Raw genomic sequence first — 247,223 nt, 5'->3', positions numbered from 1 at the left:
AGAATTGGAGTAGAACGCGGCAGATGCTGGCTTCCCGTCCACAATCCAGAAGTGCACAAAAAGCTCAATTTATGTATTTGCTGGAGTTTTTCAGCAGCGGCAGCCTTAATATGAGTGAAGCTATTTTAGGCGCTATTGTCCCGAGCGTTTTAAACAAGGTGTTACGCTAATCATACTATAGTGTGTATGGAGATTGTGCATCTAAGTGGCCATCTGTGTTTAGACAGCGCCGTCTGCAATGCACATCTGCACGTCTATTGAACTTCAAAACACCTATGTTTTATATACAGTGGCTATTGAGACTCTTTTTCAAATGATTTAAAAAAAAAGTTTTTCTAGCAACACCGCATCGTATACGATCACGTTGCTTCATTGAAGGGACTGCAATTATTGACCAATTTTGGAAAGAACACCTGCACAATCTAAGGGATTAGGGACTGTTGCTATTCAAGCCACAGCTTGAAGTGATTTACATCGGTTATTTTCGCCTTTAACTGACTCTAATGAGCTTCTTTCACGATGACCTGAACAGGCAGTCACATGGAACCTGATAATTTCAGATCTGCCACTTTCGTATGTGGTTTTAAATCTGATATAGGTAAGATTTTTCAGAATGCGACTTTGGTCTGAATAGTCCAGTGGCACAAAATTGGAATTCATGCGACATTGATGTCAATTTGCATTGTATAGCAACGGGTTCAATAGCAAAAGAATCATAAACATACCGTATTGGCCCGAATAAAAGACGGTCCTGATTATAAGACGACCCCCTCGTTTTCAAGACTCAAGTTTGAAAAAAGACTTTTTGAACACCAAATAATTTTTATACAGAAAATAATTAAAGTACACCCGAAACAAATGATTAAAACAATATATTTGAGAGAAAAAGCATGTTATTTTACCTCATTCAAATATTAATATCTGAACATTTAAATATGTAAACTAAAGTGCAATCAAATGAATGGCTTTTGGTTTTTGAAATGTAAATAAACCAATCTTTTGTGATAAAACAACAAAATTGCAAGAACTGCATTAGCCATCAAAGTGAAGTCTAACTGTAACTCTAGTCCTGAAACAAATCTGAATAAGGAAAAGCATTGCAATAAAATAATGCAAACTGGTTAAACCTGAGAGTAGCTCAGCTCTGTCATGACAGAACATCGCTTCAATGATATCTGGCGCCATCTAGCGTCGTGAATTGGTATAATGTCTACACCATGAGTATAAGACCACCCCCTCTTTTTCAGTGTTATTTCAATGCAAAAAGCACAGTCTTATATTCGGGCCAATATGGTACATACTATAGCGGATGACATTCGACCATGTTCAGTGGCGGGACAGCGAAGTGTTACACGAGGTATTTGGTGATTAAATAATTCACAGATGACATGAAGGAACCTACCATAATGGGTGATTATTTGAAAATATTTCACGAGATGGCCAAGAGGTAAAACACAGAAGAACCTGGCCCCATAGCCAGAGATAAATAAAGAGCCTTAAAGCTGGATTTGAGGAGGTGAAAGACTCCAATTAGCGAAGCATTTACAGACCTATGAATGATGTGCTAGGGTGTGGCTGCTTCTTTGCGTTTGGTATTAATTTGCCCTTGCAGGTCACTTTTGCTCTGAACATGGTGTGATGCATGTTCTTATTGATCTGCTACTAAAAACATTGAACTTAAAACAAATAAATCACACTTTATTTAAGCAAGTAAAAAGCATTGGCCTGCCAGCCCCCACCCATCGTGTCAGCTCCAGCCTCCAAACTCGCTGGGAGTGCTGATGGTCCCTCGAGGCCCAGGACAGGTTAGAGCATTGGGAGTGGTGCGCCCTGCACCCGCTCGTGGCCCCCACCGTGGCCCAAGCAGAACGCCAGGACAGAGAACGAGACCACCACGGGATGGAGGGGGTTGGGAGCCAGCCACCCGCCTGAATGAAGAGGAGGCCCCGCCCCAAAAGAAAAGTGGGACCCACCTACCACCCCATTATTATGGTTGACAGGACCCTGACGGGCAGCCATGTACCCTACACTATGAAGAAACTGTGATGGAAGGCAAGTACAGCCCGGGCATGGAGCAGTGAGATAGCAATGGGGAACTGCCATCTGACCCCCTGTCCCAACTCCCCCAATTCCCTCCACCAAAAGTGTAGGAGGTACAGTGGGGCAAATAAGTATTTAGTCAACCACTAATTGTGCAAGTTCTCCCACTTGAAAATATTAGAGAGGCATGTAATTGTCAACATGGTTAAACCTCAACCATGAGAGACAGAATGTGGAAAAAAAAAAACAGAAAATCACATTGTTTGATTTTTAAATAATTTATTTGCAAATCATGGTGGAAAATAAGTATTTGGTCAATACCAAAAGTTCATCTCAATACTTTGTTATGTACCTTTGTTGGCAATAACCGAGGCCAAACATTTTCTGTAACTCCTCACAAGCTTTTCACACACTGTTGTTGGTATTTTGGCCCATTCCTCCATGCAGATCTCCTCTAGAGCAGTGATGTTTTGGGGCTGTCATTGGGCAACACGGACTTTCAACTCCCTCTGCAGATTTTCTATGGGGTTGAGACCTGGAGACTGGCTAGGCCACTCCAGGACCTTGAAATGCTTCTTATGAAGCCACTCCTTTGTTGCCCTGGCTGTGTGTTTGGGATCATTGTCATGCTGAAAGACCCAGCCGCATCTAATCTATAATGCCCTTGCTGATGGAAGGAGATTTTCACTCAAAATCTCTCGATACATGGCCCCATGCATTCTTTCCTTTACACCACAGGTGTCAAACCGATTCCAGAAAGGGCCAAGTGGGTGCAGGTTTGCTTTCCAACCAATGAAGAGGACACCTTTTCACCAATTAGATCTTTTACTTGTGTAATCAGTTAAACTTTGTCAGGTGCTGCTTGCTAAAATTAGGGTGCGCATTATACACGGGTACAATTATTTCCCCTAGATTTTACAAGTAAATTTGGGGTGCGCGTTATACATGGGTGCGCCTTATATTCGGGAAATTACGGTATAAGTGTAGATATAGGTTTGCAGGCATTTATCGGTCATTTGCTGTTGATTTTGGGGCATTCTCGGGTCACCTGTGCATTTCTGGACCCTTCCTGTTGATTTAGGTTTAATTCTAGGTCATTTCTTTTTGATTTTGGATCAGTCCTGGGTGACTTCCCGTTACTTTTGGAACATTTTCGGGCATTTCCTGTTAATAATGGGTCGATTTTTCGGCATTTGCATGAGAAATAAACTCTGGTTATGGCCCCTAATTAAACTCTCTCTCCCTCTCTTTGTTATATATGTATATGGCGGAAAACACTCAGGTGACTTGAAGTTCCGCTCACAGACCCCCAATTTGGCCAAATTTCAAAATTTTCCTTTATGCATGTGTGATACATCATTGGAAAGCTGTAAATGTCAAATTTCTGGGGGAAGAAAAATGTTCAACAGGAGGGCATTTAAAAAAAAAAATAAAATAAACAGCAAAACCCTAACTGCAGGTGAGAGCATGAGAGAGCATAATTAAAGACACCATCATTTTAATGAGATATTATCGCATACTTAACTCTTTTCAATCCAAAAACTCCATGTAGAATGTATCACCGAGTGTCAAGACACAGCTGTGAATGGCCACAGCTGGACTTTGGGGGGATTTTATTGGTGAAACATGGAAATATAACAAGGGTCGCGATGAAGAAATCGCAGACATCAAGGAGTGATCGAGATTTTCTTTTTCATTTAGGTACCCTTTTAAATGTTTTTTTTTCTACTTTTCGTTGTTTGGATCGATTCTTTATCATCTAAAATATTGGGGGAAATGCGACAGTAACAAAAAATACATTTAAGCGATAGTTATGAGCTAGATAGCTGTGACTTATTTACAGATGCTATTTTTTTTCATTGTGACGTAATTTGTTTAAAAGTTTAAAATATGCAAGTGAAGAATTTTTTTAAAGTCGTTTTTTTTTTTTTTTTTAAATATTGGACATCAATTAACGATTCTAAGCTAAAAATGACAGACATTTCAAATAATAAATATAATTGCCTTCTTTTTTTGGCTGGGTTGAAACAAAGCGGTTGCACAGAGTGTGTAAATGGGGGGTCTCCAGGGTAAAACGGATAAATTAATGATAATCCGGGGGCATGATGCGCCATGAAACTGCTATGGCAGCATCTATACAAATTGTTCTATCAAACACAACATTTCTTTTGGGTTAAAATACAGCAGTTTATTTTAAAGATGGATGAAAGGGCAGAAACTGCTTTTTCAGCCTTGTCTGTGTTGTCCGCCATATATAAGTACTGTATAGAGAGAGATTTGCAGGCATTTACCTGAGTGCCCTATATAGATTTCAAACTTGCTGTTGATTTAGGGGCATTCTTGGGTCACCTGTGCATTTCTGGTCAATTCCTGTTGATTTCGGTTTAATTCCAGGTCAATTCTTTCTGATTTTAGATCATTCCCAGGTCACTTCCTGTTAGTTTTGGTACATTTTCAGTTTATTTTTCCAAGAAAAATAAACTCTGGTTATGGCCCTTTTAAAATCCTTGTATTTAACAGAGTTCCCATACATATTTTAAACATTTATTTATATTCAACTGTCGTTACAATACTCCCGTTGGAAGTCAAAGGCAGGCGTACCTAATGAAGTGGCCGGTTTGTGTTTATCATCCTCCCAGGGTAGGTTGTGAGGGGCGGGCATTGTTCGTACTATCGTGGTAGGAGGAAGGAGCGTTGGCTTCGGGAGTACCTAACCAGTAGTAGCGTGTGGCAACGAAGATGGGTAGGCCAGTACAAATAAAAGAGTGAGAAGCTAACCACACGCTTTGCCGGTACCGGTTCGGTGCCACTTCTGGGGCTGCGATGTTTGCAGTAAGGCGGGAGGAGGAAGAGGAGGAGGAAGAGTAGACTGTCTGGCAGACAGGTGCACCTCCTCCTCTTCCTCCTCCACAGTAGAGCGAGTGTTCCTCCTGTCAGGTGCAGGCAGCAGCCATGGATCCCCGCAAGGAAAAGCCGCGCAAGCCCATGAAAGCCAAAACGACGAAGCGGAAAGAGAAAACGCACCGGAGCGGCATGTTCACCCGGCGGAAATCGCTTCGTTCTCTCAGTCAGTTCATGAGCAGGATTCTTAAAACTTTGAGCACTTTGGCGCACTTCGGCGAGGGACGGCCGCCGGAGCCCAGAGAGGACGACGACGACGGCGGCTTCGGTCGAAGCGACAGCGGAGGCTTTAAAGAACAGCCCCCGGTGAGTGTTCCGAAGGAAGGCACTGTGAAAAAGAGCGCCACGCTGTCTTCCCACGGTTCGGTCAAGGAGCGACTGTCGTGGTGCTACGGTGACAAGACCCCAGGGGCTCTTGGTCTCAAAAACCATGGGAACACCTGCTTCATGAACGCCGTGGTGCAGTGCCTCAGCAACACCGACCTTTTGGCTGAGTACCTCGGGTTGGAGCGGTATAAGATGGACGTGTTGGCCCGGAGAGTGAACGGCGAGACCGCCAGGGGTGAGGTGACTGAACAGCTCGCGTCGCTAGTTCGAGCCTTGTGGACGCTGGAGTACACGCCGCAGCTCTCCGTGGATTTCAAGGTGAGATTCTTAAAATCTTTCCCACATTTAAACTTTGATTACACAAAGTACTATATGACTTTAGTAGCTTTTAATATCTTTTATATTGTCCACCATTTCAAAATGCGTAGTAGTCACGAGACTCCACAGGTGCGTCGGAATGGAAAAAAGTCTCAAATGGGCGTGGTCATAAGAGGAAATTGCCGGCTTTTCCCTTGTGTCCAAACAGGTGTTCGGCCATTCCTTACTACGCGGCGAAACGTCTACACAATGCTCAGCGCGCTTGCGCATGCATCCACACGCATGCGCACATCGGTTAGAAGCAGCGAGTACTCACTATTTTTGTTTTTATTTAGTTATTTAGAACCTTTTCACTGTCTTAAATATACTTTTTGCATGTATTACCCTCACATACTTTTTCCCATTGTGTTTTTTTTGTGTTAGCTTTGAAGCAGTTGACCACATTAGGCACGGAGCGTATTTTAAACCGTCCTTATTTGATATAACTACATTTAAGTATTTTCTGCAGTCATTTTTTTTTTGTGTACGTTATTCCTGTATGCATCTAAACAAAACAAGTTCAGAGCGCACGGTAGTACTTTGGGTGTCAAATTCGACGAATGTAGAACGTTTCGCCGATGTAGGAGATTTTGGCAGAACACCGGTCCTCAAGGGCCGCCGTGGGTCCTGTTTTTCCCCCATACCGATCGAACACAGCCCATGTAACCACTGCCTAAAGAAAGCAGCACCTGGCTAGGCTACAATTAACTGATTACACTTGTAAGACACCAGTTGGTGCAAAGGTGGCGTCCTGTTTTGTTGGAAAAAAATCCAGCACCCACAAACTTTTAAGCCACATTATTTGCTTTATACAATGAGTTCAGTTGTACGGGTAATTTTGTCTTCCCATATCCTGTAAGGATAGAGTAGACCCTACCATTATTGAATGAATTATTTTTATTATGTTCAGACCTGGTGCTGCATCACCAGTAGGTAGATGAGGAGACAGTGTAAGGCGCTTTGAGGGCCTTAACTCATTCACTCCCAGTCATTTTCACCATAGAAAGGCCCTTCGCCCCTGGGCATTTTACTGGATTTTGACTGATTTTGCACGGCCCACAGAAAATTCTGTTCTATAGCTATATAAACATGAAACCCACCAAAAGAAAGATTAGACTCTCGTCTTTCAGCAGAAAAAAAGTTAGTTCATATCTTTTTCCATTCTTTAGAAATCAGCATTAGAATTTTTTTTTGTAAAAGCATACATTTCAAACATAACTTTGACTTTAACACAGCTATTTTTCGCTTTTGTGACATCCCAAACATCTGAATAATGTTTTCGTTCTACAAAATAACATAAACAACAAGACAAGTAGAGCTTTTGATCGCAAAGTAAAACATGTATTTACACATAACTAAACTATTAAACTGTTGAACTATTTGCGCACATAACAACGGAGAAGGCTCTCGGCTGCTCCCGGTTGAATGAAGTGGCTCCCAGTAATCTGATGAGCCCGGATCAAGAACTCCACAAGGAACAACGAAGTCAAGCTAGCCGACCCTCATTTGGATCAGTGTTTACATTATGTGCATTACCGTAATGCAACACTGTGGCTTCAGAGTGCAAGTCCCAAGAATGGGTTCATTTCAGAAGGACACTGACATAAACATGAACTGAAAAAAAGTGAAATGAAATCAAACATTAGAATTTCATGACAGAACTTTGGATGCCTCAGATATAGATGGTTCTCTGGATATTTCATATTTCTTTTCATTAATATTTTGCCAAATCACTTTCATATTACAATACTTTAGTTTGAGTCAAGGAGTGCTCCAGTGTCCCCCAGAAGTCGACTCATTTTTGGATAGCTCCCTGTTCTTTTAATAAAGGGACTTGCACTTCAAAATGTTTTTTTTAGTAGTTTCAGAAAACAAAGGTTTGAATTGAACGTTGTATCACATGAACCAATCACATATAAGTTAGTATAAGTCAATACAAATGTATTTTGCTTTGATCATTTCGCCTATAAATTAATTATATTCATATTTGTGAGAAATGAGGCCCAGACCCCCGTTCAATAATTTGTTTGGTCTTATTAATGTCCCGTCCCTTGCAAAAAGTGTACATGCAGGTTATGCTGTTATATCGTTCCTACCAATGTTGAGACCAAACCTACACCCTTGAACAATCATAATTGAAGTATATCAAACTCCCATGTGATACGTTAAAACTGTTCAAACCACAAGGACACTCAGATTCCTATTCTCTGTTTATAAGCAGCTGAACAGGACGAGTTAAAAAAGTTTGCAAACATTACTGCGTTTCTGAAGTTTATGAAAAACTAAGGCTTTTGAAAACTGAGCAATCTATACCTATTTTAAATCACACACACCACAGATTTTAATGTTATACGTATTGAATTGCCTGATGCAAAATGGCCAGTAAGTCAAGACACGCGTCCCCATTGGCTCACTGCTCTAATCAAACATCTAGCCTTATAAATGTGATATCAATAGGCAAAATTTTGCTCTCTCATTGGTTTGTGGTCTCAGGCTTCCAAACGAGGGACCGATCAACTGATTTTCTTGTGGTTTTGTTTTGTTTTTTTGGTGTAAATTCGCCATACAGGCTATTTCAAATGCTACAACATAAAACAGAGCATGCTAATAGAAATACAGGATAGCATCACAAGTTGCGGGACACGAGAAATAAATATTAATTTGAAGGACTATCACACACAAAACGGGTGATGTGGTTAATCAAAAAACTTTTTTTCTCGTGGAAATGGTCACTTTACCCAAGGTACAACACCAATTTTGAAAATATGGCAGTTCCAGAAATTTGTTTTGTGTGTTTGTGGAAAATTTAAATATTTTGATGAAATGTGAATTAAAATTTTAATAAAATAGTTTATAGTAATTATTTTTCTCAACATCTCCTTGAGCAATTTATTTTTGTTTGCTAATCAGGCAAACCGCTTTTCTGGTTAGTTTACAAATTTTAGTTAAAACATATTGAGCATTTCTCAAAGGCTACATCCCACAACTTACGTGTTACTTGTCTTAAAACTCAACTTGAATAGTGTGGAATGGAACATTATTTTTCAGAGGAGCAGTGTATGCAGAATAGATCACACATTCATTGACAATTGATTCATTGACTTTAACGAAACTGCTCTTTAGCTGCTTATGACTTGGATTTTTACAAATAGTAATTTTTATACATATATACAGTATTATTTTAAAGCTTCTTTGACACAGCTTACCTGTGTAGACCCCAATCACCAACGTCACACAATCACGTGATCGCTGTATTGTGCCGCCATATTGTCCGTCATTATGTGTCCGTATTGTCAACGATCGTAGTTTCTGAAGGTAGATTCACTTGCAAATTATGGAAGCCCCGGTGCTTTCAGACGCTGTAAACGCATTGGATGAGTTGCATAAAAGCCGTTATTTGGAAAAGCTTCGGTCGATCCAGTCGCCAGATCCAAATTTGATGCCCAAACCGATGTTTCCTCCTGTCCGGTCCCGTCCCGTGCGTCAGAGCTCGTCCTGAGACCACAAAATTTCCAATCATACTCCAATTTATGTCACGATGAGGAGTCTGGTACCCAAAATCGGCACCGGCCCGAATATAAACCGACATTTGGTCAGCTGAGCGTCACCGTTGTCACGATTGTAAAATGAAACTTGATCGACAACGGGCCGGTGTGTGCCGAAAAATACGGTAGCTGCCCCGCGTGAAATGTCCCCCCTGACGGGAGGCTTATTTATAACGCTTTATTGACGTGAAGACATCAAATGTTTTCATGGACGCATTACAGTAATGGATTTATGACTGTAAGATCAGTTTTAAATAATTAAATGACACAAAATATTAGTACTGTATTTTAGTAACAAATCGTGGACTGGGCCACATAACCATCTTTGAACAGAAATGTATTAGTCTACAGGTTTTCACGACCATATCCCAATGACAATCACACACGTATGACATTTATTAGTTCAAGCTGAGTAAAATAATACATATTCACGGTACAAGAAAGTCGTTTCCGTGCGGGCGCTCCCGTCAGGGGGGACATTTCACGCAGGGCGGCTATTTTTCGGCGCAACACCTGTTGTTGCGCTCACCTTCTTACTGCGTGACCGTGGCGACGAGCTTCGTAGTCTCTGTCTGATCATGTCTGCGATCGAGTTTGCATCATATTGATGTTTTCACCGCTGTCTAACGGCTGTCGACACAAACGTGTCATGGACCGAGATAAACAAACCGTGCTGCTTTAGAGATTTGCCCTTTTTACAATGGGCACACAGCAACTACTAAAATGACCGTTTATCTTCTCTGTTACTGCAACCAACCGCCACACATGCCTTCACCATTTTGATTAATCAATGTTGACGATTGTCAGGAAGGTTTTTGGGTTTGTTTACTAGGCGGTGATTCTTTAGACAAGCAGAAAAACACGCAGGAATGTACGAAGCGGTAATATGTAAACACGATGAGCTGACGGACAATATGGCGGCACCAGTCAGGGGGGCGGAGTTGTCTATTGCAGTTGTCCAAGTTATTTCTGTGACCTTGTGGGGTTTTTGTTCATTATCAAAGCAATAACTAAACGATTAATGATAATACAGTAATAACTAATTTATCATTGTGTATGTGACATTTACAGCCATTCAACAAAAGCCCTATATTTCATTGTACAGTGAGACAAATAAGTATTTAGTCAATCACTAATTGTGCAAGTTCTCCCATTTGAAAATATTAGAGAGGCCTGTAATTGTCAACATGGGTAAACCTCAACCATGAGAGACAGAATGTGGAAACCCCCCCCCAGAAAATCACAGTCTGATTTTTAAAGAATTTATTTGCAAATCTTCTTACGAAGCCACTCCTTTTTTGCCCTGGCTGTGTGTTTGGGATCATTGTCATGCTGAAAGACCCAGCCATGTCTCATCTTCAATGCCCTTGCTGATGGAAGGAGATTTTCACTCAAAATCTTTCGATACATGGCCCCATTCATTCTTTCCTTTACACAGATCAGCCGTCCTGGTCCGTTTGCAGAAAAACAGCCCCAAAGCATGTTGTTTCCGCCCCCATGGTTCACAGTGGGTATGGTGTTCTTCGGATGCAATTCAGTATTCTTTCTCCTCCAAACACAATAACCTGTGTTTCTACCAAAAAGTTCTATTTTGGTTTCATCTGACCATAACACATTCTCCCAGTCCTTTTCTGGATCATCCAAATGCTCTCTAGCGAACTGCAGACGGGCCAGGACGTGTACTGGCTTTAGCAGGGGGACACGTCTGGCAGTGCAGAATTTGAGTCCCTGGCGGGGCATTGTGTTACTGATAGTAGCCTTTGTTACTGTGGTCCCAGCTCTCTGTAAGTCATTCACTAGGTCCCCCCGTGTGGTTCTGGGATTTTTGCTCACCGTTCCTGTTATCATTTTGATGCCACGGGGTGAGATCTTGCATGGAGCCCCAGATCGAGGGAGATTATCAGTGGTCTTGTATGTCTTCCATTTTCTAATAATTGCTCCCACAGTTGATTTCTTTACACCAAGCGTTTTACCTATTGCAGATTCAGTCTTCCCAGGCTGGTGCAGGTCTACAATTTTGTCTCTGGTGTCCTTCGACAGCTCTTTGGTCTTAGCCATAGTGGAGTTTGGAGTGTGACTGACTGAGATTGTGGATAGGTGTCTTTTATACCGATAATGAGTTAAAACAGGTGCCATTAATACAGGTAACGAGTGGAGCCTGGTTAGACCTTGTTAGACCTCGTTAGAAGAAGTTAGACCTCTTTGACAGCCAGAAATCTTGCTTGTTTGTAGGTGACCAAATACTTATATTCCACTCTAATTTGGAAATAAATTCTTTAAAAATCAAACAATGTGATTCTCTTTTTTTTCACATTCTGTCTCTCATGGTTGAGGTTACCCATGTTGACAATTACAGGCCTCTCTAATCTTTTCAAGTAGGAGTACTTATACTACATTCAGAAGTGCATTTCTTATTAGGAGTTCAAATTCCCTTTTGACTGCAATATGTGTAACTGTTGTTTTAGTGCTTAAGCTTAACATATAAGATGCTACTTTTTTCCCACTTCTGTGAACCATGTTGTTTTATAGTCCAATATGGTTTATTTGTAGATTTTTACAGGCTAATGAGATGCATGACTCTGATGCAAATGTCGCATAATATGTGGGTTCCTGTGGCTTACATATTCCTAATAGTTTTCTTGTAAAAAATGGTGGGTGCTGCTTATAATCAGTAGTGCCCTATAGACCCTACTCACCGACGTCACAAAATCACGTGATCGCTGTATTGTTCCGCCCCCTTGTCCGTCATTTTGTGTCTGTATTATCAATGGTCTCAATTGATCGAGCAATTTATAATGCATTTCATGGAAGACCCGGTGCTTTCGGATGCCGTAAACTCACTTGATGCGTTGCATAAAAGGCGTTATGTGGAAAAGCTTCAGTTTATCCATTCGCCAGATCCATATTTGATGCCTAAATCGATGTTTTTCGACCCGCTGTCTCCGCCGTATTTGCCTGACATCTGCTAGCTACCCTGATATGTACAACTATCTTGTCCACACAAAATCAGCCTATTCTCACGAAAGTTTGAAAAACTTTAAGAGCTTGGAGGCTTATAAATACTTCGTTGCTGGTTGAGTGAAACAGGTCCTCGTCCACAAAAATTCGGCAGGAATCTATCTTGTGCTTGGAAAGGTGAGTTACGAAATTTTCAATTCAAAATCTTTTGTTCTTGCTAACATCCACTGTCAAGTCTAATGTATTTCATGTCATTTGTCAATGGAGCTAGGGCTTTTAATGTTTATATGGTTTGGCGATAGCACTCTCACTACATACATACGTGTATGTTGTCGGCGATTAGCCTAGCAATGATCTTAATTGTGGTTGTCAGCCCAAAATCCTCTAAATATATATTAAATGCATCTTACCAGATATAAAATGACTACTACATAATCTGTGGTAATCGTTTGGAGCCCAGTTTTCTCGTCGAATTGCAGCAGCCCATCTCGCTCTCTCCTCTCCGGGTCTCTCGGAATCCGGTAGAACTTCAAGTCTCTCCGTCTGTCTTCTCTGTTATTGCAACCGACCGCCACACACGCCTTCACCATTTTGATTATTAATGTTAACGAGCAGAAAAACACGCCGTAAATAGGAGGAATGTACGTAGTCGTAACAGGTAAACACGATGTGTTGACGGACAATTGGGCGGCACCAGTCAGGAGGGCTGAGTTGTGACGTCACGTGGGTAGGGTCTATAGTTCGAAAAAGTACAGTAGATGTTTATTGGAGTCATTTGTTTTTGTAAGGACAGTTGACAATTCAAGCAAACCAGGGCCACTGGTTGTAAAAAGATCCCCTTCATCCTATGTCATTAACTTGCCATTAAGTGATTAATCGTCCATTTCATGTGCACATGTACAAACAAAGCCCAGTCAAATGGAAACAGTGGGCCTCAAGGCAGCTAAGAAACTGTGTCACGATTGCCGCACATCTAGTCAGTGCATCAGTGAGTGTTGCGCCTTCCTCATCAGGGTAAATCATTAAACTATATTTTACTATGTGGGTGGGGAAGTGAGAATGTCACTCAGCTACACTTTGGGGAGAAAGGCCCAGACACAAAGTAGTCTTAAAATGTTGCAATTCATGTCAAGTGAGAGTGTAAAGCATCTAAAAGTAAAAATGACTTTTATAGAGGAAAGCAGAAAAGCAGGTAGGATCGAGGGCAACGGGGCACAACTAACAAATTGCATCCAACAACATTAACTAAGATGTACACAATATCATAAAGCGGTCACGTGATCAATAAATCTGGAGACTGGCATCATAGTTGATGGTAGCTTTGCATGTAACTCAAAAGCAGCCATCTATGTTATTCTTTTGTTTTGTTTTGAACTGCGGTTCTTCAGTGCACCGCACAGCCCAATGCGTTTGGCCCATCAACACCGTTAAAATACTGAAATAACCAGAATTCTCATGCGACGCAGGGAATCTTTCGCATGACCGCCCCAAAAATTACTAGTCGCGCTAAAACGAAGGTTTAAAAAAAATAAATGAATAAAAATGTATATAGACATACAATTTTTATCTAATTCACACACATACATCAATCAACGTTGTTCCATTCATTTCTAATGGCCAAAATTTCCCCTTTATTTTCAATGGCAGAAAAATGTGTGGTTGTGATGTTTGACCAAAAACTTACCGTTACAGCCCATTGACATCCACCTGCGCCCGAGTAAGTCGATGCCATTGACAGTCATTTATTTTTATTCTGTTGATGCCAATGTTCTTGGATTCCATTGACGGCTATGTACGTCCATGCCATTGGCGGCCATGTACGTCATACCAAATTACCATATAATGCATCCAAATCAATAGGACCTGATTTCAACAGGAATTGACCCTGAAATGTTCCCAAATCAACAGGAGGTTACCTGAAATCAGAAGGATGTGACCCAAAATGGGTTTATCTGTGAAAGCAAAGCTACCATCGCAGTTTCTCCAGAAATTGCATTTTCTAGTGTGATCCATAATATTGTGCAGAGAACTAGTTTACAACATCATATGGTGCCACATGATAATTCATCTGACTGTTGACGTACTTTAGTAGACGCTGCTGTTTTGGTTCGTAACTGAGTTCAAAGCATCTCACTAAGGTGTTGATCGATAAAATAACTGTTACAGAATGTTTTTTGCTGATGGGGGTGCATCTATTTTAGGGATGCTTTTATTTGAATAAGTGTTAGTTGGAGCCTGGCGTTCGTTCCGGGGATGCTCACTGTTTGAGGAACGGGGCAGAGGCCTATTAGGGACTCAAAGGCACAGAGCTCCCTCCAGGTTACTTCCACCATGCACAGAGAATGAGACATTTATATTCTTAAAGGTACGGTAGATGCATTTTTTACCAACTCCCCAGTTTGCCACACTACAGTCATTATACCAAAAAAGTGTTTACATAAGCAAAAAGCCCAAATTGGCTGTGACATGACACAAATGTGTTAAAGAGATTGTAGGGATCCATTGAGCTTCAAATCCATGTATAAATCCACTTTCAAAAGTACATGTCCTCATTTGGGTTGCGGATGACCTTGGGCGAGAGGAAGGACAGTAAGGACTGGTCATTGTCCTATCACAGGACACTTCTAGACAGCCTGCATACTAGTTCTCAAACCACTGTACAATTTACAGTAGAGTCGCAATAACCATTAGTGCCACTAATACAAGGTAAAGTTTGTTTTGTTTAATCCTCATCTTCCTTTGTGCCATATCCCCTCTCACAAGTACACGACAAAGATCTTGTTACAACAACTGGGTTTGGTCATGTGATGTTCTTAGGCTTTATGACTGAACTAGTTGGCATTGCCCTGACTGATTTACCCACATGCTGTGTCGTGTCAACCTGACTCACCTGTGCGACTACCCAGCACATTGAGGCGGTTAGGCTGCATTCTTTGGAAGTCATGGAGAGGAAGAGGACATTTGCACTAAACGCAGTACTCAACATCAAGAGACCTTATCAAAACTTGAGGCCATTTAAGTAGTGGTCAGAAAAAATGCTTGTCTAAATTGACCTCCCTCTGGGTCAATTGGATGACAGAAAACTAGTTCTCTCACAAGGGGGAGGATTTTAGGCAGATATATTTCAGATATACACTGGGCATTGCTTCATTTGACATACCGGTAATCTGTTCCACTCGGTTGTAATATTGTATTTAGTGGTGTTTTTAGATATGAAAGGCCTGACTTACAAGTTTAATATACGAGCCATTGTAAGACCAATTAATGGGGAGGGGGGCCGGTATATGGCGGAAAACATTCAGGTGACTTGAAGTTCTGCTCTGAGACCCCAATTAGGCCAAATTTCAAAATTTTCCTATATGCCTGTGGGATACATCATTGGAAACTTTTCTGGGGGAAGAAACATTTTGAAACTGAGGGAATGTGATACATCATTGGAAACCTTTCTGGGGGAAGAAAAAATTTGAAACTGAGGGAATTTAAAAAAAAAATAAAAAAAAAATTAAACCCCTAAACCCAATCTCGAGGTGAGAGCATAATTAAGGACACCATGATTTTAACGAGATATTATCGTGTACTTACCTTGTTTCGATCCAAAAACTCCATGTAGTGCAGGGGTCCTCAAATACAAATCTTAAAGGTTCACACTTCTTTCTTAAAGCATGGGCCCATTTATGAATGTCGGTCAAGTACAAGGCAAGTCGAAGGTGGTAAAGGTGGTTTTCTTTTGACCAAACAAAAATACAATGCAATTCTGATAAATTAACAAAACATTTTTTATTTTTTTAATTTTTTAAAATAAAAATACAACCAAAGAAAACATGCGAGTACAGATTTGTTTACACATGTACACTTAATAATTGACAAGATTTTTCATTAAGGTGCAAACAATAACTATTAACAAATGGCATTTAACATTTTCACTTTTTATCAGAGCAACTGTCTTTAAGCATATTAAGCAGAGGTTTGGTACTTGCAGTTGGTAAAATGGACGCATATTTGTCATTCCATTCCTCATTGAAACAGCATTTTTGTTGTCCACTTTTCTTCTCTTGGTCAACTTTGAGCATGCCATTTTGTTAGATTCAGTCTTCTACTGGTGGCATGTGAGGTGTTAGTGAACGTTGCTTAACGTTGTGATGTTGAACGTTCAACTTGCTGTTGTCTTGTGGAAGTTGGAATCATCTGGCCCCTGCTCCTACATTTGGTTGAATCTGAAACTAAGGAGTTGATTACAGATCAGCAACACGTGTGTGTGAGTGTGTGAGAGCCCACCAGAATTTACCCCGCCTAACCTGAAACCAGAAAACAACAGCCAACAAATAGCATAGCATAGCAAAGAAACTGGTCACGCTAAAATAAAATAACAGATGAGCCACTGCACTGTCTTTGGTGACTGAGTCCGAGCATACTCTATCACGGAAAATGCCTTTTCTTTTGAAGTGAATGGCATTTCATAACCTGAAAAGATAGAAAAAAGATAGAAATGCCAAAGTTACACACAAAAACATTTCTACACAAGCTGTGAAAATTTGAGGTAATTCCAACGAAATTTGTCAAAATTATTGGCCTACGAAATGGGGTCAAACATTCTGTAACACCATGTATATTGTTAATTAAAAAAAAAAAAAAAAAAGTGTATATATATATATATATATATATATATATATATGTGTGTATGTATATATATATATATATATATATATATATATATATAAAATCAAAATAAAAGCAGTCCTTTACGTGAGCATAAACCCACAGCCACAGCTCAACATTATTACCATCAGAACAAAAATAATTATTTTCCATAAAAAGCATGTGTGTATGACATGTATCATGTTTACATTAATACACACACTCTCTTTCTCAACACAGACAGTTGCCAGAGAGAAAAAAAACACATATGTTACCACCACTAGACACACTAAAACTGCTGGAGTTGCTGGTGGAAAACATTCATGGTAGTATTTACTAAACTTTAATTTTGTATAGACGCAAACTCATATCGGAGGTATTGCCTCTTCGGCAGCCACCCACTGCAAACATGTTATAGTCGGTTGGCCCTCCTCCTCTAAGGCGCGGCCGTCTGTAACTTTTCTGTAGCCGAAGTATTCCCATACCACCAATTTCGTTTTCTTCGATGGGGGAAAAAGTTCAGGAGTTTCACCTCCTCCAGCCATCATGTAACACAGCTGACTCACTGACAGTGAGCAACAACCGGTGGGGTAGGGTTGAGCCTTGCAGCTGCAAGCGAGGGATTTCCCCATGCATTTTTGGACCTAAGAAATAGCTAATACCTTAGGGACGGTATAACGGAAAATTTGTGCGGTTTTGAAACCTTGACGTTTTCTCACCACGGTATACCTTGAAACCGGTAATCGGCACATGTATAGTCTCCACTTACATTTTACAAAAGTTATTTATATTATATGTAGTGATGCACGATAATGCATTTTTCAGCCGATACCGATAACTGATAATTTCCTCCTCGTTCCAACCGATAACCGATAATGTCAAGCCGATAATTTTATTTAAGATTTATGTAAAATTTTAAAGTATACACAAGAGAAAATATTGCTGTGCAAAAATAATATTGCTCTTTTTTTTTCAACATCAAATGTGAACAAGTAGTAGTAGTAGTAAATTCCAACATCTAAATAAAGACCGATTGTCTGACATTGTGTAATGGTAAACTTTTGGCAACAATTACTTACAGAGTAAATACATAAGTTGCACAAAAATGGCTTTAAAAGTATGCCATTCCTAAAGTATAACATTACTACACAGCAAAAACACAGCTCCTTAAGACTAGTTAAGGTCCCTTGTTTTCAGTGTAAATCTATTGGAAATAAGTTAAATTAACTGCCAGCACTTCAAGTATATTTCACTCAGATTTCTTGAAGAAAAATGGCCAGCTGAAAATAAGATTAACAGCCTTATTTTAAGCAATAAATTATTATACATAATCCTAAAAAAACAAAAACTTGTCAGAAATGCAATATTTAGTTCAAGTAAGTGGAATAATCTGGCGCATTCAACTAGTCTTCAACACTCAAACAAGATGGGGAAAATTATTTGACTAGATTTAAGAAGAATGATCTGATTAAGATGTCATAAATTTAAAGCGTACTGAATGCATTACTGACTGGATGACTTCTTTGTGTCGTTTAGTGCATGTTACAATTATCAACTAACCACTGTGCCGTCATGATAAACATGGTTTGTTGACATCACCTGTGTAAATGTCCGTGGTAAAACTGATGTGATCGGCATGTCTTTCACGAAGAATCGTGGTCGTATAAACTGCATTATTTTTTCATCCAGGGGTTTGGCTATCGGGTCATTTCGGGAATTTCCTCCCGCCTGTGCCCTTCAGTCCGCCCGGCTGCCAAATTAGCACCCGCGCCAGGCCTCTGTCTTGAACTGGAGTGGCGGCGGCAGCTAAGTTCATACCATATATCCGCCCGCCCCGGCCGGCTCGCTGCGGCGCATTCGGTGCATGGCTCTGCTCTCATGCTCTACCCGCCTAGGGCGAGGCGGCGGCGGCCTGCCGGACAGGCGGGCTCCGTCGGAAGACAGCTACTTGTCAACTATCGATCTCGTGAGGTGTTTAGCCATAGATGGGAGTTTACCACTCGCTTTGGGCTGCATTCCCAAACAACCCGACTCGGGGAGGACCGCAGCGTCTCTGTATCGTCACAAGCCCCGTAGCTTCCTTTATAGTTTATTTGTTAACAATAGCTTTAGCATTCGTGCTAGCAGCAGCATATTCGTTCCAAAAATCATTGTGATGCAGTTTTAAATGGCTGCTGGGTTAGTGCTAGTGGTGTTCAATGAGGACGCTTTCTTTAGGCCTTGAGGAACTGTTTTGTAGATGGCGAGAGTGTCGTTTATTTCATTTCACACACGGGAAAAGCAACGCACGCTAGGGAGAGCACCTCAACACTGATGTGTAACACCGCCTCCTCTATGACGCTGTACTCCTAAACCCCTCCTCCCACAGGGGCTTCAGAGAGGGGAGGGGTTGAGCAGGCGGCAGTGAAGAAGTGGAGAAAACTGCTTGGTTGCGCACATTTGGAGGCTAAATCAAGTATATAATTATCGGATTGCATTATCGGTTGATTTTTTTATTATCTGTATTATCTGTGTGACGTCATAATTGCCATTATCGGCCGATAATTATCGGCAGCCGATATTATCGTGTATCTTTAATTATATGATTAAATGACAGAATATGTTGAACTTTCAAGGTTCTGTATAATGAGGAGAGTTGATCATCAGTGCCGTGAGCGTTCTCATGTCTTTTTTACTAACCTTGTCACCTTGAGCACTTCATTTAAGGCACCGTGACAAAATGGTGGTTACTGCGAGTCAGTTCTATTACCTCCTGCTCTTAATGCTTGAAAAGGGGTACCCACTTGATCTTCTCATTACCACAGGCTACAATAAAGAATGATCAAGAATGTAGAAGAATATCCCAGACGGGACTGTCACTTTATTTGGGAGAGAATAGGATGATTTCATTTGAGTTCTAACAGTGCGGTGGATGAGTCACTTCTTGTCCCGCACCATGATGGTTATTTTGGCTGGATTATTGGTTCACCCGCTGTGTAGCTACTCTGCATCACGAAAGAAAACATGTCCTTCATTTCCCCTTTCTTGCCTGGCCTCGCCCCATTTCACGGACACAGTGATTTGTGTGTGTGTTAGCTCACACACAGAGCAATGCTGGAGGCAGCGTTACTGTAGCAAGTGCATCCAGGCTGGGAGACCAGGCCGAGGAGGAGGAGGAGGAATAAGAGGCCCCTTGCTGAGATGTCTCCAGTGGTGTGTACTAAGAGGAGGAGGGGGGCATCGCTTGGAAATAAAACCACAGTCCTCCCTGTCCTGTCTCCATAGTAGAGAAAAGACAGGCATCCGTGAAAGCTGCTTGTTACTGCAACATTCCTCCCTAATTCCTCAAGTGTAAAATTTATGTTACCAAACTTTTCATTTGTAGGAAACGTTGCTTGAGAATTCCTGAGCCTCTTGATGAGATCTTTTCAATGTGTTGTCATGTTTTTCTAATATTTCGAAGCTTACAAATAAGCTTGGAGAGGATATCGAAACAAAATAAATTGCTAGAACCATATCAAAGTACTTACATGCATATATTTGTAATCTTTTACAAAGAACAACCAACATTAGTGCTGCATTGATCATCAGACATTGATTGCAAAATTCTGGTCAACAAAATATACGTCTGTGTGCCTTTCACTGGTCCAAGGTTTACAAGGTGCCCACACCAAAATGGGCTGTAGAAGTTGAAGGAGAAAATGTGACAACCATGTATCCAGTAATAGAAATTGTTTTGTTCAATGACCAAAAACCAGAATAAGTACACACAAGACTTACATATTTTTCTCGATTGTGGGTTTTTGTTTCTCGCTGTACCATTTTTGAGTGGGAAACTCAGCCCTCAGCTAATTTTCTACAGCATTTGTCCCCATTAGGTCTACAGGTGATTTTGAGTCTATCTCAACTAACTTTGAGCAAGACACTGGGTACATCTGGGACTAGTCACACACCATTTGCAGAGAATTTGGATAAAAACAACATTTCACACTTACATCCACACAGTTGCCAATTTCGAGTCTTCAATGGACACTATACGCGTTAAAAAAAGAAAATGGTTTAAGATTCTGCAGTAGCACTGGGACAACATGCAAATACCACACAGAAAGGTCGAAGTCAGGATTCAATCCCCAAATCTCATCATTTGAAGGCATAACTGTGTGTGCAATCTACTGTGGAAATGCGATATCAATCAGCTGCTTACCGAATTGTTCATGGATAGACAGAGACATTTAATTAACTGAGCACAGCAGAGGAGAAAAAAAATCAATTATGTTGTATTGCAATTTAATAGCCCGCTGTTTAAAATGACGGAGTAGACATTTAATTAACACAATGTTGTAACATAAGAAAAAAAAATCAATTATCATGTTTTGCGCTTTAACAAAATGCCGTTTGAAATTATTTTATTTAACCAAGTTGTTGAAGAACAATTGGTAGGCTTGTGTTGTCAACATGTTACAGTGTGCATGTAAGACTTGACACGCTCTAAATCCAGCAACGTGTTACTCGATGTTGACGCACTTTTGTGCCTCTTTGTCAGTCAGAATACAAATGGCACTAGTGGCTGGCTAATATTTTGAAAATATTTTTTTCCTCATGTCATGATGGAATCCTGTCACACAAATTGACAGCAACTCTTTGAATAATAGTGAAACACTTCTTCCATAAAACCTTCAATACCAGTAGGTTCTGAGCTAAAGGTTTTCACGAACTGAAACAAACTTCAAATAAACTAATTCCAGCCTATGAGTTCTTGATGAGAATTTTGGCAGTAGCTTCAGGATAAGTGATGCAAACAGTCAAATGATCAAGTAGCCTATATTATTGCGGAAAGTGGGTTGTGCTTTGTTTATTTTGGTTTTAAGCCATTGTGACTTTGTCTAATTATCTTTTTCTCAGCTGCCATTTTGACATACAGTAAGCAAAACAGTAAATGGTCACAAGGACCAGAGTAGTAGCATAATGCAAAAAAACCCGTTTGTCGCTTAAAACGTGGACAAGCCACAATGACTTAATCTACCCAGTTTTTCATAATTTAGCCCCAGCAGCGAGAAAAATAATTTCTCATTTTGAAAAGCGGCTTTGGCAGGGACAAGGCACTGATTGAAACTGGTCTTCAAATGAGAATTATTATATTGCTAAAACTGGCAAATCTAGTATAGAATTATGCTATGCATCGTATTCTGGTTTTCAGGCGATTATATGAATTTTGTCTGGTTTGGTGTCTCATTTAGTAAAATCCATTCCAACCAAGCTTACTTAATACATATCGCAATCACAATGTTGATGTTGATGTGATTGTTTTTCACATCAATAAATACACTGCATTCTTAGCTATCCTTGGTTAATGTGATAAGCAGTGGAACAATGCTCCTTTGGGCAGAAATAGTCTCAATTACATGCAGCCATTCTGTTAAAGATCTAAAATCTCCAACGTTAACATTGTTGATGCACTGCACGTTTGATGTAGATTAAATCTGGAGGGAAGACATTTTTGTCGTCTAAGTGTTGCCGCACATTAATAGGACTTGGAAACACAGCTCGTGGCTTAACACGGGCAAGCCTGGCAAGGATTATTATTTTTTTTAACAACACAGGCACTTCTTGTGAGAGTTTCTGTGACGAGAGGGGCTCGGATTCATCTTTTTCACGCTTGAAGGGCCACGGCTTCGTGAGGCTCGAGGAGGTCAGGCGGGGAGATGAAGAGAGGTGTTTGAAGTGGTCCCCTTTGTTTGGGGAGGGTGCATAGGAGGTGTATGACAGTGATTCAGGGCAACACTGATGGATTGTTTGTCCTATCCAGCCTCACCTCTACTTTATGGACAACACAGGATGTTTACAATTGTTTGCACACACAAATCTTAGTGGTGGATATACGCCAACTGGACTGTGGAGTGTGATTGTTTTTTTCTGTGCGCGTGGAACAGATGGTGCAGCACGATTTTAGAGCAATATTAATTAACTCATATTTTTTACGAGAACACAGCAGTTATGTGTTGTCCATGTTGCAACACTGAATGTGATGGTCTCCAAAGCACTATGTCCGAAATAGTCTGCATTTACAGTCACTGAATCACAATGTTACAGTGTGTGGTAGTGCGGTGCCCTTATTGTTAGCAGATCTTCGCCACGGTTGAGAGGCTCTGGGTTTAAGAATCGATGGCTTTCCCAAAACATTCAAGCATGTTAGGTTAATTAGAGACTACGTTACTGATAGGTAAAAGTGGGAATCTTGGGGCACCTAACAATTCGATTACGATTCAGAGAATACGATTCGATTATTAATTGATTATTAATGCACCACCCCCCAGATGCTTTTAATATTTAGTACATTAGTTACAAAAAAATCACAAAAATCCTCTCAGGCTTAAATAAACTACTATTTCAGTGTCAAGTTAACAGTTAAAACAGTCATTAAAATACTCAAGTCCGCATTCTGTATCAGCAGCTTTAAACTACATTCAATTAGTTGAATATTGTGGATCAACCAATAGACCCTACTCACGTGACGTCACAGCCACGCCCCCGCGCCATGTTGTCCGGATACTCGTCATATAAATGCATTAGCGCTTCGTAAATTCCTCCTATTATTGCACGTTTTACTGCTCGTCAACATTAATACTCAAAATGGTGAAGTCGTGTGTGGCGGTCGGTTGCAATAACAGAGAAGATAGACGGAGAGACTTGAAGTTTTACCGGATTCCGAGGGACCCGGAGAGAAGAGCGAGATGGGCTGCTGCAATTCGACGCGAAAACTGGGCTCCAAACGACTACCACAGATTATGTAGTAATCATTTTATATCTGGTAAGATGCATTTAATATATATTTAGAGGGTTTTGGGCTGACAACCACAATTAAGATCAGTGCTAGGCTAATCGCCGACAACATACACGTATGTATGTAGTGAGTGCTATCGCTAAACCATATAAACATTAAAAGCCCTAGCTCCATCGACAAATGACATGAAATACATTAGACTTGACAGTGGATGTTAGCAAGAACAAAAGATTTTGAATTGAAAATTTCGTAACTCACCTTCCGAGCACAAGATTCCTGCCGAATTTTCGTGTACGAGGACCTGTTTCACCCAACCAGCAACGTAGCATTTATAAGCCTCCAAGCTCTTAAAGTTTTTCAAACTTTCGTGAGAATAGGCTGATTTTGTGTGGACAAGATAGTTGTAAATATCAGGATATCAAATGTCAGGCGAAGCCAGCGGGTCGAAAAACATCGATTTACGCATCAAATACGGATCTGGCGAATCGATAAACTGAAGCTTTTCCACGTAACGCCTTTTATGCAACGGATCCAATGAGTTTACAGCGTCAGATAACACCGGGGCTTCCATGAATTGCTCTATAACTTGCTCGACTAATTGAAAACAATGAGAATAGGTCTGAAAAAGAGGTACAATATGGCGGCCGGAAACAGCGACACGCCCATTTTGTGACGTAGATGAGTAGGGTCTATAAAGTTGTTAAAATTGCCCCCGTCATTCCATAATTTCCCTTCCGTCTACTTTTGACATGTGAAAGTTTAAAACTATTTCATCATTTAAAGATAGATTCAAGTCAAGATTTTGCCGATTTAGGAGTATTTTAGATAAAAAGTGAATTAGGTTCGCTCGGAAGTCGACTGCTTTAAGATGGCATCTGTTTACAAACGCCGGCGAGTCTGTTATTTCGCATGTAGTTTTCTATACATGTACTAACGCTGCTAAGTCTGATATTTTACATTTAGTTCTACATACATATGATATCCACCGTAGCATTATGTGGGCGTAGCTTGTAGCAGCTGTCGGCTGCAGGCAGGTATTATTGTTTTTTTATCTAGCGGCATGAGTTGAGAATGATGTTTACTAAGGGAGTTCCAAAAAATCGATTATTAGATGCATCGCGATTCGACACGAGACGATTCAAGTACAATTCATAAAGGTTCTAAAATGATGATTTTTCCCTAATAACTTTCTGACAACCACTCATAGCAGAACGAAATTCAAGACATGTCTGCCGCCCAGACACCCTTAACGAACGCACACACAACGTTATGATGGATGCTGTCGGTTACTGAGCAAGAGATTTACTCCTTTTCAAAAGACTGGAAAATAAATTTGTGTAAGAGACAGGCAGGGAGTGCCAGGGACCCGGCGGTCACGCTTCTGTGCCCAAGTTATTTTTTAGAGCGAGAGGGGAAGAGAGATAGTTCGTTGCTCCTTGTCTTTCAGATGTCCAGCAGTAGTTTTAAGTCATGTCAATTTAAAAATGTCCTGAGTGTGTTGCTAAGACCTGTGTGCGTCTATAAGAGGTCAGTAAACGAACCCTCTTGTACTGTTTAGCCTTTATTGTTGTTGTTTTTGAGATGTTAACAGTTAGCTCTGAGTGCTAAGCTAATTAGATAATTTGCTAGCGTGTATTTTATATGCAGAACTTGTAAAACCATGATTAAGTACACCGGTAACACTACAGACATGCGAAACAGGACAGAAATCTGTGAAAACAAATATATTGGTGTAAAGAAGCCTTATTTCTAAAAACAATTTGTTTCCAGAAATGTGTGGAATTCATTCCACCTGTGTAAATTTTATTGTACTGTACTTTAAAATGGTTAATGTTTTTGCACTTTCTAGTAAAAAAGAAAATAATAATAATAATAATAATAATAAAAAAGCAGCTAAGGGCAGCTTTTTGTTGTATGGGCATGTTTCCATCATTCCTGTTGAATCATTAGGATGTTTAAAATAAATAATGGACATAAATATGTTTGGCTACTTTATTAATTAGTAATGTACGATGCATCGATAATCGTGATCATCGTTATAACCGTGATCATCGTCAATACTATGATCATCGTTCAATAATCGAATCGTAGCACCCTGAATCGAATCAAATCGTGGGGTGCCTAAGGTGGCACACCCCTAATGTTACGCTCCGTCCGTTCCTCATTGCGTCCCGAAGACCGCGCTGACTTTGTTTTAGTTCCGCTTTACTTGGCATATTTCAATATTGGAATTTGGATGTTTGTGAATTGTTCTCGAACCTTCCACGACCGAATCGCAAATAATCTAAGAATCAGAGATTCCGCACACCACTACTAATAGGTGTATTTGTGATTGTGAATGGTGTATTTTGGTTTTGCCCTGTGTTTAACTGGCGACCAATCCAGAATGAGATCTACGATTAATTAATTTTTTATATACTGGAAGTTATGATATGACCATCTCCCATTTGTCAGCTACGCACCAGTGGGCATCATCATGGATTCATTAGTAAGATGTTCGTCAAAAATATTGTCAATTTGAGTTTTAATAGCAGCTAAGGCAAAATGGAGCGATCTACCACCATCTAGCTTGCTGGCTAAAGAACACTAACTACTTGGGAACCCTGCTCACTTGCATTGAGAAACACTATGTTCTGCCTTGACAAGTTATGGTCTCCTCTGTCATCATGCTATAATCTTGCTCAGATGACCAGGTTTTGTTTTTCTTTATCTCAAGCTGCTGCAGTGCCTCTTAAAATTGTTGTTTTATCGCATTCACACAACCGATAGAACACAATGTTTATTTCTTCCATAAAATGTTATGCTCGTTTTGAATTGCCAACGTTGCGGATGACCATGACCATACAAATTACAGTTTTAAAGTAGGTGATGTTCAGTTTCATGCTCAACATTCTTCTATGGAGTTTTGTTTGATAACACAAGAAGTGAACTGAATACTGATGGAGGTTTCATAAAACGACAGGTGCTCCTCAAAGTAACGTGTGATTCAGTCACTTTTAGACTGTCTTGTCGGCCTGGAATGTTTAGATCAATTCACCCAAGCAATTCTCTTTTTCATAACGAAAAGAAACAACACCAGCGATAATGTAAGGGGTGAAGAAAAACAACAAAATAGCTTTGTTAAGTTTGAGTTGGTATGATGGCTGTTTCTGGACACAGAGCAAAGTTTGATTGAAGAATATTATACTAAGTGAAAAGAGTCCTAATGTTTTATTACTATTTCACTGCCTGTAGCACTTGAATCCATCTATCCCTATGAGGCAGGATGTACAGTGATGAGGAGAGTCTCACTTTGATCTGATGGATGTTTCTGCTTAATTCTAGTCCGATTTGACCTGTAAAGCGCATTGTTTTTAGACTAGACAGATGGATCTGGCATTTAGGGAGGGCTAATGGCTGCAATGTCATGAGGTGAGGCAAAGGTTGTGTAAAGCAAATATTCTGACGAAGTTGAAGGCAAGGATGATACAGCTACAAGGTTATGACTCCTCCTGTGGCCGTATCTTACCTTTCAGAGGCAAAAATACTTTCCTCAACAAGGCCCAGTAAAGCAGTGAGCAGTTTACAACTCAGCACTCCTCCAAAATGGTTGTGTTTAAGGCAATATTGACATCTGATGCGTTTTTGATTGTTCACATGATCACATCGGATGCTGGAGCTAATGTCACACATCTGATTTAAGGAATACATTTCGTGGTGTAAAAACAGTTATTGATATATCAGTGTTTTTGGGTGGATAAAAATAAAAGCATATTTTCACTTTCTGTTAGCAAATAAGTTCATAATAGTTTGGTCTGATATATAACGTACCTCTCCGGCAGAGGGAATGCTTTAAATACAATAGGGTGCAGAAGTGGGTGTCTGTCGTAAAATTTTACAACGGGATCAATAGTACAATAAAGTGCCTTTGGTTTAAAAAGGGAAATCTGCAATTGGTGCAAGTATGGTGCGACTCAGTCCTGTTCTGACGTTCCACTACAACATTTCACACCCTTGCTGTTAATACTAACCCAGAAGCCAACAAATTTGCTGGTTGACTTTGTTGTCAAATTCTGTGTCTGTGTGAGCCCTTTGAAGCAGCACTGACATGGAATGGGATGCCCAAGTAACCTTACAAGATGGTATCATACTCATAACAGAGACAGATTGCACGTATACCGTAATTTCCCGAATATAAGGCGCACCCGTGTACAGTGGGGCAAATAAGTATTTTGTCAATCACCAGTTGTGCAAGTTCTCCTACTTGAAAAGATTAGAGAGGCTTGTAATTGTCAACATGGGTAAACCTCAACCATGAGAGACAGAATGTGAAAAAAAAAAAACAGAAAATCCCCTTGTTTGATTTTTAAAGAATTTATTTCCAAATTAGAGTGGAAAAGAAGTATTTGGTCACCTATAAACAAGCAAGATTTCTGGCTGTCAAAGAGGTCTAACTTCTTCTAACGAGGTCTAACGAGGCTCCACTCGTTACCTGTATTAATGGCACCTGTTTTAACTCATTATCGGTATAAAAGACACCTTTCCACAACCTCAGTCAGTCACACTCCAAACTCTACTATGGCCAAGACCAAAGAGCTGTCGAAGGACACCATAGACAAAATTATAGACCTGCACCAGGCTGGGAAGACTGAATCTGCAATAGGTAAACGCTTGGTGTAAAGAAATCAACTGTGGGAGCAACTATTAGAAAATGGAAGACATACAAGACCACTGATAATCTCTCTCGATCTGGGGATCCATGCAAGATCTCACCCCGTGGCGTCAAAATGATAAGAACGGTGAGCAAAAATCCCAGAACCACACGGGGGGACCTAGTGAATGACCCACAGAGAGCTGGGACCACAGTAACAAAGGCTACAATAAGTAACACAATGCGCCGCCAGGGACTTACATCCTGCACTGCCAGACATGTCCCCCTGCTGAAGCCAGTACACGTCCAGGCCCGTCTGCAGTTCGCCAGAGAGCATTTGGATGATCCAGAAGAGGACTGGGAGAATGTGTTATGGTCAGATGAAACCAAAATAGAATTTTTTGTAGAAACACAGGCTCTGGTGTTTGGAGGAGAAAGAATACTGAATTGCATCCGAAGAACACCATACCCTCTGTGAAGCATGGGGGTGGAAACATCATGCTTTGGGGCTATTTTTCTGCAAAGGGACCAGGACGACTCATCTGAGTAAAGGAAAGAATGAATGGGGCCATGTATCGAGAGATTTTGAGTGAAAATCTCCTTCCATCAGCAAGGGCATTGAAGATGAGACATGGCTGGGTCTTTCAGCATGACAATGATCCCTAACACACAGCCAGGGCAACAAAGGAGTGGCTTCGTAAGAAGCATTTCAAGGTCCTGGAGTGGCCTAGCCAGTCTCCAGATCTCAACCCCATCGAAAATCTGTGGAGGGAGTTGAAAGTCCGTGTTGCCCAACGACAGCCCCAAAACACCACTGCTCTAGAGGAGATCTGCATGGAGCAACAGTGTGTGAAAAGCTTGTGAAGAGTTACAGAAAACATTTGGCCTCCGTTATTGCCAACAAAGGGTATAAAACAAAGTATTGAGATGAACTTTTGGTGTTGACCAAATACTTATCTTCCACCATGATTTGCAAATAAATTCCTTATAATCAAACAATGTGAGTTTCTGTTTTTTTTCCACATTCTGTCTCTTGTGGTTGAGGTTTACCCATGTTGACAATTACAGGCCACTCTAATATTTTCAAGTGGGAGAACTTGCATAATTCGTGGTTGACTAAATACTTATTTTCTCTACTGTGTGTGTGTATATATATATATATATATATATAATATATAAAATATTATATTTCTGTCTCCATCCCTGTACCCATGCATAATGCGCACCCATTATTTTACAAGTTGATTTGGGGGGGAAAAAGTGCGCGTTATATTCGGGAAATTACGGTAAATTACACAACGGTTGGACAGATGTGTGAAGTTTCACATGAAGTTATCCCACCTTGTAAATGCAATGTTAACATCTGACAAGTATTTTGTTGGTCACACCAGATGTTAAAACTGCAGTCCTTTTTTGCTGGACTTTGTTGCAGTTTGAAAGCAAACATTGTTTTTAACCTCATCCAGTTGGTGAAATCTATAAAAAATGTAGGTTATGTATTTAGTTTTGTATGTCTCTTTGTCTATATGTTCGTTTTCAAGACAACTCAAGAACAAAAAGCATAATTATCATCAAACTTACGGGATATGTTTGTAACATGAAACTGAAGAGATGATTTAGGTGGGGTAATGAGGTTAAAGGTCAGAGAAGGAATTTCCCATTAATTTTCATGATGAATTAATAACGGATTTGCCTATTTTACTCAAAATTTGCAGGGGAGGCGATATGATAAGAGAAAAGGTTAGAGGTCACATAGGTCATAAATATGACGATGCTATGAATTTGGCTGCTTAAAGGTTAGGGTTTGCCCCTTTCCCACTAAAACTAGTGGGTCAACGCGCGTTTTTCCAAGCCGATGCAACCCGCTAGCAATTGGCATTTGGCACCTTTCCCATTGACAAAAAAAAAAAGCCGTGTCTTTTTTTTTTTTTTCCACCCGTCTCACCCCCAGCCCCTCCTCAGCCGTGCGTAAGGTTCGTGACGTCACCACGCTAAGATGCGCTTCGACAAGTGCGACCGAATTCATTCAGTTCAAGCAAGTAAACAATGCAAAGCAACATAGAAGCTTCCTTTCCGTTTGTGTTCTCTGTTTTCATGCTTTTTACTGCCCTCAAAATGGTCGAAATGCAGCAAAGGATCAACACTCTGCTTGTGCTGAGGCAACGTAGGCGACGTGAATTTTGGCTTGAAATTGAAAGGAGTCGTGTACGTCACAGAAGGAGGAGAAGAGCCTTTGTTTCATCTGTTATGGCTATTGCTAACGCTGCTACACCGACTGTTCGCTGTATGTGGAACCCGATAGTGGATCCGGGCTAGAGCACATGGTTTTTGTTATGACGCATCACGTGCTAGCCTACGTCACCACGTAGATTAGGGTGTTGACTGTTGACCCGGGGTTTCGCTTTCACACTGCATGGCGATCAGAGCCGAGGTGATTTTAACGCGGGTTGCTTGGCGGGTTGATTGACACGGGTCGAAGCGGGTCGCTGCACCTTTCCCACTTCCACCAAAAGCCGATTGTTAGCGGGTTGACACGGGTTTTTTGGCCAGTGGGAAAGGGGTATTAAAGTGTTCCTCTTGTTTTTCACCATTTCCAATCCATTTGATTGTTTTTGCTAAAAAGGGTCCCCAAAACATCCGACCTGACACATCCCACTTTTCAATACTGTGCTGTATACCTTCCTCAGTGTCCATTATGCATGTAAAAGATGGTGGTGTGAACTCCAAATGAACCATGGACCAAATTACAAGTGAGAAAAATGATGAGGGGACTGAATAGTAGTCACATCCACGCCACCATATCCTCATACGCACATACACATAATACTTGTAATCGGTGCCCCCATCTAGTGTTCCCCTTGGGTTTGCATTAATTTGACGAAAGACCATTCCATCTTCCATCTGTTTCACCCGTTTTCAATACGGCGAATAAAACTCTCATGGTGTTCTATCACAGGAACAGCAGATGGTCTCACTTAGCCTGGCAGGCAGCTGCAACTCAACACAAGCACCACACACTCAAACACATGAACACACGTTTAGTCTGGTACTTTAGACCGACAACCAAACTAACTGTGGTGCCGGCGTGATAGTGAAAACAAAACAGTCTTTGAACATAATGAAAGCGAGACTTTGTACCTGTTAGATATCGTTGATGTCATTAGCTGCACAAGTTAAAGCACTTACACGTCACTGAAATCTGGGGACTGAATGTTACAATTTTCAGACATCATTGTGATGGTGCGTATCAGTTTTGAAACAGTCACCGAGGATCATAACAATAGGTAAACAAATCCATAAAAAAAAATAAAAAAAAAAATATATATATATATATAAATCATAAAACATGTATGCTTAGTTACGGAAGTGTTCGATTTTATTCTGTTAAGGTTACCACTGGTTGCTTCGGAACATTTTAGGCTCATTTATTCATTTATTTTTTAAAGTTCACTATTTATACACATGCATTGACAAAAATGTAAACCTCATAAAAATTGATTGACAAATGAGTAAGTTATCATTGATTTTAAATGAAGATGCATTGATGCAAGGAGAAGGTTGCCCTATATGACGGTCACATAGCTCTGCAAAGCAAGGCACAATTCAACAACAAAAAAGCAAAAGCTGCTTTACATGCATCGTTGATATTTATAAGATACCTGCTGTTTGTAGCCAAGTCGGTGTTGCAAATGATAATTGGAACTTTATCTCAAATTGTCTTACCTGGTTTTTTGAGGATGATATTAATAAAAAGTCCCCCTCCCCACCCCTAAAAAAGCCCATTTAATTCACTGACCCAATAACACTCAATAAAATAATTGGTTTAATAAACAAAAGTATCAATAATGGAATTGAATTATTACAAGTGGAAAATATAAATTCCCATTTTTCACCTCTTTTGAAGTAAATCTTAAGTTGTATCAGGTGCCAGTTGCTTTGTTTTAGTCGACTTAATCTGTTCTCCTACCCGTTAAAGAGTTCATTCCATTTGCGGAGCTATCCAACTGTAAATTCTCAAAGATACAATAATTATTTTCATTTTTATATGTGATTATGGGAATGATTAATGGGCCAATGCTGCAATAAACAATCCAATTGTGGATGTTTTCATGGAATCTTGGGACAAGTTGAACATAAATCCAATTCTGCTACACTAGAATCATAACCTTTCCACACTGTTATCCCTCATGGATGAGCCTCCCCTTTTTTAATCTCCTTTACTATTTTACCCTGGAAGACAGATTAATGGCCTGTGTTTAATGTGTTTTAAAGTGAAAAGAAACGTCTTGTAAATTTGACACTCGACAAATTTGACAACCCTGCCTGATTTGAACGATTAAAGAATTTGCTAAGTACTGTAAATGAATGAGGCTTCAAAATGATGAAAACTCAAGGTGTTGTCTCTGCTTGCAAATGCTCTGGACTAGGGCTGTCAAAATTTAAAATTTAAAAACTCGATTAAAAATTTTAATCGTTTGACAGCCCTACTCTGGACATGTCCACTGAATGCGCTTAAAACACTCTACGCTAAACAGAAAATCAATTGCCAAAATATTTAGCATCGTTCTTATGCCCACACATAGATGTGTGGAGTTATCGAATGTTAAAAATTCATTTGTCAAGATTAATTTTTTTTTTTTTTCGGTATGAGCGCTCACTACGGCTGTTTTGGGGGTATCGGACAGCATCCGATTTGGTCACAAGATGGAATCCGATCTGGTATTTCTGTGGGGCATTTGAGGAATGCGGGAAGTCTAGAAGATTATTAGAACGTTACTTCAACTGGGAGGTCCTAGTCGCGAAGTCAGGAGAAAAAAAAAAAAAAGTACCACAACGATTTGCTTCAATCTGACGTCACTTTACGAAATGGCGCTCAAGACAACATATTGTTGACACAAAAATGAAAATAATTTTCTTTGACACACCATGTATTTTTATCATACAGTGAATTATCTTAAAATAATTTGTAAATGTTTTATATATTGACTTTCTGCAAGGATGTACAGTAACTAAATAAGGCAGTTTACAGTGTGTGCTATACATCTGTCGTCGATTTTCCTCCACTATTTGATCGCTTACGGGAAGGCAGTTTTGTTGGAGGTCAAAATGTTTTTTGATGGCCAAAATAAAAAGCAACTTGTCCTACTCAGCCATGTTTGTTGTACATTTGCTTGGAATGCTTTGTGGTAGCAACAGGTACCATCCGAGTGGGATAAGTCCAGCTTCCCACCTTTCTCGACTCGAGCACTTGTTTTGTGCACAGACATGTTTTTCGGTTGCTGTAAATCACTAGGCAAACATGTCTGCCGTGTTGAACTTCTTCTCTTTTGAATCCAATGGTAGTAAAAGAACATTGTGTTATATTTGTAAACAGAGCATTTCTTGAGAATGTACCAGCAGGGCTCAATTTAATACAAAATACAGTATATAATTAGTCATTGACAGTGGAGTCACCCAACAAACCTTTCACCAGCATTTTTAAAAGCATTTTATTTCTTTTATTGTTACTTTTTTTTTTGTTTTTTACAATAAAAAAAAAAAATCTGTCCTGTTCAGCTGCTTAGAAACAGCGAATGGGAATCTGAATGTCCTTATAGACTGAACAGTTTTAATGTGCCACATGGGAGTTTGATATACTCCAATTGTGGTGGTTCATTTTATTTTAACTATTAGGAGAAAGCAGCGGACACGAAGGTGTTTTGGGCGGAAAGAAAGAAAGGAAGAAGAAAGAAGAGGAAAAGAACAAAAGTAAAAAAAATTCATGCATACATACTATATACCGGGTATATTGTTTTACAACCCAGTTTGCAGAGAACGGTTGTTGCAATACAGTTCACAATAAAAAGGATTTAAGTATAGGTTGCATTATTATCCATCCATCCATCCATCCATTATCTTCCGCTTAGTCCGGGGTCGGGTCGCGGGGGCAGCAGCTTTAGCAGGGAAGCCCAGACTTCCCTCTCCCCAGCCACTTCAGCCAGCTCCTCCGGCGGGATTCCAAGGCGTTCCCAGGCCAGCCGAGCGACATAGTCTCTCCAGCGTGTCCTGGGTCGACCCCGGGGCCTCCTACCGGTGGGACATGCCCGGAACACCCCTCCAGGGCGGCGTCCAGGAGGCATCCGAACCAAATGCCCGAGCCACCTCAACTGGCTCCTCTCAACGCGGAGGAGTAGCAGCTCGACACCAAGCCCCTCCCGGATGACCGAGCTTCTCACCCTATCTCTAAGGGAGAGCCCGGACACCCTGCGATGGAAACTCATTTCGGCCGCTTGTATCCGGGATCTTGTTCTTTCGGTCACGACCCACAGCTCGTGACCATAGGTGAGGGTAGGAACGTAGATCGACTGGTAAATTGAGAGCTTCGCCTTTTGGCTCAGCTCCTTCTTCACCACAACGGACCGGTGCAGAGTCCGCATCACTGCAGACGCTGCACCGATCCGCCTGTCAATCTCCCGCTCCCTCCTACCCTCACTCGTGAACAAGACCCCAAGATACTTGAACTCCTCCACTTGGGGCAGGATCTCATCCCCGACCCGGAGAGGGCACTCCACCCTTTTCCGGCTGAGGACCATGGTCTCGGATTTGGAGGTGCTGATCTTCATCCCAACCGCTTCACACTCGGCCGCGAACCGCCCCAGTGAGAGTTGGAGGTCACGGCTTGATGAAGCCAACAGCACCACATCATCTGCAAAAAGCAGAGATGCAATGCTGAGGCCACCAAACCGGACACCCTCAACGCTTCGGCTGCGCCTAGAAATTCTGTCCATAAAAATTATGAACAGAATCGGTGACAAAGGGCAGCCTTGGCGGAGTCCAATCCTCACTGGGAACGAATTCGACTTACTGCCGGCAATGCGGACCAGACTCTGACACCGGTCGTACAGGGACCGAACAGCCCTTACCAGGGGGCTCGGTACCCCGTACTCCCGGAGCACCCTCCACAGGACTCCCCTAGGCACACGGTCGAACGCCTTCTCCAAATCCACAAAACACATGTGGACTGGTTGGGCGAACTCCCATGCACCCTCGAGGACCCTGCCGAGGGTGTAGAGCTGGTCCACTGTTCCACGGCCGGGACGAAAACCACACTGCTCCTCCTGAATCCGAGATTCGACTTCCCGACGGACCCTCCTCTCCAGCACCCCTGAATAGACTTTACCTGGGAGGCTGAGGAGTGTGATCCCTCTATAATTGGAACACACCCTCCGGTCCCCCTTTTTAAAAAGGGGGACCACCACCCCGGTCTGCCAATCCTGAGGCACTGTCCCCGATGTCCACGCAATGTTGTAGAGGCGTGTCAGCCATGACAGCCCCACAACATCCAGAGCCTTTAGGAACTCCGGGCGGATCTCATCTACCCCTGGGGCCCTGCCACCGAGGAGCTTACCAACCGCCTCAGTGACTTCAACCCCAGAGATGGAAGAGCCCACCTCAGAGTCCCCAGACTCTGCTCCCTCAAAGGAAGGCGTGTCGGTGGAATTGAGGAGGGCTTCGAAGTATTCTCCCCACCTACTCACGACGTCCCGAGTCGAGGTCAGCAGTACACCATCTTCACTATACACAGTGTTAATGGTGCACTGCTTTCCTCTCCTCAGACGCCGGATGGTGGACTAGAATTTCCTCGAAGCTGTCCGGAAGTCGTTTTCCATGGCCTCGCCGAACTCCTCCCATGTCCGAGTTTTTGCCTCGGCGACCGCCGAAGCCGCAGTCCGCTTGGCCAGCCGGTACCTGTCAGATGCCTCCGGAGTCCCACAGGCCAAAAAGGCCTGATAGGCCTCCTTCTTCAGCTTGACGGCATCCCTTACCGCTGGTGTCCACCAGCGGGTTCGGGGATTGCCGCCACGACAGGCACCAACCACCTTACGGCCACAGCTCCGATCGGCCGCCTCAACAATGGAGGTGCGGAACATGGCCCACTCGGACTCAATGTCCCTCACCTCCCCCGGGACAAGGGAGAAGTTCTGCCGGAGGTGGGTGTTGAAACTCTTTCTGACAGGGGATTCTGCCAAACGTTCCCAGCAGACCCTCACAATACGTTTGGGCCTGCCAGGTCTGGCCAGCAACTTCCCCCACCATCGGAGCCAACACACCACCAGGTGGTGATCAGTTGACAGCTCCGCCCCTCTCTTCACCCGAGTGTCCAAAACATGTGGCTGCAAGTCCGATGACACGATTACAAAGTCGATCATTGAACTGTGGCCTAGGGTGTCCTGGTGCCAAGTGCACATGTGGACAGCCCTATGTTTGAACATGGTGTTCGTTATGGACAAACCGTGACGAGCACAGAAGTCCAATAACAGAACACCACTCGGGTTCTGATCGGGGGGGGCCGTTCCTCCCAATCACGCCCCTCCAGGTCTCACTGTCATTGCCCACGTGAGCGTTGAAGTCCCCCAGTAGAACGAGGGAGTCCCCAGAGGGGGCGCTCTCCAGCACACCCTCCAAGGACTCCAAAAAGGGTGGGTATTCTGAGCTGCTGTTCGGTGCATAAGCGCAAACAACAGTCAGAACCCGTCCCCCCACCCGAAGGCGGAGGGAGGCTACCCTCTCGTCCACGGGGGTAAACCCCAACGTACAGGCACCAAGCCGGGGGGCAATAAGTATGCCCACACCTGCTCGGCACCTCTCACTGTGGGCAACTCCAGAATGGAAGAGAGTCCAACCCCTCTCGAGAGGATTGGTACCAGAACCCAAGCTGTGTGTGGAGGAGAGTCCGACTATATCTAGTCGGAACTTCTCTGCCTCAGCATTATTATTTTGCATTATTTTAATAATCTAAGATAATAATGGGATCGGTTTCGGCACAACATATTAAAATAGAAACAGTAGCTTTATAAAAATCGAATCGGAAGTAAAAAAAAAAAAAAAAAAAAATCTGGATCGGGGCATCCTTACTACTATCTTCTGTCACTCCATTCTGAAGTATCCATACAGACTTACACACACATAAACACAGTCAGGTTTTACAAATGTCTAGTCCTCTAGCTTACGTATTGTAATGTCGTAATTATTAAAAATCTTATATTTCCATAACTGACGATTGCATAGTTTTTGCTCTTTGCATTATTTCAATTAGTCAGCTTCAAATGATAATTTATTTGCAGAAAATTAATGATAATTATTAATTATATTAATTAATCTGCTTCTAATATGTATAATTTATTTACAGAAAAAAAAATCTGAATTAAAATTTGAAGGTCCTACAATAAGCTTCTACCCTGTGTTTTTGGTGTCTCCACCTGCCTGGATGTCATCCTGCTTGTGTAGCTCATTTGCAAGCTGTCAGCTAGATGGTGGTTGGGAGTGTGGGGCTCTTCCTCTGCGAGTTTATTTAGATCCCAGAAGAATGCCTGATTCGGTCGCAGTCAGCTGCATTACGTATGTTGTGCTCCAAATCAATTCATATCGCTACCTGTAGTTACTTATACCAGGGAAGCTACTGGTATGCTTCCTTTGCAGTTTTATTAGTTTAGAAAAGTCAAGTCACATATATTTATATTGCCCTAAAACCTGCGGTGCTAAAAAGAACATGGGGTCTTTATCCTGTCGGTTTTGTTTTTAAAAGAGTTATCAAACTGCTTTCAGTCTCATATATAAATTGATGGTATTTCTTGCACTTTTGTAAATACAGAAGACACTTTGTATTTACTCTCAGTTGCATCGCACATTTTAGTTTTGGGCTTGACTTGGTCTCAACCTGTAGTTTCAGCATTGACTTCGGCTTTATTTTTGTGGTTTGACTACTGCATTTTGATGTTATTTCACCAATCTAAAGTTCATAGTTTCTCCAAAGCAAATGTCAGCCTGTTTTTTTTTATGTCATGAAATATCAAATTACTATCTTTGATTGGTTAGTTAAGATGTCCTTTTTTTTTCAGAGCATCGTGGCAAAATATGGCTCTCAGTTTCGAGGCAACTCGCAGCACGATGCCCTGGAGTTCCTCCTCTGGCTTTTGGACAGAGTTCACGAAGATGCCAAAAACCCGAACAACAACAACAGTAGCAGCAGCAGTAGCAACAACACCAAAGCTAACTTCAAGGTGAGTCCAATTTGACCAGCATCATCAACCATTTGAATGAAATGCTTTCGTGAGAAAATTAATAAAGAAGCTTCTTATGTTGTTAGTGTTAATGCTGGTGGTGTCTTTGGAGTGTCTCTTTGACAACCTTGAACTTTGAGAGTAGCTCAACCTAAACCAGTAACTGTATCTTTGTGGCACCACACTAAAGTAGAGAATGTCAATGTAATTTCATGAGAAGTTCTTGGTAGGGGTTATAGCATGAGACTTAGGACTCCATGAAACACTTGATCATTATGAAATTTCTATCAATAGAGTTTTCTCTTTAATATTCATGGAGCCCTACCTTCCTGGTATTATTTTTCGTGCCAAATAAACATCTTAAGGCCGTAGCTCTCATTAGGCTGCCAGTGCTATAATAAAGCCGGCTTCCCTCTGCTGATTCTGCCATTCAGAGACTGGCTTTTCATAGTCAGGATAATCTCTGATTTTCTTTTTTTCCAATGTTGATCCACTTTATTAACAGATTTCATTGTATCATACGATAGTACCATTGTCCGTATTCTGCTTATAATACAACATTGGGACTACAGCTTTGGACCCTCATGCTGGCTTAGTGCTATGGGTAAACAGTGATATGCCTGTAACCTTTATTGAGGACATTTGACTAATTGTCCTGTTTATGGCTTCAAATATCGCAAACAGAGAACTAATAAATTGCAGTAAATTGCAGATTTGGATAAATATGTGTGTCTATCTCATGGTCACTTGACTGCACGGTGTGCATTGCAATGATTGGCCACTCCGAGAAAAGACTTTCAATGTGTTCGTTTCTATTACCATATAAAAACACAATTGAAAGTGATTGAACACCAAAATGTATTGCAAATAGTGAAAATAAAGTACAAAGGGGGTGTCTGTTATTGTTGTCACGATACTAACATTTTTAACTCACTATCGATACTAAAAAACACTCGATACGATTTTTGATACTAATTATCTAAAAAAGAACAAATTCACTTTTTTTTTTTTTTAACAATTAACACTTTCAGTGCCATTAAGATGATGACACCTCTAATCATGTGGTGTCCAATCATCTTGCTGTGAATTGAAATGAGTTTTAAATAAGTAGACGTACAATATATTTGAATTGGAAGAATTAACAGCGAAAGAGCGAACAAATGTTTATTCACTGTCAACCTTCCTAGTTCAAATTAGTAGGATTTTCAACATTTTCAATCGCAAAAACTTACCAAGTAAAATGCAAAAATGTCCTCCATTACCAGTACTATCAAGAGTACTGGAAAATTAAGCATTTATCCCATGACAACACAATTGCTGGTGAACTGTGGTAGTGCAGATACAAATAAAAAACTGAGCATTCATACTTTTGAAATTAAACATCGTGTCCAGATACTACTATTTCAGTATTGATACGTCAATACCACCCTAGTGTCTGTGAACCAATAGCATATTATCATTAGCATTTTTAACATGCTTTTTAACTTTTATAGTGGGTCAAGTTAAGCATTTAATTATGTGATTAATATTATTTTGAATTATTGAAATTTCAGTCCCAAATAAATATTTTTATCATGCTAAGCATTAATAATTGAAATTGAAAATAAGATAACTTAATTACATTGAAAATAAATCAAATAAATAACCGGCAAAATTGTGTGTATTTTATAAGTAAATATAATGTATAAACAAAATTTTATAAAAAAAAAAACAAACAAACAAACAAAAAAAGAATCATTGGTTTCGTTTTTTTTGCCCCAGTTTTCCATATTCAGTTTTCTGTTTCAGCCAAGAATTATAATTTTTGGTAGCATCCCTAGTTTAAAATGCTAAGCAAAGACATTTTGTTGAGTCATCGGGTCGGTGGAAACACTTTTCTGTAAAATTCAAACAGTTTTACTCTTTTTACAACACACTGAATCAATGTCCCTATATACTGGACTGTGTAATTTCCTGAGACAGTCCTGTATATATACACAGGACTGTCTCAAAAAATTAGAATATTGTGTATTCTAATTTTCTGAGACAGTCCAGTATGTATTTCTCTCAAGATGTGAAGGGATGATTGTGTTTTAATTTCCCTAGTTGATCGAAAAGCAATAGATTTTGCTGGCTTGCAAGAGTGAGTGTACAAAAGTGTTTATCTGCATTTTATCGATGGGCGACCGGTCTGGGCAGGCGGTACGCGACCTTTCTGCCAAAGCACGCTGGCATAGATTCCAGCCCACCCTCCCCTGAGCCTAAATGTGATGAGCCGTTTACAAAAAGATGGATGGGCATGGAACTAATGATTTATTTTAAAGCCCACTAGGGTGATTCAGATAGCCTGTGATTTGTGGTGTTGATCTATATCTATAATTTTCTAATATTGTCACTGCTAGCTGTCGACATTTTAATTCACTAGCACCATCATCATCCGTCAAAGACTATCCAACATCATGTATTGAAAGGAGGATTTATTACAGGGCCACTATTGTACATTTTAAGTCTGTCTATGACTGCTCTGCAGGTTTGTTAGTTCAGTGGTGGATTGCATTAACCTGTGCACACATTGCATGTATTGCACCTGTTTCAGGAGCACTGTTACCAGTTTCACAGCTTGGCCCCAGCAATATTATGTAACCAACACAAAGGAAGCTCAGTGATGCTAATACGCCTACCAATGGGACCTTGCTAAACCTGCTTGGTTTCCCTACCCTCCTTTGGCTTGCACCACATAAGTAGCATTCTTTTATGAGCATAAAGTCAGATGGCAGCAGTCACTACTTTATGCACTTTTTTGTCACACTTGGAACTGGAAAAGGTTGACTTATTAAATGTTAACTCATTGGCTGCCATTGATGGCCCAATCGTCTGCTCACTGCCCTAACCCTCCCAGTTCAAGTGGATTGGACGTCTAACGCAGTCAGTAACAGTGAAACATGATCACTCAATACCAGTAGGCATGTGCTGGTATGACATTCTGACGGTATGATAACATTAAGCCAAAATGTCACGGTTTCACGGTATCATGGTATTGCAATTACAGCTCCAAAATGTGTTACTTTGAGATATCTGGGTTAAAAAAAACAAACAAAAAAAACAACAAGAACTTTTTTTTCATTGAACAGGATTTTATTTTTCAAAATATATTATTAAATTGGAACATGCAGTAAGTATAATGTTAAGTTAAAATAAATAAATAAATAAAAACTTAAATATTCTAAATCAAAATAAATGCAGTCCTTTACGTGAGCCTAAACCAGTACTTCTCAAAAAGTGGGGCGCGCCCCCCTGGGGGGGCGCAGAGCGATGCCAGGGGGGGCGCATGTGTCCTCAGGGAACATGCTTTTTTCTTTTCTTTTTTTTTTTTGCCGGATTGGAATAAAGTGTACTTGCACATCCACTCAGTGGGTAGCAGTGGCGCTCTCATTTTCAGAGTGCGTGCAGTATTTTTGTACTAAGGAAGAGCACTCAGCACACAGAAAACAGATATGAAGAGCAGTGCGCCGCCGCCGTTTTCGAAAGCCGTTTTCCGACCGGACTCACTCACGCAGCGACCCACTGTCTTGTCCGGTTCTCACGTCGCCTCCCGAGAAGTGCCATTTTCGGCTTGGGATCGTCACGACAACCGCCCTCACCTACGGTTCTACCTCGGCCGCCGAGAATGCGCTTTTTTCGTGCCGTTTGCCTTTTAGCTTTGACTTTTAATACAATGGGTGATGAAGAAAAACCACTGTTTACTGTGTCTAAAAATAATTATAGCGGACTGCCAGAAGCCAAATCAATTAAGACGCCACTTAAAGACATTCGACCCCAATCTCATTGATAAGCCGCTTGATTGTTTTTCAGCGAAAACGTGCCGAATATTGCCAACAATCGTCCTGCTTTGTCAGTGTTATATCAGTAAACCAGTGAGCATTGTTAGCATGCTCATTGCAAAATGACTCCACACCATTGCAAAGGAGGTAATACTGAGTGTGAGCAGCAAAATTAAAAACTGTCCTTCTGTCCAAGGACACTCTTTTTTTCCTAATTTCATTTTTGTTTTTTCGGTCAAATTTTTTGGCATATTGTCCTCATGAGTGAATCTTTCTAATCAATTTGAATTTGTTATGATTTACGGATTTTATTACATTTTATTTTTCTGCATCAAATGGTCAAAAATGTACCTTGAGTGTATTTTTCCAGTTTGAATGTCTTTTTTTTTTTTAAATTCAGGCAAATTGATGCACGTCAAGTCTTCTCTGTTACAAACAAAACAATGTTAATAAAGTTATACTTTATTAAAAGTTGATCTATGTTACCTTTTTTCTTTATTAGAAAAAAAGGACACAATGTTAGGCAGCTGTGTATTTACAATAGTAATTTTATAGACAAATAATACTATTTACAGTGGCGGCAGAGAGTTTGGGGGGGCGCGAAACATTTACGTCTTGCTTGGGGGGGCGTAACAGAAAATAATTGAGAAGCACTGGCCTAAACCCACAGCCACAGTTCAACATTATTACGATCGGAACAAAAATAATTTAATTATTTTCAATAAAAAGCACATGTGTATGACTCGTATCATGTTTACATTATACACAGACTCTCTTTCTCAGCACAGGCAGTTGCTTGGGAGAAAAAAACACCACGTTTTATTACCGCTAGGAACATTAAACACGCTGGAGTTAACTCTTGTCGCTGGTGGGAAATGTTCATGACAGTGTTTCCTAACCTTTAGTTTTGTATAAATGCGAAATCATTGGAGGTATTGCCTCCCCGGGACCCACCTTCCGCAAACATGTTGTACATGTTGGTTGGCCCTCCTCCTCTAAGCCGCAGCCGTCTGTAACTTTTCCCGAGCCTAAGTATTCCTAGGCCTGTCGCGATAACAAATTTTAGTGTGCGATTATTTATCTCATAAATGATTGCGATATGCGATATTATTGCGCCCCCCCCAATTTGTTTTTTTTTTAAACCAATTCACAATAATGCAGTGAGAATACAGTATATAGTAATAGATCAAGTACACCCATTTAAACGCGATAAATATTTACTCTTAAATTCAAAAATACTTTTTAAGAAATCACAACTAAAAACAATAGACCATGTCTCTTAAGTAAAAGACAACAATATTAATACCACTAGGAAACACAGAATGAATTAAATGTGTTTTTCAAGAAAAATAAATAGAACTGCACTTAATAACTTAAGCATTTAGGCAAATGAAAAATTTTCCCCTCATAGCTTCTGCTATGGTGTTCCATACGGATGCAACGATAAGATTTTCGATAGGGACACGATTTTCGATTCGATTGAAAACATTTAAAGCTCTGAAAAGAAAATAACAACTGTATATTTTGTTTCGGGTTATTTTTATTTTTTATTTTTTTGCTAACGAGCAAACATTAAATTGCCATCATATAAACATGAATTTTAGTGCATGATATTTATGTGCTTACTTCTTACTGAAATGAGAAATTTTGTATAAAAGTGCTGAGAACAATCTTTACTGTTTGTAAAGTGAGGCGGGGCACACTGTTGATTGCTATTACTGTCTTAGCAGGTGACTAGAGGTCTTACCACATGTGAAAAACATCCTATCTGTGGTCCAAGTCATCTGTGTTATAGTGTTGTATCGGTCGCGAACGATTCGGTCTTTTTGAACGAATTGTTTGTGTGAACGAGACCGAACTAATCACCATCTGCACTGATACGTTCTATGAAGTAAGGGTTTGTTCGCTGCGTGGGAGGGCGTTGAGCAAGCGGCAGCGTCTTTTGACATCACACACGACCAATCAGACGCCAGCCTCATCGTGGGCAGGGGAGGGAGCGGAAACAGAATCAGGGCGTCTGTCACTCACTCATAAGCAGCCAGCGTGCACGCAAGGGGGCAAGACTGAGTTATGTCACTTCCCGTTCAGTGACTCGGTCCTCCGGTTCCTGACCTAGCTTGCTGCTAACTTGACTTTCCAGTAATGCGGTGAACGAGTCAAAAAATGGAGGGAAATGACTTTGTAACGTATTTGTTAATGTGGAGCCTATCAAATGCTGCTCAAACAGACAAAACACCACACAAATCTAGCGAGCATGGTTTAGTGTACTTTTTTTCTCATCAGACTCGGGACTACCTATGACTGACAACATACTATCAAACTTACAGTAGTTTAAAACACGGGTAGCTAAAAAAAAACAAAAAAAAAAAACACGGGTAGCTACGAGGCAAGCAAAAGTGAGCTGCGTCGCGTGACGGCACTCACGGCAGTGAAGGGGGCAGAGAACTGTCACCATATGGAGGCTTCATGGCAGCGATATTTACCTCATATGCGCACAGAAAAAATATTTAGTATTATCACCATAATACTGATTTGCAATGAAACTGTATATACACGTCAATTTTTTCCGACTGTTTTATTTAATTTTTTTTCGTGTCAGAGCGTGTCGGGTGTTGGTTGGTTTGACAAATTATGTCCATCCGTCCATCATGTGCTACTCAAAAACAACGCACGCGGACACGGGAGATGTCGCAATATGTCTACATTTTTCTTAACAGACTAATGAGAGTAGAAAGGCAACATCGTAAAGAACAAACAATTATTTCTCGTCAGCATTTGACGATCTGAGATGAGGGGGCGACATGGGAGCTGACCGGATTATTTTATTTGTTAATACCAGTGCAAAAATTCAATACGATCATCTTAATACTGATTTGCAATTAAACTGTCGAATATCAAAATGTAGTATTGTTTTTATTTCAGAGCAGCACATTTGACAACTAGCTATTTACGCTTTAGTTTTAACAATAGTGACCTAAAATAATAGTGATGAGCATAAAAACTAAAATACAACAGAGCGAGAGGTAAATATGATGTGTTGGCCGTTCCATATTTAGAAATTAAACTTTCGATTTATTTTTATTTTCGTGACAGGAAGCACGCCGCGTTGGCTGGTAGCAGCAGCATTGTATATGTGATCAAGATCATGCTAAAGAAAGTCCGTGCGCCCCCGACCCCAAACTCCCACTCCCCCCACAAAAGGAAAATGTTTAACCGTGTCCTAAATCGAAATGCAAGCACGAGCCATGATTTTGATCCCATTCAACTAGGACAGACGACGCGGAAGTTCTCCCTCGCTTTTGCAGCAGCGGGAGGGAGACGAGGCTATCTGTGAAAGCAGAATGATATCGTCTGTCACTCATTTCTGAAACTACGACGAGTGGTCAATGAGGAGCCTGTGTGCAAGAGAGGGAGGGACCAAGCGATGTCACTTCCCGTTCAGTTATACTGCGAAGCGGTCTTTGGTGATTCGTTCGGCAACGTCACTTCCCGTTCACTAACCGAACGATTCATTTGGGCGGGGAGGGAGGTGAGGGGGCGAACGACTCGTTGAACAATTCGTTTGAACGAATCTTTTTACTGAACGAACCGGAATGGATACGTTTACTCAAGTGAACGACAGATCCCGTCACTACTGTGTTACGTAGTGAATTAATAATATTTGCAGCATTATCTATAGTCACTGGTATGGATTAATTTGGCCTTCTTAACTCCCATTCAGTCATGGCGGTTTATAATTCATCGATGTAGTATATGGCTGCGTGTCCCATAATCACTCTGGGCTCACGTAGCCAATGGCACGGGACGTAGCACATCTAGTTTGCTATTTCATGATATCTAGAGTGTGCACACATTTAAAAAAAAGTTAGCAAACGCCACAGAACAGTCACGTCTGCTCATTACTGCACAACACCAGCGACTTTCATAAACAGGACGGGTTTGAAGCACAGCGCTCTTAATTTGCCACTCAATGTTCATCATGTCCGTTGTCAAAGCGAGGTTGTTCGTAGCAGCCAAGTCGGTAACAATGTTTTGGCGGACTTTGTTGTAAATATCCGGTAATGTGCTGAAAAATAGCCGCCTCGCGTGAAATGTCACCCCTGACGGGAGCGCCCACACGCCAACAACACCGGCACGCCGGAGATGGTCCGCAGTCAATCCGGAGCACTGACGCGGCCGGTATACGTTGAACAATAGGATATAATGGGAACGATTGGCTTCGGCGCTATTTTTTTGCCGGACCTGGAACGAAGATGCATGATGCGCAGTTGGTAACAAGGAATCCGAACTTAAATCGCAGCAGAAAAATTACCGCCCTCATTTTTATTTATCGTGCGATAAATGGAATTCTTGCATATTGCGACAGGCTTAAGTATTCCCATATTTCTTTTTCTTCGATGGGGGAATAAGTTCAGGAGTTTCACCTCCTCCATCCATCGTGTAGCACAGCTGACTCACTGACACTGAGCAACAACCGGTGGGGGAGGACTGAGCCTTGCAGCGAGGGATTTCTCCCTGCATTTTTGGGACATAAAAAATAGCTAATACAATAGTGACGGTATGACTGAACATTTTTGAAACTGTGATGTTTTCATACCATGATATACCTTGAAACCGGTGTTCTGCCAAAATGTCCTAAATCGGCCAAACATCGACACAAGGCGAATTTGACACCCAAAGTACTACCCTGCGCTTTCAACTTGTTTTGTTAGATGCATACAGGCAGAACGTACTAAAAATGCCTTAAGAAAATACTTAAATGTAGTCATATCAAATAAGGACGGTTTAAATACGCTACATGACTAATGTGGTCAATAGCTCAACACTGCTTACAAGGAAACACATGTCTAAATACCAGCAATTCCAGTTGAAACAGTTTTGATGTCTATCACTGTCAGTGGCAGTGAATGAGTTAATTGATTTCAGAAAAGATGGACTGTTGCAGTTACCGACAGCAACATTTTTTTTTACAGGATTTTAATTATAGAATAGAGCATTTGAACGATACAAAATTACAAAGATGAAAAAAAAAAAATTCCGTATAATTATTTTTTACTATTTTGCACAGGTTTGGCCCCTGATTTGCGAAAAGCAAGCAAAAAACAGTTTTCAGTAACCTTGACAAACATGCGTGTGGATGAAAGAGCAAGGTTCGTGGTTTTGTTGCTCTCCAAATTTGACTTGTAGCCAGCTTCTGATTATTTTCCATGTGAAAACTGTAGGTGTAAATGTGAATGTTTGTCTCTTTTGTGCCATGCGCACCATTGCAATGTTTCATTAAGTGACGAGTGCAGACCAGTCCAGGGTGTACTCCGTCCCTCCCCCAAAGTCAGCATGTTTAGAGCCGTGCATCCTCATATCACAGAAAGGAGAAGCTTTAGAAAAACGATAAATGGATGAACGGATGGAGATCCCACAGCAGCATTTATATGTCAAATAGATAATGACAAATATGCTATATGAAATTTTGTCGTGATCCTTATACCTGCCTTGTCAATGACTCCGGTATCACTCAAAAGTGGTTTCGTTTATTGTTTGACATTTACATAATTAATCGGCCAAAAACCAGCATGCGACGCTTCATGCAACGTTGAAGAAAAACTTTGTTGATTGTACTTGAATGTTTTTCTCATAACTGATTGCTCAAGGCAACTAAGGTTAAGTTTAAATTCAGTTTTATCTCACTATAACAATTGTTTCCTGGCCCAAGAGAAACCAAGGAATTGGAATTGAAACCAGGAAACTGGTATTGAAAATTTGGCCCAGGGGTCTTCTATCATATCTCGCATATATAGAAATATCAAGGATACTGGTTGAATGCCTTGGTTTCTTTTAGACCGGGAAACAATTGTTATAGTCCAATACCATCAAATAGATTTTTTTTTACCATAATTCCCAAAAATATTTTTGGTTTCAATTTAAAACTGCTTATCACAAAGAGCACCATACCTTCAGTGGCGCATGGTTCTAGCACTTTGAGAATAATTAAAAATAGTTGGACATCTTACCACAAAATCCTTAGGCTTTGGCTGCAAAAAAATGTCAGGAAAATATTAAGAACAGAGAAGACTAGAACATTATTAATGATTATTTGGGGGCTCTTTAAATGTTAGCAGTGTCAGGTGTGTGCTGACTTCTTTTAACTTGAATTTGAAAAATACTAATTCTGAACAGAATACATTCTCAGTTATAAGCACATGTGCACTGATTTATATCGTAGTTAATTGATCTATTTTTAAAATTTGTTTCATACCATGTAATCTTTGTTTACTTTCTAAATGTTGTTGAGTCTTGTCTTATTTTGAAGTCGTGTTTGGTGACACCTGCAGTTGTGCTTATAGTGCAATACAAATTGAATATGGTTGAAATGACATATTATTTTTATTTTGGCTTTAAATTCTGCCTTTGGGGCAAGCAGTGAAAAAAATCTGTACACACATTTTGTGATTTGTGTTTTCAATTAATTAATCAGCCCTGATACAAAGGGCTGGTTCATGGCTACCTAGTTTCAAGACGATCAGTTTACAAATGACGTTGGAGTAAGTTCACAAGACCAAGAATAACAGCAGCAACTACAACAACATGTGTGGCAACTTAACAAGTCTTCAGGCGGCAAAAAAAAAAACAAACAAACAAAAAAAACGTTACATGGAACTATTTGACTTTGGGAGAGCATAGACTTCATAATGATATTGATGGAACATGGAGCGTGGAGCCGATTAATAGGGGGCCTATCTCCGTCAAAACTGACTGAGTGGTAACACAGACAAAGAGCTTTTTCCGTTGAAAATTCTTTGAAATAAATGCTTAAATCCCTGAATTCTTTCTAGATACGGATGTAAAACAGTCTTGATTCTTTCTTAAAAGAGCAAAGAACCGGGCAGTTAGCATTTATTTTACGTAAATATGTCGAATGTGCTGCTAGTCTTTAAGCCACTGTAGCGCCGCCTTATCACCACAAAGAGCTTTTTCTGTTGAAAATGATTCTGAATAAATGCTTAAATCCCCGAATTCTTTATAGATATGAACGTAAAACAGTGTCGATTCGTTGTTAAAAAGTAAAAAAAAAAAAAGTGCAGTTAGCATTTATTTTACGTAAATATTGCAAAATATGACGCCAATGCCGTAGCGGCTAATTTCTCCCATTGATTTTTGTCACGTTTCAAAATGCATGCATGGTATGGAAAATATTATAATAACCTTGAGTCCTCGAACAAATCATTCCTGAGACAATCCTTCCTGTTTGTATGCGGTACAGCTTTCGTACCTTTTCAACGTAAATCTGACGTTAGACCGCTACGTGCGTGTGTTTGAGAATAACTCCTCTTGATGTGGGCAGGCCCCCTACTTGAAGGCGTGGCGCAGTGTCTGACGGATATAATTATGATCTCTATGGGCAGAGGTTTGTGCTCTAGTAAGTGTTTTTCCAATTTAAGTTTGGCGCGACGACAGTGGTTTTTACCCTAAAAGTCTGAAACATATCTTTTCTACAGGTGGAAGGACACTTGACTGAAATATCTTCACATTTTTTGTGAGAACAGAGCAGAAAACATTTGCTTTGACAGTGGCATAGATCTCTACAGAGCGACCACAAAGTGGGCGCATAGAAGAGTTTCATTCAGCCTCAGGTCCTCTGTGAGTTGTATTCCTAGCGAATACATTTAAAAACTGCTCCATCTCTTCCCACCGACAGCTTAGTGGTTTGCCAGTGCAACACCACACCAGTGTCCAAGCATTATGTATGCATTATTCTGTTTTGAATGCTGATAGTACTTTGGCCATTTCATGCCGCGGGGGGGGTTAGCTGTGACAGAATGGAGTGAGGGTAAAATACCCTGGTCCCCGCAGCCAACTGTGAAGACTTTGAAATCGGGTCAGTGAAAAACGCAGTAGAGACAGCCAGTGAGGCCTCTTATCGACATCGACAGAAATAGGGAATTTGATAGCTCGCCATGAAGGTTTGGCCCGTGTTTTCCGGGGGAGGGAATGGTTGAGAGGGCAAATGTCGGTGAATGAGACAAGTCAGCTGACAAGCAGCAGTATTACATGCTTGTGGGTGCTGATGGTTGTAAGCTGGAAACGCATCAGTGAGCGTAATCATCAGCACTGACTAACAAACGGTTGAAGAACTATGATGATTTATAGCTTTCTGCTTTAAAGACAATAGACAAAATTTAAAAATACATATTAGTCTTTCTTTCACTGATTACTCATGGAAGTAAAATGTTGTATAATATTCAATATGTATGCAATTTCAAGGCTGAGAAAACGGCAAATTTCTCTTAAAGCACAAACATTGTCCTTTTAATTTTAGTGTGGAAGAGTTTGTATAAAACTACCAGCAATGCAGACCATCACAACTCATTCACTGCAACTGACAGGGATGGACGTCCATTTCATTTTAACAAGGAGGGCTAGCAGTCTATGGAGTCACATGAGTGCCAAAATTAAAAATAAATAAATAAATAAATGAATAAATAAATATAAAGAGAAATAAATATATAAATAAATAAATGAATAGGTAAATAAATGAACGAATAAATAAATATGAAGAGAAATAAATATATAAATAAATAAAAATATAACGGTATACTTTGTCATTGACATTTACTTTTGGTCATTAACAACCACAAACGGAAAAAACAATGACAATATTTTTCATTGACTTTTACTTTCTGTCATTAAACACCACAAACGGAAAAAACAATGACAATTGTATTTTTTGCCTTTGCCTTTTCTGTTTGGCTTTTACATTGTCACTGTCATTTGTCGATCGCCTTTCCTCTTCGGGAACGTAAATGGCAAATGCGCAGAGAAACGGTCTGTCATTCAAATGACGTTAGGCGGGGCTTTCCAACCAGGAATAGTAGTCGATAACTGATTATTCCTAGTTTACCTGAAGGAAAGTGACGTCGGTTATCGAGTTGCGCGTGCGTTTTTTATGGATAGGATAGACTGGATAGATATGGATATGGATAGACTTTTTATGTGATAGATTTAACGATAGAAATACATTTTTCTAGACCGGTAAAAAAATATATTACAAAATATATTATTCGACACACATGCCAGACCATTCAAAGAATAATTATTTTCTATGTCCGAATCTTTGCGTTTATAATCATGACGACATTGGAGGAAGTGGCGTAGTGCAGTCACACAAAACAGCCGCGGTCGTGCTTGGGTAGCCTAACGGCGCATGTGCGGAAAGTTAAACCAGGAATAATCAGTTATCGACTACTATTCCTGGTTGGAAAGCCCCTCCCAACGTCATTTGATTGACAGACCGTTTCTCTGCGCATTTGCCAATTACATTCCCAAAGAGGAAAGGCAATCGACAAATGACAATGTGAAAGCCAAACAGAAAAGGCAAAGGCAAAAAATATAATTGTCATAGTTTTTTCCGTTTGTGGTGTTCAATGACAGAAAGTAAAAGTCAATGAAAAATATTGTCATTGTTTTTTCCGTTTGTGGTTGTTAATGACCAAAAGTAAATGTCGATGACAAAGTATACCGTTATATTTATATATTTATTTCTCTTTATATTTATTTATTCGTTCATTTATTTACCTATTCATTTATTTATTTATATATTTATTTCTCTTTATATTTATTTATTTATTTATTTATTTATTTTTAATTTTGGCACTCCTGTGACTCCATAGCAGTCACTGTTATCTAACTTGGAAAAAGTTTTATTGTAGGTTAATTAGGGTCATTGTGGTAACACCAGAGGCATATATTTCCTTCTTACAAGCAAGTGTACCATTGACATGAATTTTACTGGTGATATGACTGTTGCATTCTGACTAAGCAAGTGAATGCCCATCCTAAAGTCTTTGACATGTTAAAAAGCATTGCCGCTTTTTGCACTTGGATAGTTACTTGTTTTTAAAAGCTTGTGGCATTTCTGAGATGTCACAAATTGCTGCTGATAGAGATAGACAGTGACAATACTTGAAAGAGACAAACCAGACTTTTTCTTTCCCAATCACACCTCTAAAAGAGTCTCTTCTCTTGCTGGAATAAAAGAACATTATAAACACCCGCATTTATAAGAGGTGACAAGGAAAGATTGACAAAAGGGTTTAGAGGGTGATTTTGTTTGCTGTTTAGCATTGGTGAAACGATCTCTGGCTGGAATACATGGGTCACGTAATTCCCCTCCCCAGTGCCCTTCCACCCTCTTCTTGAGGGATTAAACCAGGACAAGTCTTGAAGAAACTTTCAACTAAAACTTGAGCTTTCCGAAATTATTCTCAGCATTTCTGCCTTCTGGCTTCATCCATGATTCACTTAGTCCATTCAAGTATCTTTTTTTAAACCTACTTGGCTGGCGTAATGTCTCGACTTATCAGCCAGCGAGGGATAAATGACTGAGTGCTTCTCCTCAGAATTTGCTACTTGCTGCAGTGTGGGATGGAGGCGAATGTGTTCTATCCATTGTTGTTGTATCATTGGACTTATGATGTTAGTTAGCCATTCTAGACAACCTTATCTGATAGTTTGATACAGTTATGACAAAACAGGAAAAAAATGAATCCATTTCCTCAAATATTGGTTTCAGTATGTTTAGTGTCCATGTGACTAAACACTGCACCTCCTCCACGTACATGCCTCCTTTTACCCTCCTCTAGAAACAAATTTAGATTGTGCCATATGCTGACTGTTGGTATGTTTGCTGTGGTTGCAAACACTAGGGATGTCCAGATCCGATCACGTCAGGTCGATCGCGCTTTTTTTCAGAGGATCTGAATCGGATGACAGGGATCGGGTTTTTTAATTTAGAAAAAAATTAATTGTTTTTCTGCTTCATGCTCATACAGCCTCTCACTCTCCCTCCTGCTGCTTTTCTTGGTCACCAGTGCAACTGGTGGAGCATTTGTATTAGAGAACCTTAATCAATATTTATTGGTGGAAAGAGGGAAAACATATACATAAAAGCATGTACACTGGGGCAAATAAGTATTTAGTCAACCACCAGTTGTGCAAGTTCTCCTACTTGAAAAGATTAGCGAGGCCTGTAATTGTCAACATGGGTAAACCTCAACCATGCGAGACAGAATGTGGGGGGGAAAAAAACAGATAATCTTATTGTTTGATTTTTAAAGAATTTATTTCCAATTTAGAGTGGAAAATAAGTATTTGGTCACCTATAAACAAGATTTCTGGCTGTCAAAGAGGTCTAACTTCTAATAACGAGGTCTAACGAGGCTCCACTTGTTACCTGTATTAATGGCACCTGTTTTAACTCATTATCGGTATAAAAGACACCTGTCCACAACTTCAGTCAGTCACATTCCAAACTCCACTATGGCCAAGACCAAAGAGCTGTCAAAGGACACCAGAGACAAAATTGTAGACCTGCACCAGGCTCGGAAGACCGAATCTGCAATAGGTAAAACGCATTGTGTAAAGAAATCCGACTGTGGGAGCAATTATTAGAAAATGGAAGACATACAAGACCACTGATCATCTCGCTCGATCTGGGGCTCCATGCAAGATCTCACCCCGTGGCGTCAAAATGATAACAAGAACAGTGAGCAAAAATCCCAGAACCACACGGGGGGACTTAGTGAATGACCTACAGAGAGCTGGGACCACAGTAACAAAGGCTACTATCAGTAACACAATGCGCTGCCAGGGACTCAAATCCTGCACTGCCAGATGTGTCCCCCTGCTGAAGCCAGTACACGTCCAGGCCCATCTGCGGTTCGCTAGAGAGCATTTGGATGATCCAGAAGAGGACTGGGAGAATGTGTTATGGTCAGATGAAACCAAAATAGAACTTTTTGGTAGAAACACAGGTTCTCGTGTTTGGAGGAGAAAGAAACTGAATTGCATCCGAAGAACACCATACCCACTGTGAAGCATGAGGGTGAAAACATCATGCTTTGGGGCTGTTTTTCTGCAAAGGGACCAGGACGACTGATCTGTGTAAAGTAAAGAATGAATGGGGTCATGTATCGAGAAATTTTGAGTGAAAATCTCCTTCCATCAGCAAGGGCATTGAAGATGAGGCTTGGCTGGGTCTTTCAGCACGACAATGTTTCCAAACACACAGCCAGGGCAACAAAGGAGTGGCTTCGTAAGAAGCATTTCAAGGTCCTGGAGTAGCCTAGCCAGTCTCCAGATCTCAACCCCATAGAAAGTCCGTGTTGTCCAACGACAGCCCCAAAACATCACTCCTCTAGAGGAGATCTGCATGGAGGAATGGGCCAAAATTCTGTCTCTCATGGTTGTGGTTTACCCATGTTGACAATTACAGGCCCCTTTAATGTTTTCAAGTGGGAGAACTTGCACAATTAGTGGTTGACTAAATACTTATTTGCCCCACTGTATGTAAAAATAAAAATGCCATAGCCAGGAACTTTCAGGCAAAAAAAAAAACAAAAAACAAATCCAAGCTCCTTATTTGAGGCACTAAGTGTTTTAATTCAGTTTTGAAAAATCTAAAACATACATACTGTATTCTCTTTTGAAAGATTGCTAGCTAAGATGGTCTCTGTTCAACTTGTGTAAATCTCAATTCAAATGTTTAATTTAGAAGGTTACCCAAATCTTGCATTTGCGAGAGAAGTGAAGCCGAATAATCTGTGGTTAACAGCAATTGAAGATAAACAAGAATAAAAGTATAATCTGGACAAACTTCTAAATAGCGCAAAATTTTATTGCAACTAAAAATCTGATCTTTGTAGCTATGGACAGGAATCTGAAGCGGCGGAGGTCTGTCCCACCCGCTGTCGCTGAAATGCCAGCAAAGCAGGGAGCTATTAAAAATTAAACATGTCCACGCTGATGAAAAGAGAGGAGGATCTGTTCAAGTAGCAACAATTCCAAAGATTGTTTTTTTTCCACAAGCTGTTGCAGTGCTAACATACTGTGGCTAGTCAACAAACTGCAAACAAAAAAGACTTTTCAAATGTAATCGATAAATAGTGAATAAATAAATGCAATTTTGTGAAACACATTTGAACCAGGTATTGTCCTTTTCCCTCTTTTCCCTTGCAAAAGTAAATCTCATTCAATCCATATTAAATCCAATGAGTGATTCGATCTGTTGTTTGTACTGAACATAGGAAACAATTGTGTAGCGTTTAAGGGACAAATAAGCTTCATTAAGCATCACTGAATAGCGTCATAGCCAACGGTCTATATCATTTAATTGGTGTCTCCTTGCTTTCCTGTTCAATTAACAAGATAATCTCCCTGCCAAGATTTGTTGTTCAACTGCAGAAGTCTTTTTTTCAAACTTAATTAAGTTTGACAAATTTCTCTCTCAGGGAAATGATTATATGATTAATTAAAGAGAGCACTTAATTAGCAACATGCTGCCAGTACAATAACCTATGAAACATATTCCATCTCTGCGTCAATCAAAAGTGAATATTCATTTCTTTTTTTAATGCTCAACTTTTTAGAAGCCTCCTGTAAGGTTAGTGAAGGTTTCGTAGAATCACTCCTGCAGCTTTTTACTAGACCTTGTTTTTATTTTTAATTTCCACACCAAATGCATCCAAAGATCATTTCCTCATGTGCTCTCAGTTAAAAACATTAAAATTGTCCAACATTGCTTTGAGATTCAGAGGCAAGGAAGATGTCAGAGCAAAGAAAGCCTTCACAATGCGAGACGTCTCTAAAACTCTTTTCTGAATTGTACCTTTCATGTCAAGTAAAGGGTACAACATAGGCAGATTTCCCCACCCCCTGTGCCTTTTGAGTAAGAACAATAAAACGTTTTTTCCCTGAAAGAGTGAATGTGTGTAGGTTGCATGGTCCTGTTCTTGGTGGGTATTTTCAGCACACGCATGTAATGTATGCATACAAACCCTTTATATTGGCCACCGTAAGAGTGGGCATCATTGACATGTCACAGCCAAATAGTTTTTATCTGAAAAAGCTTTTAATGGGTCATGCGAAATCCTGTAATCAAATATTAATTCAAGTAAAAGTTTTTTTTAAATAGACATTTGAAAGATGAACATATGTGACCTCACTGAGAGCAAGTAGATAACATTAAATGAAAGGAAGTACAATGGATGGGGGCTGGTACTGTGGTACTCCTTTTTTGTCAGTTTATTTCAAGATGTTAAGCCTTGAAATGGATTATAAAAGCCAAACAGGCATACTGAATTTTTTCAGAAGTGAAATACAGCAAGAAAATGAAGTACTTTTAATTCTTAGGTGTTCAAGTGGCTAATTCCAAAAATATAATTTTTAACATTTTGTACTTGCTGCTGCTACTACTTTTGGCTCTATCTGCAACCCAGGTACTCCAATTTTCATCTTCACAGCTGATAAATTGTCTTATGCAGGCTCATGTGGAACTGGGTTGTTTTTTTTATTTTTTTTTTATGCAGAACATTTTTTCTATGTGCGGCCCAGTGAAATACTGGTTGGCGCATCTGTGTGGTTTCAGATCTGTGCTCTGGACTTCTTGTGGATTTTACATGTCCTGCATGTTTGTCTTGAGTTTACGCTGGGTACTTTTATTTTTTTCCCATATTCTAAGAACATGCATGTGAGGTTAATGGAAGACTCTAAATGTCCTTATTTGTGAATGTGAGTTTCAATGATTTGAGCAGGAGTTTGCAAAACAAACTTACCACTTGGGCCCATTTGGGCCCGTTTCCCACAGAAAAGGTACACGCTACAACTACAAGGCATTTTTGCAATTTAAAAACATTTTTTTTAAATTATTATTATTTTGGCTATTTTTTGAGTCAACATTGTTAAAAAGTTAAAAAGCAATAATGTGTTTAACTACATACATACATTACATACTAATAAAGACATGAAAAATCTTTTAAAGTAGACTTTGCAATTTTCATTCATAAATACAAATCTGCATTAAAGATGCACTAATTCCGACACCAGTATCGGCAGGGGTGCCGATCTGGCTCGAAATGTTAGTATCGGTATCAGCGAGTACCAACAACGAGGGCGCCGTCGCACCGATACCATTTACTGGTCCGGTAACACTAAACGCAGCCTTTTTTCTCCTCACTCCAATCTGTGTTGTGTGAACAAACGTGATTAATTTGCATGCTTTGCAAGGGATCACACAGACCGACCAAGCTGCTCAATTGGAGCATCCCGAAGTCAAAGGTGCTTTACTTTTCTGTTTTTTTACTGAAACAAATGCCGCAGTAATTTGAGACCTGTTTCAAAAGTGCTATAGAAGTAAGCTAACTGTAGCGGACCCGCTCAGAATAAGGGTGAGACTTGACCATAGACTTCAAAACTCTATATATATATATATATATAATATAATATATATACTACTCTATAATATAAAGTCTATGACTTGACTGATGATTTAGTATCTTTTATAATAAAACTTTGCAAAATGTTTCTTTTAACCATAACAAAATTAAGCCAATCACCTCACAAAATAAAAGGATCACTAGAATCACCGTAAGAGCTTTGCCTCTTCCCGAGGGGCCGCTAGACGAGATCAGAACACTCACATTCGCCATGACTCGTTTTCACCCACCTTCAAGCTACAAACATTGCAAAACACTTGAAACAGCAAACACACCAATACACCAAAATAAAAGCATAACCGGAAGTAATGGCGATTTACAAAATAAAAGACATTCGGTAGACATAAAAATTAGGCTTAGGTTACTTACAAAGAAAGGGTAAATCTGTGCTAGTGTATGGGCATTGTAACAATGTAGATTAATGAGCTATATAGGTACTCTCCATTTACCATAAGTAGCTAAGCTGTGTGTGCGTGCGCGCTGTTTGCATTTGTGTTGCTATAGATGGAGTTGAGTTATGTTGTTGCTGGTGCACAAAGAGGGAGGCTAATAGAGAGACAGGATGCTGTGGTCAATTATTATTAATATTACTTATAATTTCATGAAAGTTGCACTGTTTGGCCTTTGAGAGGTTTAAAAATGTTTATTCAGTTCATTCAGAGTTTATTATAACGAATCTATTTTTACTTTCTTACTGTTGGGCTAGTGTTAAACATGTTTTAATTTCACAAATATAGCACTATTGTGGCCTTTGAGATCCAAAGGTTTATTCAATTATTGTCATTTATACATATATGTGTGTATTTATACACTGTATATATAAAAACGGAGTGGTATCGTATCGATATCAGGAGATACTGCACAGCCAGGTATCGTATCGGGGCCAAAAATGGTATCGGTGCAACACTAATCTGCATACATACATTGCAAGAGACTGTCATTTTCTTTGAGAGATGTCTCTAAAACTTAAAATACAAAAACCTTCTGGCTTTTATTTGTGCCTTTCATTTTCCTTTCACTAAATATGACAGGGAACAACCCAAAAAGGAAGAGAAAATCTTCAAATCTTAAGAGGCAATTGAATTTTCTTCTTTGTGATAGCAGAACTGGTCCTACTGGTGTGCTTACCAACTGCTTCCAAGGTGCAAGCTGGGTTTCTTTCTTTGTTCAGTTTATTCATTATTGCCACACCCTTGCTTCCAGATTTGCCTTCCTTAAATGGCTGGAATCTCTTGATGCTTGTGGACAAGTAAAAAGCACCATGGCCTCTTCCTTACACATCCTTCGAGAGTTTCCTACATACTGGTAACGGATAGGAACTTACTCTGGCACGGATAATCTGCCACAGAAATTTGATTGACGCCAGACTAAAGGGTTTTTGAAATTGTAATGATGTGATTAATTGGCAGTAAAACTAAACTTTTGTCAGAATGATGTTCCAGAATGATGATACTACTTGAGACCATAAAACCCATTGACATGTGATGCACCACAAATGCATTTATGACGAGACTATGAAATTGATCAGGCAAAGCGGAATGAAAGATAAATTAATGAATGAACATGAGTGCCTTTAGGCATGTTTTCGTCAATAGTGTTCTTTTTTTTCTTTGCGCATCCTAAAGTTCAGGCCAAATCACACTTTAGTTAAATCAGTCCTCTTGAGAGTCTAATCTAGGGGTGGGCAAACCGGTCCTCAAGGGCTGTAGTGGGTCCTGGTCTTTGTTCCAACTGATCCAGCACAGACAGTTTAACCAATGAGGTTTCTGCTGAAACAAAAAGCACCTTACTGCGATCAACTGATTGCGCTTGATTGGTGAAAAGGTTTCCTCTTGATGGGTTGGAACAGAAACCCGCACCCACAGCGGCCCTTTGCGGAATAGTTTGCCCACCCCTGGGAAATGTCATCAGTTCATTTTGTTCTGAATTAATGTAGGTGGCTGGCACTGAACCTGTACCACTCCAGAGTCCTGCCAGCAACTCTTGTCTGAGGCTTCTTAATTTCTCTTCGTGCCCTTTGTTTTTGGGCTGAGCGACATCTCCATGGCAACAGCCAGAGTGGCAGGTCTCACTGCACTCTGCTCTGAAATGGAACAATCACAAATTTCATCAAGAAATGGCGCCCAAGAGGAGGGAGGCACACCTTGTGCTATTTGCCCTTTGTCTTAAGTGCAAGATATAAATATTGAAATGTATTGTGGGATAGTGTTGAAGAACACAATGGGCTGGACAGTTAAACAGAGTTTCAAATGCTTGTGCTTTCAGTCATTATCTCACAGGCCATCTTGTTCCCGTAAGCCCATCACAAATAGACTGAATTAACAGCAGCTGTCCACAACTGAAAGAATTGTTGTGAGTCAGCCGCTTTACTGATCCAACAGCGTTTGGTTTCAATGGCTGGAGATCGACCTATGACGCTTCATAAGTCAACAAAAACCGCCCCACAACACCCTTGCCTCCTGTTTTTTGACTCACTGTCTATGCATCCCATTCATCTCCTCTCCCTGTGCCCCTTGTCTGGCAATCGTTTTCAAATTATTATGTATTACTAGATATTACATCATAATGCTTTTCTCCTTCAATTCATTCACTGTGTATCACGGAGCCAGTGTTTTTTTGGCAGCCCTTATAAATTTCGTCTTAGTCATATTTTAGTCATTTCAAAATGTGTTTGTCTTCGTCTTATTTTTGTTGTCGAAAACATAAAACTAATTTCGCCTAGTTTTGGTCGACATTTACTAAAAATATTTTCGTCTATAAAATTAAAAATTTTTGAAGAAATGAAGGTTTCCAACTATTTTGAATGAACATTGATAGATGAGCACATATTGTAGTATTTACAAGGACAATGCCAACTTGGTGATAATACGTACTCCGCAGGAAATCAGTACATTATTTTCAATGAATTATTCCCACCTAGACGCCACGAACTGTATGTCAAAAAAAAAAGTTGTCCGAGAGTTTAAGAGGATGCGCGCTGTTAGCATTACGCTAATGCTAATGTAACGTGAATGCTATGATAACGGTACAAGTTACATTTGGTGGTGGATGATCACTCAGCACAGACCTTACAAGGCTAAAGCAACATTACATCTTCTCTCTGGACAAGATAAGAAAACAAATCTTACCGTGTGTGCAAGCCTTGAGAGGAGAAGACACTGGCGAGTTGGAGTCAGGAGGGCACAACACGTCAAATGAGTGACAAAACTAGACACTGCTACGATGCAGGCTAACTACATATAAAATGTCACACATTGTAAACACGTGATGGAAACATTTGTGCATTTTCGTCTCGTCAGATGAGAACTGGCATTCGTCTCGTTATGTTTTAGGCTACCAAAACACGTTTTTAGCTCAATATTGTCTCGTCATCGTCATGAAAAAAGTGTTTTTTGACGAAATACTTTCGTTACCATCATCGTTGACGAAAACAACACTGCACGGAACACAAACTGGAATTAAAACTCCATCCATTTTCTTCAATGATGTTTCTCCTAAGGGTTATGGGTGAGGTGGAACCTATTCCAGCCGATTTAGGGCAAGAAACAGGTACAGCCTAAACTGTTAACCAGCCATTGACCGGGCAAATATACACAAACCTTATTCCACAATCACATTTATATACCTATGCTTAGTTTAGAAGAGTTAATGGCCCTTGTGTGGAATGTCAGAGAATGCTGGATTATGTGGGGAAAATCCACAAAAGTACATGGAGCAGACATACTCAACACAATGAGGCCAGAACAAAGAATCAACACGTGTTACTGTTTACTATTACTATCCCTAAAAGAACATTGTTATTATCAAATCATGAAAAAAATTGCAGGCAGTTTTCGGCATTTCACTTCACAAATACACATTTGGCGTCTCCTATTTGTATTAATGATAATGGGATCAGTAAATGACACACATAACTATGTCTGCATATTGAATGACATCATTTAGTTTGCCAACGTGTATACTTTTTTGTCCAATGTTGTGTTTTACAGCCACTTTGGGGACGTGATAAGTGGGACTGTTCAGTTTGCTAAGTAAAGAAGCACTACTGGGTGCATATTTTACTGAAAATTGTCCTTGTCACACCACTTGCCTCCAAATGATCCTGGTCCTCTAGGAGCTGTCGCAACACGTCACACATGTCATTCTTATTGTCAACCAGTGCTTGCCCATATTTCCTTGCAATGATTCTCTTTTTCTTCATCCAATAATTTCTTTCTGTGATTCATGCTGTTAATGTGAAAATATCATAGGCATGATTTTCTAAACACAAGTTAGAAAAAGTGAGCATATACTGTATTGAAAAAAATAAAATAAAAAACTCACTATGATATTCTTGAAAAATTATGACATGACTAGTACTGTCCCTGTTGTGAATGGGAATGTAATAGAAAATGAATGAAATAGCTTGTTCTACTGAAGGAAAACCAGTGTTAGTTTCAGTTTATTCAAAATATCATATCAAGGTACACACAAAAACATGTTCATTTACAAACAGTTCATCTGATAAGATGCGTAAAGAGGGCCCCTCTGAATAAGCTATTCAAAGCTTTTAGTAGCTGCCCAGTTGGACAGCACACACACACACACACACACACACACACACACACACACACACACACACACACACACACACACACACACACACACACACACACACACACACACACACATACACATATAGTGGGGCAAATAAGTATTTAGTCAACCACCAATTGTGCAAGTTCTCCTACTTGAAAAGATTAGAGAGGCCTGTAATTGTCAACATGGGTAAACCTCAACTATGAGAGACAGAATGTGGGGAAAAAAAACAGAAAATCACATTGTTTGATTTTTAAATAATTTATAAAATATAAAATAAGCATTTGATCACCTACAAACAATCAAGCTTTCTGGCTGTCAAAGAGGTCTTAACTTATTCTAACTAGGTCTATCGAGGCTCCACTCATTGCCTGTATTAATGGCACCTGTTTTAACTCATTATCGGTATAAAAGACTCCTTTCCACAACCTCAGTCACTCACACTCCAAACTCCAAGACCAAAGAGCTGTTGAAGGACACCAGAGACAAAATTGTAGACCTGCACCAGGCTGGGAAGACTGAATCTGCAATAGGTAAAACGCTTGGTGTAAAGAAATCAACTGTGGGAGCAATTGTTAGAAAATGGAAGACGTACAAGACCACTGATAATCTCTCTCGATCTGGGGCTCCATGCAAGATCTCACCCCATAGTGTCAAAATGATAACAAGAACGGTGAGCAAAAATCCCAGAACCACACGGGGGGACCTAGTGAATGACCTACAGAGAGCTGGGACCACAGTAACAAAGGCTACTATCAGTAACACAATGTGCCGCCAGGGACTCAAATCCTGCACTGCCAAACGTGTCCCCCTGCTGAAGCCAGTACACGTCCAGGCCCGTCTGCGGTTCGCTAGAGAGCCTTTGGATGATTCAGAAGAGGACTGGGAGAATGTGTTATGGTCAGATGAAACCAAAATATAACTTTTTGGTAGAAACACATGTTCTCGTTTTTGGAGGAGAAAGAAACTGAATTGCATCCGAAGAACACCATACCCACTGTGAAGCATGAGGGTGAAAACATCATGCTTTGGGGCTGTTTTTCTGCAAAGGAACGAGGACGACTGATCTGTGTAAAGTAAAGAATGAATGGGGCCATGTATCGAGAGATTTTGAGTGAAAATCTCCTTCCATCAGCAAGGGCACTGAAGATGAGACGTGGCTGGGTCTTTCAGCACGACAATGATCCCAAACACACAGCCAGGGCAACAAAGGAGTGGCTTCGTAAGAAGCATTTCAAGGTCCTGGAGTGGCCTAGCCAATCTCCAGATCTCAACTCCATAGAAAATCTGTGGAAGGAGTTGAAAGTCCGTGTTGCCCAACGACAGCCCCAAAACATCACTGCTCTAGAGGAGATCTGCATGGAGGAATGGGCCAAAATACCAGCAACAGTGTGTGAAAAGCTTGTGATGAACATTTGGCCTCCGTTACTGCCAACAAAGGGTACATAACAAAGTATTGAGATGAACTTTTGGTATTGACCAAATACTTATTTTCCACCATGATTTTCAAATAAATTCTTTAAAAATCAAACAATGTGATTTTCTGGGGTTTTTCTCCACATTCTGTCTCTCATGGTTGAGGTTTACCCATGTTGACAATTACAGGCCACTCTAATATTTTCAAGTGGGAGAACTTGCACAATTAGTGGTTGACTAAATACTAATTGCCCCACTGTACATACAATTAATTATGGAAAATTTCAACATTTTGGCCACATCGGATTTGATATGAGATACCTTAGTAATTTTATTCACAGAATCAGCATATTAAGAATACCTTGCAAGGAGGTTAGTTTTGAGTTTTTTCTTAAATATGGAGATGGAGTGTGGAATTTTCAGTATTTCGTCAACTTCATTCCAGATCTGTGGTCCTCTGCACACAATTCCAAAGCTTGTACACTTTAGACTTCTGTTTTTCCCAGTGATGTGATTTTTCCTTCTGGTAGTATATGTGTGTTGAGAAGTACAGATTGGGATAAGATCACTTAATATATGGTTTAGTTTATGGATGACCTGATATATTACGGAAGCATTTTGAAAGTAGTTGTGTTCTTTTAGCCTCAGAAGGTGGTGGTGGTGGTGAAAAATTCATTTGGTTGGAGCATTGAACGCGGACCATGTTAGGGCACGTACAGTATACCTTTTTTCTGTAGTGCTTCAAGCTTTTTTAGATAAGCTGGAAATGGGTTGCACCATAGGATATTACAATATTGTAAATTTGGTTCAAATAAAGATGAATACAGAATGAGAAGTGCAGAGAGTGGGATATAATGTCACATTTTAAAAAACAGAGCAGCATATTTCGACAGTTTATTTGTAAGCTCATCAATATGTTTTTTAAAATTAAGGTACTCATCAATATGGACCCTCAGGAATTTTGTAGAGCCGACTCTTTCAATGTTTTCTCCATTTATGTTTAAGCAAATTTGTTTGACGGCCTGTTTTTTATGGGAGCAAAACACAGTGTAATTTGTTTTATTGATATTTACAGAGAGTTTATTAGACTTGAACCATGTGTCTATTTTCTCTAATTCACTACCCTAATTTTCGCACTATAAGGCGCACCTGACTATAAGCCGCAGCCCACCAAATTTGGCACGAAAACGGCATTTGTTCATAGATAAGCCACACTGGACTATAAGCCGCAGCTGTCCTCACTGTATCATGGGATATTTACACCAAAAGATATTGACCGGTACAACCTTATTTGACAGCTGCATCATACGACCGACTGTCATAAGACCAAATGAACCATTATTAAACTTTGAACCAATTACTGCAAAGCTTTATTGCTTCAAGAAGCTTAATTTGGCCATCACTGCTCCCTTGGGGGAGACAGTCAACCTCTGCTGCCACCTGCTGTTGACTGTTGTCATCCAACATGCCTCTTAGCATGCATTGCAGCGCTACAGATGTAAATAACAATCAAAAATCATGTTCTGTGCTAAATATTTCTTCAGTTACTGTTCCATTTGTTTCATCAATTGCTAGTTAGGGTATTTGCTAACACTTTATTTGACAGTGGTGCCATAAGACTGTCATTACACAATCATAATTATGACATGTCTCTGTCCTGAGCATTCATGAATGCTTATAACAGATGTCATTAAGTGTTATCCGGCAAATGATCTCACTTTTGAATGGATGCAAAAGATCCAAGATGGACAAAAATTGAGTTAGTGACATAATTTGCCAAATGACACTTAATGACATAAGCATTCAGTAATGTCCATGATAGTGTCATGCCATAATTTTGATGATCTTATGACAGTCTTATGACACCGCTGTCAAATAAAGTGTTACCTAAAAAAAAAAATCAACAAATAAGCCGCACTGGACTATAAGCCACAGGTATCAAAATGAAGGAAAAAAGTAGCGGCTTATAGTCCGAAAATTACGGTATTTATGATTTGCTCAAGTGCAGATGGATTTTTATGGGAAAAGAATATATTTGTATCATCAGCAAGTCTTTGAGCAAAAGCTCCAATTGATAGCATTCAGCATTTATGCTTTATGACCATATCAAGTCTTGGTAAATACTGATTTACCAGTGTGGCTTGAAATAAAATGTAGCAAATGAAGGGTTACAAAAAATACTGTTGCTCCTTAATATCTCTATATGATGGACTGCAGTACATCAAGCAGTTGTACACCTGAGAAAATGCTCAAATATGTGAATGTCCGAGTATTAGCCTTTTATTTATTGTCAAAATGCCACAAAGAGTGCAAATTGATTTTTTTATATTGTTTTGTCCATTTATAGCTTCACACCTTGCTGCACAATTCATTGCATTTTAATGAAAACTGAAGGGTTGAGAAAAGACCTGATCGTCTTTGTTTTAATATATAGCATGAGTATTGTCTTACTCTACATGTTTCTAATGTATACTTTTAAATTGGCATAATCAGTGTACAATTAGTTTTATTTTCAAACGGCTCCAGTCATGTCAAGATAATGCTTTCCACCAAACTATTCTTCCATTTGTCTAAAACTGCCAGAACCATTTAAGTATAATTATCTTTTTAGTTTTTATTCAGAAAGCTCATTCTATCATACAGTACATCTTCCAAAGGGTTCAATTTCAAAAGAAAGAACCAGCATTTGATCTTTGGGCAAAGGATTTTTTTGGCCTTAGCTTTTTGAAACATGGGTTATTAATCTCTTTTGGAATATGACAAGAAAAGTCACATTTTCAACGGTGGCAGTGATGAAGATTGCAAAGGTAGAAAAAAAATATTGCACTGTTTGAAAATGAAGTTACTCGTTTGACTGTTGGGTTAAAATGTATGAAAACGGCAATTTGTACAGTGATCTAATACATTGGATTTTTTTTTTTTTTTTTTTTTTTCATAAGACTATGGGTACCGTATTGACCAGGAATTACAATTTCTGGAGAGACAGTGGGTAATTTAAAAAAAAACATGTATTCTATATAATTTGGCATTTTGATGGTGAAAAAATATCCTGTTTGCCTTTTGGCAGTGCATTGAGTCAGTGATGTAAGTCTTAATTTGTGGTAATACAGGATATAGGACAGTGTGTGTGTCCTGTCTCATGTCCTGTGAGTGTGTCAGATGAGTTTAGGGCAGAGGTAGAAACGCACCAGGGATCAGCCCTGAGTCTCTTTTTGTTCTCAAAAATGATGAATATACTAATGGATCCAGTTGAAGAAGAATTCCTTTGACGTTCCTTGACGAAATAGTGACATGCATGGTGCAGGTAGATGCAAAATTAAAAAGGTAGACTGCACTGGGAAAGAGTGTGAGAAGCACCTCTCTTTAGGGATGCGCCTGAATGAAAAAGTGCAGTGGCTTGAGAAAAAGAAAAAAAAACTGTCTAAAAATGTTGTCAATCAAAGCAATGTCATCTTGAAAAGTCGATTTGACTACAACTGTTGTTTTTGGAGGACTTCGTTTTGGTCTATTTCCAGGCTAGTATGCATCATATATTTGTTGTGCCACATATAGACACCTTCAAATATGCAACCAGATTGGTTGCTAAACTCCCACGCGCTCACCAACAAGCTTCAGAGACACGCTTAGTAGTATCCCATATGAACGCGTGCCACAGGAAATCAGTTGGGATTTAAAAGAACATATGTCTTGTGTTGGGGAAAAGAGTGCCGACATCCCCTGAGGCCAGCTATCACTCTGCCAGCGCTTTCCGAGTCTCTAGTCAAGACAGACAAGTCAATGCTTTCATTTCTTTTTTGATGTCAGTGGATGTATGTGTGGATCATAGCAGAATTGAATAAATGGATGGACAGTCTTTCATGTAATGTGTTCGAATGTACTGTTGGGAATTGAAGACCTCTTCATTAAAACTTTTTACTCAATGTAAATATTAAACGTCATCAGTGATGCACTGCAATTTTTTCTTTTTTTTTTTTGGAAGAAATTATTCACTTACATGCAAACGAAAAAGCCTCTTGGCTATCGGCATTGCCAACTTAATTTTGAGGTCCATTTTTGGGGACAATCCTAGTAGTCTACACCCTGGACTGATCGCTTGTCAATAATTATATTGACATAGGCAACCATTAACATTAGATTGTGACTTGAGCCCCCGTTACCTGCACCGAAGTCAGTTCTCATGTCATACTAAACCATTTATAGTACCAGTACTCTACTTCCATGATATTATTTATTTAGAAGAGAATATCAGCGCAAAAGCACTTCTATCATTTTGGATGTTAAAACCATAAGGATGAAGCTTTCCATCATTCCATCAGTGCGGAATGCCAACTGGAGGAGAAATAGAGAGGGACGTGAGCTATCGCTAAAATGAAGTACAGTGAGACAGAACTAACTGAGACGAGATTTGAACCATTCCTTTAGTATCTGCGTTACTAATAACAGTAAACGGCAGTTGTATTTTTTAAACTCAAATTTCAGTTTATAGCAAATATAAGTGACGTCATGCAACCTCTAATTGCAAAATTATTTCTGCATTCCTCATACTGCTCAGCGGAAGCTTCACTTACTAAATTTTATCTGCATTTGTAATTGGGGAAATCATAATTGATTAATTAAAATATTCATTGAAATTAATAATGAATAAATGTTGTATTTTGAATTTATTTTGCTTACAGTGGATAAGTAAACCAACTGTTTCATTAGCTGCTTCTTCTTCTTTTCCTTCCGGCTTCTCGCTTCAGTGGTTGCCGCGGCGAATCAGTTGTCTCCTACTAACCCTGTCCTCTGCATCCCCTGCTCTCACACCAACTACCGTAATGTCCTATTTAACTACATCCTTCAACCTCCTCTTTGGTCATCCTCTAGACCTCCTGCCTGGCATATGTATCCAACATCCTTTTGCTAATATGCTCATTGTCTTAATGAATATTAAAAAAAAAAACAATTTCATGGCAAAAAACCATGCTAAATTAAGACAACAAAAATTACAGGAGTCTTGATAGTAATAATAGTCAATACTCAGTTTAATTCTGGAGTGAGCTGTCTTTGGCCCCTGGGACGTACGTTGCTCAAATGTACTCTTCTCCCTGGTCTTTTTGTGGGACGACATTAGTTTTCTTTTGGTCTTTTCTAATAGCTAGTATACAGTATTTAGTGTGCTTCGGTAACTGACCTTCATTGCAAATGGTGGCACTTTATTAAGCGCCATTGCCGACACCTAGGCTATCCTCTACATTGCTATGTTACCTGGTTAACATAAAAACTGAAAGAATCCAGCAGTACTCATACAACTAGCTTATCTACTAACATGTATGACTCATCCCCAAAATATCTCATTCAAGAAGACACTTTAAAATAGGCTTCCACACCTAAAAGATTGAAAAACTTCAGAAAAGCATTGACCTAAATAAAAGGTGACACATGGCGTGACATCAGCCAGTTTGTGCACGAGCAGGTTGGGTATTTTTGCCAGCTCTCACATCCACTTTCTTTTAATTCTGCCTGTTGGAAGTCTTCCATCTTGATGGATATTCAAAAACAAAATGTCAGTTCAGATTTTTTCGGGTGAAAATAGTTCTTATTGGCTAATAGAAAAACGTGGAACATTTTGACTTTTAATTTTTAATGTACTTTAAAGTCACAGGACCTTTAAGGTTTCGAAATGACAAACTTAATAATTGAGGTCACGATAATCATGATTCAAAATGTTTCCATTATTTCATCTTGAGTTCATTGATGCTGTCTGAATTGAGGTCTTGTGAGGTCATTTTTAGGGCTGCAGCTATCGAACATTAGGCGAGCCGATGGTGCCCGATTCGGGTTTTCGGGGGCGGTCATCGGTCGCGGGGTCCAGCCGAGGCTGCGGAAGCGTCGGCGGGGCCATGGTCGGGCAAGGCTATTGTTATGCAAGCGCTATATGACAGTGAATGCATTAAACAGTGTTCGCCTTGATCTCCAGTTTGAAATGCTCCCATACTTTTGACATTTTCTGCCTTTTCTTGGTGCATTTATCCTGGCTTTCGTTGGCTTCTTCGTCGTTATCACTATATCCATGCATAGTTGAAATCAAATATATCCATCGCCGCTGTTTTCTTCCGATACGCACGTGATGTCAGCGCGTTGTACCGCATTAAAAGTAGTCTGGGCAAAACGTGATGCTTAAAGCTAGCAAAATTAAATGATTCCTCGGGGCCTACCTGGTCTTTTTGTGAGTCGACGTTAGTTTTCTTTTGTGTTATTCTAATAGCTAGTATGCAATATTTTGTGTGCCAGGGTAACTGACCTTCATTGCAGGGACCTTGCACCTTATTAAGCGCCATTGCCAACACCTCGGCTATCCTCTACATTGCTATGTTACCTGGTTAACATAGAAACTGAAAGAATCCAGCAGTACTCACACGACTAACTTATCTACTAACATGTATGACTCATCCCCAAAATATCTCATTCGAAAAGACACTTTCAAAAACTAGTAGGCTTCCACACCTAAAAGATTGAAAATTTCAGAAAAGCATTGACCTAAATAAAAGGTGACACATGGCGTGACATCAGCCAGTTTGTGCACGAGCAGGTTGGGTATTTTTGCCTACAACTTGTGTTTCTGGAGTAACCCATGTCTTTCATATCAGCCAGCTCTCACATCCACTTTCTTTTAATTCTACCTGTTGGAGGTCTTCCATCTTGATGGATATTTAAAAACAAAATGTCAGTTCAGATTTTTTGGGGTGAAAATAGTTTTTATTTGTTAATTAAAAAAAAAACGTGTAACATTTTGACTTTCAATGTTTACTGTACTTTCATTTCACAGGACCTTTTAAGGTTTTGAAATGACAAACTTAATAATTCAGGTTACGATGATCCAAAATATTTCTATGATTTCATCTTGAGTTAATTGATGCAGTCTGAATTGAGGTCTCGTGAGCTTGCCGGAAGTCGTGCGTGAAGTCGATTCCATACATTGACATAAAAGGTTTGGTTTCCTGAAAATGCTGGCTGAATCTTGAGGTCTAATAGTCAGTTGACCTGTGTCTCCAGGGACCCAGCTCATTGGAGGACCTGTCCAACAAGCAGCAGCCCAGAGGCCGTAACAGTTTTGTCCAAGAACACTTTCAGGCTCAGTACAGGTGAGAACATTCATGCAACATCTCTATGTGCAACTGAGTTATGCATTTAAACTTTCAAATGTACTGTAGAGCATTTACAACCTCTCTTATATCAAAACTAATGTCAACATATAGAGAAATTGAGTAGTATTAAATCAAACTGTGCACTTAAGTTGAATAACAAACACGTTGTCTGATGTTAAGCTGAGAGCCAAGGAAGAATCACTTGACATGTTCAAATTTTGTTTAATGCTTGTGGCGTATTTTTCTAAATTATCCTATTTTTTGTAAGATTTTGGTTTTTCGTTTTAGGTTTGCCAACTTAGTACAGGAGAATTCACATAAATTAACTAACTTCTTCACCACGCGTTGTGACTAAGCGCATCCAAATATATGCGTAAATGCCTTTGAGGCTCTACTCATTGAAGCTTTTCTTACACACGAAATATTGCCTTATGAGCACAAAGACATGGAAACAACTATTAGCTAAAAGCACACACAGAAATCACACTCCACTCCACCAAGTCACTTTTTTTTCTTCAGAGGCACACACCTCCAAGACACTACAGTCTGCATATTAGCTTTGTTTCAGAATTAGCAACATTGATTTAGTGTTCATATTCTTGATATGTGTGCCAAGTAAAGTTTTGACTGCCCTCTATTGGAGGTAAAACCATACACCCGAAGTATGAATAGACAGGCATGTACATTTAGACATCACATTTGATTCAGGGCGAGGGGATCCTTCTAAATATATCCAATACCTTGTAAGTGTTCAATCATCAGATAGAAGGGTGATGAAAGGAGAAACCGTCACACAGTCTGTTTGTAATAACTTGTTTGATTGACAGCTCTTGTTAAGTCCACAGCACTGGTGAGTTGGTGCTCTATAAACTGGACAGTCTATTACTGATTATCTGCTGTAGTGTCACAGCTAACAAGCTTATCGTGTAACTGCAAGACTCACTACATTGGACTGATGAAAAAAAAAAAGAATATTTTTTCCACTGTCTAATTGACAGAGAAGGTTTCTTGGAACACGTCACTAGTAGCCATTTTCTCAGCATCCAACTCCTATCCATTTCAAAGTACTTTGAGTTTTCAAGACCCATGGGATATAGCTTAATAATTGTATATACCTTATTGGCCCGGATATAAGACTAGTGGTCTAGACGTTATACCCATTCACGACGCTAGATGGCGCCAGATATAGTTGAAGCGATGTTCTGTCATGACAGATCTCACCTAATCTCAAGTTCAACCAGTTTGCATTATTTTATTGCAATGTTTTTCCTTATTCAGATTTGTTTCAAGACTACAGTTACAGTTAGACTTAACTTTGATTGTTAATGCAGTTATTGCAATTTTGTTGTTTTATCACAATAGATTGGTTTATTTACATTTCAAAAACCAGAAGCCATTCATTTACGAATGTGATTGCACTTTAGTTTACATATTTAAATGTTCAGATATTAAGATTTGAATGAGGCAAAATAACATGCTTTTTCTCTCAAGTATATTGTTATAATCATTTGTTTCAGATGTACTGTAATTATTTTCTGTATAAAAATTAATTTGGTGTTCAAAAAGTCTTTTTTTCCAAACTTGAGTCTTGAAAAAGAGGGGGTCGTCTTATAATCAGGGCCGTCTTATATTCGGGCTAATACGGTACATCGGATCTAGGGCTGAACGGAATTGGAAAAAACTGACATTGCGACTTTTTGGGCTTTTGCAATATATTGCGATATTAAAACTAAGAATTTTCACCAGATGACTTAAATGGCTGTGTTTGGGAAGACTTTGACAATGACCATATCGTATTCATTAAAGATGTCCCGATCCGATCACGTGATCAGGAATCAGGCAGATCGCACCATTTTTCAGATGATCGGAATCAGGTGAGAAGGATCGGGTTTTTAATTAAAAAAAAATAATTTATCTTTTTCTGCTTCATGCTCGTACAATCTCTCACACTCCCTCCAAACTATTTTTCATGGTTACCAATGCAGCTGGCGTTTGGTACTGAAAGTAAAACATAATTGACAGGTTTGCAGCTTTGATGTGGCCAGAGACGCCTCAGTAGCTCTACGATCAAAGGCACAAATGTCTTAATCATCGTTAAGCTTGGTACACAGTCTGAAGTGTGCTGTGGCAACTCATTCCTTGTGTAAGTGAAAAGCTGTTCTCAGCAGCGTGAACATTAAAGCATGAAAAAAAACTTTTTTTTCGATATCTGATCAGGACATGGTATTGGCAGATTCACAAAGTCAGAAAAAAAAGTGTTTTTGTAGATTTTTTTTTTTTTATAAATAAATCAATAAATAAAATATATTGAAGCAATAGCGTATTTACTTTAATTAAAGAATAAATATATATGTTGGAAAAAAACCACCACCTGACACCTTACTTGCTACCAGGTCACGTTGGATAAGGCGCTATATTGGAACGGAAACGTTAACTGTTGACAAAGGAGGTATTCACATGGGATAAAAATGAAATTTTCTAAAATTTAATTCCAGGTCCAAAATAAAGATGATTATGATAGGTTATATCAGTGCCCAGCGAGGATTTAGACTGTGGAGAACTTCAAGTCGTTTGCTTTGTAGCCATATTATTGTTTGTTTTTGCTGTTGAGCTGTGGCCGTGCAGAGCGCTGCTGGATTTTCGCATACAATTTATTTGAGTGTTGCGAAAAGTGGTTGTTAAACTGAGGCACATTTGAGGTTTTCGTTTTCAAATGTGTGTGTCATTGTGCCGTCTAGCTGCGAGGATTTGCATTATAATACATTGGCGCTTTTATTTCTAATCCAAAAACTCCCAACACACACTGTAGGTGAAATACAATGCTGTCTTTGTAGTAGCCTAGTAGGAGTACGATACCAGTAGTAGTCATGCTGCCACAATTTAACGTTTTACTGGTGAGTGGGGTGGCCAACAAATTTACAAAGTGGGGCCGTGGCTACCCCTGGACACCCCGTGGTGGCGCCATTGTCTGGGACTAGCTCGTTTGCTTGGGTGTCTCTGTTGCTAGACCACTACCTATTTAGTGATAAACACTGGATTACTAGGACCAATTATTAAAAACAAAATTGATCTGTTATTTGAAGTGTCAGTTACAGGGACTTACTTTGGGGGAAAGCAAGGCTGCAGCAGATGTTAATTCATCTTTGCTTAGAAAAATCTTTGCACACACACATCAAGCCTCTTCCTTCTTGTTCCGATGGTCTCCCTCTTGTCTTCCTTCCCCCAGTTTCTTTCAGTTCTTCCGCAGATGCTCCTCTGAGGGAGTCGGTGGAGTTCTCTGATCTGAATAAATGTTTGCGATTAGAGCCTATGTTGCCTTGTGCATTGGGCTGCCAACGTGGGAAGTGGTGCTCGCGTCACTCGTGTTGCCACGGTTGTGTTTGAATGCATCTTTGTCAGAGCCTCGTTACCTCTCTGCCTGTCAGTCTGACTTTGTTGTGTCTATTTTTAATGGCCTGTCGGCACTAAGACGCCATTGAGCTCCAAACAAGTTTATATAACATGTATGACAGATGAGCTTGTAAGTGTCACAAAAAACATCCCCAAGGTCGAATTATTCTGTTCTATTCTATTCTATTCTATTCTATTCTATTCTCTTCTATTCTATTCTATTCTCACGTTTTCATTAAATAAAGCGGCAGTAAATAATTGTCAGAAATTGGTGAAAACAAATCAACTCTGTTTATTGTTAAAACAGCATACGTATCAGAATGGGATTGGCTTTTTCTGATTTCCGCCTAAATTGGAATTTACCCTTTAAATACCTCAGAACACTCTTTTAATATATTGAAAAAAGGAACTATCTAAATAGATGCATTATACATCATTTTACTGTCCTCGCCAAGACGTTAGAGCTAAGTCCGAGCCAAACAGTGAGCTAAGCCCCGAAATGAGGATGTCAGACGTCCGTGTGGTTTGGTGACTATTCAGCTGCTCATGACATCAACACTTGCTGAATTAAACTAAAATAAAATGAGATTAAATCAGTCTCATCTTCAATAACAGCAATTAAAATTTGCGTTTACAAGTAGCTGCTGATACAGTAATAACAAACGATTAGCATGTATCATGTGTGTTTGATAGCATGTTAGATCCCGCACATCAGCAAAAACAATCGCATAAACTCGCCCCAAGTATTCGACCACAATTGAAAGCTCACAATAAACAGTACAAAACGGGTTATTTACAGCCATCACCTCTGGATGCTTCACAAGCAACAAATGTGCGCGCAGGCTGTCAGCTCATCACTCAGCTGCTTCCTCATGTTGGGGTATGCCGTATGTGGAGTGGGTGGGCTCATCTGTACATGCGCTCGCTTCCTGTTCTACGCTTCCTGTACCAAAGCATGCATCACAAAACAAAAGTCAACATAAAAAAAATAAATAAATAAAAAAAACAACAACAATGAGACTTAGGCATTGTAAAGTCAGGTCCGGCGTAACCCAGGGACTTTATGTATTATTATTATTATTATTATTATTATATATATATTTTTTTTTTTACATTTCAGCAGCCCATAAATTCATGTGGTTAAACACAATTTCAACAAAACAACAACACTGACTTAATGACCCAAAATATCGTAATGTGTTACCAGGGTCAAGATGGGGCTAAATATATATATATATTAGTGATGCACGATAATACATTTTTCAACCGATATCGATAACCGATAATTTCCTGCCCCTTCCACCCGATAACCGATAATGTCACGCTGATAATTTTATTCAAATATATAATTAAAATTTTAAAGTATACAAAGATCAAATGTTACTGTGCAAAAATGTAATTTAGTGCTATTTTTCCACATCAAATGTGAACAAGTAGTAAATTCCAACATCTAAACAATGGCAATGACATTGTGTAATGGTAAGCTTTTGGCAACAATTACTTCGAGAGTAAACACCCAAGTTGCACAAAAATGCCTTAAAACTAAGCCATCCCTAACATATATCACATTACTACACTGCAAAAACATCTACTTAAAACTAGCAGAATTGGACAAAACTGTTGATTGCGCACATTTGGAGGCTAAATCAAATTGTTGCTCCTCTGGGGTTCAGAGGGGCAAATTAGATGAACCAATTGGACTTGTAGTGTGACTGTGATGACAGAGTAGAGGACATGAGTTGAGCTACAAGCTGTTTTTACTCCACAGCAAAGGAAAAGTAATTTCTTTTACAAACATATATGTACACAACAGAAGTTAACAAAAGAAATGGCCTCCAAAAGTCCAAAAAGTCCAAATGGCCATTAAAAATTTCAACCATTAGCATACACATTTTTAAAATATATAAATACACAATAAAATGTGTACCTTGCTTTTAAATTCAACATATGAAGCATATTTATACATTGGAGAATGGATATTCTTAATACATCTGTATGTAACAACCATTTTTAACATGTACCGACTGGTTTCCGCTAGGGTATGCTACATCATCATCTTCCTACGCTAGGCCGTTAGCTCCGCAGGTTAGCATACAACACCATCCCGTTTGACTCCAAAACGCTCAACAAACATCGTTTTTTTTGCTTTTCACACCGTATATTATTATCCCAAACCCTTTCTAACATTAATAATATATGCTAAACAGATGGATGCAGAGTTTTAACCAACCTGTGATGACAGAGTAGAGGACATGAGTTGAGCTACAAGCTGTTTTTACTCCACAGCAAAGGAAAAGTAATTTCTTCCTCTGTGGCGCCTCCACTCTTCGCCGTCAGAACGCAACATGCGCCATCCGCAGGCCAAAGTAGGAATTACATTTAACTCAAAAGAGTTTATGTTAGAATCAATTAAAATATTTCAAAGTATATAATTATCGGATTGCATTATCGGTTGAATTTGGTTTTATCTGGATTATCTGTGTGACGTCATAATTGCCATTATCGGCCGATAATTATCGGTGAACGATATTATCGTGCATCTCTAATATATATATATATATATTTAATTCTGGGTAGTATGGATACTGGATAACTTGAGTGAAAGAGCGAATAAGAAAAATAATTGTAAATCAAAAGGTTTCTTACTGGGCGCATGCAACGCATTTGAACAACAATACGCGCAGGGACAAAATGCTGACAAAGCTCTGTTCAGGACAGAAAAACCCACATTTCTTTTTAATTGTGGTTCAGCAGAATCATGTTAAATTAAAGCAGAAACATTAAACACATGCTTGATGCAGAACCTTTTGAGTCATTTCAACTATTTCTGTAACCGATGACTCCCTGACACAAAACAGCACAATTCTCTACGGAAGACCCAGAATGTCCTAAATTCGTTGTTCACTGAGCAGACTGAAAACACCCTTTGCTGGATGGAACAAAACAGCCCAGAACATCTGGTATTAAATGTAGATTTTGATTACTGGTACACAAATGCCGATCAGGCCATAGTCCTAGCCCATCAAGTGTAAAATTACATAACCAACTAACATATTTTATTTACAATTTTGACAGGGCGACTCTTTCATAATAACAATCCACATTAAGAGTTTCTTTGCCCTTGTCAATGCCAGTTTGGTAAAGTTTGGCCAGAATCTAGGGGTAATTAGATTTTGTCATGAGTCTATTTGGAGCTACTACAGTAATTTACAATAAGGTAATTTGGCTGCTCAATTTACTATTTATAGAGTTTACAATTTACTATATATAGAGTAGAATCTTTATGGGTGTCTCTATAGATTGCTTTGAAGGTGGGTGATGTGGTTAAATTATCCAGTCAGTGGTGACTTCACATTACCGGAATTCATTTGGACTGGAGCCTTTGAGCGGTAGCATCTAATTCTCTCAAGTCTCTATAATCATATGAGAAAAAGTTGCTAAGTGTTTTGCGTGTTACATTTTCAAAAAAATATAATAACTAGCAAAGTCAATAATAAGGGGCTGCATGCCATCAGATTTTTTTTTAACATTTAAAGAAATATTAGGTAACTTTTCAACCTTTATAAAATATTTTCATAACATTTGTGGTAATATGTCGACTGACAACTAGTTGAATGACACCTCTTTTATATCTTGAGGCGATCTGTATCGCTTTCACCGGCACTAACTAACTTAGAGGAGGGTGGCAGGAACCCTGCCTCACAAAAAAACTACAAATGTGCTGACTGCTTTAAGGCATACGTCACTCCCACTTTTCCCCATTCATTGTAAAGGCGAAAGTCGATGTAAACGCTTTCGCGCAAATTCTGCAAAGTTGGCAGATCAACAAAAGAAACAAAAGTTATGTCTGAGGAAGAAAAAAAGAGAGGCTACCGGGATATACAGAATAAACATTGGCCCAGCCGTCGCTGGCGTGACGTGTGGGGTGGTGGGGTTAGCCACATGGTTGCTAACTGTCATATGCTATTATTTAGCAAAAACTGGATTCATTACCTTATTACTATTCATCCTTCACACAGCCGCTGGAAACAGAAATGTTCTTTAATCCAGGGGTCCCCAACCTTTTTTGTACCACGGACCGGTGTGAGTTGTTTTTTTTTTTTTTTTATGGACCGGTGTTCTGTCAAATTTTGCACCCTTATAAAATTTTTCTCCCAAAGATTTTGTGGCGGTGAAAAAGCCCTCTTTTATATTCAGTTGGACTCTCAATGTTATCCAACGGGTGCTAAAAAACTATTTACCTCATAAACATAAATGTGCAACACGAAACTGGCGTAAATTAATGCTTAACGACACGGCGAAGTCGTTAAGTGAGAGAGCTGCATGCAGTTGTTGTGTGCAGCTAACATGGCAAACCTAAGTTAATATTCCCCATTTTAAAGAAAATTTGCAGTGTTTACTTTGGAATTGCTGCATTCACGGCGATTTTTAACATTACGCGCATGCAAAATTTGTCAGAACACCGGCAATGTGCGGCAGAAAAATACAGCAAATATAAAATAACATTTGTTTTTAGCGCCGTCATGTTGAGTGCAGGGAAAATATAACTCACCCGCTAAATTAGTGGGAGGCCTGAGCTTGTTTTGTTGAGACAAGATGGTCTCATCGATGTGTGATGGGAGAGAGAGAGAAGCCCGCTTCGCAAAGATATGATGTTCGGTAGCACAGTTTTCAGTGCTCTTCTAGCGATGTCAGGATATTCCAGAATGACTTGAATCCAGAACTTCGGTAGAGCTGTTATCTCAAATGTACGTTTAAGGTTGCCGCCATTTATGATCTCTACAAATTGATCCTCCTGTTGCACAGACATGCTCGAATCACTCGGTTTATTCACAAACGGGTCACGAATTCACTCCTTCGCGGGTCTTTAGTGATTGGGAAGTAGTGTAGATTTTGTTTTCTTCGAGGTTGTACGCTCATCTTCTGGCTCGTCAGGTGCCCTTTTCCCCTAAAAAATCTGTCCAAAGACGTCTGTTTTTCAGTCATTCTAGTGCAGGGGTAATTATTTCCGGTAACAAGTGTGATTCGCCCGCCCTACGTCAGACATTATTATTAAAGACAAGCACACATAGATATACAAAACAAGATGTACTGCTAGCAGTTCAATCAATGGATTTCTATGACGACATTCCATCCTGTAGTATGATATCTAGAGTAGACAGGGATACTGGTGTGTTAAGGGGCACGGGCCAAAGTTAATTTGGCCATTATGCAGTCGTTAATAAATTATTATTTATTTTGCGGACCGGTAACAAATGTGCCACGGACCGGTACCGGTTTGCGGCCTGGCAGTTGGGGACACCTGGTTTAATCCATCTGCAGGCGACCGGGAGATTGATTTTTTTATTGACTGATGATTTTACTACACTGCGCGGGTGTGCGCTGGTCCTCATGGGAAACGCAGTCTTCCTTAAAGTGATCCTCGATCTTTAAGACAAGTAATTCATAAAAGATAAATGTTGGTATGAGTTATAATAATTTGATATTAAAACCCCTCTTAATGTTTTTGTTTCAACAAAGTTTATAAAATTATTTTAAGTGATAGGACGCCATTCTTGTTATGTCGCAGGGCGTGACGTCACTTGGCCCGTTGACGAACTTTCAGCGTGTCAATCTTAGCTACCCCAAAATGTCGTCGGTTCTGCCCTTCCAATTTCAACCAGAACGGAAAAGTGAAGAGCAGGACAGCACTGTCGGTCGTTCACAAGACGAGCAGCAAAGGCTAAATGAGAGCAGGAAATACAGTACCTGATAAGACGAGTTGGGAAAAACTGGTGATCTACTCGCGGCAAGTGCGTCTCACTGACAATGGAGCTAGAGAGTGTATGCTGGTGAGAACACCGGTTCATGTTCCTCAAGGTAAGCTATTGCGTTTTCAAACTTATCCCAGTATAATTATGTAGATTTTTAGCATCCAGAGCTGTCGTGTGCCAACTGTCCTCATTAAATTAGTCATCTGACGGGAACAAATCCTGGAATCGAGTGTAATCCATGTCAAATCCACAAAATAGACAGATCCGAAAAGCTGCTGTGGGACCGTCGAATCCAGAAAATAAATAAATAAAATGTTCGTGCGCCAGTTGTAACGCGTGGTAGGTAGGATACGTGCATACAGGGACCAAAAGGGGGAGAAGCTTCCACTTATGCACATTTATTCACAAAAAAAAAAAAAATTCCACCTTGACCACTCATGTCACTCCCCTTGTTTCAATTTGACTGGAAATTGCATTCAAAAGCAGCACATCGTGGCATTTTACATCGCGAGTTTAGGCAGCAATACGCGATTGTTGTATACGCTACACATTTGGAAAGATCCCCTTTACGTCATCACTGCGAGCCCGCAAAACATGGCGCCAAGTATCAGTTAAAATGTGTTCTAAATATTATAATATATTGCCATTGATTTAACATTTTATGTGTTTCTAACAATATATTTTAGTTAGGGCTGTCAAAATTAACGCGTTAACGGGCGGTAATTAATTTTTTAAATTAATCACGTTAAAATATTTAACGCAATTAACGCATGCGCAGAGTGACCCACTCAAGCATTGCCGCGAACAGACTACAATGGCGCCATTTGAAGTATATCGAGAGCTAAGGGCAGAGACAAGCAAGTGGAGTGGATGCAGGTGGTATGGCACCCGCCAAGGGGGCCGCTGTTATTTTCAATGTGACCGGCATTGTTAGATTGAGTAGTGAGGAAGAAAGTGGTCGAGCGAGAGAGGGAGCGGGAGAGTAGAGAAAGTGTGCAGTTAGCGCAGGCCCGACTGCGTTACCCACATGCTTTTGTTTTGTCAATAAAAGTATTCACAAAAAGCCATCTAACGCCTCTCGGTCTTTATATGTTCGCCGCCGTCTTTCTCAGAAGGTAATCGGACGAACTGAGCCATTTGACGACAACGAGCCAACACGATTCCCCGGTCCAACTGTGTCCATTGCACTACCAATTTCCAAGCAGGATGAATTGGTAACGCAAACATTTATTGGAGCCGCACTATTTAATGGGTTACGCAGTAGCATCTCTTCCACAATTGTTTAACTATTGTGGCAAGCATCAGATGGAAGTATAGCTAGAAATGATCTTTTGCTTAACACCATGTATTGTACTCAACGCAGAGAAGATATATCCTTTGCAGCAACCACTGTGACTCATGGTTGCTCAAATTCCCATCATGCATTTGGGCAGTTAAGAACATTTAAATCGCTACAATATCATTTAGTGAAAGCACAACAAAAATAATATTCCTATCTCTCAAAAATAAAATAATGTTCACAAAAAGAAAAGCGCTCAAGGCAAAGAGACCTGGCATTCCCAATCAAAATAGCTATGCAAAATAATACGCTATTCAAACATTAAGTTTAGCTAAAAAAATACACTAGATGACAATATTTAGTCACAATATACAAACTATCAAAATTACTATAACTTGTACTCACATTTATCTTTTATGAATTAGTCTTTCTATCCGTGGATCCCTTTCACAGAAAGAATGTTAATGTTAATGCCGTCTTGTGGATTTATTGTTATAATAAACAAACACAGTACTTATGTACAGTATGTTGAATGTATATATCCGTCTTATCTTTCCATTCCAACAATAATTTACAGAAAAATATGGCATATTTTAGAGATGGTTTGAATTGCGATTACTTAATTTTTAAGCTGTAATTAACTCGATTAAAAATTTTAATTGTTTGACAGCCCTAATTTTAGTGCAAGAGAACAATTGTGGTATATTAGAGCCTACATGTATTTAAGGTAGAGGATCACTTTAAGGCAAAACACTACCGCGTTTGTCCACCAGCGTCGCTAAAATCGTCCAAAACTGAAAAGCTTCCAAGTGTTGCTTTAATGCTTATGTGATGAAAGCTGGGTCGACCTCATTTGATGCTGTCAAAGATGGCTGTGCTGGTCATGGTAATTTTAGTTACACGTATCCTTTGCATGAGACAGATTTGGCCTATAAAAACATTGATTTGGACAAAAGACGTTTAGACTTTCATACTAAATGGGCTTTACTGATTGAAGTATATTGACTGGAAAACATCAGCAAACTTTTTTGACGCACTTAGGAACTTTTATACAATATGTCCTCATATTATTGTCTCTTATCACCATATTAAAAAGTATGCCCTGTTAGATTTAAGTCAGTAGCATTTTCAGAATGGCACCTTGACGTTGTTAATTAAATTTTAGTTGTAATTTCGACTTCAAATCAACTTGCATTGATTTATTCATTACGTTTACTCTCACTGATTAGCGTGGCTCTCCCTTATAAATTTTGGATGATGTTATTTTTTTCTGTTTGCTTCCCATGGATTTAAAAAGCTTCATTGGTACCATTGGTTCTTTTTTTACGTCCTTTTTGCACTTGCGCTCTCTTTTGTCAACTGAACTGTATCTTACTCGACCTTGTGTTCATATTGAACGAATCTACCCACTGAGATCCCCTGCAGTTTTCTGTCGCTCCCTTTGTCTAATTCTTCACTACCTTTTGTTTCCCTATCGATCTCAGGAATCTCTGCTGCCCTCATCAGCCAGAGATAACCTTTTGTGTATTTTGTTCCTTTCATTTGTTTGTTGGCGCAAGATCTAAACAGCACCTTTTTTTTTTTTTTTTTTTTTTTTTGCTTAATGGCAAATATCTAGATGGCCTAATTCAAGGCTTTTCATCACACTGCATTCAAATTACCAGACTGTGAACTTGCATCTTGCACACTGACGCCATACTTAAGAGGATTTTGTGTCTGTGCTGATACTTTATATCTCTTGGTCCATCGGGTCACCAGTGTGTATGCGAGAATTTTCTACCCTCTAATGGACTCTTTTATGCCAGATCTAAATGATATGGGGTATGAGTCTTGTGACCGTGGACTCAAATGCACTGAACGTACAATACAGTAATTTGCAAATTGATGAATTATGGGGAAAAAATGTCTGTTTTATTAGATTTTCTCAAATAATGGTTGTACTTCTAATATATGATGCAACCCAATTATTCATTGGGTGAGTCATCCACTAAGACAAATGCCCATCTCTCTTGTGGCAATATTTATTTTTGTGTGAGTATTATTGCTGTTACCGAAAGAGAGGACTCTATTTTCTGTGCATCTCTGCCACGGCATAAAAAGGAGGTTAACAATTACTCGATGGGGATCTCTTCATCTTTACATATGCCGTTTTGTGAAAAGGAATGTTTTTTTATTCAAATGTCGGCAACAAATTTGTCAAAAACATCAAACTGCAAAGCTGTTATTTTTAATATACCTAGCCTTTGAAGTAAAAGTTTAAAGTGAAAGCTTTGTTGTGTGTAATCCAAATGTTACCTATTGTTTTCTCCCCAGGTCATCTCTGACTTGCCCCCATTGCCTTAAGCAGAGCAACACTTTCGACCCCTTTTTATGTATCTCCCTGCCCATCCCTCTGCGACAAACCAGGTAATTTTTACGAAAACACACTTCCATTTTCAGAATATTTGTGTTTCTCACTCTGTTTAAAAAGCAGAAGCCACTCAATTTTATCCCAATTATTTGTGTCAGGCTGTTCATAATGTTGAGGTTCAAATGCCATTTGTATGGAATCAAGCCTTTAGCTATCTGAAATAGTTACACAGTGTAGAATTAAATAATACAATAAAACTGTGGTGTCTTCTTTTTTTTTTTTTATTTATGTATCTATTTATTTTTCTAAGAAACCATAGCATATATTTGATAGATTTTTTGGGGTTGCGACAGTTTAACGTAATGTTCATTTGAAATGTGAAATTTTCAATGTTTAATAATGTCAGACAATGCGCTGCCTGTGTTGTAAAGACGTGCACTCTTGCCATCATATATGTCTATCAAAGGCCGGAAGCCAGGTTGGGTGGGTGATAGGTGTAACCATTGGTTCCTCTGTTAAGGCTTCACTGGTTTACCTGCATGCAATCAAAAAACAAATCCCAATACCAAGGTAGGAGGACTTGCCAGCACCCCCCCCCCCCCCCCCCCCCCCAAAAAAAAAGGACTCGAATGACTGACACTTTCTATAAAATCTACCAGTCCATCATAATCGACGTTTTGGGGACCTCTGACTTACAGTGTCAATATGATTTGGAAGGTAAAAAAAATCCATATTACAGTGGACCTCAACATACGATCGCTTTGACGCATGAACTTTTCGACATTCGACGTAAAATTTGACTCGCCATTTGTTTCTACATCCGACGACATGCTCGAAATACAACAATTTATGACAGTGCCGCAGTTTCTTTGTTTTCCCGCAAGACGGACGCACGGCAGATTTTCTTGTGAGAGAAATCAACATGGGTTCCAAGAATGTTGGTGCAGGTGGTGAAAAAGGGAAAAGGTGAGATTCACCATTGAAATGTATGAGTATGGTGTGCGCATCAGTGCACTGGCTTGACAATACGGCCGTAGAATGTCTACAATCTCAACAGTCCTCTTCCGACCTCCGTTCGCAAGTCTTTATAAATTAAGGTCCATCCATCCATCCATCCATCCATCCATCCATCCATCCATCCATCCATCCATCCATCCATCCATCCATCCATCCATCCATCCATCCATCCATCCATCCATCCATCCACCCACCCACCCACATGCCAGCTGTAAGCTGCAGCTGAACAAAGTGAAAGTAAAAAGTCCTCCCTCAGTCTCTGGTACGTCAGACACGCGGTGCGTTCAGGTACACCACACAAAACACATCTGCCACATTAGAACCCGATTCGTTAACATTATTATAGGTATTATTGTTATTATTATTACTTTTAGGATATCATTATTCTGTTTTTTATCCATAATTTATTTTGCAATGTGTAATTGCTATTTGCAATAGTACCAGCAGTATTCATTAGGGATTTGGTGTAGGTTTTTGGGCCGTAGAAGGAATTAATGGAATTATAATGTATTCTTATGGGAAAATCTTGCTCGACATATGACCATCTCGACTTACAAACAAGGTCCTGGAACGAATTAACTTCATATGTAGGAGTACCACTGTACTTGTTTTTTTGTTTTTGTTTTTTTTTTGCTTCAAATATATATATTTTTTCAACATTTTCCTGATGATATACGTTAATTATGAACCATCGTAGTTTCAGACTCTTGGTAACAATACCAGCACTAATTTGGATTGTCACTTACTTAGGCAAAATACAACTGTTAAGTTGAGTCATTGCCATTTATGTGCTGTTTATAGACAATACATACAGTTGACTAACATGAGGTTACAAAATTGTCTACATTCATGTTTAATAAATACGCCCATGTTTTATACCTATTGCCGACAGACCACACCGGTACAGACAAAATTGTGTTCACACAACATGCAGTCCCTTTCATTACACAAAACACAGCTAGTTTACAAATAAGATGATGTGATTCTGCACTCCTGCTGCAGCAGTACTGGTGTCTGAGGTCCCTAAAAACCCAGCATGATCTGTCAAGCAGCAGCACACCGATGCCTGTATACTACTGATAATCCCATTGATACAAATAAAAAAATACCCTGAACAAACTATACTGCTGTGTGGAAATTGGAATTTGAGAAAATTTGGGGGAATCAAATGATCTTTAAATATGTACAAATTAAACAAACAAACAAACAAACAAAAAAATAGAATGTAGATGTACTGATGATATTAGGGAGAACATTCCAGCCATGTTCAGGAAGGCTAACTAATAAGTGGTGTGATGAATTCTAATATTAGCTCATGGGCTGTAAAATGATACAGTGTGTTCCTGGATGGCATCTTCATTTCCTATTGCTTGAAACAGTCATCCTGCATTGCTTTCTTATTCGGCAGCAACCTGCATTAGTACAACCACAACGCATACTCTCCTCCCTCTGAACACATTCAAGAGTTGAGCTATGAACGGATGTGTGAATAATCCATTTAGATATGAAGTCACACTCAGACAAATTAGATTATCCATGCTTGTGAAATTGGATTTTCTACAGTGACACGACAAATAAACTATTCCCCCCACCTAAAATCTGTTATATATCAATTTGATATGATCAAAACATATTGAAATCTACAAAAGTACATTTCTTCCTGAAATTTTCTAGTATGTTGGCGTCATTAGTATTCGTTTAATTTTAATGCCTCTGTTGTGCAACAACAAAATGCTAACATTTCTTATAATGTCTTTAAGTTTCTTCCAGGGCCACAAAGTCATATGAATTTTTGTTCAGTATGTGAAATAACTACACATTTTGCACATTTCCTGAAATGGCGGTTATGTCTCTCTAATAAATGCTACAGTACATCTCTTTGTAGCAGTGTCTCAAAATATTGCTTCCCTTTTCAAATCATAAAATTTTTTAACCAAGATTGTATATTATTCATTTAAAAATTGTCTTGTGTACTTTATTCCTCAGGAAAATTATATTGATATTCACAAGCTGGAAGCAAGCAACAACATTTCATTGACTAATAATACAATAATACAATACAATACAATAATAGGAAATCTGAATATTATCAATCCATTTTAGAGCAATCTGTAAAAATTGACCCGTCCCTGAAATTCTACTTTCATCAACAAAATTGACAGCAGTGTGATGTGAGAGAAGTAACTGGAGATAATTTTCACATTAGATAAAAGCCCTAACTTAAGTCGCTCATAAATATCTGGAAACCTCAATAAATCGTCACCAAATTTAATGTCTAAATTTCTACTTAATCCTGTTTGCAACCTGCAAAATTTCACAAAGAAGTCCGTTCAATAATTTACTATGCATATCTCAGTGTCCCGATCTGTTCTGATGCATTGAAGAAAAAAAAAAAATCATAAAAAAACATGTCTAAATGATATTTTTTAATCATTTAAACAGAACTATAACAACATAATAGCCATAAAAAGGGTTAATGGGGAGAGTGGTTTAAACTAGGTAAAAAAAAAAAAAAAAAATACAGTATTTTGTTTGCAAATCATTTGTGCAGCACAGAACAATGTTGAAAACATGCCATATGATGAGATCAGGGACATCTCTAGCATTAACTATAGGATAATTAATAAATGTCGACGTTAACAGTTGCAGTAAGTCTGTGAGGATAACACTGATGCTCTTTGGAAGACAACGTCTCTGATTAGGGATTTTGTATTCTTAATCTCCCAACGACAGAGAAGCACAAGCCATCAGCATTAAAATGCAAGTCTAAAGGCCTTGCTCATTTTTTTTTTTTTTTCACATATTTGAGCACTAAGTCTGACGTTCTTGCGCCACTTAATTTTTTTCCCCAGGCTTTCTGTCCTCAGCAGTGCTCTTTATTGTCTGTACTGCAGTCGGCTCGAGTCTGTCGTGCTCAGTTAGTGAGTTCGTTTCCAAGTGCAGGTCCACGTTTCATCACTTTCTAATCCTTTGGGAATTTGTCCTGACTCCTTCTTTCGGGATGTTGCCAGAACCACCAAAAACTGTTGGTCATATCAGCTTAAATGTTCTAAATTTGTACGGGGGAAAATCTGTTTCCATCTGCTGTCTATGCTGCATTTGAGGTCACTATTTGCAGAAATAATGTGTTATGTATATGCATAAGGATAGTAATGGTGTCTTTCAAAACAGTCTATCCTTTAATGGTAATTGTTTGATTCATCTTTCTGTTTTCAGGCCAATATGTGTGACGCTGGTGTTCAGTACCAAGGGTCAGCGGTACCTACGAGTGGGACTCGCCGTGCCTCTCTTTGGTTCACTTTCCATTTTGAGAGCCATGATAGCAGAAGAAGGAGCCATCTCTCCAGAGCAGGTGCTTGTTTTCAACATTTCTGGAACGTTGTTATGGCTTCAAGCACTCAGTTGCTAAAGTGCTCCAGGTACAGTGGTACCTCTACTTACGTCATCAATTGGTTTTGGACGTAGTCTCGTAACATGATAAAAAGTAGAGATGCGTGAATGCACTAATCCAGGGGTCCCAACGACCGGGGCCCATTTGGTACCGGGCCGCGCAGAAATAATAAATAATTTATTAACGGCTGCAATCTGGCCGACTGACTTTTGTCTGTGCCGCTTAACACACCAGTATCCCTGTCTACTCTAGAAATACAACTACAGGATAGGAGGTCGTCATAGAAATGCATTGATTGGACTGTTAGCAGTGCATCTTGTTTTGTATATCAGTGTGCGCTTGGCCTCGATAATAACGTATGACGTAGGTCGTCGCCCATCACATTTGTTCCCGGAAATAATTAGCTCCCACACTTGAATGACTGAAAAACAGACATCTTTGGATAGATTTTTTACGGGGAAAAGGAAACCTGACGAGCCAGAAGATGAGCCTACAACCTCAAAGAAAACAAAATCTATGCTACTTCCCAATCACTAAAGACCCACAAACTGCGAAGGAGTGGATTCGTGACCTGTATAAATAAACCGAGGGATTTGAGCATGTCTGTGCAACAGGAATATCAGCTTATAGAGATCGCAAATTACGGCAACCTTAAACGTACATTTGAGACAACAACTCTGACGAGGTTCTGGATTAAAGTCATTTCGGAATATCCTGACATCGCTAGGAGAGCACAGAAACAAACAAAACAAGCTCAGGCCTCCCACTGATTCAGCGGGTGAGTTGTACTTTCCCTGCACTTAACACGACTGGGCTAAAAACAAATGTTATATTATATTTGCTGTATTCTCCTGCCGCACATTGCCGGTGTTCTGACAAATTTGGCATTCGCATATCGTTAAAAATGACCGCGAATGCAGCGATTCCAAAGTACACACTACAAACTTTCTTTAAAGAAAGGAATATTTACTTACATTTGCTATGTTAGCGGCACACAACAACTGCACGCAGATCCCTCACTTAACGACTTCGTCGTGTCATTAAGCGTTGATTTACGCCATTTTCGTGTTGCACATGTATGTTTATGATGTAAATAGTTTTTTAGCACCGTTGGATAACATTGAGAGTCCAGCTGAATATAAAAGAGGGCTTTTTTCACTGCCACAAAAGCTTTGGGAGCAAAATTTTAAAAGGGTGCAAAATTTGACAGAACACCGGTCCATGAAAAAAAGACCCAAATCACACCGTTCCGTGGTGCAAAAAAGGTTGGGGACCCCTTCCCTAATCTGTTCCAAGCCCTACTGAAACGCCATATTCAGGCCTGAAAATCTTTCACCTTTTGGCGAAATTCGCCATTTTGAAGTCAAAAGGGGTGACCTACGTGAATTGTGCAGATCTGAGGAGAAACCTTTTAAGGGGGGGTAGGGGGGCAGGAGTACCGGTTTCACGGATTACCATGGCATTCAAACTAAAATTTTCTGTCCTACTGTAGTACAGTATTCGGTATTTTTCATGTGTCAAAAATGCAACCATAAGTGGCTTGGCGCGGCAACGCTCACCCCTTCCCCTGTTTGTTGCTGTGTCTGTCAGTGACGCTATTCCAGCGAACCCAAAAACAAACACTCCAAACACAAGGCGTATTTTTCTTCAATTTATTGAGCTCTCAAATCGTGGTAACTGAAATATACAAAATGAATACATTTAAAACGTTGTACAATAGTATTTTTCCATGTGTGAGTAGTTTCAACAGGTTAGCACCATAAAAAAGTTTGCCAAAAACAAAACACATTTTCCTTTCAGATTCAGTATACAAATGAACTAAAAACTTGCAAAGGTTAGGTTAGCAGCACCCAAGGACTCAAACAGCAATGTTTCTAATTTTGAAATAACATAATCACTTACTAGTACCAGTATACATTAATAACTATTTATTAATGCAATAATGTATTTATATATATATTATATATAAATTAATGTTAACCTAACCTTAAGTATGGTATTATTTCACGTGAACGTACCTCATAAATATTACTTAACCTTAATTAACCATTACTGAATGCTTTTTGGACCCTTATTGTAATGTGTAGCACATGTGTCCCTAAACTGAGAATTTATAAATGCTTAAGTTAACAAACTCTAAACCCTAACCCTATATAGCCCTATATATTTTTTTAATTTTACCAAACTATTAGTTACTGTCTGGTTATGCATGAACTAATGTTAATTAATATATTACTAAATGTTAAATAAGGGATTATATGAATTATTTTAATGTTACTTAAATATTAGTTATGGTCTTAAAATGCATTAACTAATGCATCAACTTAATCCATTAACTCATGGTAATTAATATATTAATAAATGTTTGATAAGGGATTAAATGAATGATTGTCATGTTACTTAAACATGACTTATTGTCTAAAAATGCATTAACTAATGCTAATTAAGGGACCCTTATTAGAAAGTGTTACCGAATATTTTCTCGTTGAGGCGTATCTTAATTGAAAATTATGTTTGTAGAGACGTTTCTAAGTAGAGGTACCACTGTATACATGTTAAGGATAGTTACCATGTGTTTCTGCTGTTAAGCAGAGGTTGAAAAGGTTATGTACCGTAGAGGGCAAGTTGCACGCTAGCTTTACCTGTATGGACCTTGATTGGCAGGCAGAATTTTTGGAGTCTACCAACTCATTCATACATAGCTCTTATCACATCCTCATGTCTGACTGACTGATTAGTTCCGAGCACATTAAATTTGCTATCATGCCCTCTGATTGCCTGTCTTTATTTGTAATGCTTTTTAAATGTAAGTAGTTCAGCTCATTCTGCAGATGTTATCACATGACTGCTCAAGCTCATAGCTCATTGCGGCAGCCATTTCTTGCCTATTCATCTCTCTGTTTGTGCCTTCATTTAGCATCCTTTGTAAGTTATACTTCTTTTGTTTAACCCTTTAAGGTCTGGGCCTATTTTGTCTGATTTTGCATGCCTTTGAAGTTGCCTTTATATTTCAAAGAAAGAATTGTTTACGATGGCCTGGTTTGGTCCCTTTTTTTGTGACACCTTGAACTTCATGTCCAAACTGTTGTTTCCTTCACTGACCAATTATAAATCATCATTTTGGGCCCAAAAAGACCAAAAATTCCAAAATCGTTTTGTGAAAATTTTTAATATTGATGTCCAATTGACAACCAAACATGCGTAACGAACCGTTTTGAAACTTTATAATATTTATTCAACATGTTAGGATGAACATTCAACCAAAAAAATTTAGAATAAATAGTCTTATATTTGACAATTCAACATAAACAACAGGTATAGCCATAGGCGTTTTTTGCTTTTATACATGCTCTAGTCAAAACCGGTTATATACAGCAGACCAAACAGTGAAGAACAGTGAAAAATATATACCATCTAACACAAAAAGTGTTTAGAGGCCATCTCTTTATGAGTTTAGGTATTGCGGCCCATCACCTGATGAAAACTATGTACACACAATGAAGCTTCTTGAACACACATTTATATACACAAATTGAGAAGACTGATTGTGGGGGGAAAAAATATATATAGCATTGGGAAAAAAAGTATTTAAAAAAATATTTACAATAAACAAGTTAAATTTTTTTCAGGCATGCCACTCCGAAAAGCTGTTTCGTCCTGGAATTCCTTGCCTTCCAATAATCTTGCACAGTTGGAAGTGAAACCAAAGACATGTACAAGAGGAGTCCAATAAATTTTTCAAGCTCCTCCGCTGTAGTGTCTGTCCACACAAACTTTTTCCCAATCTCTTTTCGGACTCTGCCATACTGGTTTGTGTGTTTGCACATATTCATCATTGTCGATGAGGTGAAGAACAGGTCAAAAAGTTCTTTTGGGGTGTATGCATGTTCACGATTCACCTGAGGTCCTGGTGGTCTCCGGGGTGTGAACCGGCTGCACTGTGGGGCAGTGTCTGTGTCTTGCTCTGTGCTCCATGGCACAGGTGCAGGCTGAGCCAGTGGTGATCGGCTTCTGCCGCGCTGACTTCTCCAGCCTCTCCTCCGCTGACATCTCATCGCTCTTCCGTGATGACCCCTTCTCCCTTGTCCTCTTTCCATTCGGGCAGTGAATGTAGATTTTTCATTGTCACTATAAATATACATGAAAAAAAAGTCAGTATTTATGAAAATAATAAAGTATAAAATAAAAATATATACAGCAATAAATAATAATGGAAATCTATATGTATGACAATAGAAAGAATACCTTAGCAATACCATAGCTGATGAATATGTGCTACATCCCTAATCTTCATATAGAAAGAAGAACACAAATTATAAATTCCTGCCTGGGATACACGCAGTGCACGTACGACTTTGATCTGATATGCACATTTTATTATTATATACACAAACACACACTTATATTGCATCAAAATTAACTTTGTCTTGCAATATCAAAAGAAACTTTCAAAAGAAACTTTTTCAGCATTAAAAAAAAAAAAGTGAGTTGGCTTACCTCTGCTCGTCGATGGCGTCACCCACGTGTTCAATCCGTCACTATCTTCACTCAAGGACTCTTCCGAAGAAGACGATGATGACGAATTTAGACCATCCTCTTCCTCAAGTTGATCAAAAAGCACCATTGCTTGCGCTAAATTTAGTTTTCCGTTCATTCTCAAAGTCACACAAAGTCGCTGCTTGATCCAAACGGCCGTCGCTCGCCACCTCGCTGCTTCAGAACACTCCTCCCTCTCGTTTGGTGGAACCTCGCACGGCAGTTTTATTTATAAAAAAAAAAAAAAAACGCATTTTGTGCTTCCACTGTGACTTCGAAAGGGTTCGTTTGATTTGTGTTTTTTTCATGGAGCTTCCGTTTTGAAAAAGGACAAGAAATGATCGAAATATAGACATAAACAAATGATCCATGCAGCGTTTTAATGTTTTTTTGAGATGACAATAAAACTATCAAACTTAAATGACAATATCTCACGTTTTAGTTGGTCGATTGACTTCAAATAATAACGAGAGTAAACCGCAACTTCCGCACTTTAAAACGAGACCAACCAACGGCATGTGGGTGATGTAATTAAAACGTGAGGGCGCTTCAAAGACGACGTGCGCTGAGGACGCGCCGGCGCGTCCTTCGACTCTCAAGGGTTAATATACATGAGTCGCACATTGTGATGTGTATAAATTGTTTGTTTACATTAATAGTCATAGTTACATGATTGCATTCCTGTGAGCTGTGATTATCTAATACAGTACATTTTGTCTTTCATATGATGAATAATTTATGAAGCTTTTTTATTTTATTTGTTAAAACGATATATTTTCGTAAACAGCAGCTTTCTTATCTGGAGGTACTACACTGTAGGTCTCTATTGTCCCTTGAAAGGGATTTTATTTCCCTACATCCTTTCGTGTCAAGTTGTTATATTACGTAATATCAACATAATGGACAATCACAAAAACAGAGTGCACCAAAAAGAAGAACAAGACAACATTTATGATTGTTCAACACGTAAAACTTGTTGAGATAGCTGATAGAATGAAACTTCCTCCTATGAAGAAGGTCATCAGTATCTGAAACTATACTAGGTAGAATTAATTTCACTTTAGCTTATTAAAAGTTTCATTAGTGCAAAGAAACATCTGCTTCTCATGGTGCAGATAATCCTGGCCGAAGTGTACTCCACTGGATTCCAGCGTTCCTTCTCAGATGACGACGACCTGACAGCCATTGCTGATAGTGACGTCATTTACGCCTTCCAAGCTCCACCTCTGCACAGTCGCACAGGATCTGTGCCGCACTCAGGTATTCATTATAACAAGAAATGCGTGTCATTAACCCTGCAGTCTATATTTCCTTTCGTCATCTGAGTGTCCTGTCTCTTTTTTCCATTTTGATTGACTAGCATTCCAATAGACACATTCAGATTCATGAAAGTACCTGTCAGTCTTTTGTGTCTGCAGCACTCTTTGCATATTCCTATGTTGTGCTTCACCTCCGTTGATTGTCTACATAGCTCAAAGCCACCTGGTGCATCATGCCATCCAAAAAAGATTATTTTAACACTCCAGTAACAACTCACTTAAATGAGCTCCTCCAAAATAAAACAGTAAAAGCACATTTGCTGCTAAACTACAAATTTAACTAGAGGAACATGATGCAGCCATATACTGCAGATTTTTACGCACATATTCATCATGTGGTTTCTTTTTCTTGAGGACCTAGGGGATTGGCTCCAACCTCCCCTTTTAAAAGACACCTGCTAGTTGAGTAGATGCCTCCGACTCTCATATGAGAAAATAAAGCCATTTAAAAGCCGGCTAATGTTAACACTTCGAGCAGCAACTGTCAGCAGGGAGCATAGTGGAATTAATTTGCTTTTAAGTACTTAAAGGCTTACAATATCTGCACAAGGATTCATTTTATGCTGCATTTAAAAAGATACATTTTAAAAATGCAATAAATCAACTTTAATCTAATATAATTGCCAATCTTGCTTATTTTAAAGCTTGAATTTTAAAAATTAAATATATAGAAGCTATATACAGTAGAGTAAGTCACCTCAACATCATTGCACATTGACCATTTACCGTAATTTTTGGACTATAAAGCGCACCTGACTATAAGCCGCCACCAACCAAATTTGACACGAAAACGGCATCTGGTGCTGCGTCACCAGTAGGTGAATGGCGGGATAGTGTAAAACGCTTTGAGCGCCTTGAAAGGTGGACAAGCGCTATATAAGTATAACACCATTTACCATTTGTTCAAAGATAAGCCTCACCGAACTATAAGTCGCAGCTTTCCTCACTGTATTATGGGATATATACACCAAAAGATACTAACCGGTAACACTTTATTTGACAGCGGCATCATAAGATGTCATAAGGCCAAATGAACCCCCTTGAAGCTTTGAACCAATTTGCTGCAAAGCTTCATTGCTTTAAAGTGCATGTGACATGAAAATGCATGTTTATTCCATAAGACGCGGTATTTTATGCTCCTGAATGATATGGACTGCTTGGATGTGTGTGAAAGCGATCGCTATACTTATTTAGTTTTTGAATCCCGCACCATGAAAATGAGTGACTTCCGGCTTCGGTCTCGCATTGAGGAGGAGGGCGCTGTGACGTGTACGGATGAAGGCGTCCGCTTCACTATTCAGCCGTACTGTTGTGTATGAGGACTAAGGATTCAGCTGATTTTGCGGATTAATACGTTTATTTTTCGCATCACGCCAGCCAAACGGCTGCAGAAAAATCTTGCTGTATAAGGGAGAGGCGTGTGCGCCTTTTTGGAGTTTCAAAAGGTTCCCATTCACCATGGATATTGGCCAAAACAAGCCCTACTACTGTGGGATCATTGGACTTGCGAGGAAGTGAGTAAACATCTTGTTTTGTATTATGTCAAATATGAATACACCGATTACAAAGTAAACACTACAAACTTTCTTTAAATAAAGGACTACTTACGTTTGATCATTGTTAGGCATGTTGAAATCTCTCCTCATGCACATTAGCTGCACGTTAGCGGCACAACAACTGCAGCCGCCCTCCTCCGGGGAAGGAGCTGTAAATTGCTCTCCACCGGGCGGTTTGCCGATCCGCGAAGACAATCGACAACCCAGTCGTCATGTCAAATAATCCGGGCTAGTTATGTGTGATTTTCCGCTTCGAAGACTTTGAAACATCACTCGGTTCGGGTAAGCTTGTCGACTAGCAGTCACACCTCTTGGTTTGTTTACATTCTCCGAAGCCGGGGAAGGGAAATGACATATGTCCGATTTAGGTGTCATAAAATATCATTTGGGAGGTGCGACAGTACAGGTGAAGTCGACAGTTTTGACCATTATGGAGTAATTTTGCCATGTCGTCCTGAATAAGTGCATTTTTATTATTTCATATTCCATTTAGCGCAAGACTGTTATTTGTCATGACCATGCCATTTATTGAGCAGTTGGGGAAAATACTTGGATAAAAAGAATATCCTGTAAAAATATTGAAGTAAAGAGACAGAAACAATGACATTTTGCAGCTCTCTTCGTCGCGTTTTCCTCGTTGTGAATAGTTCCCCCTCGACGGGCTTACTGGTCCTTCTCAAGCCATTTATTTAGCTATTGGGGAAAAATACTTGGATAAAAAGAATATCCTGTAAAATATTGGAGTAGAGAGCCTAAAACAATGACATTTTGCGGCTCTCTTTGTCGCGTTTTCCTCGTTCTGAATAATTCCCCCTCTATGTGCTGAATAGTAAAACCGATGAGCCCAGTCTCCCGCCGACGTCATCCACCTGTTGGGGACGCTAGAGCCCTATAATGGTAGGCGTGGCTAACCGGCAGATTAAAAGACTAATTTCTCATCATCTGCACTTTGCTAAATTATTGTATATAGTCGAATCGTCTCAAAATATGATTCTAATTCACATAATAATGCTATTTAAGACTTTTTTTCTCCTGTCGTATGCTCTGTAAGGAGCTGCATTTGGCCTCACTGCTCCCTTGGTGGAGACAGTCAGCCGCTGCTGCCACCTGCTGTAATCAGTGTTGTCGTCCAACATGCCTCCAAGCATGCATTGCAGCGGTACAAATGTAAATTATTATTAATTATTTCTTCAGTTACCGTTCCCGTTGTTTCATTAATTGCTAATTATGGTATTTGGTAACACTTTATTTGACTGTGGTGCCATGAGACTGTCATAAGACCATCTTAATTATGAAATGACACTGCCATGAGCATTAATGAATGCTTATGATAAATGTTATTTTGTGTCATCCAGCCAATTATACTTTCGAATGCATTTAAAAGATCTGAGGTGGACATAAACAGAGTCAGTGACATAATTTGCCCGATGACACTTAATGACATCTGTCATATGCCCATGCGTCATGTCATAATTATGACGGTGTTATGGCAGTCTTATGACGCTACTGTTAAATAGTGTTACCTATTAACCCGAATAAATCAACAACTAAGCCGCACTGGACTATAAGCAGCAGGATACAAAATGAGGAAAAAAAAGTAATGGCTTATAATCCGAAAATTTCGGTACCTCTTTTTTTTTTGGGTCCCGGCACTCTTATATTTTTATATTAAAAATGGAGACCATTGTTGTGTAGCTAAGATGGAAAATCACCAAAAAGGTGACTGGATAGAAGACTGTATGTGGTCTATCCTCAGCTCAGCCTGATCTGTTTTTTTCCTCAGTCAGCACAGAGCTCAGGTGGTTTGTGTCCAATGATGCTCGTTTACAGTCAGGACCTTTTGATATCGTGCTCGCTTAAATTCACAGGCTGCTGGATATTTTTAGTCAGTGTGCACATTGTTAGTAGTAAGGGTCACTCACTAGTTATTAAAGCACTTCATACCAGAAGTCACTCCTATATCCTATTCTTCCACACATCCCCATTTTTTAAAATTATTTTTTCTTTTTCTTTCGCACAAACAATAATTCTGGCAACAACAGCTGCTGATGTGACATACAGTGGGGAGAACAAGTATTTGATACACTGCCAATGGGAAAACCTATTGGCAGTGTATTAAATACTTGTTCTCCCCACTGTATTTATGTCACACTGCTGTTGCCATAGTGTGCACTTCCTCTGGGTGTGGTATTACAGTATAATAGGAATCTCTGTGATGTCTCTGGGATATACAGTATATGCTGAGAAGCACACTGAATAAAGAAGTGTTGTTCCATTCAAGTCTCGGCCTTACATGTACTTAGATTAAGGAAGTACATAACAGCCGGTATTTTACAGTGTTTTTGTTGATTTTTAACAGTGTATTTCATGGGATTTTTTTCAAAGATTGGATGGGAATAAGTGATAGGCTATAAAAGTGAATGGATGGGCAGGGACCAAGTGGATGGGAGATTGTGTGTTTTTTGAGTTATTGATTGGTAGATGAATGGGAGGATCCATGGATCGGTGTCCACATTTTCTCATGAAATATTTACACCAAAAGACATGCAGGCTCATTAGCCTATTTAAAAAAGCCATAAATAAACTTCACTGCACTATAAGCCGAAGGGTTCAAAGCAGGGAAAAATAAAGCAATTATAGTCCGAAGATTACGGTTAATAGCTATATTATACAATATGTACCAGTCTACATACAGTGGGGAGAACAAGTATTTGATACACTGCCAATGGGTTTTCCCATTGGCAGTGTATCAAATACTTGTTCTCCCCACTGTATATATAGATATATATATGCACAATATGTGTGACTTCCCTTCCTCTTCTCTCCTTAGGGTATCACCACAGCCTCCCCAATTCCCCCTACAGCTCCTCAACTGCAAGGTTACCATCGTCTGGTACATTATCCACTGAATATCTGAACCAGGGCAGTGCCTTTAAGGTTCTGCTGCTTATCTGCAATACGTCAGGAAGTGGTCAGCAGGCTGTCAGGTGAGCTGTGGATTTGTAAAGTAACAACAAAGCAGCAATATGATGACGCGTGAGCACACCAGAATTTTAACAGTAATGCCATATTTGTCACTGTTAAACACCCATCTTTCTTTGAGAAGTTATGCTGAGTGCTTTGCACATTGTAGAACTAATCTAAATTAAATGGTTGTGCTCTGAAAAGTACTCAATCAATTAAACTGGGCTCTGTTTCTTTAAATTGAATTGTGTATGATGGATCTAACAACTGTCACCCTCACTCACTCTGCTGTCTGTAATTGTTTGCAGCTCATTCTTTGCTTAATCCCTATTTTTCAAAGATAATGTTCAGTAAAGCAGCATTGACTCTCCTGGCTGCTGACTTGCTTGTGAGGTCATGGTTTCAACAGCCATTATAAAGTGTCTTTTGGGTTAAAGGTCCACTGCTTTTTGCTTTGATATGAGTTTATATCCCTCTGGGTGATTTTTATCTGTTCCTTTTCTTTCTTACTATTTTTATAAGGTTCGGGCCGCCATTTCTCATGCTGGAAGACAAGAGCATCTCCTGGGAGCAGCTGCAGCAGAGCATCCTCAACAAGCTCTATTATCTGATGCTGAACAGATCTCATGCTCAGGTAAATGCTAACAGCTCCAGAAAACTCGAGTCCAGGAGGCTCACTGGAGCCAGAAAACAAGTTGTAAGGATTTTTAATTACAGTGGACTCTAGTAGATCATGAATATGATTATAAAAGAATGACGCGAAAGTGGCACAAAGTAACACAAAAATCCAGTTAATCTTGTGAGGCCTACTCTATGTGAGCAGTTTTTGTAAGTGCTGTATGAATGTTTGTGGTTTTGCCACCAAAGTTGATAACATTATTCATATACCTGTCCTGGATACTCAGGACAAGACATTTGGAACATTATTTCATATAATCAAATTTGTGGTCAGCTTTTGCCCTGTCATATAGGTTATAAATTCCAACTAAAAAAACATGTTTGAAGTAACAGCATAATTATATAACTCATTTTGCCTCACAAGCCAGCCTGACTTTCACCATGCACAAGATACATGGCAAGTCAGTCCAGTCTTCTGTGGCTTGGGTCTGATTTCAAAATCGTTGCTACAGACGGAGCTAACAAGCAGAGACGGAATCTGAAAGAACCAATCACAGAAGCACGGAAGTGACGTTGACGTAATGCGACTCTTTAGTCGTAGTCAATTTCTTGTTCTAAAACAATCATGGCATTCAGTCACAAGAACCACTGTATGTTGTTGTGTACAGCATTGATCCCCAACCACTGGGTCGGGAACTGGTGACTTTCACTATTTACAAGATACATGGCAAGTCAGTCCAGTCTTCTGTGGCTTGGGTCTGATTTCAAAATCGTTGCTAGAGGCGGAGCTAACAAGCAGAGACGGAATCTGAAAGAGCCAATCACAGAAGCACGAAAGTAACGTTGATGTAATGCGACTCTTCGGTCGTAGTCAATTTCTAGTTCTCAACAATCATGGCGCGCAGTCAAGATAACTACCTTATGTTGTCGTATACAGCAGTGATCCCCAACCACCGGGCTGGGAACGGGTACCCGGGTACCGGTCCGTGGCACATTTGTTGTCGTGCCGCAGAGAAATAATAAATAATTAGGTAAATACTGCAATCTGGCCGTTGCCTCTTGACACATCAAAATACCTGTCTACTCTGTTGACTAAACGAGTACAGATTTGTGTACGACGCCCTCAAGTTGTTGGTCGCCATTACTGGGGTGTTTGCACACCTATAGCAGCCTAGGATCAGTCAATGTAAACGGTAATGTCAGCTACTGTTGGCTGTGTGCTGTGGGCGGCACACCTTTGCAAGGACGGATGGGGTACTTCTGGTCGTTTTGCTCTGATTAGATATCTATGTGCGCTTGTCCTCAATGATAACGTAGGCGCATCAGTTTTGTTCTCGGAACTCATAAGCCCACATGTTAGCGGAGATGACTGAAAAACAGACATTTTTGGACTGTTTTTTTTTACAGGGAAAATACTACCTGCTCAACAAGAAGATGATCCTAAAACCAAATCCATTCTGCATAATATGTGGCTAGCAAACAAGGCAACAGAGGCCTACGCACTAGGGTGGCGTGTCCCAGTGGTAGAGTAGTAGTAGTAGTAGTCAATATTGGACCGGAGAGGAATTCCAATTGAAACCACAGATGAGCAGACTGACTTTCCATGTATCTTGGACATGGCAAAAGTCAGGCTGGCTTCCAAGCTATGACCTCTCATTGAATGGTCCACTGTTATTTGTATCACTTTACCATTTAGTGTTTCTGTTGATGTTTTTTTAATGACTTTGTAAACATGCAAAACTCTTCAGCTATAATTTACCGCCCGCTGAGTGAATTATTGCACTGTTGACTTGTGAACCCCTGTAAATATTTGCATGCGGTCATTATGACTTACTGCCTGTCATTAGGCTCCTTTTTATTTATTTAGACTGTTTAAAGCATAACACCATATTTGCCTGCAATGTGGGAAAAAAGCACCTTGCTTCTTAATTATGCTTTTTAAGCATACTAAACTAACATGTGATTCTAAACTAAAATGCACGTAGTAAATCACACTGGTGTTATTAAACATTGTTTTTATACAAATTAACACTGCATTTTCCCACAGAGCTGATCAATGTAAGCATTATTAAATATAGTTCGGGTGGGACTCAATTTAAAAGTCTTTTTTTTTAAAAAAAAAATTATTAACTACATTTGATTAATCACATTCTAATCTTACAAAAGATATTTGTTCCGAAACCCTTTTTTTTTTTTTTTTTCTTTTTAACTAGAAAATTATTTTAGTGGATGACTGAATCAAATAATATACTTGTACACTGACTTGAACATTTTTAACTCAGGGAACATCCATCTAATCACATTTCAATTGTTTTCAAAAGCAAATGTTAACAAATGTCATTCATTTACACACTTTTATCATTTGCGGTGTTTATTTAAAGTATGATTTCTATCTCAGCAGTTTGTTAAATGCTGAACCAGCATTCCGTGTCTCCAGTGTGATGCCTAAGGTTGTCATGGCAACATTTTAGGACTGATCAGCTCTCCATAGTAGGAAAAAATAAAAATCGAAAAAGCTTCTCTATGAAAACGATCCCAGCAGGTTCTCTGGTTACCTGCAGTTATACCGATTTTTTGCCTGTAAAGAAAAGGTGAAAGTCAACTGCTGTTGGATGCAAGGGCGTAGGTTTGGATAGGGACGGTAGGGACATAACACTACCAACTTTTCAGGATGCTCAAATTGTCCCCACCAACATTTAAGCAACCTTATTTGCATTATATAATGACATCAATTATATGGGGCATTTAGATTGTCTTCCCATGTTGTGAGGATAGAATTAACCATACTATTATTAAGTAAATTGCTGTACTTTCAATATGTTCAGACTTACATTGACCCCTTTTTGACTTGCTAAATGGGCCAGTCCATTTTTTCCCTTCAAATGCAAGTTTGATTGGCTGACGAAACCCCCCCACATACACACACACACATTCACAGCCGGTGGTCTGTCAAATTTTTCACCCGTTATAATATTTTGTTCCCAAAGCTTTTGTGGTGGTGAATAAGAACTGTTTTACATTCAGTTTAGACTCTCAATCTCAAGTTCCATCATAAACATACACGTGCAACATGAATATGGCATAATTAAATTCTTAAAGACACGGTGAAGACGTTAACGGTGAGAGAGCGGCGTGCAGTTGAGTTGTGTGCGTGTGCATCCACATGGCAGGATGTGTCTGAGGAGAAGTTATTCTGCATGTCTGTCCATTATCAAACCTAAGTAAATATTTCTTTATCGCAAGTTGGTAGTGTTGACTATGGAACCGCTGCGTTCGCGGCCATTTTTATATGACACACATGCGCAGAACCGTTTTTTTTTTTTGTTTTGCAATCCTGGATAGTTGAGAGATGCTTACCAAGTTTGTATTTTTTTTGTATGATTGTTAATAAAATTTGTGTCAGGATATTGCAATTTAAATTTGCTTATAAATTTTTTCCAAATGTTTCTTTACTAGTTTTTGAACACAAAGGTTTAAATCGAACGTTGTACCACCTAAACCAATACATATGGACTGCAACTACTAGAAAATCTCCTAGAAATAACTGAAATTATCTGCCATTGCTTGAAGAATTTTTACTCAGATTTGTGGAAATAAAATAGCCAGCTGAAAATAAGCTTAACAGACTTATTTTAAGCAAATGTTTGTATATTTAATATATTTTTTTAATTGTTTGTCAGAAATGTTCTTAATTCAAGAAGATATTGTTGAAAACATTATTTGAAAGCATTTTTTTCTTGATTTAGGTGAACAATTACCAACTTTTAGATGTATGGGCTTAAGAAAAAAAACTAGTAATATTTACTTGAAGTAAGTGGAGGAATTGACGCATTAATCTATTAACTCGCCTTTTACAGTCAACACAAGATGGAGAAAATTATTCGACTAGGTTTAAGAAAAATGATCAGATTAAGAAGTTATGCTTTAATTTGCAGTGTGAAAGTATAAATCGATACAGATTTATTTTGCGTTAATCATTTAGCCTATCAATTAATTAGGTCCATATTGCTGAGAAATGTAGCCCTGACCCCTGTTCACCCAATCTGTTTGATCCTATTAATGTCCCGTCCCCAAAAAGCGTACATGCAGGTTATGTTGTTATATCGATGCAGGTTATGCTGTTATATCGACCCTACCAATATTAAGATCAAACCTACGCCCTTAGTTGGATGCTTTAGTTCAATTGCTACCTGAAGTCCTGTAGTTTTCCTCTGGTGAAGCCAGAAGGTCTAGGAATGGTTTCTTCTCATTCATAAGGTGTTATGGCACCACCCAGAGGTTTTCTTGAGGAGTTACATCATGAGGTTTGTGTTTAATACTGTATGCCAATACTTATTGGTATTAATAGGTGTTACGAAATGACTGAGCTCTCCGGAAACATTTTTCAAATATACTCCAAGGCGTTGTGAAGTTTCAAAATGTGAATGATATCCAAGCTATGGTTCAAAATAAGTTTTATTATTATATACTGTATATGCATAAGCGGAGTTAAGAAGGGGCCAACTTTTATATATTTATATATAAAAGTTGTAAAGCATTAAAGGAAACAACAAAAATGAATGAAATGAACAAAAAATATATTTTTATAATGGGTCAAAATAATTTTTCGAACAGATCATGTGACTAGCACCTTAGACGGTCATTTATTTGCGTATTATTAAAAAAAGAAAAAAATTCGGGGAGAGCAATTTTATTTTTCAAATGATTTATATTTTGTTTGAATTTTTTTTTTTTTAAATTGAAGCAACTTTTTTGGGGATTGAATGATTTAGACACCAATGTCCTACCCATAATATGGCCCCTACTCAAAAAGGATTGCTAAAATCAAAACTTTTTAAATTAAAAATTAAATGTGTTCAAATGCAAATATTTGAGTCTCAAATATTTTTTCGCATTCAAAAACCTTTTTTTCTATGATTGAAATTTTTTTTTGATTGAAGTGATTTTTTCTTTGAAAATATAATTATTTTGTTTGAAGCAACTTATTTTTTAAATTAATTAAATAATAAAGACACATATTTCCTAGCCAAAATGTGGCCCAAACAGAAAACAACATTACTTCAATCAAAAAAGTTGCTTCAATAAAAAAAAAAAAAAAGACTTCAATCAAAAAAACAAAACAAAAAAAATCAAAGAAAAATACCTTTCAAAAGCATTTTTTTTGAGTTTCAAATTTATTTTTGCATTCAAACACATTTTTTTGATCAAATAATGAAGACACAAATCTACCCCCATATGGCTCGGCCCAGGGAATACAATTTTTGACTGGGGTAACTACATTGGCACGGCACTGGCAGGCATACCATATTCAATGGATGACGATCTTGGTGAAAAGTATAGCTGTCCTAAGCAGCCTGATTTAAAATTCCCCTCAAGAATGATGGGAAACAAAAAATGCTAATTTTCAACTTATTATAAATATTCTTGTAAGTTAATTTTATTGCTGACACAGCGTTTTGGAGTCATCAACATGTTGTGACATACAAGACCACTGATAATCTCCCTCAACCTAGGGCTCCATGCAAGATCTCACCCCGTGGCGTCAAAATGATAACAAGAACGGTGAGCAAAAATCCCAGAACCACACGGCGGCACTTAGTCAATGACCTACAGAGAGCTGGGACCACAGTAACAAAGGCTACAATCAGTAACACAATGCGCCGCCAGGGACTCAAATCCTGCACTTCCAGACGTGTCCCCCTGCTGAAGAAAGTACACATCCAGGCTTGTCTGCGGTTCGCTAGAGAGCATTTGGATGATCCAGAAGGGGACTGGGAGAATGTGTTATGGTCAGATGAAACCAATATAGAACTTTTTGGTAGAAACACAGGTTCTCGTGTTAGGAGGAGAACGAATACTGAATTGCATCCGAAGAACACCATACCCACTGTGAAGCATGGGGAAGGAAACATCATGCTTTGGGGCTGTTTTTCTGCCAAGGGACCAGGACGACTGATCTGTGTAAAGCAGACATGTCCAAAGTCCGGCCCGGGGGCCAAATGCGGCCCGTTGTCAAATTTTATCTGGCCCCCAGCCTCTGTCATAAAATCAATAATGTCTGACCCGCACATAGAATTAATAAATTGGTCAGCAGTACTGCTACCAGAATATGAAATAGCTTACACACTAAATGCTGCTCCGCATTTCCCCACTAAAAGGCAGCAGCACTCTAAGCTACATTACCCCATGTGACCCTTTACTTCCAATTTTTCTAAAATGGCGATAATCAACAAAAAAAGAAAGTTGACTGCGACGGTCGACGCTTCAAGGATAGGTGGAAATTGGACTATTTCTTCACTAAAATACGCAAAAACTGTGTGTGTGCTCATTTGCAAAGAGGCAATCGCTGTTTTTAAAGAGTTCAATGTGAGGAGATATTACCAAACTAGACACGCTGAAATGTGCGACAAGATTGCAGGGAAGATACGCAGCAAGAAATTAAAGCAACTTGAAGCTAGTTTAATTTCACAGAGTCAGTATTTCGCAAGAGCTCGAGAGTCGAAATTGCGAGATTGTTGAATTTATTCATTTAAAAAAATAATAAAGCAAATGTGACATACAGAATGGATTGCTAAAATTTGCTTAAATATATTGTTCCACGTAAAGGACGTCAGCCGAGGTCGGCCCCCTACATTTTTATTCCCCAAAAAATCTGGCCCCCATTGCAAAAAGTTTGGACACCCCTGGTGTAAAGGAAAGAATGAATGGGGCCATGTATTGAGAGATTTTGAGTGAAAATCTCCTTCCATCAGCAAAGGCATTGAAGATGAGACATGGCTGGGTCTTTCAGCATGACAGTGATCCCAAAAACACAGCCAAGGCAACAAAGGAGTGGCTTTCGTAAGAAGCATTTCTAGGTCCTGGAGTGGCCTAGCCAGTCTCCAGATCTCAACCCCGTAGAAAATCTGTGGAAGGAGTTGAAATTCCGTGTTGCCCAACGACAGCCCCAAAACATCACTGCTTTAGAGGAGATCTACATGGAGGAATGGGCCAAAATACCAGCAACAGTGTGTGAAAAGCTTGTGAAGAGTTAAGAAAACGTTTGGCCTCCGTTATTGCCAACAAAGGATACACAACAAAGTATTGAGATGAACTTTTGGTATTGACCAAATACTTATTTTCCACCATGATTTGCAAATAAATTCTTTAAAAAACAAACAATGTGATTTTCTTTTTTTTTTTTTTCCCACATTCTGTCTCTCATGGTTGAGGTTTACCCATGTTGACAATTACAGGCCTCTCTAATATTTTCAAGTGGGAGAGCTTGCACAATTAGTGGTTCACTAAATAATTATTTGCTGCCCCACCGTATGTACTTATATATATATATACACACACACAGTGGGGAGAACAAGTATTTGATACACTGCCAATGGGGGCAGTGTATCAAATACTTGTTCTCCCCACTGTATGTATATATATATATATATATATATATATATATATAGTAGTGTGATTGCAAAAGTACTCCCTGCTTTCAATTGTTTTGAAGGGTTGCTGAGTTCTTCAATAATTCGACGGAGAATGTTGCAGGGCAATCAATATAGCAGGAGATTAGTGTGAATTTTATCAGTGTTGTCTCATCACTCTGATTGGTCCCGAAACTGACTTAAATTGTTTATTTTTTCTGATTGTTTATTTTTTCTGGTTAAAAACGACCTTCTCCAAGGTTTTGCCTAATAATGACTGAATGGTTACTGGTGTCTAATATCTCAGCTCTGCAGTTTCTTAATGATTTCTTTTATAAAATAAGCCCTTCAACACATGTCCTAAATCACATTTGAAACAACAATTTGAAATGTCTAGTTTAAAAGTCAATAACTCATTTTTAAAGAAGAGTGTTGGAATAGGGTCTAAAATGAAGTTTCTTGGCTTCAAATAGGAACTAGTTTTCTCCAGCATGCCAACATCATCAGGACAGAAATGTGCAGAAAGGAATAATTATCGATTTGGTTCACTAAAACTCCACACTGAACATAAAAATGTTGTATAACAAAAACAACAAAAGTACGGAGAAAACCTGCTTATTGTGCGAAAGACTGATAATTACTTTACAGAGGGGCAAATTACTGCAGGGAAAAAATTACAGGGATAAAAATACACTCAGCCCATCAGCCTGAGTATTTTTATGAAAATGACAAAAGGTGTATGACAATAGGCACATCATTTTCCTTTTTGTTTGGAAAAAGGAAGTTTGATGGGTGGAACGTTGGATTTACTTAGCTTATATTTAAAGCAAAGGTACACACAGCTGCATTCAGACTACTTGCCTTCATGGTTTGAAACATGTCTTCATGGTCAATGTTATGAGATTTTCACCTGTCTATTGCAAACTCATCATAGTACAATGCCATGAAAAGCTCCCAAGTTGTTATTCTTTTGCATATTTCACCCACTTTAATATTTGAGATCATCAAACAAATGTTTAATATCTGCTCAAAATGAAGTATCATTAAATGTAGTTTTCGAATGGTGATTTTTATTAATTAATGGGGAAAACCTTTCAAAGCATACCTACGGTAATTTCCCTCCGATTTCAAATCTAAACAAATGCAACCATTTTTCCATCTTCTCGCTTCTGTATTGTTTTAGGAAAGTTACATTGAAGTTTAAATTCCACACCTCCAAGTTTCAAAACAATTGGGTTTCAGTTGATGAATTTGAATGTCCACTGCTGTAAATGTGTTCACGATAGTGACGATGCATATTCCCGCAGTTGCAACCCAACCTGATATTGAATTGAACATGCAAACTTAATACTTACTTGACTTTTGGTAAAGATCTCACGTGCATGCAGTGTGACTCAGTCTTGCCGAAGGTCGTGTACTCAATTCAGCAGAGTTACACCTTGACCTATTCAATGAATCTGAGGGGGGGAAATAAAGCTACATTTTTCATGCATAATGTTAGTCCTACAGCCTCTAACTAAGTAACTTCTCTGAAGCACAGTGAAAACTAGTAATTGCAATTGGCCAGGCAAAATTATGTTGACTCCCGTTAAATAAACCTGAAGTCTGCTTAGGCACTCTTAGATCAGAAATGTTAACATACGGTATGTATCAGCCACCCTAATAAATATGCATTTATTTGCAGAACACCCGGGTGCTGTTTAAGATCCGAGTGGTGGGAGTATCAGCATCTTCTAGCTACCTGTCACCTCAAGACAGCAGACCACTGCACCACCCTGCTGTTGATAGGTAGGAATTATGCAAATTACTATGACACGGAGACATTTTTTTTTTTTCTTTGAAAATGAGACAAGGCAGTGTAATTGCACATCCACTACAGTAGACCGCAGTGCCGTGACACAAAGCACAGAGACTGAGATATGAAGTGCAGTACACAATCTGTCATAGAACAACATTTAAAAAATGTATTTAAATGATTGATTCAATTCATTGATTGAATGAAATGGTAAATGATTATATACTTTTAATTTAAATATAAGAGATGAAAAGAAAGGCAGAGAAGTGGAGAAATTGACACTAAGCCCCCTTTTCGACGGAGTTGAAAAGGGAGTACCAGACCAGAGAGCACCGGGTATTTCTGTTTGGATCAAACAAGCACTGGCCCAAGGGGCTTAAACCGGGCCTAGCGAGTACCACCTCATTGCTGGGCCAGACCATGAACATCTGAGGCGGGGGCGGATTTATCGCGACAGTGAGGAGCTGTGAGCGAGTGGCAGTTTACATGTAGAGCTTGAGTTGGGCAGTCACCATACTACATTGAATTATGTCTGCGGCTGGTGTAGTTGCCGGCCAGCCAAGCTACAGTATATATGTATTTACAGATATATACAGGGTGACCCAAAAAAAAGTTTACACTCAGTTGACTGCTTGTTTAAAAGCCATTGAAACATATCTAAGTAGGTTGTCATGCTTAAGTGATTCATTAAGGTCACTCAATGCAGCTGGTAATCTCTCGTCTCTACAATTCCTGTGCTTCTGCTGAAAATGAAGAAAACTTTAGCTGTACCTGAATTGCTGCGTGCCGGTCTGACACCTAATGAGATTGCAGCAAATCTGAGAATATCCAGATGTGCAGTCTACAAAGTTAAAAAGAAGCTGAAAGATACTGGAACAGCCTCACGAAAACCTGGGTCTGGAAGTGCCGATCTGTGCGGACCAAAAAGTTGATTGACAAGGTGATATGTGGCCACCCCAGAGTCCAGATCTCAATCCCCTGGATTATAGCATATGGGCAACTGTGGAGGACAGTGCCTGTAAGAAGCCACAAACTTCTGTGGCAGCCTTGGAGAGGTCCATTGTTAGATCTTGGGAAAAGATGACAGCATCCTACATAAAGAAGACCTGTCAAGCGTTCCGCAGGCGCCTGGAGGCTGTTGTGACACTTAAGGGAGGATACATTGAAAAATAGAGTGTACTGTACATGTTCTTTACAATAATGTATAATTTGTGATTAAATTCTAATTCTAAGATGAATAAACATGGCATTTAAGTTGCATTATGGCAGTGTACACCTTTTTTTGGGGTCACCCTGTATATGTGTGTATTAGAGTTTTCCAATAATGACTTTTTAACCGATAACCAATATTCCGATATTGTCCAACTCTAAAAATCCAATACAGGTATCAAACCGATACCTATATATGCGGTCATGGACTTAACATATTATGGCTAACTTTTTTGTGATGCCCCACTGGATGCTTTACTAATATATGAAACATTTTCAAGGTTTTTCAAATAAACATTCTGTGAAAAATCAGAGAACAACTTCAACTGAAGTTATGAAAAAGCACCTATATTGCACCTCTGTGTTTATTGTGCAAACATCAGTTTTTTGGATCAAGTGCAAGTGCAAAGTGGCAATAACGGACTTATTCTGTCCTCAATGTGTGTGGGGGTACACAAATGGACAGATAGCGAACAAATCAGGCTCTAAAGGGAAGTCATGCTGGAGTAAAGACGAATTGGCTTTACTGTGGTCATCTTTCTCTTGACAAGAGCACTGATACCTTTGGTCATCTTTCTCTTGACAACAGCACTGATACTTTTGTAAAACTAAAAACTACAAAACATTGTGTCAGTAATATGAAATATTCACACGTAAAGCAAAGTATACACCGCGTTTCATTTTGAATAGGAACTGGTAGCACAGCTTGCAGGCAATTAAATAATGTAACCACATTTGACCACAAATGCGAACAAAACGAAATATACACATCTCTAATATACTACACAAGGCTCATGAATATAAAACAAAGGAAGTCTATAACTTACAAGCAATGCTTGTATAAGGCAAAACAACATGGAGAGATGGCAAGAACTGCTATGGTGCACTGGCTGTAGACGTTTGCCATTTAGCTCTCTCTATTCGCAATAAGCTTGTGTCGACATATGATAACGTCAACAGAAAGTAGCCGGTATTGTGTACAAAAATATCTGTGCAGAGTATGGACTGGCGGGTATAAGGGAAGCAGTGGCGGGTGCTGGTATTTCAAGGGGGGGGACTCAAAGTGTTTCCGCGTGGGAGTGCTTTGTGACTGTGGAAGGGGTCAGCGGCACCCGCTGCTCGGTAGGAAAAGAAACTTGAGTGACAGAAGTCAGTCTCCAAACACAAGCAATTACAAAAGAAGAAAAAAACACCAGAAAGAGAAGCTCAATTTTTCACTTGTAGTTTTTAACAAAGAAAGTATTGCTAAGATGATTAGGGAAGTCTCCTGCCCAACTCAAAACAAAAGAATGACAATTTTTAAATTCTTCCCGCGAATGTTGAGCAACAAGATTACTGATTCGCTCATTTTGCTGTCAGTCAAAGAGGGATTCAGCCCCAGACAGATAATTCAATCATCATGCAGAGAAGCAGAGGGTCCGGGCCAGCTAAGTTCTGCCCACCGCCCTTAGACCTCCAGAGACACAGTGTCCAAAGGATGGGACAAACCCAGCCTCTAGCCAATGACTCGTCTGGTGTCGCCATAGTAGAACAATGCACTCTCAACCCTGGAGATGCCAAGCATCCAAACAGTTTAAAGGACTGTGAAGCTGCGCAAATGAATGAAAAGTAAGCCGCATCGTAACTAGTGATAAAGAAGCTGATTCTGAACAAAGGTTGAGCATCTTGTAGCACATGTTTCGTCAATGACAATGTACATGTACACACACTAGGATGCATTTGATTACTTATTTTTCAACATGTTAGGGAAAGCTGGGCGTCCCTTGCAGTCTTAGAGCGATCGCCTCTGAAGGGAAGAAAGCTACCACCGCAAAATATGGCGAAGCACATCTTCTGACCGTGACTATGGTGGGATCACAGGGTTTTTACCCTGTCTTGGCAGCAGACACTATTGGCGAACTAAATGAAGAATTTCCAGGGCAACACCAAGGAACACTTTGAAAACAGTTATCTTCAAGAGGAGAAAATATAGCACAGCAATGACATTTCCAAGAACTGGAAGTCTTTCCAACTATAAAGAGAAGATGAGAAGAAAACTTGTCAGAGACAACAGAGGTGACATTCACTTAAAGAGGCTGGATGAATTTCTGGGAAGTACAAGCTGCTTAGTAGATGTGATCATAGTCGTCGATCTTCTTCAAGTCGTTATGGAGTACAGAGGCAAGATGAAATCCGTACCTTAACTCAAAAAATGCTATTGGGAATATTAATATCAGAAAATGTGACCAAGAAAATGAGACCAAGATTTGACTCAATTAAATATAATCAGTCATCATAGATCAGTGCATCAGCCATCAACTTTAGTTGAAACTGCTGGAAGATAACTAAGAAGAATGTCATTTGTTAACATAGAAGAACTTTTCAAAAGAGAAACGAATGTTTTGTTTTAACAGATCTACAATTTGTGACGAATACCTTTCTTTTTTAAAGAATAGCAGAAACAAGGCCTTAAAAATTCCAGAAGTTGCAAGGCAACAAATTATGTGAAATTAGTACTTTCAGAAATTTTCGGCGTTGACATCAACAAACACTCTTCGGACTCGATACTGTCAGACCCAGAAAGCATCTCCTGCCGCATTTTTTCTTGCCAATTTCCTCTCCCTTCTTGGTTAAAATCTTTAGGGAAAAAAGCACTCAATTCTCTTCATTGCCACTGTACCGTGATTGAAATCAGTTTCATATGCTTCAAATGACAAGGCGCAATTAAATTTTATCCCAGGGGCAGTTTACATGGCGACTCTGCGACACCAAGACGCAATGACTGCGTTGCGGAATGGCCTCGCCTCTATATAGTGTCGGCGAAAACGGAAGCCAAAGACGCAAACCATTGAATCTGGGCTCCAAAGTGGAAGGATCTGATTGCGGGGGCTTGCTCTGTATTCATATCAATGGAAAGCACCCGCACCAATAACGGCAGCAAGCGTCACACTGGCCGTGCGCAGCAGTACTACTAAACATTAAAAACAGCAAATATGGAGGAACATCGGCTTTAATTTACTGTTTTTATAAAAAAAATAATAATTGAATGTTTCCATTTTTGTGCCTTTTGGAACAAAAGAAAAATGCCTTTGCTTGGAATGGGCGGGTATGTTGTCTTCCGGGCTGAGGAGTTTGTTGGGGTCAAAGTGCATCATTGGCTGTCACCTTGTAAATCTGCACTGCCCCTTCGGGCCTGGCATGAATACGACATCGTTTTCACACGGAATTGCAACATTGTTCGAATAGAGACAAAACTCAGTGTTCATTCTTTTTGAAGTCTGCGGTGGAGTGGGCCGGGCCGAAGGTGTGGCTTGGTGTTGTTTCGGAATCATCCCTCCGTGGCCGGTTTTGGGCGGTTTAGGTTCGTGCGTGGATGGGACGTGGTTGCCACACCAACCGACGCTGGTCTTGACGTCCCAAGCGCCCGCTATCAACTTTGTTATCCTGACTGGTCGGGATGCTACTTTTTTTAGAATAGAGCGCCCTGCCCTTTGTCCTTGGAATGGCCAGGAGAACTGATTGCGATAGTTGGTGCGTCAATCTTGCTCGTGACGCACACGTTGGGCTTCTGTGGTAAGATGGCGTTATGTATCTATTCTCAGGCATGAAAATCTCTCACCTTTCGGCGAAATTCGCCGTTTTGAAGTCAAAAAGGGCGACCTACGTGAATTGCGTAGATCCGAGGAGAAATTCTTTTTGGGGGGGGGCGGGGGGGGTCGGGAGGTTTTATTAAATTATTATTATTATTATCATCATGTGATTAACTTAGTACGTAAACTGAGCACTTAAGAAATCCAGTCAGCAAATCCTTCTAGATGCTTCACTGACGAGAACCAATCATCGGCCCAAACTGCGTTCCATTATTCCATTCGCGCGCACTCTTTACGTGTACATGGAGTGCTTGGAGAGCCTTTGGTTGCATTGCAAATCCAGAGCGGGGCAGACCAAAGCGCAGCATACACACTTGGCTGTATTTGCCAGCAGATTGAATTTGGTGAGTAATGCTTTCAATCGTTTTCATATTTTGCGATATAATAAAGTTACTGCTATTCGTTGCAGCTTGCGTTGAACACTGCCAGAGCTAGCCAAATCTCCCGTGAAAAAATAGCTCCCGTTAAATTGGCGTCAAGCTCGTGTATTTAGCAGTAATATTAACGAAGAAACGCACTGTTGAGTCAAATTAAGCGGCATGCTCTCAGATGGAGTGGGGCGCCTCGCATCGCTCCCGTCGTCCGCCAGAGACACGTTATTTTCGGCTGGGACTTGAGCTGACGGCCGGTGTCGGCACAACACCGGCTCGGCGAGTGGTGGGAATGCCTCTGGCTTCTTAAAGCTTTTCAGAAATACAGGGATCCCTCGTTTTTCGCGGTTAATGGGGACCAGAACCCGCCGCAATAAGTGAAAACCGCGAAGTAGCGCCCCTCCATTTTTTTGTGCGTGTTCAATGTATTTATTCAGATTTTACATTGGAAAAAAGATACATATATATGACATGTTTTTTCACTTTTTTCACCAAAGTATCATTTATAAATGGGTTTCAAGCACTTCAAAATGTAAGAATTAAGTTAAGTTTTAAACATGTTACTGCCCCACCGAATTATTTTTTAAACAAGAATAAAGTTGTAAGAAAATGCTTGGCTTTATTAAATGCTTCATAGTGAGTCTACTCAAACCCTCTCAGGCTTTGTTAAACGGTGATTGACACATGTGCAAAGTTTTTCTTTTTATATATATTTTTTTGTTTGAAGCAACTTATTTGATTGAATAATAAAGACACAAATGTCCTAGCCAAAATGTGGCCCAAACGCAAAACAACATTACTTCAATGGAAAAATTTGTTTCAGTCAAGAAAAATAGTTTTCAAATGTTTTTTTGTCTCAAATTTATTTTTGCAATCAAAAACAATTTTTTTTGTTGAAGTGACTTTTTGGGGATTAAAAGTATATCCTGTATTTTGATTGAAGCAACTTTGTTTTTTGATAGAAGTAACTTTGTTTTTTGATTGAATAACAAAAACACAAATCTACCTCCATCGTTATTGAGAGAGAAAGAAATTAAGAAAGCTTTAAAACTAAAAGCCACCTGGGAGGCTGTTTTTTTTTTATTTTTATTTTTTAAAATATTTATATTTCATTACATAGACATGCCTCGTAGGGAAATGAGATTGAGGGATAAAAAAAGGAGTTGGATGAGGCTGCTAAAGGCAGTGGATACCTCATCAGCTGGGTGAATAGCAGACCTGGTAAGAACAAGTTTGCAAGGATAGTCGGGTATTAAATACAATTATAAACACAATTACAATGTTATTTTTCTATAAAATTTTATGTCATTGCTTTATTAATCATTAGGTGCTAGAGTTGTTAAGTATGGATAATAATGAAATAATAGTTTTGAGAAAACTGTGCTGTTGGTGGCTCAGTGACCATCTGATGTGGTTTGTTCTCAGATGAACAAGTTGAGGAAGGAAGTTTTGATGCAGAGGTTGAAGGAAGAAAAGAGGCAGACTGACTGAGTCACAGCCAGAAAGTGTTGATGACAGTTTTGATTTCTATTCACTGTTGCCCCCTCCCAATTAAAGTATGTCACAGTCGCAGCCAATTATTATCTAAAGCTGCTTAAAATTGAAGTTATGTTGTTTTAAGGTGTATTGAATACTTGTTCATGTGCCCCTTTTGATCTACAAGCACCCGCCCCTCCACCGGTCTCTGCACGGCCCTGCTGAAACACAGTATGGGTCGAAAGAGCTCAATATTTTGTTGGGGTGTACAGTGTACTGGAACATATTTCCTCCACACCCTTCTCACCTTTTTAACCCCTGACCCATTTTCATGCCTGTATTCTGCTTTTTTTCATTAAACTATGGTGTGCTATTTATTTAGGTGTTTTAGAGTAGTACAAACAATCCTAAAGTACATATGAGAAATGATACTATTCCCTGATTGATTGTATTACGTGTGTTAGAGTAATGCAAACAGTTAGACGGTGCCTAGGAGAAACGGTACCGTTTCCATTTCCCCTTCATGAGCCCTGATAAGGTGATTCACTTTACTGTTTCCAAGGGCATGGAGTGAAGTCTGCCTAAACTATAGTTAGATGAATTTGTTAGACTAATGCAAACAATTATATGGTGTATGCGAGAACGGTACCTATTCCCTTCATCTCCGATATGCCAGCTGCGGAACTGGCCCCTCCCAACTCAATGCCGACCGAACATGAGTATATAAAAATGTGTAAAGGAAAATTAAACCCCGAAAAGTGACCTGCGTGGTACCCTCGGTCAAAGAGGCAGGAAATATTGGAGCCACCTAGCCTAGCATCGCGTTTGCTACAGCGTCTCAACAAACACTCTTCCCCCTCCATGTCTCTTGACTTTTCTCGCATCATTCAACCAACGTATTAACGAACATTGTCTCGTTGCAGAAACGGTGACCAAATCCGAACGGATGAAAAAAAAAAAAAAAAATGCACGAAAAACGTGCAGAATTTGAACGTAACGTACGGCGTACACATTTAAAAATCGGTGCTCACTTGTACAAATTACGACGAGACCGTACAACTTGACAGGTATGAATTATAGTGGACTGTCACAGTTAGATAGCAGCACTCTGTAGCACGGGACATCCAACTATCAGTGGTCAGGGCGAAACTATGTGCTTTAGCGAAATCATCTTCGATGGCTTTGCGTGCCATTTCATAAATGTCGGGGATGATGTTGTTGGAGAAACATGTCCGCAAGGGAACAATGTAACGCGGGTAAAGCGTTGCAAATAAATTAACGAAGCCCGCCGTGTGTTTTCACTGCCGTCATCTTCGGGGTTGTCCTGCCCTGAGAAAGTGATATCTGTGGGTGATGCCGGCTGAGGTGCCGGAGTCATGTTATAAAAGTGTTTCCATTAGCATGGGGAACAAGCGCTGAGCAATGCTTGCAATTTTATTTATTTTTTCAATACTTTCTCTCCCTCCGCATTGTAGTCCACGGGGAAACCAAAATGTTGCCACACCGCAGATTCGAAAGAAGCCGGTGCTTGCTCAAAACCCGGTCTCTCCACTCTTCCGCTCGCCATAGCTATTTATTTTCTTTCTTGTTTCACTTTCACTTCGCTCGTAAGCGAGAGAGGGCGTTACTCGGCTTCTATTACACAGGTGCATGACAGCGATCCGACATTTACTTGCCGGGCGGGAATTTTTCCACAGCGGTGCTTCACGTCACACACAGAGCTCAATCAATTCATTCCACAAGCGTTCGGAATACATTAATTGCAAAACCGAAAAGACGCGGTTCATAAAGGCGTATTGAACCGTACAGGGCGAACCGTACGGTTCGGCTTTGAACCGCAAACCGTTGCACCGCTACTAGCATCACACCTGTTGCTAATGTAAGTTAGTTATTGTGAGTTATTTTGGATTTGTGTGAATCCACTTGTTCACATTAGAAGGCACAATAGCGCCCCCAACTCATGCGGTGACTATAAATGTCTGCGCGCGTCGCAGGTGGCGCCAGTTGTAATTTTGTTGTCATCTAAGGTGAGTTGGATAACATTGCTAAGTTGCTATTAGCTTAGCTCCGCAAAGCTAACCATTTCTATTATTCTTTAACATGTTGTGGCGAGGCCTGTGAGACTGACCAGCTCGCATCGTGTGTGTGTGTTGTGCAGGTACAATTATTGTTTATTATTTGCCTATGCCAGTTGTATTTTTGTCATCATCAAAGCACGTTGTGACGAGGCCTGTGAGACTGACCACCTCGCATCGTGTGCGTGTGTTGTGCAGACAATAAAAAGTCCAAACCATCCACGTCTCCTGGAAAACACACAACACAATGCAGTCCATGAGTTCGAAGCTCCAAGTCGCAGCAAAGAAAGAAAGGGGTTACACTAACATCCAGTAGGTTTTGCATTTTGAAATAACTGAAGCCTTACAGTGACAGACATGGAAGACCAGAATGCCGCATGTCAAAAAAGTTGAGGCAAGATAAAACAAGTGCATAAAGTATGCGCTCTGCATCATTGGCAGATAAAAGGGCATCTTTGTGATATTGCTGGAATGGAAGCATGCCAATATTTCTTGCTGAGACACTTTGAGTAATTATATTAATCTCAAAGCTTAGTGTATTGTCCCTCAAATTAAGTGCGTGGTCCTAGCCATAAATTGATATGTCATTTACAAAATACTGAAAATATGAAACATAAACGGCCTAGTGCTGATCGCCTAGTATTGATCACTGTGGACAATATGACACTGCCATGAATTACATGCTGCCTCCTCTTTGAAAGATAAAATTTGAACAAAGGGAGTGATGGGCCTTTAATGCAGAGGTGATCGAGCAGAAAGTTTTGCTCGATGGCATCAAAGGCAGAGCTGCGGTAGAGTAGCGTCAATGTCGTTTCAGACGTTCAGCGTATAAAAGCTTATTCATCTCTTTTGCGTGTGTCATCTTGGTAGAATGGTCTGCCCTACATAACAGATTTTTAGCAGAACTGACAGGAAAAATGGATGAAAACATCTGTGTTTATTATGTTTGGTTGTTTCTCGCTTGGTATAGAATCCTGTAAACAAGGTTGTTTTGCAGTACATTTTAAATATCGTAATAAGATCATAAGGCGCACCATCAATGACTGAGTTATTTTCCTATAGAAGATGCACCTTATTACAAGACGCATTAGTGCAACCATGTACTGCATTTGTCATTTGTTAATTATCTTTCAACATTGTAAATATTGTTTTATTTATTAATTTAATTTAGTTTTTGTTTGTTTAATTTATGGATTTGATGAATTGTAAGTATGTGGCTTAAGCATTTTACTGGAGCATATGCTATAACAAAAGAGGTTGAAGGTCAGTAAGCAGAACTATAATTCATACTAGTGATGCACGATAATACATTTTTCAACCGATACCGATAACCGATAATTTCCTCTTCGTTCCAACTGATAACAGATAATGTCAAGCCGATAATTCTATTTTTTTTTTAATTAAAGTATAGAGAAGAGAAAATATTACTGTGCAAAAATATAATTTACTGCTCCTTATTTTCAACATCAAATGTGAACAAGTAGTAAATTTCACCATCTAAATAATGACAGATTGTCTGACATTGTGTAATAGTACACTTTAGGCAACAATTACTTGCAGAGTAAATACCTAAGTTGCACAAAAATGCCTTTAAAAGTAAGCCATTCCTAACATATATAACATTACTTCACTGTAAAAACACACCTCCTTAAAACTAGTCAGTCTATTGGAAATAAGTGAAATGATCTGCCAGCGCTTCAAGTTTCTTTCACTCAGATTTCTTGAAGAAAAATAGCTAGCTGAAAATAAGCTGACCAGCCTTATTTTAAGTAATAATTATACTTAATCCTAAAAAAAAAAACGTGTTTGTCAGAAATGTTCTTTATTCAAGAATAGGTATGGTTCAAAACGTTATTTGAAAGCAATTTTTTCTTGATTTACGTGAAAGATGACCTTTTTTTTTTTAAAGATGTATGGGCTTAATAAGAACAAATGGCAATATTTACGTACTTCAAGTAAGTGGAATATTCTGGCACATTCATCTGTTAACTAGTCCTTAACACTCAAAACAAGATGGGGAAAATTATTTGACTAGATATAAGAAGAACGATCCTATTAAGACATCATAAATTTACAGCGTACTGTGTCATGGCAGCGCTTTGTTTACATTTGCTGCACTTACGACACTTGCTTTACGGCAGCTAAGTTGATACACGGCAGAACTATTAGGCCGTAGTTGGAGCTCGCGTCCCCTTGCGCGCTGTATTGTGCCTGAATTTTGTTAAGCCGAAAATAAAGGCAGCGTTACAAAGTCATCCGGCCGATTGTTATTTTACATATTGAATGCGTTACTGACTTCTTGTGTGCGTGGTTTTGTGCATGTTTAAATTGTCATCAAACCACTGTGCCGTCTTGGTGGTGAAACTGTGATCGGCATTTTTTTTCAGAAAGAACGCTGGTCGTATAAATTGCATTATTTTTTTATCCGGGGCTTTGTCTCTCGTGTCATTTTGATTTAAAAAAAAGTCTCTCGTCCGGAATCTCCTCCCGCCTGTGCCCTTTAGTCCGTCCGGCCGCCAAATTAGCACCCGCGCCAGGCCTCTGGCCGTGCTGCTCGATGAATTAAACCGGAGTGGCAGCGGCAGCTACATTCGTACCGGATATCCGCCCGCCCCGGCCGGCTCACCGCGGCATATTTGGGGCCTGGTTCTGCTCCCCGCAGCGTCTCTCCGTCGACACAAGCCCCATAGTCTAGCTTCGTTTATGTGTGTTTACATTAGCAATAGCATTCGCGCTAGCAGCATTCTTGTGTTCATTCCAAAAATCTTTGTGATACAGGTTTAAATGGCTGATCGGGTGTATGTTGAATGAGGACGCTTTTTTCCGCCTCATGGAACTCATGCTGTGCATGTTTTGCAGATGGCGAGAGCGTCGTTTTTTTTTTTCACATACGGAAAAATGAGCCACTCCACTCCAACTGCCTCTGTTGTGTAACTCCGCCTCCTCAACCCCTCCTCATCCAGGCGTTTCAGAGAGGGGAGGGGTTGAGGAGGCGGCGGTGCTGAGTTGGTTGCGCACATTTGGTGGCTAAATTAAGTATATAATTATCGGACTGCATTATCGGTTGAATTTTTTAATATCTGGATTATCTGTGTGACGTCATAATTGCCATTATCGGACGATAATTATCGGTAACCGATATTATCATGTATCTTTAATTCATACATAAGGCGCATTGTCAATTTTTGGGAAAAATTAATTATTTTAAGTGTGTCATATAATCTTGAAAATACAGCACAAGAACAAAAGCTGATAAATATGCTATGACGTTTTTTACATTGAAAATACTGTAATAGGCCACCAATTATATAAATACCCTTTAAATACCATACAACACTAATTACAATCATATCCTTATACAAGTTAAAAAAAAATTAATCTAATACTATCAAGAACTTTACCTTAGGTAATAATTGGCTCGCATTTAAACAAAACAAACGAGATGGCTGCTTGTTTCTTTACGTTTTTTGCTTGGCGAAAGTTTTTTATTTCATTATTCTTTGTTCTGGTCAGTCGTAATCATTTGCTTCCTGCCACCCAGAGGAGACAATTTTATTTCATCCACACGAATTGCTTCTCTTGATTAAATCAAAGATACCGACTGGAAATAAAGAACAAACCACTTTCTTATGAGGCTTTGCAGCAGACCTGCCTGGAAAGCACATGCTTAAATGCTTAATGCCTATGCTGTAAGCAGAAAATGCTCTTTTGGTATCGAACATGACTAAAGTTGCCAGGGTGAACTGTGTGCAATAAACATCACTTCAGTGAGCACAGCTCCAACGGGCTACATACAAATATTTGCCTGAGCAGATGTTACACTTTCTGGTGGAACACTTTTCTCTTTAACATATGGGCATTAAAGAAAGATTTTAAGCAAATTTTCCAGCAGGGGAATTTGTTTTAAAGAGAATCCAATTTGACATAGTCAAGAACGAGAAGGTGAACCTGTCACTCCAGGGCTTACAAGGCAAGTCTTTGGACAAGGCCAATTTGCAGGCATAAATGCCTTTTCACACTAGCGTCAGCTCAGCATGAGGAGCGGTCCACGGCAAGCGCGAAACGGGAGGAGCCGTGTAGTGACGCTGTGAAGAAGTGAAAAGTGGCAATCATATTTACTATAGTCCCAAGCACCAATGTGTTTATTTTTCATTGTTGCACAAGAAAAACAGCGATTTTCCCTATTTCAAGGAATAGATTATAATAGCCGTGTAAAGAGTTCTACTAGTTTCGGCGGCAAGGTGAATAGTTTTTGTTGTTGTTGGTGAACTACATTTCCACACAAACACACATCGAGGTACCATTTAGCTTAGCAAGGAGAGGTATGAGAATCATTTTCAAGTGTCTCAGAGCTCGCAAAACTTTTTTTAAAAAAGCACATTTGTCAAGGGTTTCATCGGCCGTGATTTGCGTATATCCGTCCGCCGAAACAACCTGACAGCTCATTTATACTGTAAGTACGTCTACTCCTCTGCTATCTGATGTAATGTTGACAGAAGCACAAGACTCAATTCTGGGCCCGTCTCTCGGCGCAAATTCATTCAAGCCAAAAACTGCCGTCCACAGCTCACTTTCCCCAACAAGTCTGGTCCCACATACACATTGAATGAGTTGCCGCTGAACCCTTCACACTAGGCTGAGCTAGTTCGAAACAGGCTTAATGCATACGACGACTCGAAGAGCACTCCCGGCTGAGAGGAAATAATTGCCTACTTGTTTGGATCATCAAGCTCTCAACATTTTTGTGCCCAGACAGGGCTCGTGATTTGATATATTGACGTAACATGCAGGAGTGTAGAATTGCTTTGACTGCCTCATTTTCCTTTTTTATTTTTCATTAAATGTGGTTGTGAGTTTTGAGATGGAATTAGCTTGTCAACAACGCAGAATTTGTTTTATTCCGGAGGAATATGAAAGTTTCAATAGCAACAGTTTTTATTTGTTCGTTGGCGAAATTGTTCTATGAAATGTTTTTCAGGGAAAAAAAGTCATATCAGTTCTACAATAACGATGCTGATTGCCAGTACATCACTTTGATGTTGTTTATACATTTTCCCATAGCCTTACAATATTCATTTTTCACCTTTTATTTTACTGGGGAGTAAGACAATGTTTACAACATCGATCTTAAGCAAAAACATAGGTGACGTTTTGCTGTTATTGTAATTGTTTTTAGATGACCGTTTTGCGTTGGGAACTCTGCGTGCACGCAAAAAATCAGAAAGGCATGGAACCTCCAATTTGTCCTATATTTGTGGTCACAGACAGCTTGGAAATTGCAGGATTCTCTCAACATGCAAAGGTTTTAATGCCACGCTCAGTCGTCTACTAAATCACTGATAAAGTTATCCCACCACAGTGCAATCCTCCAACGTCCCCTCCTCACTTGTCTTTCTCCTTGTCACATCTCTGGCACACCAACTATTTCATGGATGTGCTGGATTGTTCTTCTCTGCTCTAAACGAGTCAATGTAATAAGCGGAGTTTACTAGGCTCTTTTATAGCGTTCACCGTAGTAAGGCCATGTCGAAGGTTGCTATGTGAAGACATCTTGTTTTCATACACTTGCCACCAGCCCCCTTCACTGGCAAATATATTGTAATACCCACAGCTGAGGGCAAAGGAGGAGAGGAATCGGATGGCTTCAAGCACTTTGGTGTGGCAACACATAACACACCAAAACAACAATACAGTAGGCTGCTGCCTAGTAGTTACTGCCATCCACCAGCTCACAGCCCGTTCTATCTCTCTTTACTCGTTTGCTTCCCCATACGCCATTCCCCTGAAGTATTCCTAAATAACGGGGACGCGCATCATTAAGGACATTACAATATATTGGGGCATTATTGCCACCTACTGTTGGAATACGGAAGTCAGACATCACCCAGTACTCATTTTACATTGTCAACTATTTAGATCAGTGGTCCCCAACCGTTTTTGCACCCAAACCGATGTGATGTGGGCCGTTTTTTTCACGTACTGTCAATTTTGGCCGAGAAACAGTAAATATGAAATAACACGACAGGGCTAAAAATGTCTATTCTCTATGTGCCGAAGCAACTTTGAAGGCTTCATTGCCTCGTTTGCTAACCTTTTGCCACATATTATGCAGAGTGGACTTGGCGTAAGCTCCTCTTCTGATTCCTCAGATGGCCTTTTCCCTGTAAAAATCTGTCCAAAGAAGTCTGTTTTTCAGTCATCTTCACTAGCGTGTGGGCTTATTATTTCCCTGAACAAATCTGATGTGCCTACGTTATACGTCATTATCGAAGACAAGCACATATAGATATAAAAAAAATAGATGCCTGCCTCAAATCGAGCTAGCATCTAACGTTACTGTTTACATTGACTAACACTGGGCTGCTACTGAGGTGTGTAAACACCCCAGTAATGGCGGCCACCACTAGTGGGAGACATCCACATATCTCTACTCCGATTAGTCAATACAGTAGGCAGGCAGATTGGTGTGTCACGAGGCACAGGTCGTTGTGGTCATTAATAAATTATTTATTATTTCTGTGCGGCTCGGTCGCATATGCACCACGGACCGGTACCAGTCCAGGTGGTTGGGGACCACTGGTTTTGGTAGTGACAACAGCGTGGAGCATTGTCAAGATTTGCACGCTCTTTCAACTATTTGATTTTTCAGCTCCCCAAAACGCCATCGCCATGTAAACGATAGGTCTGTCTGGACGTTTTTTTGCATTTTCACCACCGTTGTCGTGTAAACGGACTCTTAAGCCCATTTCACACACTTTGAAACACTGAGAATATCGCAGGATTTAACCGTGCAGCAGTTGTATGTGAAAACAATTTCTCGGGTCGACGGAGATTACGCGGACATTTCAGAGGTCGCGTTTTAATATAATGTCCGTGACTATCCCAGGAAGCGGCGTGTGTGAAAGCAAGTGGTAAATTCCCGGGTCACAGCACGTTGGCTGATGACGTAAATATCATCGCGGGCCCACCGTCACTTCCTCTTTCTTCGCAGTAAGACGAAAAGTGGTAAACAAACATGACAATTATCAACATAGCAAGCTGGAAATAGCGTAAATTAAACTGAAAACATAACGAAATTAAATTGCTACGGGATCGTAGAGCCAAGGAAGAGAGTCCATTGTCCATCTTTGGAAATATGTGGTTTATTTTGTTGCCGATGTTAGGGTCCGCTACTGCGGAAACAAGGTTGTACTTCAAAGCAAAAAACAACAGAGGGATGCGTTCAAGGATTTATTAAATACAAACAAAAATACACGTGATCGCGGAAAAGGGGGACTAACACAATGGGTCCGTGACAGTATGTCGATGGGGATCAATAATACTAACCTAAGACAAGAAAACAAATACACTTCAAATACCAACACAACATAGGGGATTTCAAAACAAGGGCAGCAGAGGTGTCGAATGGCGCCCAGCAAGTTAATACCTCGACACGCTTCTCTTGCATCACCTGGGCTTAAATATGTCTTGATGAGCTTGAATTGGCCGCAGTTATGACGTCTGGAACGCACCCACAAACGGCTCTGTAAAAAAACATGATTTGACCAACATTGTGTCAGCCAATGCCGACCAAAAATGGCGTGATGTCCAGGTTATAAAATCGCGCCAGTGGGCAACACGGGACAAGTGTGTGAAAGTGTCCAACGTCAGCGTCATTCTTGGGACATCTCTACATACGTAAAAGAAATGACAGAGGTAAATTCCGCGTCACCTTACACAGGAATATCCCTGGATAAGTGTGTGAAAAGGGCTTTAGACTGCTCTCTAGCAGGTTAGGTCTGTGTTGTTGGCTAACCATGGTGTGAAAATCTTGTCCAGTGATTCTTCAGCCACTTTGTTCATCTTTCCCAGTGCGTTCTCCTCTGAAGTTTCCAAGACAGAGAGTCTGCTTAACGTTACCAAAAGCAAAGACTATGTAAGATGCATTTAGACTGCTGCTATCTTTCTGATGATCTGCATTTTCTAGCTGAGATAAAGGCAGTCACATGTCTGGCTCTGTAAATACGATGCCGGACACTGCAACTCATTAACGGACTGAAGCGCATTTATTAACTATGACAAAGTTGCAACCTAAGGTCTGCGGTGCTGTGGTACATGGCCAGTTTTGTTTGCAAGCCTCTCATTTGGAATTGGGATATGAGGCACCATGCTGGTTAGTTGACTCGGAGGAAAGTTTTGTTTTTAATGTACATTGAAACATCAAAGTTTGAACAAAATGTTTCCTGTAATGATATCCATAAAATGGCCTTCACACATTCTGTCTCTCATGGTTGAGGTTTACCCATGTTGACAATTACAGGCCTCTCTAATCTTCTCAAGTAGGAGAACTTGCACAATTGTTGGTTGACTAAATACTTATTTGCCCCACTGTATAAGCCCGCCATTGTGATTAATGGTTAAAAGTACCATAATTTTCCAACTATAAGGCACACCTGACTATAGGCTGCCACCCACCAAATTTGACATGAAAACGAAATTTGTTCATAGATAAGCCACACTAGACTATAGGCCACAGCGTCCTTAATGTATTATGGGATATTTACACCAAAAGATATTAACCAGTAACACTTTTTTTGACAGCGGCATCATACCACTGTCATAAAATTAAATGAAACCAACCTGAACCTTTGACCCAATTGCTGCAAAGCTTCATTGCTTAAAGAAGCTTTATTTGGCCAATCACTGCTCCCATTGAGAAGACAGTTAACCTCTGCTGCCACCTGCTGCCAACACTGTTGTTATCCCACATGCCCCCTAGCATGCATTGCAGCGCTACATATTCTTCACTAATTATTCCTTCAGTTACTGTTCCAGTTGTTTCATTCATTTAGTAACACTTTATATGACAGTGGCGCCACAAGACTCATTAGACAATCATAATTATGACATGAGACTTTCATGAGCATCAATGAATGCTTATAATAGATGTCATTTAGGGTTATCGGACAAATTAAGTCACGTTTGAATGGATGCAAAAGATCCGAGCTGAACATAAATGGAGCCGGATGACATCTGTCCTAATCATTCAGTAATGCCCATGATAGAGTCATGTCATAATTATGACTGTCTTATGACGCCGCTGTCAAATAAAGTGTTACTTATTTACCCAAATAAATTAACAAATAAGATGACGGGACTATAAGCCACAGGATTCAAAATGAAGGAAAAAAGTAGCGGCTTATTGTCCGAAAATTACGGTATGTTTCAGGTGATCAAAGAGTGTATGTTTGGGCTAGTAAACTGGACCTAATCATTTTGTCCAGAGCGGCACTTTGGGGTATTCCGGAATTGTGGGAAATACTGTATACGTATCTATTCTACATATTTCTAGCTAAAGGAAAAATAGTGTGACAATTAAGGTGTATTTTCCCTCCAAAATGTGGATTATATTCCAGTGAGTGAGTAATAGGCATTTAGGCATCTGGTTTATTTACATTTCAACGTACAGCTGTAAACATGATGCTATTTGTGCAAAATTTCCATCTTAGAGCACTAAAGATTTGTGGGCCCGGGGGACCTCAACATGTCAAAGTTGTCATCGAGTGGGAGCAGAAGCTTAAAGACTGGTAAGCTGCATGACTGCCAAGTAAGGTATGATGTATAAACATTGTAGCAGGAGTCAGCCTACGCTTGTGACCAATCTGTGCCCTTGTCTGCCCGACAGCAAATTTGTCTGAAAACAGCTCTCTTTTGCTAAAGTGTGTTTGGCAGCATCCAGGAAGAAGTGGTTCAAGATGCCGAAAGCGTGAGGAACCAGCAGCAGCACCATCTTCAGCAACATAGCTGCACTCTGGACCAGTGTTTTCAGCTATATACCAAAGAAGAGCAGGTGACCGGCTTTACCGCTTGTCAAGACAACTGTAGTTTTTTTTTCTTCTTTTTCTTTTATCATCATAAACTGTTTAGTTGGCCCAGCCTAATCCTAAATCGACAAGCAGATACTACTTTTTTGTAAAAATATCTGGAATTGTAAACGATAAAAATAAACGAATAAAAATAATTTCATTCAACAACTTTAAAAATGTGTTAGCCAGAAAAGATTGCTTCATAACATCAGATAATATCTTTAATGCTTAGTGAAGGTTCCCCAAATTAGCTCTGTATGCTCTGTGTTCAGTTGGAATATATGTTGGGTGCCATGTATCTCATGACATATTGGAATATTGGAACAGAGATGCAACATTGTATTAGATGATGAACGTTTAAGGGCAATTTTATCATTAAATAGCACATACTGTAAGTCATTATGCTAACCAAACAATGCTGGAAGCAATTACTGCAGTACAATCTGGCACTGAAAGGGTATTTTGCAGTTCAACAGCGTACAGCCTTTTGTTTCTTAAGTGAAAGGCTGAAATTAAGTTCCTCAAACTCTCAAGGGCATTTACATTTGAAAGCAAAAGTTATAGTCTTGGCAGTGACAAACCAGTTTTTTTGCCTTTTAGCTGTGAATAAATCACTGAAATTTGTCGCCCTATGCTCGCAAGCATCGTTTTGCTGATGCCAAAACTCAAACAAAATATAAGATAGAGGGGAATAGAATTAAATTGTATCATGAGACCTAAATGCAAAAAATTAAAGGAGTCAAATTTTTCGAGGAGCTGATTTACAAACTTCAAATTCAAGTTTTGCATTTCAGATTCAGTTCACATTCCGTTTCTTACAGCACAGCACAAATATCAGCCCATACAGCAGTCTTTTACAAGGTTACTGTATTTATACTTGGTGTTGTCAGTTAAAGTTCAAAGTCAAATGGAGGGCTGTCAGTCATGGTATATAAAACGGTAAAAAAAAAAATCATGTCATTGTTCAAATACTTGTGGAACCAATGTCGACAACAACCTGTCACATTTAAGGGTGCTTGAACTGATTACAGCTGGCCCCGGATGACGCCTGGAAGTGCCCCCACTGCAAACAAATGCAGCAGGGCATGGTGAAGATGTGCTTGTGGACGCTGCCTGACATACTCATACTTCACCTTAAGCGCTTCAGACAGGTATGCAGGATGGAAGCAGCACACCACTTCAATGTACACCATGCATCTCTTGAAGCATCTCACTTCAATGAACAATCAGTCAAAGCATTAAAGCACAAGTAGTTTCCTGCATGAAACAAGAACATAAGAAGAAGAGGAAGGAAAGTATAGATGATTAAGACGTATTTAGATAGTAGAATTGCATTTGCTATTGTATTCAGGATTGTTTTAATGTAACTTGGGCTGGAGGAACTCTGATTCGTAAGGTCAAAGTGACACGAAAAAGAGCAGTCTGCCAAATCCTCTTAAGATTTCTTTCTCATTAATTCATTGTTATGTAAATGTGAGGTAAAAGTGTAAGAGGCTCTCTCTGTTTTACCATTTTCACAATTGTGTTCCGATGTCCATTACAAGAAACTAGGGCTGTCAAAATTATCGCGTTAATGGGCGGTAATTAATTTTAAAAATTAATCACGTTAAAATATTTGACGCAATTAACGCACATGCCCCGCTCAAACAGATTATAATGTCAGCAGTGTAATGTCCGCTTGTTTTTTGGTGTTTAGCACCCTCTGCTGGCGCTTGGGTCCAAATGATTTTTTGGGGTTTCAGCACAATGAGTGAGCATGGTGTAATTATTGACATCAACAATGGCGAGCTACTAGTTTATTTTTTGATTGAAAATTTTACAAATTTTAATAAAACGAAAACATTAAGAGGGGTTTTACTACAAAATTTCTGTAACTTGTACTAACATTTATCTTTTAAGAACTACAAGTCTTTCTATCCATAGATCGCTTTAAAGGGTATTATAACACTAAGGGGCTGTGAGATATCAATAGAACCGTTATGTGGCAAGTTAACAAATATTAATAAAGTTAACAAAAAAAAAAAAATCACATTCATGAGCAATTATCGAAAATAGATCGAAAATTACGAACATTTCCGAAAGTATTCCGGAAACAGCCGAATGGGGCGGAGACGTCATAACAAGGAAACAAAAGGTCGAGGCAGGTGCCATCGTTGTTTATCGACGAGAGAGTTGCGTTCGTGTTTTATCAAAAAATCACTAAAATGGTTCAAACCTGTCATGCTATGTGGTGTACAAATAGCCATTTGTCACAATGTAGTACCCATGAGTTCCCGAACGCGAGAAAAAGAGCTGGACTACGCAGACAATGAGTAAAGTTCGTCAGTGCCAAGAGGGCACGGTTTTGTGTGGTGCGCATTTTACACCTGAAAGCTATACGAACTATGGACAAATGACAGTACTAAGCACTGAGCCGGTTGTTTCCTTGTAGTGACGTCACGCACACAAAATGCTAGATTTCCGGGATCTCGGGGGCGGGTCGTTTTAGCTTGACAGTCGATCCAAATTTCTATCATTTTCTTGGTGTTTGCGATGTGTGTAATTACACGAAGTGGCATGATATGAATCCAAAAGGCATGCGTTTATGGATAAATGATGGAATATTAGCATTTCCCCAGGTGTTGTCATACGCTTTAAGAGAATGTTAATAATGTTAATGCCATCTTGTTAATTTATTGTTATAATAAACAAATACAGTACTTATGTACCCCATGTTGAATGTATATATCCGTCTTGCGTCTTATCTTTCCATTCCAACAATAATTACAGAAAAATATGGCATATTTTATAGATGGTTTGAATTACGATTAATTAATTTTAAGCTGTAATTAACTCGATTAAAAATTTTAATCGTTTGACAGCGCTAGAAGAAACTAAATTGAGCACAGTTGTGGAATATTAAGACAATAAATGACAATAAACACAGTATCTAAAATCTGCCTCTGGGATGCTGCAATCATTTCTCAAAGATAAAAGCTGCTATTTCAGAGACTCTGAAGTGACTGCCGAGGCATGGGAGCCCAAGTTTCAATAAAATGGCTGTCAAGTAAGATTGCAAATGTTTTGGTTTTCAACATATTGATCTCTAGCTATTTAGACCATTCTTCAAAGGCCTTAGTGTGTGCAAGACGGAAAAGTAAGATTCGACCATATTGTGTGCATACTTGATCAATTTAGAAGTTAACACTTATATACAAGCGGCATGGTGAAACAATGGTTAGAACGTCTGCCTCACAGTTCTTATATAAAGGGTTCAATCCCAGGCTCTGGAGTTTGCGTGTTCTCCCCATGTCTGAGTTTTTTTCCGGGTACTCCAGCTACCTCCAACGTCCCAAAAATATGCATGGTAGGCTGATTGAACACTCTAAATTGCCCAGAAGTGTGATTGTGAGTGTGAACGGTTGTTTGTCTGTATGTGTGTCCTGCGATTGGCTGGTACCAGTTCAGGGTGTATCCCGCCTCCCGCCCGCAGTTAGCTAGGATAGGCTCTAGAACCTCCCGTGACCCTCGTGAGGGTAAGCGGTGCAAAAGAAGATGAACTAGTACTGCAATATCCTGCATAATAATTATAAAAATGCAACATGTCTTTGGGACTGGTGAAATGTTCCCTTCATTTGTAGCGTTTTTCTAAACACTCTGTCAAGGTTACCATCTTGAAAGAATAAACCCAGTTAGTGAATAGAAATATGTGCAATTAATTAGCCGCTAGTCAAAAGGTAGTTTTTCATTGCACAGGGAAATGAGAAATTACATCAAAACTTCAAATTAAAGTTGTAATTTATTGCACTGTGTCATTTTTTGGTTAAGGTTTCAAAAAAAAAAAAAAAAAAATTTTTTTTTTTTTTGCTTACAGGTAGGCGAGCGCAGGAACAAGCTTTCCACACTGGTGCATTTCCCACTGACTGCCTTGGACATGGCACCTCATGTTGTTAAAAGAAGCCAGAGTATGCGTAACCTGAATAACGGGCCATGGCCCACATCCTGGCCAAAGTCTGCAGGCCAACAACACCCGCCAGCGGACATGATCCTGCCTCACGACTACCTGTATGACCTCTACGCAGTGTGCAATCATCACGGAGGAATGCACGGAGGGCACTATACTGGTACGTCTGTTTGTCCTATGCTACACACTGTGCAGCAAACTGCACTTGCTCCGAGCTCACATCCCAGCACAACTGTCTCACAGGCAACGAGTTCTGGGTTTTCATTGGTGCTTGTGCAGTATTTTTTTAGATACACAAGCCAGGGCTACCACAAACAATTATTTTGAAAGTAAACATATCACAGTTTCAATCATCAGTGTTTATATAACAACCACCATTAGCTTCCAACTTGAGGTGTTTCAGTTTTGTGCCCACAATAACGAATTACAATCAGGATTATAAAACATTCAACTTTTATTATACAGTACTTTTGAGAAAATACCAGTGTTTATGATATTGTGTCGGATACTAGGACCAGGGAGGCATCTCACCCAGGAAATTGAAATGGATTGATCAACCCATCTGTGCATGAAAAGATAAATACAGAATAGAATAGAATAGAATAGAATAGAATAGAATAGAATAGAATAGAATAGAATAGAATAGAAAGCCTTTATTGTCATTATACAAAGTACAACCAGATTTTAATCTTCGCCATAACGTGTACCACATAAAACATAAGCAGAGTTCAATAAGAGTAATATAAAAATACAGTTTACAGGGTACGCAGATTGGGAATAAAGCAAAAAATGGACATAACAGAGGTCAACAGTGCGTGTATGACAATTTACAGTACTCAGAGAAGTCGGCAGATGGCTGACTTGATATGATGTGCGAATGACAGATTTGCTTAGATATTGATGTAACAGTGCAAAAATGCTATGATGTAACTGTGCAAATATCACATATGTCGTACCCAGATTGTGCAGTCAACCTTAAAAGGCATCAAACATTTATGAATTGATGAGTAATATTAGGAAAAGAATGCACAGTGCATCAGAAATCTAAAATGAACAATTGTAAAAATAATAATAATAATTAATTTAATTTAAAAGTCTTTTCAAATATGTTATATATTTTATATTTTAGTCATAGACTTCATAATGATATTGAGGGGGCACAGGGCCGAATAATAGGGGGCCTGCATTGTTGGCGTGGCCGTGAAAGAGTGGAATCACAGACAAAAGAGCTTTTTTTGTTGAAAATTCTTGTGAATAATTGCTTAAATCCCTGAATTCTTTCTAGATATGGACGTAAAATAGTCTCGATTCTTGGTTAAAACAAAAAAAAAACCGTGCAGTTAGCATCTATTTTACGTAAATATCTTCTCCATTGCTGCCCCCTCACTTTGGAACGCACTCCCTAAAACCATCCGCACCTGTTCTGATCTTCCCACATTCAAAAAATTGTTAAAAACTCACCTTTTTTAACTGGATTTTAATTTGTAATTCTTTTCTCTATTGTTTTGTACTGCCCACGTTGTGTGAGCTTTATTTATTTATTTTTTCCTCAACTGTAAAGCGCCTTTGAGCACCGGTAAAAGCGCTCAATAAATACAATGTATTATTATTATTATTATTATTATTATTAAATATGTCAAAGTACGATGGTAGTCTGTCAGTCAAGGTGGCGGCTGCCATATGTAAACAGAGCTTTTCCGGTGAAAATTCTTGTGAATAAATTCTTAAATCTCTGAATTCTTTATAGATGTAGACATAAAAAAGACTCGATTCTTGGTAAAAGCAAAAAAAAACAGTGCAGTTACCATTTGATTTACGTAAATATGTCGATGATGATGATGCTGGTCTGTCAGTGTATTTGGCGGTTGCCATATGTAAACAGAGCATTTCCGGTGAAAATTCTTGTGAATAATTGCTTAAATCCCTGAATTCCTTATAGATATGGACGTAAAAGAGTCTCGATTCTTGGTTAAAAGCAAAAAAACTGCTGGTAGCATTTATTTTACGTAAATATTGTGAACTATAAGGCAAGTCAGTCTATGATTTTAGGATTTTTTTCAGACGTTTTACCTGAGGAAGGAAGGATCTCATATAGATTTATTAACTCTCAGCTCATATCACACTCTACCATTATTGTGTGTGTTAATTTTCGCCACCAGCCTATTGCCGGAACTCTGTGGACGGTGTGTGGTACAGCTACGATGACAGCAGTGTTGACCTGGTCCCAGAGGAGGAAATTTGCACCAAAGGAGCCTATATTCTCTTCTACCAAAGACGGAACATCATTCCCCCGTGGTCGGCCAGCAGCTCCCTCAGAGGTAGGCTTCCCTGAAACATTGGACACAAGTAATATTCAACAGATGACTAAGATCTACTGTTGCCGATCACTTGGATTAGCTTTATTTTTTTCAATGGTAAGTGCTGTGAGTTTACTTAAAGAAAATCAATTTAATTTCAGCAAAACCATTTATTTAATTTTTTCAACTGAATATAAAATCTGCAGCGACAATAAAGTCAAAACAGATGAGAAAAAAAAGTTTTCGTCTAAATCAAGTACAGGAGAACGCAAAAAAAAAAAAAAAATGCCACATGAACATTCCTCGGATCACATAATAATAATATCATAATAACATTTTAAAGAGTCAAATGCATGTTAGTTCAAGTAAACAACAAGCTCAAGGAAACTTGAGGCAAGGCTTCTTGTGCATTGTTATTTTGTGCAGATAAATAATGTATTGGATTTTTTCAATTCAATTCAATTCAATACACTTTACTAATCCCTTGGGAAGGTTCCCTCAGGGAGATAAGTTTCCAGCGCCCATAACACCACAGCAGCAAAGATAAAAGTATAAAGTGCAAGATAGTAAAAAAGTTTAAGAATGGAACAAATATAATTCAATACAATACGTGATTACTTAAGAAATATAATAAAAGAAATAATACAAATAATTAGAGGTGTGTGAAATTTCCAATTCTTAGATTACTCGCGATTCGGCGGCTGAAGATTCGAGAACGATTCAAAAACATCCATATTCCGATTATTTAAATATGCCAAGTAAAGCGGAACTAATACACGGTCAGTGCCGTCTTTCGGACGCAATGAGGAACACACCAAGAGTACTTATCCGCATCATGCCGCTAGATCAGTGTTTGCTTGCTCCTTGCTAAAGATACTGAACCCCATGAGTTTCACACGTCCATTAACCGAACCCTTTGGAATTAAGATTTTTTTTTTTTTCGTCTTCCCAAATTCAAAATCGATATACTGTATCTAAGCTAGCAAGCTAAACGTAAGTGAATTCCCATTCAAATTTCCTCTCATTTAGACAGCATGTTTTAAAACAGGCCAAAACAAATGTTTTTATCTTTATACTGTACCTGCAGCATCATCAAACCACTAAACCAATACGCATATCTTAGAATTTTTCATTCAAATTTGGAGGAATATATCTTATATTGTCCAACATTAAATCTGCTTAGTTGCAATAATCTTGACTGTGCAGTTTCTGTCATGTTTACGTCTCAAATGATACCAAATTTAATGAAAAACCCTGCACAAAATGATCACCAAATTTGTACACAATGTCATTATGTTAAAAAAAGTAAACATTGTGAATTTGCACCAAATATTTTTTCTTTTAATTTGCTTTTCACATTGGAAAATTAAATTAGACTTGATTAATTTCACATTGTTTCTATTTGTGTTTTCATGTCACATTCACATAACATCCTTGCCTCACATACTATTTTCATGGTGTGAAATGTGACCAAATGTTGTTGTTTTTTATGTAAACGCAGTGCACATTACCCGTACGTCTGTTGTACCTCCTCATACCAAGAGAACGTTAAAGTGCGTATGACACCGAAAAGCATGTTTATTTCATATTTCACGCGGCATTTTATGCCCCTGAATGAAATGGACCGCTTGGATGTGTGTGGAAGCGATCATTTTATATATTCAATTTTTGAATCCCGCGCAATGAAAATGAGTAACTTTCGGCTCCAGTCTCGGGTTTAGGATGAATGCGAATGTGATGTCACCCGGGTCAGCATCTCACAATACAGTATTGCTTTATAGCATGCAGGTGGACTGCGAATTCAGCTGATTTTGCGGATTAATTTGTTTATTTTTCGCATCACGCCAGCTAAATGAGCAGCAGAAAATTGTTGCTGCACCAGGGAGACGCGTGTGAGCCTTTTTAGGTTTCAAAAGGTTTCCATTCATGGCGGATATTGACCAAAACAAGCCCTACTACTGTTGGACCATTGGACTTACGAGGAAGTGAGTAAACATCGTATTTTGTATTATGTCAAATACTGGGATCATGGCACACGTTTTAATGCGGAGGTGGTTTGTATTTTGTGGCTGATTGTCCGCCGAGAATGCCACTCCGCCGTACACCCCCCTCGGTCCTTCGCGTGCCTGCCTGGAGAGCGCTATACTTGGCTTATTGCCCTCTTGGTGTGCCCGGTGCGCTGTCAAATTTTCAACTCCATCAGAAATTGCAACTTTGTGTTAAAAATGGCAGTGAATACAGCGATTACAAAGTAAACACTACAAACTTTCTTTAACTAAAGGACTATTTAATTAAGTTTGATCATGGACGGACATGTAGAAAAGTTCTCCTCAGACACATCCTGTCATGTTAGCTGCACAACAACTACACGCCGCTCTGTCACGGTTTACGTCTTCGCTGTGTAGTAAAGCATTATTTTAAGCAATATTCGTGTTGACCATGTGGCAGCTACGCGCTCCTCCGACATCGACCGGTTTTTTTTCAGCTGCTTCCCCGGCTTTCATGCCAGCAGCAGAGGAACGAGTCCGACGAGCTGTAACTTGCTCGCCGCAGGGCAGGTTGCCGATTGGCGACGACAATCGACAACCCCGCCGCTGTGTGAGATGATCCTGGGTCGTTTTGTGTGATTTTTCTTGCTTTGAAAGCCGAGAAAAAGACTTTGAAACATCACTTGGTTTGGGTTAGCATGTCGGCTAGCTGTCACGCATCCTGGTTTGTTTACGCTCTCCGAAGCCGGGGCAGGGAAATGACAAAAGCCACACTAACTGAGGTGGCATAAAATATAGTTTGGGAAGTGCAAGAAGTGGACAGTTTTGACCATTAGGGAGTAATTTTGCCATGTCGTACTGAAAAAAAATGCATTTTTAATATTTCATATTCCATTTAGCACAAGACTGTTATTTTCATGACCATACCATTTATTTACCAATTGGGGAAAATACTTCGATAAAAAGAATATCTTGTAAAAATATTGGAGTAGAGAGACTGAAACAATGACATTTTGCGGCTCTCCGTCGCAATTTCCTCTTACTAAATAATTCCCCCTCAATGGGCTGAATTTTAAATCAGATGAAACCACAACCCTGTCGACGTCATCCTCCTGTTGGGGACGCTAGAGCCCTATAATGGTAGGCGTGGCTAAATGGCAGATTAAAAGACTAATTTCTCGTCATGTGCCTAGAGCCCTATAATGGTAGGCGTGGCTAAATGGCAGATTAAAAGACTAATTTCTCGTCATGTGCGCTTTGCCAAATTGTTGTATATGGTCAAAATGTCTCAAAATCTGATTCTAATTCACATAATAATGCTATTTAAGACTTTTTTAATCCAGCCGTAGGCACTTTAACCTCCCACTGAGCAAACCAGTTTCTTCTCCCATCAGATGGAGGACTAGCAGTTGAAAGAATTGGAATAAAGCCTCTAAATGTGGGACTAATAAATCCAAAACCTGGTTTAAAAGGCCAATATGTCTGGAATTAGTCAGCGTCCAAAAATAGGACCCTGCGTGTCTTAACCTTCAATGAATCCCTCAGACTGACTCACCGAACCCCTGGGGTTCGATAAAACCCAGGTTAAGAACCACTGCGCTAGATACAAAACAGTAACAAGCATAGCTCACCTAACCAACCAACCTCTCCGTGAGATCAGACCTGCTCCCATAAATTTAAAAGCACACGTGTGCAATTATTTTGGATTCTACGAGAAAATCATTTAGAATCTTTTCTAATAGAGAATTTTTTTTTAAAAAAAAATAGGGAATTTCGAAGAAGCCGAGGTACGTCATCCCATCCTCACGCCGTTTCACTGACACGGCAGTCCCAGCTCTCTACAAGCAGACAAAAGTAGAAATCAGGTCATCGCTGTCGAATGTAGACAGTCGCCGTTACGTGTGATGCGTGGATTTGCAGCCCCCGAATTGTTTGTTACAATAACAGCCCATTTCATAACCGATGAATGGGAGCTGAAAGCACACGTGCTTCAAAAAAGAGCAATGAACAAGATTGCTAATATGGTTGAGCTGCTAAGTAGTACTGTAAATGAATGGAACATCGCCAAAAAAAGACGTTTCAATCGCTGCCCAGCTGGGTAACTTTAGCCATCTGACATGTTACGCCCACATGCTTAACCGTGATTTTTCATCTGCAGAAGTCAATGCACAGTGCAGCACACACAACATGGAATTTTTCTGCATTTTGTTTAGGTTCATATTCAAAAGGGCTTTTTTTTTTGTACCTCAGGGAAACCCGTTAATGTTTACACGTTCATGTTTACACAAGTTAAAGCAGGAAAGCCCTTTTTTGAGCCATTTGTATTTAAGTAGTAGTACACATTGTCTTTCATTTATACCTGAGTTCACTTTAAGTTGAATAAAATATATTTCTGCAAAATGCTACGATTTATTCTGTTGAAGATTAAATGTAGTTTAAAGCTGCTGATACAGAATTGGGACTTCAGTATTTTATTTACTGTTTTGAACTGTTAAGTTGATACTGAAAAAGTAGTTTATTTAAGCCTGAGAGGATTTTTGTACTATTTATGTAACTAATGTACGAAACATTAAAAGCAGCTAATAGCTCTAATCTGATTGGACGGATCATTTCGTACTGGCTCGAGAGGCCGTTAAGGAGGTGGGTCCCAGACTATTCTCACAGTGTTTAAAAAATACAGGGAGAACAGTCTGGCCGTGCCAGGCAAAACCTAAGCAGTAGACAGAGAGTCGATAAGACAACAAAACAAAGTCAGCGGGATTCTTCCTTCCCAAGCCAGCGGGATTCTTTCCCTTCACTTGGATCGCCTGGGCTTAAATACAGTCTTTATGAGCTTGAATTGGCTGCAGTTACGACGTCGGGAACGCTCCCTCCAGAACAAAACACAATTTGACCAACATTGTGACAGCCGATGCCGACCAAAAATGACGTAATGTCCGGGTTATAAAATCACGCCAGCAGCCCTCCCCGCACAGAGAGCGCCAGTGGGCAACACGAGAGAAGTGTGTGAAAGTGTCCAACCCGCGTCATTCATGGGACAGCTCTACATGCGTGAAATCAATCACGTGAGTAAATCCCGTGTCACCTTACATGGGAATTTCCCTGGATATGTGTGTGAAAAGGGCGAACTCTATTGGTTCTCCACCTGGGGAGAAGCATCCTGTTGCTGAGCGTGCTCCTCTGTGCACAGATGATGGAGTGCAGAGGGTGACTGGCATTCTCCATGATAGCCAGGTGTTTTCCCATAGATCTCCTCTCTACCACTGTCACTAGAGAGGTTCATGCCGGCCACAGAGCCTGCACGCCTGATCAGTTATTCCAGCCTGTTGGGAGTCCCTCTTAGCTATGATGCCTCTCCAGCACACTACCATAAAACAAGACACTGGCCACCACGCTATGGGAAAATATCCGAAGCAATTTCTTACAGATGTTAAAAGATTGCAGTCTCGTTAGAAAGTAGAGTCTGCCCTGGCCCCTATTGTACAGCCGATTCATGTTGTGAGACCAGTCCACACGCCTAAGTTTTTCTCCGTATGCGTAGTACAATCTGCCCATTTACCGTATTTTTCAGACTATAAGTCGCACCTCAGTATACGTCGCACTAGCCAAAAAATGCCCAACAAAGAGGAAAAAAACATATATAAGTCGCATTTTTGGGGAAAATTTATCCAACACATAGAACAGATATGTCATCTTGAAAAGCAATTTAATGGTATGTTAAAGGGTATTATAATACTAAGGGGCTGTGAGATATCAATAGAACCGTTATGTGGCAAGATCACAAATATTAATAAAGTTAACAAAAAAATAATCACATTCATGAGCAATAGATCGAAAATTACAAACATATCCGAAAGTATTCCGGAAACAACCGAATGGGGCGGAGACGTCACAACAAGGAAACAAAAGGTCGAGGCAGGTGCCATCGTTGTTTATCAACGAGAGAGTTGCGTTCATGTTTTATCAAAAAATTGCAAAAATGGTTCAAACCTGTCATGCTATGTGGTGTACAAATAGCCATTTGTCGCGATGTAGTACCCATGAGTTCCCGAACGCGAGAAAAAGAGCTGGACTACGCAGACAATGAGTAAAGTTCGTCCGTGCTAAGAGGGCTAATTTTGCAGACCCAGCCTCCGGCACGGTTTTGTATGGTGCGCATTTTACACCTGAAAGCTATTCAAACTATGGACAAATGAAATCAGGTTTTGCTAAGAAATTGCTGCTGAAAGCAGATGCGGTGGCCACCATACACGCGCAGCCACCTAAATGTCCCGAGATATCAAGAAAGAGGACGATGACTGGCTCTGATGAGACAACCTCACCACCCCAGGCAAAGCAGAAGAGGGAAATGGCCAGAGTGAGTACTCTTTTATGATAAAAAACATATCACGCATTGGATATAGGACTGGATAAATTATCGCTCGTAAAATATATAGAACAAATCCTCTAATCCCATTCATATTTGTGTCTGTTGGCAGAGCGAAAACCTATGATAGCACAATAAATGATAATTATTCAATACTTTACTTTGTGGTCACGGTGTATTAGCTTCACAAAAAGAAATGCAAAACAAACCATTCGGTGTTTCCCACACGATCTGTTCCGGTGTTTCATCAGTGTGGTTGCTCCCCTCAGTGATCCTTTCATTAGGCTGCATTGGCTTTCGTTTGGGCTCTAATTGATAACCCAAAACACCAAAGAAATGTTCATAACTCTCCTCGTCACCATTAGAAGAAAGTTCGTTACGTCAGATTCGTCGCTGCAACTAGAAACAAAATTGTCTGCCTTCATCACCGCCATTCAGTACTAAGAACTGAGCTGGTTGTTTCCTTGTTGTGACGTCACACACACAATATGCTAGATTTCCGGGATCTCTGGTGCCGGTCGTTTTAGCTAGACAATTGATCTAAATTTCTATCATTTTGTGGTGTTGCGATGTGTGTAATTACACGAAGTGGCATGATATGAATCCAAAAGGCATGCGTTTATGGATAAATGTTGGAATATTAGCATTTCCCCAGGTGGTGTAATACCCTTTAACGTAACATAGCTGTTAAGAGTTATTCAGATAAATATAGCATAAAGAACAAGCTACTGTAACAAGTTTACCAAACCATCAGTGTCACTCCAAAACACCAAAATAACATGTAAAATGATATAATAACGTGTTGATAATTTCACACATAAGTCACTCCAGAGTATAAGTCGCTCCCCCAGCCAAACTATGAAAAAAAACTGCGACTTATAGTCCAAAAAATACGGTACTCTCTTATTGTGAAGTTAAAGTGCAGCGCAAGTGAAATTGCATTTGCTTAGATTATGGAAAATATCCTGACATTTACATCATTTCAAAGTCCAAGCAAGTTTTCCAGGTCAATAAAAGCATGACGCTCCAATCAAATTGTAATGTGGTTTCTGCATAGAATCATCATGGATAATTGCATTTGGCATGACGGAGCAAATTTAATAACGGACTTAATCTAAGGGTCTATAATATGGCTATTCATCAAGGAATGTTCCCCTGACATGCAAAAAAATGTGCACAGTGCAATAAAAGAATTGATCAATTCTACTGTATGTGTGTGTGTGTGTGTGGGGGGGGGGGGTTCCTAAATATTTGTGGTAAAAAAAAATAAGTAAATAAATACAAACACAAAAAATCTGATTGGGCCTAAAATTCTTTTCGTTTTATTCATCATGTTCATAATAAACAGTATGATGTGATAAAATGTAACTGGAAAAAAGTGTGTATTTTTATTATTATTGTAAATGGGGTATGGTCCTCTAGCTAGGACTGATTGATTTTAAGGGGAAAAAAGAAAAACATTTGATGTAATTTTGAGAACATTTACTGTGCATATCTGAAAAGTCCAAATCAAAACTCAGTACACAATTGTTACAGTGATCCACGAAAAGAAAAACTTGTAGTTCTTAAAAGTATGAGTTACAATACGTTAATATGTTAATGAGCATGACAGCACTGTCAATATTTCACAAAACGAGCAGCAAAAGTAAAATGAACAGGAATGATGGGATGAGATGAGAGTAGGAAAAAAAAAACGGTGTTCTGCCAAAATGTGCTACACCGGCGAAACGTCTCACAAGAGGCGAATTAGACACCCAAATTACTATTGTGCGCTTTCAGCTTGTTTTGTTTAGATGCATTCAGACAGAACATACTAAAGATGCCTTAGGAAAATACTGAAACGCATTAATATCAAATAAGGGTGGTTTAAATATGCTACGTGATTAATGTGGTAAACAGATCAACAATCTGCTTTAAAGCTACCACAAGAAAACACAATGCTTAAAAGTATGAGAGGAAAATATATGCAAAAAGTATTTTGAGGCAATAAAATAAAAGACTCAATAAAAACAGAACTAATAAGTACCGTATTTTTTGGACTATAAGTCGCACCTGAGTATAAGTCGCACCAGCCAAAAAATGTGCAATGAAAAGGAAAAAAACATCTACAGTATAAGTCGCACCGGAGTATGTCGCATTTTTTGTGGGAGATTTATTTGATAGAATCCAGCACCAAGAACAGACAATTTTAAATACAATAGAGAACAACAGGTTGAATAGGTTTACGGGATGCTAACATTACAGAAGCGAATAGCTGTATTCTGTATAGCATCTTCAACAATTTGAATCCTTTCCATATCCCACTCCTACCGCAGTTGTTTGCTTTTCAATTCCCTGTCTTTAGTTTGTTTTTCACTCCTATAGCTGCTCCATATCGAAAAGGAAATACCAGGATGCTCGCGGAGGGCGCCAGGGCACGGGAGGGGAAGATTGAAAAGAGAGCCACTGCGTTCACGTGCGCAGGCATGCACAGCGCCTTCTCTGTTTTATCCAAATGATATATTTTGAAGTGTCAGCTCGGACCATACATCGTCATCTGAATGAGAAGAAGCCTTATGGCGGGAGACTAAGGAGAACCTGCTTCTTACTAAGAGACATAAAAAGCCAGATTAGAGTTTGCCTAAATGTACCTGAATAAGCGTCAATCCTTCTGGGAGAATGTTTTGTGGACAGATGATACTAAGGTAGAGCTTTTTAGAAAAGCCTGTCATTCTACTGTTTACAGAAAAAAGAACAAGGCCTACAAAGAAAAGAACACAGTAACCACCATGTTGGAGGTTCAATGATGTTTTGGGGTTGTTTTGCTGCCTCTGGCACTGGGTGATCTGAAAGGGTGCAAGGTGTCATGAAATCTGGAGATTGAAAATGTTTTGGGCCACAATGTAGGGTGTAGTGTCAGAAAAGTGGGTCTGCGTCTGAGGTCATGGTGGTTCCAACAGGACAATGACCCAAAACATACCTCGAATCGCACCAAGAAATGATTGAAGACAAAGTGCTGGAGAATTCTGAGGTGGCCATCGATGACTCAGGATCTAAATCCCATTGAACGCCTATGGATAGATCTCAAAATTGCTGTTGCAAGGAGGCACCCTTCAAATTTGAGAGACCTGGAACAGTTCGCAAAAGAAGAGTGGTCCAAAATTCCATCTGAGAGGTGAATGAAACCTATGGATGGTTATAGGAAGTGATTGCTTTTATGTTATTGTTTCCAAAACATATGCAACCAAATGTTGAGTTGCAGGTGCCAACAATTTTGTCCAGCTTATTTTTTAAGTTTTGTCTAAAATCGTGTCAATTTTGGCTTTTTTTTTTTCCTTGGCGTTTTTTTTTTTTTTTTTTTGGTTAGTTTTTCAAATGCACATCCAAGAAATTCCACAGAAAAAAAATTCAGATGTGCCACTAATTTCGTCCATAACTCTATATTATCGGATTTTTGGAGTGGACAATATCGGAATATCAGTTATTGGTTAAAAAGTCATTACCAGACAACTCTACTTACAATTTGTGTGTGTGGAACTATCTGCAGGTGGGCATGGGGATTGAATCTGTTTAAAGTCGCATTAAAAGTGGCATTAAAAAGCATTTAATTAGATTTGCTGATTCCTGTAGAAACCCTGTACATAACTCGATTGTCTGTGCTTGCTGCATCTTGTTTTCCATTAAGGTGAGGCAGTGGACTTGAGGTACTTCTAAATCAGTGATTGACGGTGTGCCAGATTTAGCTGTTCAAGCTTGAGAGCTCCAAACTACAATTAGAAGAGCAGTAGAGCTTTTGTTCCATGATTGACATTAGACGTATTTGGACATTAGGACTAATTTTCTGCTTACAGTGTTCCTCCAGGACATACAGGAGTGGAAACAGGTGTGTGTTTGTTTGTCTACGTTTGTCTACTTACAATACTAATTGGCTGACAACCACTCAGATGTCGTCTACAGTATTCAGTTGCGCTGCAGCTCACCCATCACTATAATAGGGAAAAGCACTATGAAAAATGGATGGATGATTTTCAGGATTGGCATTTTGTGAGGTGCGGCGTCAAACGGATGTACGTGGCCAGTTTCACGAGCAGCTATATTTGTGCAGAGGTATTAACCTCAAACACAGTTGGTAAGAGGTAGTTAGACAGAATTAATTTACACTTGGGCTTTTGACTGCTCCATTAAACTGCATTAAGTCCAGTGCTTAATTTGTAAATCATAAGGTGCCGGAACGCAAAGTACATATGACAGCGCAAGCTTGACGAGACGGACACAGGTCCCGGAATATAAGCAGAAATGGTGCTGAAACAACATGCAAAATGCAACATACAATTTTTTTTAATTAAATCATTTTCTCATTGTATTTAACGTTACAGACATAATATGTTACACTCATCCAGAGTCTTTAGTTTTGGCTTAAGGTAGGGTTATCAAATTTATCCCGATAATGGCGGTAATTAATTTTTTAAAAAATGTATCACGTTAAATATTTAACGCAATTAATGCATGCGCTGCACGACCGACTCACGCATTGTCGCGCTCAATCTGTAATGGCGCCATTTTACATATATAGAGAGCTAAAAGGCAGCGTAAAATGAGTAGAGTGAATTTTGGAAGCCTTTGGGGCCTTTTTTTAATTGGCTAAAGCCTTACAATCCCTCTCCCTACAATTAGAAATATCGTGGGAAGCAATGTGGTGAAGCAAGGTAGTAATTGATCTTTTTCTTAACACCTTATGTTATTTCTCAACGCAGAGAAGAAATATGAATTGGTAGCACTACGCACAGTCATAGTTCCACTTCCCATCATGCATTTGGGCATGGCTACAGTATCATTTACTGAAAGCTCAACAAATACACTAGATGGCAATATTTAGTCACAATTTACAAAGTCACATTTGTCCTTTAAGAATTACAAGTCTTTCTATCCGTGGATCCCTCTCACAGAAAGAATGTTAATAATGTAAATGCCATCTTGAGGATTTATTGTCATAATAAACAAATACAGTACTTATGTACTGTATGTTGAATGTATATATTCGTCCGAGTTTTATTCATTTTTTTCTTAATGCATTGCCAAAATGTATATGATCGGGAAAAATTATCGGGAATGACTGGAATTGAATCGGGAGCAAAAAAAAAAGCAGTCGGCTCGGGAAATATCGGGATCGGCAGATACTCAAACTAAAACGATCGGGATCGGATTGGGAGCAAAAAAAAGATGATCGGAACAACCCTAATAATAATAATACATTGTATTTCTAGAGCACTTTTCAAGCCACACAAAGACGCTTCACAAGAGAGATGGAATCATAGTACCAGCAAAACAATCATAAAAAAATCAAAAGCATAATATCCATGGTATGAATGTTATGACAACAATTTAAAATTATTTAGGCTCTATTCAATTGGCAATTGTCCACATAACCACAGGTGGGACTTACGGTCAGCAATTAGTTTCTCAACTGGTCTAACTTGTAAAACATAAAAAAAAGATTGGCACGGCGGCCTATTTAGCTTACCATATTTATTTGTCCAAAACATTCCTTGTTGTCATTGTTGCTTTTCTGACTCGTTTTTCTTTTAGGCATGTTGAAATACCGTTTGATCCTTAAGTTTTTTTCTAATTTATGTCGGGGCTGATTTGTTGGTGCAGCTTTTGAGCGTATCAACAAATCTCTGACTCTTTCAAATGACATATCAATTTTATAAACAACATTGTTACCAGCATCTCCAAGGGGCTGCTGTCCCGTTTCAGTGTGACCGGCATTGCCAATTTGGCGCGGAAGAAGAAGTGGGTGAGCGTATGGGGTAGAGAAAGGAAAAGCGGTGTTGACTTTTACTATGGTTCAGAGTTGAAAGCACCGCTAGCCAAAAGTGCAGATTGGAAACAACATGCAATTCTTGTGATATGTTCTGTAAATGTATCGATGCATCTTAATATTTTATCCCTGCGACCCAACCCCGGAGCAAGCGGAAGATGATGGATGGATGGACATTTTTTAAAAACGTTTTTATATTGTAGCATCGCTAATTTATGCGTCAACGCGGGGCTCCTATTGGTGGACTGCATAGCCGCCCGCCAGTGACTTGTTGTTTGTTTTGCATTAGGGTGGCGGAAAGAAGAATAAAATGAGGGGGTAAAAAGCGTCAAGGTTCCTGTGTTATTTTCGCTGCCAAGCTTTACTTAGCAAGCCTTACAATTTAAAGCGACTGTTTTCTGTTCAGCCCAAATGCTTGATGAAAAGTTTGGGCAACCATGACTTAGAGTGGTCGTTTCCAGTGTTATTCAATGTGTGCTCCTCTCTGTAAAGTGCAGTGGTTCATGGTTTTATTTATAGTTGATGCCGCTAGCGTGGACAGTGATGATGATGATGATGAGCTCATTAGAATCATCGCCTCACATTCTCCTCTATATACTCAATACTCAAGAGGTGCTGGATCGAACTAAATAAGTCTCGGAACACATGGAATCCAAAATCAAGAGGTGCCGGATCGCGTTCCAGCATGATCCGGCTCAAATTAACCCCGATCAAGTCAATCGACAATTCCAGTAGATGGATGAATTATGAATGTAATCAGTCTATAAGTACAGTACATTACCAATTTCAAGATGCTAGATGTCACTAAAGAAATGCCAAAAATTGTTTGCACGTGGACAGTTGGCTCAACTCTTAACAATTCTCTCCATTTTGAATTATATTTTGTTTTGGAGTCCACCTTTATTATTGTGTTGTTTTTAAAAATACTAATTAAAACAGCAAGGAACAATCTTGTGCAAAAAAACATTCACATTTGTTTTTTATTTCTGGACTTGTCTGCAGAAATAATTCGCCTCAATAGAATTTCACGAATTATTTTCGTTCTTTTTTGCGTGTGAGCCTGATGACACCAACGCACCAATCCATATGTTATGAGAACATGTCATTAAATGAGTCCAAATGGGACACAAGTTCCTACTATTAATCAGTCAACTCAGAGACCACAACGTGTAATCTAAACAAATTGAAAACCAAGAGACTGTTCTGTATTATTTGAAATTCAGGACTTAAATGCCTCCGGTGCTTTACGTTGAAGTGTTTGCTCGCCCTTCTCTTTTTTAGTAGAGGCGTCAATACACTGTAACAAAAAAGTTCGCCTGATGCGTTTCTGCCTTTGTCGTGAATGTAATTAAATGCAAAGTATTTTGAGGATTAAATGTGTGTTTAAGAAACACTTTGTAGTACTGTGTTTTGAGGATTGGTGATTCCTGGACAAATCCTGTTCAAGCATTGTGTTTTCTTTCTTTTTCTTTTTTTTTTTTCTGGCTTAAAACAGTTACTTTTATGGTGCTGACGTGTTTTTTTTTTTGTCCACTGGTATCATAGCATAATATTTGCAAAATCACAAATTACTGTAGGGAAAAAAAAAACACATTGGGATTGTTTAATTTTTGGGGGGAAATGCAAATTTGAAATATGTTGAGATTGGAGCTTTTTCCTTAAGAAATCACCCTCAATTAAACCCCTCCAAGTTTTTTAATTGAATAATTAATTTGATTAATTATTTATTAATAATTAATTTAATTGAATTTTTTAAATGATGTCCATTGGATCAAGGTAAGGACACACATATTTATTTTTTTCATCTACAGGATCATGGCTTGGTAAGGTTTGGAAAAAATATTAACATGTGTTTTTCTTAGTTAAAGACTTGAGAGTCGTGAGAGAAGCTTGTGAGGATGACAGTTGAAATTAGCGAGTGTGTGTGGAGTGGGTGTGGGGGGTGTTAAGCATATTTTAAACTTAGTGATTTAGCAACATACATCCTGGGGTGCTGTTGCATTAATGTGAGTGTACAACAGGCATGAAGCCGTCGCTTGTGAATAGAAGAACAGCTTGCTCTTTGCGCCAATTTGAAAGAAGAGGTATTTAGATTCCTGCAATGTTGATGTGGGGTGCGTCAAATTTGGGCATTGAAAAGGGGCAATCCAGGACCAATTAAATGCTCCAAAACAGATTAGTATTATTGAAAAAAAAATTTTTTCAGTTGAGCGTTAGCAAAAAAAATAAAATAAATGCATGCAAAGAAGTGAGCTAGTTTTTTTTTGTTTTTTTTTTCCCCCAAAAAATGCAGAAGGCAGTTCTTTTTTAGCAATTACCTCACTTGGAATTTTCTTGTGTAAAAAGTCCAAAATTGCATTTGAAGGAAAGGAACAAACAGTAAGCGCAATGCGCCTCTTGTCATGCCTAAGGAGTGGACATGAAATAGTTTCTCCGGTATGTGTCTACATGGACTACCCAGCAGTTTTCAAGTTTCCTTCGATGAGTTGCTAAGAGACGAATGCCTTTCTGTTGCATCAAAAGTAAATGATAGCTTACACACTGTAAAAGGCACACAAACTAGTGCAGACCTCGGTAATTGAGATTGATGCAGAGAAAATGAAAGATTGAAGTAAGACTGTATTAAATCAAAATTGCCACTGGATATAAATATAAGGAAATACATCTGGTGGTAATGTGTGTGCGTGTGCGTGTGTTTTTTTTTTTTTTTTTATATGACAAGATCTTACGTTTTTGATTACACAATATACAGATTTCTAGATATTAGCAGCCAGTCATGTGTACAAAACGAGTTCGGTGACATTATAGTCTGTTTACAACATGATTTATCTGTAAGTACAGTCGTCATACAAAATATTCTTGATTCATTGACTGTATAATTATATACATGTTAATATGAATATGCATGATGTACTATATGGAATAGCGTACCGCACGCAACACGTCACTTTTGCTCATTAAGGTTCATGAAGTTAGCAACTGTTGCTAGGCGGGTCAAGCTCGCATTTGTCGCTCATGCTAAATGCATGTAAATAGTGTACGAACGAGATGTTTACTGAGCTAAACCTACCGATTCTGTCCGAAAATGATGTCCCTGGTGCCAAATTCACTGGTAAAGATGTGGAAGAACATACAGATGTTCAGTTAAAGAGATGACTTGAGTGTCGAGGGCTTAAAAAGATGGTAAAAAGAGCTGACCTGATCCAGAGGTAGCTTTTTTATCGACACCTTTTTCTTGTGTGCATTGCCTTACGCCACTGACAATGACATTCTCCTGTTTCAACAAGCTATCCTTTACCACCATATGCCCTGTCTTTCTTATATATTATATCCTCTGGTTGTCGTGCGTCTCTGACCGTTCTTGGGGATAATTTATATCGCTATCGCAAATGCTACTCAGTAACAGCCAACAAACACTTTAAATTTTTTCATTAATAACAAATCTTAATTCTATAATTTATTTAGACTTTCCCCTGACTAAAGTTGTTTTTTTACAACAGAAAAGGTAATGACAGTGGCAGTTAGATACCTTTTTTTCTTTTTTTTTTCTTTTCAGGTCATTCATTGTCAGACAGAAGCAGCAGGGCAAAACGCCACACTAAAAAATAAGTAAAAATATCAAAATGGCTTACCTCCTCGGGGCAGGCTGTGGCAGGCAATGGATCAGCATTGTCATCTGTTGGACCATGGCCCCCAACAAAATGTTTACTGCATATGAAGGTGAATGGCTTCACCTTGCTGGTGTTAAACTGGTCTTTTGGACGTCCGCACAAGTTGATCTGTTGTTCACATTTTTTCCTCTGAGTTTTTGGTTTAGGGAAACGTGTGTAGAAAACATCCTCCATATGTCGTAATGTCTAGAGTTGTTTCTACAAGTTCCATAGCAGTAAAGTTTACTCAGTATGTTCTTTTTTGAAGTATTACTGGCAGAAAACAAGCAGTACTAGCATGCGAGGGCGCTTCTATGTTGACCCTCTTCCGGTTTACGATGGTTACATCTCGGTCTAAAAACAGCATTCGTGCGCTACGCTATTTATAGTGTTAATGTAAAATAATATTCTACTCTATGCATGCTCCAAAAATGCCCTGATGAGGACACAGAGCCCTTACATTTTAACTGAGATGTCCCAAAAAAGCCCTTTTTCTTCCCATCAAAAGAGCACGTCCACGACCGTCTCCGCGGCACCCCTCTCGTCTCCGCTTGGCAATAACACTGCACACGCAAGCCGGTAACTGTCCACCATTTACAATGGATTCTGCAGACAATAAGAAGAGACTGGCATCCGGCACAGCTCCAGCTCAGATTCCAAGCTTCATGTTTGTGCTCATACAAGTGTGTACACCATGCACGAGTAGCTCAACATAGAGGCTACATTTACGCTATAGGCTGAATGTGGCAGTCACGACTCGAGTAAAGGCTGATTTATGCTTCTGCTCCCTCAATGCAGACCCGATTTACGACCCTACATCGTAGCCTGACGTGCAACTCCACAAAATCCTGACTACGTGTCACATCAACGCATGGCGATTTGAACGTCAATTGACTGTGATTAGTCCTCTCAGAACGTTGTTTATGGTTAAGCACGAAATCACCGCCGTTTACAAACATTCTTGCGCTACACGCAAAAATGGACCAAGCCGACAAGAGGATCATCGAAGAGGTCTGCAACTACCACCACCTGTACTATGTTTCGTCAAGGCATTATAAAGATTGCCAAATGGCAAGCAATTCGTGGAAGGAGATTGCCTAAAATACGGGGCTGGAATGCATAAAAAATGGAAGAACCTCCGAGACAAGACCGTACAAACACAACGCCACATCACTCTAGTAGCTTGGCGGTGAATTACAGAACAACGCATTGCTTTGATGCAGATCTTTGAATGCTCATTGACGACGTAGGGTCCACACTGTCGCTACACTGTCACCTCAACGCAGAAGCATAAATTAGGCTTTAAAAAGTGTCAAACTCTAAATAGCAGCTTTAACGTTCGTAACTATCACATCTTGACTTAATTTAATAGGTGGAACGTCACTGAGCCACAACCAGTTGTCTTTTGTTTGTAAAATGAATAAACAGTTTCAATCCCATTTCGCTGTTGGCCAGAAAATCAGCGTCTGTAATCGGAAGAGTTGTAATTAAAGTCAGCAGTAAAAACCGAGGTGCTCCTAATCGGCTCCAAAACCACCATATCCAAAAACCATAGCCATCCCCTCACCATCCAACTCCACTGTTCCACCCTCCCCCTAAATCAAGAGCCTGGGTGTCATCCTGGACAAGACACTTTCTTTCCAATCACACATCAATAACATTAACCGGATTTCCTGCTTCCACCTACGCACCATCATATCGCCTCCGCCCCTCCCTCACCACCCATTCTGTTGCGATCCTTGTTCACAGTCTAGTCACTTCCCGCCTGGACTACTGCAACTCTCCCCTCTTTGGACTCTCTCAAAAGACAATCCATAAACTCCAACAGGTCCAGAATTTAGCCGCTCGCATCATAACCCGGACCCTGTTCATCCACCACATCACTCCAGTCCTCCACCAGCTCCATTGGCTCCTGGTCCACTTTCGTATCCAGTTAAAAAGTTTTCCTCCTCACATTCAAGGCCATCCACAACCTTGCACCGTCATACCTGTCTGACCTCCTCCATATTACAACTCCCACCCGTGCCCTCAGATCCTCCACCTACATACATCTGTCTGTCCCCCCCGCTTGCCTCAGCACCATGTTATTTATGGTTTAGTTTTCTGCTACTTATTTTTATCCATTTGTGTTTCTATTGTTTTACATACTCTTTAGTATTTTTAATCCACCTGAAATGTTCAATACTTTATTAAGTTTTACTGTTTTTCAATCTTAAATCTGCCTTAATGTTTTAAAATAATTGTACGGTGACCTTGAGTGCCAGAAAGGCGCCTTCAAATAAAATGTATTATTATTATTATAAAAGGGCGGCTTTTTTTGCACACAACACCCTCATCGTGTTTCATTGTTCCACTGCCGTGGCTGTCAGCGTTTTAGTTGCTTTTCCAAGAAATTCAATTGTTTATATCAGAAAAATGGTTAATACGCGTTAGGTACGGAACAATGGTTATTATGTGTTGTTCAGGAAATTGCTCAAACACCAAACTGCCGACACAAGCCTCTATTTTTGAATAGAGCAGCACAATAGCTAACATTTTACAGTTATTATTACCTATCATTTTTGCCAAGGATGGCGGACGGATGATGTCTCTGTGAACAGGTTCCAAGATCCGTGTGGTTAAAGACTGGCCTCACTGAAAAAAGTCAACAACTTTCAGGTCACAACACATTGAAAATGCTAAAAACCAAAAACGAGTAGAACAAAAATACCATGGTAATTCCATTCTCTCATATTCTATTTTTAATTTCAAAACAAAATCATAAACAGCTAAATATTATTTGTTATTATTTGTTTTCCGATTTTTTAAGTGAAAATGAGAAATGAAATGCATAATAAATAAATCCTACAGAGAGGAAGCCCACAAATTCTCAGCCTGGTGCTCAGGCATCAACCTGGCCCATGGACCTCAGGAGGAACAGTACCAACCCGCCGCCCCTTTACACAACGAGTGTGTGAGAGGGTCCACACCTTCAGGTTCCTGGGAGTCCAGATCTCAGATGACCTCTCATGGACAGCAAACATAACAGCTATTATAACGAAGGCTCAGCAGCGCCTGAACTTCCCTGCGAGTCCTCAGGAAGAACAAGCTAGATAGGAAGCTGCTGCTGGCCTTCTGCCAGTCATCCATTGAGAGCCTGCTAACATACTGCATTTCCACCTGGTACGGGAGCTGCGCTGCCGCAAACAGGGAGAGGCTTCAGAGGACAGTCAAGGCAGCGCAGAGGATCATTGGCTGTCCTCTCCCCTCCCTGATGGACATCTACTCCACCCGGTGCCTCAGCAGAGCTCTAAACATCCTCAAAGACAGCTCACATCCTGGTTTCCAGCTGTTGGAACTGCCCCCCTCTGAGAGACGCTTTAGGTGTTTAAAAGCAAGAACAAACGGACTGAGGAAGTTTCTCCACCCTGAACTGCCATATGTAACACCATATCACCCAATGTCCAATATTCATTTACATCCAATATTCTATATGCAATACTATTTACATGCAATATTAACTCATTTGCTCCCAAAAAACGTATACTTATGTTCTATTTTTAATTGCTTCAGTGTCCCAAAAATGTATTTATACGTCTTTTGCTTTTAATTTTTATTTTTTATTTTTTTTTTTGACAAGAGGCAGCCATAGTTTCCGATCTATCTAAAATATAACGCACAAAGCTCAAAACCCATTTTAAAGCAATAAAACTGGCCACTGCAGGTCAGTAGCGCATTTGGTAAGAAGAACTCATCTCGGGCCAAGAAAGGAAGTGAAGAAAAATAGTCAGAAAACAGAAGTTAGAGGGATCTTGTGAAGACGCGTGAGAATTTGAGAAAAATGTGGAAAACGATCGGGGGAAAAAATGGCAAACGACACTGGAGGGGTGTTTTGAAAAGAAAACGAAACCATCGTCAAAGAAGGATTCAAAAAAATCTATCTTGATGAGACAGACGGTGACGTCCACAACAGCGTCAGGTTCCACACGCGTTCTGCGGAGCTCAAGTTGCGTTACTCCTTAGCCCGAGGTTAAAACCAACGATGAAGATGATGAAAAAAGTGAGACCGATTATGATCCGGACTCATCAGATAAGCCATGGGAGCAGCCGAGAGCCTTCCCCGTTGTTATGTGCGCAAATAGTTCAACAGTTCAATTGTTTAGTTATGTGGAAATAAATTTTTACTTTGTCTTGTTGTTTACCTTATTTGTAAAAGGAAAACATTATTCAGATGTTTCTGATGTAACTAAAGCAAAAAATAGCTGTGTATAAGTCAGTTATGTTTGAAATGTATGCTTTCACAAAAAGCTCAATTTCTACGTTTCTTCATCAGAAATTGGAAAATTGCTCAAACTAAGCTATTTTCTAATGCTGATTTCTAAAAAATGGAAAAAGATATGAACTCACTTTTTTTATGCTGAAAGAAGAGAGTCTAATCTTTCTTTTGGCGTGTTTCCATGTTTATATAGCAATAGAACAGAATTTTCTGGAAGCCCTGCAAAATCAGTCAAAATCCAGTAAAACGGCCGGGAGCAAAGGGCTTTGCTCCGGTGAAAATGGCTGGGAGTGAATGAGTTGATATACAATATTCAATGCCTGCAATGTCAACTGCTGCTACTTCACTTCTATTCACACATATTCTGTGTGCAGTACTATTTACGAGCATTACTCCAATGTAGTCACTGTCAATTTCTGTTACTTCACTTTGATTATTTGCACTGCCTGAACATAGGACTACCTCATGCACATTTTATATCTATTTAGATTTTATACTTTTATACTTGCAAGTCACTTTTGATATTTTTACTTGTCCCGCACCGTAAAGGGAGATGCTCCACAATGTCATTGTATAACTGTATAATGACAATAAATGGATATTCTATTCTATTCTATTCTATTCTATTCTATTCTATTCTATTCTATTCTATTCTATTCTATTCTATTCTATTCTATTCTATTCTATTCTGTTCTGTTCTGTTCTATATAACAAGTCGTTCACCGTTTTCCGATTTTGGATTCCAAAACAGCCAGGAATGAACGAATGATACACCAATATTTTTTATTTGAAAACGAAACATGAAATAACAAGTAGTTATATGTTTTCCAATTTGGGATTCTAAGACAGATATGGAATGAACAAATGATAACTGATTTTGACGCCACATTCGTTAGAGCAGACATGTCCAAAGTCCGGCCCAGTGGCCAAATGCGGCCCGGCCTATATCATAAAATCAATAACGTCTGGCCCGCACACAGACTTAATAAATTGGTCAGCAGTACTGCTACCAGCATATGCAGTAGCTTACACACTAAATGGTGCTCCTCATTTACCCACTAAAAGGCAGCAGCACTCTAAGCAACATTATTCCGTGTGACTCTTCCAATTTGGCGACAATCAACAAAAAAAAGTAAGTTGACTGTGACGGCCGACGCTTCAAGGATAGGTGGAAATTGGACTATTTCTTCACTAAAATACGCAACAACGGTGTCTGCCTCATTTGCAAAGAGAGAGTCGCTGTATTTTTAAAGAGTTCAATGTGAGGCGACATTACCAAACAAGACACGCTGACAAGATTACAGGGAATATTCGTGGCGGGAAATTGAAGCAACTTGAAGCTAGTTTAATTTTACAGCAGCAGTATTTCACAAGACCCCGAGAGTCGTAAGAGAACGCCGCAAAGGCTAGTTGTGAGATTGTTGAAATTATTAATTTAAAAAATTATAATAAAGCAAATGTAACACACGGAATGGCTTACTAAAATTTGCTTAAATACTGTATATTGTTTTACGTAAAGACCGTCACCCAAGGTCAACCCCCACATTTTTACCACACCAAATCTGGCCCCCTTTGCAAAAAGTTTGGACAACCCTGCGTTACAGAATGTCAGCGCCGAGGAGTGTGTCATTTTCTGTGTATGAGCATTATTTTCACCTTTTCGTACTTTTAAGAAATCCCTAAATTTCCTCTTTAGGGTCTTTCACATGTAGGTCAATTATACTAAAAGTTCACCGTAATTGAAGTCTTTGGGCAGATGAAAATTAAACGGGAAAGATTATGAACATTATTTTGAGAACAATAAGCAGTTAAATAAGAGGAAAGAAAATAAAGAATCTGAAATCGATAGTAAAAGTCAAATACACACGAATGCTGAGGTGTGAAAAGAAACGTTAATGTGGCAATGAAAGTGAGAGAAGCGGCTGACTCTCAATCAAACACTACGCCTGAGCTGTTATCCTACCAATCTGGTGACGCTTTTGCCATCAAGGGTTGAGGTGTTTGAAATTACTCTATTTCAGTTGCCTTCTGATACCAACCACCATGCTTTAATTTTCATTCTCTCTCTTTTTATCACTCAATTAGTCAAAGTTAGAAAGGAAAACTTCCCTTCTATAAAGGTTCATTTATGTGTTCTGACATTACACCACAACCTCTATTTAACAAGTCAACAACCCCACTCAAAGGATTAATTGCTGCTTGCATTCCCTTTTACTTTGTTTTGTATATCTTTTATAAATAATAAAATTGAAATAAAATGTGTGATTTTTCTCTTTTTTTTAAATGCCCAGGTATATATATTCATTTTAGAATTTTTTTTACCATGCACTCATGAGTGACTGTGCCATAAATTATTCAATGATCAATTATTGTTGCAAATTACTGTGGAGAAATGTTGAAATATAACAAGAATGTGCAGGAACTATCCTGCATGAACAGGATGTTGTTGGGGTTTAAGCACATTCTCACTTCCCTGAACTATGATTCCAAGTGCAGAATGTTCTAAGAAGTGTTTTACATAATGCATTTGTTCATACTTTCCCATCACTATGCCTTGTATCCTTAGGTTCTACAAGTTCTTCAGTGTCCGACCATTGGTTAATCCGCCTGACAGGAGATAGTAAGAGAGGGAGCATGGTGTCACGCTCCTCCACCACCTGCCCGTCTTCTGTTCCCGATTCCCCAGACTCTCCTGTTTTCTTGGAAAATGTCCCTAAAGAGGAAGGAGGTGAGAATGCCATGTGTCAATACGGTAGAGCTGTAGATTGAGTGGGGACATCTTGGTCCTTGTTGCCAGTGAGACTCTGTTTCGGCTTAATAAAGTGTGTAGCAACTCCAGAATTGTGAGGGTTGGGTTTAGTGTTGTTTTCTAAAGTTGTTATTCATCATAGTAAAAATATAATTACAGTACCCCAGTGACACAGATTTATTATTGGAGGAGGTTCTCTCAGTCATGTTCCAATAGTGATTTTTTAAAAAAACTTCCTATCCGATTTTTTTTTTTTTTTTTTTTTTTTTTTTTTTTTTTTTTTTTTATACATGATATTCTTTGGCGATACGTATCAGATGCTGAGTTGATAACTATATTTTTACACCAAAAAAAACAAACAAACAAACAAAAGATAATGCAACTTATATGCCATTATTTTGGTTTGTAAAATCAACTGTACTGTGTCAAACCTTCTTTGCCAGCCAGGTTGTAAAAATACATGAAATGATTATATACAGGACTGTCTCAGGAAATTAGAATATTGTGATAAAGTTCTTTACTCTCTGTAATGCAATTAAAAAAACAAAAATGTCATACATTCTGGATTCATTACACATCAACTGAACTATTTCAAGCCTTTTATTATTTGAATATTGCTGATTTTGGCTTACAGCTTAAGAAACCTCAAAAATCCTATATCAAAAAATTAGAATACTTCCTCAGACCAAGTAAAAAAATAATTTTATAACAGCAAAACTAAATCAAACATTTGAAAATGTCCATTGATGCACTCAGTACTTGGTTGGGAATCCTTTTGCACGGATTACTGCATCAATCCGGCGTGGCATGGAGGCAATCAGCCTGTGGCATTGCTGAGGTGTTATTGATGCCCAGGATGCTTCGATAGCGGCCTTCAGCTCATTTGCATTTGTAGGTCTGGTGTCTTTCATCTTCTTCTTAACTATACCCCACAAATTCTCGATGGGGTTCAGGTCAGGGGAATTAGCAGGCCAATCAAGGACAGTGATGCCATGGTCAGTGCACCAGTTACTGGTGGTTTTGGCACTGTGGGCAGGTGCCAGATCATGCTGGAAAATGAAATCCTCATCTCCATAGAGCTTTTCAGCAGATGGAAGCATGTAGTGCTCTAAAATCTCTTGGTACACAGTTGCATTTACTCTGGACTCGATGAAACACAGTGGACCAACACCAGCAGCTGACATGGCTCCCCAAACCATTGCTGACTGTGGGAACTTCACACTGGATTTCAAGCAACTTGGATTTTGCTCCTCTCCAGCCTTTCTCCAGACTCTGGCGCCTTGACTTCCAAATGAAATGCAAAACTTGCTTTCGTCTGAAAAGAGGACTTTGGACCACTCTGCAACTGTCCAGTGCTTCTTCTCCATAGCCCAAGTCAGACGCTTCTTCCGTTGTCTTGAGTTCAGAAGTGGCTTGACCATGGGAATACGGCTATTGTAGCCCATTTCCCGGACACGTCTGTGAACTGTGGCTTTTGATACCTGGACTCCAGCTTCAGCCCACTGTCTTTGAAGCTCCCCCAAATTCTGGAAGCGGCTCTTCTTCACAATTTTGTTAAGGCTGCGGTCATCTCTCTTGGTTGTGCAGCGTTTCCGGCCACATTTTTCCCTTCCAACAGACTTTTTGTGGATATGCTTTGAAACTGCACTCTGTGAACAGCCTGCTCTTTGAGAAATTTCTTTTTGTGTCTTACCCTCCTGATGGAGGGTATCAATGATGGTCCTCTGGACAGCAGTCAGATCAGCAGTCTTCCCTATACTTGTGATTTAGTTTACTGAACCAAGCTGAGTGTTTTTAAGGCTCAGGAAACCCTCGCAGGTGTTTCGAGTTAATTAGATGATTCAGGTGATTAGTTGAATAGCCTACTTGTATACTTTTTCATGATATTCTAATATTTTGAGATAGGATTTTTTAGTTTTCTTAAGCTGTAAGCCAAATTCAGCAATATTAAAATAATAAAAGGCTTGAAATAGTTCAGTTGATGTGTAATGAATCCAGAATGTATGACATTTTTGTTTTTTTAATTGCATTACAGAAAGTAAAGAACTTTATCACAATATTCTAATTATCTGAGACAGTCCTGTAAATCCCAAATTGGTCATCCTCAAAAAGTCATAAGTAAACACTTTTCAGTTTTATGAAAGAAATGAAAAATATACTGTATATATAGCGGAAAAGTAGTTTCTGCTCTTGCACTTCTCTTTAAAATAAACTGCTGTATTTTAAGCCAAAACAACTTTTGTGTTTGATAGAGCAATACAGTGGGGCAAAAAGGTATTTAGTCAACCACCAATTGTGCAAATTCTCCTACTTGAAAAGATTAGAGAGGCCTGTAATTGTCAACATGGGTAAACCTCAACCATGAGAGACAGAATGTGGAAAAAAAAACAGAAAATCACATTGTTTGATTTTTAAAGAATTTATTTCCAAATTAGAGTCGAAAATAAGTATTCGGTCACCTAAAAACAAGCAAGACTTCTGGCTGTCAAACTTCTTCTAACGAGGTCTAACGAGGCTCCACTCGTTACCTGTATTAATGGCACCTGTTTTAACTCATTATCGGTATAAAAGACACCTGTCCAATACCTCAGTCAGTCACACTCTAAACTCCACTATGGCCTAGACGAAAGAGCTGTCGAAGGACACCAGAGACAAAATTGTAGACCTGCACCAGGCTGGGAAGACTGAATCTGCAATAGGTAAAACGCTTGGTGTAAAGAAATCAACTGTAGGAGCAATTATTAGAAAATGGAAGACATACAAGACCACTGATAATCTCTCTCGATCTGGGGCTCCATGCAAGATCTCACCCCGTGGCGTCAAAATGATAACAAGAACGGTGAGCAAAAATCCCAGAACCACACGGGGGGACCTAGTGAATGACCTACAAAGAGCTGGGACCACAGTAACAAAGGCCACTATCAGTAACACAATGCACCGCCAGGGACTTAAATCCTGCCCTGCCAGACGTGTCCCCCTGCTGAAGCCAGTACACATCCAGGCCCGTCTGCGGTTCGCTAGAGAGCATTTGGATGATCCGGAAGAGGACTGGGAGAATGTGTAATGGTCAGATGAAATTAAAATACAACTTTTTGGTAGAAACACAGGTTCTCGTGTTTGGAGGAGAAAGAATACTGAATTGCATCCGAAGAACACCATACCCACTGTGAAGCATGGGGGTGGAAACATCATGCTTTGGGGCTGGTTTTCTTCAAAGGGACCAGGACGACTGATCTGTGTAAAGGAAAGAATGAATGGGGCCATGTATCGATAGATTTTGAGTGAAAATCTCCTTCCGTCAGCAAGGGCATTGAAGATGAGACGTGGCTGGGTCTTTCAGCATGACAATGATTCTAAACACACATCCAGGGCAACAAAGGAGTGGCTTCGTAAGAAGCATTTGAAGGTCCTGGAGTGGCCTAGCCAGTCTCCAGATTTCAACCCCATAGAAAATTTGTGGAGGGAGTTGAAAGTCCGTGTTGCCCAATGACAGCCCCAAAACATCACTGCTCTAGAGGAGATCTGCATGGAGGAATGGGCCAAAATACCAGCAACAGTGTGTGAAAAGCTTGTGAAGAGTTACAGAAAACGTTTGGCCTCCGTTATTGCCAACAAAGGGCACATAACAAAGTACTTTAATGAACTTTTGGTACTGACCAAATACTTATTTTCCACCATGATTTGCAAATAAATTATTCAAAAATGAAACAATGTGATTTTCTGGGGGGGGTTTCACAATCTGTCTCTCATGGTTGAGGTTTACCCATGTTGACAATTACAGGCCTCTAATATTTTCAAGGGGGAGAATTTGCACAATTAGTGGTTGACTAAATACTTATTTGCCCCACTGTATTTATCTAGTAGTTTGAGTTACAGCATCCAAATAAATGTGAATAATGGATCTGATCTGATCTGATCTGATCTGATCTTGTGACCAAATCCAAAAATAGCCATATTGGGCGCTGATACCAATTCTGAGTATCAACTTGGGACAACACAAATCTGCATACGGACTAAGGCCTATGTTCACACTGCAGATCAAATTCGAAAAACACTTTTTCTTCCATTCTAGTTGCACTATCCGCTCGGGTGGCACAATCTGCTCGGGGCAGCTGCGCTTGCTGGTGACGTTCGGTTATTCTTGCGATATGGTTGGCTAAAAAGTCAAAATGCATGCCCAGAACTGTACTGTCCTGTAAAATGCCTGTTTAAAAGTGTGACAGTTGTTCTTGAGAGTCGTAGTAATGCGTCGCTTAAAATGCCGGATTTAAAATATGTATGTAAAGCGATTGGTGATATAACACACAGAGATGATTATTAACAATTAAACAGAGGTGGGTAGGAATGCATTACATGTACTCTGTTACATTTACTTGAGTAACTTTTTGAGAAAAATGTACTTTTAAGATTAGTTTTACTCAGCTATACTTTTTTACTTTTACTTGAGTAGATTTGCTCTTACTTGGCTACTTTGGGCTACACAAGAGTCGTTACATTTTTACTCTTTATTCTACATATTAGATTTATTATTTTTTTTAGCCAGCGATGCTAAGATTAGCTCTACCGATTTCACAAATGAGACGTGACAACATTATTCACATGACTCCATTATACCAATCAGGCGCAAGCTTTGCCGTTCTATCCTCACGCCTGCCTGTTCAATCATGTGGTGTCTTTATAGCACCGTAAAAAAATGGAGTATTTGGTATAGAGCGCTGCCCTCAACATGACTCGAAAGCGCGGATTTCCTCCTCTCTCACAGTTTTTATTTGGCACCGATTGACCACCAAAACCGGAGATAAGATCCTTTTAATTTCAAAATAGCAATTATGAAGGACATCTTCACTATTGAAACTAGGAACTATTTTCTCCACCAGAGGGCACTCATGGTCTTTGGAAGAATATTGCTTCATTTATTTAATTTTTTTTCTCTCGTCGGAATTCAATGATTTTTTTTTTTTTTTTGCATTTCTTTGGCTTAATGTGGTTATGTAATGGGTTTCTTGCACAGTATCATTATAACAACAGTTCATATACCGTATTTTTCAGACTATAAGTCGCACCTGAGTATAAGTCGCACCAGGCCAAAAATGCGCAATGAAGAGGAATAAAAAAACATAGGTCACACCGGAGTAAGTGGCATTTTGGGGGGAAATTTACTTGATAAAATCCAACACATAGAACAGATATCTTATCTTGAAAGGCAATTTAAAATAGAAATACAATAGAGAACAACCTGCTGAATAAGTGTACAGTATGATAATGTTATAAGATGCATGAACAACGAAATGCAAACGTTGCCGGTATGTTAAAGTAACATAGCTATTAAGAGTCTTTCAGATAACTATAGCATAAAAAACATGATAACAAGTTTACCAAACCATCAGTGTCACTCCAAAACACCTAAATGACATGCGAAATGAAATAATAATGTGTTAATAATTTCACACGTAAGTCGCTCCAGAGTATAAGTCGCACTCCCAGCCAAACTATGAAAAAAACTGCAACTTATAGTCCGAAAATTCCGTAGATAACAGAAAAATAAATACAATTGTTTTAAAAAATAATCCAAAATATAAAAATATAAGCTGTTACAAACTACCAGAGTATTCTTTTCACCAAATACTTTTTTACTTGTACTTGACTACATTTTTTGGAGTACTACTTTTACTTGAGTAAACTTTTTGTTTACTCTACCCAACTCTGCAATTAAATGGGAAAGTTTAAAAAAAAAAAAAAAAAAAAAGCAAACCTGTGCGCACACCTGCCACTCAGACATTAAATATTAGGGCCCATCACTGTCCATCTCTACAACTAGTTTTTAAAAAAATCAGTTTTATTCCCTGGCTTTTAATCCTGCATCAGACTCAACCCTTTTAATGTTTTATGGTTTGTTATTTAATGTTTGTTTTTTTGCCTGCTTGCTTTTGACATCAGTACTGATGTTGTATGTTCCTTTCTGTATTTAAATAATTAACATTTTCTTCATATAAATCGTCCATTATTGACACAATAGAAAAACCAACCCGAACACTTTTGCTGCATCTGAGGAAGGTGGGAAGTCACACGTATCCCACTCAGATGGCCCCTGTTGCGAACTCAGAGTGTTTCAAGCGAGTGTAAACAAAAAAGATGGTTGATAGTGACATTTAGTTGTTTGTTTATTTTGGCCATTTAAAGATATTTTGACCTCCAGCAAACCTGCCTTTTCATAAGCGATTGAAAAGTGGAGGAAAAATGACGAGATAAATTGCACACACTGTAACTGCCTTCTTTAGTTACATCCTTGCTGAAAGCCAATATGAAAAAATATCAATCCATTAAGCTAATTTACTGCATGAGAAAAAAATCCATAGCGCTTCAAACTTAACTTCATTATTGTGTCATCAATACATTGTTTTGATCAACATTTTATCGGGTGACGTCAGATTAAAGCAACTCGTGAAGTGTTACTTTTTTCCCTGAGTAGGATCTCCCAGTTCGAATGGTGTTCCAATGATATATTTCCTCGTCGGAGGTTGGAAATGTCCAACTTTCCACATTCCCCGAATGCTACATGAGCAGGCCCCCCGAGCAGATTGTGCTCCCCAAACGGATAGTGCACCTACACCCGTTTGAATAAACATGTGAAGTAGGGCTGTCCCAAACGACTACCGTAATTTCCGGACTATTGAGCGCCCCTGATTACAAGCCTCACCCAGTACATTTTTAAAGGAAAAACCATTTTGTACATACATAAGCCTCTCCTGTTTATAAGCCGCGTGTGCCCACATAGTAACATGAGATATTTATGAAGAAATACACACAGCTTTCTGGGTTTTAATAACATACTTTAACGAATCGGGTTATAAATATAGCACGTGACTTACGTAAGGGAGGTGCGGAAGAGCGAGAGACGTGCCTTCCTGTTGTTGTGGGGGAGTGTGCACGTCGGCTGCTGCAGACAGCAGTTGTGTGTTGTTCCACGAGTTTCCAAAATAAAGAATTGCAACCTAACTAAGCGGGTGACTCTTTGTCAACGTTACAATACCTTAACTTTTCTTTCCAAAGAGCGCCAGCAAAACAGCACTTAGCTGACTCCTCAAGCTCACTCTTGAGTGTCGTCCTCTTCGTCACGCAGCAGACCGTCTTTTCGAAACCGATTGGTGATAGTGGATTTTTTTTACACTGCTCCACGAAGTCAGACTTGTGCAAAAGTTGCTCTTCGCGTGCGGCCAGTTTTGGTAAACCATCTCTCATCCAAGCCTTCAATTCATCTCGGCACATGATATCCATTTCTTCTAGCATTTTCCATGATGCGGGTCTGCTAATTTTACTAATGCACAAAGATGAGGGTCTGCTACTTATATTCGTGCACAAAGCACAAAGTTAAAATACGGGTAAGAGTGCAAACTAGCGTCTTCCTCGACACATATATTCCACGTGTTTTATGGTTACATTTTATGCTCAACCGCTCCTGGCGGTCGTTAGAAAAATTAATAAATTGACCGAATCATTGCATACGCCACAGGATTCAAAATGAGGGGGAAAAAGTAGCGGCTTTAGTCCGGAAATTACGGTAATTTCCTCCCGATTAGTCAGCCGACTATTTTTACGATTGGTCGACTAATCTAATATATACATATATATATATATATATATATATATATATATATATTTTTTTTTTTTTTTTTTTTTTTTACTAATTAAATAAGGAAATTTTTGTTGAAGCTTATTAATTCATAAAAACATTTTGGAACACCTAAATTCTTTATTAACATATTAATAACTAACATCAATATCAATAATAAATCACAAACAATTAGGTGAAATGCTGCTGGCATTAACTAGTGCAAAAAAAATGTAAACGGAAAAACACTTCACCTTTTTAACAGGAGTCAAAACAATTCTTACTCTTTTTGTGGTATGTCTATATTGTTCTAAATTTTAAAATGAATTGCAATGGGCCTCATGTCCCGGACAATCATTTTCTGAATACTTTGTGTGAGTTCAGATGCTCTTTTTGGTGTGCATTCCGCATTTTGAGGGGAGGGGGGAAACTTTTCAACTTACGTTTGTTTTAACCTGAAAATAGGTAAAGCAGAGGGCACACTGAAATATTACCACAATTATTTTGAATGAAAGGCACACATAATCATAGTAACAAAAATTAAATAGTATTAACTGTATACTATACTACTATATGTATATACACAATAATACTTTATAATATAAAGTAACTAACATTAGTGCAGTCATGGATTATAGTAAGCAGGCCAGTGCTGTGTTTCCATATATATTTTTATTATATTATGTATATATACAGGATATATATAAATATATATACTTACTAGTATACATATATATATATATAAAGTGGGCGCTTCCATGATCCTAATAAATACAATCTGCATGCTGCGCAAAGAGATGTCGAGATCTACAGCTTTCGGGAGCAGCAGCAGAGTAGATTAAAAACATGTGGGGAAAAAACTTAATGATGCACATTGATACGACGCACATCACGGCAACTTCATTTTAAAAAATCGTTAGAAAGTTGTATGGACTTACAATCCGCTAGCTTGTTGTTTCCTGTTGTCTTCCAAAATCACACCTGGGTGACGGTGCTTCAAGTGTTCGTTCATAGCCGACGTGCTACCATGGTATGCGAGCTCAGCTTAGCAAAGAGTACACACAGTGGCACCCACCATATTTTCCTTGAAATAATTCCAGGCTCTGGCCATTCTGGTAAGCTTTTTTGGCTTTATGCCGCTTTCATCGCTTGCATCGCGAGCGCTCGCCATTCTAAACTTTACCTGCATGTATTTTTTTTAGGGCTGTCAAACGATTAAAATTTTTAATGGAGTTAATTACAGCATAAAAATTAATTAATTGTAATTAATTGCAATTCGAACCATCTATAAAATATGCCATATTTTTCTGTGAATTATTGTTGGAATGGAAAGATAAGACACAAGATGGATATATACATTCAACATACAGTACATAAGTACTGTATTTGTTTATTATAACAATAAATCAACAAGATGGCATTAACATTATTAACATTCTCTTAAAGGGTATGACAACACCTGGGGAAATGCTAATATTCCATCATTTATCCATAAACACATGCCTTTTGGATTCATAAAAATTCATTAAAGCGATCCATGGATAGAAAGACTTGTAGTTCTTAAAAGATAAATGTTCGTACAAGTTATAGAAATGTTGTATTAAAACCCCTCTTAATGTTTTCGTTTTAATAAAATTTGTAAAATTTTCAATCAAAAAATAAACTAGTAGCCCGCCATTGTTGATGTAAATAATTACGCAATGCTCATGGGTGCTGAAGCCCATAAAATCAGTCGCACCCAAGCACCAGCAGAGGGCGACAAAACTCCAAAGAAACACAAGTAACAAGTGGACATTTGCACTGTGCTGTCATTTTAATCTGTTTGAGCGGGGCATGTGCGTTAATTGCGTCAAATATTTTAACGTGATTAATTTTTAAAAATTAATTACCGCCCGTTAACGCGATAATTTTGACAGCCCTAATTTTTTTTTTTAAACCCGTCATTAGCCGTCGACGGGCAAAACATACCGTCAACGCATTTACGTCATCGATGATGTCGACAACGTCGACTAGTTGGGACAGCTCTAATGTGAAGCTATCAGGTTAAGAAAATACTCTAGTATAGCTCCAGCAGCTAAAGAATCCTCGAAATTGCCACAAAAGCATGACGATGGAGACCTCCCAAATAGAGCATATTTTAGTTCTGTGAACAACAAGCTGCAAAGTGCATCCTTGTCACATCACAGATGCATTGAATTAACCTACGCGTGGCATGTTTTTGCAATCTGAGCAATTATACAAAAACATGGTAATAACTAAAAGTCCGATTTAGGCATCATGCCCTTCAATCTGATCTTAGCCAAATAAACAGTCGCTCCCACATTGAACTGTAGCTTTATGTTTATTGTTTGTTGCTAAATTTGACCCAATGGCGTTCAATTCAATTAAAAAAATCATTGGTACTGATCTTTGTATTTCAGTAAGGTCTTGAATTAGAACCCATTCTAAAGTACTGTCTTCTCTGTTGTCACTGTTAAGGGGGATTTGAGAGCAGACCTTTTGTGAGGGGACTGCAGGGGCGGAGCGTGAGCATGAGGGCACCCAACAAGACCAAGGATACCCTAAACAAGGTGCTACCCCTGCGTTGGTCGCTTGGGTCCAGAGACCGACGAAAACCTGAGCCAGCACTTCCCGATGTTCAAGATCCCGCCCCTGTGGAACTGGTCGAGTATTTGGAGTCTGGCCGACGACCTCGCTGTACCAAGGATCCGATAGAGTCCTTAATGAATGAATCTCGAAACTCCAAGCAAACCAGTAGCAGCCGAACAGTCAGATCCTCTAGTGCAGGCAGGATCAGTTGCGTAGCGAAAGTAGGAGATGAATCCAGACAGTTGCCAGAGGGCCAGCGGAGGCCTTTACATCAAACATCCAGCTTGAGGCGCAACAAAGAGAGCCCGCCGAGTGAGGAAGGCAGTAGTAACAGTCTTGCCAAGAGAAAAGACTCCAAAAGACAGAGCTCTTCTAAAACCCAACAGGACACAAGGCCAACTTCTGGAGTTCAAACCAGCTCCAGCATTCTTGGTGGAACTCTCAGACGACAGAAAGATGATCGAACTGAACAGGAACGCTGTGTTGCAAACGAAGGGGCTGCGAAGGGCAAGAACCATGAGGGACTGCTTTCATTCCTTAAAGGGAACTTCCTGAAGAGGGACAAGGACTCCAGAAAGTCAAAGGAAGGTACAGTACTAGACGGGGGGAGAAGGACTCCGTCCAGGGTGTCGTTGTCTAATGGAGCGGCCGGAGGCGAGCTGAGGAATTCTCATAGCGAAGAACTCGCAAACGGAAAAGCTAGACAGAGCTCCACCGACATCAAGCGCTCACAGAGCTCGTCCAGCCTCCCTGCAAGGACGGAGCAGGGCGCCCGCAGAACGGCGTCGCTGCATCGCAACGGCACATCTGCACCCTCGGCCCAGATCCGCGGCGCCAGCATGGACAAGTTGTCCTACGCCAGCCTTCCGAGGCCTCGTTACGGCACTGCCTCTCTGGGACGAAAAAAGAAAGTTCAAGAGTCCAGCTTCTAAATGTGGGCGCCTTAAAGGACATCTGTTCATTCAAGTCAAAGCAATAGAGCACAATTATCAGATGGAATGAATTCAGAAGAATGCACAAAGCTTCTGCTCTTGACTACATCGAGTAAAAAGACATTGTGACCTCTCTGAACAACTGAGATTTGAAGCAAGTGCCTGAGCAACTACTATGCAGTTTAGACATTGTATTCGGTCTATTTAGCACTGGAAGCACACACACTGATAACACATGCACCTACCTAGCACATCCGTGTCTTATTTTAATCAACTTATTCTTTATTTTTCACTTGTGTAGTTAGCTAACAATCACTGATTGTGTTGGAATGAAGAGAATGTAAAATAGCTTTAATGCTGCTGACCTCATGTATTTAACTTGTTTATTCATCAAACGCTATCTCAAGCATTCATGACTTTGTGAGGTACACACTGCATTCTCAACTTAATCGATTATGGTGTCTTCAGTATTCTCCAAAGTAGGGCTGCAACTATCGATTATTTTAGTAGTCGATTAATCGATGAACTAGTTAGTTCAAATTATCGAGTAATCGGATAGGTGACATAGAAAATAAAAATACCTGAGATGAGCCTCAAATGGTATTAAATAATAAATAATAAATGAGGATCTGAGTAGAACCAAATAACAATTGGCTAACTTACATTGCAAAAGTCCGCTAGCTCAAATGCTATAAAACAGTGTTTTTCAACTGGTGTACTGCGGCACACTAATGTGCCGTGATAGATCGTCAGGTGTGCCGCGAGAAATTATCCAATATCGCATTTTTATACGTCGTTGGGCGGAGTTGCAGTAGGAAGGAAGGAGTAGGTAGAAGGTTGCGGTCGTGTGTAGATGAGCTAGGTATTGCTTGTGTCGCATTCAAGAACTCCTCAGATTTCTCGCCATCAGCTGCCTTGCTGTCCGCGACAATGTGGACCCCGGCATGTCTACTGTACATCATTTGATTAGACTCGTGAAGTGTCGATATACACGAAAGTGTCCTTTCCATTTTACCAATAGGTGATGACCGCCAATCCTCCCCGTTTTATTCCAACACATTGTTGAGGACAGCAAGGTGGCAGAGGCCGATGGCTAGAAATCCGAGCAGTTCTTGAACGCGACACGAGCAGCTATCCGACAGTGCCATGGTGCCAAGTAAGCTTAAACGTAATCTCCAAACGAAACACCCGTCACTTCAAATTATGCACTATTTTGTTCACCTTTGTGAAAACAGCGAAACGGGCAACTTTTTTTTTTTTTTTTTAAGAAAAACTACAAAGTTAAATGAGAAAGCCCTCAAAGCTAGTTAGCTTGTTGCCAAGTCCCACACTATGGCATAGACATTAATACTACCTGCCTGCAAAGCCAGTGTCGGCGAGATACTTGGCCATGGTCAGTTAAGGACATTGCAAAAGTCTCCCTGTCTGATAATTCTGACCTTTTCAAGCCTAACTGCTATAAAAAGTAAAAACAGAGAGAGAGCTGTTAAAGAAGATTTCAACCAGAACATCAGCTTTGTGTTCATCTAAACAGGCTCACACACTGGGTAAGTATAAATATTAAGATGTTATTTTATAATTATTTGTTGTTAGTCTCCTTGTGCCCTGCAATTGGCTGGCAACGATTCAGGGTGTACCCCGCCACCCACGTGAGGATATGCTTCTCCGAAAATGAATGAACGAATTTTATGATTAAATATTATATAATGTAATTTTGGAACTTTTTTTTTGTGATGTGCCGCAAGATTTTTTCCAATGTAAAAACATGCCGTGACTCAAAAAAGGTTGAAAAACACTACTATAAAATGCAAAGGTTGCTCTCAACAAATGGTTCAAACTCATATTCCCTCAAAAAACGGCTAAATATACCAATAAACTAAAATATGAATGCTTTAAAAAAGCATTAGCTCAAACAAAAATTTAGCTTATGTTGGTCTTAACAGGGAGCAGCTGGACTAAGCCATGGGAAATAACTTATGTCATCTTCACTCTCGCCACTAGAGGGCAGCGCATGCACCCAAATCAATATAACTAAATGCAAACACTTTCAAAACAAACCATTACAAAGCCACTTTAATTGAAAGAATACTCGGAACAGCAACATTTAATTTGAATCATTTTTCTAATCGAATTACTGGAGTTAATCGATTAATTGTTGCAGCACTACTCCAAAGTAAAAAAAAAATTATTCTGGGAGAATTTGTTCCGTTTTGAAAATGATTTTAACCATAGGAAATAATGGAAAAAGAAATGTGCCAATCTTAGATACTGATTTTAAAGGCGTACTATTATTAAAAGAGACATTTTATATAATCCTCCTCCCCCTGATTTTAATCTGGAGTGATATTTCAAAGAAATCTTTTCCATCTTGTTCTTTACACTTCACATCTTGTTTTGTTTGGGGTCGGCAGAGTCTTTGACTTCATGCTGCTTTGCGTATAAGTCTGTGCCAATGATGGGTTTGACAAACGTTATCATGACCACACATAAATACACAGAACAGCTAGCTCAGAGGCACATTTTCTGAGCGAGGCGGAAAACCTGACATTTGCCTTCTTAATTTAATGGTTGGGATGTCACTCAACTGTCTGTACACAAACAGTCAATGTTCCTTAATGTCACAGAAGCGAAGGTTGCCATGATCATTATTTCTCAAAATAGCGAGAGGATTTGCTTTGCGATATAAGCATTTTTTTTTTCATTACATTTGTTCAAATCAACCAACATAATACAGTGTAGCGTGAATGACATCAATTGCTTTGGCTTCTACTTGTCCCTGTTGTATTTTTGCCTGAAATATCAAAGCTTGACACAATCATATCAAATAACGCAAAGGGTCTGCAGTGAATTAGTTACACCTATGAATCATAAAAGTACAACAATTCTCAACCATTCTTCAGCAGAAGGTTTGATTTATCTATTTACTGTATATGTATGGCCCAGTAGCACACAGTAGACCAAGTATGTGTGTTTGACTTTAGAAAAGTAAATACAGTACCAATAAACGTAATAATACAGTCAGTCAAAGAGTAATACAGTCAAAGGGGAAAAATGTTTTACTTTGACAAGGACATTATTTCACTTTCACAATTCACTCCTTCAGTGACATTTATTGAACATATTTAATTAGAGCTTATCTTAGTGCTGGTGCTGGTATTCATTTTTCATCCACCATTGAAAGGCCTTCTTTGACAGAAGCGTCTTTCTACATTGCAATTAGGCCGTCAGACTGTTTTTTTTTTTTAATGTTTTTTTTTTTTGAGTAAGTAAAAGAAGAAGCAAAACTGTCACTGACAGCCCAAAATTCTCAAAAATGTACTACACTGCACTTGCATAAAATCTGTTTTTGTTTTTTTGCAAGCATTTTTTTCTGTATCACAATCATTTTTATATTCCAGTCCAAATGATATGCAGTATGTGTGGAATTAATTGTGGGAATATCATTTGTGAGAGGCTTTTAAAATAAATTAAAAAGTGTTCTTCACTTCGACAGATCACACCAAGTTACATATATAACTTTATAAATGCATACGTATAATATATACGGTATGTACAGGTGTGTGGGTGCGTATACTGTAAATTTCGGACTAAAAGGCCCTACATATTCCCTCCGCTTTGAACCCTGCAGCATATAGTCCAGTGCATTTTATATGTGGTTTTTACATGCCGATAAGGTGTATGTCATTAGCGGGATTGTTAACTAGAACAACCCAAGGGTGGATCAGTTGATACAAATCACTTTTGTATCCAGTGAAGAGTTCTTTGACCCTTGGTACGTATCTATTGAATCCAGAGATCTGACTCTAAACAGCATATATTTTGTGAGAGTTGAGGTTCTCATTAGTCATTCGCATTCACACAAAGCAAACCCAGAAAGTGGTGAGAAGACTGTTTCGAAACTCACGACCCCGGATTAGGAATTAGCATCTTGAATATTTGCAATATTTGCATTGTCAAACAATACAGTGCATTGAGGTCCTCATTAGTCATTCGCATTCACACGAAGCAAACCCAGAAAGTGGTGAGAAGACTGTTTCGAAACTCACGACCCTAGATTAGCAATTAGCATCTTGAATATTTGCAATATTTGCATTGTCAAATAATACAGTGCTGGCCAAAAGTATTGGCACCCCTTCAATTTTGTCAGAAAATGCTCAATTTCTCCTAGAAAATGATTGCAATTACAAATACTTTGGTAGTAATATCTTCATTTATTTTGCTTACAATGAAAAAACACAAAAGAGAATGAAAACAAAATTGGATCAGCATTTTACTAGAGCTGTCAAACGATTAAAATTTTTAATCGAGTTAATTACAGCTTAAAAATTAATCGTAAGTAAAAGCAATTAATCGCAATTCAAACCATCTATAAAAAATGCCATATTTTTCTGTAAATTATTGTTGGAATGGAAAGATAAGACACAAGATGGATGTATATAGACATGTGCCGGTTACTGGTTTCACGGTTTACCGTGGTGTGAAAACGTCGCGGTTTCAAAACCACTAAAATTTTCCGTCATACCTTAGTACGGTATTCGCTATTTTTCATGTATCAAAATGCAGCCGAAGTGGCTTGGTGCGGCAGCGCACACCCTTCCCGTTTGTTGCCGTGAGTGTCATTGCTATTCTGCTAAACAGCCAGCCAACCCAAAAACAAACCCTCCAAACACAAGGCGTACTTTTTCTTCAATTTATTGAGCTCTCAAATCGTGGTGAAATATACAAATGAATACATTTAAAACGTTATACAATTGTATTTTTCCACATGTGAGTAGGTTCAACAGGATAGCAGTAGCACCATGAAAACGGTCGCCAAAAACAAAACATACATTTTCCTTTCAAATTCAATATACAAACTAACTAAAACTTACAAAGACAAATGTTAGCCTAGGCTAAGTGGGAGAGCAGCTTCGTCGACGTTTTATGTCTCACAGCCGCTGAGTGAGAAACAAGCTTGAATGAAGGGGGGGAGGGAAAAAAAAAAAGGATCACGTCAAAGATCGCTAATTGCGAAAGGAGATCTCACTCCTCACTTTTTGTTTTAGATGAAACCTTTCCTCAACAATATTTACATTTTAACTAACTTATACATTTTTTTTAACTAACATATTAACTTATGAATTCTTTGTTCTTTTTAACACAAAGGCATGACATCATGTAGAAGAAAGTTGACACAGTGGCTGAAAATGGCGAAACTTCAGCTTCTCCCCCTCAAAAAAAGTCATACAGTATATATTTTTAATTTTATATAGAAGTGTTTTTACTTTTTTATAGCAATTATTTTGTTCTTGCTCTAATATTGAGCAACTTGAGCTGTGGCTGTGGGTATAGTCTAGGTTATATTTATTTTAATTTTATCTAAAATATTTGTTATTTTTTGTTTTTATTTATTTTCACATTAATTTATTTTCACATTATATTCATGTTCCAATTTGCAAATACGTTCTGAAAAAAAAACCTGTTCAATGGAATTTTTTTTTTTTTTTTTTTTTTTTTTTAAACCCATACATCTCAAAATTTTGGAGCTATAATTGCAATACCGTGATACCGTGAAACCGCGGTATTTTTGCTCACGGTTATCGTACCGTCAAAATCTCATACCGGCACATGCCTAGATGTATACATTCAAAATACAGTACATAAGGACTATTTGTTTATTATAACAATAAATCAACAAGATGGCATTGACATTATTAACATTCTGTTAAAGCGATCCATGGATAGAAAGACTTGTAGTTCTTAAAAGAAAAATGTTATTACAAGTTATAAAAATTTTATATTAAAACCCCTCTTAATGTTTTCGTTTTAATAAAATTTGTAAAATTTTCAATCAAAAAATAAACTAGTAGCCCGCCATTGTTGATGTCAATAATTACTTCCACAATGCTCATGGGTGCTGAAGCCTATAAAATCAGTCGCACCCAAGCACCAGCAGAGGGCGGCAAAACTCCATAAAACACGATTAACAAGCAGTTCACTGTACTGTCATTTAAATCTGTCTGAGCGGGGGGAGTGCGTTAATTGCGTCAAATATTTTAACGTGATTAATTTTTTAAGAAATAATTAACGCCCGTTAACGCGATAATTTTGACAGCCCTAAAAATAACATTTGTTTTTAGCCCCGTCGTGTTAAGTGCAAGGAAAATACAACTTACCCGCTGAATCAGTTGGAGGCCTGAGCTTGTTTCATTTGTTTCAGTACTCTCCTAGCGATGTCAGGATATTCCGAAATGACTAATCCAGAACCTCGGTAGAGTTAATGTCTCAAATGTACGTTTAAGGTCGCCGTAATTTGCAATCTCTACAAGCTGATATTCCTGTTGCACAGACATACTCGAATCACTCGGTTTATTCAATTACGAGTCACAAATTCACTCCTTCGCAGTCTGTCCAAAGACTGCAAAGGAGTCTGTTTTTCAGTCATTCTAGTGTGGGGGCTAATTATTTCCGGGAACAAATGTGATGGGCGACGACCTACGTCATACGTTATTATCGAGGCCAAGCGCACATACTAGATATACAAAACGAGATGCACTGCTAACAGTCCAATCAATGCATTTCTATGACGACCTCCCATTCTGTAGTTGTATATCTAGAGTAGACAGGGATATTCGTGTATTAGGCGGCAAAGGCCTAGGTCAATTGTCCAGAACGTAGTCGTTAATAAATTATTATTTCTGCACGGCTCGGTACCAAATGCGCCACGGACCGGTCATTGGGGACACCTGCTGTAGACCACTCAAACAGACAATCAAGCAGACAACCTTTTTACATATTTCTGTGTGGTCACTGCTTGGGTGTGGAACGCTGCTGATCACAAAAGCTGCAGTTTGCCTACCCCTGCTTTATATGCAAGATACAGTAACTATTTCTTTGAAACAGAGAGTGATTGAGACAGTTGTTTGTAAAGTTTTCATGTCAGACACTTCTTATTAAATCCTCAGCAAATAAAGAAAAAAAAAGGTTTGATATTTTCCTTACGTTTTGTCAAATCGTCAAGTCAATCAAAATTGGAAAAATAAGCAGCCACTCATCATTATTCATTCGGGTGGATGGTTTGATGGTTTGAGAGGAGTAAAATAATATTTTGTCAAAGCACAGACAGCATCTCTGAATTGAGGGGGAAGGTTACGACACCACTTCTCATCCACATACAATGCAGTATTGGACTTTGCCCCCTTCTACACCTGGGAGTTTTGGCTAGTGGTTGCAAAACAGTTGTTTTGTGGGTTGTTGTGTGGTCCAAGATGCTAATTGCAGCTATCCAGAGTGAACAGCACCACTCCACACCCAGGCAGTGACCCCGCAGGAATATGTAAAAAGGTTCTCAGCTTGATTGCTTGTTTGAGTGGTTTATTGTTTGACAAAGCCAAGGTAGCCCTGCATTTGCAAATATTCAGATGCCAATTGTAGCTATCCAACTGAGTACTCAGTTTGGTATCGGGGTCTTCTGACTACTTTCTGGGCTTGCTTTATAGCCAAAACAACAGTGTTAAAAAGTTCAACATATTGAATTGTATTGAAACTGAAATGTTATATCGGGATACAATGTTTGATTCCTCAGCTATCTATTGATTTTTGGGCTACCACAGGTGAAGAGAATGTTGTTGTCATGGGGTAAATTTGATTCTGCACGATTTGATTGTAATGGAGGATATTTTTGCATTTTCCTTGTTAACTCATTGGCTGCCGTTGACTGCGCTTGACGTCCAATCCATTTGAAGTGGGAGAGTTGCAAGCAAATTAACATTCAAATGGATTGGATAAGATAAATAATTATGTTGTATCAAATAGTCTTGAATATAGATATCAAGTTGAAAATTTTATAGTATCACAACAACAGTAGTCTTTAGGTGTGACTATCCCTGTGGCTTATCGTCCAGCACAGCTTACAGTGGGGCAAATAAGTATTTCGTCAACCACCAATTGTGCAAGTTCTACTTGAAAAGATTAGAGAGGCCTGCAATTGTCAACTTGGGTAAACCTCAACCATGAGAGACAGAATGTGAAAAAAAAAACAGAAAATCACATTGTTTGATTTTTAAAGAATTTATTTCCAAATGCGAGTGGAAAATAAGTATTTGGTCACTTACAAACAAGCAAGATTTCTGGCTTTCAAAGAGGTCTAACTTCTTCTAACGAGGTCTAACGAGGCTACACTCGTTACCTGTATTAATGGCACCTGTTTTAACTCATTATCGGTATAAAAGACACCTGTCCACAATCTCGGTCAGTCACACTCCAAACTCCACTATGGCCAAGACCAAAGAGCTGTCGAAGGACACCAGAGACAAAATTGTAGACCTGCACCAGACTGGGTAGACTGAATCTGCAATTGGTAAAATGCTTGGTATAAAGAAATCAACTGTGGGAGCAATTATTAGAAAATGGAAGACATACAAGACCACTGATAATCTCCCTCGATCTGGGGCTCCATGCTAGAACTCACCCTGTGGCGTCAAAATGATAACAAGAACGGTGAGCAAAAATCCTAGAACCACACGGGGGGACCTAGTGAATGACCTACAGAGAGCTGGGACCACAGTAACAAAGGCTACTATCAGTAACACAATGCACCGCCAGGGACTCAAATCCTTCACTGCCAGACGTGTCTCCCTGCTGAAGCCAGTACACATCCAGGCCCGTCTGCGGTTCGCTAGAGAGCATTTGGATGATCCAGAAGAGGAATGGGAGAGTGTTATGGTCAGATGAAACCAAATTAGAACTTTTTGGTAGAGAAACAGGTTCTCGTGTTTGGAGGAGAACGAATACTGAATTGCATCCGAAGAACACCATACCCACTGTGAAGCATGGGGGTGGGAACATCATGCTTTGGGGCTGTTTTTCTGCAAAGTGACCAGGATGACTGATCTGTGTCAAGGAAAGAATAAATGGGGCCATGTATCGAGAGATTTTGAGTGAAAATCTCCTTCCGTCAGCAAGGGCATTGAAGATGAGACGTGGCTGGGTCTTTCAGCATGACAATGATCCCAAACACACAGCCAGGGCAACAAAGGAGTGGCTTCGTAAGAAGCATTTCAAGGTATGGAGTGGCCTAGCCAGTCTCCAGATCTCAACCCCATAGAAAATCTGTGGAGGGAGTTGAAAGTCCGTGTTGCCCAACGACAGCTCCAAAACATCACTGTTCTAGAGGAGAGCTGCATGGAGAAATTGGCCAAAATACCAGCAACAGTGTGTGAAAAGCTTGTGAAGAGTTACAGGAAACGTTTGGCCTCCATTATTGCCAACAAAGGGTACATAACAAAGTATTGAGATGAACTTTTGGTATTGACCAAATACTTATTTTCCACCATGATTTGCAAATAAGGTCTTTAAAAATCAAACAATGTGATTTTCTGGAGTTTTTTTCACATTCTGTCTCTCATGGTTGAGGTTTACCCATGTTGACAATTACAGGCCTCTCTAATATTTTCAAGTGGTAGAACTTGCACAATTAGTGATTGACTAAATACTTATTTGCCCCACTGTATATATGAAGAAATAGTTTTCTTGTCAAATTTGGTAGGTGCAGTTTATAGTCCGGTGCGGCTTATCTATGAACAAATGCCATTTTCGTGTTAAATTTGGTGGGTGGCGGCATAACGTCCGAAAATTACAGTACATATTTGTTATTTTTCTCTTAGTTCTTTAATTTTGTTTCCTCTTGCTCTGTCACACTGTTTTCACTGTACAACCTGTAGACCATTGTTGGCAGTTTTTATACTCTGACACACATTTTTTCTTTTGTTTATTTAGTGCAACCAACTTTAAAAGACGTTAAGAGCAATAAAGAAATTCTATTCTTCCAAAATAGTCTTTGAAATATTTTACTACACATGCTTCCATGTTCAAAGTGCATTTAACAGCACCTATAACTTCTCTTTAAAAAAAAGTCACTTTAAATGTCTATGTATTTAAAGTTGTGTGCCTTTAAACCATAACGTAATGAAAATGTAAGCTATTGTGTAACTTCCCACCTAATGGAGGGGATATATACAGTACATATACCATAATATATATAATATATATATATGACACACTTAGGTGACTTGAAGTTCTGGTCTGCGACCCCCAATTTGTCCAAATTTCAAAATCGTTCGATATGTACGTGTGATACATCATTGGAAAGCTTAAAATGTCAATTTTCTGGGGGAAGAAAAATATTGAACTGGAGGGCATTTTTTTTAAATGTATATTTTTTTAACGCCAAACCCTAACTGGAGCGGAGAGCATGCCATTATTTTAATGAGATATTATCGCGTACTTCCCTTTTTTCGATCCAAAAACTCCATGTAGCAGGTATCACCGAGTGTCAAGACACAGCTGTGAATGGCCACAGCCAGATTTTGGGGGGATTTTATGGGTGAAACACAGTAATATAACAAGGGTCGCGATGCAAAAATCGTAGACATCAAGGAGTGGTTGAGATGTTCTTTTTCATATATTTACCCTTTTATACGTTTTTTTCTTTGTTTGGATCGATTATCATCTAACTTATCGGGGAAAATGTGACAGTAACGAAAAAAATACAATTAACCGATAGTTATGAGGTAGATATCCGTGACTTTTTTTACTGACGCCAATTTTTTCATTGTGACGTAATTTGTTTAAAAGTTTAAAACATGCGAGTGAATAAAGTTTAAAGTCGTTTTTTTTTTTTTTTTTTACAAAATATTAGACATCAATTAATGATTCTAAGCTAATAATGACATTTTTAGTAATAAATATAATTACTTACCTTCTTTTTATGGCTGGGTTGAAACAAAAGCGGTTGTGCGATGTCTGTAAACGGGGGTTTCCAAGGTAAAACGAACAAATTAGAAATAGTTTGGGGGCATACGACAGGAGAAAAAAAGTCTTAAATAGCATTATTATGTGAATGAGAATCATATTTTGAGACGATTCGACTATACACAACAATTTAGCAAAGCGCAGATGACAAGAAATTAGTCTTTTAATCTGCCGGTTAGCCACGCCTACCATTATAGGGCTCAAGCGTCCGCAACAGGTGGATGACGTCAGCGGGAGACTAGGCTCATCGGTTTTACTATACAGCCCAATGAGCGGGAATTATTCAGAACGAGGAAAACGCGACGAAGAGAGCCACAAAATGTCATTATTTCAGCCTCTCTACTCCAATATTTTTACAGGATATTCTTTTTATCCAAATATTTTCCCCAACTGCTAAATAAATGGCATGGTCATGACAAATAACAGTCTTGTGCTAAATGGAATATGAAATCATAAAAATGCACTTATTCAGGACGACATGGCAAAATTACTCCATAATGGTCAAAACTGTCGACTTCACCTTTACTGTCGCACCTCCCGAACGATATTTTATGACACCTAAATCGGACATATGTCATTTCCCTTCCCTGGCTTCGGAGAATGTAAACAAACCAAGAGGCGTGACAGCTAGCCGACATGCTAACCCGAACCGAGTGATGTTTCAAAGTCTTCGAAGCAGAAAATCACACATAACTAGCCCGGATTATTTGACATGACAACTGGGATATCGATTGTCCTCGTGGATCAGCAAACCGCCCGGCGGAGAGCAATTTACAGCTCGTTCCCCGGAGGAGGGGGGCTGCAGTTGTTGTGCAGCTAACGTGCAGCTAATGTGCACGAGGAGAGCTTTTTACATGCCTATCAATGCTCAAACGTAAGTAGTCCTTTATTTAAAGAAAGTTTGTAGTGTTTACTTTGTAATCGCTGTATTCGCATTTGAAATAATACATAACAAGATGTTTACTCACTTCTTCGTAAGTCCAATGGTCCCACAGTAGTAGGGCTTGTTTTGGCCAATATCCAAGGTGAATGGGAACCTTTTGAAACTCCAAAAATGCGCACACGCCTCTCCCTTATACATCAGATTTTTCTGCAGCCGTTTGGTTTACGTGATGCGAAAAATAAACGTATTAATCCGAAAAATCAGATGAATCCTTAGTCCTCATACACAACAGTATGGCTTTATAGTGAAGAGGACTCCTTCTCCCGTACACGTCACAGCGCCCTCCTCCTCAATGTAAGACCGAAGCCGGAAGTCACTCATTTTCATGGCGCGGGATTGGAAAAACTAAATAAATATAGCAATCGCTTCCACACACATCCAAGCAGTCCATATCATTCAGGAGCATAAAATACCGCGTGTATTATGAAATAAACATGCTTTTTTTGTGTCACATGCACTTTAATACTCCATGAATCTGCTATGGCAGCATAGAGACATATTGTTCTATCAAACAACAGAAACTGCTTTTTTAGTCTTGTCTGTGTTGTCTGCCATATATATACACTGTATATACAGTGATACCTCCCAGAAAGTGTGTGTAAGGCGAAAAGTTCGTCTTCCGAACATTTATTTCCCATAAGAAACCATTAAAATGAGAATAATCCGTTCCCAGGTCCCCATAAAACATAATTTTCGACTAAATAAGCCTTAAAACTACACAAAAATATACCTTATTTTCTTTCATTTCTTCTTAGGCTTAACACTAATTAAATTAAAATGTCTATCAAACACAAACCACGTCCGCACTCAACGAAAGGGGGGGGACGAACTGGGACGCCTTGAGCATGCGTCAGCTTCTCGTGGCGATGTTCGACCGCGTGGTTTGGTTCGTCCGCCGAAAACTAGTTCGTCAGCAGAGACTATATGCTCGCGAATTTAATGTTCTTGAGGCGAAAAGTTCGTGAGCTTAAGCGTTCGTGAGCTGAGGTATCACTGTATATATATATTTTTTTAAGCAATTAAAAAATAACATTTCCCTGCTGTTTTGTTTTGGCTTAACGCCTCGTTGTGGCCTCATTCATCCACACCCAGATGAGCCATTCATCGTAATTTTCTGGATTCACCCTTCAAGCACAGATGGAATGTGGGAGTTGCAAATCCTCTAGTTGATTAATTAGGATGTATGGAATGAGCACGGCAGCCCCGAAAAAAGTGTGAAGCGCCTGAAGCAGCATTTAACATAATTCTTTTTTAATCTGAGGTTTGTACATGGCAATCTGAATGAGGGCTCGTGGAATGGGGTTTGTCATGTCAGTTGTGGAGTACAGGACCACACTCTTCACCCGTTTGTGCCAAAAGAATCAACAAAACATCCACTTCTTTAATTCAGTTCAGGTTCAGTTTATTCACACATCATTCAAGCTATACAATGCATGGTTCATATAATAATATACATGACAAAGACACTAAGCTATTTAAAGCTTTTAAAAGGGTTTTCCACAAATATGATGCATATACAGTGTATCACAAAAGTGAGTACACCCCTCGCATTTCTGCAGATATTTAAGTATATCTTTTCATGGGACAACACTGACAAAACGGCACTTGACACAATGAAAAGTAGTCTGTGTGCAGTTTATATAATCGATATCATTTATTTTCCCCTCAAAATAACTCAAAATATCGCCATTATTATCTAACCCCCTAGTAACAAAAGTGAGTCCACGCCTATGAAAAAACGTACATCCCTAAATGTCTAAATTGAGTACTGCTTGTCATTTTCTCTCCAAAGTGTCACGTGACTCATTACAGGAGTGCTGTCAGCATTGCTGCAGAGATTGAAGAGGTGGGGGGCGGTCAGCCTGTTAGTGCTCAGACCATACGCCGCACTCTACATCAAATTGGTGTGCATGGCTGTCACCCCAGGAGGAAGCCTTTTCTGAAGACTGTACACTAGAAAGCCCGCAAACAGTTTGCTGAAGACATGTCAACAAAGCACATGGATTAATGGAACCATGTCCTATGGTCTGATGAGACAAAGATTAATTTGTTTGGTTCCAATGGTCTCAAGCATGTGTGGCGACGACCAGGTGAGGAGTACAAAGATAAGTGTGTCATGCCTACAGTAAGCATGGTGGTGGGAATGACCCCCCCCACCCCCCCAACCACCACCACCTCTTCAATCTCTGCAGCAGTACTGACAGCACTCCTGTAACAAGTCACGTGGCATTTTGGAGGGAAAATGACAAGCAGTACTCAATTTGGACATGTAGGGACGTACGTTTTTTCATAGGCGTGCACTCACTTTTGTTGCCAGGGGTTTAGATATTAATGGCTGTATTTTGAGTTTGTTATGAGGGGAAAATAAATTAACTCTATTATATAAGCTGCACACAGACCACTTTTCATAAGTGTCATTTTGTCAGTGTTGTCCCATGAAAAGATATACTTAAATATCTGCAGAAATACGACGGGTGTATTCACTTTTGTGATCCACTGTATACCAGATATCTTGAATCTATGAACGTGGACATCATAAACATCCAAACACCCACACACACATACATTAACATTGTTAGGAGATTAGTTTTTTCATAAAAATGGAGATGCTATGTGACATTTTAAGTATTTGGTCAAGTTCATTCCAAATTTGTGGTCAGTCTGCGCACAATGCTAAAGCATGTACACTTTAGCCTTCTTTTTTTCCCAGTGATTTTATTTTTTTCTGTTAGTATATGTGTGCTAAGGGGTACAGTAATTGCAAATAAACAAGTTCAAAGTTGAAATACGACCACCCGGCACGCTTCCTAAATACCTCATCAACCCAAAGACATGAAAAGCACAACCGAAGAGAGTGCATGCCCTCTACAGGGTGACTTTGAACGACATGCAACCATAAATATACAATAAAGTAATGTCATTAATCCGCCCTGAGACAAAAGAAAAATCTGGCTCCGAAGATCGATGTGTATGCATCCCTATAATATCCTTACCATATTTCATTCAGAGGGATCCTTGAATAACGGAGGATTAGCAGTTTTAGTACGTGTCCTCACCAAGAAAAACAAGAAGAGGATCAAAATGTGTGAGAATTTGAGACCTCCCTGCGGGCAGTATAAAAATAGGACATGAAAAGAATAATTTTAAGATTGAAACAAAATTTTGTTGAAAATATTTGTTGATTTTGTTTACAATTCCGTCCATTTGCTTCTCGCTACTTTCGACTGCAGCTTTTTTTCTTTTAACCCACGCTGCTGACTTCTCCTAACATCAGTCTTCTTCATCACTGAACACATTGAGGCAAGCTCAAATTGCTCCATCCAAAGGTTGCTTTTCAGTTCAAAGTGTGTAAAGTCCATTTGAGTGTGAAATGTTTTCTCGATGTGACCTTAGATCAGTGGTGTCCAAACTATTAGGGCCGCAGTGGGTGCTGGGACCTTTTGGCAAAATTTCGCCGTTTTGAAATCAAAATGGGTCATTCTTCTGAATCACGTAGATCCGAGGAGAAAAAATGGGGCGGGGGTTGGGGGGGGTCTGTCAACGAGCGAGTGAAACCATTAAAGACCAAATGTGACGTAATTTCATAACATGCCAAATAGGGTCACAATTAAAGTAATTAAACATTGTCCAACAAATAAAGCATGAAAAAATCATTTATATGTTGTATATTTGACAAAATAATCGCGTTTCTGAAGTTCGAGCCTGAAAGGGGACGAACCCGGAAGTGATACGTCACACCGGGAACAGCGATGTCAGCTCCATACATACGGCCGCCATACAAAGCCCTTCAAACAATGATTCAAACAGCGATATAAGCGATAGATCGAGCGCAAGGGAGGAGATCCAAGTTTTTGAAGAGTTGGAGGAAAAAGAGGAGGTTGGAATTTTATGTTGGACCTAACATGTATTAGCCAGACGCTAATCAGGATGCAAACAATGTGCCTGGACTAACTGACATGGAATGGAGACAAGACCCAGATTACAAGATTGGTAAGATATAGGCTGTTATTATTTTTCATGATTTGAAGATGCAGGCATTGGCACATAATTTTATGTTTTTGTCTATCAGATGACATTGTTTAGCAAAAATAATAATCAGACTTCATGTTCATTTTGGCAGATCCGGCAGCTCTCGTGCACATAAAATAATAATATAAAAATGTTGGGGGGAAAGAAGGAGATGAGTCGTTGATGGCTTTCTCCACTTTATTGTGGCAACAATAAGAAAACAAAATAATAGTGGACTGCCGCCACATTCGACCGCAAAGTTTTGCTTCTCATCATCTCCCCCTCGCCTCCTACTACTCACAGCTCTCCAGTCCCAGCGTCTCTTAAACGGATCGTGCATAGTGTCTTGTTATGAGCTTTTTGTTGACAAAGGTATCGAACACACGACGTGCTGACAACTTTGTTTCTTTATTAACACATGGAGCTAACAGTACGAACACAGCTTGGGGCTCTCGACAGGCTGTGCGGAGCGATAGATAGAGCCTGTGCTTCTCTATCACACTCCCGCGTCACGTGACCAAAACGAGTAACGTTGCGTGCACTTCAGGGTACCTCGAAAAACATTATATCAGAATATTACACGCAGTTACGAGTCGACATTACAGTATAAAATAAAATAATAATGGTGCACTGAGAAGCTGGACCGACAAATCACACTCCTGACATTCACTCCTCTCCTTTCTATTTCCCTATTCAGGCTATTACAATACGTATTACACATGCCGTCATCCCTGCGCTGTCATATGTACTTTGTGTTCCAGCACCTTATGATTTACAAATTAAGCACTGTTCCACAACAGTTGGCAGCTCTGCTTTGACAAAGTCATCAGTCATCTATCCAAAAATCACACTTTTTTGCAAATCCTTGATCATAAGCAGACCGGTTGAGGAAGCAGGCATCTTCGAAGTCCTTGTAGCAGAGAACACGACTCGGTGATTGCGTGAAATTCATTCGCTTAGTGCGAACAAAAGATGTCAATTTACGTGCCCTGTTATCCTTCAGCCACTCATATAACTTTTCTTTAGATTGAGAACAATACATCGCCACACTCCACCGTGGCAGAATCAATGCAACAATACAGTGTGTATGGCGGACTTCCCTCGCAGTTCTCGGTGTGACGTCAATTCCGAAGATTGTCGAAGAAAAGCATTGTCGTTGTCAAGGGCGTTGCTATGGGTTAAACAAAGAATCTGGAAGGGTTGCGTTAAAAAAAAATAACGAAAATATGCTTACAATTGTTTAGCCATTGATATTATTCAAAAACATGGTTGGCCAACCTTACTTCACTTTTGGCCTTTAACTTCAAAACCGTAGCCCATGCTCAAAACTACATTCTAGTACAGGGGTCCCCATCTGCCGGGCCGCGGACCGGTTCAGGTGCAAATTTACTACCCGGCCGCACTGACATAATAATTTAATAGCGACCGCATTCTGGTCGAATTAACCTTGTGCCCCTGCTTAACACACCAATATCCCTGTTAACTCTAGATATAATACTTCGGAATAGGTTAGAATGTCGTCATAGAAATCCATTGATTGGACTGCTAGCAGTACATCTTTTTTGTGTATATATATATCTATGTGCGCATGTCCTCGATAGTAACGTATTACTAGGCCGCGGGCGCAGCACATTTGTTCCCGGAAATAATTAGCCCCCACACGAGCAAAGATGACTGGAAAACAGACGTCTTTGGAGATATTTTTACGGCGAAAAGGGCACCTGATTAGCCTACAACCTCGAAGACCCACGAACGGCGAAGGAGTGGATTCGTGACCCGTTTGTGAATAAACCGAGTGATTCGAGCATGTTTGTGCAACAGGAGGATCAACTTGTAGATACCGCAAATTACGGCGACCTTATTAAATGTACATTTGAGACAACAACTCTACCAAGGTTCTGGATTAAAGTCATTTCGGAACATCCTGACATCGCTACGAGAGCATTGAAAACCTTGCTGCAATTTCCAACATCGTATCTTTGTGAAGCGGGCTTCTTGATTAATGCTTAACGACAAGGCGAAGTCATTAATGGTGAGAGCGGTGTGCAGTTTTTGTGTGCAGCTAACATGGCAGGATGTATCTGTTGAGAACTTTTCTACAAGTCCTTCCATGATCAAACGTAAGTTAATATTCCTTTCTTTCAAGAAAGTTTGTGTCGTGTTTACTTTGGAATCGCTGCATTTGCACATTTTGCGGCTATGTTTAACGTTACGCGCATGCGCAGAACCACATCATTGCAATTTTTGATGGGTTGCAAAATTTGTCAGAACACCGGTCCGTGAAAAAAAGACCCAAATTACACCGGTCCGTGCTGCAAAAAAGGTTGGGGACCCCTGCTCTAGTCCGATGACCTAGACCTATCACCGCCACTCTCCTCTCGTGACAACAAATGACTGACAATAGTGAGAGACGAGAGTACAGCTATTCTCTGCTTAATGCAAATGGAACATACTGTATATTTTATAATTTAGATTTTGTATAATTTGCTACTTAATGAGTCTTATATTTTCAGATTTCAGGATGAGAGATTTAGATTTGTATATGTTAAATTATTATGTACTGTGTTTAATTCGAGATGTCTCTGGTTGCACTATGAAATGCTGTTAGGTTTTGTGTTGGTTTTTTCCTAGTGTGACTTGTCTCTGTGATTACCCATTGATTTCACCTGTCGTGCCTGCACATAGTGAGTCCTCCTGTATTACCCAGCTGTTCCTCGTTGTCTCGTTACCCCTTGTCTGCACATGTGTGTATATAAGCACCCAGTTTCTTTTCAGTCCTTGTTGCGTCATTGTCAATGTAAGTGTCTATGTCAACGTCAAAGTCCATGTCAAGTTCTCATCAGCAGTATTCACGCCTATCCAAGCCCTTGTGTTCCAAGTGAGTTTTTGAAAAGCAGTCTTTTGTTGGTGACAGTTTTTGTTTGCCTCAGTGCCTTCTTTGGATTATCACAGCCTTTGTTTGTACTTTGTTTTTCATTGGCATTGATTAAATCATTTTTGCACCATATATCTGCCTCGCCTACATTTCCCTGCATTTGGGTCCACCTTGCCCGCCCGCTCTTCCTGACAAATGCATTTTTCCACGCATGCTGTGTGTCCATGTTACTTTGGTACCTTTTTCACCCCTAACCAGTTTGCATGCCTGTGCAAAACAAGATGACATCTTTTCACCAATCTGGTGTCTCACAAGTGTAATCAGTTGATTGCAGTCAGGTGCTGCTTGTTTTAGCACAAACTTCATTGGTTAAACTGTCTGTGCTCGATTGGTAGGAACAAAAACCAGGACCCACAGCGACTCTTGCGGACAGGTTTGGACACCCATGCCTTAGAAATACTGGTGATTTGTAGAGTTGTATGAAAATAACTTTTTATCCGTTATCCCGATATTGTCGAACTCTCAAAATCTTTTATCGGTATTAAACCGATTCTGTTATATGCAGTCTTACTGCAGTACTTAACATTTATGTCTAATTGTATGGTGGTGCCCCACCGGATGCTTTAATAATGATAAATGTACCAACTTTAAGATTTTTCAAATAAACATCCTACGAAAAATAAGAACCCAACTTCAACTGAAGTTGTGGGAAAAAGTGCCTATATTGCACCACTGTATTTGATTTATATTTCTTCCCCCCCCCCCCCCCCCAATCATTTATTGTTCATTTAATTTTGGCACCATGAATGCAAATGGTCTGCTCACATAAAAAATCCCAAGCATCTTAGGTTGGAGACATCTAATGGTCAATAAGCGTAAGCTCTGTGATAAACTGTGACCAGCCCTTGTACAAAGACAGAAAGGTTCTACATTCACTTTGAAGGCAACATGCATAATGGCCCAAAATCGCTAATGAAAAACCAATGTCGATATTATTTAATTTCATTTTAAAATGATTTTATCGGCCAATGTTTCTGGCTAACCGATAGTCGGACAACTCAAAAAATTTTTTGTAAAAGTTTCTTTAACCGTCAAGTTCTTTACATTCACTTTGAAGTCGTACTGTTGCTACGACAAAAAAAGTAGTATTATTACATAGGGGTAATGTAGCTGTAAACCGCTACACACTTTACGTACATGAACTTTTAGTTGGGAACTATTATAAACATTAGATTATAGATCATTCTGTGGATGATAATTTGACTCATCATAGACTTTATAACCTATTGACGTGACACGGGAAACGGGGCCGATTCTATTTTCAAAAACTTCCAGTTCAGATATTTTCAAAACCAAAGCTGCTACTGACCTAAAACCAAAACAGGCACCTACCTTAGCCATATATGAGTCTCCATGAGCAGCGGCATCAAAAAAATTCGAAGTCGTTCACTTATAAAATCCTGATTAATTATTTTTTATATAACATAACTTAAGATGGCAATAAAAGTCGCGGATTTTACACTAGATGCACAAAAATCACCAGATGCAGAGATAATCACCTATATTTTCAGGATCAGTAGCAATATTTAACATAAAAGTTTTTCACCAAAATAGCAACTTAATTTTTTTTTTTTTATATATACTGCAAGTTTTCAACAGCTAAAAAAATCACTCCATTTAACATCAGAAACTTAATACTTGAGGAAAACATGCAGAATCAATTATAAATAATCTGTACATAGATTATTAATAAATTCTATTTACAATCACAATTTATTATACAATAGAATAGCCCTTTATTATCATTATAATGGTGGGGACAATTGGAGCATCCTGAAAAGTTGGTAGTGTTTTGTCCCTACCGTCCCTATGCAAACCTACGCCCTTGGTTCCACACCTCACATAGCTAATTTGTGTATGCTCCACTCCGCCCAATCATGTCCCTTTTGACTTGCCCCCACATGGTGTCCACAGGTAAATATAATTAGCTAACGATTGCACCGTTAGATTTATAGGTAGCATGGGCGTGTAATAATTAGAGATGTCCTAATCGATCGGCATCCCGATTGATGGGGTCCGATCACGTCATTTTCAAAGTATCAGAATCGGCAAAAAATATTGGCCATGCCTTTTTTTAATATGTATATATTTTTTAATGAAATCGTTTTCTAATTGTATTTAACGTTACAGACATAATATGTTATACTCATCCAGAGTCTTTAGTTTAGGCTTAAGGTAGGGTTGTCAAATTAATCCTGATAACGGCGGTAATTAATTTTTTTATAAAATGTATCACGTTAAAATATTTAACGCAATTAATGCATGCGCTGCACGATCCACTCACGCATTGTCGCGGTCAATCTGTAATGACGCCGTTTTACCTATATAGAGAGATAAAAGGCAGCGTAAAATGCGTAGAGTGAATTATGGCAGCCTTTGAGCCTTTTTTTAATTGGCTAAAGCCTTACAATCCCTCTTCCCACGATTAGAAATATCATGGGAAGCAATGTGGGGAAGCAAGGTAGCAATTGATCATGTTCTTAACACCTTATATAAGATATATGAATTGGTAGCACTACACACAGTCATGGTTCCACTTCCCATCATGCATTTGGGCATGGCTACAGTATCATTTACTGAAAGCTCAACAAATACACTAGATGGCAATATTTAGTCACAATATACAAAGTCGCAAGTCTTTCTATCTGTGGATCCCTCTCACAGAAAGAATTTTAATAATGTAAATGCCATCTTGAGGATTTGTCATAATAAACAAATACAGTACTTATGTACTGTATGTTGAATGTATATATTCGTCCGAGTGTTATTCATTTTTTTCTTAATGCATTGCCAAAATGTATATGATCGGGAAAAATTATCGGGAATGATTGGAATTGAATCGGGAGCAAAAAAAAAAAAAAAGCAATCGGATCGGGAAATATCAGGATCGGCAGATACTCAAACTAAAACGATCGGATCGGGAGCAAAAAAACATGATCGGAACAACCCTAGTAATAATGTATTTCCAGTTGTTGTTTGTTTCCCTTCTTCTGTCTGCTACCTTCCTTTTTGTCCCCACAAAACCCCTTTCCATTCGCTCCTATCTCATAATGACTGAAATATAATGAACAACCACAATGGGAGTATTTCAAACTTCAATGTGATCGATTAAAACTGTACATTCAGATTCCTATTCTCAGTGTCTAAGCAGCTGAACAGGACAGGTTTTTAAAAAAAAATTTAAAAAAAAAAAAAAAAAAAAAAAAGGATGAATGGTGGTCTCCCCACCAGATTGAATCTCATTAAAAAACGACAAGCATACATTGTACATGTAAAATAAAAAGCAATTGTTGCTTTTAACTCAGCCTTGAAATTGTTATCACCTTCCACTCTTGTCGACAGGCAGAGAATTATTCTGTACAGCATCTTTTTAGAGAGCCAGTCTTTCATCCATCATATCTTTCGGCAGCACACCCACTCACTTTCCTATTGGTCTGCTCACAGTTTGAGCTAAAAATTCATCTGGATTTGCTCGAGCAATTTTATACAGACTTGCTGTGTCAGTGGGGAGCATCTCCAACAGCCAAACACAAGACGCTGTCCAAAATTGCTTAAATCAATATCACCATACACTACGTGTATTATTGTTGATGGGAATTTCCAACATAAAACAATCATCAAGGTTATTTGTTTCTTCTTAAAAAATGAAAACGTGCAATTAATTGGATTGTTATTGACAAAATCCACTGGTCAAAAGAAGTTCTATATAATGCACACTTTTATTTCCAACATATTAGCATAAGAAAGAACATGCCAAAGCATTCGTATGGCAAACACTTTTAGCAATTTTTTTTTTAAACTGTTGCAAATACAATGAGGCGCAGAAATTTTTGGACAGTGACACAAGTTTATAAAAACAGAGGCTCAAAAGAAATTGGACAAATAAACATAAGCGTAGTAAAATGCTACTGCTGTTGACTGTTTTGATGTGTTTTGCTCTTTTTTTCTTCTGATGTCAGCCGTTGCAGAATATTCCACTTCTTTGCTTTAAGCTTTAATAGTTTTATCTTTTATATTTTTGATAGTGTGTCTCGCATGGATGTACAGTGCATTTTGAGTTCTCGAGACCACAAGTGCACTTTATTTTTCTACAGAATGTACCAAACTATTGGTTTGGCCAATCCTATAACTTCTACTTTCTCTCTGATGGAGTTTTTTTTCCAACCTCAGTATTGTCTGTTTTACCTCCATTGAGAGTTCCTCTGACTGCATGTTGTGTGTTCATAGCAATGGCTTCCAAATGTAAATGCCACACCTGGAATTAACCTGAGATCTTTTAAGTGATTAATTGATGACAGTTTATCAAGGGAAGAGTGCATGCAACCCCCCCCCCCCCCCAACCGTCTAACTGGATTGTGCAATAATTTTGATACTAAATACTTTTGAGCCTTAAAAATTAGCCATTTTTGTACGAAAACAGCTGTAATTCCTTAACCTTGTGCCAATTTTTACATGAAACTGTCAAACTACTGCTGAGAGTCTGCACTTTAACCTCATTAATATTATGTATTCGTATTCTAAATGTTTTTTTTTTTCTTGTCTCTATGTCCAAATATTTCTCAGCCTAATCAGCAAATACTGTATTGGCCCGAATATAAGATGGTGTTTTTTTACATTGAAATTAGACTGAAAAAGAGGGGGTCATCTTATAGTCGCGGTCTAGACGTTATACCCATTCACGACACTAGATGGCGCCAGATATCATTGAAGCGACGTTCTGTCATGACAGATCTCAGCTACTCTCAAGTTTAACCAGTTTGCATTATTTTATTGCAATGTTTTTTCCTTATTCAGATTCAGATTCAAGACTACAGTTACAGTTAGACTTCACTTTGATGGTTAATGCAGTTATTGCAATTTTGTTATTTTGTCACGATAGATTGGTTTATTTACATTTCAAAAACCAGAAGCCATTCATTTACTAATGTGATTGCACTTTAGTTTACATATTTAAATGTTCAGATATTAGGATTTGAATGAGGCAACATAACATGCTTTTTCTCTCAAATATATTGTTATAATCATTTGTTTCGGCGCGACTGTAAATATTTTCTGTATAAAAATTAATTTGGTGTTCAAAAAGTCTTTTTTTCAAACTTGAGTCTTGAAAAAGAGGGAGTCGTCTTATAATCAGGGCCGTCTTATATTCGGGCCAATACGGTACTGGCCTAACTGCAAAAACTAATGAAACACTAATAACTGAAAATAATTTTCTGTGTAAATCTCAATTTAAAGGTGGGAGAAACAATTTAAAATGAAGTTCAGCGTTGTATTTGTACAAATAAAGCGTAAATACAGTACAGACAATACAGTTTTGCAAATTCTTTTCAACCTCTACTCTATTGAATTAAAACACTACAAAGATACTCTGTCAAACACTTCACTATCAGTTGACGGAAACAGGGCCGCTCCCTAGGGGGCCTATTTTCAAAAACCTAAAATTCTAATACTTTCAAAACCAAGGACGCTAGCAACCTAAAACCAAAACAGGCCAAAAAAATTAATTGATTAATTATTTTTTTATACAAGGGTAACAAAGCTTAAAATGGCTATAAAATTTTCAGATTTTACGCTACATGCATAAAAACTACCAAATACATAGATAATCACCTATATTTTCAGGATCAAGAGCTATACTAGAATTTAACATATCATATAAGTTTTTGCCCAAAATAGCGACTTAATTTTTTTTTTATTCAGTACAATTTTGACATGTTGTCAACAGCTAATAAATTACTCAATATTCACATCAGAAACTTATTACTTGAGGAAAACATGCAGAATCATCTTAATTTTACACAACAAAATTAAATTTAGCATTTTTCTAGATACAATCACAAATTATTTAGGTTGAATTGCGATATCTCTATTGCCTCAGCACATCATGCCGGCTATCAGGCCCTCGTCGTTTTCAGATTGAAATGTTACATAAAATAAAGCAGGTAAAAGCCTTTTTTTTTTTTTTTCTCGTATGGACGCAGAAATTTCTATTTTTTTTTATTTTATTTTTTCTGCCAAAAAACGGGCAGTTGGGCAAAAATTACCTGATTATTTGAGTGTAAAGTTGGTAGGTTTTGTGTTTGTTTTCTCCTGGTGTGACTTGTCCTGTGATTGCCCATTGATTTCACCTGATGTGCCTGGAGTGTATCCTCCAACTTGCATCCTCCTGTGTCACCCACCTGTTCCTCATTGTCTCGTTACCCCTTGTCTGTGCGTGTATATAAGCTCCCAGTTACTGTTCACTCCTTGTTGCGTCATTGTCGAGGTCTATCCCGGTGTGATCGATATCTACGTCTAAGCCCTTGTGTTCCTTTATTCCCTGTTTGAGTAAGTTTTGATGCCTTTTATTTGATCCGCTGTCCTTTTGTTGTTACTTTGTGTTTTTGTTCATTATCATTAAAACATTTTTGAGGTCACTGCCACCCGGCCTTGCCTCTCTGCCTTGCTTCGCATTTGTTTCCCTTCTTTTGGGTCCCCCCGCACGTCTGCCCTCGTTCCGTGACAAAAGCTACGCTATTCTGTATCGATACAAAATCCAACATAGTGCTCATCACATGGATGTAAAACGGTCTAGATTCTTAGATTAAAAGCAAACTAAAGCTACGCAAATTTTTTTCCATTCATTTCATTGGTAACACTTTACAATAAAGGGTCTCTTAATTAACATTAGTTGATGCATTTTTAGACAATAACTAATGTTTCTGTAACATTACAATAATTAATATAATTGCTTATCTAACATTTATTAATATATTAATTAACATTAGTTAATGCATTAGTTAATGCATTAACTATCATTCGTTAGTTAATGCATAACCAGACAGTAACTAATGGTTTGGTAAAATAAAATATATATATATAGGCCTATATTAGGGTTAGGGATAAGGGTTTGTTAACTTAAGCATTCCTAATTTCTTAGTTAAGGGACACATGTGCTACACTTCACAACAAGGGTCCAAAAAGCATTCAGTAATGGTTAATAAAGGTTGGGGGGGGGGGGGGGGGTTAAGCATTTATAATTTCTTGGTTAAGGGACACATGTGCTACACTTTACAATAAGGGTCCAAAAAACCATTCAGTAATGGTTAAGTAATACTTATGAGGTACGTTCACGTGAAATAATATCATGCTTAAGGTTAGGTTAGCAGCACCCAGGACTCACAGAGCAATGTTTCTCATTTTAAAATAGCAATCACTTACTAATACCAGTATACATTAATAACTATTTATTAATGCACTAATGTACTGTATATGTGAATTAATGTTTAATGCATTATATATACAGTGGGGCAAATAAGTATTTAGTCATCCACTAATTGTGCAAGTTCTCCCACTTAAAAATTTTAGAGATGCCTGTAATTGTCAACATGGGTAAACCTCAACCATGAGAGACAGAATGTGGAAGAAAAAAAAAAACAGAAAATCACATTGTTTGCAAATCATGGTGGAAAATAAGTATTTCGTCAATACCAAACGTTCATCTCAATACTTTGTTATGTATCCTTTGTTGGCAATAACGGAGGCCAAACATTTTCTGTAACTCTTCACAAGCTTTTCACACACTGTTGCTTGTATTTTGATCCATTCCTCCATGCAGATCTCCTCTAGAGCAGTGATGTTTTGGAGCTCTCATTGGGCAACACGGACTTTCAACTCCCTCCACAGATTTTCGATGGGGTTGAGATCTGGAGACTGGCTAAGCCACTCCAGGACCTTGAAATGCTTCTTACGAAGCCACTCCTTTGTTGCCCTGGCTGTGTGTATGGGATCATTGTCATGCTGAAAGACCCAGCCACGTCTCATCTTCAATATCCTTGCTGATGGAAGGAGATTTTCACTTAAAACCTCTCGATACATGGCCCCATTCATTCTTTCCTTACACAGATCAGTCGTCTTGGTCCCTTTGCAGAAAAACAGCCCCAAAGCATGATGTTTCCAGCCCCGTGCTTTACAGTGGGTGTGGTGTTCTTCGGATGCAATTCAGTAATTCTTTCTCCTCCAAACACGTGAAACTGTGTTTCTACCAAAAACTTCGATTTTGGTTTCATCTGACCACAACACATTCTCCCAGTCCTCTTCTGGATCATCCAAATGCTATCTAGCGAACCGCAAACGGGCCTGGACGTGTACTTTCTTCAGTAGAGGGACACGTCTGGCAGTGCAGGATTTGAGTCCCCTGGCGGCGCATTGTGTTACCGATAGTAGCCTTTGTTACTGTGGTCCCAGCTCTCTGCAGGTCATTCACTAGGTCCCCCCGTGTGGTTCTGGGATTTTTGCTCACCATTCTTGTTATCATTTTGACGCCACGGGGTGAGATCTTGCATGGAGCCCCAGATCGAGGGAGATTATCAGTGGTCTTGTATGTCTTCCATTTTCTAATAATTGCTCCCACAGTTGATTTCTTTATACCAAGCGTTTTACCTGTTGTAGATTCAGTTTACCCAGCCTGGTGCAAGGCTACAATTTTGTCTCTGGTTTCCTTCAACAGCTCTTTGGTCTTGGCCATAGTGGAGTTTAGAGTGTGACTGACTGGTTGTGAACAGGTGTCTTTTATACCGATAATGAGTTAAACAGGTGCCATTAATACAGGTAACGAGTGGAGCCTTGTTAGAAGATGTAAGACCTCTTTGACAGTCAGAAATCTTGCTTGTTTGTAGGTGACCAAATACTTTTTTTCCACTTAATTTGGAAATAAATTCTTTAAAAATCAAACTGTGATTTTCTGTTGTTTTTTTCACATTCTTTGAAAATCAAACAATGTGATTTTCTGTTGTTTTTTTTCACATTGTGTCTCTCATGGTTGTGGTTTACCCATGTTGACAATTACAGGCCCTCTCATCTTTTCAAGAAGAACTTGCACAATTGGTGGTTGACTAAATACTTATTTGCCCCACTGTATGTATTAAAACCGAACCTTAAGTATGGTATTAATTCACGTGAACGTACCTCATAAGTATTACGTAACCTTAATTAACCAATACTGAATGTTTTTTAGACCCTTATTGTAAAGTGTAGCACATGTGTTCCTTAACTAAGAAATTATAAATGCTTAAGTTCCCCCCCTTAACCTTTATTAGCCATTACTGAATGCTTTTTGGACCCTTATTGTAAAGTGTAGCACATGTGTCCGTTAACTAAGAAATTATAAATGCTTAGGTTAACAAATCCTAACCCTAACGATTTTAGCAAACTATTCGTAACTGTCTGGTTATGAGTTAACTAATCTAATATTAATTGATATATTACTAAATGTTAAATAAGGGATTATATGAATTATTGTAATGTTACTTAAACATTATTTGTCTTAAAATGCATTAACTAATGCATTAACTTATGTTAATTAATATAATAATAAAGGTTAGATAAGGGATTAAATGAATTATTGTCATGTTACTTATACATTAGTTATTGTCTAAAAATGCATTAACTAATGTTAATTAAGAGACCCTTATTGTAAAGTGTTACCATTTCATTTTTTTCACAAAGTTCCATGAGCATGCATGGTGCTTTTCTGTATAATTGCCTTGAATCCTTGAGGAAATCACTCTTGAGACACTCCTGCCTGCTTGAATGCACCAAAACGTTCGTCCTGTTTCCACCTAAATCCAGGGTTAGAACGCAGCATGTGTTAGTCTTTATCGCAGTGAAAACTTCCACGACCCTCTGCCTGGCCCAGCTCCCTACGGGAAATCATGGCACTTAGAAGCTGTCTCATCAACTGATAGTGAAGTCTATGACTCAATCTTCAAAACTGATAGTAATTTTTTGTGTGTGTTTGTGTGGTGTAATTTATTTAGACTTTGATGACTAACACATTACCAAACACTGAGCAAGGTCATGTTCCCAACTGTGATGCATCAAATTTCATTTTAAAAACATTCAATAAGCATTTGCTGAGTAAACTACATTATGAAGCTTTGCAGTTGGATAGCTCTCCCATTCTTGCTGGATGTACAACTTCAGCAAGTCGACAGTCTCCATTGAAAAAACACCTTACAGCCCCAACGCAGGGCAGCCAACTGGTCGCAAAAAACACCTTTTTAAACCAACCAATCCATGACATGATGCGTGCCGAACCATGTACAAAGAGTAAAATCCGCCACAGCTGAAATTCCATTGCATTTCGCTGGCTGGCGGGCGTCAATGTGTAACCCTGTATCAGAAAGTTGAAAGTCGCTCTAAAACCCTACTAAGCATTGCAGATCATGTCATGAGCAGAGAAACTTGGCATGTGTGTGTGGTGCAAGACGCGTTCATTAACACATTTTCAGCAATATTCGGCAAGAGATTTACATTGTTTAGTGATTAACACTGAAAAGTAGCTTTTTCATTGTACAATACATCTTAACATCACTGATGGTAAGACAGTGCTCACACTTGAGTCACAGTGTGAATATTTAACAGGTTTCATCATGTGAAAGTTCAAATGTTTAAGACAATTTCAAACAGAATTTAATGCCAATTCCAGGGCAAATTTCACAGTCAACATTGTGGCAAAGCTAATTCCCTGATAATGAGAAAATTCCTCAGGACAATTTTAGAATTGGCTCTGTGTTTGGCTGGCAACTACTGTAATTTTTGGATAATAACTTTTTTCCTTCATTTTGAATCCTCCGGCTTATAGTCCAGAGCGTCTTATTTGTTGATTTATTTGGGTTAATAGGTAACACTTTGAGAGCGATGTCATAAGACCGTCATAATTATGACATGACACTATCATGGGCATGACTGAATGCTTATGACAGATGTTAAGTGTTATCCGGCGAATTATGTCACAAGTGAGATAATTTGCTGGATAATGCTAATTGACATGTTATAAGCATTCACTAATGCTCATGAAAGTGTCATGTCATGATTATGATTGTCTAATGACATTCTTATGGTGCCACTGTCAAATTAAGTGTTACCAAATACCATGAATAGCAATCAATGAAACAACTGGAACTGAAGAAATAATTAGCACAGAACATTTTGATTGTTATTTACATCTGTAGAACTGCAATGCATGGTAAGAGGCATGTTAGACAACAACAGTGCTGGTAGCAGAGGTTGACTGTCTCTCCCAAGGGAACAGTGATGGCCAAATGAAGCTTTTTTACTTTATCAAGATTAGTAAATTTAAGACTTTTTAAGGTTCTGCAGGAACCCAAATTAAGAACAGATCCTAAATGAACTCTGCTAATAACATTGAACGGGAAAGACTGCACCTAGTATAAGTGACCTTAAAAACATGGTTACTCAATGAATCTAAGTATGCAGATCGCTAATTTCTGAGACTTCAAACAATGGAGAAAATAATGCTTGAAAATAAAAAATGACTGGTTATTGGCGCAGCCATTTTGTGATGAACCTCAGGTCAGTTATACCCACACTCCTTGATCTTTAAGGTAAATTGCACCATGTTACAGGAAAAAAAAATTGTTCCTGGCTTGTAATCATTTTATTTGTGTTGCTTAGATCTGAACTAAAATGAAAAAGTGCTGCGAAAAAGGTAAAAGTTTGGTTTTGCTAAAATTAGAGGCTATATTCAAAATTTCTGATTTTACATCCGAGTTGTGCAGAAAATATTTGTTCAATGTCATTTTGTCAGGTCAAACTAAGTCTATAAAAAGAGGGAAGTGTACAATAGTAAGGAAAAGTGGAAAATAGGATTTCAAACCTTAAACTTTTTGGGAAACAAAAGTGTTTTTATGTTAATGCCACGAAACAAACTAGAAAATACCACTTAAATCCTGGGAACAAAATATGTGTTACATTTTGTTATGGGCAGCCAGCATTCGTTAGAAAGCCAGAGCGGGCTGCAGACTTAGCAGTTTTGGGCTGCAAGGCAAATAAAAATTGTGAAGGAAGTTCCTAATTCACATAGTTCGAATGACAAGTTTCTCAAATTATAATGTGTTTGAAGCCTTCAGCACACTGCAGGCGTATTAATTTGAGTTCAGACAATCATTGAATTTAGCTTCTTAGGAGACGTGGTGACAATTTTTTTTGTCATAACGACATACAGGGTGACCCAAAAAAAAAGTTTACACTGCCATAATACAACTTAAATGCCATGTTTATTCAGTTTAGAATTAGAATTTAATCACAAATTATACATTATTGTAAAGAACATGTACGGTACACTCTATTTTTCAATGTGTCCTCCCTTAAGTGTCACAATAGCCTCCAGGCGCCTGCGGAACGCTTGACAGGTGTTCTTTATGTAGGATGCTGTCATCTTTTCCCAAGATCTAACAATGGACCTCTCCAAGGCTGCCACAGAAGTTTGTGGCTTCTTACAGGCACTGTCCTCCACAGTTGCCCATATGCTATAATCCAGGGGATTGAGATCTGGACTCTGGGTGGCCACATATCACCTTGTCAATCAACTTTTTGGTCCCCACAGATCGGGCACTTCCAGACCCAGGTTTTCGTGAGGCTGTTCCAGTATCTTTCAGCTTCTTTTTAACTTTGGTGACTGCACATCCGGACATTCTCAGATTTGCTGCAATCTCAGTAGGTGTCAGACCGGCACGCAGCAATTCAGGTACAGCTAAAGTTTTCTTCATTTTCAGCAGAAGCTCAGGAATTGTAGAGACGAGAGATTACCAGCTGCATTGAGTGACCTTAATGAATCACTTAAGCATGACAACCTATTTAGATATGTTTCAATGGCTTTTAAACAAGCAGTCAACTGAGTGTAAACTTTTTTATGGGTCACCCTGTACTTATTTTCCACACTTCTACATAATGAAAAGTATGCTAATGTTTGGGCAGTCTTTTCAGTACAATGAGGGAGGCACTGAGGCGGACAGCTTGGAACACCTATAGACTTGAACACATACTGTATATAGTGAGGAGCAGAGGTATTTGCATCCCTTGTGATTTTGCAAGTTCACCCACTTAAAAAATAGAGGTCTGAAATTTAAAATGATAGATGCATTTCCACTTGAGACAAGGGATGCAAATAATTCTGATCCTCACTGTAGCAAGAGGAAAAGAATATGGGCACACAAACTATTTAAAGTTACTGTACCTGTTCAATCTGTCACTTTTTCCTCTACACCAGGGGTGGGCAATATATTCCACAAAGGGGCGCAGTGGGTGCGGGTTTTTGTCCATACCCATCATGAGGACAGCCGTTCACCAATATGGTTTCTTACAAGTGCAATCAGTTGATTGCAGTCAGGTGCTTCTTTTTTCCACTAAAACTTCATTGGTTAAACTGTCTGTGCTGAATCAATTGGAACAAAGACCAGGACCCACTGCGGCCCCGCGAGGACTGGTTTGCCCACCCCTGCTCTACACCATTTGGGATGAAAATTAAAGGCCGAGTTATGCTTCCGCGTTAGACCTGCGCCCTCAAGGAACAACCGATTTACGACCCTGAGCCGTAGCCTGACGTGTACCTATTGATTTTTCAAACCCTAGCGTCACGTCAATGCATATGACGTGGCAGAAATTGGAGTGTGATTGGTCCGCTCAGACCGTTGTTTCGGTTTCAGTGCGAAATCACCGCCTTTGTAAAACATTATTTTTCTACATGCAAATATGGACCAAGCTGACGGGAGTATCATCGAAGAGCAAGTCTTGTCAATACATCATAAAGACTGCCAAATGGCAAGGTCAGCGATTGAATAAAAAAATGGAAGAACCACCGAGACGTGTGTGTTCGGAATCGAGTGGCCACACAAAGCGGTGACCCAGTCGGCCAAAAACTGCCAGCTTTTTATCACTTTATGTCGTATTTTTGGTTAGTGCACTTCATCATTTATTGTGTACATATGTTTGCTGTGAGTCTGTGACTTATTTACGTGTCACACTTCAAGTATATGAAGAATAAAGCATAAGTTTGGTGTCAAAACAGTTGTTTTGATGTTTAATTTTCAACAACAGACAGTTCACACACGATACATCATCACTGATTGAGAGTGCCGCGGTGCTTTTATGATAACATTAACATCAAGGATTCCAACGTAGTTTGGGAAGTTCCATAGACGCCAGAAATCTGCTATGACTTCCCACTGGCTGGTTGTAGAACACTGCACACAAATCGGGCTGGAGGGCTTTGCAGACCTCGGACAAAACGCTGGACGCAGTGCTCGACACCAGTTTGAAGCTAGCCGCCACAGCTAGCTGGTTTCCACCCAAGGCTAGAACTCTCTATGCGGCATCAAAAGTTGGACGGACCGCCTCAAAACCGTCTTCTGCGTCGCCTGCGCCTCAACATTAATATGATCAACATTTATTCAATGTTGATGAGCTGAAGATCCACATTTGTTACGGATGGGGAGTAATTTTTGCTTTTGTTCAGGTATGTATGTTTTTCCTTTCACTTTGTACTGGTTTATGTTGGTTTTCACCTGTATTTTTCATTTGCAGTAGTTTCCACCTGTGTGATCTCAGAAGGCCTCCACAGCTGGAACCACTTCCTCATTAGTCAATCATCCAATCATCTGTTCGTCCTGCCACTATATAAGTTGAATTGTTTGCTCTGTTCAAGAGAGGCGGTGGCAGCTCTCACTTTGGTTGTATTGGTTTGTTGAAGCCTGTTATGTTTTGACTTTGATTCCGTTTGTGAAGTTTGCTTTCTGCCACTTGTTTATTAATGATCTCTTTTGTCTTTTTCTTTAGGTTGGCGCAGAGCACAGAGGTAGGGACTTTAGTTAGACACCTGCAGGTCTACATCGTGTCTCCCACCTCACGTAGGTACCAACTCTCTGTATTAGTCCATTAGATAGAGCGGCAACACCACCCATGTATTTTGGGGCGCAATAGGTGCCTGTCACTGTAGTGTTTTAGTTTGGGGGTTGTTTTGGGTTCTAGGTTTAGTTGGGGTTTTTGAACTGTTTATTTGGTGTTTGCTGCATAGTGCAGGGGGTTGGGTAAATGTTTGTGTGCTCTGTGTCCATTGTTTCTTTTCTGTTAAATAAACTTTTTATTTGCAATTTTGACTTGTCACTGCCTCCTCATTGCACACCTGCCGTCTTATGTTACGCCGCGGCCCCTGACAACCAGGGGTACTCGTAACAACATTCAAGCGTTCCATCTTGCATTGTTTATTTTTCTCCGTTAAACTAGACAAGAGGAAGTCAACAAGCATGCCCCAAAACTGTACAAACATAACGCAACACCCCTCTAGTGGCTTGGCGGTGAATTACAGAGCAACGCGTCACCTGGCCGGAGAACCATCAAATGACACCGTAGTCGCTGCGCCGTCACCGCAATGCGGGAGCATAACTCGAGCAAAGTCCAATTCACTTTTTGTGTTCCAACTCTGTCGGTACGGCGTCATCCTCAAACAAGTGTTTTTTTTCCTATTGCCTTTCTTTGCTCTCTAATCGTTTTTCCCGTACACATCCACCAATAAACATTTGGGCAGAAAATGTGCAGAATACACTTTTGAGCCTTTTACACCTTTTTGTTCCATGCGCCTGGCATTTTGTTTACAAAATCTGTATGTACGACTATTCAAGTGTCGCTTCACATGTAAACAATATTCCTTTTGCAATAACCATGATGGTGAGGATAGGTATAACTGATATCTGGAGCAATAGTATTTAAAAATAAGTGATAACAGCAATTTTGTCTACTTTTCAGATATAGGTTTTTATGAAACTTTTTCTCCACTGTAATAGATCAGAAGGATGTGATTCTGCATGTTTTTCAATTTGTTAAACGAGATTCTTTCCACTGGAATACACATAATAATGATCTTTCCCTTTAATTAAAACTATATGCTGGCTCAGTAAGAAAAGCAGAGGAGCAGAAAAGTTGCTTCACTGTGGGGCGACACTAGATGGTATCTCCCTTGCCACCGGTGCCATTTGAGGCCCTTCGGGTACAATCCTCATGCTCAGACTGCCAGCCTCCGTGGTGCTGGAGTTGACGTTAAACTTCCTGTTGGTCGGCTGCACGGCCCTGAGGAAATGCTTCTTGAAGGTCTCGCTCAGGATGATGTAAAGAAGGGGGTTGATGCAGCTGTTGGCGTAGCCCATGCTGATGGCAATGTTGTAGGCATAGGAGAAGGCAATGCTAGGGTTCTGTATACCCAGGTGGACCAGCTGCAGGATGTAGTAGGGTGCCCAGCAGATAAAAAAGGCCAAGCAAATGGCCACCGCCATTCTTGTCACATTCCTGACGCGTACCCTCAGGCTCCGCTGGGGGAGCGGGGCCACACTGCTAGACATGTGCTGCAGTATCTTGAAGAACACCCTACAGATGATGGCAAGAGGGATGGCAAAGGCCAGGAAGAACTGGTAGAGTGTGAACCAGTACATGTTGGTGACGGGGTCAGGCAAGAGCAAAGCGCAGGCTACTAGTCCACCCGGCAGGGGCATGAGGTCGGCGTACATCCACACGGGGATGATGGTGATCAGGGAGAGAGCCCAGACCACAGCAATGACGAATGAGGCCACGCACGGCGTGCGGATGTAGTTGAAGCGGATGGGATGCACCGTAGCGACGTAGCGGTCGAGCGTCATGGCCGTGAGGATGTACGTGCTCACTATCTGACTGTTGGAGTCCAGCGCCGTGATGACCGTGCACATGGTGGCGCCGAAGCGCCATGTGCCATTGCCGAGCAACTGATGGATCAAGAAGGGCATCCCGAGCAGGAAGAGCATGTCGACAATTGACAAGTTGAGGATGAAGACGTCCGGGACGGTTTGCTTGGCGCGGCATTTAGTTTTCTTCATTATAGTGTAGATGACGATGCTGTTGCCAAGGATGCCAACCAGGAAGATGACACCAAAGATGAACAACAGGATGGTGCTGCAGTGAGAAGGACTATCCAAAGCTGGGGAAACCACAAAACAGTGTAAAGGACAAAGACAGTTATTGGAGTGGAAATTTTACAACAGGCTGCACCATGTGATCTGCTAATCAATTTGATTCCTATATCATTATTGGATTAGATCAGGGGTGCCAATTACGTCGATCACAATGCTATTGTGCGTAGCTCACGACAACAAAAAGATTTTTTTTTTTTTTTTAATGTATATAGTTAATTATGTTGTGTGAGCAACATATGAGGTTATGCAGCGCCCCACCCCCCACTGTAAGATCGTGGGAGGTTGTCTCCTTAAAGTAGATCATGGAGCAAACAATGAGCACCTCTGAATGAAATACGAAAAGAAATACAATGTCGTTTGGTCATAACAGTGTATTATATGGTAGCAAGGATGACTATCGCGGGGGGGATGGGCATACGCAGAGATTTAGGGGTGGCTGAAGAGGCATAGCCACCCTGGTGGCCGAAAATGTCATTGCATGTAATTGACTTTCCTATATATGAATTTAAAATTAAGACTTTGGCGGTAAAATGTTGTCCGTAAAAGTTGTAATGACAAAAAAACAAACAACAAAAATGAATGAAATGACAATAAAAAAATGTTCATAATGGGTCAAAATTAGAGACGGTCATTTGCTTTGCTCAGCCAAAACCACCTGAGGACAGAAGTTGCAAGATGGATATACGTAATTTTTGCAAACCTACGCTTTCAAAAGCGACAACAACTTGTGAGAGAGAACCAAGGATTGAAGATGTGGACCATGAAATGCCGGAGAGCACAGCCAAAATGGTGAGCGGCGGTTCAGTTTGCCCCATCCATCCATCCATTATCTTCCGCTTGTTCCGGGGTCGGGTCGCGGGGGCAGCAGCTTTAACAGGGAAGCCCAGACTTCCCTCTCCCCAGCCACTTCAACCAGCTCCTCCGGCGGGATCCCAAGGCGTTCCCAGGCCAGCCGAGAGACGTAGTCTCTCCAGCGTGTGCTGGGTCGTCCCCGGGGCCTCCCGCCGGTGGGACATGCCCGGAACACCTCTCCAGGGAGGCTTCCGGGAGGCATCCGAACCAGATGCCCGAGCCACCTCAGCTGGCTCCTCTCTACGCGGAGGAGTAGCGGCTCGACGCCAAGTCCCTCCCAAATGACCGAGCTTCTCACCCTATCTCTAAGGGAGAGCCCGGACACCCTGCGGAGGAAACTCATTTCGGCCGCTTGTATCCGGGATCTTGTTCTTTCGGTCACCACCCAAAGCTCGTGACCATAGGTGAGGGTAGGAACGTAGATCGACTGGTAAATCGAGAGCTTTGCCTTTTGGCTCAGCTCCTTCTTCACCACTACGGACTGGTGCAGAGTCCGCATTACTGCAGACGCCGCACCGATTCGCCTGTCGATCTCCCGCTCCCTCCTACCGTCACGTCTACATGTGTTTTGTGGATCTGGAGAAGGCGTTCGACCGTGTGCCTCGGGGAGTCCTGTGGGGGGTGCTCCGGGAGTACGGGGTACTGAGCCCCTTGGTAAGGGCTGTTCGGTCCCTGTACGACCGGTGTCAGAGTTTGGTCTGCATTGCCGGCAGTAAGTCGAATTCGTTCCCAGTGAGGGTTGGACTCCGCCAAGGCTGCCCTTTGTCACCGATTTTGTTCATAATTTTTATGGACAGAATTACTATGCGCAGCCGAAGCGTTGAGGGGGTCCGGTTTGGTGACCTCAGCATTGAATCTCTGCTTTTTGCAGATGATTTAGTGCTGTTGGCTTCATCAAGCCATGACCTCCAACTCTCACTGGAGCGGTTCGCAGCTGAGTGTGAAGCGGTTGGGATGAAGATCAGCACCTCCAAATCCGAGACCATGGTCCTCAGTCGGAAAAGGGTGGAGTGCCCTCTCCGGGTCGGGGATGAGATCCTGCCCCAAGTGGAGGAGTTCAAGTATCTTGGGGTCTTGTTCAGTTTGCCCCAAAGACGTTAATTGCACAACAGAGCCAACACCGGACGTACCATATTCAATGGACGACGATCTTGGCCAAAAGCATAGCTGTCCTAAGCAGCCTGATTTAGAATTCCTGTCAAAAATAATGGGAATCTAAAAAAAAAAAAAAAAAAAAAAACTTATTTTCAACGTATGATTATAAATATTCTTAGCTGGAATATTCAGTCAAAAAGGACGCGGCGTCTACTTCTCCACTAGGTAAGACAGAAAAACGCTCGCGCACACACACAACTGGGATAACCGCATGTACGACCGTGGGCTAAGCTAATATCTTAGCATACAGTATATCTTGTAAGCTAGTTCTCCTGCATTGTTCAAAGGTCTACTTTCCATTACTGAGTGTTGTTAAACTAAGCTAAAATCTAATAATAGCTAAGCATAAGGTGACGGTCACAGACAGAGGAGAGAAGAAAGGAGAATAGCTGCCTGTATTTATTTCTGTCACTTTCAACGGCTAACTGTCTGGATATTGATATAGTTCAGATTTTAATTACATGTTAGATTTTTTTCCAGGAAGGATTTATATCACATATTAATGGTTTTTGACTCCAAGGAAAAGTAGTCTATACACTCCTGGTCAAAAAAACAGTTTAAAAATAGCAAGAATTTGCATCACCTAATTAAACGTTCAATAAAAAAATTAAAATAAAAGAAATAACAAACAAAAACTCCCCAAACCAGAAAATATTTTCTTAGTAGGACCAGGTGTGAAAGTGGCTAAAATTTCTTGCCGGAACTCCCTGACGTGAAGGTCACCATGGAGCCACAATTTTAAATTTTTTTCTTTTTTTTTTTTTTCATTTTGGCTGGGGGGTCAAACTTCTTAAACTACAAATAAAAAATGATTTTCATTTAAAATTGTATTTTTTCAATGATTTGCAAAGTAAAAGTTAACAAAAACAGCAATAACCCCAACCTCCATCTCCTAATTTTCATTTTCCCTCATTTCCTCATACTAAATGCCAAATCTCAATTACTACTTAAGAACATAGGATGTATATTAAAAATTGAAGTTAATGTAAACATTTGCTTTTTTTTTTTTTTTTTTTTAAATAATAAAAATATACCGTATTGGCCCGGATATAAGACGGCCCTGATTTTAAGACGACCCCCTCTTTTTCAAGACTCAAGTTTGAAAAAAGACTTTTTGAACACCAAATTAATTTTTATACAGAACATAATTACAGTACATCTCAAACAAATTATTATAACAATATATTTGAGAGAAAAAGCATGTTATTTTGCCTCATTCAAATCTTAATATCTGAACATTTAAATATGTAAACTAAAGTGCAATCACATTCGTAAATAAATGGCTTCTGATTTTGGAAACGTAAATAAACCAAGCTATTGTGATAAAACAACAATATTGTATGTAAATCTGATGTTGGTAGATTGTTTTTGTTCTTGGAGATGAAATGCATGTGTGGCAGTTTAGGATTTAATTAAAAAAAAATGTTTACATAGCGTTTTGACAGTTTGACAGTTCATATTTTCGGAATCAAAGCACAGTGTTCTGGAACAGCATTCCGGCCCTGAATCTTATACCGGAACTGCGTTCTGACCCTGAATCTTATACCGGAACTGCGTTCCTGATCGTTTCACCCCTGAGTAGGACTCAGTAATGAGTAGCACCACCATTCTTGTTAATCACTTCAAAAATTAATTGAGGCATGCGAGTGTTTACGGGAGGCTGGTGGGAACATTGCTCCAAGTGGTGAAGATGGCTTCATGAAAGGCATCAACTGTCTGGAACTGATGGCCGTTTTCATAAACTTCCCTACATCCCCAAAGAAGCAAGCTTTTTGAACTACAGCATTGTCCAGATTGCACGTTTACGTGTTCATTTGATCTCAATAATTTGGTTCTAATTCTGGACTCCGCTAGTGCTAAGAAAGATCTAGGATCCCTGTTTCAAGATTAAAGCGACAAATTAAAGAAAATTAGGCTGATAATCTAATCATAGACTTCATAATTATATTGAAAGGTCACACCCCTCAGACACTGCGCCACGCCTTCAAGTAGGGGGCCTGCCCACATCCAGCATCAAGAGGAGCTATTCTCAAACACACGCACGCAGCGATCTGACGCCGGATTTAGGTTGAAAAAGTACTAAAGCTGTACAGCATACAAACAGGAAGGATTGTCTCAGGATGGATTTGTTCGAGGATTCAAGGTAATTATTATATTTTTCGTACCATGCATGCATTTTGAAACAAAATCAATGGGAGAAATTAGCCGGTACAGTATTAGTGTTATAATTTGCAATATCTACGTGAAATAAATGCTAACTCTAGGGGTGTAACGGTACACAAAAAACTCGGTTCGGTACGTACCTCGGTTTTGAGGTCATGGTTCAGTTCATTTTCAGTACAGTGAGAAAACAAAATGCAAAATATAAACGTGCTAGTTTTTTATTACACACCTTAGTGCTTTCAACAATAGGAACATTAGCCTATACAAAGCTAGAATTCTGCTCAAAAAGTAGCGGGTATTGAAAGATAATACAACAACAATTTGCCTTTCAGAGCCTGCGTATTGGTCAGCTTTCTTTCCGAAAGAAAGAAGAAAAAAGAAGTCCTGTGCTAAAGAGAAAAGCAATCCCAATGACAAAGATTTTAACATGTATTTTACAAATGAAATGCCTCAGTGAATCTTTTTTTTTTGGTTATGAACTGTTTTCAAAAGCTTTATTGGTGGATTTTCTCAAGTTAAAGCGCCACACAGAAATTCATAAATTTAATTGTGTAAGCAGGATGTGTGTATTATTCTTATTATTTGATTACAGGTGTTTTAGCTCATTTCAGTTTATTTTATTTAAATGGGCTCTTATTTATTTTATTATGTGTTTATATTTTACAAATGTGATGTAGTATTCATTTATATTGTATATTTTATGTTATATAACTTTAGTTCCTATGTGTATATTAGTTCCTACTTGTTTTGTTGTGGTAAGAGGGTTTTGGTATTGAACACGGGGTCGTGTTGGTTATTATTATAGCAGAGAAGACAGCAGTAAATCAACAAAGACAAGTCAACTGTGCCCCAATCTACCACTTAAGAGATCTGAAGGACTCAAAAAGTGGGTTACGATTGCATATTAGTTTGAAAATCGACCAGATCCACCGTATTTTTACACGAGTGACTTCCGGTCTGCCCGATCCTAGCTACCGGTAGTAGTGACGCAGGAGGGTCGCGTCTCGCGTCAAATAATAAATTCTGCCGTTCTTTTCTCGTGCGTCGCGTTGAGCCGCTTTTGGGACGCGTATAACACGCGGCCGCACTGCGACTGGTTTGCATTGACTGACTGGCTTTAACACCCGCGTTTCACTGCGTTCTCGCGGTGGCCACGTTGTCGCGCCGTTGACGTTTCTGGGTTATATACCGTCCTACCGTGTTGGTCCTCATTATAGTAGAGAAGACGGAGTAAATGTAATCTACACAAAGAAACTGTAACCCGATCGACTCACAGCCTCGATAAGTAAGGGTTACATTACGTCAGAAACACGTTCGGTATGCCTCTGCTCCGAACCGAGCACCACGTACCGAAACGGTTCAATACAAATACGTGTACCGTTACACCCTTAGCTAACTCCCCGGTTTTTTGCTTTTAACCAAGAATCGAGACTGTTTTACGTCCATATCTATAAAGAATTCAGGGATTTAAGCATTTATTCACAAGAATTTTCAATGTAAGAAGCTCTTTGTGGTGATAAGGCGGCACCACAGTGGCTTAAAGACTAGCAGCACATTCGACATATTTACGTAAAATAAATGCTAACTGCCCGTTTTTTGTGTGTGTGTGTTTTGAACCAAGAATGGAGACTGTTTTACGTCAATATCGATAAAGAATTCAGGGATTTAAGCATTTATTCACAAGAATTTTCAACGTAAAAAGCGCTTTGTGGTGATAAGGCGGTGCCCACAGTGGCTTAAAGACTAGCAGCACTGGTTTTCACCCAGGTCACAGTACAATTACAGCTACAGTCTCTGTCTTAAATAATATTGTCTCCTTTCTTGATAATAAACAGTTCTGTGCTGCTCTTTTCATTGATCTTTCAAAAGCATTTGATACCGTTGATCATAAAATTCTTCTTCATAAACTACAGGCCATCGGTTTGGATGTTAATGCTCTCAACTGGTTCCAGTCCTACCTTACAGACAGAATACAAAATGTTGCTGCTGACAGTGTTCAATGAAGTCCACTTACTATTACAAATGGAGTGCCGCAGGGGTCCGTTCTTGGATCACTCCTTTTCACGTTATACATTAATAATATTATTCTTCCCAATCAATATTGTAATGTCAACTTTTTTGCTGATGATTGCATTCTATATGCTCCCGGTTCTTCCCCAGCTCTAGCTCTGACTAATTTACACACTGCTTTTGATTCTTTACAAATATCTCTTGATAACCACAGATTAGTTTTAAATGCTGAAAAAACTAAATACATGGTTTTCTCCACTTCCACCATTACTGACAATGACTTATCCGGAATCAAATCCCTAAATGGTACCCAAAGTACTCTCACTGACTCATACAAATACGTAGGAATTTGGATTGACAGAAATTTATCATTCAAAACCCATATTCATCATCTAATCCGTAAATTTAAATTTAAACTTAGCTTCCTGTATAGAATCAAAGGCTGTCTGTCAACTTCTAACTTCTTTATTTCTGTTCTTGTTTATGGAGACATCCTGTATTGTCATGCAGCTCCATCAACTCTTCATCAGTTAAACCCGGTTTATTACAGTGCACTGCTTTCATCACCAATGACAATTTCTGCACTCATCATTGTAGCCTTTATCAAAACGTTGGATGCTGTTCACTATAGTCAAGAAGAAATATCCATCTCATTATTCATCTATAAGGCTTTACTGTGCAAACTCCCTAACTACCTCACATCTCTCCTGTCATTCAAATCCAGTAACTACAAAACACGATCAACTAACTACTTAACCCTAAACATTCCACTCACACTCACTAATGTTGGTAGAACTGGCTTTAGCTATTATGCTCCTCTTAAGTGGAACGAATTGCAATCTACTCTTAGACTACAGTCAATCATTCATCTTGGTGATTTTAAATCTCTTTTGTTTGATGTTTTTAATAATAATAATAATAATGCATTTTATTTAAAGGCGCCTTTCTGGCACTCAAGGTTGCCGTACAATCATTTAAAAATATTAAAAGTGAGAAAATGAAAGTATATAACGTATAAGGAAATTTAAAGTACTAAAAGAGATATACGGGCGGTTAAGAAGACCAGAACTAAGTGATTATTGTGTATAGGCTAGTCTAAACAGGTGAGTTTTGAGTTTTGTTTGAAAAAGGGGGAGGGAATCTGTGTTCCTGAGATCGGGTGGGAGTGAATTCCAAAATGGTGCTAAGGCGAGCGGGGGGGACAGACAGTTGTATGGAGGAGGAGGATCTAAGGCCACAGGAGGGAGTAGTAACATGAATGAGATCGGACAGGTATGGAGGGGAGAGGTTATGGATGGCCTTGAATGTGAGGAGGAGAACTTTGAACTGTATTCGAAAGTGGACCGGGAGCCAGTGAAGCTGTTGGAGGACTGGAGTGATGTGGTGGATGGACGGGGTACGGGTTATGATGCGGGCAGCTGAATTCTGGACCAGTTGGAGTTTATGGAGAGTTTTACGAGGGAGGCCGAAGAGGAGGGAGTTGCAGTAGTCCAGACGGGAAGTGACAAGGCTGTGAACCAGGATTGCAGCAGAATGTGGTGTGAGGGAAGGGCGGAGGCGATTAATGGTGCGTAGGTGAAAGTGGGCAATCCGGGTAATGTTTTTGATGTGCCATTGAAAGGAAAGTGTGTTGTCAAGGATTACTCCTAGGCTCTTGACTTGGGGGGAGGGTGAAACAGTGGAGTTGTCAATGGTAATGGATATGTTATGGTTTTTCGAGATGGTGAATTTAGAGCCACCGAGGAGCACCTCAGTTTTATTACTGTTAAGTTTTAGGAAATTGTGGGTAAACCAGATTTTTATTTCAGTGATACAGTCAGTCAGAGATGAGGGCGGGAGAGAGGAGGAGGGTTCAGAAGTGAGGTAGAGTTGGGTGTCGTCGGCATAGCAATGAAAGTGGATGTTGAATTTACGAAAAATATTGCCAAGGGGAAGTAGGTATATGATGAAGAGTAGGGGCCCCAGGACAGAGCCCTGAGGCACACCGGAGGTAACAGGGGAGGGTGTGGATTTAAATGACTTTAGTTGGATGTATTGACTGCGCTCAGAAAGATAGGAAGAAAACCAGTTCAACGGGGTGCAGGTGATGCCAATAGTGGAAAGCCGGTGGAGGAGTGTGGTGTGACTAATTGTATCAAAGGCTGCAGATAGGTCTAGGAGGATGAGGATGGAGAGCAGGCCAGAATCAGCTGCCATGAGGAGGTCGTTGGTTATTTTAACGAGTGCCGTTTCAGTGCTGTGTAGTGGGCGGAAACCAGATTGAAACTGTTCATAAAGGTTATTCTGGGATAAGTGAGAGTGGAGTTGTGAGGCGACTGTTCTTTCGAGGATTTTGGAAATGAAAAGGATGTTGGATATGGGGCGGAAGTTATTGAAGTCGGAGTGGTCAGCACCAGGTTTCTTGAGGATTGGCCTAACGGCTGCAGTTTTGAGAGAAGCGGGTACAATTCCAGAGGTGAGGGATGAGTGGATGATAGCAGAGATGAGCGGGACCAGGGAGGGTGAGCAGAGTTTAACTAGTTGAGTGGGCATGGGGTCCAGATGGCAGGTGGATGGACTGGATTTCCGGATGAGTTTGGCAATCTCAAATGGGGTTCATTCATTAGTGATCATTGTAACTGTTTCCGTTGGCGTATTTTGTGTTGTCTGATATTTGTGAATGTTTCTTTGTGCTCAGGCCTCTCTTCTAAAAGAGATATTAATCTCAATGAGACTGCCTGATAAAATAAAAATTAAAATAAAGATTAAATAAGTAAAACACTCGACATATTTACGTAAAATAAATGCTAACCGACCGTTTTGTTTTGTTGTTGTTGTTTTTTTTTTTTTTTTGCTTTTAACCAAAAATCAAGACAATTTTACGTCCATATCTATAAAGAATTCAGGGATTTAAGCATTTATTCCCAAGAATTTTCAACGGAAAAAGCTCTTTGTCTGTGTTTCCACTCGGTCAGCTTTGACAGAGATAGGCCCCCTATGAATCAGCCCCATGCTCTGTGTCGCGTCAATATATTATGAGGTCTATGCTCTGATTTTTATCATTGCCCCCCCAATAACTATTCTCTAAGATTTTACTGTTTGTTGTCCCCTTCCAATTTAGAAAACGGATGGATCTGCGCCCCTGTATGGTAGTATAGTGTGTCCCCTTGCTTCGCTAACTTGCCAGGCTAAGTGATAAATAGGGTCTCTTCCAGCATGAACGGCAAAGCTTATAAAATACTGGTAAGGCCAGGTGCGCTATACAGATTAGAGACGGCATCGTTGAAAAAAAGCCAGGTGGCCGAGCTGGAGGTGGCGGAAATTAATTTATGGAGGTTTTCTCTCTGAGTGAACAGGTAGGATAGGATCAAACATGATTTAATCTCCTGAAAAGCCAAGGTTAGACATAAATAGTAATGATGCTTCCACACTGGACAAGAGACAAATTTTTTGTCCAGCATAAGTCCATAAACAGCAATGCAAAATGTTGTAAAGAGATTTTTAAATGGTGATTATTATCTGACAATTTTTAACCTCAACCTATTTCAAAATAATTTATTGTGGAAGATAAAAAGCCTAGTGTAAACACAGTATATAAAGCAAACCAAACCAGAGGCGTTATAAAGTCATTTCTAGTTTTGAACATTTGCAGTCCGAGCATTATCATTTTTCTCTCCAAATAATTAGAAAATAAGAATAAATCACTAAATATAATGTGCTTTTAACAGGGAAAACATGCAAAGGCTACATGGTTCGCTTTTTTCCACCGAGTTCCAGGTTTGTACCTAAGTTGGCACTGGTTTCCATGAACAAAGGGGCTGAAAACCGGAGCTGAGCAGGCACCAAGTCCTTGCTGAGCCAGAATGAAGCCACAGGGAGTGCAGGATTAAACCCATGATCTCAGAACTGAGGCAGGCATGCTACCCAGACACCGGCTTTTCCAACTCGTACGGAGCAGCCCCCTAGCTAATCCCTTGGGAATTTTCTTTTCAAGAGTGGCACTCACACAGAGGTTGCGCTAGACTTTTTCGTTGTCTGTCATTTTGACTGACAGGGTCATAAAAATCCGGTCATAATCTATTTTTACCCGTCACTTAATTTTTAAAAATGATAATAATGACATTGTGGTAACCCTTTGTTTAGCATAATTCACTTTCCGTACTTGTGTGTCCATTTGGCCGAGCGCGTTACCGGCTACGACACAGTCACGTGACAGAGACACGGCTGGACACAGCAATTCGAGCTAACAAGACTCTTAACATTGCATACCGCTTCAACATATTCAATAGTATTTAGTTTTCATTCATTTTAAATTAATATTCTGTCCGAACAAGCTTAACAGAGAATCCACACCGTGCCATCACACATCAAGCAGATGAATATGTAACTTTTTCTCCGCAGTGACAAAAACAGATGACTGTGGCCCCAGTAGGTACTAGGCTACATATGGAACAATGAAATTAACAGTTCACCTGCTGTGGCATGAACGCAGTCTCACACTTTCCTCCTGGTGCACATGGACTTGAATTGCGTGCCCGCTTGTGCAGTCCCTCTATTTTCACCTCTTTTATCAACACCATCGTCGTTTTGGGGCTTTTTGAAGAAACTTAGGACACTCAGTTGCCTTGACATTTTTCCGAGTAAGGCCAACGACTTCATGCATCAAGAGAGACAATAGCTAATTAATATGCTCACTCGCCACCCTGTGGTCTGGGGTGTGAATTGCAACCTGTCAAATGACGGATGGACTTCAGTTTTTTCCGTCACCGTTTTAAAAAATCGGTCAACGACGGAAAATATTCGGTTAACGCGACCCCTGCACTCACAATAGAATTACCTCCATTTACGATGCATACTGAAGTGTCATTTGGCCTTATACTGGTTCTCAGACAGTTACTTTAATTGGTTCTCTTTTTCCTCATCATCAGTGCTCAAGCCAGCCTTTAATATTCTCTGCTGATCTCCACTGCCATCAAGGCTTTTTCATCCTTTGAACTGCCACTCAAGCATATTCAAGATACTGTCGCAGCAAGTGAAAATCCCAGTAAATATGCAGACTGCAAATGCATACACCAAAAACAAGGTCATAAATGAAGTTACAGTGGGGCAAATAACTATTTAGTCAACACCAAAACTGTGCAAGTTCTCCTTCTTGAAAAGATTAGAGAGGCCCGTAATTGTCAACATGGGTAAACCTCAACCATGAGAGACAGAATGTGGGGGGAAAAAAAACAGAAAATCACATTGTTTGATTATTAAAGAATTTATTTCCAAATTAGTGTGGAAAATAAGTATTCGGTCACCTACAAACAAGCAAGAGATGTCTAACGAGGCTCCACTCGTTACTTGTATTAATGGCACCTGTTTTAACTCGTTATCGATGTAAAAGACACCTGTCCACAAGCTCAGTCAGTCACACTCCAAACTCCACTATGGCCAAGACCAAAGCGCTGTCGAAGGACACCAGAGACAAAATGGTAGACCTGCACCAGGCTGGGAAGACTGAATCTACAATAGGTAGAACGCTTGGTGTAGGCTGGGAAGACTGAATCTACAATAGGTAAAACACTTGGTGTAAAGAAATAAACTGTGGGAGCAATTATTAGGAAATGGAAGACATACAAGACCACTGATAATCTCCCTCAATCTGGGGCTCCATGGAAGATCTCACCCTGTGACGTCAAAATGACAACAAGAACACAACAAGAACGGTGAGCAAAAATCCCAGACCCACCCGGGGGGACTTAGTGAATGACTTACAGAGAACTGGGACCACAGTAACAAAGGATACTATCAGTAACACAATGAGCCGCCAGGAACTCAAATCCTGCACTGCCAGACGTGTCCTCCTGCTGAAGAAAATACACGTCCAGGCCCATCTGCGGTTCGTTGGAGAGCATTCGGATGATCCAGAAGAGGACTGGGAGAATGTGTTATGGTCAGATGAAACCAAAATTAAACTTTTTGGTAGAAACACAGGTTCTCGTGTTTGGAGGAGAAAGAATACTGAATTGCATCCGAACAACACCATACCCACTGTGAAGCATGGGGGTGGAAACATCATGCTTTGGGGCTGTTTTTCTGCAAAGGGACCAGGATGACTGATCTGTGTAAAAGAACGAATGAATGGGGCCATGTATCGAGAGATTTTGAGTGAAAATCTCCTTCCATCAGCAAGGGCATTGAAGACGAGACGTGGCTGGGTCTTTCAGCATGACAATGATCCCAAACACACAGCCAGGGCAACAAAGGATTGGCTTCATAAGAAACCTTTCAAGGTCCTGGAGTGGCCTAGCCAGTCTCCAGATCTCAATCCCATAGAAAGTCTGTGGAGGGAGTTGAAAGTCAGTGTTGCCCAACGACAGCCCCAAAACATCGCTGCTCTAGAGGAGATCTGCATGGAGGAATGGGCCAAAATACCAGCAACAGTGTGTGAAAAGCTTGTGAAGAGTTACAGAAAACGTTTAGACTCCGTTATTGCCAACAAAGGGTACGTAATAAAGTAAAGAACTTTTGGTATTGACCAAATACTAATTTCCCACCATGCTTTGTGAATAATTTTTTAAAAAATCAAACAATGTGATTTTCTGTTTTTTTTTTGTTTTTTTTCCACATTCTGTCTCTCATGGTTAAGGTTTACCCATGTTGACAATTACAGGCCTCTCTAATATTTTCAAGTGGGAGAACTTGCACAATTAGTGGTTGACTAAATACTTATTTGCCCCACTGTGAGTTAAAATTATTTCAATAATACATTTATAATATAGCTATAAACTATAGCTATTCCTTTGCATGTTTTGAAATGGCACGTGGATGGATGTTTTAGATTAGACATGGCTTTTGTTTGAGCAGAAAATTAGTGAAAGGGCAACATTTTCAACAAATAATGGAGGATACGTTTCAAGCTGAATGTCTCCGTGTACTTTTGAAAGCTTTTAGAGAACCAAAAGAGTAGACACAGGTGGGTTCTGCGTCTGGAATTGGTGGGCGGAGGGGGGTCTAAAGTTTGGGAGCAGAGCCCCTAAAGATATTGCTCTCCATGGTGCCGGTGAAAACACAAGGCACAGTGGGGGACGGAAGAAGAGTGAACGAGGAAGGCAGTAAATGGGAAGGATGTCAGAGTGAAAATTTGTGAAAAGCCTTTCAAGGGTATAGATGGAAGATTAGATTCCCGATTCACTGCTAAACCAAGAACAAATGGAGTTGCTGAAAGAAAAATAGACTGATGTGGTGATGTAGCAGACTTCTGATCTTTGAGATAATAGTGGGACTTTTGTGGAAAGCCACAAAGAGAGTGCTTTATACAAAACAGTGGATTTTGAGGAATAGCGTCTGGGGAGGCTAAGGGAACCTATTATGTGATTGATAGTTATTGATGTGGGTGTGAAAATATGTGCCATAAAGAATGACACCCAGACTCTCAAACCGTAGGAAAGAAACTCAATTAAGAACGTGATTTCAAGTATTAAATAAATGTTTTATATAGTATATTTGAAATACATTCATAGAAAATAGAATGTATCCAGCTGCGTGGTATGTATTAATGTAAAAATGATGAAGGGAAAATGTTCCAGCACAAAAACCAGGAGAATACGTAACGGAAAAAGGGCTTTATATTTAAGTTCATTGTCAATTTTCTCCCAACATATTCTAGATCAGTGGTTCTTAACCTGGGTTCGATTGAACCCCAGGGGTTCGGTGAGTCAGGCTAAGGCAGACATGTCCAAAGTCCGGCCCGGGGGCCAAATGCGGCCCGCGGTCAAATTTCATCCGGCCCCCAGCCTCTGTCCTAAAATCAATAACGAACGTCTGGCCCGCACACAGACTTGATAAATTGGTCAGCAGTACTGCTACCAGCAACACACTAAATGCTACTCCTCATTTACCCTTTAAAAGGTAGCAGCACTCAAAGCAACATTACCCCATGTGACCCTTTACTCCCAATTTTTTAAAATGACGACAATCAACAAAAAAAAAAAATAAAGTTGACTGTTACGGCCGACGCAGGAAGGATAGGTGGAAATTGGACTATTTCTTCACTAAAATACGCAACAACTGTGTCTGCCTCATTTGCAAAGAGACAGTCACTGTTTTTAAAGAGTTCAATGTGAGGCGATATTACCAAACAAGACATGCAGACATGTACGACAAGATTACAGGGAAGATACGTCGTGAGAAATTGAAGCAACTTGAAGCTAGTTTATTTCGCAGTAGTATTTCGCAAGAGCCCGAGAGTCGAAAGAGAACGCCACAAAGGCTAGTTGTGAGATTGTTGAAATTGTTAATTAAAAAAAAAAAAAAAAAGCAAATGTGACGGACAGAATGGCTTGCTAAAATTTGCTTAAATATATTGTTCGTCAAAGGACGTCAGCCAAGGTCGGCCCCCCAAATTTTTACGACACCAAATCTGGCAAATCTGCAAAAAGTTTGGACACCCCTGGTCTAAGGGGTTAGGTGAAGGTTATGACACTCAGAGCCCTATTTTTGGACGCTGACTAAAGCTAGGCAAAGTGTCGTTTTAGACTGGTTAGTTCCCAATTTACAGGCTTTATTCCAATTATTCTATTCCTCATTCTGATGGGAGGAGAAACGGGTTTGCTCAGTGGAAGGTTGACTCTCACTTGGTATGAGGAAGTACAACATACCAACGGGTGGCGCACACTGCGTTGACATTAGAAAAAAAAAAAAAAACATTTGCGTCACATTTTACGCCATGAAAATAGTATGTGAGGCAAGGATGTGAATGTCTACATGAAAAAAAATAGAAGCAGTGTGAAATGGAGTTTACTTTCATTTTCCAAAGTGAAAAGCAAATCAAAAGGAAACATTATTTGTTGTGAATTCACACTCTTTATTGGGTTTCTTTTTTTCTTTTTTTTTTTTTTTTTAACATAATGACATTGTGTACAAATTTGGTGATATTTTGTGCAGGGTGTTTCATTAAATTTGATTACATTTCTGATGTAAACATGACAAACTGCACGGTCAAGATTAATGCAACTGAGCAGGTTTAACGCTGAACAATATACTGTAAGATATTCCAAATTTGAATGAAAAATTATGCACATTGGGCCAATCCTGGTTTAGTGGTCTGGTGATGGTGCAGGCATGAAGATAAAAACATACATTTTGGCCTGTTTAAAACATCCAGTCTAAATTAAAAAATTTAAATGGAAATTCACTCAAACCTACCTTAGATATATCGATTTTGAATTAGACATAAAACGATTTTTATTCCAAAGGGTTCGGTTAATGCACGTGGGAGACTCATGGTGTTCGGTACCTTTAGGAAGGTTAAGAACCACTGTTTTAGATAAAGATTTCAATCAATCCAAGCCAAGAAAAAAATGCTAATATTTTTTCTCTGAAATTGCTTTTTCCCCAACATTACGTATTTTTGTTTAGAACATATATGCTCGTAAGATGCACTGATCCCACTGTATGGGTGTTATTCTTTTTGTCAGTTTGCTTTTGCCAAATCACATTTTAGACTGTGTGCTTCCATCTAGTCCGTGCAGCGCTGCAGAATTAGTAGTGATTGCAAATGGATTGTAAAAAACATTCTCACAGGCTCTAATGTATATTATTTCCGAAATGCTCCAGCTTGTGTTCATGGCATAGTTACATGGAATGACACTTTACGCTTGTATAGATTCTCCAATTCTACAATTGTGACATGTGTATGTGTGTGAGAGAGACATATAGGGAAAGGAAGACCACTCGAGATGCGGTGTGCTCCTAACTAAAATAATTGAGATCTGAACTTTTTCTTTTTATCAATGTAATGACAGGTCTATAATTTCATTCCAATGTTTAGAAGTGGATTAACAATGGCAGTTATGAATATGAATAGCAGTAAAATGATAAAATTGGATTTTCAAATTGAGCACGGAAATTACAGGGCAGTAACAATTCTAATTTTTGACAAAGTAAACAAAAATTTAAAAACAAAAATGGACAGAAAAGTAGCACAAATGAAGAAAAACTTACCAACCTAAACAAAAGACACAGCTTTGAGCACTTTTGAAAAAGGTGTGATACAGATGGAGACGTTTCTCTTCTATGGTGGGAATGTTGTGGTGCAGCTGTCGGACATGAAGGCATGCTTTTTAGATGGAAGAAATGACAAAATAAACTTTTACAATGACAACAAATAACCATTCACCCACCTGATGTTGCATTAATGTACCCGAGAGAGAAGTTGAACTCATCAAGGAACTCCATTGCTGATAACCCAAGAGCAATTTAGAAGTAAAATAATGTCAAAGAAAAAATGGTTGCTAAACAAATTAATCCAAGAGCTCAGTTGGAATGGTTATGCGCATCTTCAGGGTGAGGCTGCATGGTGCACACACAGACTGCTGCGCGTCTCTGGCTCTTTTTATTTGCTCTATCTTCCTCCGTCTCAGGCTCTCTAATCCTGCACCACTCAGAGGCGCTGTTATTTCTCCACGCAGACCAGAAGCCAGGTAATGACTTTTTTTTTACCCCACCAAAAGGCAGCACAGGTCGCTAGCAGAGGTGGGTAGAGTAGCCCAAAATTTTATGTTAAAATGTTTAAATGTACTCAAGTACAAGTAGAAAAGTATCCAGTAAAAAGAATACTCAAGTGTTGCGTAACATTGTGAGTAATTGCTTATTTTTATTTTTTAAACAATGGTATCTCAGCACAAACTTCGAGGCACTTCCGCTTTATTTCAACATGTCTGCTCGCAAGTTCCGTTTTAGAATTTCTCCATCCAAAACAACAATGGAGCTGGAGTAACATTACTCATCTAAATCCCTTATAAAAGACCATTTGGAAATACTGCGTCCATCTGCCATCATCACGACAAGGGAGGACAACATTTTCATGAAGGCAGATGTGGAACCAAGCTCGTACCACCGCAAAGACCAGTGTTCTGGCAAAATCTGCTAGATCGGCGAAGCGTCTTACATTAGTCGAATTTAACACCCAAAGTACAACCCTGCGCTCTAAACTTGTTTTGTTTACATGCATAAAGGCAGAACATACTAAAAAATGCCTTAAGAAAATACTTAAATGTAGTTATATCAAATAAGGACGGTTTAAATACGCTACGTGACTAATGTGGTCAACTGCTTCAAAGCTAATGTGGCATGTAACCACAGCCACAGGGTAATGTTACGACGGCATGACGTCACGGCCGTAAAGTGTGTTTTTGCGGGAAGAGTGCTGCGTTAGGATAACGGCGACTTACAATAAACAGCAGTGAGGACACAGTCAGTTTCCGAGCGTTTTATTGAACATAACATTGGCGACGAAGATGGAGCTTCCACTCTCTCCTCTTCCTCCGTTCCTCGCCCTGCCTGGCGAGCCGCCAATCCCGTGGCCCCGCTGGTTGGAGTCCTTCGAGATTTTTATTGAAGCCATCGGGCTAGCCGGCGCTAGCGATGCGCGGAGGCGGGCAATGCTTATCCATAGCCTGGGCGGCGAGGGCCAACGCATCTTTCGGACCCTCGGACCGGCCACGACATTTACGGACTGTATTGCGCTGCTCTTCGGCCACTTCGCTGCTCCACAGAGCGTCATGGTGCGGCGGATTATTTTCCGACAGCGTCGCCAGCGGCCCGGTGAGTCGGTCCACCATTACGTCGCCGACCTCCGGGGCCTGGCCAGCGTCTGCAGGTTCGGAGATTTGGAGGACGAGATGATTAGAGACCAGCTAGCCGAACACACGACGGACCTTAAACTGCGGGAGAAGCTGTTTTTATCGCCAGACGATACGTCGCTGTCTAGAGCCGTGGAAATGGCCTTCCAACTTGAGTCAGCGGCCCTGCTAGCGTCCCAGCTAGCCGCCTCGGGCCCGGCTCCAGCCCTTTCCCACCTCGCCCCACATCTTTCTCCTTCTCATACGGTTGCTCTCGCGGCCCCACTCCCCGACACCGCCGCCCCTCTCGACGAGCTGGAGGTTAATGTCGCGGGACGTCGGGGCGCCACGACAGGACAACATTGTGGAAACTGCGGCTCCTCGTCACACCGCACACGTGCGCCCACGTGCCCGGCACTTGGTCAAAGATGCCAACGTTGTGGTAAGATGAACCACTTTTCTAGAGTCTGCCGCTCTGCTCCTGCACCTGCGAACCCCGGGCCCCGTCCACCCAACGCATCTGGCTCCACCACTATCCACTCGGTGGGCGCCATCACCAGGCCGTTCAAGTGGTGCACAGTCGAGCTGGACGGCGTGTGCCTGTCGCTGCTGCTGGACACCGCAGCCTCCAAGTCGCTCCTAAATGAGTCCACAGTCCGGCGACTCTTCCCTCGAATGACTGTTAAACCAGGTACAGGGGACCTATTTGGTTATGGACACACCAAGATCGACATGGTTGGCACTGCAACTTTTTCGGTGCGCTATGGCGCTAGGACCCTCCCGGCTTTCACCTTCCAGGTGTCCCGCAAGGGCGCCAACCTCCTCGGTTTCGACCTGTTCTGTGCTCTAGGCTTCTCCATTACAGACAACCTGGGTGCCACCATTCTAACCGTCGCCACACCCTGGTTGCACCGCTGGCCATCGCTGTTCACTGGGCTGGGCTGCCTCACTGCCTTCAACCACCAGCCACTCCTGAACCCAGAGGTGACCCCAGTCATCCAGCCTCTCCGCCGTCTGCCCCTCGCTCTACGTGATGATGTTTCAGCCGAGCTGCAGAAACTTCTGGACGCTGGCGTCATTGAACGGGTGGACGCTTCGCCATGGATCTCCAACCTGGTGGTGGCACGGAAGAAGACGGGTGGCTTGCACCCCTGCATCGACCTCAGGCAGGTGAACAAAGCCGTAATCCCTGATAAATATCCTCTGCCCACTTCAGACGAGCTCTCCGCCAAGTTTCACGGCTCCTCAGTCTTCTCCAAGCTTGACCTCCGCCAGGGTTACCTGCAGGTTCCGCTGCATCCAGAAAGCCGCAACCTCACCGCTTTTGTGTCGCACATGGGCGTTTTCAGGTACACCCGCATGCCTTTTGGTCTTAGCTCCGCCCCCAGCTGCTTCCAAAAAATCATGACCACCATCTTTGCCGGCATCCCTGGCGTTGTCGTGTACCTGGATGACATAGTGGTGCACGGTGCGACAGCAGCTTCACATGACGACTGCCTCTCCAGGGTGCTTGAGGTGCTCACCCGCCACAACCTCACGTTGAACGGGGAGAAATGCATCTTCTCCGCGCCTGTCATCGAGTTTGTGGGGTTTCGCCTGAACGCCGACGGCCTCAGCCCACTCCACTCAAACGTGGAAGCCATCCTGAGTCTGCCTGAGCCCTCCTGCCCTGCACAGTTGTCCTCATTCCTGGGCATGACTGCGTTCTACCTGCGTTTCCTTCCACACTACTCTGAGACCACGGCACCGCTACGCGCCCTCCTCAAGCAGGATGCTCCCTGGTCCTGGACACCCACGTGCTCCGCAGCAGTCCGCCTGCTGAAGACGCAGCTCACCTCCCCTCCAGTACTCGCGCACTTCGACCTCCGGAGCCCTACGCTGGTGACCTGTGACGCGTCCAACACGGCGATTGGGGCAGTCCTGTCCCAGCTGCACGGGGGGACCGAACGTCCCGTGGCGTTTGCCTCACGATCCCTGACTCCCACGGAGCAGAGGTATTCTATAGGGGAGAGGGAAGCGCTAGCCTGCGTCTGGGCGTGCGAGCGGTGGCACATGTACCTTTACGGGCGGCACTTCACACTCCGGACCGACCACCAAGCACTCACAGCCCCCCTGGCCACGACAGGGTCGGGACACAAACCGCTGCGCCTGTACCGGTGGTCGGAGAGACTACAAGCCTACAACTTCACGACGGTGTTCACGCCCGGTAGAGATAATGTTGTGGCTGATCTGCTCTCCAGGGCCACGCCCAGCTCACCGCCTGACATCGCCCCGGACGGCTCGGAGTCAGAGCTAATCCTCATGCTGCACGAGCCCCTCCAAACAACTGTCTCCCTGCAGGAGCTCCAGGCGGCCTCCGCACAGGACCCTGTGCTCGTACAGCTCCGCACATTTATCCGGGAGGGCTGGCCTGCAAAGGTGCCAGAGGAGCTGGCGCCCTTCCACCGGGTCAGAGACGACCTTTCCTGCTGGAACGATGACTGCGTCGGCCGGGGGCTGTGCACGGTGATCCCCAGCTCCCTACGACAACGCATCCTGAACATGGCACACGACGGTCACCTGGGCATCGTGAGGGTGAAGCAGCGCTGCAGGAGCCTGGTTTGGTGGCCAGGCATAGATAGAGATATTGAAACGATGGTGAAGGACTGCACCGCCTGCCTTATCAGCGGTAAGACGGGCCCGCCCCCTACGCCGCCTTTGCAGCCCCTCCAATGGCCTGCGACGCCGTGGTCCCACATCCAGGTGGACATCTGTGGGGAGTTCCATGGCACTCCTCATCACCAGCGGTTCCTGTTGGTGGCCTACGACCTCCACTCCAAGTGGCCGGAGGTCCTGCCGGTGAGTTCTGTAACCACACAGCAAATCACTGACTTTCTTTCCTCCCTGTTTGCATGCTGGGGTGTTCCTGACGCCGTTACCACCGACAACGGGCCCAGTTCATCTCAGCTGACTTCGCTGCCTTCACGGGGGAGAAAGGAATTAAACACATCAGGACGGCCCTGTACCACCCGCAGGCCAATGGTGGGGTAGAGAGGTTTAACCAGACCCTCAAGAACGGCCTGCGAGCGCATCTGGCCGAAGGTCTCCCATTCAGCACGGCACTGCAGAACACAGTACTGCACTACAGAGCTATGCCACATGCCACGACAGGTAGCTCCCCAGCCTTCCTGATGCTAGGACGGGAACTCCACCTTCCCATGGATCGACTGCGTCCTCCCAAGAGAGATTCTCCAGGCCCTCCAGCAGCAGGCACCTCTGTCGGCGACAAGGTGGCAGAGAATCAACGCCATATGAAGCACCGCTACGACATGGCACGTCGGGTGAGAGGACACACACTGAAGGTGTCGGACTGGGTCCGTATCCGCCGGCCCCATCGGTCCCACAAGCTACTGTCTTTCTGGTCCTCACCCCAACAGATATTAGCACAGTTGGGCCCAGCTACGTTCCGCCTGGCTGACGGCTCCTGTTGGCATGCCAGCCGCCTTAGGCGCGTCAACCCGCCATCAGCACAAGAACTGGCCGCCGCGGCTGATCCTCGCCACACTGCGGGGGACTGGGATTTCCCTCCAGTAGCCCCGGGAATTCCACCCGAACCCGAGGCGCCGGGTGACGCCCTCGGACCGAGGCCCCGCCCTATTCGGGCTTGGCGTAAGCCCCCGTATCTCAGAGACTATGTTCTTCACTCACGTTTAGGTTAGCGCATAGCCTGTTATGTGGCAGAATAAACCACTTGGCTATGCGGGTAAACAGGTAGTCTACCCTGTTTACCCAGATAGGTTGGCCACGTTCCGGCCTTAATGTCGTGTTCTGTTAATATGTTTGAATGTTTTTGCACTTTGAAAAAAGGGGGGGGTGAATGTGGCATGTAACCACAGCCACAGGGTAATGTTACGACGGCGTGACGTCACGGCCGTAAAGTGTGTTTTTGCGGGAAGAGTGCTGCGTTAGGAGAACGGCGACTTACAATAAACAGCAGTGAGCACACAGTCAGTTTCCGAGCGTTTTATTGAACATAACAGCTAACACAAAAAACACAATGGTTAAAAGTATGAGGGGGTAATACAAGCAAAAAGTATTTTGAGGCAATGAAAAGGTTCTAAAAAACGAAATAAAAACAAAAATAGTGAGCACTCGCCGCTTCTAACTGATGTGCGCATGCGTGCGGATGCTTGTGCAAGCGCGCTGAGCATTGTGTAGGACGTTTCGCCGCGTAATAAGGAATGGCCAAACACCGGGTGTTTTTGTAGCCATGTTGCCGCTGTGTTGTGGAAGGTTCAGTGCTGGCCAAAAGTATTGGCACCCCTGCAATTCTGTCAGATAATGCTCAATTTCTCGATGAAGCCAATTGTACAGTTTATATTTGTTGATGAGATTTTACTACTTAGCACAGATCGCTAAACTCGTTAGCGATTATGCTAATCAGTGTCTTAAGTGTCTGTTTAATGTTTTTCGGAGAAGCATATTAGCACTTGAGTTGTGTCAATGACTCACTTATTTTCTTTACACAAACTAAACCACAAAATCGAATAGGGAAGCAGATTGTAATGAATCAGTTTTCTTTATCAAACAGTTGTTCACAAACACAATCCAAATCCATTTTTATAGCACACTCTTGTATGACAATCTACAGTTTGAATGGGAGTTTGTGACTTTGAGTTGTTATATGAATAGGTTTATGTGTGTGGTTTCTTTATAAAAAAAAATGAGAAAACTTTACAATCTAACAATAACTGAAGTGCTAATATGTTTCTCCAAAACACATGCGCGTCACACTAAGTAGTAACATCTCATCAACAAAGAACACAAACAATACAATTGGTTTCATTTAATCACCCCTGACGGAGGCACACTGGATCTAAAAAGACGAAAGACCATCTAACTCTCAACAATTCATGAAGTTATTGATTCAGCAACCCAACCAGAGTGTAGCAGACTAGCAGTGAACTCTCTCTCCCTCTTACTCCAATCACTGGCGCGCGCTGCTTCACATTACACACAAACAAGGACTCAAACGGGACTGCTCATAGCTGCCGGAAAAAAATCGATTATCAAATTGGTTGGCAACTAATTTATTAATCGCTTTAATCAATTAGTTGTTGGAGCCGTACTTTGATGCCATTGTATGACGTTTGTGAGACATTTTGCATTAGTACTGCAAAAGCTTTTTTTTTTTAAACTATTTTAAATGGTACATAAAGGTGCTATATAATGGTAACCATGTCGAAAAGTGAAAATGACTAATGTAATTTTACATGTAGAAAATATTTATATATATTTTTTAAACCATTCATAGTTTTTCCACTCAAAACAATGCATCAGGGAAGGCCCACTCCCCCCTCCCCCACCCAGAAATTCTGGTTGTGACATCACAACCAGATTTGAAGACCATGTCTAGCTTTCTAGTGCTGCATTAGCTAGTACATGCGTACAAAATGACAGAGCGGTCACTAGACAGCAAGAGAATAGAAAGCTTTTGGACAGCATGCTTGCAGACTGCAAAAATCTGCAGTTTATAAGTAACATCATCTCCTGTTTGGACTTTTTTAGTGGGCGGAGCCAAGGCAGCGGAGAAAGGAAAACTAATTAGGATCCAATTTCTTCTGTCACTTGTTAGGATTGATTTGTGTCCAAGATATGGTCTGCTATAATTATAAAGTCACTTGCTGTAGTGTTTCATAGCACTTTCAAACTAATTCAAATGTAAAAAAAAAAAAAAAGTGTGTGTGTGCGAGGGTTCATTTGATGTGAGGTTATCTTTGAAAAAAAAAAAAAAAAAAAGTTTATATTTGTCAAGTAGAGGGGGCGTGGTAGACCTAAACGCAGGGAAATAATGGCGTGGCAGGGTGCCGGCAAACTCAAGAACGATTTAATTCTGGTAACAAAAGTACAAAGTTCAAACAAAAGACCAGGGGATTGAAAAAAAGGTATCAAAACTTATAACGGTGAAGCAACAGGAACACGAGGGATTGGGCGCTTAAATCGACAATGACGTAACAAGGACTGATAGCACTTGAGGAACTTAAATACAGACATGGGGTACCGAGACAATGAGGCACAGGTGGGTGACAAATAGGCAGCGGATTGGTCAATATACAAGGAAAAGGGTAATCACAATTACAAGACACACTAAGGCACAAACGTAACACACCATGACAATATAATTTAATTAGTACATTACGTTTGCAAGTAATAAACTGTAATTAATCATGATAATCACAATTCAAAATTATGTCATTTTTGGAAAATCATGGAGAATCAATTGACAGCCCTAAAATAATTGAGAAAATTAAAGGAGTTTGCTTGAAGTTTTCCATAATGAATTTAGAATCATCACAAAGTCTATTAGTGTTCACACCACTTTGGGGTTCATAAAATGCTTCAACTACTCCAAGTATTGTAATGGCCTACCACAAGCAACACGTCACTTCCGCTCATTAATATTCGTGACGTTGGCTACTGTTGCTAAGGGAGTACACGCCACCGCTTGTCCCCAATAGGAAATGAATGGAACTCGTGTACGAAGGAGATGTATACAAAGCTAAACCTACCAATTCTGTCCGAAAATGCTGTCCCTGGTGCCAAATTCACTTTCAAAGATGTGGAAGTACATAAAAATGTTCAGTTAAAGAGATTGCTTGAATGTCGAGGGCTGAAAAAGAAAAAAAAAAAAAAAAAGCCGGCCTTAGCATAGCCTTAGCTTTTTTATCGACATCTTTTTCTTACGCGACTGACAATGACATTCTACTGTTTCAACAAGCTATCCTTTCCCACCAGCCCTGTCTTTCCTATAGACCAGGGGTGTCCAAACTTTTTGCAAAGGGGGCCAGATTTGGTGTGGTAAAAATGTGGGGGGCCGATCTTGGCTGACGTCCTTTACGTTGAACAATATATTTGAGCAAATTTCAGCAAGCCATTCTGAGTGTCACATTGGCTTTATTTTTTTTTTTAATTGATAATTTCAACAATCTTGCAACTAGCCTTTGTGGCATTCTCTTTCAACTCTCGGGCTCTTGCGAAATACTGCTGCTGTGAAATTGAACTAGCTTCAAGTTGCTTCAATTTCTCGCTGCGAATCTTCGCTGTAATCTTGTCTAGCATGTCAGCGTGTCTTGTTAGGTAATATCACCTCACATTGAACTCTTTATAAACAGCGACTGTCTCTTTGCAAATGAGGCAGACATAGTTGTTGTGTATTTTAGTGAAGAAATAGTCCAATTTCCACCTATCTTTTGAAGCCTCGGCCGTCGCAGTCGACTTCCTTTTTTTTGTTGATTGTCAGCATTTTACAAAATTGGAAGTAAAGGGTCACACGGGGTAACGTTGCTTAGTGGGTAAATGAGGAGCAGCATTTAGTGTGTAAGCTACTTGATATGCTGGTAGTAGTACTGCTGACCAATTTATTAAGTCTGTGTGCAGGCCAGACATTATTGATTTTATGACAGAGGCTGGGGGCCGGATGAAATTTGACCACAGGCCGTATTTGGCCCCCGGGCCGGACTTTGGACATGTCTGCTATAGACCCTACTCACGTGACGTCACAGCCACGCCCCCGCGCCATGTTGTCCGTATACTCGTCATGTTAATGCATTAGCGCTTCGTAAATTCCTCCTATTATGGCGTTTTTCTGCTCGTTAACATTAATAATCAAAATGGTGAAGTCGTGTGTGGCGGTCGGTTGCAAAAACAGAGAAGATAGACGGAGAGACTTGAATTTTTACCGTATTCCGAGAGACCCGAAGAGCAGACCGAGATTGACTGCTGCAATTCGACGAGAAAACTGGGCTCCAAACGACTACCACAGATTATGTAGTAGTCATTTTATATCTGGTAAGATGCATTTAATATATATTTAGAGGGTTTTGGGCTGACAACCACAATTAAGATCATTGCTAGGCTAATCGCCGACATCAAACACTCAGACGTTGTGAATGAACTACCTGAAAATATATAATTATAAGGGGATAATCAGACAGTTGTCATACAATTAATTTACAATTTCACTATTGAGGTCAAAAGCCAAAAAATAAATTCAACTAGGGACAATCTGGAGTAGTGCTATCGCACTTCATATTTATTACATATTATATATGTATGTAGTGAGAGTGCTATCGCTAAACCATATAAACATTAAAAGCCCTAGCTCCATTGACAAATGATACGAAATACATTAGACTTGACAGTGGATGTTAGCAAGAACAAAAGATTTTGAATTGAAAATTTCGTAACTCACCTTCCGAGCACAAGATTCCTGCCGAATTTTCGTGTACGAGGACCTTTTTCACCCAACCAGCAACGTAGCATTTATAAGCCTCCAAGCTCTTAAAGTTTTTCAAACTTTCGTGAGAATAGGCTGATTTTGTGTGGACAAGATAGTTGTAAATATCAGGATAGCAGATGTCAGGCGAAGCCAGCGGGTCGAAAAACATCGATTTAGGCATCAATTACGGATCTGGCGAATGGATAAACTGAAGCTTTTCCACGTAACGCCTTTTATGCAACGCATCCAATGAGTTTACAGCGTCAGATAACACCGGGGCTTCCATGAATTGCTCTATAACTTGCTCGACTAATTGAAAACAATGAGAATATAAGATAAGAAGACCTTTATTGATCCCACCATGGGGAAATTCTCGGTGTTACAGCAGCAAAGATATAGGTAGCTCAAAGGACAGCATGATGTGGCCGTTAATGTATGACATTAGCAGTCAACATTCGAAAAACACATTAATAGTCTGTACATAGACATAGGTCTAAAAAATAGGTACAATATGGCGGCCGGAAACAGCGACACGCCCATTTTGTGACGTAGGTGAGTAGGGTCTATATATTATATCCTCTGGCTGTCCTACGTCTCTGACCGTTCTTGGGGGTAATTTATATTTTGTGTAGCGATCGCAAATGCTACTCAGTGACAGCCAACGGACACTTTTAATTTTTTCATTGATAAAAAATCTAATTCTAAAATTTATTTACAATTCCCCCTTACTAAAGTTTTTTTATTTTTTATTTTTTATTTTTTTTTACAACAGAAAAGATAACAGTGGCAGTCAGATACCATTTTAATTCTTTTCAGGTCATTCATTGTCAGAAAGAAGCAGCACGGCACATGGTCACGCAAAAAAAATAAGTTTAAAATATCAAAATGGCTTACCTTTTTGTCCTCTGAAAGACCATGCCAACCCAACAAAATGTTTACAGTATATGAAATGTGAATGGATACACCGAGCTGGCGTTAAAAGTCCGTGCAAGTTTTCAGCTCCGAGTTTTTTTTTTTTTTTTTTTGGGAAACGAATGAAGAAAACAACCTTCATTTGTCGTAATTAAGCCTGTCGCGATAACAAAATTTAAATTATTGCGATATGCGATATTATTGTGACCCCCCCGAATTTTTTTTTTTTTTAACCAATTTACAATAACACAGTAAGAATACAGTATATATTAACAATACCAAGAAATATTAAGTACGACCATTTAAACACAATAAACGTTACTCTTAAATTTAAAAATACTTTTTAAGAAAACCCAACTAAAAACAATAGACCATGCCTCTTTTAAGTAAAAGACAACTATCAATACCGTACAGAAACACAGAATAAATAAAATGTCTTTTTCAAGGAAAGATAAAATTGTACTTCAATAACTTAAGCGTTTAGGCACAGAGGTGTAAAGTTGTACTAACACAAACAATTGCACTTCAAGCAAGAACAGAGAAAAATAGATTAATTAAGTAGCAGTAACAAAAATTTGGCTTCAACAAGGCTAGGTTCATACTGCAGGTCCTAATGCACAAATTTTTTGTCATGTCTGGTTTTTTGGCATGCCCGTTCAGACTGCCTTTGTCCATGGAGCCCGTTCAAGTATCACGCATGCGCACTAATTCGCAGTCCGAGATGCGCTCAGCAAAGTGGCCGCATGCGCAGAAGCATCAAAACAAATTACACATGCTAGTTGTATGTCATTCCAGGGTGGTCATATTTTGATTTCCAAAAAGATGACACAAATAACAGACATTAATAATCCCCGTTTAGTCCTTTATTCAAAGTTTATATGGACTGATGGAACGCATACACGCACGCACATAAACCTTGACTTGTGTGCGTGACATGACGTGGGTGTGTCAATTTGCCCCGTCTCGACCATGTAAGCAATACAGAAATATTGCTCATTCGGCGCATAGAATTAAAATCGAAAACTGTCAGGCTTATCCTTTTCTTCATTCATTTTTTTATGACTGTGTTCAAGCCCGCTTCGTGCATAAAAGCAGAGTTCAAGCTCGAAGCTAATACACAGTTACATCGCTCCCGTCCTGCCTGCCGCTTTCGCTTTGCTGATGTCATTGCTGCATGAATTCCGATTCGGGAGACTTGGAAGTTCAGACCGCCAGCCACATTCTGGAAAAATGTGGCCCAGATCAGATTTGGACCACATACGAAAGTGACCCAGATCGGATTTGAAATGGTCCAGTTCTATGCGACTTGTCATGTTCAGACCGTCAAGTTAATGCCTCACTCGAGTCGGAAAAACACGAAAAAATCGGATTCATGCATTAAGACCTGTAGTATGAACGTAGCCTTAGGCTAGGTTCAAATGTGTAAAATGAACATACCCAGAAGTCAATAAAATAGAGTGAATCCTCATCACAGCTTATTGCGCTGTTGGTAACAAGGAAGCCGAACTTTTAACAGCACGTCCGCCGCACATCTGCAGCATGCACGCACGTACGCACGCACGTAAGGGAATAAATGGCAGCGGGAAAATTATCGCCTTCATTATCATTTACCGTGCGATAAATGGAATTATTGCATATTGCGACAGGCTTAGTCGTAATGTCTAGAGTCGTTTCTACAAGTTCCAAAAAAGCAATGTGTGATCGGCATGTTCGTTTTTGAAAGATTACCGGATAAAAGTAACAGAATTAACATGGTTTCTATGCAAGGGCGGGTCTATAATGTCCCACTTCGGCTTTACGATGCGACGTCACGGTCTAAAAATAACATGCGTGCTGTACGCCATTATGAAAAATAAATAAATGCACCACATTTTGCACATTGAGTTTGAATAAAAGTCTGAATGGCTGTTGAGTGCATAGTGATTGTCAGGTGACCAGCCAGGCGTAAACCGCCTTTCAGATAAATCAGCTGGGATAGGCTCAAGCTTACCTGCAACTGAAATCAGAACAGGCGCTGTAAAGAATAGATAGATGGATTAATGGATTTTAGTTAAGTTTAAATGCCTGTGCAGGTTTCTTTCCTACAATTTATTTGAAAAACACTAATTTCCTGTCTTCTAACAATAATTCCATTTGCAGAGGACAGCATCATTTGCAGAGAACAGTATCAGCAGTATCATCTCCTCTTTATCAGTCTTTACTTCTCCCTGTCCCCAAATGAAAGACCATCCATCACACATACCACTATTTCTTCAGTCCTGGCTGGTAAAATCTTATCTAAAGACTCATTTTTTCTTGTGATTGCTTTGATTTTATTCCAAATGCATATCCACATATAAGAATAAAGAAAAGGGGAGGAGGTCAATTAAGAGGAAATGTAGCGAATTTAGATTCTAGAAGAATCCTGACGATATATTGTGCAAAAATAAAACCAAAAACATTGTGCAGTGATTGTCAGAATCTATCTATTTGAATATAAATCATTTGTTAAAGATGCATAATGTTTTGAATTGTGCACATTTAAAGTCTCCAGATTTTGAGTCACCCGCATTGATCGCGATCTGATCTCAAATAGAAATATGACATAATGAGGAAAAAATATATACAGTATTCTCACATAGGCGTCCACATTTAAATACATTTTCAATAATTTATAAACTGTGCGACTTCTTTACTTCCTAATTACCTCTGTTGTGCCCTTGGTGCACTAATGAAGTCCCAGCAACAGGGTGTAGGAATATATCTCCATTTACGGTATTCACATATAGTCTTACTTATTTTTTTCATTGCTGTTCTATTAGTCTTGAAACTTATGCAAGCGGCTGTCCCCATTTGGTTAAAAAAAATATATATATATATATATATATATATATTATATATATTGTTTGCTCTTCGTCGGGAGCTGGTAATTTCCCTAATGTGCGCAGCACAGGCTCATCCTAGGGTCTCAGCTAGCTCATTTGCATAGAACAATAAAAACGCTCGGAGCAGTCCCCCGGAGGAGAGGCTTTTCTTTTTCTCTACCTCTGGTAGTATGTAAGGCACAGTCTGGTTTGCAATTGGACTGTCTAAAAGGATTCTTTTCAGCTGTTTTGTACTCATTTATTTTTAACATTTTTATTTATTATTCATACTATTGTTTTGTCTGTTGCTCAGGGATTCTTTGTCATCATCTAATGTTCATTTAAGAGACTTAAAAAACCTGTAAAAAGAGAACGTTTACCCCGACTTTTTTCTCTTCAAGGATTATTTACATGGAAAAGAGTTCAACTTTCCTCCATCGCCGTCTGGTTTGTAAGTCCCATTTCTCAAAAGTCTGTGCGGTGGAGCACATTTGCCCCTAAACAGGAGCGTCACCTGAGTTTTAATTGGAAGACATTCATTTGAGATGACTTGATGTCAAACTCTTACTCTAACCAAAAGAATTTAGGGCATGCCCTCTCCGGGTCAGGGATGAGATCCTGCCTCAAGTAAAGGAATTCAAGTATCTTGGGGTCTTGTACACGAGTGAGGGTAGGAGGGAGTGGGAGATGGACAGGCGGATCGTTGCAGCATCTGCAGTGATGCAGACTCTGCACCGACCGTAGTGGTGAAGAAGGAGCTGAGCCGGAAGGCGACGCTCTCGATTTACCAGGCGATCTACATTCTTACCCTCACCTATGGTCACGAGCTGTGGGTCGTGACTGAAAGAACAAGATCCCGGATACAAGCGGCTGAAATGAGTTTTCTCCGCTGGGTGTCCGGGCTCTCCCTTAGAAAGAGGGTGAGAAACTCGGTCAACCGGGAGGGACTCAGTGTCGAGCCGCTACTCCTCCGCGTTGAGAGGAGTCAGTTGAGGTGGCTCGGGCATCTGGTTCGGATGCCTCCTAGACGCCTCCCTGGAGCGGTGTTCCGGGCATGTCCCACCAGTGGGAGTCCCCTGGTGGTCTCTCGGCTCGCCTGAGAACGCCTTGGGATCCCACCGGAGGAGCTGGTTGAAGTGGCTGGGGAGATATACTACGATATTACTACATTTAAGGAATCTTTTAGTACGTTCGTCTTGTATGCATACAAACAGAACAAGCTGAAAACGCACAATAGTAATTTGGGTGTCAAATTCGCCTCTGAAGAACGTTTCGCTGGCACAACACCGGTTCCAGACAACCCTAGTGGTCTGGATGCCTAGTGGTCAAACAAATCAACAGTATTGTAAAGAGCAAGCTAACGCGTTAATTTTTCCAAACCAATAATCTGATTAAAGTTAGTTTCCTTAGTGTTTGTGTGTTACTAGTTTGTTTTTGCCTTATGCGTATGTAAAATGAAGAATATTGTAGTCATGTATGAAGAGCATTTTGAATAAAACATGTTGAAAAGGTTTCCACGACATGGTCATTTCCATGGTAACCGCTCATAATTACTTACCTGTTTTGGTTTCGAGTGACACGCTCTAAATCAGGGGTTCCCAACCTTTTTTGCACCACGGACCGGTTTGATTTGGGTCTTTTTTTCACGGACCGGTGTTTTGACAAATTTTGCAACCCATCAAAAACTGCAACAATGCGGTTCTGCGCATGCGCGTAACATTAAAAATGGCAGCGAATGCAGCGATTCCAAAGTAAACACTACAAACTTTTTTAAAGAAAGGAATATTAACTTACGTTTGATCGTGGATGAACAAAAGTTCTCCTCAGACCCATTCTGCCATGTTAGCTGCACACCGCTCTCTCACTGTTAACGCCTTGGCCGCATCGCTAAGCATTAATTAAGAAGCCCGCTTCACAAAGATGCGATGTTGGAAATTGTAGCAAGGTTTTCAGTGTTCTCGTTGCGCTGTCAGGATATTCTTGAATGACTTTAATTGTCTCAAATGTACGTTTAAGGTCGCCGTCATTTGCGATCTCTACAAGCTGATACTCCTGTTCCACAGACATGCTCGAATCACTCGGTTCATTCACAAACGGGTCATGAATCTACCCCTTCACAGTTCGTGGGTCTTCGAGGTTGTAGGCTCATCTTCTGGCTCGTCAGGTGCCCTTTTTCGCCGTCAAAAATCTCTCCAAAGACGTCTGTTTTCCAGTCATTTTAGCTAGTCTAGGGGAACAAATGTGCTGCGTCCGGGGCCAAGTCATATGTTATTATGGAGGACAAGCGCACATAGATATACAGTGCCTTGCAAAAGTATTCGGCCCCCTTGAACCTTGCAACCTTTCGCCACATTTCAGGCTTCAAACCTAAAGATATCAAATTTTAATTTTTTGTCAAGAATCAACAAGTGGGACACAATCGTGAAGTGGAACAAAATTTATTGGATAATTTAAACTTTTTTAACAAATAAAAAACTGAAAAGTGGGGCGTGCAATGTTATTCGGCCTCCTTGCGTTAATACTTTGTAGCGCTACCTTTTGCTCCAATTACAGCTGCAAGTCGCTTGGGGTATGTTTCTATCAGTTTTGCACATCGAGAGACTGACATTCTTGCCCATTCTTCCTTGCAAAACAGCTCGAGCTCAGTGAGGTTGGATGGAGAGTGTTTGTGAACAGCAGTCTTCAGCTCTTTCCACAGATTCTCGATTGGATTCAGGTCTGGACTTTGACTTGGCCATTCTAACACCTGGATACGTTTATTTTTTAACCATTCCATTGTAGATTTGGCTTTATGTTTTGGATCATTGTCCTGTTGGAAGATAAATCTCCGTCCCAGTCTCAGGTCTTGTGCAGATACCAACAGGTTTTCTTCCAGAATGTTCCTGTATTTGGCTGCATCCATCTTCACGTCAATTTTAACCATCTTCCCTGTCCCTGCTGAAGAAAAGCAGGCCCAAACTATGATGCTGCCACCACCATGTTTGACAGTGGGGATGGTGTGTTCAGGGTGATGAGCTGTGTTGCTTTTACGCCAAACATATCATTTTGCATTGTGGCCAAAAAGTTCAATTTTGGTTTCATCTGACCAGAGCACCTTCTTCCACATGTTTGGTGTGTCTCCCAGGTGGCTTGTGTCAAACTTTAAACGAGACTTTTTATGGATATGTTTGAGAAATGGCTCTCTCCTTGCCACTCTTCCATAAAGGCCAGATTTGTGCAGTGTACGACTGATTGTTGTCCTATGGACAGACTCTCCCACCTCAGCTGTAGATCTCTGCAGTTCATCCAGAGTGATCATGGGCCTCTTGGCTGCATCTCTGATCAGTTTTCTCCTTGTTTGAGAAGAAAGTTTGGAAGGACGGCCGGGTCTTGGTAGATTTGCAGTGGTCTGATGCTCCTTCCATTTCAATATGATGGCTGGCACAGTGCTCCTTGAGATGTTTAAAGCTTGGGAAATCTTTTTGTATCCAAATCCGACTTTAAACTTCTCCACAACAGTATCTCGGACCTGCCTGGTGTCTTCCTTGGTTTTCATAATGCTTTCTGCACTTTAAACAGAACCCTGAGACTATCACAGAGCAGGTGCATTTATACGGAGACTTGATTACACACAGGTGGATTCTATTTATCATCATCGGTCATTTAGGACAACATTGGATCATTCAGAGATCCTCACTGAACTTCTGGAGTGAGTTTGCTGCACTGAAAGTAAAGGGGCCGAATAATATTGCACGCCCCACTTTTCAGTTTTTTATTTGTTAAAAAAGTTTAAATTATCCAATAAATGTTGTTCCACTTCACGATTGTATCCCACTTGTTGTTGATTCTTGACAAAAAAATTAAATTTCATATCTTTATGTTTGAAGCCTGAAATGTGGCGAAAGTTTGCAAGATTCAAGGGGGCCGAATACTTTTGCAAGGCACTGTATTATATATACAAAACAAGATGTACTGCTTGCAGTCCGAATAATGGATTTCTATGACGACATTCTAATCTCTACTGTAGTATTATAACTAGAGTAGACAGGGATATTGATGTGTTAAGCAGGGACACAGGCCAAAGTTAATTCGGCCAGAATGCGGTCATTAATAAAATATTATTTCTGTGCGGCCCAGTGGCAAATGTGCCACAGACCGGTACTGGTCCGCGGCCTGGCGGATGGGGACCCCTGCTCTAAATGTTTTGGGGCTGAGAAAGGCGTGTGCCAGCTCGAGCGCATATTCAACCCCAGTGCAGCCACCTGTTGAGATGTGCGAGGGAATGTTGATCTATGTGCGTTCATGAATGAATATTAATGAATAATAATGAGTATTTTCCCTTCATTCTGGAAGGTTCCAGCGATGCGTGGCCGTTTCATAGCCTTGCCGTTGCAACGGCGGGTAGTCGTCGCTCCCGCTCATCCTCGCACAGTCGGCGAACATTGATTACATAATATTCATGTTGCACATTTATGCCGTGAGGTGATGTGTTCGTTTAGCATCTTTGGGATGTGTTGTAAGTCTGATTGAGTGTAAAGTGCTTAGCTGCAGCTATGTTTTGTGGCCAAGTTGACCTAGTGTGTGTACGGCGTACTTCCCGCCACCTTTGTTTTTATTACACTGTGCAATTCATTTGCTTGTTGTTGATTATTGTGCAGTCAATTTGAATTGTTTTACATTGGCACTGATACGCTGTTAACCCAAAACCCTAACCCTAAATTCAGAATTTTTGACATAACTAGTCGGTGGAGTTGATTTCAACAAATTCCATGCAGTTTGTCAGTTATTTGTTAGTTTCAAGGCTCCGGAGTGGCTAAGCTAGCGCAAGTCAATGGTGGTTGAAACCAGCTCCATCGACTAATTAAACCAACGCTAACTCGAAGATTAAGCCTTGTGTGAACAATTCTGTTCCTCCCCTTTAAATTCAATTATCGGAAATTCAATAACATGTGGCAAAGGGAGAACAATTGGTAAAAAGTAATCGATAAATTACTTTTAAAGTAACTTAGTTACTTTTATAATAATGTGATCAGTAAAGGAATTAAATAACATTTGAGACATAAAAACCAGACAGTAATTCAATGACTTTTTCAAGTAATCTGTGACAAGTCGACAACACTGCAAATCAAGCATGTATTTTGGTCCCAGGCCATTAATTCTTTTTTTTGTAGACGAGCAGTAGTATTTTATCGTCTATCCTTTAACTCACAGTACTGAGATCAATATTATCCTTAACATCCAAATAACTATCATATGCTGTGCCATAATGTAATGCAGCTGCGGTGTTGGACCTCCATTTCATTGCTGACTGGAGTCTAGCATCTCATTTTTTGTAGAGCGTCTTTCAATTCATGTGTTGGTTCCATTATCTGATGTGATCTGATATCGGCCTTGAATACAACTCATAAATAGAACGCAGCATTTAATGAAGCAAACTCCTCAATCCACTCAAAAGGGACAAAGAAACCAAGTTTTAATAATCCGAATAGACCTTTGTGAAAGGTAGAAGGTTGAAGCGATTGCTTTAAGACTGCAAGGAAAGCTCGGTTTCCTCCAAAATGTCAATAAAATAAGTAATCAGTCTTATACTGGTCTATGTACGTGTGATTGACTAAATATGCACTACACTGCGCTCCAATTTTGTTCAGAATTTGCTTCTTATAACTGGTTAGGATGCGGCTTGTTTTTAATTCATTCTTGCAGCTTCACAGTCCTTTAAACCAGGGGTCCCCAACCTATTCCACAAAGGCCCACTGTGGGTGCAGGATTTCATTCCTACCAAACAAGATGATGACACTTTTTCCCCAATCTGGTGTTTTACAAGTGCAATCAGTTGATTGCAGTCAGGTGTGGCTTGTTTTAGCAGACGCCTCATTGGTTCAACTGTCTCTGCTGGATCGGCTGGAACAAAAACTAGGACCCACAGTGGGCCTTGAGGACTGGGTTGGAGACCCCTGCTTTAAACAGTGGGGACGCTGTGCGTCTCCAGAGTTAAGTGTGCATTGTTCCACGACAGTGAAACGAGACGAGTCACTTTCATTATCATCCTAGCGGCACTTGCTTTGTTGAAAATCGAGCTTCAATTTCTGGTGGGTTTTTTTTTTCTATTCTAGCTGCTTGTGTTCGGAGACTTGACTTCTTGCACACTACTTTGTTTCTTTACCGAGCAGTGGGTGCCACTGAGCAGCTCCACCGTCACGAAGCACTCGCAGGCAGACACAATTCGAGCTTCCCCTCATTGAAAGACCAGCATCCACCACTGTTGCCTATTGATTTCACCTGCTGTTGCCTGCTCCTTGTGTATCCACCAATCATCTTCCTCTCGTGTCACCCACCTGGGCCTCCTTGTCTTGTTACCCCATGTCTGTGTTTAAGCTTCCCTTGGACTGTCAATTCTTGTTGCGTTATTCGTTAGTAGTTTTGTGACACAGGCTTTTCTTCACCTCTTGAGTTTGGTTTGTACTTTGCTTTCTGTACTTTTTGTTCACACCATTAGAACATTTTTCAGATGTCCAACTGGCCTTGCCTTCGTTTTCCTGCATTCGGGTTCAAGTTGCCTCCGAACCCTGACAAAAAAGTATAATAATTGGACTTTAAGTTTCACTTCATCAAACACTGATACTTCAGCCAGCGCTCCCTACACCACCACCACCACCACCATTACAACTTCTTCCTTTACTCCTAATGATTGAATTTTTAGAACGTTAATTTGTTTGGTTAATATTTCCAGTTTCAGTACTTAGGGAAACTGCTGCAAGCATACTATCTTCAAGGGACAATTTTTTCAGCCAGTGTAGCTCTGAATCTGTTCATTACCTATTCCACTTTGTTTTCCATTGAGATATGTCAAGTCCACTGCGGGACATAAAAGTCTGTCTGCATTTCTTTTTTCTTTTGTTTTAACTGCTATATCGAGAACCCATGTGAATTTTGTCTGTGTTTTTTACCGTGAAGAGTAATATTGCATTGTCAACTGCTTTGTTGGATTGTTTCTCTTTGATAGCAATGTCTCTTGCATTTTGATGCATCATTGATTTACCACAGTTTCTCTTGAGACATCTTGGTGTTTTCTACTGAAAGCAGGGTCCTCGAGAATGAATTCAATTTTAATTCTTAAGATGAAAGTCAAGGCCATGTAAAGAATTCAGTTTTTACAGGCTAAATGCCTGCCAATTTGTTCCTCATATCACATGGAAACCTTTTAGCTCCCATTACAGCCACTGAAACAGCCCTTTTTCCTGGTCTTATTTTGCGCTCATATTTTGTTAACCAATTTATCAAAGAAAGTGAACATTTATTTCTGTTTTTTATTTTCTTTTTTAAAATCCTCCATTGTGTGTGGTCGGATGAAAATGAAATTTGGTAGGTATATTCAAGGGATGTATACGCATCGATCTTTCGATCTTCACAGTCCAAATTGTACTTTTTTGTATTAGACCTAATTGCTGGTTTATACAGTATTTGCCATCAGATTAGGAGCCAGTAAAGGCATGTGCATTCTTTGTCACAGCCTTCACACAAAGCACGTTACCTCATGAGAGGCCTCATGTCAATGTAACCTTTTGGGGCTATAGTTTATTCTCTCTCTCTCTCTGTCTCTCCCTACCCAGCGTCAACTTTGTCGCTTGCTTACCGTGCTGCCTCCTTAGTTAACCGTCTCCGGGGTTTTCTATCATCTGCCGTTCTAAAAGCTTCCTGTATTTTGCTGTTAATCCATTTCTTGATGATGTCCATGTATGCCATTCTTGGTCTTCCCATTTTACGTCGACCCTCTACCTTTCCTTGAATTATGTCTCTTGTCATGCTGCACTTTCTGTTCCTACTTATGTGTCCAAAGTTAGACATTTTCTTTTCAATTATTGCTAGTAGAAGTTGTCGGTTGATGTTTAGTTCTTCGAGAATGTTTAAATTTGTTCTTCTTTCTTTCCAGGTGACTCTCAGTAGTCAAATTTGTTCTTCTTTCTTTCCAGGTGACTCTCAGTAGTCTTCGGTAAAACCACATTTCTGCTGCATGTATTTGGTTTCCCTTTTTCTGTTTGATGGTCCATTCTTCTGCTCCGTATGTTATCACTGTAAAAATGAGGCTCCTCAGTATCTTGAGTTTCAGGGCATTGCTTAATGTCCTGTCTTTCCAAATGTTGTTTGGCTCTATCATTTTCCTTTTTGCTATTCCAATTCGTCTATTGATGTCTTTTGTGCAGTCTGCTGTGTTGCTTTTAATTGCACCCAAGTATTTCAAGTCTGCGACAGTCGCTAGTTGTTCTCCGTTGATCGTCAGATGTCGGGTCAGTTGTTGTCCAATGTGCACCTGTTTTGTTTTTTTAGCATTTAGCTGCAGGTGTTTGTCTTGTCCTTTTTTGTTTAGAGAGTCAATAATGTCTGTTGCATATTGATGGTTTATAGCAAATAATGCAGTGTCATCAGCGTATCTCAGGTTTGATATTTGTCTTCCTTCAAATTGAATGCCATCTCTCATTATTTGCTCTGTCTATGGAGAGAAAAGATGTGATGAAAGGATGCAACCTTGTCTCACCGCTATTGTTTATTAGGATCCCCATACTCTTCAGCATCGTGAAGGCTACTCATACGGAGGTTGAAATTTAAATTAATGCTGCAATTTAAAGAATTATGTGTAAAAGACAAAAATAAGGGGGGGGGGGGGTGACATTTTAATCAATAACTAATTTTTAGAAAATACGGTTCATAAGAATGGGAATGAGTATTGAAAAAAATTTTGAAATGATAATTTAAATAAGGCAGCACAGTGGCTGAGTGGTTAGCACATCTGCCTCACAGTTCTAAGATCAAGGGTTCAATCCCGGGCTCCGGCCTTCCTGTGTGGAGTTTGCATGTTCTCCCCGTGCCTGCGTGGGTTTCCTCCGGGAACTCCTGTTTCCTCCTACATCCCAAAAACATGCATTGTAGGCTAATTGGACACTCTAAATTGTCCGTAGGTATGAGTGTGTGCGTGAATAGTTGTGTGTCTCGTTGTGCCCTGCGACTGGCTGGCAACCAGCTTAGGGTGTACCCTGCCGTCTGCCCGTAGTTAGCTGGGATAGGCTCCAGCACCTCCGTGACCCTCGTGAGGAAAAGCGGCATGGAAAATGAATGAACGAATGAATGAATAATTTAAATAGTAAAAAAAAATAATCATAATAATAACAACTAGCTGGATACAAGTATTCTATATACAGTGGGGCAAATAAGTATTTAGTCAACCACCAATTGTGCAAGTTCTTCTTGAAAAGATTAGAGAGGCCTGTAATTGTCAACATGGGTAAACCTCAACCATGAGAGACAGAATGTGGGAAAAAAAAAAACAGAAAATCCCATTGTTTGATTTATAAAGAATTTATTTCCAAATTAGATTGGAAAATAAGTATTTGATCACCTACAAACAAGCAAGATTTCTGGCTGTCAAAGAGGTCTAACTTCTTCTAACGAGGTCTAACGAGGCTCCACTCGTTACCTGTATTAATGGCACCTGTTTTAACTCATTATCGGTATAAAAGACACCTGTCCACAACCTGTCAGTCAGTCACACTCCAAACTCCACTATGGCTAAGACGAAAGAGCTGTCGAAGGACACCAGAGACAAAATTATAGAACTGCACCAGGCAGGGAAGACTGAATCTGCAATAGGTAAAACGCTTGGTGTAAAGAAATCAACTGTGGAAGCAATTATTAGAAAATGGAAGACATACAAGACCACTGATAATCTCCCTCGATCTGGGGCTCCATGCAAGATCTCACCCCGTGGCGTCAAAATGATAACAAGAGCGGTGAGCAAAAATCCCAGAACCACACAGGGGGACCCAGTGAATGACAGAGAGCTGGGACCACAGTAACAAAGGCTACTATCAGGAACACAATGCGCCGCCAGGGACTCAAATCCTGCATTGCCAGACGTGTCACCCTGCTGAAGAAAGTACACGTCCAGGCCCGTCTGCGGTTTGCTAGAGAGCATTTGGATGATCCAGAAGAGGACTGGGAGAATGTGTTATAGTCAGATGAAACCAAAATAGAACTTTTTGGTACAAAAACAGGTTCTCGTGTTTGGAGGAGAAAGAATACTGAATTGCATCCAAAGAACACCATACCCACTGTAAAGCACGGGGCTGGAAACATCATGCTTTGGGGCTGTTTTTCTGCAAAGGGACCAGGACGACTGATCTATGTAAAGGAAAGAATGAATAGGGCCATGTATCGAGAGATTTTGAGTGAAAATCTCCTTCCATCAGCAGAGGCATTGAAGATGAGACGTGGCTGGGTCTTTCAGCATGACAATGATCCCAAACACACAGCAAGGGCAACAAAGGAGTGGCTTCGTAAGAAGCAGTTCAAGGTCCTGGAGTGGCCTAGCCAGTCTCCAGATCTCATCCCATAGAAAATCTGTGGAGGGAGTTGAAAGTCCGTGTTGCCCAGCGACAGCCCCAAAAAAATCACTGCTCTAGAGGAGATCTGCATGGAGGAATGGGCCAAAATACCAGCAACAGTGTGTGGAAAGTTTGTGAAGAGTTACAGAAAACATTTTGCCTCATTTATTGCCAACAAAGGGTACATAATAAAGTATTGAGATGAACTTTTGGTATTGACCAAATACTTATTTTCCACCAAGATTTGCAAATAAATTCTTTGAAAATCAAACAATGTGATTTTTTTTTTTTTTTCTTCTCCACATTCTGTCTCTCATGGCTGAGGTTTACCCATGTTGACAATTACAGGTACTGTATCTCTAATATTTTCAAGTGGGAGAACTTGCACAATTAGTGGTTGACTAAATACTTATTTGCCCCACTGTAACTTAAAGTTTTTATTTCATGCTTTACAAGTGCTCAGTGTGACCACCACCAGCGGCACGGACAAAATCAAGCCAATATGAAAATTCCTCTTAATAGCGCTTCAGGAAATCCTCGTCCATTGTGTTGATTGCAGGAGTCACCATTTTAAGCGTAAATATATGAGTGATTTTCCAAAAAAGACAAATTGAAATTTGCACCCAGTTAAACAAGGATAATTCCTGTATCAAATGACCGCTAATTAAGTCTTTCAATAATTTTAAAATAAATAAACGCATGATGATTTTGGCACATTCTTTTTTAATCACCCTGTATGCAATGTTATTTCCTTATTTGTTATGTATTTATTTAATTTGGGCATTCCTGGTCTTCCATGATATTGCTGAGTCAAACCTTTATTAAAATCACTCGACCATTTGTTAGGGGTGCGTGAGCAGGGGTGGATCCAAAAGCAGACAGGCCGGTTGTGATGAATAATAATTTATTGGCAAACACAATATGGATTTTATGATGGTAGAGCCAAGGCAGAAGGCGGGTGATGTTTGGCTCGGAGTGGTTTAACCGGGGAGGGGGGGTGACGAGGCTCGGAAGGAGGCAGGCATAGGATCCAGGATCCGGTAATCGGCACGCATAAGACAGGTACTGGGGCGATAGCAAAAACAAAAACAAAAAAATCAATACAATTCAATTTATCAAAAACGCAAGATGCAACTGACGGAAGGAACCAGATGAGTGAATTGGGCGACAAGGTGGTGGCGTCTAATGACTTTTAAAGATGGCTGATTGTATTGCCCGCTCCTGTGGTCGTTCCACCCGTCAGATGCCCCAACCTGTAATCAGATAAAACATGTCCACCTGCCCAAGGTGGGTCGGGTCTCAGGAGGGAGGGGCGGAAGCCCTAAAACCATGTTCTTGGAAAATATTGGGCAATAGCCGAGACAAGGCAAAACTGAAGAACTCAACACTAATTTGACAATGGAGCCAGTCAACAAGTGTGCAGCCATTCTTATTATTAAAATCTTACAAGTGATCCTCGAGACAATTATAACATTGTGCAATAACCACAAGAATGTTTGAACAATGACACAATAAACAGATCAATACATTTAACCTCCAACTCTAACTAAAGAAATGGTTAGAGCTAAATTCAATTCAGGATGAAATCTTACCGAGAGCCCACCACTATACTCTTTGTTTCTGAAAGATTTATCATAACCTATATTCACAGACCCAATTCGAGACTGAAGTAAGCTCTTTCTGCGGCAACTTTTTGAAAGACAATACATCTTAGGACCAAGCATGCATTGTTGTGTTATCTACATGGATGTACATCGATGAATTTTTAGGTAAACAATAAACAAAAAAATAGTAATGATCAAATAACCAGCACTATATACATATTGACACTCTTTATTAAAAGTATTGTTTGAAAAAACATCTTGAATCTGCATTTACATAGTGCCCAAAGGCCTGCAATTTGGTCCAGTAAATGCCTCCCCACGTTCCCTTTAGAGCAGGGGTTCTTAACCTGGGTTCGATCCAACCCCAGGGGTTCGGTGAGTAAGTCTAAGGCAGGGGTGTCCAAACTTTATGCAAAGGGGGCCAGTTTTGGTGTGGCAAAAATGCGGAGGGCCGACCTTGGCTGACGTCCTTTACGTAGAACAATATATTTAAGAAAATTTTAGCAAGCCATTCTGTGTGTCACATTTGCTTTATTATCTTTTTTAATTAAAAATTTCAACAATCTCGCAACTAGCCTTTGTGACGTTATCTTTCGACTCTTCGGCTCTTGGGAAATACTGCTGCTGTGAAATTAAACTAGCTTCAAGTTGCTTCAATTTATCGCTGCGTATCTTCCCTGTAATCTTGTCGTACATGTCAGCGTGTCTTGTTTGGTAATATCGCCTCACATTAAACTCCTTAAAAACACAGACTGTCTCTTTGCAAATGAGGCAGACACAGTTGTAGCGTATTTTACTGAAGAAATAGTCCAATTTCTACCTATCCTTGAGGCGTCGGCCGTCGTAGTCAACTTTAGTTTTTTTTGTTGATTGTCGCCATTTTAGAATATTGGGAGTAAAGGTTCACACGGGGTAATGTTGCTTAGAGTGTTGCTGCCTTTTAGTGGGTAAATGAGGAGCAGCATTTAGTGTGTAAGCTACTGCTGACCAATTTATTAAGTGTGTGTGCTGGCCAAACGTTATTGATTTTATGACAGAGGCTGGGGGCCGGATGAAATTTGACCACGGGCCGCATTTGGCCCCTGGGCCGGACTTTGGATATGTGTGGTCTAAGGGGTTTGGCGAAGGTAAAGAAACACAGAGCCCTATCTTCGTACGCTGATTAAATCTAGCCAAAGTGGCTTTTTAGACCAGGTTTTGGACTGGTTGGCTCCTAATTTACAGGATTAATCCATTTCCTTTAACTGCTAGTCCTCGATCTGATGGGAGGAGGAACTGGTTTGCTCTGTGGAAGATTGACTCGCCCTTGGTAAGACGGAATGCAACAAAGGGCAGCGTGGTCTCAAAATTTGACCTGTTTATAAAACATGCTTTCAAAATAAGAATTTTGGATGGGAATTTGCAAAATTATTAGTTTGCCAACTTAGAAATATCGGTTTTGAATTTGGAAAAAAATCCTTTATTATCTAATTCTGAAGGGTTTGGTGAATCCCATGTGAAACTAGTGGGGTACGGTACCTTTAGCAAGGTTAAGAACCATTGCTTTGAAGGCTCTGTATTACAATATTTCCTTCTGAACAAAAATATTCATTCACTAATAAAGGAACCTGTCTTTTAAATTACCTGTTAACTCTTTCATCCTCAAAGTTCCATGCCAACAATTTATTGCCCCAAGTTCCTGACAGACGAGTCCAAGCAACATGCTGGGTCAGAGAACCACACCTGTCCTAGCCCTAAACAGGAACATGTAGACCAGGGGTGCTCATTGTTATTTGCGCCAAGATCTACTTTTCAAGGAGACAACTCCCTCAATATACCTCAACCTTTTTTATTAATGTGCATATAGTTAATTATGTTGTGTGAGCAAGATATTATGCTATGCTACCCACACACATTTTTTTTTTTTTTTTTTTTTTTGATACCACAAGCTACTCACACTATCGACAAGTCAATCGTGATCGACGTAAAGGAGCCCTCTGGTGCAATGTTCCCTCTAATTTTTCATGTGTCTGAGCATACAGACACACAAGCTCTCTCAGCACACTGCAGACCACTGTGAGCAACAACAGATGTGTACACGGAGGCCACACACCAGTATCCCGCCTATTCAAAACCTTGCAAGTTACATGGCTTATTAAAAGAATTAAATAACAGCAGCAATTTTCATTAGTTTACTTTTAATACAGTATAATTGATTGGGCCCACTTAAAATGAAAAAGATCAAGATTTCGTTGTTCATAAGATGTGTACTATGTTATACGGGAGAGTCCTGCTTTAACCATTGGAGAGTCCTGTTTGGTCTGGGTAAGGTCCAATTGTGGCATGGGTGAGTTAATAAATAAAACATAATGAACAACCACAATGTATCACACTATATCACTCCCACATTAAAACTGTTCAGACAGTAAGGACACTCAAGATTCCTATTCTCTGTGTCGGAGCAGCTACACTGCAAAAACGCACCTCTTAAATTTAAACTTAAATTCCCTCGTTCAGTGTAAATCTACAAGAAATAAGTGAAATTATCTGCCAGTGCTTCAAGTGAATTTTTACTCTGATTTCATAAAGAAAAATAGCTAGCGGAAAATACATAAGAACATACAACATATTTTAAGCAATAAATTAGTTTATTTAATCTCTAAAAAGCTTTGAAAGGTCAGAAACGTTCTTAATTCAAGAATAGATATTGTTCAAAACATTATTTGAAAGCATTTTTCTAGACACCTGTCGCTCATTGAGTTACGTTGCAAAATGGTACAGAAAACTTTTGTTGGTCAAATTAACTAGATTAGTTCTAAAATAACATACTAATTAATCCTGTAGCGCTTGCAAAGATTGACAGCAGAATGTTGCTTCAGTAAATCAGCAGAGGAGTCACTCATTTTTCTCCACCAATGGGAGCGTCGTGTTGCCGTATCGAACGCACCAATGGGAGCGTCGTGTTGCCGTATCAAATGCACCAATAGGAGTGTTGCGCTGACATATAATTGCGGCACTATCAGACAGTAGTTCTACTGGCGCTACAGTACGTTTCCGTTGGAATTTTATTTTTGTTATGAACAGCAAGCCGTTGATGGGGATCCCAAACACAAAGCAGGAGATCAGTTAGAGTGAATGTTTGTATTTAATATTACAACAAAGGGAGCACGTCAAAACGCGAGTATAACAAAGTACAACTAAGAGAGCACGCCCAAAAAAATAAATAAATAACGCGAGAATAACAAGGTACAACTAAGAGAGCACGCCAAAAAACGCGAATATGACAGAGTACAAAAATCTAACTACAAAGTCCAAAAGAGCACAAAAGTAAAAATGATCAAACCAGAACACATCCGTAGAATGTCGAAAGCACGAAGGATGACGATGAGCACACAGCGGTAAGCAAGGCAGTAGCAAGCAATAGTCCGACATTTGCAGATGGTGACAGGCTTCCTTAAATATTGAGCTTTCCTAATCAAGCACAGGTGTGTTGCGTTACCCCGCCAGCCTGGC

The 247,223-nt window shown here is 39.9% G+C and overlaps 2 protein-coding genes across 2 annotated transcripts; one reads left to right on the top strand and one right to left on the bottom strand.

Moving 5' to 3' along the window:
• Positions 1 to 4,727: 4,727 nt before the first annotated feature.
• Positions 4,728 to 169,800, top strand: usp43a (ubiquitin specific peptidase 43a). Its single transcript, XM_057843065.1, has 16 exons — positions 4,728 to 5,586; positions 38,032 to 38,193; positions 70,289 to 70,377; positions 83,116 to 83,208; positions 87,386 to 87,521; positions 93,212 to 93,356; positions 97,802 to 97,958; positions 98,458 to 98,569; positions 107,647 to 107,750; positions 126,006 to 126,083; positions 126,217 to 126,346; positions 127,394 to 127,513; positions 130,216 to 130,465; positions 132,465 to 132,623; positions 155,228 to 155,389; positions 165,498 to 169,800. Exons 1-16 carry the CDS (start codon positions 4,993 to 4,995, stop codon positions 166,538 to 166,540), a joined length of 3,534 nt encoding a protein of 1,177 aa, XP_057699048.1. The 5' UTR covers positions 4,728 to 4,992; the 3' UTR covers positions 166,541 to 169,800.
• Positions 169,801 to 196,027: 26,227 nt separating this feature from the next.
• On the bottom strand, positions 196,028 to 218,477 carry mchr1a (melanin-concentrating hormone receptor 1a). The gene is made up of 2 exons (XM_057842957.1): positions 218,321 to 218,477; positions 196,028 to 201,997 (listed from the first exon to the last, which is right to left on the bottom strand). The coding sequence occupies exons 1-2, from the start codon at positions 218,373 to 218,375 to the stop codon at positions 200,979 to 200,981; spliced, it is 1,074 nt and encodes a 357-aa protein (XP_057698940.1). The 5' UTR covers positions 218,376 to 218,477; the 3' UTR covers positions 196,028 to 200,978.
• Positions 218,478 to 247,223: the final 28,746 nt, after the last annotated feature.

The sequence above is a fragment of the Corythoichthys intestinalis genome, chromosome 8 (genome assembly GCF_030265065.1).
Source record: "Corythoichthys intestinalis isolate RoL2023-P3 chromosome 8, ASM3026506v1, whole genome shotgun sequence".
NCBI classification, from domain to species: Eukaryota; Metazoa; Chordata; class Actinopteri; order Syngnathiformes; family Syngnathidae; genus Corythoichthys; species Corythoichthys intestinalis.
This window is presented reverse-complemented; position numbering and strand designations above follow the sequence as displayed.

Excerpts from the sequence above, each read along its gene's own strand:
- usp43a (XM_057843065.1), top strand. The coding sequence starts at position 4,993 with ATGGATCCCCGCAAGGAAAAGCCGCGCAAGCCCATGAAAGCCAAAACG. Across the intron at positions 87,522-93,211 it reads GAGCCATCTCTCCAGAGCAG|ATAATCCTGGCCGAAGTGTA; the intron begins GTGCTTGTTTTC and ends CTCATGGTGCAG. Across the intron at positions 126,347-127,393 it reads TATATACCAAAGAAGAGCAG|CTGGCCCCGGATGACGCCTG; the intron begins GTGACCGGCTTT and ends AACTGATTACAG.
- mchr1a (XM_057842957.1), bottom strand. The coding sequence starts at position 218,375 with ATGGAGTTCCTTGATGAGTTCAACTTCTCTCTCGGGTACATTAATGCA. Across the intron at positions 201,998-218,320 it reads GTACATTAATGCAACATCAG|CTTTGGATAGTCCTTCTCAC; the intron begins GTGGGTGAATGG and ends TGGTTTCCCCAG.